At 51.2% G+C, this 231288-nt stretch overlaps 20 protein-coding genes and 13 long non-coding RNA genes across 42 annotated transcripts; 27 read left to right on the forward strand and 6 right to left on the reverse strand.

Annotated features, from left to right (window-relative positions):
- Positions 1 to 4675: 4675 nt before the first annotated feature.
- LOC146751976 (uncharacterized) lies at positions 4676 to 7623 on the reverse strand. Its single transcript, XR_014941044.1, has 3 exons — positions 7434 to 7623; positions 6066 to 7076; positions 4676 to 4690 (listed from the first exon to the last, which is right to left on the reverse strand). It is a non-coding gene; the product is annotated as an uncharacterized LOC146751976 (long non-coding RNA).
- A 3086-nt stretch (positions 7624 to 10709) lies between these two features.
- On the forward strand, positions 10710 to 16724 carry LOC146751977 (uncharacterized). 3 transcript variants are annotated; one of them, XR_014941047.1, is made up of 4 exons: positions 11174 to 12284; positions 13656 to 14098; positions 14587 to 14789; positions 16459 to 16724. It is a non-coding gene; the product is annotated as an uncharacterized LOC146751977 (long non-coding RNA). The 3 variants fall into 3 exon arrangements; XR_014941046.1 differs by lacking the exon at positions 11174 to 12284 and adding an exon at positions 10710 to 11158 and having other exon boundaries at positions 13656 to 14789; XR_014941045.1 differs by having other exon boundaries at positions 13656 to 14789.
- A 3981-nt stretch (positions 16725 to 20705) lies between these two features.
- LOC146751978 (rho GTPase-activating protein 32-like) lies at positions 20706 to 22346 on the forward strand. The gene is made up of 3 exons (XM_085533222.1): positions 20706 to 20794; positions 21144 to 21662; positions 22141 to 22346. Exons 2-3 carry the CDS (start codon positions 21488 to 21490, stop codon positions 22344 to 22346), a joined length of 381 nt encoding a protein of 126 aa, XP_085389348.1. The 5' UTR covers positions 20706 to 20794; positions 21144 to 21487.
- A 349-nt stretch (positions 22347 to 22695) lies between these two features.
- LOC107306821 (rho GTPase-activating protein 32-like) lies at positions 22696 to 23610 on the forward strand (the record flags this gene model as incomplete). The annotated part of the gene is made up of 2 exons (XM_085533221.1): positions 22696 to 22852; positions 23103 to 23610. Coding segments are annotated over 2 exons (576 nt in total), but the record flags the coding sequence as incomplete, so codon positions are not given.
- Positions 23611 to 24590: 980 nt separating this feature from the next.
- Positions 24591 to 25509, forward strand: LOC146751979 (uncharacterized). The gene is made up of 2 exons (XR_014941048.1): positions 24591 to 24670; positions 25409 to 25509. It is a non-coding gene; the product is annotated as an uncharacterized LOC146751979 (long non-coding RNA).
- A 7921-nt stretch (positions 25510 to 33430) lies between these two features.
- On the forward strand, positions 33431 to 33926 carry LOC146751980 (uncharacterized). The gene is made up of 2 exons (XR_014941053.1): positions 33431 to 33520; positions 33786 to 33926. It is a non-coding gene; the product is annotated as an uncharacterized LOC146751980 (long non-coding RNA).
- A 950-nt stretch (positions 33927 to 34876) lies between these two features.
- LOC146751981 (rho GTPase-activating protein 32-like) lies at positions 34877 to 35879 on the forward strand. The gene is made up of 2 exons (XM_085533225.1): positions 34877 to 35121; positions 35372 to 35879. Exons 1-2 carry the CDS (start codon positions 34995 to 34997, stop codon positions 35788 to 35790), a joined length of 546 nt encoding a protein of 181 aa, XP_085389351.1. The 5' UTR covers positions 34877 to 34994; the 3' UTR covers positions 35791 to 35879.
- A 980-nt stretch (positions 35880 to 36859) lies between these two features.
- Positions 36860 to 37778, forward strand: LOC146751982 (uncharacterized). Its single transcript, XR_014941054.1, has 2 exons — positions 36860 to 36939; positions 37678 to 37778. It is a non-coding gene; the product is annotated as an uncharacterized LOC146751982 (long non-coding RNA).
- Positions 37779 to 45699: 7921 nt separating this feature from the next.
- LOC146751983 (uncharacterized) lies at positions 45700 to 46195 on the forward strand. Its single transcript, XR_014941051.1, has 2 exons — positions 45700 to 45789; positions 46055 to 46195. It is a non-coding gene; the product is annotated as an uncharacterized LOC146751983 (long non-coding RNA).
- Positions 46196 to 47263: 1068 nt separating this feature from the next.
- Positions 47264 to 48148, forward strand: LOC146751984 (rho GTPase-activating protein 32-like). Its single transcript, XM_085533189.1, has 2 exons — positions 47264 to 47390; positions 47641 to 48148. Exons 1-2 carry the CDS (start codon positions 47264 to 47266, stop codon positions 48057 to 48059), a joined length of 546 nt encoding a protein of 181 aa, XP_085389315.1. The 3' UTR covers positions 48060 to 48148.
- Positions 48149 to 48812: 664 nt separating this feature from the next.
- LOC146751985 (uncharacterized) lies at positions 48813 to 50047 on the forward strand. Its single transcript, XR_014941052.1, has 2 exons — positions 48813 to 49208; positions 49947 to 50047. It is a non-coding gene; the product is annotated as an uncharacterized LOC146751985 (long non-coding RNA).
- Positions 50048 to 57968: 7921 nt separating this feature from the next.
- Positions 57969 to 58464, forward strand: LOC146751986 (uncharacterized). The gene is made up of 2 exons (XR_014941049.1): positions 57969 to 58058; positions 58324 to 58464. It is a non-coding gene; the product is annotated as an uncharacterized LOC146751986 (long non-coding RNA).
- A 1068-nt stretch (positions 58465 to 59532) lies between these two features.
- Positions 59533 to 60417, forward strand: LOC146751987 (rho GTPase-activating protein 32-like). The gene is made up of 2 exons (XM_085533190.1): positions 59533 to 59659; positions 59910 to 60417. Exons 1-2 carry the CDS (start codon positions 59533 to 59535, stop codon positions 60326 to 60328), a joined length of 546 nt encoding a protein of 181 aa, XP_085389316.1. The 3' UTR covers positions 60329 to 60417.
- A 980-nt stretch (positions 60418 to 61397) lies between these two features.
- LOC146751988 (uncharacterized) lies at positions 61398 to 62316 on the forward strand. Its single transcript, XR_014941050.1, has 2 exons — positions 61398 to 61477; positions 62216 to 62316. It is a non-coding gene; the product is annotated as an uncharacterized LOC146751988 (long non-coding RNA).
- A 4852-nt stretch (positions 62317 to 67168) lies between these two features.
- Positions 67169 to 70236, forward strand: LOC146751989 (rho GTPase-activating protein 32-like). The gene is made up of 7 exons (XM_085533191.1): positions 67169 to 67234; positions 67753 to 67834; positions 68303 to 68446; positions 68881 to 68983; positions 69141 to 69195; positions 69905 to 70067; positions 70220 to 70236. Exons 1-7 carry the CDS (start codon positions 67169 to 67171, stop codon positions 70234 to 70236), a joined length of 630 nt encoding a protein of 209 aa, XP_085389317.1.
- A 1-nt stretch (position 70237) lies between these two features.
- LOC146751990 (uncharacterized) lies at positions 70238 to 70733 on the forward strand. Its single transcript, XR_014941040.1, has 2 exons — positions 70238 to 70327; positions 70593 to 70733. It is a non-coding gene; the product is annotated as an uncharacterized LOC146751990 (long non-coding RNA).
- Positions 70734 to 71801: 1068 nt separating this feature from the next.
- On the forward strand, positions 71802 to 72686 carry LOC146751991 (rho GTPase-activating protein 32-like). The gene is made up of 2 exons (XM_085533192.1): positions 71802 to 71928; positions 72179 to 72686. Exons 1-2 carry the CDS (start codon positions 71802 to 71804, stop codon positions 72595 to 72597), a joined length of 546 nt encoding a protein of 181 aa, XP_085389318.1. The 3' UTR covers positions 72598 to 72686.
- Positions 72687 to 73666: 980 nt separating this feature from the next.
- Positions 73667 to 74585, forward strand: LOC146751992 (uncharacterized). Its single transcript, XR_014941041.1, has 2 exons — positions 73667 to 73746; positions 74485 to 74585. It is a non-coding gene; the product is annotated as an uncharacterized LOC146751992 (long non-coding RNA).
- A 5905-nt stretch (positions 74586 to 80490) lies between these two features.
- LOC146751993 (uncharacterized) lies at positions 80491 to 81456 on the forward strand. Its single transcript, XR_014941042.1, has 3 exons — positions 80491 to 80715; positions 81150 to 81252; positions 81410 to 81456. It is a non-coding gene; the product is annotated as an uncharacterized LOC146751993 (long non-coding RNA).
- Positions 81457 to 82508: 1052 nt separating this feature from the next.
- Positions 82509 to 84955, forward strand: LOC146751994 (rho GTPase-activating protein 32-like). The gene is made up of 5 exons (XM_085533220.1): positions 82509 to 82596; positions 82862 to 83002; positions 83481 to 83687; positions 84049 to 84197; positions 84448 to 84955. The coding sequence occupies exons 1-5, from the start codon at positions 82550 to 82552 to the stop codon at positions 84864 to 84866; spliced, it is 963 nt and encodes a 320-aa protein (XP_085389346.1). The 5' UTR covers positions 82509 to 82549; the 3' UTR covers positions 84867 to 84955.
- A 980-nt stretch (positions 84956 to 85935) lies between these two features.
- LOC146751995 (uncharacterized) lies at positions 85936 to 86854 on the forward strand. Its single transcript, XR_014941043.1, has 2 exons — positions 85936 to 86015; positions 86754 to 86854. It is a non-coding gene; the product is annotated as an uncharacterized LOC146751995 (long non-coding RNA).
- Positions 86855 to 93341: 6487 nt separating this feature from the next.
- Positions 93342 to 95124, forward strand: LOC146751996 (rho GTPase-activating protein 33-like). The gene is made up of 5 exons (XM_085533193.1): positions 93342 to 93348; positions 93389 to 93521; positions 93677 to 93809; positions 94311 to 94393; positions 94743 to 95124. The coding sequence occupies exons 1-5, from the start codon at positions 93342 to 93344 to the stop codon at positions 94852 to 94854; spliced, it is 468 nt and encodes a 155-aa protein (XP_085389319.1). The 3' UTR covers positions 94855 to 95124.
- LOC146751997 (rho GTPase-activating protein 32-like) lies at positions 95039 to 97231 on the forward strand (the record flags this gene model as incomplete). Its single annotated transcript, XM_085533195.1, has 4 exons — positions 95039 to 95261; positions 95740 to 95941; positions 96317 to 96465; positions 96720 to 97231. Coding segments are annotated over 4 exons (999 nt in total), but the record flags the coding sequence as incomplete, so codon positions are not given.
- Positions 97232 to 102890: 5659 nt separating this feature from the next.
- Positions 102891 to 121473, forward strand: MELK (maternal embryonic leucine zipper kinase). 2 transcript variants are annotated; one of them, XM_085533178.1, is made up of 18 exons: positions 102891 to 102989; positions 103767 to 103988; positions 104271 to 104356; positions 104813 to 104929; positions 105487 to 105630; positions 106082 to 106150; positions 107222 to 107314; positions 108392 to 108490; positions 109952 to 110020; positions 110589 to 110687; positions 111584 to 111670; positions 112976 to 113104; positions 114604 to 114750; positions 115316 to 115541; positions 117109 to 117202; positions 117650 to 117818; positions 120346 to 120449; positions 121044 to 121473. In XM_085533178.1, exons 2-18 carry the CDS (start codon positions 103925 to 103927, stop codon positions 121219 to 121221), a joined length of 1974 nt encoding a protein of 657 aa, XP_085389304.1. In that variant the 5' UTR covers positions 102891 to 102989; positions 103767 to 103924; the 3' UTR covers positions 121222 to 121473. The 2 variants fall into 2 exon arrangements, with proteins under 2 accessions (XP_085389304.1, XP_085389305.1); XM_085533179.1 differs by lacking the exon at positions 104271 to 104356.
- Positions 121474 to 125016: 3543 nt separating this feature from the next.
- RNF212B (ring finger protein 212B) lies at positions 125017 to 129342 on the reverse strand. Its single transcript, XM_085533181.1, has 12 exons — positions 129114 to 129342; positions 128720 to 128772; positions 128406 to 128598; positions 128216 to 128331; positions 128090 to 128150; positions 127412 to 127437; positions 127292 to 127338; positions 127173 to 127215; positions 127021 to 127073; positions 126718 to 126754; positions 126223 to 126637; positions 125017 to 125692 (listed from the first exon to the last, which is right to left on the reverse strand). Exons 3-11 carry the CDS (start codon positions 128511 to 128513, stop codon positions 126511 to 126513), a joined length of 618 nt encoding a protein of 205 aa, XP_085389307.1. The 5' UTR covers positions 128514 to 128598; positions 128720 to 128772; positions 129114 to 129342; the 3' UTR covers positions 125017 to 125692; positions 126223 to 126510.
- A 98-nt stretch (positions 129343 to 129440) lies between these two features.
- On the reverse strand, positions 129441 to 147594 carry LOC107305687 (capping protein, Arp2/3 and myosin-I linker protein 3). The gene is made up of 36 exons (XM_085533196.1): positions 147279 to 147594; positions 146139 to 146233; positions 145625 to 145675; positions 145124 to 145183; positions 144348 to 144469; positions 143953 to 144032; positions 143782 to 143852; positions 143138 to 143211; positions 142766 to 142841; positions 142225 to 142313; positions 140945 to 141039; positions 140462 to 140548; positions 139697 to 139806; positions 139293 to 139370; positions 139142 to 139218; positions 138495 to 138599; positions 138346 to 138415; positions 138167 to 138248; positions 137988 to 138084; positions 137651 to 137705; positions 137379 to 137551; positions 137238 to 137306; positions 136616 to 136709; positions 136443 to 136541; positions 135773 to 135895; positions 133334 to 133447; positions 132673 to 132854; positions 131986 to 132073; positions 131563 to 131643; positions 131174 to 131237; positions 131019 to 131089; positions 130528 to 130583; positions 130156 to 130327; positions 129973 to 130043; positions 129783 to 129876; positions 129441 to 129683 (listed from the first exon to the last, which is right to left on the reverse strand). The coding sequence occupies exons 1-36, from the start codon at positions 147592 to 147594 to the stop codon at positions 129459 to 129461; spliced, it is 3666 nt and encodes a 1221-aa protein (XP_085389322.1). The 3' UTR covers positions 129441 to 129458.
- Positions 147595 to 147730: 136 nt separating this feature from the next.
- LOC107305688 (dehydrogenase/reductase SDR family member 4-like) lies at positions 147731 to 151527 on the forward strand. Of its 2 annotated transcripts, none has more exons than XM_032446109.2 (8): positions 147731 to 147859; positions 148337 to 148514; positions 149054 to 149155; positions 149241 to 149311; positions 149416 to 149467; positions 149735 to 149869; positions 150216 to 150271; positions 150350 to 151527. In XM_032446109.2, the coding sequence occupies exons 1-8, from the start codon at positions 147747 to 147749 to the stop codon at positions 150558 to 150560; spliced, it is 918 nt and encodes a 305-aa protein (XP_032302000.2). In that variant the 5' UTR covers positions 147731 to 147746; the 3' UTR covers positions 150561 to 151527. The 2 variants fall into 2 exon arrangements, with proteins under 2 accessions (XP_032302000.2, XP_015706940.1); XM_015851454.2 differs by having other exon boundaries at positions 150369 to 151527.
- Positions 151528 to 154416: 2889 nt separating this feature from the next.
- Positions 154417 to 157472, forward strand: LOC107312337 (uncharacterized). Its single transcript, XM_085533197.1, has 7 exons — positions 154417 to 154491; positions 154731 to 154977; positions 155407 to 155547; positions 155645 to 155767; positions 156050 to 156234; positions 156594 to 156700; positions 156800 to 157472. Exons 1-7 carry the CDS (start codon positions 154417 to 154419, stop codon positions 156939 to 156941), a joined length of 1020 nt encoding a protein of 339 aa, XP_085389323.1. The 3' UTR covers positions 156942 to 157472.
- Positions 157473 to 158849: 1377 nt separating this feature from the next.
- LOC116652399 (uncharacterized) lies at positions 158850 to 162313 on the reverse strand. Its single transcript, XM_015860063.3, has 7 exons — positions 162301 to 162313; positions 161906 to 162154; positions 161340 to 161480; positions 161123 to 161242; positions 160664 to 160848; positions 159271 to 159377; positions 158850 to 159171 (listed from the first exon to the last, which is right to left on the reverse strand). The coding sequence occupies exons 1-7, from the start codon at positions 162311 to 162313 to the stop codon at positions 159030 to 159032; spliced, it is 957 nt and encodes a 318-aa protein (XP_015715549.2). The 3' UTR covers positions 158850 to 159029.
- A 6660-nt stretch (positions 162314 to 168973) lies between these two features.
- Positions 168974 to 174131, reverse strand: LOC107317046 (guanylyl cyclase-activating protein 1-like). The gene is made up of 4 exons (XM_032446330.2): positions 173796 to 174131; positions 172386 to 172535; positions 170766 to 170856; positions 168974 to 170472 (listed from the first exon to the last, which is right to left on the reverse strand). Exons 1-4 carry the CDS (start codon positions 173991 to 173993, stop codon positions 170345 to 170347), a joined length of 567 nt encoding a protein of 188 aa, XP_032302221.1. The 5' UTR covers positions 173994 to 174131; the 3' UTR covers positions 168974 to 170344.
- Positions 174132 to 175881: 1750 nt separating this feature from the next.
- GOLGB1 (golgin B1) lies at positions 175882 to 211851 on the forward strand. Of its 3 annotated transcripts, none has more exons than XM_085533182.1 (22): positions 175882 to 175953; positions 178364 to 178492; positions 179654 to 179756; positions 180398 to 180550; positions 181274 to 181426; positions 182852 to 183010; positions 184121 to 184243; positions 184669 to 184782; positions 187481 to 187889; positions 189082 to 189146; positions 191049 to 191139; positions 192180 to 192247; positions 192893 to 197919; positions 198958 to 200908; positions 202853 to 203031; positions 204242 to 204407; positions 205113 to 205244; positions 206395 to 206553; positions 206686 to 206780; positions 207592 to 207726; positions 209478 to 209583; positions 210242 to 211851. In XM_085533182.1, exons 3-22 carry the CDS (start codon positions 179661 to 179663, stop codon positions 210374 to 210376), a joined length of 9516 nt encoding a protein of 3171 aa, XP_085389308.1. In that variant the 5' UTR covers positions 175882 to 175953; positions 178364 to 178492; positions 179654 to 179660; the 3' UTR covers positions 210377 to 211851. The 3 variants fall into 3 exon arrangements, with proteins under 3 accessions (XP_085389308.1, XP_085389309.1, XP_015721894.2); XM_085533183.1 differs by having other exon boundaries at positions 181274 to 181414; XM_015866408.3 differs by lacking the exon at positions 175882 to 175953 and adding an exon at positions 178146 to 178266.
- A 1076-nt stretch (positions 211852 to 212927) lies between these two features.
- On the forward strand, positions 212928 to 224289 carry LOC107316499 (hematopoietic lineage cell-specific protein). 4 transcript variants are annotated; one of them, XM_032446304.2, is made up of 15 exons: positions 212928 to 213058; positions 214943 to 215026; positions 215735 to 215808; positions 215905 to 216034; positions 216852 to 216962; positions 217480 to 217534; positions 219028 to 219138; positions 219279 to 219389; positions 219680 to 219735; positions 220234 to 220303; positions 220514 to 220647; positions 221024 to 221128; positions 221489 to 221786; positions 222416 to 222487; positions 222855 to 224289. In XM_032446304.2, the coding sequence occupies exons 2-15, from the start codon at positions 214943 to 214945 to the stop codon at positions 222989 to 222991; spliced, it is 1548 nt and encodes a 515-aa protein (XP_032302195.2). In that variant the 5' UTR covers positions 212928 to 213058; the 3' UTR covers positions 222992 to 224289. The 4 variants fall into 4 exon arrangements, with proteins under 4 accessions (XP_032302195.2, XP_085389313.1, XP_085389311.1 ...); XM_085533186.1 differs by lacking the exons at positions 222416 to 222487; positions 222855 to 224289 and adding an exon at positions 222040 to 222373 and having other exon boundaries at positions 212994 to 213058; XM_085533185.1 differs by lacking the exons at positions 220514 to 220647; positions 222416 to 222487; positions 222855 to 224289 and adding an exon at positions 222040 to 222377 and having other exon boundaries at positions 212962 to 213058.
- A 1671-nt stretch (positions 224290 to 225960) lies between these two features.
- On the reverse strand, positions 225961 to 228916 carry LOC116653155 (olfactory receptor 9Q1-like). Its single transcript, XM_085533198.1, has one exon. It carries the CDS (start codon positions 226918 to 226920, stop codon positions 225961 to 225963), a length of 960 nt encoding a protein of 319 aa, XP_085389324.1. The 5' UTR covers positions 226921 to 228916.
- Between the last annotated feature and the right edge of the window lie 2372 nt (positions 228917 to 231288).

Genomic DNA, 231288 nt, shown 5'->3' on the forward strand with positions numbered 1-231288 from the left:
CTAACCCTAACCCTACTCACCACCCTAACCCTACCCTAACCCTAACCCTAACCTAACCTATATAACCCTAACCCTACCCTAACCCTAACCCTAACCCTAACCCTAACCCGTAACCCTAACCCTAACCCTAACCCTAACCCTAACTCCCTAAACCCTACCCTAACCCTTACCCTAACCCTAACCCTAACCCTAACCCCTAACCCTAACCCTAACCCTAACCCTAACCCTAACCCTAACCCTAACCCTAACACTAACCCTAACCCTAACCCTAACCCTCACCCTAACCCTAACCCTACCCTAACCCTAACCCTAACCCTAACCCTAACCCTAACCCTAACCCTAACCCTAACCCTAACCCTAACCCTAACCCTAACCCTAACCCTAACCCTAAACCCTAACCCTAACCCTAACCCTAACCCTAACCCTAACCCTAACCCTAAACCCTAAACCCTAAACCCTAAACCCTAAACCCTAAACCCTAAACCCTAAACCCTAACCCTAAACCCTAAACCCTAAACCCTAAACCCTAAACCCTAAACCCTAACCCTAAACCCTAAACCCTAAACCCTAAACCCTAAACCCTAAACCCTAAACCCTAAACCCTAAACCCTAAACCCTAAACCCTAAACCCTAAACCCTAAACCCTAAACCCTAAACCCTAAACCCTAAACCCTAAACCCTAAACCCTAAACCCTAAACCCTAAACCCTAAACCCTAAACCCTAAACCCTAAACCCTAAACCCTAAACCCTAAACCCTAAACCCTAAACCCTAAACCCTAAACCCTAAACCCTATTCAGTCACAGGAAATTTTCCTTACAACTAATTAAGCAGCAACTTGAGCAACTACACTTATAACTCTACATCACCACTTTCTGGACCAGCTACACTCACAAACAACATTCAGCACAAAACTGAGCTACTCTGCCAACAAAGTTCACACACAACATGACCAACTACAACAACAAGGCAACCAGCTCCAACAAACTAAGTTCATCAACAACTCCACTGACCTTGTGACCAACTACACGCACAATCTGACTTACTGCAGCTACAACCGAACTCAGAATCAGCCTGAACAACTACAACAACTACATACACTGAACTAACAGCCCTTCTAGTGCTACCTTGCCCCACTTACCTGTCACACCTACCTTAGATTCTGCTCCTTCACCTGCAGATGACAATTAACGACACACCACAACTGTTTCTTTATTACAGCTCCATCAACACAATATACAACTCATACAATAGTACAAACACAATACAGCAACAACATCATATTTACAAGCACAAAGTGGATACAGCAGTTCAGTACATGGCACAACATCCAGATATGCAGTACAAATAGCACAAGATACAACTCACAAGATCCCAGTATTGAGTACAAACATCAGCACAGTCAATACAGAGCACAACACAGTTTACAGGCGCAGCATTGATACATTGAGAACATGGCACAGCACAATGTTCAACCATCACATCAACACATAGAGCACACTGCACAATACATTTTACATGTGCAACATCCATATGCACAGCAAATTGTCCATCCCGGGTTACAGGCGCAGCATCGACGTGTTGAGTGCAGGGCACAGCGCAGTTGACAGACGCAGCATCCAAATATACAGTACATTGCATGGCACAAGGTACAATTACAGCATCAGCACATTATATACACAGCAAGGCAAAATCGAACTCAATAACGCAAACATGAATGGACTCAGTATGAAAGCAAATTTCATTAACAATAATTGACTGCAAAGCTAAAGCCAATGTGGCACATTCAAAGTAACAGCACAGTGCTGAAACCAACATAACTCAAAATGGCCACAAATGGGCGCAAGTCAAAGAGTGGCCACAAATGGGCACAAGTCAAACAGTGGCCGGGAAGCAACTTGGCTCCCTCAGGCCATAGATAGTGGTTACGGGGCTGGGTTAGCCCGGATAGAAAAAAAATGGGCTAGCCCAGCCCCGTAAGCAAGGATAAATAAAGCCAATTTGGCTAAAATAATTTGATTTCAAAAATATAGCCAATTAATTTGAGTTAATTTGAGTTAATTTGAGTTAATTTGAGTTAATTTGAGTTAATTTGAGTTAATTTGAGTTAATTTAAAGCCAAATTTAAAGCCAAATTTAAAGCCAAATTTAAAGCCAAATTTAAAGCCAAATTTAAAGCCAATTTAGTTGATATTAATTGAATGCAAAACTTAAGCCAATTTGGATTAGAAATTTAGATTCCAAAGCTAAATCGAAATTTGGTTGACAATAATTGAATAGAAAGCTGAAGCCAATCTGGGTTGAAATTAATTGACTCCAGAACAAAAGCCAATTTGGTTGACAAAAAATAATTGAACACGCTGAAATCAGCATAAATCTCATAATGGCCGCAAATGGGCACAAGTCAAAGAGTGGCCGCAAATGGGCACGAGTCAAAGAGTGGCCGCAAATGGGCACAAGTCAAAGAGTGGCCGGGAAGCAACTCGGCTCCCTCAGGCCATAGATAGTGGTTACGGGGCTGGGTTAGCCCGGATAGAAAAAAAATGGGCTAGCCCAGCCCCGTAAGCAAGGACAAATAAAGCCAATTTGGCTGATATTAATTGAAATTGAACCTTAAACCAATTTGGTTAAGGTTAAATGATTGCAAAGTTAAAGCCAATTCAATTAAGGTAGATAGACTGCAAAGCTACAGCCAATTAGATTAAACTAAAATGGTTGTAAAGCTACAACCAATTTAAGTAACATTAAATGATTGCAAAACTAAAGTAAATTTGGTTAAGGTTAAATAATAGCAAAGTTAAAGCCAATTGGGTTAAGATCAATTGAATGCAAAGCTAAAGCCAATTCAATTAAGGTAGATAGATTGCAAAGCTACAGCCAATTAGATTAAACTTAAACGGATGTAAAGCTACAACCAATTTAAGTAACATTTAATTGATTGCAAAACTAAAGTAAATTTAATTAAAAATAAAATGGCAAAAATAAAGCCAATTTGATTAACAATGAAAAATAAAATGGCAAAACTAAAGCCAATTTGATTAACAATGACTGATTGAAAGCTAAAGCCAATTTTGCTAAAAGAATTAATTGAAAAGCTATAACCAATTTCATTAAGATTAACTGACAACAAAGCAAAAACCGATTTAGTTGCAGTGATATGATTACAAAACAAAACCCAGTGTGGGTGAAGTTAATAGATTACTAAGCTAAAACCAATTTGTTGAAGTGTGATGTCAAATCTAAAACCAATTTGGGTAAGGTTAACTGAACGCAAACCTTAAACCAATTTGATTAACAGAACTTAACTCAAAAGCTAATTCCAATTAAATGGAGGTTAATTGACTAATATGTAGCTGATGTGGTGTTGTGATGGATCATCAGCCCCCCAAAGCTTTATTAAACGCCTGCATGGCAGCATGGAGTGCTGCATCAAAGGGGAACATCCATCAGCCAGGGAATATAAGGGCCCTAAGGAAGAAAAGCAGATAGTTAGATCAATGGGCTATAGCAAGTAGGACATGAAAATGTAAAATAGTGGGCAAGGCCCAAAAATTTGCTACAATAAACACCAAAATGGAGCTAAAAGTACAAAAGAAGAACACAGAGAATGCCAAAATGAACAGCAAGGCCCAAAAGAGCAGCACAAAAAACATCAAAACAGAACATAATACAACACAAAACACTGCAGAGAACAGGAATAGGGACATTAAGGCGCAACAAAATGTTGCAGGCAACTGCAAAATGGAAGAAAGCACCCAAGAGAATATCAAAATATTGGGCAAGGGCCTACAAAAGAACACAGGGAACACTGAAAAGGAGGGCAAAGCCCAAGAGAACAAGAAAAGGAATGGCAAAATGGACAGCAAAGCCCAAAAGAATGATGCAATGGATGCCTAAATGGACAGCAAAGTCCAAAAGAATGATGCAATGGATGCCTAAATGGACGGCAAAGTCCAAAAGAATGATGCAATGGATGCCTAAATGGACGGCAAAGTCCAAAAGAATGATGCAATGGATGCCTAAATGGACAGCAAAGCCCAAAAGAATGATGCAATGGATGCCTAAATGGACAGCAAAGTCCAAAAGAATGATGCAATGGATGCCTAAATGGACGGCAAAGTCCAAAAGAATGATGCAATGGATGCCTAAATGGACAGCAAAGTCCAAAAGAATGATGCAATGGATGCCTAAATGGACGGCAAAGTCCAAAAGAATGATGCAATGGATGCCTAAATGGACGGCAAAGCCCAAAAGAATGATGCAATGGATGCCTAAATGGACAGCAAAGCCCAAAAGAATGATGCAAGATACCAAAATGGAGGGCAAGGCCTAAGAGAACAATGCAAGGAACGCCAAAATGGAGGGCAAGGCCTAAGAGAACAACGCAAGGAACGCCAAAATGGAGGGCAAGGAAAACACTGCAAGAAACAACTGAGCAACAGCAAAGACCAAACACAAAGACAACACAGTAGGACAAGCACAGACAGCCCATAGGACACCACAGAGTGCAAAAATGAAGTCAAAAACACTAACCTCACATCTCAGTACGTAACAAGTAAAAACCAATTGCTATGTGCTGCCCTTACCTGCTGGGCTGAGAGTTACCATCAGCAAAGCTGGTCCAGGCAATGCAGGTTACTGTTCCTCGCTGCTCTCTTCAGGAGCCTCACATCTCTGTGCTCTGCTGGAACCTGTTGGACACAACATGACAATGAAGGCACTGGGCTAGAACTAATGCTACTAGGGATATAATTAATACTATTATGGATATAATTAATGCTACTTTTAAGTCTAGATTTGCAGTAAGTTTAACAATTGTATCCCACACTACAATCATAATTAAAGTGACTTTCACATAAACCACTGAGCATCACTTTTATGACTGCATTTATCATAACAGACACCTTTAGTATTGGGTAAATATTAGGTAAATATCGGTTCCATTAACAAATACAGGTTACAGACTTTATCACTACAGCCCGCATTAAGCCAGGGGAGCAGATCAAGATTAACACAAACAAAACCTCACAGCAAATCCCAAACACAAGCAGAACAACCACAGAAAGACACTGCAACAGAAAAGCAAAGCAAGCAGCCAAGGGTAAGACAAGGACAAAAGCAATAAGGAAAGCCAAGGGAAAGCCAAAGCAAAAGCAACAGCAAACAGGCCATTATAGGAAACACCAAGAACAAAGGCCAAAGGCAAAACAGCGTGGAGCACCAAGACAACAACAAAGGGAACAATGAAACAGAGGGCAAGGCCCAAAAGAATGCTGCATGGAACTGCAAAATAGAGCGAGGCCATAAAGAACACTGCAGGGAACATCAAGATGGAGAGCAAGGCCCAAAAGGGCACATACAACATCAAGGTTTAGGGCAAGGCCTAAAAGAACACTGCATGGAACTACAAAACAGAGAGCAAGGCCCAAAACAGAACTGCTGAAACATCAAGATGGAGGGCAAGGGCCAAAAAAAGATCATGTAAAACATCAAGATGGATGGCAAGGCCAAAGTGAACATCACACAGAACATCAAGATGAGGACAAGGCCCAAAAGAACACTGCAAGGAACATCAAGATGGAGGGCAAAGCTGAAGAGAAAACTGCAGCAAACACCAAGATGAATGGCAAGGCCCAAAAGGGCACTACAAGAAACATCAAGATGGGGGGCAAGGCCCAATAGAACATTGGGAAGATCATCAAAATGGGGGGCAAGGCCCAAAAGGGCACTACAAGAAACATCAAGATGGGGGGGCAAGGCCCAATAGAACATTGGGAAGATCATCAAAATGGGGGGCAAGGCGGCAGAGGAAACTGCTTGGAACTCCAACATGGAATGAAAGGCTGAAGGGAATGAAGCACCAAAATGAACAACAAGGCCCATAGAATGAACAGAACATAAAGTGAGAACAAAGGAAACACTGCAGGAAATGCTGGAGAAACAGCAGAGAACAGAGGAAAAGAGAATGCAGAAGGACGAGAGCAGACATTATCATTATAATAATGGAACGTTACCTTCAATTTCAGTATGGAACAGATAAAAAGCAATTGTGTGTGCTGCCCTTACCTGCTGGGCTGAGAGTTACCATCAGCAAAGCTGGGTCCAGGCAATGCAGGTTTCTGTTCCTCACTGCTCTCAACAGGAGCCGCACATCTCTGTGCTCTGCTGGAACCTGTAGGACACAACACGGCAATGAAGGCACTGCCCACATCTGCAGGGCAGCTCATAGACACAGCACTCACCTTGGGTTTGGTAGGGAGGGATGTTGGAACCAATAGGGCCCCATGAGACCCCATTGGAACCAATAGGGCCCCACATAAGACCCCATTGGACCTTATAAGGTCAACAACCCAGTGCAAGACCAACCAAGGTCTTGAAATCAAACAGTCTATGAGTCCAGATGAGATGCATCGCAGACTGAGAAGTGGTGACAATGGGGTGCAGTCCGGTGAGCAGAAACACGGCCAACATGGCGCTCCTTTGTAGGAAGGTAGAAGGGATGAGCCCAGGAACGGCTGAGCCGTCGGTCCCACTGCTGTGCTGGGAATGACCACAAAGCAGATCCTCATAGAAGGACCCAGGGCTCATTGAAGCAGGAGGTGATGATGGAGATCCTCATAGAAGGACCCAGGGCTCATGGAAGGCAGGAGGTGATGATGGAGATCCTCATAGAAGGACCCAGGGCTCAAGGAAGGCAGGAGGTGATGATGGAGATCCTCATAGAAGGACCCAGGGCTCAAGGAAGGCAGGAGGTGATGATGGAGAACCAACACAGCCTCACCAAGGGCAAATGCTCCTTGACTGACCTCATAGACTTCTATGATGGCACTGATACATCAGTAGATGAAGGAAGACCTGCTGATATCATCTACTTAGACTTCAACAAGGCCTCTGATGCAGGACCCCACAGTGTCCTCATGTCCAAGTGATGAAGACACCAACTGGATGGGAAGATGATGAGATGGATGAAGAACTGGCTGTAGAAGTGAGTCCAGAGAGCAGCAGCCAATGGCTCCAAATCCAGATGGAGATGATGATGAACAGCGTCCCATAGCATCCAACATTGGGGCTGATACTCTGCAATATATGAACATAGATTCAAATGATGATCAGCACTGAAGACCATCACGACCATCTCCATTCAACCCCCCTGCTATGGGGACATTACCCAAACACCACACCGGGGTCCCACAGCCTCAAACACCTCTAGGGATGGAGCATCCCAAAGGGACCCGTTCCATCCTCCTCCTTTCAACCCCAAATAGAAAGAAGGGATCACCCACCCTATTCTGAAGGCTGAGCCCTCCATCCAAAAGAAGCAGGTGCCAGAATTCAGCTCCTTCTCATACACATCCATAAGCAACCAAAAGGAGAAGACATCAGAACAGTAACAAAGAAGAAATTCCTTACCCCATAGCAAAGCCAGACACTCACCTTATACCCCAAAGAAAAGGATCTCCAAGCAGAGTTGCATCCCATATGGTATCCAGAGCTCAAAAGCAGCAGGAAGGAGAATCCACTACCCCCAATGCTCCCATAGGAGCACTGAGCAGGAACTGATGCTGCCCCCTGCCCTTCCCAGCCCTTAAATACGAATCAAGGAGGGGAGGAGCCAGGCTCCAACCAATCACAATCCACCCCTCAACGGCCCCCACCTGTGCCCATGGGGTTGGCCCCTCCCCTCAGCAGGTGCCCAATCAGGATGTTACATAACAGCTCCAATCAGGAACAAAGCCAAAAATGAAGCAATAACAGGTTAATAATTATATCTACCTGTTCCTAAAGGGGAGGATTATGGATAGAGAAGAAACGACAGCACAGTATATGGACACAGGGGTGCAGATCTCAGTGTCACAATGGGGTGACACTGTGGGCACCGCTCTGGGGTTGATGCTGGGGGGACGTTGGGAAGATGGGGGGTTATGGGGGGGGACATTGGAATGATGGGGGGTGATGGGGGCAATGATATCATTATATAATCAGGGTGATATAATAGAAATGTTTAGTCATGGTTGGAAGCCATGATGGGGCGGGGACACAGCAGTACAGCCCAAGTGCAGGCAACACATCCGATTGGCTGCAGGGTTGGCTCCGCCTCCTTCTGGTGCTCATATAAGGGTTGGCACTGGGAGGCAGCAGGTATTTGCTGGAGCTCCTCGTTGTGGTCACATCTACCCACATGAAGAAGCTCTTCTGCTCTGTTGCTGCCTTGGACCAAGAGCTGCTGGATGGAGCTCCAGGACTTGGCTTCTCCACCATCACATTGCTCGGCCTAGAAGAGCACTACAGGAGGTGAGTTCTGGCTCTGATACTGGAATAATGCTGAGCTGATGGGGGGCAGAAATGTTTGGGGGGGGATGTTGAGCTGCCAATGGAGGGGGGACAATGAGCTGATGTTTGACAATGAAGCTGTATGTAGATGTGGAGGTATCAATGGAGTTACACAAGGAGCCATGTTGGAAGGTGACAATGAGTAGATGAGGGACTGAATAATGAAAAAGGGATGTAGTGACCATGAGATGGTGGAGTTTGAGATTCTGAGTGGAGGAAGCAAAGCAAAACGTAGGATTGCTACCCTGGACTTTAGGACAGCCAACTTTGATCTCCTTCGGGACCTACTTGGGGCTATCCCGTGGGCCAGGGTGCTGGAAGGCAAGTGGGCCTGTGAGAGCTGGATAGCGTTTAAACGGCTCTTCTTCCAAGCTCAGGATCGGTGCGTCCCTGTGACTTAGAAATCGGGAAAATGTGCAAGGAGAACTGCGTGGATGAGTAAGGAGCTCATGTGCAAGCTCCGCAGAAAGAAGAAAGTACATGATATGTGGAAAAAGGGTCTGACCACTTGGGAACAATACAAGAATGTAGTCAGGGACTGCAGAGATGTGACCAGGAAGGCGAAAGCCCACCTGGAGTTGAATCTAGCTAAGGAGATAAAGAATAATAAAAAAGGCTTTATTAAATACGTTAATGGCAAAAGGAAGGCTAGGGAGAATGTGGGCCCCATACTAAGTGAGAAAGGCGCTCTGGTAACGGGGGATGCTGAGAAGGTGGAAATACTGAACGCCTTCTTTGCTTCTGTCGTTAGTGAAAGGGCTCTCCCTCAAGAAATCCAGACTCTGGAGGTTGATGAGAGAGTCTGGGGAATGGGAGATTTCCCTTTAGTCAGGGAAGAGGTGGTCCGTGAGTGCCTAGGAAACATTAAGGTCCATAAATCCTTGGGACCTGATGGGGTGCATCCGCGGGTGCTGAGAGAGCTGGCAGAGGTCGTTGCTGAACCGCTCTCTGTAATCTATCAGAGATCTTGGAGAACTGGGGAGGTGCCTGAAGACTGGAGGACGGCCAATGTCACTCCAGTCTTCAAAAAGGGCAAGAAGGAAGACCCGGGTAACTATAGGCCAGTCAGCCTCACCTCTGTCCCAGGGAAGGTGATGGATCAGCTTGTGCTGGATGCCATCTCCAGACAACTGGGAGAAAAGGAGGTTATCAGGAGTACCCAGCATGGGGAGGTCGTGCTTGACCAACCTGGTGGCCTTTTATGAAGATGTCACTAGCTGGGTGGACGGGGGGAGGGCAGTAGATGTAGTCTATCTTTATTTCAGTAAGGCTTTTGATACTGTCCCCCATGACATCCTTATAACAAAGCTGAGGAAGTATGGGATAGATGAGTGGACGGTGAAGTGGGTCGAGAATTGGCTGACTGGCAGAGTGCAGAGGGTTGTCGTTGGCGGTGCAGTGTCTGGCTGGAGGCCTGTAACTAGCGGCGTGCCCCAGGGGTATGTACTGGATCCGGTATTGTTCAACATCTTCATCAACGACCTTGATGAGGGGATAGTGACCACCCTCAGCAAGTTTGTGATGACACGAAGTTGGGAGGATGGGCTGACACGCCTGAAGGCTGGGCTGCCATTCAACGAGACCTGGACAGGCTGGAGAGCTGGGCAGTAAGAAATCGGATGAGGTTTAACAAAAGCAAGTGTAGAGTCTTGCACCTAGGTAGAAATAATTGCATACACCAGTACAGGCTGGGGGAAGACCTGCTGGAGAGGAGATCTGCTGAGAGGGACCTGGACGTCCTGGTGGACTATAGATTAACCATGAGCCAGCAGTGTGCCCTTGTAGCCAAAAAAGCCAATGGCATCCTGGGGTGTATTAAAAAGAGCATGTCCAGCAGGTCGAAGGAGGTGATCCTCCCCCTCTACTCTACCCTGGTGAGGCCTCATCTGGAATATTGTATCCAGTTCTGGGCTCCCCAGTACAAAAAAGACAGGGATCTCTTGGAAAGAGTCCAGTGGAGGGCCACTAAGATGGTGAAGGGCCTGGAGCATCTCCCCTATGAGGAGAGACTTAGGGAACTGGGTCTGTTTAGCCTTGAGAAAAGAAGGCTGAGAGGGGACTTGATCCAGGTTTATAAATACCTGAGTTGTGGGAGCCATAGTGGTGAGTCTGGTCTCTTTTCAGTAGTGCGTGGGGATAGGACTAGGGGTAATGGGATGAAAGTACAGCATAGGAAGTTCCGCACAAATGTGCGGAAGAACTTCTTTACAGTGAGGGTGACGGAGCACTGGAACAGGCTGCCCAGGGAGGTGGTGGAGTCTCCTTCTCTGGAGATATTTAAGACCTGCCTGGACGCCTACCTGTGTGACATGGTGTAGGGAGCCTGCTTTGGCAGGGGGGTTGGACTCAATGATCTCTAGAGGTCCCTTCCAACCCCTGCAATTCTGTGATTCTGTGATTCTGTGAAAAAATGGCATTTGACAGTCTATAAGAAACGAACTTATTCTAGGAGAGAATCAGAGGTTTAAACTCTTTTGTTCAACAGACAAGTAGTGCATGATATTTTTATAAGCATTGTGTCTGACCTTCTCAGCTGTTAGAATTTCCTTGACAGTAATTTCTCCGGATGTGATCAGAAAACCTTTTGTTCTGTCTATGGCAGCATTCGAGGCATGATACTCAACTGGGTGATATGGAATTCACACTGTCAACTCCAGTGACAAGAAAAGTGGCATCTAAGAAGCGTGCAAACACAGAGAATGTTGATGCAGAGTCAGCGTTAAGAAATGAGCTGCCCTTTGCACTTCCTGCTCCAAAGGCCTTCTTTTCAAAGAGCCAGGCAGAGAAGCAAGTAGAAGGCATACCCTTTCAGGCGCCTGCTTCCAAAGGTATGTTGTATCTAACAAATGGAAACCTAGAACATGTGTAGCTTAGGAATTTTTTATTTTAAATATGAATGCAATGCTTGCAGGTCCTAAAATTCTGAAAGATTTCAGTGTTTGGTTTATTTGGTGACAGCACATACAGCCACCAGCCTGTGCATCTGACAGTGCACTGCAAGCGGTTTAACCATCTATCAGGGCACGGTGCTCGTCTGTTAATGATAGAAGTTCTGGCAGTGTCACAAGGAGCATGCCTTGAGATGCATTCAGATCATGAGACAAGTGCTGTGTTCCTAAAACTACCATGTGGTTCCACTTTCCATCGAGATCTAGTAGATAATTTCTTTAACATTCATCATGAGGGTTTTGGTTTGTTTTTATTTTTTTTCTGGGCTATTATATTGAGTGAAAGAAAAGGGTGTGCTTTTATTTAAGCATGCTTTTAATTGCATCTTGCTTCTAAATTAAATGTAACTACTGGATTCCTCATGATAGCATCCCAGTACTTGCGTGTATCTGTTTAGCATGGCAATGGCAATATGTGACTAACAATGCAGACACCTCCATCCATGTGCTGTACCATAAACGTGTCCGTGCCATCAGCACTTCCAAGTTCAACCCCAACCTCCAGCCCCAGCCCGGCCACCATCGCACTGCGGCACGAGGAGCTCACCCTGACCGGTGTCTGCCCCTCCCCCGGCCTCCCATTGGGCAGCGGCAGCTCCGCCGGCTCCGATTGGCTGAGCCGCAGTGCGCGGGAGTGGCCGTTGTGTGCCGGCCGTTGGAGGAAACCGCGGCACAACGGGAGCGAGTGCTGAGGACAGCTCCGCCGGAGGAGTGCGGCACAACGGCACTGGGACGGGGAGAGGAGCCCTGCTCAGCTCCGAGCACACTGCCCTGCCCTCCCCCGTGGCAAGGGCGGTTGGGATGTGGAGTGTAGGACTGGGATGGGGGATGTGGCTGTGCGAAGGGCCGTGGCCTTGGGATGGATCGAGGACTTGGGTCCCACACGGCCACAGCACTACTGCCAGCGTCCAGGCTGTGCCCCCCCAGCCCAGCACTGCTCCCAGTGCCCCCGGGCCCTTTCAACACCCAGACGCAGCACTGAGGTGGGCCTGTGACTGATGGGCAGGTATGAAGCTTTAAGGGGTGGTGTATAGAGTGATAGAGGGTTGTGGGGGCCTTAGGGTGATATGGGGCTACTAGGTGCTCTCAGGGGACATGGGGTGGAATATGTAGTTGTAGGAGATTGTGGGGGTGTAGGTGTGGTATATATATGTTCATCTATGGGATTGTACATATGAAAAAAATAGATCCATGCGTGTTCTGGACTGCACTGAAAAATGGGTGGCCAGCAGGGAGAGGGAGGTGATCGTCCCCTCCTGCTCAGCTCTTGTGAGGCCCTATTTGCATCACTGTGTCCAGGCCTGGGAGGGATGTGGAGCTGTTGGGGTGGGTCCAGAGGAGGGCCACTGTGATGATCAGAGGGCTGGAGCAGCTCTCCTATGAGGAAAGGTGGAGGGACCTGGGCTTGTTTAGCTTAGAGAAGAGAAGGCTGCAGGGAGACCTCATTGTGGCCTTTCAGTACCTGAAGGGAGCATATAAACAGGAGGGGGAATGGCTGTTTACGAGGCTGGATAGTGATAGGACAAGGGGGAATGGTTTTAAACTGAGACGGGGGAGGTATAGGTTGGATCTTAGGAACATGTTTTTCGCTCAGAGGGTGGTGACGACCTGGAACAGGCTGCCCAAAGAGGTTGTGGATGCCCCATCACTGGAGGCATTCAAGGCCAGGCTGGATGTGGCTCTGGGCAGCCAGGTATGGTGGTTGGCATCCCTGCACCTAGCAGGGGAGTTGAAACTAGGTGATGGCTGCGGTCCTTTGCAACCTGGGCCATTCTATGATTCTCTGATTTGGGGGGATATGAGTCTATAGGGTGGACAATAGGGGGATGTGCTCTCAGACACTAGTGCAGCCCTGTGTACACACACACGCGTGTGCAGTTCCATCCAAGCTTTATTCAATCCTGTGTGCACTCACATGTGTTTTGTATTGATTTCCTGCTGAATCCTCCTGTCGACTTGTAGTTAGGCTGGGAGTGAAGGGGAGCATTGGGTAGCTGTTTGTGTTCCTTGCTGTGTGCTGCAGGGTTGTGCTGGCAGCGGTGCGGTTGGTTTGCTTTTCCTTGGGAGGGTGGGATGGAGCTTAGCAGGCCCGGTTCTTTTCTCAAAGGATTCTGATCCTCCAGTGTCACTACACCAGGGAGTGCACGATCTAAAGGACTTCTGGGTTGTGATAAACTCGTATCTTGGCAGCTTCTATTATTTCTGGTTGGGTGTTCTAGTGCAAGCCATCTGGGAGACATGATTTATCGTCCCCGTAGCTAACACTGTGTGGGAAATTTTGACCTGCTTTGGCTTGCCAGTGCTATCCCCTGTCTCCACTTGTCTGGAGCCTCCTTGAAATGTCTGCCTAATGTGGAAATATTTTCTTCTTTCCTAGCTTTTGTGGTATAAAGAAGCACAGAAAGGTGCTGGAACAGCTTGTTCTAGATGGCATCTCCAAGCAATTGGAGAAGAGGAAGATGTTCAGGAATAGTCAGCATGGACTGACCAAGGGCAAATTGTACTTGACCAACCTGTTAGCCTTCTACAATGGCATCAGCAGCTGGGCAGATGGCGGGAGAGCAGTGGAGGTGTCATCTACCTTGCCTTGAGCAATGCTTTTGATACAGTCTCCCACAAGATCCTGGTAATGAAGCTGAGAAAGTGTGGGATAGATGAGTGGCCGGTGAGGTGGGCTCAGAGCAGGCTGATTGGCCAAGCTCAGAGGGTGGTGATCGGCGGTGCAGAGTGCGGCTGGAGAACTGTGAGTGGCGGTGCTGGGTCTGGTCTTGTTCAACGCCTTTGTCAGCGACCTTGATGAGGGGGTAGTGTCCACCCTTGGTAAGTATGCCAGTGAGTCAAAGCTGGGAGCAGTGGCTGGCACACTGGAAGGCTGTGCTGCCATTCAGCAAGACGTGGGCAGGTTGGAGAGCTGGGCCAACAGGAAACTAATGAGGTTTAGCAAGAGCAAGTGTGGAGTCTTTCAGCTGGGAAGGAATAACTGCAAGTATCAGTGGAGGCTGGGTTGTGATGTGAAGAAGCATCATTGCTTTTTGCAGCAGGACAGTATTACAGAAGAGGGAAAAAGGTGCCGAGTGTAAACTGGATTTCTGTGATTAGTAAAGTTGTGCTGAGAACTGGGCAGACTGTTGCACCTGTGAATGTGTGCAAAGCCTGCCGACAGAGAGAAATAACTTTTCCCTGCATGTTGAGCTTGTTTGACGTAGGTCATTGCTGGGTGAGCTTCTGCTTTAAAGCATCAAACTGTATAAACAATTCAGTTTTAAAAGCAAGCTTGCCAGTTCTTTTTTTACCAGTGAATTTTTCAGGAAGGAAAGCTTTGAGATGCTGTTTGCTAATGGAAGATGGAGAGAGGAAAAGCAAGAGAAAGGCATGCTGTGCATAGCTACCACATCCCATCTGCAGTGTTCTCCCCCTGTGCAAATGAGGAGCAGCACTTCAAGCTTGGCCTGGACCATGGGAAGGGAGCTTGCAAACATCTGGGCCAACCCCAAACGAGTTAGTTCTGCAGGTTGGTTGTTTTCTGCTGTTTGTCTCACATCCTGTTGCTCAGCGGTAGATTTGTTCATGTTCAGTGCCAACAGGAAACTCTCACAGCATTTGTTTCTGCTATCCCAGCGCTTTGATCCCTTGCTGCTGGGATGGGGTGTTTGAAGAATGATGCATGTGTTGATGTCCAGCCTGGCTTTGAGGATGAGTTTGCATCCCTGGTGTGACTGAGGGTCGGAGAGGGCCAGGTTGAATCCGGTGCACTTTGTTCTCGTTATTAGTGCTTAGTTCTTAGTGCTTGCTCAACTTGTTCTTGAGTTGGGGTGAGAGGATGAGGCGTAGGAACAGGAACTTCTTTGGTCCATATTAACTCCTCCCTTTTTTAATTAGGAATAGGTGTGGGTTATTTTGTATAAAGAAACAGACTCATTGTGAAGCCTGTGAATGAGTTCGTTCAAGCCTGCTGATTGGTGCTGCTCCCTACAGGGAGCTGCAGTGGAAACGGACACCTGTGGTCCGATGTGTGGCCCCTCCCACGTGCTCAGATCAGCCAAGTTGTCAAGGCCTGGCTGTTGGTCGGTAAGTTGTGCCGAGGTCAGAGAGTTGGATTTTCCGGGTTTTGAGACACGTCTTCCAGTTGCACATTGTGTTATTTCTGATTTGTTGACCAGTTGAGCACCAGCCCAAACTGGGGATCTAAGTATTAACTCAGAAGGAATGGTTTAGATGCTTGAGCTTGGATTGGAAACGCAGTGCCAAGGGCTGCACACAGTTGTGGCAGTTGTGAGAGTAAGGAAATGGCATCTGCTGGGTGAGTGCTTTGCTGGGTGGGCATCCCCCTGCTTACGAGGAGGCTCCACCAAGGGATGTGGATGCATGAGTGTGTGTGAGCACACGGGGGGTACGTGGACACGGTGGCACAAGTGTGTGCTTGCACAGGGCTGTGCTGAGGAGTTGGGTTGCACACAGGTGCACACAAAGGGATGTTTTCTGGTAGGTGATGGCTTGTACGTGTTCCCAGGGATGGTTTGCACACGTCTGTGAATGGAAATGAGCACACACGTTGCGGTGCATGCACATGGGTTTGCAAAGCAGGCAGGGTGGCGCACAGGTGTGTGTGTGCACGTGGATGGGTAGAAGTCTAGGGTTGCAGGTTGACCTCTGCTGAGGTGAGTGGGGTCTCAGGGTGTTGCTCAGTGGTAGATTTGTTCACACTGAATGGAAGGCCCTGCAGAAGTCTGGGTAGGTGATGTCAGTTGATGTTCCTTTCCTCACCCGTGCTGGGAAAAGCAGGGAATGGGACTGGGGGACATCCCAACGCTGGGATCCTGCCTCAGCAGAACTGAATGGCTGTTCTAATCCACGTATTTTAACCTGAGTGAATCTGACACTAACGAGACGGGGAGGGGCCTGTGGGAAGAAAATGTATGTACCGCAGTTTGTGGTGCAAGTTGTTCTAGAAGCAGCTTGTAACAGTGCCCAGAAGGCTTCCTTTTTGATGGGGAGAGGATTAATTGAGGGTATAAATAGTGGAATCATGTACAAAGGAAAAGGGTTAAAGAGAAAGTAAGTTTATGTGTGGATTCTGTGAATTCTCAAGTAGTATTTCTTGCTAAAGAGAATTAGTGTGCACCCTGAGCTTTCATATGTGCAAAGGATCTTGTAATCATCTCTGTCTGTGTTTCTTTTAGACCCAGAGATGGAGCAGAGTGGAACACAGACTTGGGTGAATCTTCATTCAGGAGCACGAACACGTAATGCTCATCTTAGGTGTCTGGATGACAACAAGAGCAGAGAGGTCACAAGGTCACGTGCCCATTTTATTTTATTTTTCATTCATGATGCATAGAGGCGTTCCCCAGACAAAGTGAGCATTTGTCGGCTGGACTTTCTAGAAATGACCTATGCAGTGAAAATGGGTTTGAAGCATCCCAAAGAGCCCTGCAAGAGACTGCTGAGAGTTATTCTGGCACCCTCCTTTGGAAACATCCGGTGTCTGTCTGCTCTTCAGCTGTGCCCTAACACCTCCCATTGCGCTGCCACACCAGGATAGAATTCCAAGCCCACACTGAGTTCTGGAATGTTGTGGTGCCGTGTTGGAATCAGACGTGACCACGTGGTGTTGCCTCCCCGCCTTGTGGGGGGTCATGGTGGACCAGGCTGTTGGCCCTTGGTGATGTCATAAGCATCTGGAATGAGGGGAGGAGCGGTGCGTTCTGTGCTCCTTTGTGGGTGAGCTAGTGGTCGGAGTAGTTGGTTGGTTTGTTGCTCTTGTGCCTTTAGTGCCTTTAGTGCCTTTAGTGCCTTTTTCTTCACACCATCGTGCGCAGCATCTTGTAGGTAAGCTGAGCCAACGTGGGATGGACGGGTGGGCAGTGAGGTGTTGAGAACTGCTGGCTGTCGGAGCTCACAGCACCATATTACTTACTCTTGACCATCAGATGTAATTTTCCCCCGGTACACACGTTCCAAAGGGGGTATTCGTAAAGGTGGCACCCGTTCGGTGCTTCTTCCGTCGTCGTCTTTACTCAGTTGTGGAAGCATCGTAAAGTTGCTGGGAGGACAGGCATCACGTAGCCTGAGACTCAGCGTGTCTTGCAGCTAGGGGATGGGACGGTTGTGCTGTGTGCGTTATTCCATGGCTGTCTTAGCCCTGCTCGCTGACCTGCTCTTTCTCTCTCCTCTCTTCACCATCCGCCCACTGCCTCGGTGCAGCTTTTGCTCTCATTACATCTGAGCAAAGCGACAAGGAACTGCTGCAGGTAGCTTGAGGTGATCTCACTGCCAGGTACGTGCCATGTTTTGTCCCCCTTCATGGTTTTGCCGCAGGGCATGCGAGGGTAGTTCTGAAGAAGTGTCCCCATACTGTGCTGTGTGAACAGAGAAAACAGAAGTGTTTCTGCTCTGTTCCAGCTCTTCACACTTGCTGTGATGGGTGTCGCGTGCAGTGGGATCAGCCGCGAGCCTGAGGTGGCGGCGACGGAGGTACAGTATGAAGCTCTGGCTGGTCTTTGTTCCCTGTGTTGAGCCAGCAGAGGGAGCTGCAGATGCACTCTCCTGCAGGAAAGAATGGGCCAAAAAGGGCCTGGCCACCTGTCTGCACCAGTGCCACTGCTGATTAGTCTGGGTAGAGAGAGATGCATCTTTGCATGGCCTGGCAATGCACGCCAGGAAGAGAAACAACTGTGATGAGATGTGCAGCTCCTTCTGAAGTGCTCCCGACAAGGATGGAGCGCATTTGCTGCAGCTTTCTCTGCAGATGTGCTCCTCACCTTGAAATCCTCCTGGTTTGTCCTCAGCTCCTGACCAAGGCTTGTGCTCTGTTTTGCAGGCTGATAACATGCGGAAGCCGCAGCTGGAGCGTGCGGTGTCATCTCTTAACGTTCCGGCGATTGCGGCAGCCCATGTTATTAAGAGCCACGTCGCCCAGGGGCCGGATGAGCTCTCCCTGGAGGTAAGCAGTTCCAGGCGTTCCTTGTTGTCATGCACGGGAGAGTAGTATAGGGTGTGAACGCCTTTCGAATACTCTCAAGACTCCTTCAAAATGTCTCCCTTGCTGTCAAGCTTGAGGATATTCTGCAGCAAAGAATCAGGCAGTTATTTGAGCTGTGCTTTCCTGCCAGCTGTGCTGAAGCTGGGATTGATGTCTCAATCTCTTGCAGGTTGGAGACTTGGTGTGCATAGTTGCTATGCCACCAAAGGAGCTGAGCCCCTGGTGGAGAGGCAAGCGTGGCTTTGAGGTAGGCACACGTTTCCGACTAGAGAGCACAACTTGAGTAGAGTCAGGAATCTCAGACTGGAGCTGCTCTGCCTGCACAGGACGGCTTCTAGACGCAAGCAGTTGCCCTGTGTCGGTGTCAGAGGACCTTCCCTTTGGTGCTGAGCTTGGGCTAATGCCCACCTGTCTTTTTGTTCTTGTTCCAGGTCGGGTTTTTCCCTGGTGAGTGCGTGGAACTCATCAGCGGAAAAGTTCCCGAGTCCCTTGTCAATTCCTTGCCAAAGCCAGGTACGTATTTTACATTTGACAATGCGGATTAATAAAATGGGGACAGAGCTTGGCTTTCAGGGGTTTTGTTAACGCTCGAGATGAGCAAGCTTAGCAAGAGGACTGCATTAAGCGGAACACGCGGAGATCTGGCCCAATCCCACTGTGTTTATTCTTGGGCATGGGGAAGTCACAGAATCCTCCTTGAATGGCTTGGGATTGGAAGGGGCCTAAAGGATCCTCAGGCTCCAAGACCCCTGCCTCAGTCTGGGTCGCCAGCGTGTGCATTTAGCTGGAGATGAGAGCAGGCTGTATGGGGCCCCTTCTGACCTGGCCTTGGGCAGTTGCAGGGATGGGGAAAACAGTTCTTGCGTGTCCTTGTTTGGAATGTTCTTCCTGTTGTTACGTGCTCGGTCGAATGTGTTATGATCGGCCTCGTCCAACCGATCCAAGCCTGAAATGAACTGGTTTCTTTGTTTTGTTGTGCAGTGCTGAAGAAACGGGGCAAGCTCAGTACCTTCCTTCGTTCCTTGGTGAAGGCCCGCCCCAGGAGAGCGACGGAGCCGGAGCCAACGAAGGAAGGGGTGTTTGGCTGTGACCTGGGGGAGCACCTTCTCCGCTCTGGCCGTGATGGTAAGGAACAACCCATTCCTGAGATCTTTCTCCGTTGGGCATCTAAAGGTGAAAGGGAGATCATATCCAGCAATTGTTTCAGCCTGAAAATGTAGGAAGCCTCCTAGCCACAGAGAGCATCCTGCATCCTTTCCCTAGCTCTTCTGGATGTGAGATTGGATTCTTCCATTCCCCAGGGAGCTGTGATGGGACTTGCAGTGTCTGTGGCTTTGCCAGAATTACTTTCTCCAGGCTGTTGATAGGTCGTGGCATTTCTGGAAAGCCAAGAACACGTCTCTGTGCAGTTTCCTCACAGCTGTCTCTGCCAGCTTTCTCCTGTAAGGAGGAAGCAAGCAGTAGCCCGGCTGGGCTTAGAGGATGGGATGTGAGAAGAGCACGGCCTGAACCAGGACTTAAGTAAGAAGCTGAGCTAACCGCTGGCTCTTTTTCTGTAGTGCCACAGGTCCTGCAGAGCTGCGCTCAATTCATTGAGGAACATGGTGTGGTGCAGGGGATATACCGCCTGTCCGGCGTGGCGTCCAGGATCCAGCGACTACGGTAAGAGTGCTGCGACTGACACAGCTGTCAATAGGGGCCCATGCCATGCTGCGGGCGTTCAGAGGAACCTCTTCCTTTTCTTGACTGTGTGTGTCTTTGGACTTGTTTTCCTCTTTCTCAAAGCCCTCTGCCCAATTCTGTGTCCTTCTCTGCAGCCATGAATTCGATACGGAGCAGGTTCCCGAGCTAAGCGTCCGAGAACTTCACAGCGTGAGCTCCCTGTGCAAGTTGTATTTCAGGGAGCTCCCGAACCCTCTCCTGACCGACCAACTGTATGACAAGTTCTTGGTAAGCTCAGGGCAATGTCTTGGAAATGACACGTACCTGTTCCCTGGGCGTCCTGGCTAGTGGTTGCAGCAGTGCCCCAGTTCTGAGGTCTTCTTTCTGTTAGACCCATGAGGCATGCCTTTGCCACATCCTGCCTCTCACTGATGCCACTTGTGGTGGTGCCAGGAGGTGCTTATTTAAGCTATTCACAATGCTTGTGTGAATTCCCTTTCCTTTGCTGTTCCCCAGCTATTGGTAGAACGGGGTTAATAGCAAAGTGGACTTGGAGAGGAATGCCTGCTGCGAGGAGCTGTGCTGTGCAATCAGGCAGTAAAGCCCCCAGAGCTTGCACTGCTTGACCTCAATGACACAGGCTGCGTGCCGCTGTGTTCCCCTGATGCCTCTTGGAAGGCATCGAGTCTGCCTCGGTGCTGACCACCAGCGCGCTGTCCCCATGGTTCCCAAACCTTTGGCAGCTCTCCAGCCTGACTGGTGTCTGAATCCCTTCCTGCCTTTTTCCAGGACGCTGTTTGCGCTGCCACGGAGGAGGAGCGGGTGCTCAGAATGCAGGAAGCCATCCAGCAGCTGCCTGCTCCTCACTACAGGTCAGTGCTGCACTCGGTCTGCTGAGCTCAGCCCTGCTGCCTTTCAGAGGGCGATGATGTGATTCCAGGTGTTGTCTCACGCTGGCAACATCGTGCCTGTGCATGCTGAAGTGGCTGAAGGCTGCATTGGGTCAGTTACTTGGCACGGGGGCACAATTGGTGCAGCCGATGGCTGCGGCTGTGCTTTGCAGGGCTTGGTGCTGCAGCGTGGTGCCATTGGGAACATTTTATCTACTTCATATTCAGGGACAGTAGCAATGACAACCACTAGCATGAAGTGAGGTTTGTTTTGTGCACTGCAGCACGGCTTGCTTTTTGGTGCTGAACATCTGCCTCTCTTGTTTTCCAGGACGCTGGAGTACCTGATGAGACACTTGGCGTCTCTAGCCGGGAACAGCTCCGTCACCAACATGGACGCTAAGAATTTAGCGATAGTGTGGGCTCCAAACCTCTTAAGGTAAACTTCTTTTTCCGTTTCAACATGATGCTTAGTTCTGCTCTTCCCCAACACCAGGGGCACAATTTCTAGATGACAGTTTCTGCTCTCATGTTTAGATGGGTCTGTTGTGTCCTTGATCTTCCTTGAGAATTTCGTCAGTGGCATCGCTGATTGCCCACTGCGGAAGTCTCCAGAGCCCAGTTTGACAGTTTTTCTCTGCAAAAATTCACACTTGGGGAAATGATCTTGGGGAAATGATTTGTAAGATCTGCCTTTTCTTCAGATCCCAGCAGAGCCAGTCTGCCTGCGCCAGCGGAGAAGCTGCCTGTATGGAGCTGCAGACGCAGTCGGCTGTTGTGGAGTTCATCATAAGCCACACAGACGTCATCTTCTGCTCCAAATCCACACCAGCCGTGGGAGAGGGTGAGCGTCTTCCTCCATTAGCTTGATCTTGATCTGACACCTTGATCCAATCCAGGCCTTCTCTAAGACCTTTGAAAATGCTCTAACTGTCGAGGAGACAACAGGCATCTGGGCTTAGATTAGAATATGGCACCCTGTTGCTGGGTCCTTAGTGTGTCCAAACCCAAACCTTACATGGAGAAAACTGTCACTGCTGTTAAGATGTTTTGCCAGCAGGTGATGCATGATTGAAGTGTGGCAGCGAACCTTTCTGAGTTCCCTGCCCCCTGGTTTTAATAGGGTTTTTGTTTGCCTCTTTCGATACAGTGAGCTGCTCTTAATTCTGGCTGTGTCCTTTGCCACGAGCATACCTCTGAGCACACGGTTATTTTGAGCTCCTCTTCTTCCAGTGATTCGGATAAGCAAGTCTAAGAGAAATGCAGAACTGGGGTGGCTGTGCTGCTGCTGTCTGATCCTCCCTCTTACCTTTGGTTTTCCCTTGCAGGGCACAGTTCTCTGGCCGGGCTAAAGTCTGTGTGGGTATCTCCTCCTGCCACAAAGCTGCTCACTGTGCAGGAGGCACAGGCTGAGAGAAACGGCCAGAGCAGCTCTCCCACAGCGACACGGAGCAGCGAGATAGAAGAGGAGGAAGCCCCCGCAGTTGTACAGGGGAACTTCCACACAGTAATTGATTTTCCTTCTAAAAGGTAAAGAGGACTTCCCTTTCCAGCCCCTATCATCATTGGTCGGTTGGGTTTTATTGGTTTAATTTTTGTCCATTATATATATATGAGCCTGCCAGCTCCTGTCCTGTCCTGCTGTGGAGCCTTTGCTCACATGCTCCACATCTTGCTTGACATGGTTGAGAGAAAAGGAGCCAGCAGGACTTGAGGGCGGAGCTGTAGGAATGGAAGCGTCCTCTGCTGTTTGAAACAGAGCGCGTTTCTAAGCTGTGTTTCAGCAGAAAGCAGGCAGTGCCAGGAACGGGCAACTGTTGTCAAGGGCTCGGAGCAGCTCTTCCTTCACCCTACACCACGACTGACAGCATGCTCTGTTTTCTCTCTCCAGAGCAAGTTCTCCCAGAAAGAGGATGGAGTCATCGCGCTGCGGCAGTTGGTGTTCCTGCCTCTGCCTGCAAAGACCATCACCTGTGGCCGAACACCAACTGCAGCGCAGTGCCAGGGAGCCATCAGAAGCAGAAGTCGTGGTCCTGGCAGGTAAGAGTGCAAATCCAGCTTTCAAAACACTGCTTGTGAGCAACACAGCTAGAATTCATGCTTTCAGTGGGCTTGTACCTCCTTCACGAGGAGGATCCTGCACGAGGATCACTTTCAAGACAGTGACACTGTTGTTAGAAGCCTATTTGCTTCTGCCCACCACCCATACATAGCCAAATGTCAAGAACCTCTTCCATGATTCATCTTGCGAATGTTCGACACTAACCGCTGTGCATCTACTCCTTCCTAGGTGACTCCAGCCCTCATGTACCCCAAAGACTCAGGGCATGTGACGATGATGCATCCTGTGCTTCCATCAATGGAGAACTCATGGGAAGCACAGGATGCTGCAGTTCCAATGAAAGCCTTCCATATGACAGCAGTGATCAAGAGAAGAACGTCATCGAAGTTCAAGCCCTCATTCATCCCATCCCTGCTGAAGCTGCTGACCTGAGCCTGCCAGACACCACAGGCACCAGCCTGGACCCAGTGCTTCTGCAGTGCAGCCCAGCCCAAGCACAGCCTGAATGCCCCGACAGCAGCAGCACCATGCAGGCTCAGGTCAGCGACACAGAGGAGATGACGAGCCCCTTGGAGGGGGGCATAGAATCAGGCCACCAGGCCCAGGCTCCAAGTAACAGCAGGAGCTCTGAGCCACTCCCTCCTTAACAACAGAGGATGAGTCCCATCTTAAAGCCTGGACCTCTCACGCCCTCCTTTGTCCCATTGAATAAAGGCACGCTCGTGCTCAATCAACACTTTGGCTGCATTCCGAGTCTTCATTCACAGGGACTGGGAAGAGTGCAAGAAACAGCAAGGCAGCTCAGCTTGCAACGCTCTGGCTGTGGGGTGCGTGCAGCAGAGCTCTGGATGTGTTCACATTTTGCCTGACTTTGGGATGCCTGCAGTGAGAGCTCTGCTACCATTTTTTATGGCAGCAAATAGTCTCTAGCATCCTGGATACTGCTCATGAAAACTGCAAGCCTCCTGGCTGTGGCTTTGTGATGCTTTTCAGTGCTTTTTTTTATTGCTTTTTGGATGCTCTTCAACGCCGTGGCTGCTCCCTGACACCTCTGTCCTCCCACCGTGTCCATTCCTGGCTCCCACCTGTGAGCTGTCCCTGCAGATCATCTCCAGCCCTGCCATCATCGCGCTGCGGCAGGAGGAGCTCACCCTGACCAACATCAGGCAGTGCTGCCTGCCTCTCTCACTCTCTCGACCAAGTGTAACTACACTGTCGTGGAGACAAATGCTTTCTGTCACATCCTCTATCTCTGCAGACATTTACTGGTAGGCGGCTCTTGCAGAAGAAGATTCAAGCAGCACAACCTTTTGCTCAGCTACAGCACATGAATGCTACCAAAGCAGAAACAACCCACAAGCTCTGGGTCTGTTTTTCTTACGAAGGCATGCACCGACAGCGTTTGATGGTACCCACCATCCTTGATTTCCTTCCCTGCTTCTTGTCTGATGGCACTGCTGAGCCAGGAACAAGCTGCCCAGTGTGGCAGAGAATGGTGCAGAGCTGTGCTGGAACCTCCTCCCCTTCCTCTGCTGCAGCTTGGTGTGCAACCTCACCCACTTCTCTGACAGACCTGCTGATCCCACGCATGCCATTGGGATGCTCTGGCACGGGATGTGCCTCCAACCCAAAGCTCATTCCCACCTCCCAAGGAAAAGCAAAGCAACCCAAGCATCTCCAGAAAAACTGCCCAGCAGACAGCAGGGAATGCAGACAGCTTCTGGCTGCTCCCCTGCACTCCCGTCCTAAGTAAGAGGCCCCACGAGGACTGGCTGGGAAATCAGTGCATGACACACGTGAGTGTGCACAGCATTGCACAAAGCAGTGGGGTTCCATGAGTTTGTGTGTTTGTGTGTATTTGTGCACCAATGGTGTTGCACACACATTTGTGTCCATGAGTGTACAAATCAGTGGGGTTGCTCAGGTGTGTGTAGGTCAGTGGGTATGTGTGTAAGGACGAGCCTGCACGTATATGTGCGTGCACAGGGGTGTGCAGAGTGTTGGAGCTGCGCAAGGACATTGTGGTACCGGTGTGTGTGTGCACTTTGGGAGTGAAAGGAAGGGGATGCACATGTGTCTGTGTGTGTGCGCACAGGGCTGCACCAAGGGATGTGGTTGCATGAGTGTGTGTGAGCACACGGATAGTGCGTGGATGCGGTGGCACAATTGTGTGTTTGCACAGGGGTGTGTGAGGAGTTGGGTTGCACACAGGTGGAGACAAAGGGATGTTTTGTGGTATTTGTTGGCACATATGTGTTCCCAGGGATGGTTTGCACGTTTGTGAATGCTAAGGAGGGTACAAGATGCGTTGCGTGCATGAGGGTGTGTAGAAGGGGCAGAGCATTGCACATGTGTGCATGTGCACGTGGATAGGCGGAAGGCTGGGGTGCGGGCTGACCTCTGCTGAGGTGAGTGAGGATTCACGGTGTTGCTCATTGGTAGATTTGTTCACACTGAGTGCTAACAGGGAACTCGCACACCCTTTATGTTTCAGCTGTGCCAGCACTGTGATCCCTTACTGTGATCTCTTGCAGGAATCAAGCGTAGAGCAAAAGGGATGTTTGGGCCAGGTGACCGCAGGAAGGCTGGCTGTTTTAGATGGTGGCAGCTGATGGAAACAGGTGCTCTGGAGACAGTTCAGCTTTTAACAGAAGTCGGGGGACCTGCAGCAAGAACGACTAGGTTCTTGAATGGCTTCTAACATGCACTCTGAGTAGGTCTGTCCTGCTGTGCCATCTCTGCTTCGTTTTGATGAAAGCATTGTATACAACCGCGTGTTGGGCCTGTTTTCCTCTGGAAGGAAGAATTTTAGGTGCAGTTCTCAGTGAGAACGTCTGCTAGGATTTCTGTGTAAGTTAAATCTGAACTACCAGAAGGAGTGCTGCAGGGAAGGGCCCTGCCTCTGCCAGTAAGTTCCTTCTCAGCTCTCCACGACGGACCCCACTGTGGAGATGAGTGTAAACGAGGGCAGTTCAGAATCATCTCTTGCCAGCTTGATGTGCTGGATTTTGAGCTTGTGAAGCCTGTTCTGTCTTTCTGTGGTGTTTCCTTCTGTTCTAAAGGAGAAGGGCAGCATGGTGACTTTTCTCCTGCGGCTTGCAGCTGCACTCCTTGGCACAGCGCTTTGCTTCCAAGCAGCAGATTATTTTGCAGACTGGGGGTGTCTCAGATTCAGCCTTCTATTCCTCTAGTCTGAGAATCATTTTATTTTGAGGAGGAAAGAAAGAATGTGGTTTAATCATAATGACAGTTGAGTGTTAGCACAGTGAGGTGAAGGAGGGCCCCAGAAGCAAATTTGGTGCTGTTGAAGCACTGTGCGATGAGAAGGTGGGAGGTAACACGTGCTGGCAGATGTGGGAACTACTTTGGGATTGAGGTGTGGAGGAAAGGAAAGGCGATGACGGAGCTGATGGCAAAGAGTTTCCTGGGGAGGCTTGGTGCTTGCTTGGGGATGGATCTGATCAACTTCTTGTGTGCTGGTGTCCAGTTGGGCTTTGGAGAGCAGTCTGCATCCCAGGGTCTATCTGGTTAACTCATGCTAACGGCATGAGTTTCATGAGGGCCAAGTGTCGGGTCCTGCATTTTGGTCACAACAACCCCAGGCAACCCTACAGGCTTGGGGAGGTGTGGCTGGAAAGCTCCCAGAAGAAAAGAGACCTTGGTGTGCTGATGGACACTCGGCTGAATATGAGCCAGCAGTGTGCCCAGGTGGCCAAGAGGGCCAATGGAATCCTGGCTTGTATCAGGAATGGTGTGGTGAGCAGGACTAGGGAAGTCATCCTGCCTCTGTACTCGGCATTGGTGACTGGAATAGGCTCCCAAGGGAGGTGGTTGAATCGCCATCCCTGGTTGTATTTAAGAGCCATTTGGATGTGGTACTCAGGGATATGATTTAGTGTAGGGTTTTTAGAGTTAGGGTACTGGTTAGGCTGCGGTTGGACTTGATCATCTTCAAGGTCTTTTCCAACCTGAGTAATTCTACAATCCTATGGTAGGACCGGGGCTTGGGCCAGACCAGGGCAAATCCAGAGACAGGAGTCCAATGGATTTGAGACCTGACTTGAAGCCTGTGGGCATCACCCAGGACTTGGGGTGAGAGGATGAGGCGTAGGAACAAGAACCTCTTTGGTCCGTATTAGCTCCTGCCGTTCCCTTTTTTGTGGGGATCAATGTGGGGTATTTTTGTGTAAAGAACTGACTCATTGTGCAGCCTGTGAATGAATTCATTCTCACCTGCTGATTGGTGCTCTTCTCTAGATGGAGCTGCAGTGGAAATGGACACTTGTGGTCTGATGTCCGGCCCCCTCCCACATGCTCTGATCAGTTGAATTAGCAAGACCTGGCTCTTGGTTGGTGAGTTGGCTTTTGTTGGCTTGGAGACACGTCTTCCAGTTGCACCTCGTGTCATATCTGTTGTGTTGAGCTCTCGAGCTCCAACTGCAACTGGGAATCTAAGTATTAACACAGAAGGAGTAGCTTAGATCTATGTTTACCTTGATTGGAAATGCAGTGCCAAGGGCTGCACACTGTTATGACAGCTCTGAGAGTATGGAAAAGGTATCTGCTGGGTGAGCGCTTTGCTGGGTGAGCATCCCCCTGCTGAAGAGCAGGCAGCTGTTGTGTTTGTAGACAGAATCATCCGTGGGGATTGGAGGCGTTTCCAGCCTTCCAGCTCTTGGCTGTTGCTGTGAGAGTAGAGCTTCCTGCCCAGAGAGAACGAGCAGCAGAAGGGATCCAATGAGAGCAGCTTTAGAAGCTTTTCAGACAAAGCAGGTGGATCAGGCTGTGGCCTGTGCCTGTGCTTTGGAGTGAAGCCAGCAGGCTTTACTTCAAGCAGAATGAGCTGTGGGTGCAGCGTCCAGCAGTGCAAGTGGCCAACAGCTGGAGACAGCATCACCTTGAGCAGCACTCTTGAGGGAAATGCTCAGTGTGAACGAAGGCCACGAAGAAGAGAGTAGCTTGTGGCTGTGTTCACAGGGTAAGGTTTTCCTTCCTGAGCTGTTACCTCTCAGGTGCTGTGTGAGTCTTCTGCAGTGTGCCTACAGCTGTGCGATGTGCTCTGCAGGAAGCGCTGATGTTGCGCTTGCAGCCCTGTCTTTCATGTCTCGTGTCCAATTACACATGTTGTTTGAAGCACCACCTTAGAGGCAGCCTTGATTTCTGCAGCCCCGAGCTTTGTGCAACGAGAGCTCTCCTGCTTCTCGCTGTGATGTGAGACTGAATGGAAGGCCCTGCAGAAGTCTGGGTAGGTGATGTCAGTTGCTGTTCCCTTCACCACCCGTGCTGGGAAAAGCAGGAAATGGGACTGGGGGACATCCCGGCAGTGGGATCCTGCCTCAGCAGAACTGAATGGCTGTTCTGATCCACGTATTTTAACCTGAGTGAATCTGACACTAACCAGAGAGGGGAGGGTGCTGTGGGAAGAAGATGTATGTACCGCAGTTTGTGGTGCAAGTTGTTCTAGGAGCAGCTTGTAACAGTGCCCAGAAGGCTTCCTTTTTGATGGAGAGAGGATTAAGTAGGTTATTTGAATGAATCTATTTCCTTTCTGTTCATCTTTCATACTACCTCTCAAAAAACTGTCTGTGGATTCTGTCATGGTTTTGTGCTGTTGCTGTCAATATTCTACATCATAACATCATGTGCAGTATGAATCATTAATTGAGGGTATAAATAGTGGAATCATGTACAAAGGAAAAGGGTTAAAGAGAAAGTAAGTTTATGTGTGGATTCTGTGAATTCTCAAGTAGTATTTCTTGCTAAAGAGAATTAGTGTGCACCCTGAGCTTTCATATGTGCAAAGGATCTTGTAATCATCTCTGTCTGTGTTTCTTTTAGACCCAGAGATGGAGCAGAGTGGAACACAGACTTGGGTGAATCTTCATTCAGGAGCACGAACACGTAATGCTCATCTTAGGTGTCTGGATGACAACAAGAGCAGAGAGGTCACAAGGTCACGTGCCCATTTTATTTTATTTTTCATTCATGATGCATAGAGGCGTTCCCCAGACAAAGTGAGCATTTGTCGGCTGGACTTTCTAGAAATGACCTATGCAGTGAAAATGGGTTTGAAGCATCCCAAAGAGCCCTGCAAGAGACTGCTGAGAGTTATTCTGGCACCCTCCTTTGGAAACATCCGGTGTCTGTCTGCTCTTCAGCTGTGCCCTAACACCTCCCATTGCACTGCCACACCAGGATAGAATTCCAAGCCCACACTGAGTTCTGGAATGTTGTGGTGCCGTGTTGGAAATAGACGTGACCACGTGGTGTTGCCTCCCCGCCTTGTGGGGGGTCATGGTGGACCAGGCTGTTGGCCCTTGGTGATGTCATAAGCATCTGGAATGAGGGGAGGAGCGGTGTGTTCTGTGCTCCTTTGTGGGTGAGCTAGTGGTCGGAGTAGTTGGTTGGTTTGTTGCTCTTGTGCCTTTAGTGCCTTTAGTGCCTTTAGTGCCTTTTTCTTCACACCATCGTGCGCAGCATCTTGTAGGTAAGCTGAGCCAACGTGGGATGGACGGGTGGGCAGTGAGGTGTTGAGAACTGCTGGCTGTCGGAGCTCACAGCACCATATTACTTACTCTTGACCATCAGATGTAATTTTCCCCCGGTACACACGTTCCAAAGGGGGTATTCGTAAAGGTGGCACCCGTTCGGTGCTTCTTCCGTCGTCGTCTTTACTCAGTTGTGGAAGCATCGTAAAGTTGCTGGGAGGACAGGCATCACGTAGCCTGAGACTCAGCGTGTCTTGCAGCAAGGGGATGGGACGGTTGTGCTGTGTGCGTTATTCCATGGCTGTCTTAGCCCTGCTCGCTGACCTGCTCTTTCTCTCTCCTCTCTTCACCATCCGCCCACTGCCTCGGTGCAGCTTTTGCTCTCATTACATCTGAGCAAAGCGACAAGGAACTGCTGCAGGTAGCTTGAGGTGATCTCACTGCCAGGTACGTGCCATGTTTTGTCCCCCTTCATGGTTTTGCCGCAGGGCATGCGAGGGTAGTTCTGAAGAAGTGTCCCCATACTGTGCTGTGTGAACAGAGAAAACAGAAGTGTTTCTGCTCTGTTCCAGCTCTTCACACTTGCTGTGATGGGTGTCGCGTGCAGTGGGATCAGCCGCGAGCCTGAGGTGGCGGCGACGGAGGTACAGTATGAAGCTCTGGCTGGTCTTTGTTCCCTGTGTTGAGCCAGCAGAGGGAGCTGCAGATGCACTCTCCTGCAGGAAAGAATGGGCCAAAAAGGGCCTGGCCACCTGTCTGCACCAGTGCCACTGCTGATTAGTCTGGGTAGAGAGAGATGCATCTTTGCATGGCCTGGCAATGCACGCCAGGAAGAGAAACAACTGTGATGAGATGTGCAGCTCCTTCTGAAGTGCTCCCGACAAGGATGGAGCGCATTTGCTGCAGCTTTCTCTGCAGATGTGCTCCTCACCTTGAAATCCTCCTGGTTTGTCCTCAGCTCCTGACCAAGGCTTGTGCTCTGTTTTGCAGGCTGATAACATGCGGAAGCCGCAGCTGGAGCGTGCGGTGTCATCTCTTAACATTCCGGCGATTGCGGCAGCCCATGTTATTAAGAGCCACGTCGCCCAGGGGCCGGATGAGCTCTCCCTGGAGGTAAGCAGTTCCAGGCGTTCCTTGTTGTCATGCACGGGAGAGTAGTATAGGGTGTGAACGCCTTTCGAATACTCTCAAGACTCCTTCAAAATGTCTCCCTTGCTGTCAAGCTTGAGGATATTCTGCAGCAAAGAATCAGGCAGTTATTTGAGCTGTGCTTTCCTGCCAGCTGTGCTGAAGCTGGGATTGATGTCTCAATCTCTTGCAGGTTGGAGACTTGGTGTGCATAGTTGCTATGCCACCAAAGGAGCTGAGCCCCTGGTGGAGAGGCAAGCGTGGCTTTGAGGTAGGCACACGTTTCCGACTAGAGAGCACAACTTGAGTAGAGTCAGGAATCTCAGACTGGAGCTGCTCTGCCTGCACAGGACGGCTTCTAGACGCAAGCAGTTGCCCTGTGTCGGTGTCAGAGGACCTTCCCTTTGGTGCTGAGCTTGGGCTAATGCCCACCTGTCTTTTTGTTCTTGTTCCAGGTCGGGTTTTTCCCTGGTGAGTGCGTGGAACTCATCAGCGGAAAAGTTCCCGAGTCCCTCGTCAATTCCTTGCCAAAGCCAGGTACGTGTTTTACATTTGACAATGCGGATTAATAAAATGGGGACACAACTTGGCTTTCAGGGGTTTTGTTAATGCCCGAGATGAGCAAGCTTAGCAAGAGGACTGCATTAAGCGGAACACGCAGAGATCTGGCCCAATCTCACTGTGTTTATTCTTGGGCATGGGGAAGTCACAGAATCCTCCTTGAATGGCTTGGGATTGGAAGGGGCCTAAAGGATCCTCAGGCTCCAAGGCCCCTGCCTCAGTCTGGGTCGCCAGCCTGTGCATTTAGCTGGAGATGAGAGCAGGCTGTATGGGGCCCCTTCTGACCTGGCCTTGGGCAGTTGCAGGGATGGGGAAAACCGTTCTTGCGTGTCCTTGTTTGGAATGTTCTTCCTGTTGTTACGTGCTCGGTCAAATGTGTTATGATCGGCCTCGTCCAACCGATCCAAGCCTGAAATGAACTGGTTTCTTTGTTTTGTTGTGCAGTGCTGAAGAAACGGGGCAAGCTCAGTACCTTCCTTCGTTCCTTGGTGAAGGCCCGCCCCAGGAGAGCAACGGAGCCGGAGCCAACGAAGGAAGGGGTGTTTGGCTGTGACCTGGGGGAGCACCTTCTCCGCTCTGGCCGTGATGGTAAGGAACAACCCATTCCTGAGATCTTTCTCCGTTGGGCATCTAAAGTTGAAAGGGAGATCATATCCAGAAATTGTTTCAGCCTGAAAACGTAGGAAGGCTTCTAGCCACAGAGAGCATCCTGCATCCTTTCCCTAGCTCTTCTGGATGTGAGATTGGATTCTTCCATTCCCCAGGGAGCTGTGATGGGACTTGCAGTGTCTGTGGCTTTGCCAGAATTACTTTCTCCAGGCTGTTGATAGGTCATGGCATTTTTGGAAAGCCAAGAACGCGTCTCTGTGCACTATCCTCACAGCTGTCTCTGCCAGCTTTCTCCTGTAAGGAGGAAGCAAGCGGTAGCCCGGCTGGGCTTAGAGGATGGGATGTGAGAAGAGCACGGCCTGAACCAGGACTTAAGTAAGAAGCTGAGCTAACCGCTGGCTCTTGTTCTGTAGTCCCCCAGGTCCTCCTGAGCTGCGCTCAATTCATTGAGGAACATGGTGTGGTGCGGGGGATATACCGCCTGTCCGGCGTGGCATCCAGGATCCAGCAACTACGGTAAGAGTGCTGCAACTGACACAGCTGTCAGTAGGGGCCCGTGCCATGCTGCAGGCGTTCAGAGGAACCTCTTCCTTTTCTTGACTGTATGTGTGTCTTTGGACTTGTTTTCCTCTTTCTCAAAGCCCTCTGCCCAATTCTGTGTCCTTCTCTGCAGCCATGAATTCGATACGGAGCAGGTTCCCGAGCTAAGCGTCCGAGAACTTCACAGCGTGAGCTCCCTGTGCAAGTTGTACTTCAGGGAGCTCCCGAACCCTCTCCTGACCGACCAACTGTATGACAAGTTCTCGGTAAGCTCAGGGCAATGTCTTGGAAATGACACATACCTGTTCCCTGGGCGTCCTGGCTAGTGGTTGCAGCAGTGCCCCAGTTCTGAGGTCTTCTTTCTGTTAGACCCATGAGGCATGCCTTTGCCACATCCTGCCTCTCACTGATGCCACTTGTGGTGGTGCCAGGAGGTGCTTATTTAAGCTATTCACAATGCTTGTGAGAATTCCCTTTCCTTTGCTGTTCCCCAGCTATTGGTAGAATGGGGTTAATAGCAAAGTGGACTTGGAGAGGAATGCCTGCTGCGAGGAGCTGTGCTGTGCAATCAGGCAGTAAAGCCCCCAGAGCTTGCACTGCTTGACCTCAATGACACAGGCTGTGTGCTGCTGTGTTCCCCTGATGCCTCTTGGAAGGCATCGAGTCTGCCTCGGTGCTGACCACCAGCGCGCTGTCCCCATGGTTCCCAAACCTGTGGCAGCTCTCCAGCCTGACTGGTGTCTGAATCCCTTCCTGCCTTTTTCCAGGACGCTGTTTGTGCTGCCACAGAGGAGGAGCGGATGCACAGAATGCAGGAAGCCATCCAGCAGCTGCCCGCTCCTCACTACAGGTCAGTGCTGCGCTCGGTCTGCTGAGCTCAGCCCTGCTGCCTTTCAGAGGGCAATGATGCGATTCCAGGTGTTGCCTCACACCTGCAACATCATGCCTGTGCACGCTGAAGCGGCTGAAGGCTGCATTGGGTCAATGGATTGGGTCAGTTCCTTGGCACGGGGGTACGATTGGTGCAGCCAATGGCTGCGGCTGTGCTTTGCAGGGCTTGGTACTGCAGCGTGGTGCCATTGGAAACGTTTTATCTACTTCATATTCAGGGACAGTAGCAATGACAACCACTAGCATGAAGTGAGGTTTGTTTTGTGCACTGCAGCACCGCTTGCTTTTTGGTGCTGAACATCTGCCTCTCTTGTTTTCCAGGACGCTGGAATACCTGATGAGACACTTGGCGTCTCTAGCCGGGAACAGCTCCGTCACCAACATGGACGCTAAGAATTTAGCGATAGTGTGGGCTCCAAACCTTTTAAGGTAAACTTCTTTTTCCGTTTCAACACCATGCTTACTTCTGCTCTCTCCCAACCCCAGGGGCACAATTTCTAGATGACAGTTTCTGCTCTCATGTTTAGATGGGTCTATTGTGTCCTTGAACTTCCTTGAGAATTTTGTCAGTGGCATTGCTGATGGCCCACTGCGGAAGTCTCCAGAGCCCAGTCTGACAGTTTTTCTCTGCAAAAATTCATACTTGGGGAAATGATCTTGGGGAAATGATTTGTAAGATCTGCCTTTTCTTCAGATCCCAGCAGAGCCAGTCTGCCTGCGCCAGCAGAGAAGTTGCCTGTATGGAGCTGCAGACGCAGTCGGCTGTTGTTGAGTTCATCATAAGCCACACAGACGTCATCTTCTGCTCCAAATCCACACCAGCCGTGGGAGAGGGTGAGCATCTTCCTCCATTAGCTTGATCTTGATCTGACATCTTGATCCAATCCAGGCCTTCTCTAAGACCTCTGAAAATGCTCTAACTGTCGAGGAGACAACAGGCTTCTGGGCTTAGATTAGAATATGGCACCCTGTTGCTGGGTCCTTAGTGTGTCCAAACCCAAACCTTACATGGAGAAAACTGTCACTGCTGTTAAGATGTTTTGCCAGCAGGTGATGCATGATTGAAGTGTGGCAGCGAACCTTTCTGAGTTCCCTGCCCCCTGGTTTTAATAGGGTTTTTGTTTGCCTCTTTCGATACAGTGAGCTGCTCTTAATTCTGGCTGTGTCCTTTGCCACGAGCATACCTCTGAGCACACGGTTATTTTGAGCTCCTCTTCTTCCAGTGATTCGGATAAGCAAGTCTAAGAGAAATGCAGAACTGGGGTGGCTGTGCTGCTGCTGTCTGATCCTCCCTCTTACCTTTGGTTTTCCCTTGCAGGGCACAGTTCTCTGGCCGGGCTAAAGTCTGTGTGGGTATCTCCTCCTGCCACAAAGCTGCTCACTGTGCAGGAGGCACAGGCTGAGAGAAACGGCCAGAGCAGCTCTCCCACAGCGACACGGAGCAGCGAGATAGAAGAGGAGGAAGCCCCCGCAGTTGTACAGGGGAACTTCCACACAGTAATTGATTTTCCTTCTAAAAGGTAAAGAGGACTTCCCTTTCCAGCCCCTATCATCATTGGTCGGTTGGGTTTTATTGGTTTAATTTTTGTCCATTATATATATATGAGCCTGCCAGCTCCTGTCCTGTCCTGCTGTGGAGCCTTTGCTCACATGCTCCACATCTTGCTTGACATGGTTGAGAGAAAAGGAGCCAGCAGGACTTGAGGGCGGAGCTGTAGGAATGGAAGCGTCCTCTGCTGTTTGAAACAGAGCGCGTTTCTAAGCTGTGTTTCAGCAGAAAGCAGGCAGTGCCAGGAACGGGCAACTGTTGTCAAGGGCTCGGAGCAGCTCTTCCTTCACCCTACACCACGACTGACAGCATGCTCTGTTTTCTCTCTCCAGAGCAAGTTCTCCCAGAAAGAGGATGGAGTCATCGCGCTGTGGCAGTTGGTGTTCCTGCCTCTGCCTGCAAAGACCATCACCTGTGGCCGAACACCAACTGCAGCGCAGTGCCAGGGAGCCATCAGAAGCAGAAGTCGTGGTCCTGGCAGGTAAGAGTGCAAATCCAGCTTTCAAAACACTGCTTGTGAGCAACACAGCTAGAATTCATGCTTTCAGTGGGCTTGTACCTCCTTCACGAGGAGGATCCTGCACGAGGATCACTTTCAAGACAGTGACACTGTTGTTAGAAGCCTATTTGCTTCTGCCCACCACCCATACATAGCCAAATGTCAAGAACCTCTTCCATGATTCATCTTGCGAATGTTCGACACTAACCGCTGTGCATCTACTCCTTCCTAGGTGACTCCAGCCCTCATGTACCCCAAAGACTCAGGGCATGTGACGATGATGCATCCTGTGCTTCCATCAATGGAGAACTCATGGGAAGCACAGGATGCTGCAGTTCCAATGAAAGCCTTCCATATGACAGCAGTGATCAAGAGAAGAACGTCATCGAAGTTCAAGCCCTCATTCATCCCATCCCTGCTGAAGCTGCTGACCTGAGCCTGCCAGACACCACAGGCACCAGCCTGGACCCAGTGCTTCTGCAGTGCAGCCCAGCCCAAGCACAGCCTGAATGCCCCGACAGCAGCAGCACCATGCAGGCTCAGGTCAGCGACACAGAGGAGATGACGAGCCCCTTGGAGGGGGGCATAGAATCAGGCCACCAGGCCCAGGCTCCAAGTAACAGCAGGAGCTCTGAGCCACTCCCTCCTTAACAACAGAGGATGAGTCCCATCTTAAAGCCTGGACCTCTCACGCCCTCCTTTGTCCCATTGAATAAAGGCACGCTCGTGCTCAATCAACACTTTGGCTGCATTCCGAGTCTTCATTCACAGGGACTGGGAAGAGTGCAAGAAACAGCAAGGCAGCTCAGCTTGCAACGCTCTGGCTGTGGGGTGCGTGCAGCAGAGCTCTGGATGTGTTCACATTTTGCCTGACTTTGGGATGCCTGCAGTGAGAGCTCTGCTACCATTTTTTATGGCAGCAAATAGTCTCTAGCATCCTGGATACTGCTCATGAAAACTGCAAGCCTCCTGGCTGTGGCTTTGTGATGCTTTTCAGTGCTTTTTTTTATTGCTTTTTGGATGCTCTTCAACGCCGTGGCTGCTCCCTGACACCTCTGTCCTCCCACCGTGTCCATTCCTGGCTCCCACCTGTGAGCTGTCCCTGCAGATCATCTCCAGCCCTGCCATCATCGCGCTGCGGCAGGAGGAGCTCACCCTGACCAACATCAGGCAGTGCTGCCTGCCTCTCTCACTCTCTCGACCAAGTGTAACTACACTGTCGTGGAGACAAATGCTTTCTGTCACATCCTCTATCTCTGCAGACATTTACTGGTAGGCGGCTCTTGCAGAAGAAGATTCAAGCAGCACAACCTTTTGCTCAGCTACAGCACATGAATGCTACCAAAGCAGAAACAACCCACAAGCTCTGGGTCTGTTTTTCTTACGAAGGCATGCACCGACAGCGTTTGATGGTACCCACCATCCTTGATTTCCTTCCCTGCTTCTTGTCTGATGGCACTGCTGAGCCAGGAACAAGCTGCCCAGTGTGGCAGAGAATGGTGCAGAGCTGTGCTGGAACCTCCTCCCCTTCCTCTGCTGCAGCTTGGTGTGCAACCTCACCCACTTCTCTGACAGACCTGCTGATCCCACGCATGCCATTGGGATGCTCTGGCACGGGATGTGCCTCCAACCCAAAGCTCATTCCCACCTCCCAAGGAAAAGCAAAGCAACCCAAGCATCTCCAGAAAAACTGCCCAGCAGACAGCAGGGAATGCAGACAGCTTCTGGCTGCTCCCCTGCACTCCCGTCCTAAGTAAGAGGCCCCACGAGGACTGGCTGGGAAATCAGTGCATGACACACGTGAGTGTGCACAGCATTGCACAAAGCAGTGGGGTTCCATGAGTTTGTGTGTTTGTGTGTATTTGTGCACCAATGGTGTTGCACACACATTTGTGTCCATGAGTGTACAAATCAGTGGGGTTGCTCAGGTGTGTGTAGGTCAGTGGGTATGTGTGTAAGGACGAGCCTGCACGTATATGTGCGTGCACAGGGGTGTGCAGAGTGTTGGAGCTGCGCAAGGACATTGTGGTACCGGTGTGTGTGTGCACTTTGGGAGTGAAAGGAAGGGGATGCACATGTGTCTGTGTGTGTGCGCACAGGGCTGCACCAAGGGATGTGGTTGCATGAGTGTGTGTGAGCACACGGATAGTGCGTGGATGCGGTGGCACAATTGTGTGTTTGCACAGGGGTGTGTGAGGAGTTGGGTTGCACACAGGTGGAGACAAAGGGATGTTTTGTGGTATTTGTTGGCACATATGTGTTCCCAGGGATGGTTTGCACGTTTGTGAATGCTAAGGAGGGTACAAGATGCGTTGCGTGCATGAGGGTGTGTAGAAGGGGCAGAGCATTGCACATGTGTGCATGTGCACGTGGATAGGCGGAAGGCTGGGGTGCGGGCTGACCTCTGCTGAGGTGAGTGAGGATTCACGGTGTTGCTCATTGGTAGATTTGTTCACACTGAGTGCTAACAGGGAACTCGCACACCCTTTATGTTTCAGCTGTGCCAGCACTGTGATCCCTTACTGTGATCTCTTGCAGGAATCAAGCGTAGAGCAAAAGGGATGTTTGGGCCAGGTGACCGCAGGAAGGCTGGCTGTTTTAGATGGTGGCAGCTGATGGAAACAGGTGCTCTGGAGACAGTTCAGCTTTTAACAGAAGTCGGGGGACCTGCAGCAAGAACGACTAGGTTCTTGAATGGCTTCTAACATGCACTCTGAGTAGGTCTGTCCTGCTGTGCCATCTCTGCTTCGTTTTGATGAAAGCATTGTATACAACCGCGTGTTGGGCCTGTTTTCCTCTGGAAGGAAGAATTTTAGGTGCAGTTCTCAGTGAGAACGTCTGCTAGGATTTCTGTGTAAGTTAAATCTGAACTACCAGAAGGAGTGCTGCAGGGAAGGGCCCTGCCTCTGCCAGTAAGTTCCTTCTCAGCTCTCCACGACGGACCCCACTGTGGAGATGAGTGTAAACGAGGGCAGTTCAGAATCATCTCTTGCCAGCTTGATGTGCTGGATTTTGAGCTTGTGAAGCCTGTTCTGTCTTTCTGTGGTGTTTCCTTCTGTTCTAAAGGAGAAGGGCAGCATGGTGACTTTTCTCCTGCGGCTTGCAGCTGCACTCCTTGGCACAGCGCTTTGCTTCCAAGCAGCAGATTATTTTGCAGACTGGGGGTGTCTCAGATTCAGCCTTCTATTCCTCTAGTCTGAGAATCATTTTATTTTGAGGAGGAAAGAAAGAATGTGGTTTAATCATAATGACAGTTGAGTGTTAGCACAGTGAGGTGAAGGAGGGCCCCAGAAGCAAATTTGGTGCTGTTGAAGCACTGTGCGATGAGAAGGTGGGAGGTAACACGTGCTGGCAGATGTGGGAACTACTTTGGGATTGAGGTGTGGAGGAAAGGAAAGGCGATGACGGAGCTGATGGCAAAGAGTTTCCTGGGGAGGCTTGGTGCTTGCTTGGGGATGGATCTGATCAACTTCTTGTGTGCTGGTGTCCAGTTGGGCTTTGGAGAGCAGTCTGCATCCCAGGGTCTATCTGGTTAACTCATGCTAACGGCATGAGTTTCATGAGGGCCAAGTGTCGGGTCCTGCATTTTGGTCACAACAACCCCAGGCAACCCTACAGGCTTGGGGAGGTGTGGCTGGAAAGCTCCCAGAAGAAAAGAGACCTTGGTGTGCTGATGGACACTCGGCTGAATATGAGCCAGCAGTGTGCCCAGGTGGCCAAGAGGGCCAATGGAATCCTGGCTTGTATCAGGAATGGTGTGGTGAGCAGGACTAGGGAAGTCATCCTGCCTCTGTACTCGGCATTGGTGACTGGAATAGGCTCCCAAGGGAGGTGGTTGAATCGCCATCCCTGGTTGTATTTAAGAGCCATTTGGATGTGGTACTCAGGGATATGATTTAGTGTAGGGTTTTTAGAGTTAGGGTACTGGTTAGGCTGCGGTTGGACTTGATCATCTTCAAGGTCTTTTCCAACCTGAGTAATTCTACAATCCTATGGTAGGACCGGGGCTTGGGCCAGACCAGGGCAAATCCAGAGACAGGAGTCCAATGGATTTGAGACCTGACTTGAAGCCTGTGGGCATCACCCAGGACTTGGGGTGAGAGGATGAGGCGTAGGAACAAGAACCTCTTTGGTCCGTATTAGCTCCTGCCGTTCCCTTTTTTGTGGGGATCAATGTGGGGTATTTTTGTGTAAAGAACTGACTCATTGTGCAGCCTGTGAATGAATTCATTCTCACCTGCTGATTGGTGCTCTTCTCTAGATGGAGCTGCAGTGGAAATGGACACTTGTGGTCTGATGTCCGGCCCCCTCCCACATGCTCTGATCAGTTGAATTAGCAAGACCTGGCTCTTGGTTGGTGAGTTGGCTTTTGTTGGCTTGGAGACACGTCTTCCAGTTGCACCTCGTGTCATATCTGTTGTGTTGAGCTCTCGAGCTCCAACTGCAACTGGGAATCTAAGTATTAACACAGAAGGAGTAGCTTAGATCTATGTTTACCTTGATTGGAAATGCAGTGCCAAGGGCTGCACACTGTTATGACAGCTCTGAGAGTATGGAAAAGGTATCTGCTGGGTGAGCGCTTTGCTGGGTGAGCATCCCCCTGCTGAAGAGCAGGCAGCTGTTGTGTTTGTAGACAGAATCATCCGTGGGGATTGGAGGCGTTTCCAGCCTTCCAGCTCTTGGCTGTTGCTGTGAGAGTAGAGCTTCCTGCCCAGAGAGAACGAGCAGCAGAAGGGATCCAATGAGAGCAGCTTTAGAAGCTTTTCAGACAAAGCAGGTGGACCAGGCTGTGGCCTGTGCCTGTGCTTTGGAGTGAAGCCAGCAGGCTTTACTTCAAGCAGAATGAGCTGTGGGTGCAGCGTCCAGCAGTGCAAGTGGCCAACAGCTGGAGACAGCATCACCTTGAGCAGCACTCTTGAGGGAAATGCTCAGTGTGAACGAAGGCCACGAAGAAGAGAGTAGCTTGTGGCTGTGTTCACAGGGTAAGGTTTTCCTTCCTGAGCTGTTACCTCTCAGGTGCTGTGTGAGTCTTCTGCAGTGTGCCTACAGCTGTGCGATGTGCTCTGCAGGAAGCGCTGATGTTGCGCTTGCAGCCCTGTCTTTCATGTCTCGTGTCCAATTACACATGTTGTTTGAAGCACCACCTTAGAGGCAGCCTTGATTTCTGCAGCCCCGAGCTTTGTGCAACGAGAGCTCTCCTGCTTCTCGCTGTGATGTGAGACTGAATGGAAGGCCCTGCAGAAGTCTGGGTAGGTGATGTCAGTTGCTGTTCCCTTCACCACCCGTGCTGGGAAAAGCAGGAAATGGGACTGGGGGACATCCCGGCAGTGGGATCCTGCCTCAGCAGAACTGAATGGCTGTTCTGATCCACGTATTTTAACCTGAGTGAATCTGACACTAACCAGAGAGGGGAGGGTGCTGTGGGAAGAAGATGTATGTACCGCAGTTTGTGGTGCAAGTTGTTCTAGGAGCAGCTTGTAACAGTGCCCAGAAGGCTTCCTTTTTGATGGGGAGAGGATTAAGTAGGTTATTTGAATGAATCTATTTCCTTTCTGTTCATCTTTCATACTACCTCTCAAAAAACTGTCTGTGGATTCTGTCATGGTTTTGTGCTGTTGCTGTCAATATTCTACATCATAACATCATGTGCAGTATGAATCATTAATTGAGGGTATAAATAGTGGAATCATGTACAAAGGAAAAGGGTTAAAGAGAAAGTAAGTTTATGTGTGGATTCTGTGAATTCTCAAGTAGTATTTCTTGCTAAAGAGAATTAGTGTGCACCCTGAGCTTTCATATGTGCAAAGGATCTTGTAATCATCTCTGTCTGTGTTTCTTTTAGACCCAGAGATGGAGCAGAGTGGAACACAGACTTGGGTGAATCTTCATTCAGGAGCACGAACACGTAATGCTCATCTTAGGTGTCTGGATGACAACAAGAGCAGAGAGGTCACAAGGTCACGTGCCCATTTTATTTTATTTTTCATTCATGATGCATAGAGGCGTTCCCCAGACAAAGTGAGCATTTGTCGGCTGGACTTTCTAGAAATGACCTAGGCAGTGAAAATGGGTTTGAAGCATCCCAAAGAGCCCTGCAAGAGACTGCTGAGAGTTATTCTGGCACCCTCCTTTGGAAACATCCGGTGTCTGTCTGCTCTTCAGCTGTGCCCTAACACCTCCCATTGCGCTGCCACACCAGGATAGAATTCCAAGCCCACACTGAGTTCTGGAATGTTGTGGTGCCGTGTTGGAAATAGACGTGACCACGTGGTGTTGCCTCCCCGCCTTGTGGGGGGTCATGGTGGACCAGGCTGTTGGCCCTTGGTGATGTCATAAGCGTCTGGAATGAGGGGAGGAGCGGTGCGTTCTGTGCTCCTTTGTGGGTGAGCTAGTGGTCGGAGTAGTTGGTTGGTTTGTTGCTCTTGTGCCTTTAGTGCCTTTAGTGCCTTTAGTGCCTTTTTCTTCACACCATCGTGCGCAGCATCTTGTAGGTAAGCTGAGCCAACGTGGGATGGACGGGTGGGCAGTGAGGTGTTGAGAACTGCTGGCTGTCGGAGCTCACAGCACCATATTACTTACTCTTGACCATCAGACGTAATTTTCCCCCGGTACACACGTTCCAAAGGGGGTATTCGTAAAGGTGGCACCCGTTCGGTGCTTCTTCCGTCGTCGTCTTTACTCAGTTGTGGAAGCATCGTAAAGTTGCTGGGAGGACAGGCATCACGTAGCCTGAGACTCAGCGTGTCTTGCAGCAAGGGGATGGGACGGTTGTGCTGTGTGCGTTATTCCATGGCTGTCTTAGCCCTGCTCGCTGACCTGCTCTTTCTCTCTCCTCTCTTCACCATCCGCCCACTGCCTCGGTGCAGCTTTTGCTCTCATTACATCTGAGCAAAGCGACAAGGAACTGCTGCAGGTAGCTTGAGGTGATCTCACTGCCAGGTACGTGCCATGTTTTGTCCCCCTTCATGGTTTTGCCGCAGGGCATGCGAGGGTAGTTCTGAAGAAGTGTCCCCATACTGTGCTGTGTGAACAGAGAAAACAGAAGTGTTTCTGCTCTGTTCCAGCTCTTCACACTTGCTGTGATGGGTGTCGCGTGCAGTGGGATCAGCCGCGAGCCTGAGGTGGCGGCGACGGAGGTACAGTATGAAGCTCTGGCTGGTCTTTGTTCCCTGTGTTGAGCCAGCAGAGGGAGCTGCAGATGCACTCTCCTGCAGGAAAGAATGGGCCAAAAAGGGCCTGGCCACCTGTCTGCACCAGTGCCACTGCTGATTAGTCTGGGTAGAGAGAGATGCATCTTTGCATGGCCTGGCAATGCACGCCAGGAAGAGAAACAACTGTGATGAGATGTGCAGCTCCTTCTGAAGTGCTCCCGACAAGGATGGAGCGCATTTGCTGCAGCTTTCTCTGCAGATGTGCTCCTCACCTTGAAATCCTCCTGGTTTGTCCTCAGCTCCTGACCAAGGCTTGTGCTCTGTTTTGCAGGCTGATAACATGCGGAAGCCGCAGCTGGAGCGTGCGGTGTCATCTCTTAACATTCCGGCGATTGCGGCAGCCCATGTTATTAAGAGCCACGTCGCCCAGGGGCCGGATGAGCTCTCCCTGGAGGTAAGCAGTTCCAGGCGTTCCTTGTTGTCATGCACGGGAGAGTAGTATAGGGTGTGAACGCCTTTCGAATACTCTCAAGACTCCTTCAAAATGTCTCCCTTGCTGTCAAGCTTGAGGATATTCTGCAGCAAAGAATCAGGCAGTTATTTGAGCTGTGCTTTCCTGCCAGCTGTGCTGAAGCTGGGATTGATGTCTCAATCTCTTGCAGGTTGGAGACTTGGTGTGCATAGTTGCTATGCCACCAAAGGAGCTGAGCCCCTGGTGGAGAGGCAAGCGTGGCTTTGAGGTAGGCACACGTTTCCGACTAGAGAGCACAACTTGAGTAGAGTCAGGAATCTCAGACTGGAGCTGCTCTGCCTGCACAGGACGGCTTCTAGACGCAAGCAGTTGCCCTGTGTCGGTGTCAGAGGACCTTCCCTTTGGTGCTGAGCTTGGGCTAATGCCCACCTGTCTTTTTGTTCTTGTTCCAGGTCGGGTTTTTCCCTGGTGAGTGCGTGGAACTCATCAGCGGAAAAGTTCCCGAGTCCCTCGTCAATTCCTTGCCAAAGCCAGGTACGTGTTTTACATTTGACAATGCGGATTAATAAAATGGGGACACAACTTGGCTTTCAGGGGTTTTGTTAATGCCCGAGATGAGCAAGCTTAGCAAGAGGACTGCATTAAGCGGAACACGCAGAGATCTGGCCCAATCTCACTGTGTTTATTCTTGGGCATGGGGAAGTCACAGAATCCTCCTTGAATGGCTTGGGATTGGAAGGGGCCTAAAGGATCCTCAGGCTCCAAGGCCCCTGCCTCAGTCTGGGTCGCCAGCCTGTGCATTTAGCTGGAGATGAGAGCAGGCTGTATGGGGCCCCTTCTGACCTGGCCTTGGGCAGTTGCAGGGATGGGGAAAACCGTTCTTGCGTGTCCTTGTTTGGAATGTTCTTCCTGTTGTTACGTGCTCGGTCAAATGTGTTATGATCGGCCTCGTCCAACCGATCCAAGCCTGAAATGAACTGGTTTCTTTGTTTTGTTGTGCAGTGCTGAAGAAACGGGGCAAGCTCAGTACCTTCCTTCGTTCCTTGGTGAAGGCCCGCCCCAGGAGAGCAACGGAGCCGGAGCCAACGAAGGAAGGGGTGTTTGGCTGTGACCTGGGGGAGCACCTTCTCCGCTCTGGCCGTGATGGTAAGGAACAACCCATTCCTGAGATCTTTCTCCGTTGGGCATCTAAAGTTGAAAGGGAGATCATATCCAGAAATTGTTTCAGCCTGAAAACGTAGGAAGGCTTCTAGCCACAGAGAGCATCCTGCATCCTTTCCCTAGCTCTTCTGGATGTGAGATTGGATTCTTCCATTCCCCAGGGAGCTGTGATGGGACTTGCAGTGTCTGTGGCTTTGCCAGAATTACTTTCTCCAGGCTGTTGATAGGTCATGGCATTTCTGGAAAGCCAAGAACGCGTCTCTGTGCACTATCCTCACAGCTGTCTCTGCCAGCTTTCTCCTGTAAGGAGGAAGCAAGCGGTAGCCCGGCTGGGCTTAGAGGATGGGATGTGAGAAGAGCACGGCCTGAACCAGGACTTAAGTAAGAAGCTGAGCTAACCGCTGGCTCTTGTTCTGTAGTCCCCCAGGTCCTCCTGAGCTGCGCTCAATTCATTGAGGAACATGGTGTGGTGCGGGGGATATACCGCCTGTCCGGCGTGGCATCCAGGATCCAGCAACTACGGTAAGAGTGCTGCAACTGACACAGCTGTCAGTAGGGGCCCGTGCCATGCTGCAGGCGTTCAGAGGAACCTCTTCCTTTTCTTGACTGTATGTGTGTCTTTGGACTTGTTTTCCTCTTTCTCAAAGCCCTCTGCCCAATTCTGTGTCCTTCTCTGCAGCCATGAATTCGATACGGAGCAGGTTCCCGAGCTAAGCGTCCGAGAACTTCACAGCGTGAGCTCCCTGTGCAAGTTGTACTTCAGGGAGCTCCCGAACCCTCTCCTGACCGACCAACTGTATGACAAGTTCTCGGTAAGCTCAGGGCAATGTCTTGGAAATGACACATACCTGTTCCCTGGGCGTCCTGGCTAGTGGTTGCAGCAGTGCCCCAGTTCTGAGGTCTTCTTTCTGTTAGACCCATGAGGCATGCCTTTGCCACATCCTGCCTCTCACTGATGCCACTTGTGGTGGTGCCAGGAGGTGCTTATTTAAGCTATTCACAATGCTTGTGAGAATTCCCTTTCCTTTGCTGTTCCCCAGCTATTGGTAGAATGGGGTTAATAGCAAAGTGGACTTGGAGAGGAATGCCTGCTGCGAGGAGCTGTGCTGTGCAATCAGGCAGTAAAGCCCCCAGAGCTTGCACTGCTTGACCTCAATGACACAGGCTGTGTGCTGCTGTGTTCCCCTGATGCCTCTTGGAAGGCATCGAGTCTGCCTCGGTGCTGACCACCAGCGCGCTGTCCCCATGGTTCCCAAACCTGTGGCAGCTCTCCAGCCTGACTGGTGTCTGAATCCCTTCCTGCCTTTTTCCAGGACGCTGTTTGTGCTGCCACAGAGGAGGAGCGGATGCACAGAATGCAGGAAGCCATCCAGCAGCTGCCCGCTCCTCACTACAGGTCAGTGCTGCGCTCGGTCTGCTGAGCTCAGCCCTGCTGCCTTTCAGAGGGCAATGATGCGATTCCAGGTGTTGCCTCACACCTGCAACATCATGCCTGTGCACGCTGAAGCGGCTGAAGGCTGCATTGGGTCAATGGATTGGGTCAGTTCCTTGGCACGGGGGTACGATTGGTGCAGCCAATGGCTGCGGCTGTGCTTTGCAGGGCTTGGTACTGCAGCGTGGTGCCATTGGAAACGTTTTATCTACTTCATATTCAGGGACAGTAGCAATGACAACCACTAGCATGAAGTGAGGTTTGTTTTGTGCACTGCAGCACCGCTTGCTTTTTGGTGCTGAACATCTGCCTCTCTTGTTTTCCAGGACGCTGGAATACCTGATGAGACACTTGGCGTCTCTAGCCGGGAACAGCTCCGTCACCAACATGGACGCTAAGAATTTAGCGATAGTGTGGGCTCCAAACCTTTTAAGGTAAACTTCTTTTTCCGTTTCAACACCATGCTTACTTCTGCTCTCTCCCAACCCCAGGGGCACAATTTCTAGATGACAGTTTCTGCTCTCATGTTTAGATGGGTCTATTGTGTCCTTGAACTTCCTTGAGAATTTTGTCAGTGGCATTGCTGATGGCCCACTGCGGAAGTCTCCAGAGCCCAGTCTGACAGTTTTTCTCTGCAAAAATTCATACTTGGGGAAATGATCTTGGGGAAATGATTTGTAAGATCTGCCTTTTCTTCAGATCCCAGCAGAGCCAGTCTGCCTGCGCCAGCAGAGAAGTTGCCTGTATGGAGCTGCAGACGCAGTCGGCTGTTGTTGAGTTCATCATAAGCCACACAGACGTCATCTTCTGCTCCAAATCCACACCAGCCGTGGGAGAGGGTGAGCATCTTCCTCCATTAGCTTGATCTTGATCTGACATCTTGATCCAATCCAGGCCTTCTCTAAGACCTCTGAAAATGCTCTAACTGTCGAGGAGACAACAGGCTTCTGGGCTTAGATTAGAATATGGCACCCTGTTGCTGGGTCCTTAGTGTGTCCAAACCCAAACCTTACATGGAGAAAACTGTCACTGCTGTTAAGATGTTTTGCCAGCAGGTGATGCATGATTGAAGTGTGGCAGCGAACCTTTCTGAGTTCCCTGCCCCCTGGTTTTAATAGGGTTTTTGTTTGCCTCTTTCGATACAGTGAGCTGCTCTTAATTCTGGCTGTGTCCTTTGCCACGAGCATACCTCTGAGCACACGGTTATTTTGAGCTCCTCTTCTTCCAGTGATTCGGATAAGCAAGTCTAAGAGAAATGCAGAACTGGGGTGGCTGTGCTGCTGCTGTCTGATCCTCCCTCTTACCTTTGGTTTTCCCTTGCAGGGCACAGTTCTCTGGCCGGGCTAAAGTCTGTGTGGGTATCTCCTCCTGCCACAAAGCTGCTCACTGTGCAGGAGGCACAGGCTGAGAGAAACGGCCAGAGCAGCTCTCCCACAGCGACACGGAGCAGCGAGATAGAAGAGGAGGAAGCCCCCGCAGTTGTACAGGGGAACTTCCACACAGTAATTGATTTTCCTTCTAAAAGGTAAAGAGGACTTCCCTTTCCAGCCCCTATCATCATTGGTCGGTTGGGTTTTATTGGTTTAATTTTTGTCCATTATATATATATGAGCCTGCCAGCTCCTGTCCTGTCCTGCTGTGGAGCCTTTGCTCACATGCTCCACATCTTGCTTGACATGGTTGAGAGAAAAGGAGCCAGCAGGACTTGAGGGCGGAGCTGTAGGAATGGAAGCGTCCTCTGCTGTTTGAAACAGAGCGCGTTTCTAAGCTGTGTTTCAGCAGAAAGCAGGCAGTGCCAGGAACGGGCAACTGTTGTCAAGGGCTCGGAGCAGCTCTTCCTTCACCCTACACCACGACTGACAGCATGCTCTGTTTTCTCTCTCCAGAGCAAGTTCTCCCAGAAAGAGGATGGAGTCATCGCGCTGCGGCAGTTGGTGTTCCTGCCTCTGCCTGCAAAGACCATCACCTGTGGCCGAACACCAACTGCAGCGCAGTGCCAGGGAGCCATCAGAAGCAGAAGTCGTGGTCCTGGCAGGTAAGAGTGCAAATCCAGCTTTCAAAACACTGCTTGTGAGCAACACAGCTAGAATTCATGCTTTCAGTGGGCTTGTACCTCCTTCACGAGGAGGATCCTGCACGAGGATCACTTTCAAGACAGTGACACTGTTGTTAGAAGCCTATTTGCTTCTGCCCACCACCCATACATAGCCAAATGTCAAGAACCTCTTCCATGATTCATCTTGCGAATGTTCGACACTAACCGCTGTGCATCTACTCCTTCCTAGGTGACTCCAGCCCTCATGTACCCCAAAGACTCAGGGCATGTGACGATGATGCATCCTGTGCTTCCATCAATGGAGAACTCATGGGAAGCACAGGATGCTGCAGTTCCAATGAAAGCCTTCCATATGACAGCAGTGATCAAGAGAAGAACGTCATCGAAGTTCAAGCCCTCATTCATCCCATCCCTGCTGAAGCTGCTGACCTGAGCCTGCCAGACACCACAGGCACCAGCCTGGACCCAGTGCTTCTGCAGTGCAGCCCAGCCCAAGCACAGCCTGAATGCCCCGACAGCAGCAGCACCATGCAGGCTCAGGTCAGCGACACAGAGGAGATGACGAGCCCCTTGGAGGGGGGCATAGAATCAGGCCACCAGGCCCAGGCTCCAAGTAACAGCAGGAGCTCTGAGCCACTCCCTCCTTAACAACAGAGGATGAGTCCCATCTTAAAGCCTGGACCTCTCACGCCCTCCTTTGTCCCATTGAATAAAGGCACGCTCGTGCTCAATCAACACTTTGGCTGCATTCCGAGTCTTCATTCACAGGGACTGGGAAGAGTGCAAGAAACAGCAAGGCAGCTCAGCTTGCAACGCTCTGGCTGTGGGGTGCGTGCAGCAGAGCTCTGGATGTGTTCACATTTTGCCTGACTTTGGGATGCCTGCAGTGAGAGCTCTGCTACCATTTTTTATGGCAGCAAATAGTCTCTAGCATCCTGGATACTGCTCATGAAAACTGCAAGCCTCCTGGCTGTGGCTTTGTGATGCTTTTCAGTGCTTTTTTTTATTGCTTTTTGGATGCTCTTCAACGCCGTGGCTGCTCCCTGACACCTCTGTCCTCCCACCGTGTCCATTCCTGGCTCCCACCTGTGAGCTGTCCCTGCAGATCATCTCCAGCCCTGCCATCATCGCGCTGCGGCAGGAGGAGCTCACCCTGACCAACATCAGGCAGTGCTGCCTGCCTCTCTCACTCTCTCGACCAAGTGTAACTACACTGTCGTGGAGACAAATGCTTTCTGTCACATCCTCTATCTCTGCAGACATTTACTGGTAGGCGGCTCTTGCAGAAGAAGATTCAAGCAGCACAACCTTTTGCTCAGCTACAGCACATGAATGCTACCAAAGCAGAAACAACCCACAAGCTCTGGGTCTGTTTTTCTTACGAAGGCATGCACCGACAGCGTTTGATGGTACCCACCATCCTTGATTTCCTTCCCTGCTTCTTGTCTGATGGCACTGCTGAGCCAGGAACAAGCTGCCCAGTGTGGCAGAGAATGGTGCAGAGCTGTGCTGGAACCTCCTCCCCTTCCTCTGCTGCAGCTTGGTGTGCAACCTCACCCACTTCTCTGACAGACCTGCTGATCCCACGCATGCCATTGGGATGCTCTGGCACGGGATGTGCCTCCAACCCAAAGCTCATTCCCACCTCCCAAGGAAAAGCAAAGCAACCCAAGCATCTCCAGAAAAACTGCCCAACAGACAGCAGGGAATGCAGACAGCTTCTGGCTGCTCCCCTGCACTCCCGTCCTAAGTAAGAGGCCCCACGAGGACTGGCTGGGAAATCAGTGCATGACACACGTGAGTGTGCACAGCATTGCACAAAGCAGTGGGGTTCCATGAGTTTGTGTGTTTGTGTGTATTTGTGCACCAATGGTGTTGCACACACATTTGTGTCCATGAGTGTACAAATCAGTGGGGTTGCTCAGGTGTGTGTAGGTCAGTGGGTATGTGTGTAAGGACGAGCCTGCACGTATATGTGCGTGCACAGGGGTGTGCAGAGTGTTGGAGCTGCGCAAGGACATTGTGGTACCGGTGTGTGTGTGCACTTTGGGAGTGAAAGGAAGGGGATGCACATGTGTCTGTGTGTGTGCGCACAGGGCTGCACCAAGGGATGTGGTTGCATGAGTGTGTGTGAGCACACGGATAGTGCGTGGATGCGGTGGCACAATTGTGTGTTTGCACAGGGGTGTGTGAGGAGTTGGGTTGCACACAGGTGGAGACAAAGGGATGTTTTGTGGTATTTGTTGGCACATATGTGTTCCCAGGGATGGTTTGCACGTTTGTGAATGCTAAGGAGGGTACAAGATGCGTTGCGTGCATGAGGGTGTGTAGAAGGGGCAGAGCATTGCACATGTGTGCATGTGCACGTGGATAGGCGGAAGGCTGGGGTGCGGGCTGACCTCTGCTGAGGTGAGTGAGGATTCACGGTGTTGCTCATTGGTAGATTTGTTCACACTGAGTGCTAACAGGGAACTCGCACACCCTTTATGTTTCAGCTGTGCCAGCACTGTGATCCCTTACTGTGATCTCTTGCAGGAATCAAGCGTAGAGCAAAAGGGATGTTTGGGCCAGGTGACCGCAGGAAGGCTGGCTGTTTTAGATGGTGGCAGCTGATGGAAACAGGTGCTCTGGAGACAGTTCAGCTTTTAACAGAAGTCGGGGGACCTGCAGCAAGAACGACTAGGTTCTTGAATGGCTTCTAACATGCACTCTGAGTAGGTCTGTCCTGCTGTGCCATCTCTGCTTCGTTTTGATGAAAGCATTGTATACAACCGCGTGTTGGGCCTGTTTTCCTCTGGAAGGAAGAATTTTAGGTGCAGTTCTCAGTGAGAACGTCTGCTAGGATTTCTGTGTAAGTTAAATCTGAACTACCAGAAGGAGTGCTGCAGGGAAGGGCCCTGCCTCTGCCAGTAAGTTCCTTCTCAGCTCTCCACGACGGACCCCACTGTGGAGATGAGTGTAAACGAGGGCAGTTCAGAATCATCTCTTGCCAGCTTGATGTGCTGGATTTTGAGCTTGTGAAGCCTGTTCTGTCTTTCTGTGGTGTTTCCTTCTGTTCTAAAGGAGAAGGGCAGCATGGTGACTTTTCTCCTGCGGCTTGCAGCTGCACTCCTTGGCACAGCGCTTTGCTTCCAAGCAGCAGATTATTTTGCAGACTGGGGGTGTCTCAGATTCAGCCTTCTATTCCTCTAGTCTGAGAATCATTTTATTTTGAGGAGGAAAGAAAGAATGTGGTTTAATCATAATGACAGTTGAGTGTTAGCACAGTGAGGTGAAGGAGGGCCCCAGAAGCAAATTTGGTGCTGTTGAAGCACTGTGCGATGAGAAGGTGGGAGGTAACACGTGCTGGCAGATGTGGGAACTACTTTGGGATTGAGGTGTGGAGGAAAGGAAAGGCGATGACGGAGCTGATGGCAAAGAGTTTCCTGGGGAGGCTTGGTGCTTGCTTGGGGATGGATCTGATCAACTTCTTGTGTGCTGGTGTCCAGTTGGGCTTTGGAGAGCAGTCTGCATCCCAGGGTCTATCTGGTTAACTCATGCTAACGGCATGAGTTTCATGAGGGCCAAGTGTCGGGTCCTGCATTTTGGTCACAACAACCCCAGGCAACCCTACAGGCTTGGGGAGGTGTGGCTGGAAAGCTCCCAGAAGAAAAGAGACCTTGGTGTGCTGATGGACACTCGGCTGAATATGAGCCAGCAGTGTGCCCAGGTGGCCAAGAGGGCCAATGGAATCCTGGCTTGTATCAGGAATGGTGTGGTGAGCAGGACTAGGGAAGTCATCCTGCCTCTGTACTCGGCATTGGTGACTGGAATAGGCTCCCAAGGGAGGTGGTTGAATCGCCATCCCTGGTTGTATTTAAGAGCCATTTGGATGTGGTACTCAGGGATATGATTTAGTGTAGGGTTTTTAGAGTTAGGGTACTGGTTAGGCTGCGGTTGGACTTGATCATCTTCAAGGTCTTTTCCAACCTGAGTAATTCTACAATCCTATGGTAGGACCGGGGCTTGGGCCAGACCAGGGCAAATCCAGAGACAGGAGTCCAATGGATTTGAGACCTGACTTGAAGCCTGTGGGCATCACCCAGGACTTGGGGTGAGAGGATGAGGCGTAGGAACAAGAACCTCTTTGGTCCGTATTAGCTCCTGCCGTTCCCTTTTTTGTGGGGATCAATGTGGGGTATTTTTGTGTAAAGAACTGACTCATTGTGCAGCCTGTGAATGAATTCATTCTCACCTGCTGATTGGTGCTCTTCTCTAGATGGAGCTGCAGTGGAAATGGACACTTGTGGTCTGATGTCCGGCCCCCTCCCACATGCTCTGATCAGTTGAATTAGCAAGACCTGGCTCTTGGTTGGTGAGTTGGCTTTTGTTGGCTTGGAGACACGTCTTCCAGTTGCACCTCGTGTCATATCTGTTGTGTTGAGCTCTCGAGCTCCAACTGCAACTGGGAATCTAAGTATTAACACAGAAGGAGTAGCTTAGATCTATGTTTACCTTGATTGGAAATGCAGTGCCAAGGGCTGCACACTGTTATGACAGCTCTGAGAGTATGGAAAAGGTATCTGCTGGGTGAGCGCTTTGCTGGGTGAGCATCCCCCTGCTGAAGAGCAGGCAGCTGTTGTGTTTGTAGACAGAATCATCCGTGGGGATTGGAGGCGTTTCCAGCCTTCCAGCTCTTGGCTGTTGCTGTGAGAGTAGAGCTTCCTGCCCAGAGAGAACGAGCAGCAGAAGGGATCCAATGAGAGCAGCTTTAGAAGCTTTTCAGACAAAGCAGGTGGACCAGGCTGTGGCCTGTGCCTGTGCTTTGGAGTGAAGCCAGCAGGCTTTACTTCAAGCAGAATGAGCTGTGGGTGCAGCGTCCAGCAGTGCAAGTGGCCAACAGCTGGAGACAGCATCACCTTGAGCAGCACTCTTGAGGGAAATGCTCAGTGTGAACGAAGGCCACGAAGAAGAGAGTAGCTTGTGGCTGTGTTCACAGGGTAAGGTTTTCCTTCCTGAGCTGTTACCTCTCAGGTGCTGTGTGAGTCTTCTGCAGTGTGCCTACAGCTGTGCGATGTGCTCTGCAGGAAGCGCTGATGTTGCGCTTGCAGCCCTGTCTTTCATGTCTCGTGTCCAATTACACATGTTGTTTGAAGCACCACCTTAGAGGCAGCCTTGATTTCTGCAGCCCCGAGCTTTGTGCAACGAGAGCTCTCCTGCTTCTCGCTGTGATGTGAGACTGAATGGAAGGCCCTGCAGAAGTCTGGGTAGGTGATGTCAGTTGCTGTTCCCTTCACCACCCGTGCTGGGAAAAGCAGGAAATGGGACTGGGGGACATCCCGGCAGTGGGATCCTGCCTCAGCAGAACTGAATGGCTGTTCTGATCCACGTATTTTAACCTGAGTGAATCTGACACTAACCAGAGAGGGGAGGGTGCTGTGGGAAGAAGATGTATGTACCGCAGTTTGTGGTGCAAGTTGTTCTAGGAGCAGCTTGTAACAGTGCCCAGAAGGCTTCCTTTTTGATGGGGAGAGGATTAAGTAGGTTATTTGAATGAATCTATTTCCTTTCTGTTCATCTTTCATACTACCTCTCAAAAAACTGTCTGTGGATTCTGTCATGGTTTTGTGCTGTTGCTGTCAATATTCTACATCATAACATCATGTGCAGTATGAATCATTAATTGAGGGTATAAATAGTGGAATCATGTACAAAGGAAAAGGGTTAAAGAGAAAGTAAGTTTATGTGTGGATTCTGTGAATTCTCAAGTAGTATTTCTTGCTAAAGAGAATTAGTGTGCACCCTGAGCTTTCATATGTGCAAAGGATCTTGTAATCATCTCTGTCTGTGTTTCTTTTAGACCCAGAGATGGAGCAGAGTGGAACACAGACTTGGGTGAATCTTCATTCAGGAGCACGAACACGTAATGCTCATCTTAGGTGTCTGGATGACAACAAGAGCAGAGAGGTCACAAGGTCACGTGCCCATTTTATTTTATTTTTCATTCATGATGCATAGAGGCGTTCCCCAGACAAAGTGAGCATTTGTCGGCTGGACTTTCTAGAAATGACCTAGGCAGTGAAAATGGGTTTGAAGCATCCCAAAGAGCCCTGCAAGAGACTGCTGAGAGTTATTCTGGCACCCTCCTTTGGAAACATCCGGTGTCTGTCTGCTCTTCAGCTGTGCCCTAACACCTCCCATTGCGCTGCCACACCAGGATAGAATTCCAAGCCCACACTGAGTTCTGGAATGTTGTGGTGCCGTGTTGGAAATAGACGTGACCACGTGGTGTTGCCTCCCCGCCTTGTGGGGGGTCATGGTGGACCAGGCTGTTGGCCCTTGGTGATGTCATAAGCGTCTGGAATGAGGGGAGGAGCGGTGCGTTCTGTGCTCCTTTGTGGGTGAGCTAGTGGTCGGAGTAGTTGGTTGGTTTGTTGCTCTTGTGCCTTTAGTGCCTTTAGTGCCTTTAGTGCCTTTTTCTTCACACCATCGTGCGCAGCATCTTGTAGGTAAGCTGAGCCAACGTGGGATGGACGGGTGGGCAGTGAGGTGTTGAGAACTGCTGGCTGTCGGAGCTCACAGCACCATATTACTTACTCTTGACCATCAGACGTAATTTTCCCCCGGTACACACGTTCCAAAGGGGGTATTCGTAAAGGTGGCACCCGTTCGGTGCTTCTTCCGTCGTCGTCTTTACTCAGTTGTGGAAGCATCGTAAAGTTGCTGGGAGGACAGGCATCACGTAGCCTGAGACTCAGCGTGTCTTGCAGCAAGGGGATGGGACGGTTGTGCTGTGTGCGTTATTCCATGGCTGTCTTAGCCCTGCTCGCTGACCTGCTCTTTCTCTCTCCTCTCTTCACCATCCGCCCACTGCCTCGGTGCAGCTTTTGCTCTCATTACATCTGAGCAAAGCGACAAGGAACTGCTGCAGGTAGCTTGAGGTGATCTCACTGCCAGGTACGTGCCATGTTTTGTCCCCCTTCATGGTTTTGCCGCAGGGCATGCGAGGGTAGTTCTGAAGAAGTGTCCCCATACTGTGCTGTGTGAACAGAGAAAACAGAAGTGTTTCTGCTCTGTTCCAGCTCTTCACACTTGCTGTGATGGGTGTCGCGTGCAGTGGGATCAGCCGCGAGCCTGAGGTGGCGGCGACGGAGGTACAGTATGAAGCTCTGGCTGGTCTTTGTTCCCTGTGTTGAGCCAGCAGAGGGAGCTGCAGATGCACTCTCCTGCAGGAAAGAATGGGCCAAAAAGGGCCTGGCCACCTGTCTGCACCAGTGCCACTGCTGATTAGTCTGGGTAGAGAGAGATGCATCTTTGCATGGCCTGGCAATGCACGCCAGGAAGAGAAACAACTGTGATGAGATGTGCAGCTCCTTCTGAAGTGCTCCCGACAAGGATGGAGCGCATTTGCTGCAGCTTTCTCTGCAGATGTGCTCCTCACCTTGAAATCCTCCTGGTTTGTCCTCAGCTCCTGACCAAGGCTTGTGCTCTGTTTTGCAGGCTGATAACATGCGGAAGCCGCAGCTGGAGCGTGCGGTGTCATCTCTTAACGTTCCGGCGATTGCGGCAGCCCATGTTATTAAGAGCCACGTCGCCCAGGGGCCGGATGAGCTCTCCCTGGAGGTAAGCAGTTCCAGGCGTTCCTTGTTGTCATGCACGGGAGAGTAGTATAGGGTGTGAACGCCTTTCGAATACTCTCAAGACTCCTTCAAAATGTCTCCCTTGCTGTCAAGCTTGAGGATATTCTGCAGCAAAGAATCAGGCAGTTATTTGAGCTGTGCTTTCCTGCCAGCTGTGCTGAAGCTGGGATTGATGTCTCAATCTCTTGCAGGTTGGAGACTTGGTGTGCATAGTTGCTATGCCACCAAAGGAGCTGAGCCCCTGGTGGAGAGGCAAGCGTGGCTTTGAGGTAGGCACACGTTTCCGACTAGAGAGCACAACTTGAGTAGAGTCAGGAATCTCAGACTGGAGCTGCTCTGCCTGCACAGGACGGCTTCTAGACGCAAGCAGTTGCCCTGTGTCGGTGTCAGAGGACCTTCCCTTTGGTGCTGAGCTTGGGCTAATGCCCACCTGTCTTTTTGTTCTTGTTCCAGGTCGGGTTTTTCCCTGGTGAGTGCGTGGAACTCATCAGCGGAAAAGTTCCCGAGTCCCTCGTCAATTCCTTGCCAAAGCCAGGTACGTGTTTTACATTTGACAATGCGGATTAATAAAATGGGGACACAACTTGGCTTTCAGGGGTTTTGTTAATGCCCGAGATGAGCAAGCTTAGCAAGAGGACTGCATTAAGCGGAACACGCAGAGATCTGGCCCAATCTCACTGTGTTTATTCTTGGGCATGGGGAAGTCACAGAATCCTCCTTGAATGGCTTGGGATTGGAAGGGGCCTAAAGGATCCTCAGGCTCCAAGGCCCCTGCCTCAGTCTGGGTCGCCAGCCTGTGCATTTAGCTGGAGATGAGAGCAGGCTGTATGGGGCCCCTTCTGACCTGGCCTTGGGCAGTTGCAGGGATGGGGAAAACCGTTCTTGCGTGTCCTTGTTTGGAATGTTCTTCCTGTTGTTACGTGCTCGGTCAAATGTGTTATGATCGGCCTCGTCCAACCGATCCAAGCCTGAAATGAACTGGTTTCTTTGTTTTGTTGTGCAGTGCTGAAGAAACGGGGCAAGCTCAGTACCTTCCTTCGTTCCTTGGTGAAGGCCCGCCCCAGGAGAGCAACGGAGCCGGAGCCAACGAAGGAAGGGGTGTTTGGCTGTGACCTGGGGGAGCACCTTCTCCGCTCTGGCCGTGATGGTAAGGAACAACCCATTCCTGAGATCTTTCTCCGTTGGGCATCTAAAGTTGAAAGGGAGATCATATCCAGAAATTGTTTCAGCCTGAAAACGTAGGAAGGCTTCTAGCCACAGAGAGCATCCTGCATCCTTTCCCTAGCTCTTCTGGATGTGAGATTGGATTCTTCCATTCCCCAGGGAGCTGTGATGGGACTTGCAGTGTCTGTGGCTTTGCCAGAATTACTTTCTCCAGGCTGTTGATAGGTCATGGCATTTCTGGAAAGCCAAGAACGCGTCTCTGTGCACTATCCTCACAGCTGTCTCTGCCAGCTTTCTCCTGTAAGGAGGAAGCAAGCGGTAGCCCGGCTGGGCTTAGAGGATGGGATGTGAGAAGAGCACGGCCTGAACCAGGACTTAAGTAAGAAGCTGAGCTAACCGCTGGCTCTTGTTCTGTAGTCCCCCAGGTCCTCCTGAGCTGCGCTCAATTCATTGAGGAACATGGTGTGGTGCGGGGGATATACCGCCTGTCCGGCGTGGCATCCAGGATCCAGCAACTACGGTAAGAGTGCTGCAACTGACACAGCTGTCAGTAGGGGCCCGTGCCATGCTGCAGGCGTTCAGAGGAACCTCTTCCTTTTCTTGACTGTATGTGTGTCTTTGGACTTGTTTTCCTCTTTCTCAAAGCCCTCTGCCCAATTCTGTGTCCTTCTCTGCAGCCATGAATTCGATACGGAGCAGGTTCCCGAGCTAAGCGTCCGAGAACTTCACAGCGTGAGCTCCCTGTGCAAGTTGTACTTCAGGGAGCTCCCGAACCCTCTCCTGACCGACCAACTGTATGACAAGTTCTCGGTAAGCTCAGGGCAATGTCTTGGAAATGACACATACCTGTTCCCTGGGCGTCCTGGCTAGTGGTTGCAGCAGTGCCCCAGTTCTGAGGTCTTCTTTCTGTTAGACCCATGAGGCATGCCTTTGCCACATCCTGCCTCTCACTGATGCCACTTGTGGTGGTGCCAGGAGGTGCTTATTTAAGCTATTCACAATGCTTGTGAGAATTCCCTTTCCTTTGCTGTTCCCCAGCTATTGGTAGAATGGGGTTAATAGCAAAGTGGACTTGGAGAGGAATGCCTGCTGCGAGGAGCTGTGCTGTGCAATCAGGCAGTAAAGCCCCCAGAGCTTGCACTGCTTGACCTCAATGACACAGGCTGTGTGCTGCTGTGTTCCCCTGATGCCTCTTGGAAGGCATCGAGTCTGCCTCGGTGCTGACCACCAGCGCGCTGTCCCCATGGTTCCCAAACCTGTGGCAGCTCTCCAGCCTGACTGGTGTCTGAATCCCTTCCTGCCTTTTTCCAGGACGCTGTTTGTGCTGCCACAGAGGAGGAGCGGATGCACAGAATGCAGGAAGCCATCCAGCAGCTGCCCGCTCCTCACTACAGGTCAGTGCTGCGCTCGGTCTGCTGAGCTCAGCCCTGCTGCCTTTCAGAGGGCAATGATGCGATTCCAGGTGTTGCCTCACACCTGCAACATCATGCCTGTGCACGCTGAAGCGGCTGAAGGCTGCATTGGGTCAATGGATTGGGTCAGTTCCTTGGCACGGGGGTACGATTGGTGCAGCCAATGGCTGCGGCTGTGCTTTGCAGGGCTTGGTACTGCAGCGTGGTGCCATTGGAAACGTTTTATCTACTTCATATTCAGGGACAGTAGCAATGACAACCACTAGCATGAAGTGAGGTTTGTTTTGTGCACTGCAGCACCGCTTGCTTTTTGGTGCTGAACATCTGCCTCTCTTGTTTTCCAGGACGCTGGAATACCTGATGAGACACTTGGCGTCTCTAGCCGGGAACAGCTCCGTCACCAACATGGACGCTAAGAATTTAGCGATAGTGTGGGCTCCAAACCTTTTAAGGTAAACTTCTTTTTCCGTTTCAACACCATGCTTACTTCTGCTCTCTCCCAACCCCAGGGGCACAATTTCTAGATGACAGTTTCTGCTCTCATGTTTAGATGGGTCTATTGTGTCCTTGAACTTCCTTGAGAATTTTGTCAGTGGCATTGCTGATGGCCCACTGCGGAAGTCTCCAGAGCCCAGTCTGACAGTTTTTCTCTGCAAAAATTCATACTTGGGGAAATGATCTTGGGGAAATGATTTGTAAGATCTGCCTTTTCTTCAGATCCCAGCAGAGCCAGTCTGCCTGCGCCAGCAGAGAAGTTGCCTGTATGGAGCTGCAGACGCAGTCGGCTGTTGTTGAGTTCATCATAAGCCACACAGACGTCATCTTCTGCTCCAAATCCACACCAGCCGTGGGAGAGGGTGAGCATCTTCCTCCATTAGCTTGATCTTGATCTGACATCTTGATCCAATCCAGGCCTTCTCTAAGACCTCTGAAAATGCTCTAACTGTCGAGGAGACAACAGGCTTCTGGGCTTAGATTAGAATATGGCACCCTGTTGCTGGGTCCTTAGTGTGTCCAAACCCAAACCTTACATGGAGAAAACTGTCACTGCTGTTAAGATGTTTTGCCAGCAGGTGATGCATGATTGAAGTGTGGCAGCGAACCTTTCTGAGTTCCCTGCCCCCTGGTTTTAATAGGGTTTTTGTTTGCCTCTTTCGATACAGTGAGCTGCTCTTAATTCTGGCTGTGTCCTTTGCCACGAGCATACCTCTGAGCACACGGTTATTTTGAGCTCCTCTTCTTCCAGTGATTCGGATAAGCAAGTCTAAGAGAAATGCAGAACTGGGGTGGCTGTGCTGCTGCTGTCTGATCCTCCCTCTTACCTTTGGTTTTCCCTTGCAGGGCACAGTTCTCTGGCCGGGCTAAAGTCTGTGTGGGTATCTCCTCCTGCCACAAAGCTGCTCACTGTGCAGGAGGCACAGGCTGAGAGAAACGGCCAGAGCAGCTCTCCCACAGCGACACGGAGCAGCGAGATAGAAGAGGAGGAAGCCCCCGCAGTTGTACAGGGGAACTTCCACACAGTAATTGATTTTCCTTCTAAAAGGTAAAGAGGACTTCCCTTTCCAGCCCCTATCATCATTGGTCGGTTGGGTTTTATTGGTTTAATTTTTGTCCATTATATATATATGAGCCTGCCAGCTCCTGTCCTGTCCTGCTGTGGAGCCTTTGCTCACATGCTCCACATCTTGCTTGACATGGTTGAGAGAAAAGGAGCCAGCAGGACTTGAGGGCGGAGCTGTAGGAATGGAAGCGTCCTCTGCTGTTTGAAACAGAGCGCGTTTCTAAGCTGTGTTTCAGCAGAAAGCAGGCAGTGCCAGGAACGGGCAACTGTTGTCAAGGGCTCGGAGCAGCTCTTCCTTCACCCTACACCACGACTGACAGCATGCTCTGTTTTCTCTCTCCAGAGCAAGTTCTCCCAGAAAGAGGATGGAGTCATCGCGCTGCGGCAGTTGGTGTTCCTGCCTCTGCCTGCAAAGACCATCACCTGTGGCCGAACACCAACTGCAGCGCAGTGCCAGGGAGCCATCAGAAGCAGAAGTCGTGGTCCTGGCAGGTAAGAGTGCAAATCCAGCTTTCAAAACACTGCTTGTGAGCAACACAGCTAGAATTCATGCTTTCAGTGGGCTTGTACCTCCTTCACGAGGAGGATCCTGCACGAGGATCACTTTCAAGACAGTGACACTGTTGTTAGAAGCCTATTTGCTTCTGCCCACCACCCATACATAGCCAAATGTCAAGAACCTCTTCCATGATTCATCTTGCGAATGTTCGACACTAACCGCTGTGCATCTACTCCTTCCTAGGTGACTCCAGCCCTCATGTACCCCAAAGACTCAGGGCATGTGACGATGATGCATCCTGTGCTTCCATCAATGGAGAACTCATGGGAAGCACAGGATGCTGCAGTTCCAATGAAAGCCTTCCATATGACAGCAGTGATCAAGAGAAGAACGTCATCGAAGTTCAAGCCCTCATTCATCCCATCCCTGCTGAAGCTGCTGACCTGAGCCTGCCAGACACCACAGGCACCAGCCTGGACCCAGTGCTTCTGCAGTGCAGCCCAGCCCAAGCACAGCCTGAATGCCCCGACAGCAGCAGCACCATGCAGGCTCAGGTCAGCGACACAGAGGAGATGACGAGCCCCTTGGAGGGGGGCATAGAATCAGGCCACCAGGCCCAGGCTCCAAGTAACAGCAGGAGCTCTGAGCCACTCCCTCCTTAACAACAGAGGATGAGTCCCATCTTAAAGCCTGGACCTCTCACGCCCTCCTTTGTCCCATTGAATAAAGGCACGCTCGTGCTCAATCAACACTTTGGCTGCATTCCGAGTCTTCATTCACAGGGACTGGGAAGAGTGCAAGAAACAGCAAGGCAGCTCAGCTTGCAACGCTCTGGCTGTGGGGTGCGTGCAGCAGAGCTCTGGATGTGTTCACATTTTGCCTGACTTTGGGATGCCTGCAGTGAGAGCTCTGCTACCATTTTTTATGGCAGCAAATAGTCTCTAGCATCCTGGATACTGCTCATGAAAACTGCAAGCCTCCTGGCTGTGGCTTTGTGATGCTTTTCAGTGCTTTTTTTTATTGCTTTTTGGATGCTCTTCAACGCCGTGGCTGCTCCCTGACACCTCTGTCCTCCCACCGTGTCCATTCCTGGCTCCCACCTGTGAGCTGTCCCTGCAGATCATCTCCAGCCCTGCCATCATCGCGCTGCGGCAGGAGGAGCTCACCCTGACCAACATCAGGCAGTGCTGCCTGCCTCTCTCACTCTCTCGACCAAGTGTAACTACACTGTCGTGGAGACAAATGCTTTCTGTCACATCCTCTATCTCTGCAGACATTTACTGGTAGGCGGCTCTTGCAGAAGAAGATTCAAGCAGCACAACCTTTTGCTCAGCTACAGCACATGAATGCTACCAAAGCAGAAACAACCCACAAGCTCTGGGTCTGTTTTTCTTACGAAGGCATGCACCGACAGCGTTTGATGGTACCCACCATCCTTGATTTCCTTCCCTGCTTCTTGTCTGATGGCACTGCTGAGCCAGGAACAAGCTGCCCAGTGTGGCAGAGAATGGTGCAGAGCTGTGCTGGAACCTCCTCCCCTTCCTCTGCTGCAGCTTGGTGTGCAACCTCACCCACTTCTCTGACAGACCTGCTGATCCCACGCATGCCATTGGGATGCTCTGGCACGGGATGTGCCTCCAACCCAAAGCTCATTCCCACCTCCCAAGGAAAAGCAAAGCAACCCAAGCATCTCCAGAAAAACTGCCCAGCAGACAGCAGGGAATGCAGACAGCTTCTGGCTGCTCCCCTGCACTCCCGTCCTAAGTAAGAGGCCCCACGAGGACTGGCTGGGAAATCAGTGCATGACACACGTGAGTGTGCACAGCATTGCACAAAGCAGTGGGGTTCCATGAGTTTGTGTGTTTGTGTGTATTTGTGCACCAATGGTGTTGCACACACATTTGTGTCCATGAGTGTACAAATCAGTGGGGTTGCTCAGGTGTGTGTAGGTCAGTGGGTATGTGTGTAAGGACGAGCCTGCACGTATATGTGCGTGCACAGGGGTGTGCAGAGTGTTGGAGCTGCGCAAGGACATTGTGGTACCGGTGTGTGTGTGCACTTTGGGAGTGAAAGGAAGGGGATGCACATGTGTCTGTGTGTGTGCGCACAGGGCTGCACCAAGGGATGTGGTTGCATGAGTGTGTGTGAGCACACGGATAGTGCGTGGATGCGGTGGCACAATTGTGTGTTTGCACAGGGGTGTGTGAGGAGTTGGGTTGCACACAGGTGGAGACAAAGGGATGTTTTGTGGTATTTGTTGGCACATATGTGTTCCCAGGGATGGTTTGCACGTTTGTGAATGCTAAGGAGGGTACAAGATGCGTTGCGTGCATGAGGGTGTGTAGAAGGGGCAGAGCATTGCACATGTGTGCATGTGCACGTGGATAGGCGGAAGGCTGGGGTGCGGGCTGACCTCTGCTGAGGTGAGTGAGGATTCACGGTGTTGCTCATTGGTAGATTTGTTCACACTGAGTGCTAACAGGGAACTCGCACACCCTTTATGTTTCAGCTGTGCCAGCACTGTGATCCCTTACTGTGATCTCTTGCAGGAATCAAGCGTAGAGCAAAAGGGATGTTTGGGCCAGGTGACCGCAGGAAGGCTGGCTGTTTTAGATGGTGGCAGCTGATGGAAACAGGTGCTCTGGAGACAGTTCAGCTTTTAACAGAAGTCGGGGGACCTGCAGCAAGAACGACTAGGTTCTTGAATGGCTTCTAACATGCACTCTGAGTAGGTCTGTCCTGCTGTGCCATCTCTGCTTCGTTTTGATGAAAGCATTGTATACAACCGCGTGTTGGGCCTGTTTTCCTCTGGAAGGAAGAATTTTAGGTGCAGTTCTCAGTGAGAACGTCTGCTAGGATTTCTGTGTAAGTTAAATCTGAACTACCAGAAGGAGTGCTGCAGGGAAGGGCCCTGCCTCTGCCAGTAAGTTCCTTCTCAGCTCTCCACGACGGACCCCACTGTGGAGATGAGTGTAAACGAGGGCAGTTCAGAATCATCTCTTGCCAGCTTGATGTGCTGGATTTTGAGCTTGTGAAGCCTGTTCTGTCTTTCTGTGGTGTTTCCTTCTGTTCTAAAGGAGAAGGGCAGCATGGTGACTTTTCTCCTGCGGCTTGCAGCTGCACTCCTTGGCACAGCGCTTTGCTTCCAAGCAGCAGATTATTTTGCAGACTGGGGGTGTCTCAGATTCAGCCTTCTATTCCTCTAGTCTGAGAATCATTTTATTTTGAGGAGGAAAGAAAGAATGTGGTTTAATCATAATGACAGTTGAGTGTTAGCACAGTGAGGTGAAGGAGGGCCCCAGAAGCAAATTTGGTGCTGTTGAAGCACTGTGCGATGAGAAGGTGGGAGGTAACACGTGCTGGCAGATGTGGGAACTACTTTGGGATTGAGGTGTGGAGGAAAGGAAAGGCGATGACGGAGCTGATGGCAAAGAGTTTCCTGGGGAGGCTTGGTGCTTGCTTGGGGATGGATCTGATCAACTTCTTGTGTGCTGGTGTCCAGTTGGGCTTTGGAGAGCAGTCTGCATCCCAGGGTCTATCTGGTTAACTCATGCTAACGGCATGAGTTTCATGAGGGCCAAGTGTCGGGTCCTGCATTTTGGTCACAACAACCCCAGGCAACCCTACAGGCTTGGGGAGGTGTGGCTGGAAAGCTCCCAGAAGAAAAGAGACCTTGGTGTGCTGATGGACACTCGGCTGAATATGAGCCAGCAGTGTGCCCAGGTGGCCAAGAGGGCCAATGGAATCCTGGCTTGTATCAGGAATGGTGTGGTGAGCAGGACTAGGGAAGTCATCCTGCCTCTGTACTCGGCATTGGTGACTGGAATAGGCTCCCAAGGGAGGTGGTTGAATCGCCATCCCTGGTTGTATTTAAGAGCCATTTGGATGTGGTACTCAGGGATATGATTTAGTGTAGGGTTTTTAGAGTTAGGGTACTGGTTAGGCTGCGGTTGGACTTGATCATCTTCAAGGTCTTTTCCAACCTGAGTAATTCTACAATCCTATGGTAGGACCGGGGCTTGGGCCAGACCAGGGCAAATCCAGAGACAGGAGTCCAATGGATTTGAGACCTGACTTGAAGCCTGTGGGCATCACCCAGGACTTGGGGTGAGAGGATGAGGCGTAGGAACAAGAACCTCTTTGGTCCGTATTAGCTCCTGCCGTTCCCTTTTTTGTGGGGATCAATGTGGGGTATTTTTGTGTAAAGAACTGACTCATTGTGCAGCCTGTGAATGAATTCATTCTCACCTGCTGATTGGTGCTCTTCTCTAGATGGAGCTGCAGTGGAAATGGACACTTGTGGTCTGATGTCCGGCCCCCTCCCACATGCTCTGATCAGTTGAATTAGCAAGACCTGGCTCTTGGTTGGTGAGTTGGCTTTTGTTGGCTTGGAGACACGTCTTCCAGTTGCACCTCGTGTCATATCTGTTGTGTTGAGCTCTCGAGCTCCAACTGCAACTGGGAATCTAAGTATTAACACAGAAGGAGTAGCTTAGATCTATGTTTACCTTGATTGGAAATGCAGTGCCAAGGGCTGCACACTGTTATGACAGCTCTGAGAGTATGGAAAAGGTATCTGCTGGGTGAGCGCTTTGCTGGGTGAGCATCCCCCTGCTGAAGAGCAGGCAGCTGTTGTGTTTGTAGACAGAATCATCCGTGGGGATTGGAGGCGTTTCCCGCCTTCCAGCTCTTGGCTGTTGCTGTGAGAGTAGAGCTTCCTGCCCAGAGAGAACGAGCAGCAGAAGGGATCCAATGAGAGCAGCTTTAGAAGCTTTTCAGACAAAGCAGGTGGACCAGGCTGTGGCCTGTGCCTGTGCTTTGGAGTGAAGCCAGCAGGCTTTACTTCAAGCAGAATGAGCTGTGGGTGCAGCGTCCAGCAGTGCAAGTGGCCAACAGCTGGAGACAGCATCACCTTGAGCAGCACTCTTGAGGGAAATGCTCAGTGTGAACGAAGGCCACGAAGAAGAGAGTAGCTTGTGGCTGTGTTCACAGGGTAAGGTTTTCCTTCCTGAGCTGTTACCTCTCAGGTGCTGTGTGAGTCTTCTGCAGTGTGCCTACAGCTGTGCGATGTGCTCTGCAGGAAGCGCTGATGTTGCGCTTGCAGCCCTGTCTTTCATGTCTCGTGTCCAATTACACATGTTGTTTGAAGCACCACCTTAGAGGCAGCCTTGATTTCTGCAGCCCCGAGCTTTGTGCAACGAGAGCTCTCCTGCTTCTCGCTGTGATGTGAGACTGAATGGAAGGCCCTGCAGAAGTCTGGGTAGGTGATGTCAGTTGCTGTTCCCTTCACCACCCGTGCTGGGAAAAGCAGGAAATGGGACTGGGGGACATCCCGGCAGTGGGATCCTGCCTCAGCAGAACTGAATGGCTGTTCTGATCCACGTATTTTAACCTGAGTGAATCTGACACTAACCAGAGAGGGGAGGGTGCTGTGGGAAGAAGATGTATGTACCGCAGTTTGTGGTGCAAGTTGTTCTAGGAGCAGCTTGTAACAGTGCCCAGAAGGCTTCCTTTTTGATGGGGAGAGGATTAAGTAGGTTATTTGAATGAATCTATTTCCTTTCTGTTCATCTTTCATACTACCTCTCAAAAAACTGTCTGTGGATTCTGTCATGGTTTTGTGCTGTTGCTGTCAATATTCTACATCATAACATCATGTGCAGTATGAATCATTAATTGAGGGTATAAATAGTGGAATCATGTACAAAGGAAAAGGGTTAAAGAGAAAGTAAGTTTATGTGTGGATTCTGTGAATTCTCAAGTAGTATTTCTTGCTAAAGAGAATTAGTGTGCACCCTGAGCTTTCATATGTGCAAAGGATCTTGTAATCATCTCTGTCTGTGTTTCTTTTAGACCCAGAGATGGAGCAGAGTGGAACACAGACTTGGGTGAATCTTCATTCAGGAGCACGAACACGTAATGCTCATCTTAGGTGTCTGGATGACAACAAGAGCAGAGAGGTCACAAGGTCACGTGCCCATTTTATTTTATTTTTCATTCATGATGCATAGAGGCGTTCCCCAGACAAAGTGAGCATTTGTCGGCTGGACTTTCTAGAAATGACCTAGGCAGTGAAAATGGGTTTGAAGCATCCCAAAGAGCCCTGCAAGAGACTGCTGAGAGTTATTCTGGCACCCTCCTTTGGAAACATCCGGTGTCTGTCTGCTCTTCAGCTGTGCCCTAACACCTCCCATTGCGCTGCCACACCAGGATAGAATTCCAAGCCCACACTGAGTTCTGGAATGTTGTGGTGCCGTGTTGGAAATAGACGTGACCACGTGGTGTTGCCTCCCCGCCTTGTGGGGGGTCATGGTGGACCAGGCTGTTGGCCCTTGGTGATGTCATAAGCGTCTGGAATGAGGGGAGGAGCGGTGCGTTCTGTGCTCCTTTGTGGGTGAGCTAGTGGTCGGAGTAGTTGGTTGGTTTGTTGCTCTTGTGCCTTTAGTGCCTTTAGTGCCTTTAGTGCCTTTTTCTTCACACCATCGTGCGCAGCATCTTGTAGGTAAGCTGAGCCAACGTGGGATGGACGGGTGGGCAGTGAGGTGTTGAGAACTGCTGGCTGTCGGAGCTCACAGCACCATATTACTTACTCTTGACCATCAGACGTAATTTTCCCCCGGTACACACGTTCCAAAGGGGGTATTCGTAAAGGTGGCACCCGTTCGGTGCTTCTTCCGTCGTCGTCTTTACTCAGTTGTGGAAGCATCGTAAAGTTGCTGGGAGGACAGGCATCACGTAGCCTGAGACTCAGCGTGTCTTGCAGCAAGGGGATGGGACGGTTGTGCTGTGTGCGTTATTCCATGGCTGTCTTAGCCCTGCTCGCTGACCTGCTCTTTCTCTCTCCTCTCTTCACCATCCGCCCACTGCCTCGGTGCAGCTTTTGCTCTCATTACATCTGAGCAAAGCGACAAGGAACTGCTGCAGGTAGCTTGAGGTGATCTCACTGCCAGGTACGTGCCATGTTTTGTCCCCCTTCATGGTTTTGCCGCAGGGCATGCGAGGGTAGTTCTGAAGAAGTGTCCCCATACTGTGCTGTGTGAACAGAGAAAACAGAAGTGTTTCTGCTCTGTTCCAGCTCTTCACACTTGCTGTGATGGGTGTCGCGTGCAGTGGGATCAGCCGCGAGCCTGAGGTGGCGGCGACGGAGGTACAGTATGAAGCTCTGGCTGGTCTTTGTTCCCTGTGTTGAGCCAGCAGAGGGAGCTGCAGATGCACTCTCCTGCAGGAAAGAATGGGCCAAAAAGGGCCTGGCCACCTGTCTGCACCAGTGCCACTGCTGATTAGTCTGGGTAGAGAGAGATGCATCTTTGCATGGCCTGGCAATGCACGCCAGGAAGAGAAACAACTGTGATGAGATGTGCAGCTCCTTCTGAAGTGCTCCCGACAAGGATGGAGCGCATTTGCTGCAGCTTTCTCTGCAGATGTGCTCCTCACCTTGAAATCCTCCTGGTTTGTCCTCAGCTCCTGACCAAGGCTTGTGCTCTGTTTTGCAGGCTGATAACATGCGGAAGCCGCAGCTGGAGCGTGCGGTGTCATCTCTTAACGTTCCGGCGATTGCGGCAGCCCATGTTATTAAGAGCCACGTCGCCCAGGGGCCGGATGAGCTCTCCCTGGAGGTAAGCAGTTCCAGGCGTTCCTTGTTGTCATGCACGGGAGAGTAGTATAGGGTGTGAACGCCTTTCGAATACTCTCAAGACTCCTTCAAAATGTCTCCCTTGCTGTCAAGCTTGAGGATATTCTGCAGCAAAGAATCAGGCAGTTATTTGAGCTGTGCTTTCCTGCCAGCTGTGCTGAAGCTGGGATTGATGTCTCAATCTCTTGCAGGTTGGAGACTTGGTGTGCATAGTTGCTATGCCACCAAAGGAGCTGAGCCCCTGGTGGAGAGGCAAGCGTGGCTTTGAGGTAGGCACACGTTTCCGACTAGAGAGCACAACTTGAGTAGAGTCAGGAATCTCAGACTGGAGCTGCTCTGCCTGCACAGGACGGCTTCTAGACGCAAGCAGTTGCCCTGTGTCGGTGTCAGAGGACCTTCCCTTTGGTGCTGAGCTTGGGCTAATGCCCACCTGTCTTTTTGTTCTTGTTCCAGGTCGGGTTTTTCCCTGGTGAGTGCGTGGAACTCATCAGCGGAAAAGTTCCCGAGTCCCTCGTCAATTCCTTGCCAAAGCCAGGTACGTGTTTTACATTTGACAATGCGGATTAATAAAATGGGGACACAACTTGGCTTTCAGGGGTTTTGTTAATGCCCGAGATGAGCAAGCTTAGCAAGAGGACTGCATTAAGCGGAACACGCAGAGATCTGGCCCAATCTCACTGTGTTTATTCTTGGGCATGGGGAAGTCACAGAATCCTCCTTGAATGGCTTGGGATTGGAAGGGGCCTAAAGGATCCTCAGGCTCCAAGGCCCCTGCCTCAGTCTGGGTCGCCAGCCTGTGCATTTAGCTGGAGATGAGAGCAGGCTGTATGGGGCCCCTTCTGACCTGGCCTTGGGCAGTTGCAGGGATGGGGAAAACCGTTCTTGCGTGTCCTTGTTTGGAATGTTCTTCCTGTTGTTACGTGCTCGGTCGAATGTGTTATGATCGGCCTCGTCCAACCGATCCAAGCCTGAAATGAACTGGTTTCTTTGTTTTGTTGTGCAGTGCTGAAGAAACGGGGCAAGCTCAGTACCTTCCTTCGTTCCTTGGTGAAGGCCCGCCCCAGGAGAGCAACGGAGCCGGAGCCAACGAAGGAAGGGGTGTTTGGCTGTGACCTGGGGGAGCACCTTCTCCGCTCTGGCCGTGATGGTAAGGAACAACCCATTCCTGAGATCTTTCTCCGTTGGGCATCTAAAGTTGAAAGGGAGATCATATCCAGAAATTGTTTCAGCCTGAAAACGTAGGAAGGCTTCTAGCCACAGAGAGCATCCTGCATCCTTTCCCTAGCTCTTCTGGATGTGAGATTGGATTCTTCCATTCCCCAGGGAGCTGTGATGGGACTTGCAGTGTCTGTGGCTTTGCCAGAATTACTTTCTCCAGGCTGTTGATAGGTCATGGCATTTCTGGAAAGCCAAGAACGCGTCTCTGTGCACTATCCTCACAGCTGTCTCTGCCAGCTTTCTCCTGTAAGGAGGAAGCAAGCGGTAGCCCGGCTGGGCTTAGAGGATGGGATGTGAGAAGAGCACGGCCTGAACCAGGACTTAAGTAAGAAGCTGAGCTAACCGCTGGCTCTTGTTCTGTAGTCCCCCAGGTCCTCCTGAGCTGCGCTCAATTCATTGAGGAACATGGTGTGGTGCGGGGGATATACCGCCTGTCCGGCGTGGCATCCAGGATCCAGCAACTACGGTAAGAGTGCTGCAACTGACACAGCTGTCAGTAGGGGCCCGTGCCATGCTGCAGGCGTTCAGAGGAACCTCTTCCTTTTCTTGACTGTATGTGTGTCTTTGGACTTGTTTTCCTCTTTCTCAAAGCCCTCTGCCCAATTCTGTGTCCTTCTCTGCAGCCATGAATTCGATACGGAGCAGGTTCCCGAGCTAAGCGTCCGAGAACTTCACAGCGTGAGCTCCCTGTGCAAGTTGTACTTCAGGGAGCTCCCGAACCCTCTCCTGACCGACCAACTGTATGACAAGTTCTCGGTAAGCTCAGGGCAATGTCTTGGAAATGACACATACCTGTTCCCTGGGCGTCCTGGCTAGTGGTTGCAGCAGTGCCCCAGTTCTGAGGTCTTCTTTCTGTTAGACCCATGAGGCATGCCTTTGCCACATCCTGCCTCTCACTGATGCCACTTGTGGTGGTGCCAGGAGGTGCTTATTTAAGCTATTCACAATGCTTGTGAGAATTCCCTTTCCTTTGCTGTTCCCCAGCTATTGGTAGAATGGGGTTAATAGCAAAGTGGACTTGGAGAGGAATGCCTGCTGCGAGGAGCTGTGCTGTGCAATCAGGCAGTAAAGCCCCCAGAGCTTGCACTGCTTGACCTCAATGACACAGGCTGTGTGCTGCTGTGTTCCCCTGATGCCTCTTGGAAGGCATCGAGTCTGCCTCGGTGCTGACCACCAGCGCGCTGTCCCCATGGTTCCCAAACCTGTGGCAGCTCTCCAGCCTGACTGGTGTCTGAATCCCTTCCTGCCTTTTTCCAGGACGCTGTTTGTGCTGCCACAGAGGAGGAGCGGATGCACAGAATGCAGGAAGCCATCCAGCAGCTGCCTGCTCCTCACTACAGGTCAGTGCTGCGCTCGGTCTGCTGAGCTCAGCCCTGCTGCCTTTCAGAGGGCAATGATGCGATTCCAGGTGTTGCCTCACACCTGCAACATCATGCCTGTGCACGCTGAAGCGGCTGAAGGCTGCATTGGGTCAATGGATTGGGTCAGTTCCTTGGCACGGGGGTACGATTGGTGCAGCCAATGGCTGCGGCTGTGCTTTGCAGGGCTTGGTACTGCAGCGTGGTGCCATTGGAAACGTTTTATCTACTTCATATTCAGGGACAGTAGCAATGACAACCACTAGCATGAAGTGAGGTTTGTTTTGTGCACTGCAGCACCGCTTGCTTTTTGGTGCTGAACATCTGCCTCTCTTGTTTTCCAGGACGCTGGAATACCTGATGAGACACTTGGCGTCTCTAGCCGGGAACAGCTCCGTCACCAACATGGACGCTAAGAATTTAGCGATAGTGTGGGCTCCAAACCTTTTAAGGTAAACTTCTTTTTCCGTTTCAACACCATGCTTACTTCTGCTCTCTCCCAACCCCAGGGGCACAATTTCTAGATGACAGTTTCTGCTCTCATGTTTAGATGGGTCTATTGTGTCCTTGAACTTCCTTGAGAATTTTGTCAGTGGCATTGCTGATGGCCCACTGCGGAAGTCTCCAGAGCCCAGTCTGACAGTTTTTCTCTGCAAAAATTCATACTTGGGGAAATGATCTTGGGGAAATGATTTGTAAGATCTGCCTTTTCTTCAGATCCCAGCAGAGCCAGTCTGCCTGCGCCAGCAGAGAAGTTGCCTGTATGGAGCTGCAGACGCAGTCGGCTGTTGTTGAGTTCATCATAAGCCACACAGACGTCATCTTCTGCTCCAAATCCACACCAGCCGTGGGAGAGGGTGAGCATCTTCCTCCATTAGCTTGATCTTGATCTGACATCTTGATCCAATCCAGGCCTTCTCTAAGACCTCTGAAAATGCTCTAACTGTCGAGGAGACAACAGGCTTCTGGGCTTAGATTAGAATATGGCACCCTGTTGCTGGGTCCTTAGTGTGTCCAAACCCAAACCTTACATGGAGAAAACTGTCACTGCTGTTAAGATGTTTTGCCAGCAGGTGATGCATGATTGAAGTGTGGCAGCGAACCTTTCTGAGTTCCCTGCCCCCTGGTTTTAATAGGGTTTTTGTTTGCCTCTTTCGATACAGTGAGCTGCTCTTAATTCTGGCTGTGTCCTTTGCCACGAGCATACCTCTGAGCACACGGTTATTTTGAGCTCCTCTTCTTCCAGTGATTCGGATAAGCAAGTCTAAGAGAAATGCAGAACTGGGGTGGCTGTGCTGCTGCTGTCTGATCCTCCCTCTTACCTTTGGTTTTCCCTTGCAGGGCACAGTTCTCTGGCCGGGCTAAAGTCTGTGTGGGTATCTCCTCCTGCCACAAAGCTGCTCACTGTGCAGGAGGCACAGGCTGAGAGAAACGGCCAGAGCAGCTCTCCCACAGCGACACGGAGCAGCGAGATAGAAGAGGAGGAAGCCCCCGCAGTTGTACAGGGGAACTTCCACACAGTAATTGATTTTCCTTCTAAAAGGTAAAGAGGACTTCCCTTTCCAGCCCCTATCATCATTGGTCGGTTGGGTTTTATTGGTTTAATTTTTGTCCATTATATATATATGAGCCTGCCAGCTCCTGTCCTGTCCTGCTGTGGAGCCTTTGCTCACATGCTCCACATCTTGCTTGACATGGTTGAGAGAAAAGGAGCCAGCAGGACTTGAGGGCGGAGCTGTAGGAATGGAAGCGTCCTCTGCTGTTTGAAACAGAGCGCGTTTCTAAGCTGTGTTTCAGCAGAAAGCAGGCAGTGCCAGGAACGGGCAACTGTTGTCAAGGGCTCGGAGCAGCTCTTCCTTCACCCTACACCACGACTGACAGCATGCTCTGTTTTCTCTCTCCAGAGCAAGTTCTCCCAGAAAGAGGATGGAGTCATCGCGCTGCGGCAGTTGGTGTTCCTGCCTCTGCCTGCAAAGACCATCACCTGTGGCCGAACACCAACTGCAGCGCAGTGCCAGGGAGCCATCAGAAGCAGAAGTCGTGGTCCTGGCAGGTAAGAGTGCAAATCCAGCTTTCAAAACACTGCTTGTGAGCAACACAGCTAGAATTCATGCTTTCAGTGGGCTTGTACCTCCTTCACGAGGAGGATCCTGCACGAGGATCACTTTCAAGACAGTGACACTGTTGTTAGAAGCCTATTTGCTTCTGCCCACCACCCATACATAGCCAAATGTCAAGAACCTCTTCCATGATTCATCTTGCGAATGTTCGACACTAACCGCTGTGCATCTACTCCTTCCTAGGTGACTCCAGCCCTCATGTACCCCAAAGACTCAGGGCATGTGACGATGATGCATCCTGTGCTTCCATCAATGGAGAACTCATGGGAAGCACAGGATGCTGCAGTTCCAATGAAAGCCTTCCATATGACAGCAGTGATCAAGAGAAGAACGTCATCGAAGTTCAAGCCCTCATTCATCCCATCCCTGCTGAAGCTGCTGACCTGAGCCTGCCAGACACCACAGGCACCAGCCTGGACCCAGTGCTTCTGCAGTGCAGCCCAGCCCAAGCACAGCCTGAATGCCCCGACAGCAGCAGCACCATGCAGGCTCAGGTCAGCGACACAGAGGAGATGACGAGCCCCTTGGAGGGGGGCATAGAATCAGGCCACCAGGCCCAGGCTCCAAGTAACAGCAGGAGCTCTGAGCCACTCCCTCCTTAACAACAGAGGATGAGTCCCATCTTAAAGCCTGGACCTCTCACGCCCTCCTTTGTCCCATTGAATAAAGGCACGCTCGTGCTCAATCAACACTTTGGCTGCATTCCGAGTCTTCATTCACAGGGACTGGGAAGAGTGCAAGAAACAGCAAGGCAGCTCAGCTTGCAACGCTCTGGCTGTGGGGTGCGTGCAGCAGAGCTCTGGATGTGTTCACATTTTGCCTGACTTTGGGATGCCTGCAGTGAGAGCTCTGCTACCATTTTTTATGGCAGCAAATAGTCTCTAGCATCCTGGATACTGCTCATGAAAACTGCAAGCCTCCTGGCTGTGGCTTTGTGATGCTTTTCAGTGCTTTTTTTTATTGCTTTTTGGATGCTCTTCAACGCCGTGGCTGCTCCCTGACACCTCTGTCCTCCCACCGTGTCCATTCCTGGCTCCCACCTGTGAGCTGTCCCTGCAGATCATCTCCAGCCCTGCCATCATCGCGCTGCGGCAGGAGGAGCTCACCCTGACCAACATCAGGCAGTGCTGCCTGCCTCTCTCACTCTCTCGACCAAGTGTAACTACACTGTCGTGGAGACAAATGCTTTCTGTCACATCCTCTATCTCTGCAGACATTTACTGGTAGGCGGCTCTTGCAGAAGAAGATTCAAGCAGCACAACCTTTTGCTCAGCTACAGCACATGAATGCTACCAAAGCAGAAACAACCCACAAGCTCTGGGTCTGTTTTTCTTACGAAGGCATGCACCGACAGCGTTTGATGGTACCCACCATCCTTGATTTCCTTCCCTGCTTCTTGTCTGATGGCACTGCTGAGCCAGGAACAAGCTGCCCAGTGTGGCAGAGAATGGTGCAGAGCTGTGCTGGAACCTCCTCCCCTTCCTCTGCTGCAGCTTGGTGTGCAACCTCACCCACTTCTCTGACAGACCTGCTGATCCCACGCATGCCATTGGGATGCTCTGGCACGGGATGTGCCTCCAACCCAAAGCTCATTCCCACCTCCCAAGGAAAAGCAAAGCAACCCAAGCATCTCCAGAAAAACTGCCCAGCAGACAGCAGGGAATGCAGACAGCTTCTGGCTGCTCCCCTGCACTCCCGTCCTAAGTAAGAGGCCCCACGAGGACTGGCTGGGAAATCAGTGCATGACACACGTGAGTGTGCACAGCATTGCACAAAGCAGTGGGGTTCCATGAGTTTGTGTGTTTGTGTGTATTTGTGCACCAATGGTGTTGCACACACATTTGTGTCCATGAGTGTACAAATCAGTGGGGTTGCTCAGGTGTGTGTAGGTCAGTGGGTATGTGTGTAAGGACGAGCCTGCACGTATATGTGCGTGCACAGGGGTGTGCAGAGTGTTGGAGCTGCGCAAGGACATTGTGGTACCGGTGTGTGTGTGCACTTTGGGAGTGAAAGGAAGGGGATGCACATGTGTCTGTGTGTGTGCGCACAGGGCTGCACCAAGGGATGTGGTTGCATGAGTGTGTGTGAGCACACGGATAGTGCGTGGATGCGGTGGCACAATTGTGTGTTTGCACAGGGGTGTGTGAGGAGTTGGGTTGCACACAGGTGGAGACAAAGGGATGTTTTGTGGTATTTGTTGGCACATATGTGTTCCCAGGGATGGTTTGCACGTTTGTGAATGCTAAGGAGGGTACAAGATGCGTTGCGTGCATGAGGGTGTGTAGAAGGGGCAGAGCATTGCACATGTGTGCATGTGCACGTGGATAGGCGGAAGGCTGGGGTGCGGGCTGACCTCTGCTGAGGTGAGTGAGGATTCACGGTGTTGCTCATTGGTAGATTTGTTCACACTGAGTGCTAACAGGGAACTCGCACACCCTTTATGTTTCAGCTGTGCCAGCACTGTGATCCCTTACTGTGATCTCTTGCAGGAATCAAGCGTAGAGCAAAAGGGATGTTTGGGCCAGGTGACCGCAGGAAGGCTGGCTGTTTTAGATGGTGGCAGCTGATGGAAACAGGTGCTCTGGAGACAGTTCAGCTTTTAACAGAAGTCGGGGGACCTGCAGCAAGAACGACTAGGTTCTTGAATGGCTTCTAACATGCACTCTGAGTAGGTCTGTCCTGCTGTGCCATCTCTGCTTCGTTTTGATGAAAGCATTGTATACAACCGCGTGTTGGGCCTGTTTTCCTCTGGAAGGAAGAATTTTAGGTGCAGTTCTCAGTGAGAACGTCTGCTAGGATTTCTGTGTAAGTTAAATCTGAACTACCAGAAGGAGTGCTGCAGGGAAGGGCCCTGCCTCTGCCAGTAAGTTCCTTCTCAGCTCTCCACGACGGACCCCACTGTGGAGATGAGTGTAAACGAGGGCAGTTCAGAATCATCTCTTGCCAGCTTGATGTGCTGGATTTTGAGCTTGTGAAGCCTGTTCTGTCTTTCTGTGGTGTTTCCTTCTGTTCTAAAGGAGAAGGGCAGCATGGTGACTTTTCTCCTGCGGCTTGCAGCTGCACTCCTTGGCACAGCGCTTTGCTTCCAAGCAGCAGATTATTTTGCAGACTGGGGGTGTCTCAGATTCAGCCTTCTATTCCTCTAGTCTGAGAATCATTTTATTTTGAGGAGGAAAGAAAGAATGTGGTTTAATCATAATGACAGTTGAGTGTTAGCACAGTGAGGTGAAGGAGGGCCCCAGAAGCAAATTTGGTGCTGTTGAAGCACTGTGCGATGAGAAGGTGGGAGGTAACACGTGCTGGCAGATGTGGGAACTACTTTGGGATTGAGGTGTGGAGGAAAGGAAAGGCGATGACGGAGCTGATGGCAAAGAGTTTCCTGGGGAGGCTTGGTGCTTGCTTGGGGATGGATCTGATCAACTTCTTGTGTGCTGGTGTCCAGTTGGGCTTTGGAGAGCAGTCTGCATCCCAGGGTCTATCTGGTTAACTCATGCTAACGGCATGAGTTTCATGAGGGCCAAGTGTCGGGTCCTGCATTTTGGTCACAACAACCCCAGGCAACCCTACAGGCTTGGGGAGGTGTGGCTGGAAAGCTCCCAGAAGAAAAGAGACCTTGGTGTGCTGATGGACACTCGGCTGAATATGAGCCAGCAGTGTGCCCAGGTGGCCAAGAGGGCCAATGGAATCCTGGCTTGTATCAGGAATGGTGTGGTGAGCAGGACTAGGGAAGTCATCCTGCCTCTGTACTCGGCATTGGTGACTGGAATAGGCTCCCAAGGGAGGTGGTTGAATCGCCATCCCTGGTTGTATTTAAGAGCCATTTGGATGTGGTACTCAGGGATATGATTTAGTGTAGGGTTTTTAGAGTTAGGGTACTGGTTAGGCTGCGGTTGGACTTGATCATCTTCAAGGTCTTTTCCAACCTGAGTAATTCTACAATCCTATGGTAGGACCGGGGCTTGGGCCAGACCAGGGCAAATCCAGAGACAGGAGTCCAATGGATTTGAGACCTGACTTGAAGCCTGTGGGCATCACCCAGGACTTGGGGTGAGAGGATGAGGCGTAGGAACAAGAACCTCTTTGGTCCGTATTAGCTCCTGCCGTTCCCTTTTTTGTGGGGATCAATGTGGGGTATTTTTGTGTAAAGAACTGACTCATTGTGCAGCCTGTGAATGAATTCATTCTCACCTGCTGATTGGTGCTCTTCTCTAGATGGAGCTGCAGTGGAAATGGACACTTGTGGTCTGATGTCCGGCCCCCTCCCACATGCTCTGATCAGTTGAATTAGCAAGACCTGGCTCTTGGTTGGTGAGTTGGCTTTTGTTGGCTTGGAGACACGTCTTCCAGTTGCACCTCGTGTCATATCTGTTGTGTTGAGCTCTCGAGCTCCAACTGCAACTGGGAATCTAAGTATTAACACAGAAGGAGTAGCTTAGATCTATGTTTACCTTGATTGGAAATGCAGTGCCAAGGGCTGCACACTGTTATGACAGCTCTGAGAGTATGGAAAAGGTATCTGCTGGGTGAGCGCTTTGCTGGGTGAGCATCCCCCTGCTGAAGAGCAGGCAGCTGTTGTGTTTGTAGACAGAATCATCCGTGGGGATTGGAGGCGTTTCCAGCCTTCCAGCTCTTGGCTGTTGCTGTGAGAGTAGAGCTTCCTGCCCAGAGAGAACGAGCAGCAGAAGGGATCCAATGAGAGCAGCTTTAGAAGCTTTTCAGACAAAGCAGGTGGATCAGGCTGTGGCCTGTGCCTGTGCTTTGGAGTGAAGCCAGCAGGCTTTACTTCAAGCAGAATGAGCTGTGGGTGCAGCGTCCAGCAGTGCAAGTGGCCAACAGCTGGAGACAGCATCACCTTGAGCAGCACTCTTGAGGGAAATGCTCAGTGTGAACGAAGGCCACGAAGAAGAGAGTAGCTTGTGGCTGTGTTCACAGGGTAAGGTTTTCCTTCCTGAGCTGTTACCTCTCAGGTGCTGTGTGAGTCTTCTGCAGTGTGCCTACAGCTGTGCGATGTGCTCTGCAGGAAGCGCTGATGTTGCGCTTGCAGCCCTGTCTTTCATGTCTCGTGTCCAATTACACATGTTGTTTGAAGCACCACCTTAGAGGCAGCCTTGATTTCTGCAGCCCCGAGCTTTGTGCAACGAGAGCTCTCCTGCTTCTCGCTGTGATGTGAGACTGAATGGAAGGCCCTGCAGAAGTCTGGGTAGGTGATGTCAGTTGCTGTTCCCTTCACCACCCGTGCTGGGAAAAGCAGGAAATGGGACTGGGGGACATCCCGGCAGTGGGATCCTGCCTCAGCAGAACTGAATGGCTGTTCTGATCCACGTATTTTAACCTGAGTGAATCTGACACTAACCAGAGAGGGGAGGGTGCTGTGGGAAGAAGATGTATGTACCGCAGTTTGTGGTGCAAGTTGTTCTAGGAGCAGCTTGTAACAGTGCCCAGAAGGCTTCCTTTTTGATGGGGAGAGGATTAAGTAGGTTATTTGAATGAATCTATTTCCTTTCTGTTCATCTTTCATACTACCTCTCAAAAAACTGTCTGTGGATTCTGTCATGGTTTTGTGCTGTTGCTGTCAATATTCTACATCATAACATCATGTGCAGTATGAATCATTAATTGAGGGTATAAATAGTGGAATCATGTACAAAGGAAAAGGGTTAAAGAGAAAGTAAGTTTATGTGTGGATTCTGTGAATTCTCAAGTAGTATTTCTTGCTAAAGAGAATTAGTGTGCACCCTGAGCTTTCATATGTGCAAAGGATCTTGTAATCATCTCTGTCTGTGTTTCTTTTAGACCCAGAGATGGAGCAGAGTGGAACACAGACTTGGGTGAATCTTCATTCAGGAGCACGAACACGTAATGCTCATCTTAGGTGTCTGGCTGACAACAAGAGCAGAGAGGTCACAAGGTCACGTGCCCATTTTATTTTATTTTTCATTCATGATGCATAGAGGCGTTCCCCAGACAAAGTGAGCATTTGTCGGCTGGACTTTCTAGAAATGACCTAGGCAGTGAAAATGGGTTTGAAGCATCCCAAAGAGCCCTGCAAGAGACTGCTGAGAGTTATTCTGGCACCCTCCTTTGGAAACATCCGGTGTCTGTCTGCTCTTCAGCTGTGCCCTAACACCTCCCATTGCGCTGCCACACCAGGATAGAATTCCAAGCCCACACTGAGTTCTGGAATGTTGTGGTGCCGTGTTGGAAATAGACGTGACCACGTGGTGTTGCCTCCCCGCCTTGTGGGGGGTCATGGTGGACCAGGCTGTTGGCCCTTGGTGATGTCATAAGCGTCTGGAATGAGGGGAGGAGCGGTGCGTTCTGTGCTCCTTTGTGGGTGAGCTAGTGGTCGGAGTAGTTGGTTGGTTTGTTGCTCTTGTGCCTTTAGTGCCTTTAGTGCCTTTAGTGCCTTTTTCTTCACACCATCGTGCGCAGCATCTTGTAGGTAAGCTGAGCCAACGTGGGATGGACGGGTGGGCAGTGAGGTGTTGAGAACTGCTGGCTGTCGGAGCTCACAGCACCATATTACTTACTCTTGACCATCAGACGTAATTTTCCCCCGGTACACACGTTCCAAAGGGGGTATTCGTAAAGGTGGCACCCGTTCGGTGCTTCTTCCGTCGTCGTCTTTACTCAGTTGTGGAAGCATCGTAAAGTTGCTGGGAGGACAGGCATCACGTAGCCTGAGACTCAGCGTGTCTTGCAGCAAGGGGATGGGACGGTTGTGCTGTGTGCGTTATTCCATGGCTGTCTTAGCCCTGCTCGCTGACCTGCTCTTTCTCTCTCCTCTCTTCACCATCCGCCCACTGCCTCGGTGCAGCTTTTGCTCTCATTACATCTGAGCAAAGCGACAAGGAACTGCTGCAGGTAGCTTGAGGTGATCTCACTGCCAGGTACGTGCCATGTTTTGTCCCCCTTCATGGTTTTGCCGCAGGGCATGCGAGGGTAGTTCTGAAGAAGTGTCCCCATACTGTGCTGTGTGAACAGAGAAAACAGAAGTGTTTCTGCTCTGTTCCAGCTCTTCACACTTGCTGTGATGGGTGTCGCGTGCAGTGGGATCAGCCGCGAGCCTGAGGTGGCGGCGACGGAGGTACAGTATGAAGCTCTGGCTGGTCTTTGTTCCCTGTGTTGAGCCAGCAGAGGGAGCTGCAGATGCACTCTCCTGCAGGAAAGAATGGGCCAAAAAGGGCCTGGCCACCTGTCTGCACCAGTGCCACTGCTGATTAGTCTGGGTAGAGAGAGATGCATCTTTGCATGGCCTGGCAATGCACGCCAGGAAGAGAAACAACTGTGATGAGATGTGCAGCTCCTTCTGAAGTGCTCCCGACAAGGATGGAGCGCATTTGCTGCAGCTTTCTCTGCAGATGTGCTCCTCACCTTGAAATCCTCCTGGTTTGTCCTCAGCTCCTGACCAAGGCTTGTGCTCTGTTTTGCAGGCTGATAACATGCGGAAGCCGCAGCTGGAGCGTGCGGTGTCATCTCTTAACGTTCCGGCGATTGCGGCAGCCCATGTTATTAAGAGCCACGTCGCCCAGGGGCCGGATGAGCTCTCCCTGGAGGTAAGCAGTTCCAGGCGTTCCTTGTTGTCATGCACGGGAGAGTAGTATAGGGTGTGAACGCCTTTCGAATACTCTCAAGACTCCTTCAAAATGTCTCCCTTGCTGTCAAGCTTGAGGATATTCTGCAGCAAAGAATCAGGCAGTTATTTGAGCTGTGCTTTCCTGCCAGCTGTGCTGAAGCTGGGATTGATGTCTCAATCTCTTGCAGGTTGGAGACTTGGTGTGCATAGTTGCTATGCCACCAAAGGAGCTGAGCCCCTGGTGGAGAGGCAAGCGTGGCTTTGAGGTAGGCACACGTTTCCGACTAGAGAGCACAACTTGAGTAGAGTCAGGAATCTCAGACTGGAGCTGCTCTGCCTGCACAGGACGGCTTCTAGACGCAAGCAGTTGCCCTGTGTCGGTGTCAGAGGACCTTCCCTTTGGTGCTGAGCTTGGGCTAATGCCCACCTGTCTTTTTGTTCTTGTTCCAGGTCGGGTTTTTCCCTGGTGAGTGCGTGGAACTCATCAGCGGAAAAGTTCCCGAGTCCCTCGTCAATTCCTTGCCAAAGCCAGGTACGTGTTTTACATTTGACAATGCGGATTAATAAAATGGGGACACAACTTGGCTTTCAGGGGTTTTGTTAATGCCCGAGATGAGCAAGCTTAGCAAGAGGACTGCATTAAGCGGAACACGCAGAGATCTGGCCCAATCTCACTGTGTTTATTCTTGGGCATGGGGAAGTCACAGAATCCTCCTTGAATGGCTTGGGATTGGAAGGGGCCTAAAGGATCCTCAGGCTCCAAGGCCCCTGCCTCAGTCTGGGTCGCCAGCCTGTGCATTTAGCTGGAGATGAGAGCAGGCTGTATGGGGCCCCTTCTGACCTGGCCTTGGGCAGTTGCAGGGATGGGGAAAACCGTTCTTGCGTGTCCTTGTTTGGAATGTTCTTCCTGTTGTTACGTGCTCGGTCGAATGTGTTATGATCGGCCTCGTCCAACCGATCCAAGCCTGAAATGAACTGGTTTCTTTGTTTTGTTGTGCAGTGCTGAAGAAATGGGGCAAGCTCAGTACCTTCCTTCGTTCCTTGGTGAAGGCCCGCCCCAGGAGAGCAACGGAGCCGGAGCCAACGAAGGAAGGGGTGTTTGGCTGTGACCTGGGGGAGCACCTTCTCCGCTCTGGCCGTGATGGTAAGGAACAACCCATTCCTGAGATCTTTCTCCGTTGGGCATCTAAAGTTGAAAGGGAGATCATATCCAGAAATTGTTTCAGCCTGAAAACGTAGGAAGGCTTCTAGCCACAGAGAGCATCCTGCATCCTTTCCCTAGCTCTTCTGGATGTGAGATTGGATTCTTCCATTCCCCAGGGAGCTGTGATGGGACTTGCAGTGTCTGTGGCTTTGCCAGAATTACTTTCTCCAGGCTGTTGATAGGTCATGGCATTTCTGGAAAGCCAAGAACGCGTCTCTGTGCACTATCCTCACAGCTGTCTCTGCCAGCTTTCTCCTGTAAGGAGGAAGCAAGCGGTAGCCCGGCTGGGCTTAGAGGATGGGATGTGAGAAGAGCACGGCCTGAACCAGGACTTAAGTAAGAAGCTGAGCTAACCGCTGGCTCTTGTTCTGTAGTCCCCCAGGTCCTCCTGAGCTGCGCTCAATTCATTGAGGAACATGGTGTGGTGCGGGGGATATACCGCCTGTCCGGCGTGGCATCCAGGATCCAGCAACTACGGTAAGAGTGCTGCAACTGACACAGCTGTCAGTAGGGGCCCGTGCCATGCTGCAGGCGTTCAGAGGAACCTCTTCCTTTTCTTGACTGTATGTGTGTCTTTGGACTTGTTTTCCTCTTTCTCAAAGCCCTCTGCCCAATTCTGTGTCCTTCTCTGCAGCCATGAATTCGATACGGAGCAGGTTCCCGAGCTAAGCGTCCGAGAACTTCACAGCGTGAGCTCCCTGTGCAAGTTGTACTTCAGGGAGCTCCCGAACCCTCTCCTGACCGACCAACTGTATGACAAGTTCTCGGTAAGCTCAGGGCAATGTCTTGGAAATGACACATACCTGTTCCCTGGGCGTCCTGGCTAGTGGTTGCAGCAGTGCCCCAGTTCTGAGGTCTTCTTTCTGTTAGACCCATGAGGCATGCCTTTGCCACATCCTGCCTCTCACTGATGCCACTTGTGGTGGTGCCAGGAGGTGCTTATTTAAGCTATTCACAATGCTTGTGAGAATTCCCTTTCCTTTGCTGTTCCCCAGCTATTGGTAGAATGGGGTTAATAGCAAAGTGGACTTGGAGAGGAATGCCTGCTGCGAGGAGCTGTGCTGTGCAATCAGGCAGTAAAGCCCCCAGAGCTTGCACTGCTTGACCTCAATGACACAGGCTGCGTGCCGCTGTGTTCCCCTGATGCCTCTTGGAAGGCATCGAGTCTGCCTCGGTGCTGACCACCAGCGCGCTGTCCCCATGGTTCCCAAACCTGTGGCAGCTCTCCAGCCTGACTGGTGTCTGAATCCCTTCCTGCCTTTTTCCAGGACGCTGTTTGTGCTGCCACAGAGGAGGAGCGGATGCACAGAATGCAGGAAGCCATCCAGCAGCTGCCCGCTCCTCACTACAGGTCAGTGCTGCGCTCGGTCTGCTGAGCTCAGCCCTGCTGCCTTTCAGAGGGCAATGATGCGATTCCAGGTGTTGCCTCACACCTGCAACATCATGCCTGTGCACGCTGAAGCGGCTGAAGGCTGCATTGGGTCAATGGATTGGGTCAGTTCCTTGGCACGGGGGTACGATTGGTGCAGCCAATGGCTGCGGCTGTGCTTTGCAGGGCTTGGTACTGCAGCGTGGTGCCATTGGAAACGTTTTATCTACTTCATATTCAGGGACAGTAGCAATGACAACCACTAGCATGAAGTGAGGTTTGTTTTGTGCACTGCAGCACCGCTTGCTTTTTGGTGCTGAACATCTGCCTCTCTTGTTTTCCAGGACGCTGGAATACCTGATGAGACACTTGGCGTCTCTAGCCGGGAACAGCTCCGTCACCAACATGGACGCTAAGAATTTAGCGATAGTGTGGGCTCCAAACCTTTTAAGGTAAACTTCTTTTTCCGTTTCAACACCATGCTTACTTCTGCTCTCTCCCAACCCCAGGGGCACAATTTCTAGATGACAGTTTCTGCTCTCATGTTTAGATGGGTCTATTGTGTCCTTGAACTTCCTTGAGAATTTTGTCAGTGGCATTGCTGATGGCCCACTGCGGAAGTCTCCAGAGCCCAGTCTGACAGTTTTTCTCTGCAAAAATTCATACTTGGGGAAATGATCTTGGGGAAATGATTTGTAAGATCTGCCTTTTCTTCAGATCCCAGCAGAGCCAGTCTGCCTGCGCCAGCGGAGAAGTTGCCTGTATGGAGCTGCAGACGCAGTCGGCTGTTGTTGAGTTCATCATAAGCCACACAGACGTCATCTTCTGCTCCAAATCCACACCAGCCGTGGGAGAGGGTGAGCATCTTCCTCCATTAGCTTGATCTTGATCTGACATCTTGATCCAATCCAGGCCTTCTCTAAGACCTCTGAAAATGCTCTAACTGTCGAGGAGACAACAGGCTTCTGGGCTTAGATTAGAATATGGCACCCTGTTGCTATGTCCTTAGTGTGTCCAAACCCAAACCTTACATGGAGAAAACTGTCACTGCTGTTAAGATGTTTTGCCAGCAGGTGATGCATGATTGAAGTGTGGCAGCGAACCTTTCTGAGTTCCCTGCCCACTAGTTTTAATAGGGTTTTCGTTTGCCTATTTTGACACATTGAGCTGCTCTTAATTGTGGCTGTGTCCTTTGCCACGAGCATACCTCTAAGCACATGGTTAGTTTGAGCTCCTCGTCTTCCAGTGTCTCGGATAAGCAAGTCTGAGAGAAATGCAGAACTGGGATGGCTGTGCTGCTGCTGTCTGATCCTCCCTCTTACCTGTGGTTTTCCCTTGCAGGGCACAGTTCTCTGGCCGGGCTAAAGTCTGTGTGGGTGTCTCCTCCTGCCACAAAGCTGCTCACCGTGCAGGAGGCACAGGCTGAGAGAAACGGCCAGAGCAGCTCTCCCACTGTGACACAGAGCAGCGAGATAGAAGAGGAGGAAGCCCCCGCAGTTGTACAGGGGAACTTCCACACAGTAATTGATTTTCCTTCTAAAAGGTAAAGAGGACTTCCCTTTCCAGCCCCTATCATCATTGGTCGGTTGGGTTTTATTGGTTTAATTTTTGTCCATTATATATATATGAGCCTGCCAGCTCCTGTCCTGTCCTGCTGTGGAGCCTTTGCTCACATGCTCCACATCTTGCTTGACATGGTTGAGAGAAAAGGAGCCAGCAGGACTTGAGGGCGGAGCTGTAGGAATGGAAGCGTCCTCTGCTGTTTGAAACAGAGCGCGTTTCTAAGCTGTGTTTCAGCAGAAAGCAGGCAGTGCCAGGAACGGGCAACTGTTGTCAAGGGCTCGGAGCAGCTCTTCCTTCACCCTACACCACGACTGACAGCATGCTCTGTTTTCTCTCTCCAGAGCAAGTTCTCCCAGAAAGAGGATGGAGTCATCGCGCTGCGGCAGTTGGTGTTCCTGCCTCTGCCTGCAAAGACCATCACCTGTGGCCGAACACCAACTGCAGCGCAGTGCCAGGGAGCCATCAGAAGCAGAAGTCGTGGTCCTGGCAGGTAAGAGTGCAAATCCAGCTTTCAAAACACTGCTTGTGAGCAACACAGCTAGAATTCATGCTTTCAGTGGGCTTGTACCTCCTTCACGAGGAGGATCCTGCACGAGGATCACTTTCAAGACAGTGACACTGTTGTTAGAAGCCTATTTGCTTCTGCCCACCACCCATACATAGCCAAATGTCAAGAACCTCTTCCATGATTCATCTTGCGAATGTTCGACCCTAACCGCTGTGCATCTACTCCTTCCTAGGTGACTCCAGCCCTCATGTACCCCAAAGACTCAGGGCATGTGACGATGATGCATCCTGTGCTTCCATCAATGGAGAACTCATGGGAAGCACAGGATGCTGCAGTTCCAATGAAAGCCTTCCATATGACAGCAGTGATCAAGAGAAGAACGTCATCGAAGTTCAAGCCCTCATTCATCCCATCCCTGCTGAAGCTGCTGACCTGAGCCTGCCAGACACCACAGGCACCAGCCTGGACCCAGTGCTTCTGCAGTGCAGCCCAGCCCAAGCACAGCCTGAATGCCCCGACAGCAGCAGCACCATGCAGGCTCAGGTCAGCGACACAGAGGAGATGACGAGCCCCTTGGAGGGGGGCATAGAATCAGGCCACCAGGCCCAGGCTCCAAGTAACAGCAGGAGCTCTGAGCCACTCCCTCCTTAACAACAGAGGATGAGTCCCATCTTAAAGCCTGGACCTCTCACGCCCTCCTTTGTCCCATTGAATAAAGGCACGCTCGTGCTCAATCAACACTTTGGCTGCATTCCGAGTCTTCATTCACAGGGACTGGGAAGAGTGCAAGAAACAGCAAGGCAGCTCAGCTTGCAACGCTCTGGCTGTGGGGTGCGTGCAGCAGAGCTCTGGATGTGTTCACATTTTGCCTGACTTTGGGATGCCTGCAGTGAGAGCTCTGCTACCATTTTTTATGGCAGCAAATAGTCTCTAGCATCCTGGATACTGCTCATGAAAACTGCAAGCCTCCTGGCTGTGGCTTTGTGATGCTTTTCAGTGCTTTTTTTTATTGCTTTTTGGATGCTCTTCAACGCCGTGGCTGCTCCCTGACACCTCTGTCCTCCCACCGTGTCCATTCCTGGCTCCCACCTGTGAGCTGTCCCTGCAGATCATCTCCAGCCCTGCCATCATCGCGCTGCGGCAGGAGGAGCTCACCCTGACCAACATCAGGCAGTGCTGCCTGCCTCTCTCACTCTCTCGACCAAGTGTAACTACACTGTCGTGGAGACAAATGCTTTCTGTCACATCCTCTATCTCTGCAGACATTTACTGGTAGGCGGCTCTTGCAGAAGAAGATTCAAGCAGCACAACCTTTTGCTCAGCTACAGCACATGAATGCTACCAAAGCAGAAACAACCCACAAGCTCTGGGTCTGTTTTTCTTACGAAGGCATGCACCGACAGCGTTTGATGGTACCCACCATCCTTGATTTCCTTCCCTGCTTCTTGTCTGATGGCACTGCTGAGCCAGGAACAAGCTGCCCAGTGTGGCAGAGAATGGTGCAGAGCTGTGCTGGAACCTCCTCCCCTTCCTCTGCTGCAGCTTGGTGTGCAACCTCACCCACTTCTCTGACAGACCTGCTGATCCCACGCATGCCATTGGGATGCTCTGGCACGGGATGTGCCTCCAACCCAAAGCTCATTCCCACCTCCCAAGGAAAAGCAAAGCAACCCAAGCATCTCCAGAAAAACTGCCCAGCAGACAGCAGGGAATGCAGACAGCTTCTGGCTGCTCCCCTGCACTCCCGTCCTAAGTAAGAGGCCCCACGAGGACTGGCTGGGAAATCAGTGCATGACACACGTGAGTGTGCACAGCATTGCACAAAGCAGTGGGGTTCCATGAGTTTGTGTGTTTGTGTGTATTTGTGCACCAATGGTGTTGCACACACATTTGTGTCCATGAGTGTACAAATCAGTGGGGTTGCTCAGGTGTGTGTAGGTCAGTGGGTATGTGTGTAAGGACGAGCCTGCACGTATATGTGCGTGCACAGGGGTGTGCAGAGTGTTGGAGCTGCGCAAGGACATTGTGGTACCGGTGTGTGTGTGCACTTTGGGAGTGAAAGGAAGGGGATGCACATGTGTCTGTGTGTGTGCGCACAGGGCTGCACCAAGGGATGTGGTTGCATGAGTGTGTGTGAGCACACGGATAGTGCGTGGATGCGGTGGCACAATTGTGTGTTTGCACAGGGGTGTGTGAGGAGTTGGGTTGCACACAGGTGGAGACAAAGGGATGTTTTGTGGTATTTGTTGGCACATATGTGTTCCCAGGGATGGTTTGCACGTTTGTGAATGCTAAGGAGGGTACAAGATGCGTTGCGTGCATGAGGGTGTGTAGAAGGGGCAGAGCATTGCACATGTGTGCATGTGCACGTGGATAGGCGGAAGGCTGGGGTGCGGGCTGACCTCTGCTGAGGTGAGTGAGGATTCACGGTGTTGCTCATTGGTAGATTTGTTCACACTGAGTGCTAACAGGGAACTCGCACACCCTTTATGTTTCAGCTGTGCCAGCACTGTGATCCCTTACTGTGATCTCTTGCAGGAATCAAGCGTAGAGCAAAAGGGATGTTTGGGCCAGGTGACCGCAGGAAGGCTGGCTGTTTTAGATGGTGGCAGCTGATGGAAACAGGTGCTCTGGAGACAGTTCAGCTTTTAACAGAAGTCGGGGGACCTGCAGCAAGAACGACTAGGTTCTTGAATGGCTTCTAACATGCACTCTGAGTAGGTCTGTCCTGCTGTGCCATCTCTGCTTCGTTTTGATGAAAGCATTGTATACAACCGCGTGTTGGGCCTGTTTTCCTCTGGAAGGAAGAACTTTAGGTGCAGTTCTCAGTGAGAACGTCTGCTAGGATTTCTGTGTAAGTTAAATCTGAACTACCAGAAGGAGTGCTGCAGGGAAGGGCCCTGCCTCTGCCAGTAAGTTCCTTCTCAGCTCTCCACGACGGACCCCACTGTGGAGATGAGTGTAAACGAGGGCAGTTCAGAATCATCTCTTGCCAGCTTGATGTGCTGGATTTTGAGCTTGTGAAGCCTGTTCTGTCTTTCTGTGGTGTTTCCTTCTGTTCTAAAGGAGAAGGGCAGCATGGTGACTTTTCTCCTGCGGCTTGCAGCTGCACTCCTTGGCACAGCGCTTTGCTTCCAAGCAGCAGATTATTTTGCAGACTGGGGGTGTCTCAGATTCAGCCTTCTATTCCTCTAGTCTGAGAATCATTTTATTTTGAGGAGGAAAGAAAGAATGTGGTTTAATCATAATGACAGTTGAGTGTTAGCACAGTGAGGTGAAGGAGGGCCCCAGAAGCAAATTTGGTGCTGTTGAAGCACTGTGCGATGAGAAGGTGGGAGGTAACACGTGCTGGCAGATGTGGGAACTACTTTGGGATTGAGGTGTGGAGGAAAGGAAAGGCGATGACGGAGCTGATGGCAAAGAGTTTCCTGGGGAGGCTTGGTGCTTGCTTGGGGATGGATCTGATCAACTTCTTGTGTGCTGGTGTCCAGTTGGGCTTTGGAGAGCAGTCTGCATCCCAGGGTCTATCTGGTTAACTCATGCTAACGGCATGAGTTTCATGAGGGCCAAGTGTCGGGTCCTGCATTTTGGTCACAACAACCCCAGGCAACCCTACAGGCTTGGGGAGGTGTGGCTGGAAAGCTCCCAGAAGAAAAGAGACCTTGGTGTGCTGATGGACACTCGGCTGAATATGAGCCAGCAGTGTGCCCAGGTGGCCAAGAGGGCCAATGGAATCCTGGCTTGTATCAGGAATGGTGTGGTGAGCAGGACTAGGGAAGTCATCCTGCCTCTGTACTCGGCATTGGTGACTGGAATAGGCTCCCAAGGGAGGTGGTTGAATCGCCATCCCTGGTTGTATTTAAGAGCCATTTGGATGTGGTACTCAGGGATATGATTTAGTGTAGGGCTTTTAGAGTTAGGGTACTGGTTAGGCTGCGGTTGGACTTGATCATCTTCAAGGTCTTTTCCAACCTGAGTAATTCTACAATCCTATGGTAGGACCGGGGCTTGGGCCAGACCAGGGCAAATCCAGAGACAGGAGTCCAATGGATTTGAGACCTGACTTGAAGCCTGTGGGCATCACCCAGGACTTGGGGTGAGAGGATGAGGCGTAGGAACAAGAACCTCTTTGGTCCGTATTAGCTCCTGCCGTTCCCTTTTTTGTGGGGATCAATGTGGGGTATTTTTGTGTAAAGAACTGACTCATTGTGCAGCCTGTGAATGAATTCATTCTCACCTGCTGATTGGTGCTCTTCTCTAGATGGAGCTGCAGTGGAAATGGACACTTGTGGTCTGATGTCCGGCCCCCTCCCACATGCTCTGATCAGTTGAATTAGCAAGACCTGGCTCTTGGTTGGTGAGTTGGCTTTTGTTGGCTTGGAGACACGTCTTCCAGTTGCACCTCGTGTCATATCTGTTGTGTTGAGCTCTCGAGCTCCAGCTGCAACTGGGAATCTAAGTATTAACACAGAAGGAGTAGCTTAGATCTATGTTTACCTTGATTGGAAATGCAGTGCCAAGGGCTGCACACTGTTATGACAGCTCTGAGAGTATGGAAAAGGTATCTGCTGGGTGAGCGCTTTGCTGGGTGAGCATCCCCCTGCTGAAGAGCAGGCAGCTGTTGTGTTTGTAGACAGAATCATCCGTGGGGATTGGAGGCGTTTCCCGCCTTCCAGCTCTTGGCTGTTGCTGTGAGAGTAGAGCTTCCTGCCCAGAGAGAACGAGCAGCAGAAGGGATCCAATGAGAGCAGCTTTAGAAGCTTTTCAGACAAAGCAGGTGGATCAGGCTGTGGCCTGTGCCTGTGCTTTGGAGTGAAGCCAGCAGGCTTTACTTCAAGCAGAATGAGCTGTGGGTGCAGCGTCCAGCAGTGCAAGTGGCCAACAGCTGGAGACAGCATCACCTTGAGCAGCACTCTTGAGGGAAATGCTCAGTGTGAACGAAGGCCACGAAGAAGAGAGTAGCTTGTGGCTGTGTTCACAGGGTAAGGTTTTCCTTCCTGAGCTGTTACCTCTCAGGTGCTGTGTGAGTCTTCTGCAGTGTGCCTACAGCTGTGCGATGTGCTCTGCAGGAAGCGCTGATGTTGCGCTTGCAGCCCTGTCTTTCATGTCTCGTGTCCAATTACACATGTTGTTTGAAGCACCACCTTAGAGGCAGCCTTGATTTCTGCAGCCCCGAGCTTTGTGCAACGAGAGCTCTCCTGCTTCTCGCTGTGATGTGAGACTGAATGGAAGGCCCTGCAGAAGTCTGGGTAGGTGATGTCAGTTGCTGTTCCCTTCACCACCCGTGCTGGGAAAAGCAGGAAATGGGACTGGGGGACATCCCGGCAGTGGGATCCTGCCTCAGCAGAACTGAATGGCTGTTCTGATCCACGTATTTTAACCTGAGTGAATCTGACACTAACCAGAGAGGGGAGGGTGCTGTGGGAAGAAGATGTATGTACCGCAGTTTGTGGTGCAAGTTGTTCTAGGAGCAGCTTGTAACAGTGCCCAGAAGGCTTCCTTTTTGATGGGGAGAGGATTAAGTAGGTTATTTGAATGAATCTATTTCCTTTCTGTTCATCTTTCATACTACCTCTCAAAAAACTGTCTGTGGATTCTGTCATGGTTTTGTGCTGTTGCTGTCAATATTCTACATCATAACATCATGTGCAGTATGAATCATTAATTGAGGGTATAAATAGTGGAATCATGTACAAAGGAAAAGGGTTAAAGAGAAAGTAAGTTTATGTGTGGATTCTGTGAATTCTCAAGTAGTATTTCTTGCTAAAGAGAATTAGTGTGCACCCTGAGCTTTCATATGTGCAAAGGATCTTGTAATCATCTCTGTCTGTGTTTCTTTTAGACCCAGAGATGGAGCAGAGTGGAACACAGACTTGGGTGAATCTTCATTCAGGAGCACGAACACGTAATGCTCATCTTAGGTGTCTGGATGACAACAAGAGCAGAGAGGTCACAAGGTCACGTGCCCATTTTATTTTATTTTTCATTCATGATGCATAGAGGCGTTCCCCAGACAAAGTGAGCATTTGTCAGCTGGACTTTCTAGAAATGACCTATGCAGTGAAAATGGGTTTGAAGCATCCCAAAGAGCCCTGCAAGAGACTGCTGAGAGTTATTCTGGCACCCTCCTTTGGAAACATCCGGTGTCTGTCTGCTCTTCAGCTGTGCCCTAACACCTCCCATTGCGCTGCCACACCAGGATAGAATTCCAAGCCCACACTGAGTTCTGGAATGTTGTGGTGCCGTGTTGGAATCAGACGTGACCACGTGGTGTTGCCTCCCCGCCTTGTGGGGGGTCATGGTGGACCAGGCTGTTGGCCCTTGGTGATGTCATAAGCATCTGGAATGAGGGGAGGAGCGGTGCGTTCTGTGCTCCTTTGTGGGTGAGCTAGTGGTCGGAGTAGTTGGTTGGTTTGTTGCTCTTGTGCCTTTAGTGCCTTTAGTGCCTTTAGTGCCTTTTTCTTCACACCATCGTGCGCAGCATCTTGTAGGTAAGCTGAGCCAACGTGGGATGGACGGGTGGGCAGTGAGGTGTTGAGAACTGCTGGCTGTCGGAGCTCACAGCACCATATTACTTACTCTTGACCATCAGATGTAATTTTCCCCCGGTACACACGTTCCAAAGGGGGTATTCGTAAAGGTGGCACCCGTTCGGTGCTTCTTCCGTCGTCGTCTTTACTCAGTTGTGGAAGCATCGTAAAGTTGCTGGGAGGACAGGCATCACGTAGCCTGAGACTCAGCGTGTCTTGCAGCTAGGGGATGGGACGGTTGTGCTGTGTGCGTTATTCCATGGCTGTCTTAGCCCTGCTCGCTGACCTGCTCTTTCTCTCTCCTCTCTTCACCATCCGCCCACTGCCTCGGTGCAGCTTTTGCTCTCATTACATCTGAGCAAAGCGACAAGGAACTGCTGCAGGTAGCTTGAGGTGATCTCACTGCCAGGTACGTGCCATGTTTTGTCCCCCTTCATGGTTTTGCCGCAGGGCATGCGAGGGTAGTTCTGAAGAAGTGTCCCCATACTGTGCTGTGTGAACAGAGAAAACAGAAGTGTTTCTGCTCTGTTCCAGCTCTTCACACTTGCTGTGATGGGTGTCGCGTGCAGTGGGATCAGCCGCGAGCCTGAGGTGGCGGCGACGGAGGTACAGTATGAAGCTCTGGCTGGTCTTTGTTCCCTGTGTTGAGCCAGCAGAGGGAGCTGCAGATGCACTCTCCTGCAGGAAAGAATGGGCCAAAAAGGGCCTGGCCACCTGTCTGCACCAGTGCCACTGCTGATTAGTCTGGGTAGAGAGAGATGCATCTTTGCATGGCCTGGCAATGCACGCCAGGAAGAGAAACAACTGTGATGAGATGTGCAGCTCCTTCTGAAGTGCTCCCGACAAGGATGGAGCGCATTTGCTGCAGCTTTCTCTGCAGATGTGCTCCTCACCTTGAAATCCTCCTGGTTTGTCCTCAGCTCCTGACCAAGGCTTGTGCTCTGTTTTGCAGGCTGATAACATGCGGAAGCCGCAGCTGGAGCGTGCGGTGTCATCTCTTAACGTTCCGGCGATTGCGGCAGCCCATGTTATTAAGAGCCACGTCGCCCAGGGGCCGGATGAGCTCTCCCTGGAGGTAAGCAGTTCCAGGCGTTCCTTGTTGTCATGCACGGGAGAGTAGTATAGGGTGTGAACGCCTTTCGAATACTCTCAAGACTCCTTCAAAATGTCTCCCTTGCTGTCAAGCTTGAGGATATTCTGCAGCAAAGAATCAGGCAGTTATTTGAGCTGTGCTTTCCTGCCAGCTGTGCTGAAGCTGGGATTGATGTTTCAATCTCTTGCAGGTTGGAGACTTGGTGTGCATAGTTGCTATGCCACCAAAGGAGCTGAGCCCCTGGTGGAGAGGCAAGCGTGGCTTTGAGGTAGGCACACGTTTCCGACTAGAGAGCACAACTTGAGTAGAGTCAGGAATCTCAGACTGGAGCTGCTCTGCCTGCACAGGACGGCTTCTAGACGCAAGCAGTTGCCCTGTGTCGGTGTCAGAGGACCTTCCCTTTGGTGCTGAGCTTGGGCTAATGCCCACCTGTCTTTTTGTTCTTGTTCCAGGTCGGGTTTTTCCCTGGTGAGTGCGTGGAACTCATCAGCGGAAAAGTTCCCGAGTCCCTTGTCAATTCCTTGCCAAAGCCAGGTACGTATTTTACATTTGACAATGCGGATTAATAAAATGGGGACAGAGCTTGGCTTTCAGGGGTTTTGTTAACGCTCGAGATGAGCAAGCTTAGCAAGAGGACTGCATTAAGCGGAACACGCGGAGATCTGGCCCAATCCCACTGTGTTTATTCTTGGGCATGGGGAAGTCACAGAATCCTCCTTGAATGGCTTGGGATTGGAAGGGGCCTAAAGGATCCTCAGGCTCCAAGACCCCTGCCTCAGTCTGGGTCGCCAGCGTGTGAATTTAGCTGGAGATGAGAGCAGGCTGTATGGGGCCCCTTCTGACCTGGCCTTGGGCAGTTGCAGGGATGGGGAAAACAGTTCTTGCGTGTCCTTGTTGGGAATGTTCTTCCTGTTGTTACGTGCTCGGTCGAATGTGTTATGATCGGCCTCGTCCAACCGATCCAAGCCTGAAATGAACTGGTTTCTTTGTTTTGTTGTGCAGTGCTGAAGAAACGGGGCAAGCTCAGTACCTTCCTTCGTTCCTTGGTGAAGGCCCGCCCCAGGAGAGCGACGGAGCCGGAGCCAACGAAGGAAGGGGTGTTTGGCTGTGACCTGGGGGAGCACCTTCTCCGCTCTGGCCGTGATGGTAAGGAACAACCCATTCCTGAGATCTTTCTCCGTTGGGCATCTAAAGGTGAAAGGGAGATCATATCCAGCAATTGTTTCAGCCTGAAAATGTAGGAAGCCTCCTAGCCACAGAGAGCATCCTGCATCCTTTCCCTAGCTCTTCTGGATGTGAGATTGGATTCTTCCATTCCCCAGGGAGCTGTGATGGGACTTGCAGTGTCTGTGGCTTTGCCAGAATTACTTTCTCCAGGCTGTTGATAGGTCGTGGCATTTCTGGAAAGCCAAGAACACGTCTCTGTGCAGTTTCCTCACAGCTGTCTCTGCCAGCTTTCTCCTGTAAGGAGGAAGCAAGCAGTAGCCCGGCTGGGCTTAGAGGATGGGATGTGAGAAGAGCACGGCCTGAACCAGGACTTAAGTAAGAAGCTGAGCTAACCGCTGGCTCTTTTTCTGTAGTGCCACAGGTCCTGCAGAGCTGCGCTCAATTCATTGAGGAACATGGTGTGGTGCAGGGGATATACCGCCTGTCCGGCGTGGCGTCCAGGATCCAGCGACTACGGTAAGAGTGCTGCAACTGACACAGCTGTCAATAGGGGCCCATGCCATGCTGCGGGCGTTCAGAGGAACCTCTTCCTTTTCTTGACTGTGTGTGTCTTTGGACTTGTTTTCCTCTTTCTCAAAGCCCTCTGCCCAATTCTGTGTCCTTCTCTGCAGCCATGAATTCGATACGGAGCAGGTTCCCGAGCTAAGCGTCCGAGAACTTCACAGCGTGAGCTCCCTGTGCAAGTTGTACTTCAGGGAGCTCCCGAACCCTCTCCTGACCGACCAACTGTATGACAAGTTCTCGGTAAGCTCAGGGCAATGTCTTGGAAATGACACATACCTGTTCCCTGGGCGTCCTGGCTAGTGGTTGCAGCAGTGCCCCAGTTCTGAGGTCTTCTTTCTGTTAGACCCATGAGGCATGCCTTTGCCACATCCTGCCTCTCACTGATGCCACTTGTGGTGGTGCCAGGAGGTGCTTATTTAAGCTATTCACAATGCTTGTGTGAATTCCCTTTCCTTTGCTGTTCCCCAGCTATTGGTAGAACGGGGTTAATAGCAAAGTGGACTTGGAGAGGAATGCCTGCTGCGAGGAGCTGTGCTGTGCAACCAGGCAGTAAAGCCCCCAGAGCTTGCACTGCTTGACCTCAATGACACAGGCTGCGTGCCGCTGTGTTCCCCTGATGCCTCTTGGAAGGCATCGAGTCTGCCTCGGTGCTGACCACCAGCGCGCTGTCCCCATGGTTCCCAAACCTGTGGCAGCTCTCCAGCCTGACTGGTGTCTGAATCCCTTCCTGCCTTTTTCCAGGACGCTGTTTGCGCTGCCACGGAGGAGGAGCGGGTGCTCAGAATGCAGGAAGCCATCCAGCAGCTGCCTGCTCCTCACTACAGGTCAGTGCTGCACTCGGTCTGCTGAGCTCAGCCCTGCTGCCTTTCAGAGGGCGATGATGTGATTCCAGGTGTTGTCTCACGCTGGCAACATCGTGCCTGTGCATGCTGAAGTGGCTGAAGGCTGCATTGGGTCAGTTACTTGGCACGGGGGCACAATTGGTGCAGCCGATGGCTGCGGCTGTGCTTTGCAGGGCTTGGTGCTGCAGCGTGGTGCCATTGGGAACATTTTATCTACTTCATATTCAGGGACAGTAGCAATGACAACCACTAGCATGAAGTGAGGTTTGTTTTGTGCACTGCAGCACCGCTTGCTTTTTGGTGCTGAACATCTGCCTCTCTTGTTTTCTAGGACGCTGGAGTACCTGATGAGACACTTGGCGTCTCTAGCCGGGAACAGCTCCGTCACCAACATGGACGCTAAGAATTTAGCGATAGTGTGGGCTCCAAACCTCTTAAGGTAAACTTCTTTTTCCGTTTCAACATGATGCTTAGTTCTGCTCTTCCCCAACACCAGGGGCACAATTTCTAGATGACAGTTTCTGCTCTCATGTTTAGATGGGTCTGTTGTGTCCTTGATCTTCCTTGAGAATTTCGTCAGTGGCATCGCTGATTGCCCACTGCGGAAGTCTCCAGAGCCCAGTTTGACAGTTTTTCTCTGCAAAAATTCACACTTGGGGAAATGATCTTGGGGAAATGATTTGTAAGATCTGCCTTTTCTTCAGATCCCAGCAGAGCCAGTCTGCCTGCGCCAGCGGAGAAGCTGCCTGTATGGAGCTGCAGACGCAGTCGGCTGTTGTGGAGTTCATCATAAGCCACACAGACGTCATCTTCTGCTCCAAATCCACACCAGCCGTGGGAGAGGGTGAGCGTCTTCCTCCATTAGCTTGATCTTGATCTGACACCTTGATCCAATCCAGGCCTTCTCTAAGACCTTTGAAAATGCTCTAACTGTCGAGGAGACAACAGGCTTCTGGGCTTAGATTAGAATATGGCACCCTGTTGCTGGGTCCTTAGTGTGTCCAAACCCAAACCTTACATGGAGAAAACTGTCACTGCTGTTAAGATGTTTTGCCAGCAGGTGATGCATGATTGAAGTGTGGCAGCGAACCTTTCTGAGTTCCCTGCCCCCTGGTTTTAATAGGGTTTTTGTTTGCCTCTTTCGATACAGTGAGCTGCTCTTAATTCTGGCTGTGTCCTTTGCCACGAGCATACCTCTGAGCACATGGTTATTTTGAGCTCCTCTTCTTCCAGTGATTCGGATAAGCAAGTCTAAGAGAAATGCAGAACTGGGGTGGCTGTGCTGCTGCTGTCTGATCCTCCCTCTTACCTTTGGTTTTCCCTTGCAGGGCACAGTTCTCTGGCCGGGCTAAAGTCTGTGTGGGTATCTCCTCCTGCCACAAAGCTGCTCACTGTGCAGGAGGCACAGGCTGAGAGAAACGGCCAGAGCAGCTCTCCCACAGCGACACGGAGCAGCGAGATAGAAGAGGAGGAAGCCCCCGCAGTTGTACAGGGGAACTTCCACACAGTAATTGATTTTCCATCTAAAAGGTAAAGTGGACTTCCCTTTCCAGCCCCTATCATCATCGGTCGGGTGGGTTTTATTGGTTTAATTTTTGTCCATTATATATATATATTATATTATATATATATATGCCAGCTCTTGTCCTGTCTGACTGAGGAGCCTTTGCTCACATGCTCCGCATCTTGCTTGACATGGTTGAGAGGAATTTAGCCAGCAGGACTTGAGGGCGGAGCTGTAGGAATGGAAGTGTCCTCTGCTTTTTGAAACAGAGCGCGTTTCTAAGCTGTGTTTCAGCAGAAAGCAGGCAGTGCCAGGAATAGGCAACTGTTGTCAAGGGCTCGGAGCAGCTCTTCCCTCACCCTACACCACGACTGACAGCATGCTCTGTTTTCTCTCTCCAGACCAAGTTCTCCCAGAAAGAGGATGGAGTCATCGCGCTGCGGCAGTTGGTGTTCCTGCCTCTGCCTGCAAAGACCATCACCTGTGGCAGAACACCAACTGCAGTACAGTGCCAGGGAGCCATCAGAAGCAGAATTTGTGGTCCTGGCAGGTAAGGGTGCAAATCCAGCTTTCAAAACACTGCTTGTCAGCAACACAGCTAGAATTCATGCTTTCAGTGGGCTTGTACCTCCTTCACGAGGAGGATCCTGCACGAGGATCACTTTCAAGACAGTGACACTGTTGTTAGAAGCCTATTTGCTTCTGCCCACCACCACTACATAGCCAAATGTCAAGAACCTGTTTCATGATTCAGCTTGCGAATGTTCGACACTAACAGCTGTGTGTGCATCTACTCCTTCCTAGGTGACTCCAGCCCTTGTGTACCCCGAAGACTAAGGGCATGTGATGATGACGCATCCTGTGCTTCCATCAATGGAGAGCTCATGGGAAGCACAGGATGCTGCAGTTCCAATGAAAGCCTTCCACATGACAGCAGTGATCAAGAGAAGAACATCATCCACGTTCAAGCCCTCATTCATCCCATCCCTGCTGAAGCTGCTGACCTGAGCCTGCCAGACACTACAGGCACTAGCCTAAATTGTGACCCAGTGGCTTTTGAGGACAGCCCAGCCCAAGCACAGCCCGAGTGCCCTGACAGCAGCACCACCATGCAGGCTCAGGTCAGCGTCACAGAGGAGAAGCCGAGCATCTTGGAGGAGGGCATAGAATCATGCCACAAGTCCCAGGCTCCGGGTAACGGCACAGGCTCTGAGCCACACTCTCCTTAACAACAGAGGATTGGTCCCATCTTAAAGCCTGGACCTCTCATGCCCTCCTTTGTCCCCTTGAATAAAGGCACGCTCGTGCTCAATCAACACTTTGGCTGCATTCCGAGTCTTCATTGGCAGAGATTGGGATGAGTGCAAGAAACAGCAAGGCAGCACAGCTTACAGCTCTGGATGTGGGGTGCGTGCGGCAGAGCTCTGGGTGTGTTCCCATTTTGCCTGACTTTGGGATACCTGCAGCGAGAGCTCTGCTGCCGTTGTGTATGACAGCAAATAGTCTCTAGCATCCAGGATACTGCTCATGAAAACTCCAAGCCTGATGGCTGTGGCTCCGTGATGCTTTTCAGGGCCTTTTGATGCTCTTGGACGCCGTGGCTGCTCCCTGACACCTCTGTCCTCCCACCGTGTCCATTCCTGGATCCCACCTGTGAGCTGTCCCTGCAGATCATCTCCAGCCCTGCCATCATCGCGCTGCGGCAGGAGGAGCTCACCCTGACCAACATCAGGCAGTGCTGCCTGCCTCTCACACTCTCTAGACCAAGTGTAACTACACTGTCGTGGAGACAAATGCTTGTCCATGCTGTCAGTGCAGCCCTGAAGAGCGGTGTGGGCATGGCATGGCGGTGAGAAGGGATTTCCCTTCCGATGGGAACGTGCCTGAGGAATGTTCACATGTTGGTGTGTAACCGCTGCATGCCCTGCCCCACGTGCTTCAGAATGGGAAGCTCAGCTTTTGTGTCACTCAGGCACCTGCAGCAGAGGTCAGACTCTGCAAGTGTGGGAAATCATCCCACTGCTTTGTGCCTTACAAGGAGTTGAAAAGCTTTTCTTGCTCAAGTCCTACTTCCAAGCTTAACCATCTACAGTGAAGTAGATGTCATTTATCTTGTGTCCTTCAACTCCGTGTCCATCTTTTCCCAAAAGCAATAAAATTTGGAGGTAACCAGCTACAGTTAAATGAGTGATTTCAGTGCCTATTTCTGCTTGTTCTTGTAACCACTTGATTTTATGACCTTGCCCTAGTCAAGGGTCTAAATTGCATGTCAGAAGAAAGCTGGGAAACTGATTATTCCTCATTATTTTTCATTTGCTGATTCTTTCTTTAGGGTTCCTTTCCAAAAGGAGATTTTGGGGATCGAGGCAATTGAAGAAAGAACAAAACTAGCTCTTGCCAAGAGTGCTTGAAGTCCCTGTGGAGAGAACCAAAGAACTTAGGCTTCCTCTGGGATGCTCCCCACCATGTCTCAGGAAAGAGAGAGACAACTGCTGTTCCACTTTCTGCTCTGTGTGTGGAAAGGTGCGTCTGGGTTTCTTCTGCTTGTTTTTTCTTTCTTTTTCTTGCTTTGAAGGAGAAGGGGTGGAGCAAGGGGAGACCCACTGGTCATTTGTTACCTCAAGAACAGGATGGATTCTGCATTCACCATGAAAAACCTGGGCTAGTAGCATGGGCATGTTTCAGGCTGGACTCTTCTTTTCCTGCTTGGTTTCCTTTTGGCTACAGGGAGACAGCTGTCTAAAGGTGTGTTTTCAAACCCGCTCTCCAAAACCATGTTTCATTGTTGCAGGTGGTTCAGTGTGCTCTTGCAGTGTAGATGCGTTTGCTGTAGAATCTGAATGGTTTCTGTTCCTAGGGGAGGACTGGGAGGAGGTAGTGAGAAGACAATTCAATGCCTTAGGTGTATCTTAGTGAGAAATGTTGGCATGAGGTGCTGAAAGTCTTGAGCTGTCAAAGGCCAATGAGGCTCAGACTCCTTAACCTGCTGGAGCAGGGTGGAAGCAAGGAGTGGGCACTGCCCTCCCGCAAGCTGCACTTGATTCTGTTCTGCCAGGTCTGTGCTGGCCTGGATTTCTTCTGAGAAGTTTGTTGGAGCTGCTTGGAGTAGTGAAGGGTGGGGAAGAAGTGCTGCTCAAGAGCTAAGGCTCTGCTTGATCATCTTGGATGGATTTAACCATGGTATCTGAAGACATAGTTTCCATCAGAATGATCCCAGCGTTGTGCAAGTGTCTCAGCTGAAGCCCCTGAGCAGGTGTCTGAGAGCACCCTCCTCCTCCAGCTGAGCTATCGGAAAGTTAACTGTGCCCAGTAATTACAGCTTCTGCAGATTGAATATGCTTCCAAGTGTTTTCCTTAGTGATCAATAATGTCCCAGCACTCTGATATTCCATCTCTGGCACAATCTGGAGCATCTCTGCAAACCTTGGGTGCCCATTCCCACCACCGTTTCTTCCTTTCACTCTTTAGAATCAGTGTGGTGCAGTTCCCTGTGTTAGTGAGCAGCAGGCTGCAAGAGATCCAATTGCAGCTTTCAGCACACAGAGGGATGTGATGGGGACAGACTGTCCTTACTGCCATGCAGAAGGGAGTTGTTACCGTCCTCTATCAAGAAGTATGAAAGAATAGAGTTTGAATGTTACTTGTGAGCAGGTGCTGTGCTGCAGGGGATCCCTTTGGGGATGCGGGAAGGAGCAGTGAAAAGTGATGTATTAGTTTGTGTTTTGGCTGTTGAAGTGGAGTTCCATTTTTGGGAGCAAAACTATGGGCTAAGATGGAAAACAGAAGGGAGAAGGATGACACCTGGATAGTGGGCTGAGCTTTGGTGACTGCAGCCATTTGCAGTAGTTTTGCTGTTTGGCACAGTGGGGATCAGAATAGGAACTGATGATGAATGGTTGCTGCTCGAGGGACAGACTTCCACATACAAGTTCCAGTGCCTCAATGACTTTCTTGTAGTGAGGAGCCCAAAACTGAACATAAGACTTGAGGTGCAGCCTCACCAATGTTAAGTCCAAGGGGATGATTACCTCTCTGCTTCTGCTGGCCACACTATTTCTTATACAGGCCAGGATGCCGTTGGCCTTCTTGGCCAGCCAGGCACACTGTTGGCTCGTGTTCAGCTAAGCATCGAGCAACAGCCCCAGGTCCATTTCCTCTGCACAGCCCTGCAGCCACTCAGCCCCAAGACTATAACGCTGCATGGGGTTATTGTGGCCGAAGTGCAGGACCCGGCACTTGGCCTTGGTGAACCTCATCCCATTCACCTCAGCCCAGTGAGGTTGATCCAGCTTATCTAGATCCCTCTGAAGGGGCCTCCCTACCCTCAGGCAGACTGAAACCACCTCCCAGTCAAAAGACAAAAAGAGAAGAAAGCAGAAATGAAGAAGGCTTCTCTGAGAGCTGCCACTGCACATGCAGAGGTGAGTCCTTGGTAAGGACAGACACAGCTCTTGTTCTCAGGGCCTCCATCTGTCAGACACTCTCTTCACCTCTTTTTCTTCTACTTTTTACCCTACAGCAGTGCTTGAGTGCCTCCCATCATTGCATCCCTTTGCTCTGAGTTGTGTAAAATTGTGTTGCTTGGCTTTTAAAAGCCTAGGCTAAAAACTTCAGAATGCCTGCTCATTGAAGGGTTGCAGCACCACGGAAGGGGATAACTTTTGGGCTGGAGGTGTTTTTCAGTTGTATGATGAGCAAATACTGTAATGAAGTGTTACACAAAACAAAGGAGAAATCTCTAAAGCAGGTGGTCGAGGTGCTGGCATGAGGATGTTACTTATGTAATGAGTGCTATTATTTTGTAGTATGTTAATAGTTTGCTAATAAACAAAAAACAAGGGGGGGAGGGAGAGGTTGGTAACAGAGGGAGGGGTTCTGGTAACAGAGGATGCTGAGAAGGCAGAAATACTGAACACCTTCTTTGCTTCTGTCTTTAGTGCAAGGCTCTCCCTCAGGAGCCCCAGACCCTGGAGGTTAATGAGAGAGTCTGGGAAATGGGAGATTTCCCTTTAGTCAGGGAAGAGGTGGTCTGTGAGTGCCTAGGAAACATTAAGGTCCATAAATCCATGGGACCTGATGGGGTGCATCCGCGGGTGCTGAGAGAGATGGTGGAGGTCGTTGCTGAGCCACTCTCTGTAATCTTTCAGAGGCCTTGGAGAACTGGGGAGGTGCCTGAAGACTGGAGGACAGCCAATGTCACTCCAGTCTTCAAAAAGGGCAAGAAGGAAGAGCCAGGTAATTATAGGCCAGTCAGCCTTACCTCTGTTCCAGGGAAGGTGATGGAACAGCTTGTGCTGGATGCCATCTCCAGACAACTGGGAGAAAAGGAGGTTATCAGGAGTACTCAGCATGGGTTCACCAAGGGTAGGTTGTGCTTGACCAACCTGGTGGCCTTTTATGAAGATGTCACTAGCTGGGTGGACAGGGGGAGGGCAGTAGATGTAGTCTACCTTGATTTCAGTAAGGCTTTTGATACTGTCCCCCATGACATCCTTATAACAAAGCTGAGGAAGTATGGGATAGATGAGTGGACAGTGAAGTGGGTTGAGAACTGTCTGACTGGCAGAGTGCAGAGGGTTGTCGTTGGCAGTGCTGAGAGGGGACTTGATCCAGGTTTATAAATACCTGAGGTGTGGGGGCCATAGTGGTGAGGCTGGTCTCTTTTCAGTGGTGCATGGGGACAGGACTAGGGGTAATGGGCTGAAACTTCTGCATAGGAAGTTCCGCACGAATGTGCGCAAGAACCTCTTTACGGTGAGGGTGACAGAGCACTGGAACAGGCTGCCCAGGGAGGTGGTGGAGTCTCCTTCTCTGGAGATATTCAAGACCCGCCTGGACGCCGAGCTGTGCAACGTGGTGTAGGGAACCTGCTTTGGCAGGGGGGTTGGACTCAATGATCTCTAGAGGTCCCTTCCAACCCCTACAATTCTGTGATTCTGTTGGAATGTGGGAATGCAAGAAAGAATATTGCGAGCAAAAGCTGTGGAGTGAGAGAAATGGCATGAGAAAGGAAAGCTGAGAACCAAGGAAGGCTCCAGAAGAGAAAACAAAGTCCAGTAGAGCATATTTAGAGACAGGTGAAGAACCCTTGAGTGCACTGAGGAGTCCTAGGGTGCTCTGGAATGTCTCTTGGGCTCCCTACAGCACACATACTTGCTCTGGGGCATGTCTGGATGTCTGTAGAGCTAATTGCGGGGCCCTGAGAAACCTCTGGGGCACATTAGGGGGCACTGGCTTCCATGCGAGTGTTCTCAGGTTCCCAGAAGTCAACAGGGAAGCCTTTGGAGACCCCTTGGGAAGACTCAGTGGGGCCCTAAAGTGATGGAGCAGCTTGTGTTGGTTGCAACTGCTTGGCAGGGAAACGATTTCCCTGGCGGGAGCTGACTGACTGGGAGGTGATTCCCTTGGTTTAATTAATTTAATTACCTGGATTATAATTAAATAACACTGTTCAGCATTCATTAAACATTATTTTTTTTAGCAGCTTTGCTAAAATATCTCGAGTTTGTTCCAAATTCCAGCGATGCTCCTGAAGCTCTTGAGGTGCATTTGGGGGGGGGGGAGTGACAACACAGCTCGGAGAGAATCGGCATCAAATCACAACCGGGACCGGTCACTAATAGCAAAGATTCTGATAAGAATATTGAAGTTTTCAAATTACCTTTTTCTAAAGTTGCATTTCACCAAGTTTCATCACTGTGCACACTGAATTGCTGGCTTGCTATGTTTCTTTGTATAAAACATAATGTGTCACAATTGAGAGCAGAAGTTACAGCGTGGAACATCCTCCAATTAAAGCGCAGATGACATTTCTTCACCGTTACACAGACCCTCCAAACATGGCGCCGCTGTGAAATCACCTTCCTCCCGTCATGCATTGCGTGACACGGTAGTTCCGGTTCCTGCGCGGCGCTGATTGGCTCCTCTTCTTTTCCGGCCGGAAGTAGATGTTCCGGTAGCGAAATTCAAACGCTCAGTGCCGCGCTGCGTGTCGCTGTGTGCAGCTGTGTGCAGCTCTGTGCTCCGTGTGTCGCTTTGGGCCCGGCCCGACGGCTCCGCACTGTCGGTGTTCCGGTACGTGGCGGAGCCCGGATGGCGCCGGGAGGAGGGATGGGGAGCTCGGGGTAGCGCTCCGTGTGTCCGTACAGCGGCAGCGGCCCTTTGGGGGCGGCCTGCAGAGCGGCCCGGCTGCGCTCCGTGCTGAGCGGGGCCTGAGCTGGGACACAGCGCCGTGCGGGCACATAGAGCAGCGCTGGGACCGGGCATCTCCATAGGGAACGGCTGCCGCTGCTTATGGCTGTACCGCTACAACCAGCACAAGGGGTTGGACCACTACAACCAACAGCAGTCCAGCCCTGCCGCTGCTCTGCGGCACGAAGCCCTGAGGGCTGTGATTTCACTGTGATGCATTTATATTGTTATTACATTGTTATATATTGACTAGGGGATTTGATCCAGGTTTATAAATACCTGAGGTGTGGGTCCATAGTGGTGAGGCTGGTCTCTTCAGTGGTGCCTGGGGACAGGACTAGGGGTAATGGGCTGAAACTTCTGCATAGGAAGTTCCGCACAAATGTGCGCAAGATCCTCTTTACAGTGAGGGTGACGGAGCACTGGAACAGGCTGCACAGGGAGGTGGTGGAGTCTCCTTCTCTGGAGATATTCAAGACCCGCCTGGACACCCAGCTGTGTGACGTGGTGTAGGGAGCCTGCTTTGGCAGGGGGGTTGGACTCAATGATCTCTAGAGGTCCCTTCCAACCCCTACAATTCTGTGATTCTGTGATATATTGTTGTTTATATTGTTAACCCAAGGGAAGTCAGCTTCACGCAGTGCATTTTTTTGTTGCTAGGTGAGAGGGGATGTGCCTTGGTGAGAAGACGAGCATTGCTGGATCTGCCACGAGTGTCCCTTCTGCTTTTATGAATGTGTCCTAAGTAGGATGTGAACACTGCTGGCACTTCCTCATTGCACGTGCTTGGAGGATCTTCAGTTCTTGCACATTTCAGGATGTCTGTCAATGACTACGAGGAAATTCTCAAGTACTATGAATTGCATGAAACAATTGGAACGGGTGAGTGTAACCTTTGTACAGGAACAGCACGCCTAATGGTCTGTCTCACCACTCTAGAATTAATCTGAGAATAGATTAACAGCTCTTGTCAGGTCTCTAAGTCAGGTTTCATTTGTAGAAACTTGAAATTCAATTTTGAAACCAGTTGGAAATTGTGCTGATTATTGTTTTCTCTATTTAAAGCATTACACACAGTGTATGCTAGGTACTCTGCTTTACCTGTAATATTATATTAGAGAAGAATTCATGCTCAACTTTAAGCATCTGTGTTTTGAATTGTAGGTGGTTTTGCAAAGGTAAAACTCGGGCGGCATCTTCTTACTGGTGAAAAAGTTGCAATAAAAATCATGGACAAAGTTACTCTAGGGGTAAGCCAAAACGCATTTAAATATGATAATATCTTCTGTTGGAGTTGTGGAGTTCTCAAGAACACGGGGGCAAGGAGGATGGTACATAGGAATGAAGCCTACTGGTCCCATTGCCTTTTGAAAGATGCTGTAGAGCTGGAAAAAGTTTAACAGAGCACCACAAATCTTGTTCCTCGTTGTTCAGAGGGCAGTATTCTCTGTCTGTAAAATGGAGGAGGTTCAACATTATTACAGCAACTTTAACAAAGTGCCAATGAAAATGCTGAATGTTTATGTTTTAGTTTTCATAGATCCATGTTTCAGAATTTCTATGGGAGTGATGTCAGTCATTGCTGAGTTGATGTTGAATTGTGTACTGTCCCATATGTGCTTGTTATGTTCCACAGCAGTCAGATGTGGTACCTGGTATGTCACAGTAGTTAGTGATTTCATCACTTGCTTTTATGGTCTCTTAAGGATGACTTGCCTCGTGTTAAAACAGAAATTGATGCCATGAAGAACTTAAGTCATCAACATGTTTGCCGATTGTATCATGTAATAGAGACATCAAAGAAAATATTCATAGTCTTAGAGGTAAGAAATAGTTTCTGCCACACTTTACTGTTTTTATCTTTAGCAGTAGACAATAATATAAAAATAAAGCTGAAATGAAATGATTCTTAAATATCTCAGTGGAGACTGGGTTCAAGATTCATTGGTTTGAGAATTAAGTAGAAAATGTTCTATATGCTCTCTTTTTGTAAAAGCCACTAATCAGCGTTCACGGTAAGCAAACTGGTTTTAATTCCTAGCTTATCTATCAGTTTTTTCAAGTAGAATCCACAAGGTCTGTGGGACACCAGAGCCCCCAGATGTTGTCACCTCCTGAGTGATTTGTGCCACCCACAACATGAATGCGATGCTCCAGTTACACAGTTTGAGGCAAGGGTCAGATTTCTTAGCTTGTGTGGTCTGCCACAGTGACAACCCAGGGCGTAACTGGAGCGCTTGTGCATACTGCTCTGATTGAGCACGGGGAATGGGAGAGTCCTGTCAGTGCTGTTCAGTGCTTTCTGTGCTGTCATTGTTACTTATCTCTCTCTGATGCTTTCTAAATGCATTTTCTGATAACTTTACCTTTCTTATTACAGTATTGTCCTGGAGGGGAGCTGTTTGATTACATTGTTTCTAAGGACCGCCTTTCGGAAGAGGAAGCTCGAGTCTTTTTTCGACAGATTGTTTCAGCAATTGCTTATGTTCACAGTCAGGGTTATGCCCACAGAGACCTCAAACCAGTAAGCTTGAACTGTAGTCAGTCTTTCATAAATAATAATGAATGTGTCATCAACAGAACTAGCTTCAGGTTGTTACACTTCCTGGCCAAAAACTAGATACTGTATTGTAGATGTGGTCCAATCAGTGTAAAGCAGGGATGACTTGTCCTGGTCTGTTTGTGCTGCTTTTTAATGCAGCCGATTATATTGTTGTATTTCTGTCAGAGCACACTGCTGGCTTGCATTCAGCCTGTGATTTATCACCACTTGTCCTCCTAGTCCCTGGGTCCTTTCCAACAGATACAAGCTAGTATTTCCCACCTGGGATATTGGAAGATGGGTACTTGCCAGCAGTCAGTGAAGATCCCTGGGAGTGAGTGTGCTTTTGGTAGACTGGGAACCACTTCCACAAACATATGTTTCCTTGGTAACTTTGGTGAAAATCATTCCTGATTGCTTTTTCATTCACCAGGAAAATCTGCTGATTGATGAGGAGCATAATTTGAAGCTGATAGATTTTGGACTCTGTGCAAAGCCAAAGGTAAAAGTATCTGTTAAATATAATGTGCCCCCAAGTAATGCATGTTTGACCATTGTATGCAACAGGGACTTGTCCAAACAAACACCCTAAATTCAGGCTGTTTCTGTGGCTGACATATAATTGTGTCTTGCTTGGAAGGGCCTTAACAGTGTGAGAGTGGTTAACAGATTGCTCAGAAGCACAGTTAGACTATTTTCTCTACCTGAAATAACAACCTAGACTCCCTGTTTTGCATAGTCTGAGCTGTAGATAATCTTGTAGTTGTATCGTCTGCCTTATGCAAGGGTCTGTAATAGGAGCAGGGGCTTGGTGTGCCTAGGAACCTTCTAAGGAACTGTAAGTATGTTGAGACTGTGGACAGAATAAAATGAATTTTGCAGGTTACATACAGATCCTGTATGCTTGAACTGAATTGTTTCTTGATCGTAAAACTGGTTTCCAGGAGCCTTTATTAACATGCAGGGTGGGTGCTGGTAATAAAGAATGTAATGGGAAGACTGCCTTACTGATTCAAAATGAATTACTTATCCTCAAATCATTTTTCCTGGCCAAAGTTAGAGCCTCTCACAGGAAATCAAGACCAACAGGCTTTAGTCTCAGTGGTATAACGCCATCTTGCTCTGACCTGTTTAAAATAAAACCCAAGTAAAGTAATAGGATACTCTGAATAAGGAAGTATTACATCAGTTGTTCTTTGTAAAGTTTGTAAAGTTATTGCTTTAAATAGTGTTCAAATGACTAGAGAGCCTCAATCCCAATAGTTCCTGCATCACTTCTTTCTCAGTTTTGTGTTTGCATACACAGTTCATCTTAGTAGATGATCAGCTGAGGAAAATAATGCAACATGCCAAGGGTACTAAATAAGTGAACAGCTTGAGATCTGCACATTTATACAACACTCTTAGAGTCACTCTCTTGCTTAGTGAGATCAGTTACTGAACAGAAGCAAAATACATGATGAATTAAAATATACTCAGGAGAAGAAGCCTCTGAGGCTTCTGAAGTGTTATAACCAGAAGACATAAATTCTGGTAAAGCAAATTTTTCTCTCTATTTTTTGTATTATTCCAGGGAGGCCTTGATTACCGCCTGAACACATGCTGTGGAAGCCCAGCTTACGCAGCACCAGAACTAATCCAGGGCAAAGAGTATATTGGCTCAGAGGTATGTAGACCGGTGTTTGTTTTACCCTCTTTCCCTTCCCTCTCCACAGAGCATTTAAAGGCAGTGGAGCCCAGGTACACTCACTTGGTTTCCCTTCTGAATTCTGCTAGGTTGCATTGCTTGGTAGCTCTCAGAAGCTGTCAATGGCCACAGACTAGAAAAGTGCAATTGGTCTCAATTCACACAGCTGGCTGGTTTGTCTCTGGCTAATCCTGAACTGCCTCTAGCGACTGCTTTGGGGCTCTACAAAACAGCAACTTCAGAGATCTCTTTCTATTACTAAGTTTTCAAAAGAGCATTTTGCTCTGTTAATTATTCATCATTTGTCAAATTTTTTGTGCAGTCTCAGGATCTGTTTTGTCAGACTTGTCTTTAGCTTCCAAACTGTATGTGAAGACTTGTTTCCATTGTAATGCACAACGCACTAAAAATTGAGAGATGAAAATGTGAAGTTTCCAGCTTTGATTTCAGGTCTGGAATTTTGGAACCCACTACTTGCAGTTGTTAATCTGTCCAAACTGGTTTGGAATGCCCTCATACTTCTTGAATTGCTCTGCTGTTAAAGGTGGAGCAATTCTTACAGGTGCCAGTGCCCCTCTGTTGTTGTTCTAATTCTTGCTTTGTTTGTTTTCCACACACTGTCTTTCAAGCCTCCTTTTTCTTTACAGTCAAAATGAGAACTGCATTGTGAGGTGTGTAAACCCTGTTGTGCCTATACATAAACAGAACAGCAACAGAGCCTTACAGTGACTGTGCTGACAGCTCTCATAGCCAGTAACACGTAACTGTGCTAAATCCCTTGCGACGGCTTTGATTTCATTTTTGCCAGTGAAATCCTTGTAAAAGGAACTGTGGCAGTGTGATGAGCTAAGATGAAGATACTGGTTTTAGTAGTGCTCTAAGTTGAGTGGAAGAACAATTGAATTAGGGTTATATGCTTTCTCTGGGATAATAAGGTTTTTCTCCAGCCAGCTTTTCATGGGCTGTATGTGGGCTTTGTCAAGGGCAGACAATCCAGTCTGTCAGGAAGCCATTTTAGGTGTTTCAGGTTTGTAAGCTTGTCTTTTTGTTTTTCAGGCGGATATTTGGAGCATGGGTGTACTGCTCTATGCTCTGCTGTGTGGGTTTCTTCCTTTTGATGATGACAACGTGATGGCACTCTACAGGAGGATAACAGTACGTATCGATGGTGCTAGAATACAACGAGAAGGGAAATAGCCGAGCTTGACAAGAGGCCTTGCCTTTCGGATGGCAGAACATGCTGAGCTGTGGGTATAAAGGCCTGTCTGCTGAATATTGTCCCTTTCTTTGCTGCTTTGTCTACCAGTATTTTGTGGATTTGGTTCTACATTTTGGTTGGCCTATGCAGCACTGTAGCCTGATTTCATAATATGATAGCACGCAGAATTTAAGAATTATTTCCTTGCCAATGGGCTAGATTTTTGTATCTGGTTCTTCAACTGGCTGCTCCCTATACTTCCTGTAGTAAAAATATAGACACATCATTTGATTTACCAGAAATGAATGTTCCTAAATGCCAGCTCTTCTCGTGTCTACGAAGAGCAAAGTTCTGCACTTGCTATTGGAATTTCCTCTTCCAGAATCTGGAGGTAATGTAGGACCCCACAGATTGCCTTCAGAATTCAACAGCTAGTTCTGTTTCCTTTCTGAGTGCATAACAACCTGAGCACATTAATTGAATGATGTGGCTTTTTAGTCTGGTACAAACTATGCTGTACACTGAAATTTGGTCCATTTGTAAGCAGGACTTTGTCCATTTCTGCAGGACAGCAGAAAACCCTTTGTGCTAATCATGATGCCAAGAAGCAAAATGTGGGAAATGGCAGATGATCCAACTGCTTGAGGTGTTCATTTCCTTAAAACTGAGAATAGTTTTGGTCTGAGAGTTTGTAAGCAGGATGGAGCTCTTAAAGCTGCCAGAGATTATTCCTGCACTGTTTAGTTCTATCTGCCTAACATACACAGGGTCTTAGAGCTTCATTGTTTGAACTGGTGGAACTTGCTTAAGTGAGCTGGGATGAGCAAGTTTTAGAACTTAGTCAGAATGCAGTAGAAAATGGATAATCTCATGGGTATTAAGATACAGACTTGCTGTTTCTGCACTGAATTTGTTTTAATTTTATGTGGCTATGATCTGAAAGTTGCTTGAAATGCAGACGCCTACGCACTGTTGTGTAACTGAATTTCACACGTTATGGATCTTGAAATTTCCTGGAATCTAAAGCTCAGAGTTGGTTTAATTCTGCTGTTTGAATCTAATCAGGATCATAGTGTCTGTGTGCGGTATTCTGTTCCCCATAATGCCCTACATCACTTCATTTTGGGAATACTGAAGGAAATCGACTATGTGCCATAACTGTTGTTGGAACAAAGTATGTCTGGTGTATTTTGTAGCCCTTGCAAGCAATTTGCCTTCCAGCATTGCCCTCAGCCAAGCACATGTTAATTTTAACATTGAATTTATTCAAGTGATTCTTAAAGCTCAGTTTGCATACGTCTGTTCCTACGTTTTGAAAGTAAAGAAATGTCAATGTCATCCAAATAGTTGTTCAATGTTTATTCTAAATCATCTTTTATTTTAGTTATTTTATTTTCATTAAATTTTTTATATTGCAGAGAGGAAAATACACTGTTCCAAAATGGCTTTCACCTGGCAGTATCCTGCTACTTAACCAACTGCTACAGGTAAAAGAGCTGCTTCTATTCAGAGTGATCTACAAAATGCTGTTGCATAAGCTCAAAAAATTGATAGAGTACTTAGAAAGTATTCAGTGTTTAAACAAGTTTAACTGTTCCATGCCTTGAATTCTTGAAGAAAAGGTTAGCGTTGCTGTGTGCTGAAAGTTCTCAAATAAAAACATGGTACTAGTTACAGGTAATAGAAATAATTACTATTTTAATAATTAAACAGTCTTCAAGCAGCTTGCTCTTGGATGTTCTTAATTATTCTGTATAACTAAAACCGATCTGTAAACAAAAGATGTCTCATAAAGCTAAACATACTAAGTATGCATTTGGGCTATATCTAGGCAGTCTCATAAATACAGAATGCTGGTGGAACATTTGCTGTAACTATAGGTTCTGTAACTGCTCTTCACAGCTCAGGTGTTTGACCTTCCTTTTGGTGAAGTGATGAAATACTGCTGGTTTCTATTTGTGCTTCTAGGCACCTCAAAGCTCTTAGGAATAGAACAATTGTCTCCAGTTCTTTTCAATGATATCAGTAACAGCTCGAGTGTTGCTTGCCCACTAGGTAGACCCAAAGAAGCGGATTACAGTGAAACAACTGTTAAGTCATCCTTGGCTCATGCAAGGTTATTCTGATGCTGTTCAGTGGCAAAGTAAATACCCAGTAAGTATATATACCCGAAGAAGCCTAAGTATTTTCTGAAATCTTTCCTGGACCACTGGCTTCCTCGCAGAGTGGAAGTGATAATCCATTTCTTCAGAAGCTGCTGACAAGTGGTGTCTCCCAGGGATCCACCTTGGGATCAGTGCAACTTCAGAAAGTTTGCAGACAGCCCCATGCTGAGAGAGAGGTGCAGTCGATAAAACAGGAGGTAGGGATGCCTCATCCCTGGTGGTATTCAAGGCTGGGTTGAGTGAGGTCCTGGACCGTTTGATCTGGTGAGTTGCAACTTTGCGACTTGGAACATGATGGTCTTGAAGGTCCCTTCCAACTCAAGCCATTCTACGATTCTCTGGATCTGTGCTTGTCATTTTTGTCTCCTTGTCTCTGTTGTTTTCCATGTGTGAGAGTCTCGGGTAGCGGGGTCGGGATGGAGGTGGGAATTGGAGTGTGTGGGGAGATTGTTGTTGCAGATACTGGGAAGTTGCTGTGTATTTGCAGCCAATGGCTGCTGTTGGCCACTGGGTGCCACTGTTTCTCTGAAGAACAGCTGTGCTGTGCATGCAACACAGCATGCTGTGCACGCCATGTAACTAATAATTAAGAAGAGATAGAAGCGTAACTTCTGCTCTAGTAAAAGGTCTCATCTGCTGACAGGCTTCTGTACTTGAATTCAGAACTCAGAACCTGTTGCCACAGAGGGACCAGTTGCTGAAGTTGGGTGGCTTTTTCTGTTTATTCCTTGCAATACTTTGCCAGAGTACTATTTAAAATTGAAAATCTGAAATCATGGCTAATTATTGACTTGACTGCTGCACAGCAGAACACTATCAAGGTGAGATTTGGCTCTGTGAGATGACTTGAAAGCTGTTTCCTCAGTATAGGTCTTATTCTTGCAGCTGGGACACCTTGACGAAGACTGTATAACAGAGCTTTCTGTGTTTCACAACAAGAGCAGAGAGACTATATCAGCATTAATATCAGAGGTAATAAACATATGTCAGTAAATCATTTATTTAAGCCCACTCCTACAGTAAAAAAATATCATTACTGTATTAACAGACTCTAATGCTCACTTATTCTCAAACATGAAGTATTTCATACCTTTCAGAGGTAAGGTACCCCTGTAGAACTTCATAGTCTCTCCTTAGCTAATAACTACATTTCTGAATTTATTCTTTTTTTTTCTCCTTTAACAGTGTTTTCTAAGCCTCTCTGTTATTTTCTACCATGCTAAAATCTTTATGAATCTCTGGAAGTCCAGGTAGACTCAAAACAGAAACTTATGGATGAACAGCAGGCATTACATAGTGGCTTAACCCACTGCTTTGAAATGTTTCACTAGTAGGTAGAAAATATCAACACATCACTCAGACAGCAAATAAGTCTGGGGAGTTACAACTCACAAACACCAAAATAAATAAATTCATTCCAGTAACTTTTGAAAATAAATGAGAAAAGCTAAAGTGAGTGCTTCTAGAAATGCTGTATAAATGTCAGTAATGGCATTCCAAGCTGTAGAAGAGATTAAAACATGATGCGGACTCTGGCTTTAACCTGAATCTGAAAATTGTCTATTGAAATTGAATTGTCTTTTCATTAAATAGAAAGTGGTAGAATTTGAAGGATTGTTAAGATTTCCATACAGCTTTAGTAGGAATAGATGTAAATTGTAAATTTTATCTAGGAGAGATCATTTGTGGAGTTACTGTTACTTTTCTTCAGGTATAGGAAATGATGGGAACAATCAACCTACAAGGGGAAGAAGTTATTCCGTTCAAGTCTGTGATACCTTCATAGTCTTTACTCAAAGGACTACTAATGCCTTATAAGTAATCCAAGCTTATACTACACTGCAAGTCCTTCAAGCATTGTACCCGTGGTTCTCACAGTAGTCAAAAAGCTGCTGAAAATCAAGCTGAATGTCGATGTTCCTTGCAGCTGGGCTGAAACACGACCTCCAGAAATGGGAGTCCAGCTGAAATGCTGTACAAACTGAGTCAATAGGAGCTTTGCCATTCACTTCAGTAGAGAGATTCTGGCACCAGCTTTAGTTTTCACTTTCAGCAATTGTACAGTACACTAACTTTCAAGCAAAAATGAGCATAGTCTGCTTCTTTATCTCAAACATGTTGTGTGAATCAGCTCAGGCCTGAAACTACCCTAATGTGACCAGACACAAAGGCTGCACATCAAGGGGAAAATACTGCAGACATGCAGAAATTTTTAGAATGCTAAGCTTTCTGTGTACTGACAATTTTTCTGAAGAGATCTAAATACTCTTTTTCCAGTGGAATTACGACCAGATGTCAGCAACCTATCTCTTGCTTCAGTCCAAGAAGGCTCGTGGCAAGCGCATTCACTTAAGAATTCCATCACAAACAGGACATGCCAGTACCGCACAGTTAGGAAGCCTGGGGGTAAGTTTTAGAGTTCAGCACAACATTCTGGTCAAAATGCCTCTGTGTGCTGAAGCTCTGCCTGGGTAAACAGTCTGGTGGCCTAAACATCAGTAAGTAACTATGTGCAACCAGTCTTGGTCATCAAATCTTGTTCTATAAGGACACCCACCTACTGTATGAAGGCAGAGGATGTAATCTTTCTAGATTTCATTGAGGCCTTTGATCCTGTCCCTCACAGCATCCTTCCAGACAAGTTATCCAAGAGTCATAGTGAATGGGTCTACATCTACTAATGGACACCCACTAGCGGTGTTCCCAACACTCCATTTTTGGGCCAATCCTGTTCAACATTTTAATCAGTGACTTGGATGCAGGAGAGGCATGCATCCTCTGAAGGTTTTCTGATGATATTTAACATGGAAGCGCTGCAGGCTCCCTGGAGAGATGAGAGGCCTTGCAGGAGAATCTAGACAGATCTGAGCAGTAGGCAGTCAGCAGTGACATGGAGTTCAGCAGAGGAAAATGCCGGGTACAACTTTTTGCAAAGTTTTATGTGTAAGGAAATTCCAAAAAAATCACCATGGCCTACATATCTTCTGAAACATAATAGTCAAGGTATCCTGTTCAGGCATTCATATTGTAAGGGAACGTGATTTCTGTTATGGAATGAAGATTGTCTGTAGCTAGCAGCCCTCTGGAAAGGACTTTTTAGTAGGTCATCATAAAACTTCCCTAGATCTGCTGTTTCTGCTTTCAGTAGTAATGAGACATGTTCATTGTGATAACTATGAACACAGGTCAGGAGACACTTATCTGTCAACAGAACATAGCTTCCAAAAATGCTGCCTTTCTATCTCAGGACTCGTAAGGTAGCTGCATGCAATTTTGATGAAGTGGTATGAAACAAGTCCAGGGGAAAGATGTTCCTGAAATCATAAAAAGCTGTCAGAAACAAAGGATGTTTTGATACCACAGTCATATATGTTGTGAGACACAACGGTTAGAAATCTTGACTGAATTCCATGACTCAGTAAGGAACTTTTGCCTGGGCTTGTTCATAGGCTTTCAAATGCTGGTTCAAGCAGTGTTGCAGATTCCATAATCATATGTTTTGGATATGACTTGTTTACCTTTACGTGAGCCACTTTCAGAATTCACTGCATTCTTTCCTTCAGTTCTTTCCAGGCTGTTATTTGACTTTTGGTGAAAAGAGCTTGTGGTCCAAGTCTTCAAATCAAAGGCTATGAGGTGCTGCTCTTGTTGACACAGGTTGTGAAAGATGACTTGAGCTCTGAGAATAATTTCCCTTCTGCTCTTGATATGAACGCCAAATCCACAATTACAATATTAAGAACATAATATAAAAGGTGCTGCTGCTGGCATGTGGACTTCCATTAGCTGTTAGCCATAGTTTGGAACTTGCAAAGCAATCATATTTAGATTTTACTGATATTTTTTTCTGATGAAATCTTCCTTTTAATCCTGCAAAAGAATCTCAATTGAACGTTTCTTTTCAGCCTGAAAAGGCTCTGACATATGAAGATGTGCCAGACTGCAACAATGTGCCAGATGCATTTGGATCCATGGAATTTTCTGATGCAGCTTCACTGTTTGAAGAATCTCCACTAGAAGAGCTTATTCTAAATACTCACAGAACAGAGCAGGTGTGTGAAGATGTAGTGCTGGTTTCTTACAGAATAAAACACAGTTCTTCATCCAAAAATCTACTTCTCACTGTATATAGTGCTTACTCCATATTTAAGTATCTAGTGGACCTTGACCAAAGGGAGATACAGATTGAGCAAAGTATGTTAAGCATAAATTTTGGTGCCATCTACCTGTTGGCCATGGTTCGTTTGACAAAAACCCTAACTCCAGTGTTTGGTTTGCACAGGAAGAGCAAGCAAGGGAACAAGTAAAGGAGTTGGTGAGGATTTTAAAACACAATGGGAAGCGATAGATATGACATATAGTTATGTTTAGATAAGCTGGTGAGGAGTAATCCTAAATGTAGAATTTAGACAAACAAATCAAAGAATGACATTTGACAGTCTATAAGAAACAAACACATTCTAGGAGAGAATCACAGTTTTAAACTATTTTGCTCAATGGACAAGTAGTGTATGATATTTTTATAAGCATTGTGTCTGACCTTCTCAGCTGTTAGAATTTCCTTGACAGTAATTTCTCCGGATGTGATCAGAAAACCTTTTGTTATGTGTCTGGCAGCATTCGAGGCGTGATACTCAACTGGGTGATATGGAATTCACACTGTCAACTCCAGTGACAAGAAAAGTGACATCTAATAAGCGTACAAACAAAGAGAATGTTGATGCAGAGCCGGCATTAAGAAATGAGCTGCCCTTTGCAGTTCCTGCTCCAAAGACTTCCTTTTCAACAAGTCAAACAGAGAAGCAAGTGGAAGGCATACCCTTTCAGGCGCCTACTTCCAAAGGTATGTTGTATCTAACAAATGGAAACCTAGAACATGTGTAGCTTAGGAATTTTTTTAAAATTTAAATATGAACACAATACTTGTAGATCCTAAACTTCTGTTTCTGGAAGATTTAGGTATGGGTCTATTTGGTCACAGTACATATATTCACCAGCCTGTACATCTGACAGTGTACTGCAAGTGGTTTAACCATACGCCAGGGCATCTTACTCAGCTATTAATTATAGAAATTCTCACAGTTTCACAAGGAGCATGCCCTTAAATGCATTCAGATAATGAGACAACTGCCGTGTTTTTTTAGTGGGCTACTATTTTGAGTGAAAGAAAAGGGTGTGCTTTTACTTAAGTGTGCATGTATTGCATTGTGCTTCTAAACGATTAGTAAACTAGTGGATTCCTCATGACAGCATACCAATACTTTCATGTATCTGTTTGGTGTGGCATTGAAAATACTTAGGCTAACAATGCAGACACCTACATTTATGTGATAGACCATGGAGATGTGTCCATGCTGTATCAGCTTTTCCAAGTTAAAAAAATGTTTGTCCTCAGCCTGTTTTAGTGTTGATACTGTACATATTAACTCTGCACTTTAAGATACTAAGCATTTCTTAAAATTGGAGAATCTTCTGTTCCAAATGCTCAGGAATATTGTTCAGAAACACCATGTCTTTGCAGGTTAATATGTTATTATGGGTTACTGAACATACCAATTTCCTTTAAGTTTTCAACGAAGTGTATTACAAAGGCTAATTGTCCACACAGGTTTCATTTTTGTCTTAATACAGCGTGTGGTAACTTGTGATGTTTGTCTTACAGTACATTAAAAAAGTGGGTATTGCTTAAATAAGAAGGGCAGTAGTGTGATTTCTGCTCATTTTTATTAGATATTCCTGAGAGTTTAAACAATTAAAATGTTTTGTTATTCTATTGGAAGTTGTTACATTCAGGATAGGTTAAGGCAGTACTTAAAGATAATAAATGGTGGAAGTATCTCTTGGAAATGTTGAGAACATCATTGTCTGGAGACAACTGCAGCTATGTAAAGCTGAATCTTTGAGCTTTTAGATTGAGTTGTCACTGCAAATTCTAAACTGTTCCACGTAACTCTTTTCCAACGTGTGGATAACAGAACTTCTTAGGCTGCTACTTAACACATAGTATTAACTGTGGTTACGTAATTCACACCTTTCATATAAAGGAAATTACTTGATGTGAAATGGAACTTTTTGACACAGTAAATTCCTCAGTGTTTGTCCTGAGTCCAGTGCCAGAGCAAGAAAGGAGTTCTGTCTAATCCTCATCCCTTCCAAACCTGTAATACTAAACTACACTGCTCTCTCAAAGACTTGACTTACAGAACTCTGAGGAAATCAGACTCAGTTTTCTTTTGTAATCTTGTGGTTGTAGTTAAAACCCATTTCATCACTCCAGAGTTGCAAACTAGAGATAGATAGGAGGCTGGCTTTAAACAAATTAATTGCTAATCATGAGAAATCCTGACTGAAGAAAAATAAATCTTCCACTTCAAAAATGCACCTGCTTTGGTTTGGATACTTTCTTTCAGAGAGCCAATTCACAACAGTCACCCCAGTCAAGAAGTCCAAAGCACCAACAAATACGTACGAACTGACAGCAACTGAGGTCCTTCCTGAGAAAAGGTAAATGTCCAGTTATCTGTATGTGGTTTTGGTTTAGAGCAGTGCAACCTTAATTGATGAACAGCCTAGGAAGCATTGTTCATAACAAGCTGTATTTCCTTTCTCTTGGTTAAAAGTTTCCTAAAACCTCTTAGTGTATTTACTGGGAAACACTGAAAGCAGGAAAAAATAAAAATAAAAATTAAACTAGAAGTTGTTAATCTTCAGAATGCATTCATATCTTCCATAACATAAATCCTATCTTGTTCCATTTTCCCAGAGTGCTGCAGTTTTTAAATGCATCTCTGAGCTTAAAGCTCAACTAACATGGACGCAGGAACTCTCATAATACACTACACTTCCTTTTGTTTTCTGCATTCTGTCAGATCTGATAAAATTCTAATAGTGTATCTGAAATAACTACTGTCTGCTGAGAAAAAGAAGCTAATTAATTTGGTTTTGTAACAGGTGTCATTCTGTGGATTTGGATCTCAACCTCGCTCATGTGGATAGCAGCCAAAAGAAGAAAAAGGCCAAACTATTTGGAAGTCTTGAAAGAGGCCTAGATAAAGTGATTACAATGCTTACACCAGGCAAAAAGAAGCGATTCAGTAGACAAAGGCCAAGAAAACTTAAGGTATGATTGCTAGAGAAATATTTTATGGAAATGATAGCTCTTAAAAACATTTAATACTATTAGGAATGGCCTTGTGAAAAAAAATCTGACCTAAGTTACCTGCACTCTATAGAAAACTGCACTTGCTTGTTCAGTTTTTCTACTAGTGTGATAATGGCCCTATTATTGCCCAGTGATTTAATGCTGGCTTCAGCTCAGGTGAGTCACCAGCACTTCATGGGAGAGGGCTGACCATTGCTTTTTTGTATGTCATCTCACCAAACTGGAGGGGGATGTAGGATGGGTTTAAAGGAGTCCTAGCTGAAAATATTTAATGATGTTATTTCTGCAGAGATACTGCCAGCTTTCCCTCTTAACCTTCCCTTTCCCAAGCTGTTTCACAGCCTTTCCTCATAACAGAAGCACAGCCAAACTGTGCCGCTGATCACAACGCTCTGAGCTCTGCTAGTCAGCCAGCTCTCAACCCACCTCACTGTCCAGTCATCTATCTCACACTTTATAGGCTTACCTATAAGGATGTTATGGGAGACAGTGTCAATCCAATGCCTTGCTGAATTCAAGGTACACAGCATCCACTGCTCTCTCCTCATCTACCCAGCTGGTCGTGACATCGTCATAAAATCCTTAGAGTTGGAAAGGGACCTCTGAAGGTCATCTAGTCCAACTCCCCTGTAATGAACAGGGACATCTGCATCTAGATCATGTTGACGAGGGCCTGATCCAACCTCTCCTTCAGAGTCTTTAGGGACGGGGCATCAACCACATTGAGACAGCCTGTTCCAGTGCCTCACCAGCCTCACTGTAGAAGAGTTTTGCCTTATATGTAATCTAAATCTACCCTCTTTGAGCTTAAAACCATTTCCCCTCGTTCTGTCACCCCAGACCCTGATGAAGAGTCTGTCCCCTTCTTTGTCCATCAAACAGTCCACCCATCAGATCCATGTCTTTCAAATTTGGAGAGAAGTATGTTGTGGGGTACCATGTCAAAGGCCTTACTGAAATCGGTGTTCATCACTTGTCCGTTGATGCAGTGGTACAGTCATAGAAGGTTGTTCAAGCAGGATTTGCCCTTGGTGAAGCCATGCTGATTCTCCTGTATCACATCCTTGCCATCCATGTGCCTTAGTATGGAATCACAGAATGTCGGGAATTGAAAGAGACCTCAAAAAATAATCTAGTCCAACCCCCCTGCCGGAGCAGGAGCACCTAATTTAGGTCACTCAGGAACACATCCAGGTGGGTTTTAATGTCCCCAGAGAAGGAGACCCCACAACCTCTATGGGCAGCCCATTCCAGTATCATTACCCTCATTGTGAAGAAACTTTTGCCATATCTGTGTGGAACCTCCTATGTTCCAGCTTGTGCCACTGCCCTTTGTCCTGTCATTGGGTGTCACTGATAAGAGCCTGGCTCCATCCTGTGCATGAACATTAATGAAGTCACCCCTCAGTCTCCTCTTCTCCAGGCTAAAGAGACTCTGCTCCCTCGTTCCTTCCTCGTAAAGGAGATGCTCTACTCCCCTCATCATCTTTGAGGCTCTGTGCTGCACCCTCTCCAGCAGCTCCCTCTAGAAGTTTTTATCATTCTGCATCAGTTTTCGTTGTCCATAGAGTTATGCAAGATCACTGATGCTCTTCTATGGGCTCCAGATTACAACAGTGGAAGATAAAACTTCATATATATTTTTGCTGCAGGTGTTGCAGAAAGGAGTTGAGCATGTTCCAGGTTTAACAGGAAATAGAAGAACTCCCTTCTTTTTCTTTTTTTTCTCTCTCTGCCTTTTACATCCACAGCCTCTGTTCATTTCTCAAGCTGTTTTACTCTCCTGTCTTCTCTGATCTCTCTCTATGACAGTTACAGTAACTTTGTATTTGTGACATGACACTTGGTGTACCCTCTCTCTTTCTACATGTGGGTGTCTGAAAGTTGCAGAACTGGCGAAATCTGCTGTATGTAGTATTAAACATGATATAAACAAACAAAACTGCAGCCATAAAATTGAGGTTGGAAATTACCTTCTTCTTTTGTTGTTGTATTTTTTGCACTGTGATATTTCGGGGCTAGAAAAGTTTCACAGAACCTTGTGTATTCCTCGACATCTGGAGCACTCAGTCTCAGCAAAGCAACACAGAACAGGCAATTCCACACTATGTGGTAGGGGCAGTGTCACACCTTACTCCAAATGTGGTTCCATGGCTGTCTTCTGTAATCCTGCCAAGGGAGCAGTTCTGGCTGCATAACCATCTCTGTGCTTCCCTGACCCATCGCTGCTGCTTTGGATTTTATGCTGGTTTAGAACTTGCCCATGCTTTGATATTAAAATTGTCCAAAAGTTGTTGATAAGTGTTCCTGCTGTTATTCCGCTGTCTTAACAATGATCATGCTGGGGAGTGAAGTGTTTATCAATATGGTTAGATGTTCTGCAGCTTTCAGCATGAAAGGTTTCCATAATAAAATCCAGTTTTAGGACAAAGATATTTCCTGTAATTCTGTTTTTTGTTGTTGTTAATGAGCTGACTTCTTTTAGGAGCACTATAACGTTACCAAGACCCAACTACTGAATCCAGACCAGCTGCTGAACGAAATAATCTCTGTCCTTTCAAAGAAGCAAGTGGAATACGTGAAGAAGGGGTAAGTGAAAACAGCACAGCTTCACCTTATACATGCCTAAGTAGTCAGTTCCATAGTGCTTACCAAAGCAAATATTTTTATTGACTTTCTCTGCCCCACTCTGTAAAATACGATACTTTTAGAAAAAGGGAACATTAAATGAATATGTGCATTAAACATTGTCCACATTATGCAAAACAGTGTTAAATGAGTTCCCATAGAACTCTGGCAAATATGAAGCAGTAATGATGGACGTAGCACTTTGAGGCTGATGTGAGTGTCATCTGTCCCCCTGTAAAACTGTAAATACAAAAGTTTAGCTATAATACAGTCACAGACAACTGGGAGAGATCATGTGTGTAACTGACACTCATTCTTGGTAGTTAAAACACACACAGATATTTGGCCAAGAAATCACAGAATTATGGAATCCTCAGAGTTGGGAGGGACCTCTGAAGGCACCACTGCTGGATTTAGGTGCTCACAGCTCTCAGCTGACTTCATCCTGGGCTGTTTTCTCAGTCATGTGAAGTGCTTTGATTCATTCAGAATCGTTCAATGCTAGTTTTGAAACATGGTTAGATTGTTATTCTGCTTCTCCTTTGTTTTGTGCAGCTACACCCTGAAATGCCAAACAAAGCCAGATTTTGGCAAAGAATCTATGAAGTTTGAGTTAGAAGTGTGTCGGCTCCACAAGAACGAAGCGGTTGGTATCAGGAGGCAGAGGCTCAGAGGGGATGCCTGGGTCTACAAGAGGCTGGTGGAGGACGTTTTATCCAGCTGCCGAGTGTGACGGCTGCTGAGAAAGCCACAATGTTGTAATGAGACTTTAATCATCATTTTAGAAAAATCATTTTGGGAATGTAATTTGTGATCTCCTTTATGGCTGTATTTGTGAACTCTTGTTGGCTCTGATAGTTTTAACCACCCTCTTTGTGTATGTGCCCACCGCACAGTTCCTTTTGTTATGAAAATTTTATTATGTCAATTTTTGCTACATGTTCTGCAATTGTAACTCGACTGAAATAAAATTCCTTAAGCTACCCCCCCTGCTCCACTGCCCCATTTTTCATATTTGCAATAAGAGAAGTTGTTGATATTATATGCAGAGGCTCAGTTATGGTGCTGTTCCAGTTATCAAGCACATGTGGCACAGTTGAAACAGGTGCTCAGTGCCAGTACCAAACTGAGCCATCTTCAATAAATGGGAAGTCGAGAGGGCCAGGACTTAAACTGTGATCCTATGTGAAACATTGCTACAGCTCATTACTAAGCCTCTGTGATGCTTTAAAAAGTGAGTATTCTTCTGGTGATGGTGTGTTCCCTGGTTGTTATTTTAAGAGCAATGCAGCACCTTTAAGTGGCTGTGAATGAAGGAAACGTTTCTAACAGGTTTTGCAGGCAGCTGAGAGGGGATGGTGTGAGGTGTGCACAGGAGCCAAGAGCCTGGCAGCCTCCTGCAGCTGCTCCTGCCCCACATCCCTCCTGCCGGGCTGCCCAGGATGGGGACACAGCCCACACTTCTCCCTTTGCAACAAAGCTGAGCACGTAACCTAGAGAAGCACAGACCCCTTAGAAGCCCTTGGTCAGATAACTCTGCTGGAACAAACATTTCTGTGCTCTCACAGACCTGCTCAGTGGTGGGTCTGACCAGGACCCTTTCCCATCACTTACTTCCTTATTGCCCTTAATGGTCAGGTACACTTAGAGGACACTCCCCCACTTTCTTCAGATGCTATTAGCTTTGCTCAGTGCAAAAGGCACCGATCACTAACACAAATAACATCTGAGATCTGCAGAACTTGGAAGGAAATACAGGAGCTGACAGAGGTGTTAGAATATCACTCATGAAACAGCACGTCTCCAAAGCTTGATTTCTTCTGTTATGCAGATACTCCTTTATCCCGCATCAGGAATGTGTGAGGACGTGAGCATCAACTGCACCAATATACAACTGATATACAACTGATATACAACTAATATATCAGTATATCACTGATATACAACTGATATACAGCTAAGCAGCCGTATCAAAGGGCAATTCTGTTGGAGCCTTTCTGCACAGGAATGCAGGGAAGCGATGCAGCCCGACTGGATGGTCACCCTGTGGGGCGGCAGAGCTCGAGGATTTGATGCTCACGGAGGAAGAGCAGCACCCGAGCAACACAGGGGAAGGCAGCAGAGTAACAGGGCAAAGCAAGGCGGAAACACGGGGAAAGCAAGGGATGAAAAGGACACGCAGCCCGGAACGTGAGTCCTGGAAGCGCTACATTGTGCCACGCTGTGACACGGGGAAGGTTTGCATCGCTCGTGTCCGTACCGGCCGGGCGGTCCCGTAAGGTGGGCTGCGGGGCGGCCCTGGACGCGCAGCCTTCATTCATTCCCGGACGCGCAGCCTTCATTCATTCCCGGACGCGCAGCTTTCATTCATTCCCGGACGCGCAGCTTTCATTCATTCCTGGACGCGCAGTTTCCCATCGCTGCGCACCATCCCCTCACGGCCCGGCACGTGACCCGGGGGCGGCGCCGCTCCCCCCCATCCCGGTTCCCCCCCGGCCCGTGTCGCCGCGCTCCCCGCCCCTTCCCGCCCCGGTACCGAATTCCCGCTGTCTCCCCGCCGAGCCGCTCTCCCCCAACTCCGGCAGCGCCGCGACTCTACTGCCCCCCGGTGGTGGCGGGGCGGTACTGCAGGCACTGCCCGCCCGGAGCGCCCGCCAGTCCATCACGGCGAGGAGCGCAGCGCTCATTCATCAGCCTCAGCAGCCAACGGGCTGCGATCAATGGGTGCAGCCAAAGGGCTGCGATCAATGGGTGATCAATGGGTGCAGCCAAAGGGCTGTGATCAATGGGTGCAGCCAAAGGGCTGTGATCAATGGGTGCAGCCAAAGGGCTGCGATCAATGGGTGATCAATGGGTGCAGCCAAAGGGCTGCGATCAATGGATGCAGCCAAAGGGCTGCGATCAATGGGTGATCAATGGATGCAGCCAAAGGGCTGTGATCAATGGGTGCAGCCAAAGGGCTGCGATCAATGGGTGATCAATGGATGCAGCCAAAGGGCTGCGATCAATGGATGCAGCCAAAGGGCTGTGATCAATGGCTCTGTGTCACGGTGGGGGCCGGTCACATCCCTCAGGGCTCAGCCTTGGGGCTGCAGCTCTTCAGGTCTCCATCAGTGACAGACGATGGCATCGAGTGCAGCTCAGCGCTGGCAGGTGACACCGAGCTGAGCGGTGCAGTCGGTGCGTTGGAGGGAAGGGAACCATCCAGAGGGACCCGGACAGGCTGGAGAAGTGGGGCCATGTGAACATAAAGAGGTTCCATAAGGCCAAGTGCAGGCGCTGCTTTGGGTCGGGGCGATCCCAGGTGTTTGCACAGACCGGGGGAAGATCTCCTGGAGAGCAGCCCTGCGGAGAAGGACTTGGGGGTCCTGGTGGGAGAGAAGCTGGACATGAGGCAGCAGTGTGCACCTGCAGCCCGCAAGGCAACTGTGTGCTGGGCTGCATTAAGGGGCGGCCAGCAGGGACGGGGGGTGATTGTCCCCCTGTGCTCAGCTCTGTGAGGCCCCATCTGCAGGGCTGCGTCCAGGCCTGGGGCCACCAGCACAGGGAGGATGTGGAGCTGTTGGAGGGTCCAGAGGAGGCGCTGAGATGGGCAGAGCTGGAGCAGCTCCGCTATGAGGAAAGGCTGGGGGAGCTGGGATGGTTTAGATTGGAGAAGAGAAGGATGCGGGGAGACCTCAGTGTGGGCATCCAATACTTGAAGGGAGTGTATAAACAGGAGGGGGAACGGCTGATTGTGAGGGTGGGCAGTGATGGGACAAGGGGGAATGGTTTGAAACTGAGACAGGGGAGGTTCAGGTTGGATCTTAGGAGGAAGTTTTTCACCCCGAGGGTGGTGACGCACTGAACAGGTTGCCCAAGGAGGCTGTGGGTGCCCCATCCCTGCAGGCATTCAAGGCCAGGCTGGATGTGGCTCTGGGCAGCCTGGGCTGCTGGTTGGTGACCCTGCACACAGCAGGGGGTTGGATGGGATGAGCATTGGGGTCCTTTGCAGCCCAGGCCGTGCTGTGGTTCCATGATGTTAATGGCACACCAGAGGTGCTGCCAGACAATGCGCACACAGAGCTGCACCTCCGTGCTGTGACAGCTCGGCTTTGTGAGGCAGCCATGGATCCTTCTGCGGCTCCTTTTGATACCGGATGAGCTGCTCGTGTCCTTCCATTGCTGCTGAACGTCTCGTTACAACACAGTGGTTTTGCTCAGCACTTTGCAGCCTGCAGCCCCGCTCAGGCCGCCTGGCAGCTCCCAAGGGCCCTGTGGGCTGTGAGCACCGTGCAGCGCTCCAGGGGAACACAGAGCCCTGTGATGGGAGCCGAAGGTGGTTCAGGGCCCCGCAGTGAGCTCCGGAGACACACAGACACACAGAGCTATTGGAGCAGCCGCTGTCTGCTCAGCGCCGTTCTCACCTCACCCAGCTCCAAACGTGCAGGGGGCACAGCCACCCACAGCCACACTCACATCCCACCCCGTTATCAGGAGCCGTGACCAGCTGCACGTCCCACCCCGTCCAACAATGACAGACATGGGCTGTAACAGAGCAGGAAACTTTATACACTGGGCAGGAGGGAAGAACTCGTTAAGGACCCACAGCTGACAGCCCGCAGGTGTGTGGCCTCCAGCTCTTATCACCCCCCCAACTGTGGCAGCCCCCACAACTCAACCCACAACTGGTTGTCTCCACCTTAACCTCACCCAGCAACCGCGTGGGCCTCAGTCTTAAGGAAAAAGTCCCTTCACCCCAAAACCGTCCTAAGGAGAGACTCGTTGTGCCAAACACCCACTTCTGACTGCAGTGCCCCTCCATGGCCACCAACAACCCCTGGAGCAGCTCCTCACCCTCCGTCCCTGCAGAGCCTCAGGCTGGACCTGCTGTAATCCACAGAGCTCCTGCAGTTGGCCACGCTGTTGGATGGGATGTTCCATGGACACGCTGTTGGATGGGATGTTCCTGGACACGCTGTTGGATGGGATGTTCCATGGACACGCTGTTGGATGGGATGTTCCATGGACACGCTGTTGGATGGGATGTTCCATGGACACGCTGTTGGATGGGATGTCTCCTGGCAGACAGCACAGCAGAGCAGACCTCAGGCAGCCTCCACTGTGAGCCCCCAGCTGCCTCAGTGCAGGGAGCTGCAGGTGGAGCCCAAGCCCACAGCAGCTCAGCAGCACCAGGGTTCCCTCACTGCCCACACAGCAGAGCCCTACAGGGACAAACAGGCTGACAGTGGTGGCCACCAGCCGTTACATGGCCACCATTATGGCCAGGACCCCACCACCATGATAACACACCGTAGTCAAACTGCAGTGCCTGGGGCTGGACACCCAGTACAGGGCTGAGGGGATGTGGTGGGTGAGGGTCAGCTCTACGGGGTCCCTGTATGGCCTTGAGAGAGTACCATGACACCTCCACGTGCCCTTGGGGTCCCTCCATGGGGTATCAGTTCTCTCCAGGCAGAACGCAGCCCTCTGGAAGCTTTGATGTAGCTGGGGGTTCCCACCATGAGTCCTACACCCAGCCTTGGGTTCCCACCATGGACCTAAGGATCCCCATGAGCAAAACCTGCTCAGCAGAAGCTTCTATGGGGCCATGGGGTTCCAACCAGGTGGTCCTTCCACACAGGGCACAGCTCCTGTAGGAGCTTCCATTGGGCCTTGACATCCCCAGCATTAGGTTTAGGGCTTCCCCCAGCCGAGCTCTGTCTCCACAAGGTTCCCCTGGCCCCAGTCGTACCTTGGCCTGCACGGCGGCGCTCAGCAGGAGGTGGCAGCCAGGCCTGGAGGGGGGCGATGCACCAGGGGGGAGCCCCAGAACATCCCACAGAATCACAAAGAGTAGGAAAACAACAGGAACTGGTGGAGTCTTGGCAGGGAGGCGGAGGATCTTGGAAAGGCAGCTGCTTCCAAGACGGCTGCTCCACCTCCAAAGTGGCAGCGATGATCCCGCACTGCTGGACGATGGAAGGGTTCCGCACACGGCAGCGTGGGATGCAGTCCTGGTCCGGGCTGTGCCGTGGGGGGCTCAGCCACGGGGGGGCTGCAGGCCGGCAGAGAAGAAGTGCTGGCGCTCAGCGGGCAGGACGGTGACCGGCAGCGGCGGGGTGGTGAAAGGAGCCCACAACGGAGTATGGGAAGCCAGCAGGGTGGCCCTGGAGAGACGGGACAATTAGGGGGCACAGGGACACTGGGTGCCCGGAAAGCACAGCCGGCCCCACCCTGCACCACTCACCTGTGGGCCAGACCGGGGGTGGAGCCTGGAGAGGGGGCTGCGGGGGAGAGGGGCAGGGTCAGAGGAGGGAGGAGAAGCTGGAAATGGATGGAGTCAAGAGAGCAGCCACGGGGTGTGGATGGGAAGTGGGTGCAGGTCAGCAGGGTGGACAGGAGGGGCTTTGGGCAGGGGGCAGGGCTGCAGGCAGCGGGATGGAAGGGCTGGGCTGCAGGAACAGGGCTGAGGGTGGGGTGTGGTTCGGGAGCCTGGGGGTGGGCACGGCTGGGAGAGGAGGTGGCACTGGCAGCAGGTTTGGGGGCTCACCCAGCCACGTCGGGGTGCTGCTGGCCGAGCGGTGCTCCAGGGAGGCCAAGCGGCTGCATGATGGAGGGGGAGAACATTTGGGGGGAAAAGACACAAATCTGAGGGTGTGCCCCCAGTTTCTGCAATAGGGCGACCTGGGGGGCCCTGCTCACCTCACCACCTGCCCACTGAGCTGCCGCCGAGGCTGTGGGGTGACTGGAGCAGACAGAGGCATGTTAATGAATTCCTCTTAAAATTGGGGAGAAACGGGTAAAATGAGGGGGGGTCCAACCTGTTGTTGCTGGGGAAGTGATGCCAATGGGCCGAGGAGTGCTGCCCCTGCGTGGAGAAATGTGGGTGCTCATTGTTGGACCCTCTCCCTTTCCCCAAAATGATAAAGCTCGGGGCTCACCTGCTCGACCGCCAGGTAGGGGAGACCTGTGGGAAGAACAGGAATTAAAGTGGGGAAAACTGGAGTAAAAAGGGGAGAAATGAAGGCATAACTGAGGAAAGGGGGCAAAAATGAAGGGTTAATTTGGTAAAAGAGGGTGTTATATGTGGAAAATGGGTAGAATGGGTAAAGGGGCGCTTAAATCTGCCTAAAGGGGATGATGAGGATGGGGACAGATTCTTTAGCAGGGTGTCTGTTGTGATAGGACAAGAGGGAAGATTTCAAACTTCAGAGGAGAGATGTAGATTGGATATAAGGAAGGAGGTTTTTCAGCTGTAAAGGTGGTGAGGCATTGGCAAAGGTTGTCCAGAGAGGTGGTGGTGGTGGTGCCCCATCCCTGCAGACACCCACGGGCAGGGGATGGGGCTCTGAGCACCCATGGAGCTGTGGGTGTTCCTGCTCAGTGCAGGGAGTGGGACCTGACGGCCTTAAAAGGGCCCTTCCAACCCAAAAGATTCTGATTGTAAACAAGGAAAAATAGGGAGCTAAAGAAGGAAAAATTAACGGAGGTTAAATGTGAGAAAAATGAGAGTTAAATATAGAAAAATGTGAGGCTAACTGAGGAAAAAAAGGAGGCTGAAGTGGTGGGGTGTCATGGTTAGCATTAAACATGGTGAGCATGAAACAAAGAAAGATGACCTCAGCCTCCCGCAGGTGCCTCCGCAGCTCCCCGTTCTCCCTTCGAAGCTCCTCCGCTTCCCTGTGGGAAGCCTGAGTGAGGCTGGGGGTGGGGGGGCACAGGGACCCCCAGGCAGTGGCTCTCACCTCTGCTTGGAGTCCAATGCCCGGCGGGCGTCCCGCAGTGCGGCCTCAGCCCGGCGCGCGGTGTCACGGTGGAAGGCCAGCAGCAGGTCCACCTGTGCCTGCTGGAAGCGCCAGGCCTAAGGGGAGAAACTTGGGGTCCGTTGTGTTTTGGGGGCGTTTACAGATGGTGGGGAGCCCCCTGAGTGCTCACCTGAGAGATGTGTGCCAGGCGCTGCCGGGCAATGGCGGCGGGGCTCTTTAAGAAGAGTGTCTCCTCCAGCTGTAAGTGGGGGAGGAGAAGGATGGCACAGGACAACATGGCCTGGTGCCTTCTAAGTGGCAGCCCAGTGGGATACAAAATAGCAGCCCCTGGTTGTAGGGGAAGGGTGTGACAAAGCGGCAGCCTGCAGATGTAAGTGAAGAGGGAGGTGCAGAAAGGTGTGTTCTGTGTGCAGAGAAGGGAACCAAAACGGGCCCCCTGAGGTGTGTTGGGGGTAACCAGAACGATGGTCCTGGGGCACTCACCTGCTCGGGGATGGGGAAGCGGCGACACGTGGCAGCACAGATGGGGCACGGTCCTGCAATGTGGGGAGGAGATAAAGGCCCCCAAATGGCGGTCGGTGGGGTCCACCCCCAGAACAGCCCCAGCCTGCAGCCATCGGGGCGGGATGGGACGGGGGGTGTTTTCAGGGGCTGAAAGAGGCGCCTCTGTGTGCCTCCATGGCGTGTGGGCTAAAGGTTCGGGTGGGTCCCTATGGGCAGCTCGTGAGGTCAAAAGACTGGGAGTCCCCAGACCGCGGGGAAGGAACACGGCGTCCCTCAGCGCCAGCGCTGTGTGGGGCTGCGGGCCCAGCAGGGGGCGGGAGTCGCAGTCTCCTTATCGCTCCGTTCTATGAGGGGCCGCCAGGGCGCTCCGTACCTGCGCCCAGGCAGGGCTCGCACAGCACGTGCCCGCAGCTGGTGACGGAGAAGCGGGCGCCGTCCTGCCGGTAGCAGCGGTTGCAGTGGAACCAGTCCCGGCAGGGAGCCGCCATGGCCCGGAGCCGCCGGGAGCGGGACGGCGGGAAGCGGCTGAGGAAAAACCGTTACAAGGGCGGGAAACACCTGAGGGAAACAGGGAAAAGGGCGGGAAGGCGGTTGGGGGCGCGGGGAGCGGCGGGTGCCGTCATGGCGCCTTGTTGCCGTCACGGCTCCTTGCTTAATTAATGGCGCCGCGCTGTCAGTGCCATTAATGAGACTCCCCAGCTTTCTCTTCAATAAAACTTTATTCCCATCCGTGTGCGGCCGCTGCCGCGTCCCGCCGCCGTTCAGGTGCCTGCGTGGAGAAGCGGCCGTTGGAGCGCTGAGCTGGGCGGGTTCCCTCAGAGCAGCGCGGCGGTCTCACCTCCTCCCCCCGGGCCGGGCCCGGCGTCCGCCTTGTCGCAGGACTGTGCGCGCTGCCTCCGCTGCGGCTTCGGGGGCGGCGGCTGGCGGCTCCTGTCCGAGCTCCCTGCGGCACGGAGCTCCGACATCCCACAGCGCCCCGCGGACATCGCCCCGCTCCGTCACCGCAGCGCAGCCCAGACCCCCCGCCCCGCTCCCCGCTCACCTGTCGGGGCGGCGGGCGGAGCCTCCGTGCCGGCCCCGCCCCCTCCATCATGGCCGCCGCTCCGCGCGGGCCGCGCTCCCGTCCTGGGCGGGGCCTGAGTGGCACGAGGGGAGGGCGGAGCTTCCGGCACCAGGCCCCGCCCCCAGGGCGGCTCCGCTCCCGGCGATTGGCGACCAGAGCTGCCACTCACCTGAGGGGGCGGGGTCTGCGGGGAGGGAAGCCCCGCCCACTCCAGGCCGGGGCTGGCGGCTTCCGGAGGGGCTGCGGGGGAATTAAGTAAATTAAGGGGAGAAATAACTGGGGGAGGGGCTTCATGAAGGGGGCGCTGGGGGAGGGTCCGAGCACCACGGGCAGCTTGTGGCAGGGGACACACCTGATGCCTCTGGGCCGGGGCTGCAGCCACGCTCCTGGGGGTAGGGGGGCACTGCGGGGGGCAGCCTGGGGCGACACGGACAGAGTGACCCGCAGGAACCGCCCAGCGCCCCCCGGGGTCACAGACCAACCATCGCCTCCACAGCACTGCTCGCACCCACCCCGTCTGGAGGCTGTTACCCCATTCAGCACCACGTAACACCATCAGCCCTCAGCAGGACCCTGTGATCCCCACTTACCCCCCCATGACCCCCTGCAGTATTCCCAGTTCTGTTCTCCTGGACAGCCCCCCCTCCTCCCCCGGCCCCCACTGACCCCCCCATCCCCCCCTCGCAGCGCCCTGTTGCCCCCCAGCCCCTCACCCCCCGCTCACCGGCCGAACTCCTCCTCCTGGGGGCCGCCTCCCACCGCCTCAGGAGCCCCGAAGTGCTGGGGAACGAGGAGGAGCGCTGTGCCTTTAAGGGAGGCCACGCCCACCCCAGAGGGGGCGGGGCTTAAAGGGGCGGGGGTCGTCTTTGGGGGCGTGGCCAGGGGACATGTAGCTGCTCATTGGAGCATTGAGTGGTGGGCGTGGCCAATGGGAGGGCGGGGTTGTGAGCAGGGGCGGGGCCACAGCCTGGAGGCGTGGCCTGTGATGGGGAGGGGGCGGGGCTTGGTGCCGGCTGGGCGTGAGCACGTGGTGCGGGGGCAGCAGACGGGACGTGGGGTTGGGGCCGAGCCCGTCTCCATGTCCAGGACCTACAGGACCTATAGGTATATATATATACCCCATATAGGCTATGGGGCTGTGGCGGGGCTGCGGGTCGGTGGGTGGAGTTAGGGAGCAATGGACGGGGCTCGGTTGGGGTGGGCTGGGATACTCACCATTGGGTGCAGCTTGGGATCCCCCTCAGAGCTCCCGGGGGGTGACGGTGAGTCCAGCCCCTCGGCCTGGCCTGTGTGCAGTGACATTAGTGCTGCTGCACAGCTCTGCATTACCATGATCAGCGAGGTGAGATGGTGGCTGTGCAGGCGCTCACCCATGAAGGCGGAAGGTGGGCGGGTGCGGCGGCAGCGTCTGTGTCGCTGCAGCGTCGGTGCATCCTCCAAGGGAAGAACCCCAAAGTCCTTTGGTTTCATCTCAAAATTGTCACGTGAATCCAACACCCTCAATCCACCCAAATCCACAGCAGACCCACAAAACTCCTTCACTTCCCCACGCATAAGCCTACCCCGGATCCCCTGCCCTCCTCCCAAAGCTCTATGGTACTCAAAGCCTGGAGCACAGTCCCCAGAGCCCATGGACTGCTCCCATATCTCCCCTGTGATCCACAGGGCACCCCGACACCCCAAAGGGATCACCCGTCCCCGCATGGGATGCACACGCCCCCCAGATTTGGGATGTTTCCCAAACTTCTGCCCTCCTTACAACATCGACACCCAGCTCCTCGTCGGTGCTGTTGGACGGCTCCTGCCCATGGGGACTCCTCGGATCCTGCAGGTGCTGGGCCTGGAGGCACACGGGGGATTTTAGAAGGTTTGGGATCAAGAATGTTGGAGAATATCAGGGACCTCAACGGTGTTGGGGGAATGAAAAGTTGTTGGATGGCTGGGAGGATGCTGGAGGACTTTGGGAGGTTGGAGGACACCACAGAATGCTGGAGGACCTTGAAGGATGTTGGGAGACCCAAAAGGTGTTGGAGGATCTCAGGGGGTTGGAAGTCTCCAGAGGATGCTGGAGAACCCAATGGGTGCTGGAGAACCTCAGGGAACTGGAGAACCTTGGAGGGTGTCAGAACTTTGGGGGCTCACAAAGGAGCCGGTGGCTGTTGGTGAATCGGGGGGGACTCACCAGAGCTTGGTGGACACGGCGCAGCTCCCGCAGCAGCTCGGCCACCACTGCCTGCGTCAGGGACGTCACCAGCGCCAGCTGCACCTCCCTGAGCACAGGAACACTTGGGTGGTGGCAGCCCCAGCTCTCCTTCTAGTGCCCACCAGTGCCCTCCCAGTACATTCCGGTGCACCCTAATCCCATCCCAGTGTTCCCTGCTCCCCTTCTAATCTCCCACACATCCCTCCCAATATGTCCCACTGCCCTCCAGTTCCCCTCAGCACTCCGCCAGTAACCCTCAATGCCCTCCCTGTATATCTCAGTGCCCTTTCAGTATATCCCAGTGCTTCCCTGTATATCCGAGTGTATTCCCCTACATTACAGCATCCTGCCAGTACGCCCCACTTGCTTCCATTACACCCAAGTGGCTTCCTGGTGCTTTACAGTGTCTCCCTGCTCATTTTGAATCTATCCTAGTTCACCCCAATGCTCTCCCAGCACATCCCAATCTATCCCAGTCCATCCCATTGTCTTCCTGCTATATCTCAGTGCCTTTCCAGTCACCTTTAATGCTGCCCCAGTCCCTCTGCCTATCCCATTATGAACACTCCCATTCATTTCCAATACACCCCAATGTTCCCCACGGCCCTTCCAGTGCCTTCCCACCACACCTCGCTCCCATCTATCCCGGTCCGTCCCGGTCCTTACCCCAGCTGCTCTCGGATCTCCTCCCCTGCCCGCTCCAGCAGAGCCCCCGGGGCCAGGCCGGGGGGCAGCGGGGGGCGTGGCCGAGGAGCCCCCCCCAGCCACGCCCCCCCTGGCCACACTCCAGCCGCCGTGGCCCGGGGGCAGAGCTCGGCGGCCCGGCCCAGCAGCGCCTCCAGCAGCACCTGGGGAAGGGGGCTGCAGGTTGGAGGGGGGACTTCCATAGAGGGGACGCCCCCCTGGAAGGCCCTTCCCTCCTCGTTGGGGTTTCAGCCACGTCTGAGGGCCTGCAGCACTCCCAGCTCCTCCAGTTCCCTCCCAGCAGCTCACAGTCCTTTCTCTGTTCTCCCAGTCCCTCCCAGCACACTCCCCATCTCTGACTCCATCCCAGTCCCTCCCGGCTCCCTCCTTGTCCCTCCCAGTCATTCCCATGTCCCTTATTTCCTCCCCCCCCTCCATCCCGGTTCCCCATCAGACTCCTCCTTGTCCCCCCCAGTCCCTCCCGGTGCCCCCATTGCTCATGGTGCCCCCATTGCTCCCGGTTCCCCATTGCTCCCGGTTCCCCATTGCTCACAGTGCCCCCATTGCTCCCGGTGCCCCCATTGCTCACGGTGCCCCCATTGCTCACGGTGCCCCCATTGCTCCTGGTGCCCCTATTTCTCACCTCCAGCTCCTTGTCCACCGCCTTGGCCACGTCCCCCGCCACCCCCTGCAGGAGCAGCTGCAGTGGCCCCGCTCCAGCCCCGGCCGGTCCCAGCGCTGCCAGGCTGGGGAACAGCTGGGGGGGGTTATAGGGTCAGGGGGGTGCTCATGTGACCATGAAGTCATAGGGGGTCATGGGGTCATGGGGGGGCACGGAGGTCATAGAGGTCATGGGAGTTCAGGAGGACTGTGGCAGTCATGAGGTCATGTGAGGTCATGGGGTCATGTGAGGTCACGAGGTCACATGAGGTCACGGGGTGATGAGATGGTGGGTTGTGGGCAATAACCATAACACGGCAGAGTTGGAATTAGCCTTAAAGCCGACCCATCCCCTCCCCTGCCCCAGGCTGTGCCCCCCAGCTCGGGCTGCCCAGTGCCCCAGGTCACAGCACGCAGCCCTGGATCCATCGGACCCGGCTTTTCATGGCCCAGGACCCCCCAGGTCCTCCTCATCGGGACTGATCTCACATGGTTCTTCTTCCACTCGCTGCTCACAGCTGAACTGCCCCGACCCAACACCTACACTTGGCCCTACTGACCCCCATTCAGTTCACACGTGCCCACTATTTGAGCCTGCCCAGGTCCCTCTGCATGGTGGCACCACATCCTTCTGTTGTGCCGCTCCACAAGCACGGGGCCACCATCACAGGAAGCACAGCTGGGCCCAGTAAAGGTGAACCTGATCCCAACAACCACGTCCCCGGTGAAGGTGTTCAGGCACTGCAGCCCCACACAGAGCCCTGGGGGACACCTGAGCACCTCCAGCCCCTCACTGAGCCCCTGACCACAGCCCAGCTGCAGCCCATGGAATGGTAAAATCCACGTCTTCCCACACGGGAGATGTGGTGCCAACAGCCCTGCAGGAGCCCCAGCAGATGACACCATCAGCTGCTTTGCATTGGTCTGTGGCAGCCATCGCTCCATCACAGAAGGGCACAGTGTGGGTATGGCCCGGTCTGCCCGGGGGGAGCTGTGCTATCTCAGACCAGCTGCTCACCCCTCACGTCCCTGAGCATCTCACAGCGGGATCTGGATCCAGCAGGGGTTGTACACGTTCGGTCTCATCAGTTGCCCTCAAACTTGCTCTTTGATTACAGTGGGAGGGACTTTGCTCCCCCACCTCCACCTGGAGAGACGAGTGAGATGTGGCTGCCGGTGAAGCCCAAGGCAAATAACTCACTGAGTGCCTCAGCCACCTCCACGTCTGCTGCCTCAACCCCCTCCTCATCCATCACAGAGGGTGCATTCCTCCCAGCCTGTTCCTTCAACCAAGGGACCCGTAGAATCCCTTCTATCATCTGCCACACCTCGCCCAGCACAGCTCCATCTGCACCATGGCTTCCCTGATGACATCCATGTACTCTGCCCAGGGCACCCATCCCTGCTCCCACTGCCTGAGTGTTTCCATCTTACTCCTCGAATGGGAGGTCACAGAGTCATGGGGGGGAGGGCAGAAGGGTGGTGTGAGGTCATGCAAGGGGTCATGAGAGTCATAGTGGTCATGGGACAACATGGGAGGCCATAGGAGTGATGGGGGGTCATGAGGTTATAGGGTCATGGGAAGTCAAAGCAGTCACGGGGTATCACAGAGTTCATGGGGGATCACAGGGGTCACAGGGGAGCAGTGGGATTCATAGGAGATCATTGGGATCATGGGGGGAGGAGGGGGTCATGGTGAAAGTTTGGGACCCATGGGGCAGTCAGCACCCCAGGGCTGATTTTGTGGTGCTGGAGGAGATCTGGGGTCTCGTTTTTTGGGGAAGGACACTGTTCTGGGGGGTCTTGGGGTGTGAGAGGGCTTCTGTTTTTTGAGGGGGAGTTCTATTTTTATTGTGGGGGGGGGGGTGCGGATATGTTTCAGCTTTGGGAGGAGATGCTTCATTTTGGGAGGTATGCTTTAATTTCTATAAAGACCAGGTTTCTTACGGGCTCTCTTTATTTGGGTGGGAAGCTTCAATTTTGGGGTGAGATGTTTCTATTTTGAAGGTGATTCTATTCTGGGGGGATGTTTCTGGGGTTCCCTGAGGGGGAATGGGGGGAATGCTTCAATTCTGGGGAGGAGCTTCAACAGGGGAGTTGGATTCTCCAGTTCCAATGGGTATGATGGGGTTTCCTGCAGGGCTCCTGGGGTGCTCTGGGGGCTCAAATTTGTGGGGGAGATTCTTCAATTTGGTGGTCATATGCTAAAAATCTGGAGGCGGGGGTTGTTGGGGTCCTGTGGATATTCCTGGGGTTCTTTGAGGGTTCTGTTTTTTGGGGGGGAGAAGATGCCTCAATGTGGGGGTCAGATGCTCTACTACTGCTGGGTGCAGTGCTGGGGTTTTTGGAGTGTTTTGGGGCAATCTTGGGGCATGCAAGCTCCAGTTGGTCTCTGTTGGGTACATGCTGTTGGGGTGCTCACCGCACGCGCGTTCCTGGCTTCCCGCAGCAGCTCCTGGGCCTCTGCAAGGTCACGCTGGGCCCCTGGGTGCCCCCGCAGCCCCCGCGCCGCCGCCTGCACGCGTCCGCTCAGCCGGCAGAGCATCTGCAGCACATCTCCTTGGCAAAAGCCCTGGCAACCACCCTGGCAACTGGCAACCATCCCGGCATCCCCTCAACAACTGCCCCCATCATCTCAGCAACCTCCCCAGCAACTGCCCCAGCACCTCATCAGACACCTCCCATCACCCAGGCAAGAATCCATCCCACTGCCCCAGCAATCACCCCAGCATTCTGTTGGAACACTTCCCATCGCCCCAGTAACCATCCCAGCAAACACCCTTGCAACTGTTCTGACGATCTCTCATCTTGGCAACCACTCCAGGAACAACAGCAGATTCTGCTCTTATTGCCTCAGCAACTGCCCTGGGAACCACCAAGGCAGCCCCTCAGAAACACTCATAATCACCCCAAAAGCTGCCTTAGCAACCACCCCAGTAACCTCCCAAGCATCCTTCTGGCCACTATCCCGTATTCCTCTCGCTTCCCATATCTGCCCCATGGCTGCCACAAATCAGCCCCACATCTGTCCTCTCCTGCCCCACAAGCACCCCCAAGACCCCACGTTCCCTGTGCCCACGGGGAAAGATTACTTGCTCGGCCGTGCTGGTGACAATGCCCCGCTGCAGCCGGAGCACCTGCTCTGGTGGCACCTTGGGACCGCGGCCATTGCGTAGGAGGCACCACTGGATCTTCAGGAAGGAAATTGAGATGCCTGAGACTCCCCAACACAAATTATAGAGAATCCCCAGCTGCCTCCACCCACCTGCTGCCAACCGGTGTCTGTTCGCTCTGGGGCACTTCGGTAGGCAGCTGTGAGATCACAGAGGGGAAGGGCCATGAAGGTCAATGTGTGGTTGCTGTAGAGAGGACATGGATCTGCTTGGGATTCCACTGACCAATGCACAGTGGGTTGTTTGGTCAGCAGCTGGTTGATCACTGTCGCATCAGCTGACCAGACTGGATCCCACTGACTGGTTTAAATGAGTTGACTGCTCCAAAGATGACTGACCAGCCTAGAGATGGTTGCCCAGTCTAGAAGCAGTTGAGTGGTTGTGATCCAATTGACAAGTTTGGGTTGGGTTCTCTGGTCTAGACGTTGTTGACCAGTCTAGAACCAGTTTACTAGTTGTGAACCCACTGACTTGGCTGGGATGGACTGCCCAGTCCAAAGACTGTTGACCAGTTTAGAACCAGTTGTTAACCCATCAACCCATACAGAACAGCCAGTTGCACAGTCTAGAATTGACAAGTAGGTCCAAAAACTGGTTGGCCTGTCTGGAGATCCAGGTATCATGTCCAGATCTGGTTGGTTGTTTGAACCTGGTGTTCACACACTCCAGAGGGGGTGTCTACCTGCAGTACAATATGCTCGTGGTCCCACTTACCTCTCCATTGCCCTGGCGATGTCCTGGAAGCCCACAGCTGTCGTGTTGTTCCTGTCCCAGCTGAGGCTCCTGCCATGGGACCACAGGTGACATCGGGGTGGAGAGACCACCCCTGAACCCCCTGTGAAACCACCCACCCACCGCAGGGTGCTGTTGATCTGCAGGGCCTTGGCCAGCATCTTGGCGCCCATGTCCTCCATGAGGTTCCCGCTGAGGTCCACTTTGGCCAAGCAGGCATTGCTGCCCAGCGCATTCACCAGGATACAGGTCCTGGCCTTCAGCCTCGATTCAGCCACTGACAGCGACTGCAGGGACTTATGGGAAGGGCAGAGAGGACATGAGATGGGGTCCGGGGGATCCACAGAAGTGTATGGAAATCCACCTGCCATCCCACCATCCTCTGGGGAACTCACGCAGTCGTCCTCCTGGATGACCTGGACCAGCTTGTGGAGGATCTCCTCCAGTGTTCTGAAGGGGGGAGAAAGAGCAGTGGGACATGGACACAACCTGGCCCATGGGGTCTTAGAAGATGTCAATGAGTACTCTGGGGTCTTGGTGGGCCTCCATGGGCACAGTATGGCCCATCGGGTCTTGGTGGGCTTCCATGACACAACTTTGGCCATTAGGATCTAAGTGGACCTCCTTGGACTCAGCCCAACCATGGTTCTGTTTATGTCCTCCAGGGCCGGTGGGAAGGAGGGCCCTCATAAAGCCCTATGTGACCAGGGGGAGTCCAGCAGGGGCACTCACCGTGCCTTGACACTGAAGTTCTTGCCCAGCCAGAGATGCTTCAGGGCCTTGTTCCTTCCCAGGGCTGGTACGAGCGTCAGCAAATCGGCATCAAAGCCTGAGAGAAGCGTGGGGAGAAACTGGAGATAGCGGCAGGGTTCCAGGCCAGCCCCCAGGATGGGGTTTCTCCCTCTTCTCACCATTATCTGAGAGGTCCAGGCTGCCCACAGCACTGATGCCCCCCAGCAGCTCCTCCAACACACGAGCCCCTGGCGAGCGGAGCTGTAAGGTGGCACCAAGAATTGGACAGACAGAAAATGAGGTGAGAGGTGGAGCGCCCACAAGGACCCTCCCACCCTGGGCCGTGCCCTCACCCCACCTCACAGCCACTCAGGTCCAGGTGGAGGTCACTCAGGCGGGTGTTGGCGGCCAATCCCTGTAGGAGAGACCTGGGGAGGGCAGGTCATGGTGCGCCCACCACCCCATCTCCCAGGAAGGCAGCGGACCACCCCGGGGGATGATGCTCACCTGAGAGCTTCAGGGGGCAGCCGCACGCCGGCCAGGCTGATGTGGGACAGGGCAAAGGTGCTGCAGAAGAACTGCTGCAGGCTGGGTGGGACCTCACGGGTCTTCCTGAGGGGAGGCGGAAGCAGGGCTCCATCAGCCCTATACATCTGGGGCCAATCAGGGACTCCCCAGACCAACCAGTTGGGCCAAAACCCAATGAAGCCCTTGGACATCCAACAGAATTTAGACCACCCAACACAGTACCCGACCACCCAATGGGGTTCCTGACCACCCAATGAGGTTCCTGACCACATAACAGGATGTTCATCCACCCAGTGGTGTTCCAGATCACCCAAGAGATTGGCCAGTTGGGTGCTCCAATGCCCAAAGGGGTCCTTCCACTATTCACCAGGGTGCTCAACCACCCAATGGCATTTCTTGATTGGTCAATACAGCACTCCAGTGCTCAGAGGGGTTCTCTACCACCCATCAGGATGCTCTACCACACAGTGGGATGGCCAACCACCCAAAGATATTCCAGACAACCTCTCTGCCTTCGTGACTGGCCAGTAGGGTACTCCAACTCTCAATGGGCTCCCAGCCACCTCCCCAGGCCCCACCTGCCCCCTGCCCCACAGCCACCATCGACATGTGGGGCAGGAGCTGACCGGTGGCAGAAGCTGTTCCCGGCCACGTTGAGGTAGCTGAGCCGTGAGCAACAGCCGTGCAGCAGCGCCCCGAAGAGCTGGGAGGCACAAGGGGGGCATCAGCCCCACGACTGCCCCAAGGCAGCCCCATGGCGACCCCACAGCCCCTCACCACATCAAGGGCGCAGTCAGTGGAAGCCAGGTCAAGGTGCAGGAGGGCGTTGGGTTGAGCCAGGAAGGCAAAGAGGTCCTGGAGGTGTGGAGTAGAGCCTGACCCCATGGCTGCTCCATAGTATACCACCCAGTCCCATAGTACCACCCACCCCATCCAGCACCATCCATCCCATCCAGCCCTATTGCATCCCATTATACCCTGCCCGACACCCCCTCTCCAACCCCATAGTAACTTCTCCAGTCCCACAACTCCTTCTCCAGCCCATAGCATCCCCTCCAACGCCATACAGCCTACCCAATTCCATAGCACCACTCCAGTCCCAGTACCCCTCATTGACCTCCACTGCCCCACCACCTCATAGTACCCCATCCCTGCCCCATAGCACCCCATTCCCATCCTACAGCGCCGTGGGGGCTGCCCAGCAGCCCAGGATTGTGGCCCAGGTCCAGCAGTTGTAGGGCACTGCGGAAAGCAGGGTTTGCGCCCAGCGCCCGGCCCAGCGCTGCCAATCCTGTGAGGCAAGTGTGGGGTGCAGTTCCCATGGAGGAGACCCATAGGAACCCATGGAGGCACAGAGAACCACAGCACACATATACATTCCAGTATTTCCATGCACAGCCCAGTATCTCCAGGGGACTCCCCAGAACCCAACAGGAACACCAGTATATTCACTTGCACCTCACAACCCCGAATTATACCCCCCCAAAATATTTTGGTACCAAAACAATCATTTTCACACCACTAATCTGTCCACATTTAGAGTGCTCCCCGCTGCTGCAGAAGCAGCCCAATAACACAATCTCCCCCTCCCACCAGCCCAACGGACATCGCCATAACCTCAGTGGACACCCCAACACCTCCATGTGCACTCCAGTATCCCCATGGGGCTCCACATTATTCAGTAGGTCTCCTTAACTCCACAGGCACCCCAAAACCTTATGGGGCATACCGTCATCTAGAAGGCACTCCAATTTTCTTGCGGGCACCCAATAGCCCGACGGGTCCCCATCACACTGCAGGGCACCCCAAAACCCTATAGATCACCAAATGGCCCCTTAATATCCATTCCCCTCCCTCATATTCCCTCCAGTACCGCATACCCATCACACCCTCCCTGCTCTCAACACCCCCTGCCCCACAACACCACACAGAGCCCCCAGACCCACCTCGTGCCCCCAAGCCACAGTGAGGCAAGCGTAGCCGTCGCAGTCCCCCGGGCAGCCCCAGGAAGCGCTGACTTAGTGCTGCCAAGCCTGGGAAATGACTCCAAAATTGAGGGAGTGCAAAATAAGAGCAGGCCCCAAAAGTTTGGGGAACACCAAATAAGTCTGGTGGGGGTGGAGGGAATCAGGGAGTCAGGGGCTTTGGGGGCAGTGGATGCTTCAGAGTAGAAGGGGAGAGTATGAGATTCTAGGGGGATTTCTGGATTACAGTAATGGGATCTGGGGGACAATTAAAGGTGCAAAGGGGCATTTAGGGTGGAATTTGGAGGAAGAATTCCTGGGGTGCAAGAAAAGGATTTGAGGTCTAATGGGAGAATTGGCGCGTTCTAGGGAGGTTTTTAAGTTGCTATAAGTGGGTTTGGGGTGCCATGGGGAGCTTTGAGGAGCAGTAGGAAATCTGGGGAGCAGTGGAGATAAGGAGGTCACCTTTGTCCCCCAGGGATCCACGGGGCAGCTCCAGGCATCGCAGCGGTGGGTCTGGGTGCGCCGCCAGCGCCGCTGCCAAGCGGGAGGCGAAGTCCCTGGGGAGGGAATGCCAAATTTGGGCACCTCAAACTCTGAACCACCCCGAGCCCCCAAATCTCACCCCAAATCCCCCCGGACCCACCAGGTTCTCACTCAAAACACAAAATGCACACAGAATTCCCCCAAAGGCTTCCTCATGCACCCCAACCCAAAGGATATCCAAACGCCTTAAATCTGATCCCACATAATCTCACCTCCCCCCAACTAAAGGGGACATCTCCAATTTCGTACCCCTCTGAAGCATCCCAGCACTCCACAGGATTCCCCCCAAACCCCATCAAGATATTCCCCAAACCTCTTAAATTCCACTAGTATCTTGTCCCTTCATACTTAGGGTGCACCCACAAATTTGCAATCTACCATGTCCCTTTAAACCTATACAGCATCCCCCAATAGCTCCTCCAAAGTTCCCCTCCAAACCCCAAAATCCACCCTAAAAGCCACAGATCTTTCCCCTCCCACATTTTGTGTGCACCAACAAATTTGGGGCCCTAAAATCCCCCCAAAACATTCAAAAATGCCCCCAAACCTCTCAAATTGCTACTTAAACCCACCCCCTATCCCTCAGCCCCTCATGCCTTAAGACGTACTTCCCAGTTTTATTTGAAGTATTCTGAAGTCCTCTACAATCCTAAAAAATCCTAAAATATCCTCAGCCACCCAACTCCCCCCTCAGGATCCCCCAAATCTCCACAAATCCCCACCATCACCACCCCAAACCTCCCAAATGCTCCAGATTCCCAAACTCATAACAGTTCTCCCAACCGAACCAAAATATCCACATCTCCCTCCCAAATGTACCAACATCACCCTGAAAATACCCTGACACCCTTAACATTTCCCCCCTAAAAAGACAAAATTCCTCCAAATCCCCCCACACACCCCCAAAACCAAACAAAATGGCCCCAAATCTCCCCCAGAATCAACCACGATCCCCCCAACGCCAACAACATTGTCCCAAAAATCCACCCCTCCAAAACTCCCTAACCTCCAAAAATCACCCATATTCCCCCAAATCCTTCCAGTATGGTCCTCCAAAATCCTCCAAAACCATCTTAAATCCTGCCCCAAATTCCTCCAAAACCATTCTAACATCTCCATCCCTCAGGATCCCCCCAAATCCCACCCCTTCCACTTAGGGTGCACACCCCCAACCCCAAGGGAATGGACCCCGAGCGTACGCGTTTAACCCCACGTTGTCCAGGATCAGTTCCTCCAGCGCGGGTGAGCGACGCACAGCGTGCAGCACCTGTGCCTGCACCTCACTGCTCTGCACCACAACATGGGAGACACCAAAATTGGAGGCAGAACCCCAAAATGGGGAGCACCTCGAGAACGGGGCAGGGGTGGGGACCCAAAAACAGGAGTATGGAGGGTTAAGGGAGTGAGGGACTCCTAAAATAGTGTGGAAGGATTGAGGGAGTTCCCAAAACTGCAGGGGCCCTGAAACTTGTGGGACCTCAAGACAGAATGGAGGAGGTTATGGAAACCCCAACATTGATTTTGAGATGGAAGTGAGGTGTTGGGGGACCCTGAAGATGGAAGGAGTTCAAAAATGGGGCAAGAAGGTAAGCAGATCACCCCAAAGCGTGTGTAAAGGGACAGTGGGTTCCCCCAAATCTGAGTACTGGGGGAATATGATCGGAGGGGTCCAACAGTGGGGGTTTGTGAGGGGATCCCAAAGTGGAGGCTGTGGGGAGGTGCTGGGTTTGGGGTACACACCAGGCGCAGGTCACGGCAGCACAGCCCCCGGAACCAGCGGTTGTAGCCCAGTGCTGCCACTGCGAGCGCCAGCTCCCTGCAGCAGTGCCACCAGTAAGCACACACAATTCCTTTCCGTATCCCCGAGCCACCTCCCAGCGCTCCCAGTAAGCATCAGTGTACTTCCAGTAGCTCCCCATTGCCCTTCCACGGCCTCCATGTGCTCCAGACCCCCTCCCAGTATTCCTATTCTCCCTCCCAGTGCCTCCCACTGTTCCCAAACCCCTTCCACTGACCCCTTTCCCCTTCCAGTGCCTCCCAATAGCCCCGAGCCTCTTCCCAGTGCTCCCAGTAACACCCAGTCCCTCCCAGTACTCCCAGTGCCACCATCACCTGCTCTCCAAGTGGCTGAAGTCCCGCAGATCGAAGCATCGCCGCTCCCCCGCATGGTACAGCGTGTCCACGTCCTGGGGGGACCCCAAAACCCCCATAGCCCCCCGAGACACCCCCAGAGAAATCCATAGACCCCATAGACCCATCACTGGCCCACAGGACCCCATAAACCCACTATGGCCTCCCAGGGACCCCCTAAGGGTCCGTGGAAGGACCCCAAGGACTCCCCAGTAGCCCCCATAGAGCCCCAAGACTTCTGTCCTTAGTGCTGAACCCACAAACTACCATAGACACCCCCCCCCCCCCAAAACTCCATACTCCCTTTGCATCCCAAACCCCACGGAATCCCCCACATTTATTCCCATAGATCCCTCAGGACAACAGAGACCACTTAGACCCCCAAGACCCCCCAAAGATTTCCCCATAGACCCCTCAAGGCCCCCTAGGAACGCCATAGAAACCCCCCAGAAAGCTTCTCATAAACCCCGTCGGCCCAGCCAAAATACCCCCCCATACCCTCTGAAATACTGCCCTCATATGTTCCCTCAGAGGCCTCTAGGGACCCCCTAAACCTCCCAAAGCCCCCCAGAGAACCCCTTAAAGCCACCCCCAATGCCCCATAGCCCTCAGCTCCTGCCACACACCCACTGCACCTCCTCCCGGCAGCTCAGCCCGTTGTAGTCACACAGCGCCGCGTAAGTGTCCGAGAAGCCCCCTGTGGGGGTCGGGGGGGAGGAGTGGCCGATGTTGTCCACGCCCCCTCCCCAGACAGCGCCCACCCGGCGACAGGCCCCGCCCCCGGACCCGCCCCTCACCGCAGACGCTGGGGCCGCTGGACGCGGAGCTCTCCGACGTGGGGGAGGTGTCGAGGGGCGGGGCCGGGGGGAGGGTCCAGCTGCGAGTGGGACAAGCGTGAGACCCCCCCCCCCCCGCAGCCCCCCGGTGTGTCCCAGTGCGTCCATTCCCACCTCAGCTCATCCCAGTACACCCAAGTCACTCCTCGTGACCGTCCACCCCAGTGCCCTCCCTGTTCATCCCAATGCCCCCAGACCCCCGTCAGTCCATCCCAGTATAACCCAGCGCCATCCAACCCTCCCACAGACCGCTCCCAGTATATCCCAGATCCTTCCCCTCCCCGTCCTGCCCTCTCCTAATGCCTCCCCCTCCTCCTACCCCAACCCCGTCCCACCATATCCCCCCTATGGCTCACACGGGGGGGGCGCAGGGCAGGGCCCGCCCCAGGGCAGCTCCCAGCTCCCGGGCCAGGCAGGCGGCAGCAGCAGGGCTGGCAAGAGCCAGAGCCAGGGGACCCCGCTCCGTGTCCAGGCGCACCTAGGAACTGGGTGTACTGGAAGGCACTGGGAGGCATTGGGGATGTGGGGGGGTGGGGGGCTGGTAGAGGCCTGGGGGTAACTGGGGGTCTCTAATGGAGATGGAGGGGACTGGGGAGGGACACACTGGAAGGCACTGTGAGGGGGTAGGAGGGCTCTAGGAGAGACTGGAGGAGTACAGGGAAGTTCTGGAAGGTGAAAAGACACTGGGGTGTCTTGGAAGAAAAGATTACACACCAGGAGACTGGGAGGATGGAGATAGAACAGGACGTGTCCTGAGAGGGACTGGGAGGCACTGGGATGTACTGGGAAATCACTGAGAGGTGCTGGGGGGGCACTGGGAAAGTAATGGAAGCTGACTGGTTCGTACTGGTCCATAATGGGAGGCAATGGGATATACGGTAAGGACCTGAGAGGCAATGGGAGTCACTGGATGGAGACTGGGCAGGCAGTGGGAGGCCACTGGTCCAAACTGGTCCATACTGGGAAGCATTATAAGTCAAAGGAATGACTGAAGGGGATCATTAGGGGGGTACTGGCAGTCACTGGAAGGGCACTGGGGCACACTGGGAGGCATGATGTATTCTGGGCAAGTCGTTGAGGGTCCCCAGTCCACATTGGCCCATACTGGTCTGCACTGGGAGGTGCTGGGTACCTGGGTGGGGCTGGTGGCGCTGATGCAGCGAATCTCCAGCACACTCAGGGAACCTTCGGCCTGGCAACAAATAGGAATCTTTGTGCACATGGACATGCAGATGGACATGCAAATCCTCACGGAAATCTTTGCGCAAACAGGTACAAACGGGCTCAGCAGGGTGAAGACCTTTGTGCAAGAGGATGGACTCCATGTACTTATATTTGTGCAAATCCTTGTGCAAATGATCGTGCAATTTTCCTTCATGTGAATGTTTGTGCAAAAGTCAGACTTGTGCAAACAGTTCCTTCTGTGAACCCTTGTGCAAATGCTCACACAAATGCTTGTGTTATGGAACAGGCTCATGCAAATCCTCACGTGGTTTCTCGTGCAATGGATTGTGCTGGGGGATGGACTCATTCAGATCCCTCTGAATGTCCCTATTGATTATGAACATCCCAGTGCCAATCCTTGTGAAAATCAAACACATTCACTTATGCAGATTCGCATGCAAGGGCTCACCTTGGCCGGTGTGGTGGGGCCAAAGAGGTGCAGACGCCAGGCAGTGAGGGCCTGGGGGACAGAGGCAGGGACCCAGTGCTCCCAGTGCCTCCAGTGAGAGCTCAGACCCTTCCCAGTGCCCCCTGGTTCTCCCAGTGATGTCCCCGAGCCCACAACTTGGCTCCTTTCCCTTTTCAGTGCCATCAGGCTCCCCCCCAGAGCATCCCATTTCCCCTTCAAGTGCCTCTGTTCTCCTTCCCAGTACCTCCCAGCGCCCCCAGACTCATTTCAGTGTCCCTGTTTTCAGTCCCAGTAGCCCCTGACCCCCTCCCAGTGCTTCCAGTAACTCTTAGGTCTTGAATAGCGAATGTCCCAGACCCCCTTTCAGCGTTTCCATTTCTACTCCCAGTACCCCTAAGCCTGATCCCAGTATTGCCGTGCTTCCAGTAACCCCTATGTCCCTCTCAGTGCCCTCAGTCCCCCCTCCCAGTGCCCCGAACCCCCTCCCATTCCTCTCATCCCTCCCAGCTCCCACCAGGATCCTCTCCTCCAGGCGACGGGGTTTGGTCTCCAGGCGGGCACGCAGCAGCAGGTGGATGCGGGGCCGCCCCAGGGCCCGGCGGATGCTTTCTGAATGGGGTTGGGGGTTACGAGGGGAAGGATTCACCCCGGTAACCTCCCCCCAAACGCCCCCCAGTGCGATCCCCCTCCCCGCTCCCATGGCCGTTCAGCGCCTGTTTCAGCACCACGGACAGCGCCCGACCCCGAGCCGTAAGCGGCGCTTTGGGGGCACGGGGGGAAAAGAGGGGGGGGCTGGGGAGCAATAGGGGGGTTATGGGAGAACCTGGGGGGTTATGGGGTCTGGGGGGTTATGGCGGGACGTGGGGAAGCATGGAGGGAATCTGAGGGGGTTTATGGGGCTAGGGAGCTTATGGGGGCGATATTGTACATTAGGGGCCAACAGAAGGGTTGGGAAGGGTTGGGGGTGTCTTATGGGATTATGGGGGGATGTTACAGGGTAATTGGGGCGAGTTTATGGGATGGTTGTGGAGGGGATCTGCGGGGAATGTGGGGAGTGCGAAGAGGGGTGCTGAGGTGCTGAGGTGATGGGGAAGGTCAGTGGAAGGGATATGGGGATTGTGGGGCTACAGAGAGTGATAGGAGGGTTATGGACGGAATATGGTGGCTCCACAGAAAGAAAATGGATCGCTATGGGGTGATGGACTGATTGGCACTGAGATCTGGGGAGATATGAGGAGACTGGATGGGGGATGTGGGGAGATATGGGGTGAGTTTTGGGGGTCTCTGAGCCCACAGGGGCTCATGGGGGACCCCATGGAGGGAGATATGGGGGGAAATGAGGGGAAATTGAGAAATGGGGGGGAAAATGGGGGGATTCGGGCAGGATTTGAGGGGAAATAGAGGGAAATTGTGCACGGATCTGGGGGGAAATAGAAGCATTTAGTCGGGATTTGAGAGTAAATGGGGAGATCGGAGGTGAAACGAGGGGAACTGGGTGGGATTTAGAGGAAAATGGGGGGATTGAATGGAAAATTGAGGGGATTCAGCGGGAAATTGGAGGATTTTGAGAAGGCTGGCGGTGAAATGGAGGAACGTGGGTGGGATTTGGGGTGAATGGAGGGATCTGGGGTAATAGGGCGCCGGGCGCCGGTACCTTGCAGCTCCCGGGACACGTCCCCCGCCGGCGGGGCCATGCCGCGGCCGACAGGAGCCGAGCCGAGCCGATCGACGCCGGAAGTTCCCGAGCGGAGCCGGAAACGTCCGAAGGATCCCGAGTGCAGCCCGGCTCTTCCCGGAGCGCTCCGGCGACCCCCAGCGCCCCCAGTGCCCCTCCCCAATAACCCCCTGCCCCTCCCCAATAACCCCCAGTGCCCCCCCCGCCCCTCCCCAGTACAGTTAACCCGTGACACGCGCTGTCCCAATACCGCCTTGTACGACCTCAGCCCCCCTATTCCCCTGCTGGCCCCCATAACTCCCAGTTCCCCCCCGATCCCCTCCCCCTTCCCTGCCGCCCCTCCCCCCTGCCGCCCCCCCCGTCGTCCCTCCCGACCCCCCCAGCGCTCCCGGCGCCTCCTCCGGCCCCTCCCCCGGTGGGGCAAAGGCCGCGGGGCGGTGCGGGGCGATGTGGGGCGCTATGGGGCGAGCGGGGCTGCGGGCTCTGTCCGGGGGGGGTGCCCCTAATTCCGGGAGGACCCTGGAAGGGAAGGTGGCTCTGGTGACCGCCGCCACCGACGGGTGAGTGACCCACAGCGCGACGTGACCCCCCGGCTGTTCCGCTCCCCGCCCCCCCGTGGCTCCCATCTCCCTTTGCCTGACCGGTGACCCATAGCCCGCTGTGTCCCCTTTGGCCCCCGTGTTCCCCCATAACGCCCTGTGTACCCATAGGAACTCCATAGTGAAGAGTTGATCATCATCCCACAGCCTCCCCGTGTCCCCGCAGCCCCACGTCCCCTTTATCACACCAAAGACCCCCTACAAATCTCCCCATAAACCTCCCCGTGGTCTCCATCAACTCACAGTCCCCAAGTCCTTCCCCCCCCCCATAACCCTTTTGACCCTGTAGACATTTCCGATGTTCCTCCGTCACCCCACACCCCCCCATCATCCCAAACATCCCCATGTCTCCGTACACCCACCGTGTCCCCACGACCCTCCCGTGCTCCCCCAGGGCCCCCTTTCCCCACGGTGCCCCCGTCCCCTCGCTCCCCACAGGATCGGGCTGGCGGTGGCGCAGCGCTTGGGGGCGGCGGGTGCCCGGGTGCTGCTGAGCTCCCGGCGGCAGCACAACGTGGACGCGGCCGTGCAGAAGCTGCGGGCTCAGGGCCTGGAGGTCAGCGGGGTGGTTTGCCATGTGGGGCAGCCCCGGGACCGGCAGCGCCTGGTGCAGACGGTGAGGGGGTGGGGGGTGGGGGGGTGGGGGGCAGCGGAGCTGGGGGGGAGTTACAGGGAGATATGGCGCAATGGGGAGAAAGAGGATTGTGGAGGGCGCTGGGTCTATGGGAGCCTATGGGGTTATGCAGGGTCAGTGGGGCTATGGAGATAATGGGGTTATTGGGGGCAGTGGGTGACTGTGGGGCAGTGGGGTGCACTGGGACTATGGGGTCCCATGGAGTCATAGAGCTCTGCGGTCAGGGAGGTCCCGTGGAATTATGGAGCATGGTGGAAGTTCCACTGTTCTACAGGGAACTGCTGGGGTACCATCACATTGTGGGGTACTGGGGGGATCTTATCGTTCAGTGGGGCTCTATGGGGGGGGGCATGGGTCTGTGAGCAGCCCCATGGAGTTGGAATCCCATTGTTCTGTGGGGAGTCCCATTGGTCTGTGGAGGCTCCACTGAACCTTGAGGCACTGTGAGTATCCCGTGGGGTTATGAGGGCATCCCATTGGTCTGTGGGGTCCATCACTCTTTGGGGTGAATCCTCCCACAGGCATTGGACACCTATGGGGCCATTGACATCCTGGTCTCCAACGCCGCCGTCAACCCGGTCATGGGCAGCACGCTGGAGGTCGAGGAGGCGGCCTGGGAGAAGGTGACCCCCAAACCCCCCCCATGCCCTGCCCCACTGACCACAACCCACTGACTGCACCCCACTCTTGTGGCTCTGCCCCCTCCAGATCTTCCAGGTGAACGTGACGGCAGCAGCCATGCTGGTGAAGCTGGTGGTGCCCCACATGGAGAAGAGAGGGTGAGAAGAGGGTGGGCTGTATTGGGGGGGAGGGGCTTGATGGAGAGAGGGGTTTCTTGGGGGTGGTCCCATCTGACAGTGGTCCACCCCTTTTCTTCCTGCAGTGGAGGAGCCGTGGTGTTGGTGACATCGGTGGCTGGGTTTATGCCCTTCCCAGTGAGTGGGGAGCGATGGGGGTGGAAGAGGACTGCTGGGATGGGGGGAGAGGGGGGAGGGAGATGGTGAAGGTGGGTCTGGTGGGGAGATGGTTGGGGTGGAGGAATGGGAGGTGGTGGATGGAAGAAGGGTGAGGTGGAGGAATGGCTGCTGGGACACGCGGTGTGCAGCCGCTCATGGGATGGATGGGCGTATGGTTGGGACTGACGGTGGTGGGACGGGTGGAGGGACAGGCGGACGCGGTGCAACCAGCCCTGTGCCTCGCAGGCTCTGGGTCCGTACAGCGTGAGCAAAACAGCGCTGCTGGGGCTGGTGAAGGTGTTGGCCCCGGAGCTGCGCGCCCGCGGAGTGCGCATCAACGCCGTCGCCCCTGGACTCATCCAGACCCGCTTCAGTGCCGCTGTGAGGGCGGGGGGGGGATATGGGGGGCTGGTGGGGGGGTGGAGTTGTGGGGTGGTGCTCAGAGCCCCGTGGTGGGGAATGCAGAGGGGCAGAGCTGTGCCTGAGCGGTGGGGTCATAGAATGATAGAATCACGAGGCTGGAAAAGACCTGCAGGATCCTCTTATCCAGCCGTCCTCCCAGGGGGTCTGACTGGGGCAGGGCATGGAGCAGTGTCTTGTATGTGGGGTGGGGGCTCGGGGTGAGGCCTCGTTTGGGTGTGGTTGTGGGGTGGGAGGAGCCGGTGGGGGGCAGGGTCTGTGATGGGAGGGTCTCAAGGTGAGTGGCCGTGATGTCCCTCTATTGCAGCTGTGGGAGAACGAGGCCACCAAGGAACAGCTGATGTCCGCCATGGGGATCGACAGGTGGGGAATGGCCCCGAGGGCCTCAGCCTGGGAACGAGGGGCTGTGGGTGGTGGCGGTGACAAGGGGTGACCCCGCAGTGTCCTTCCCTGTCCCCAGGCTGGGAACGCCGTCGGATGTGGCCGAGGTGGTTTCGTTCCTCTGCTCCCCTGCTGCTTCCTACGTGGTGGGAGAGACCATGGTGGTGGCCGGGGGGACCCCATCCCGCCTATAACGGACCCCAGGGAGTGTGGGGATGGCATCACTGCGTGGCACCGGGGGCTGGACTGTGAGAGACATCTGTGTCTGTAGGGGAGCTCTGGGTACACCTGATGGGACACTGAGGTTTAGTCTTGGAGGATGAGGGGACCTGTAGGGAACATCCAGCTCCACAAGAGGCACTTGGGGCCATTTGAGGGGAGCTGGGACCTGCAGAAAACTTCTGGGTGTGCCATGGAGGTTTTTGTAGGCCCCAGTGTCTCCTTGGATGTCCCCATTGTGTTTCTAGGGGGATCAGCAGGGAATACTGAGGCTAACAGAAGCATATGGGGACATCTGGGGTGGTCTATAAGGAATATTGAGGGCTGTAGGGGGTGATTATGGCATTTGTAGGGGATATTGTGGTCTACAGAGAAGTTTAGGGGGGCTTGTAGGAGACGCTGAAATCAATATGGGGCGTTTGGGGCAATCTGTGGTGAAATGGAGGCCCATGGGAACACCCTCAGGGACACCAGGATCCATAGGGGACACTCTAGGAGCAATCAGGTAGATTTGGGGTGACTTCAGCATTTTTGGGGCACTTTGGATCCCCCAATAAATCCACTGACACTGCCCTGGTCACAGCTCAGAGGTGTCTGTTTGGGGCCAACGTGGAGAGCCATCATAGCGCTCAACATGGGGGCGACCATCTTGACGTTGCTGGCAGCCATCTTGAAGGGACAGGCATTATCTTGAGCTGGCATCTTCTTGGACCCTTGGGGCCTCCTGTGATATCCCCATTTCATCATGCTCCCTGTTAGCACTAACAAGCAGCACAATGGCAGTTAACGGGGTCCATTTATTGCCAGGGACAATTAATAATCATAGAATCACAGACTCGTGGAGGTTGGAAAAGATGCACTCCAGACTATTTTTGTATAAGCAGCTCGTTAAGCAATACCTGAATGCCACCCAAATTCGTGGCTGGGTGTGACCTCTGCAAACATGGTTTTGGAATGACTCTGTTTTGGAGTCACTGAGACACATCAGCAAAAAAATGAAGAGACTTTATGGGAATACAGTCCCGGTTTGAGTTTATTGAGTTCCCTCTGGATGGATCACACACTCATCCCTCATGTGCCTGAGCATCCCTTGCAGGAGCATCCCCTCCAGGAGGATCCGCTCTGTGATCCCCCCAGGCGCAGTGTTGATGCTCACAACCTTGCAGTTCTCCAGTTCCCCTGTTCTTCCTGTGATGTTTCCGTTTCTCCGGTCCCCAGGGACTTTGCCTGCCAGCCACATCAGGCAGCTCCCTCAGGACCCTGGGGTGGCTGCCATCAGCCCCCAGGTCCTGCACACATTCACTCCCATGAGTCGGTCTCTGATTTGTTCTGCCCTTACAGCCGGGGGCGGGGGGTTGATTCTCCAGTTCCCCCCAGGAGTTTCAGGTTCAGGACTGTGAGGTTCAGAGATACGAGAATCCTGGCTGCAGTGAAGGCTGAGGCAAAGAACACATGGAGCTCCTCAGCCTCCTCCACGGTTGCTGTAGCCAGTTCTCCTTTCCCATTTAGGTGCGCTCTCTTTGGCCTGTCTCTTCTGGCCTATGTACCTGTGCAATCCCTTCTTGTTTTTAACATCCCTTTCCATCCAGTTCCATCTGTGCCTTCACTTTCCTAATCCCATCCTGCAAATCCAGACAGCATCCCTGTATTATTGCACATCCCTGCTCCCACTGTCACCGCTTTTTCCCCTTCTTTTCCCTCAGTTTGCCCAGCAGATCCTTGCTGATCCATGCTGCTTTCTGCCCCCCGGTCCCCCACCCCCCATTTCTTGATTGAGCCAGAACAATTACCTAATTTCAGGGTGAGGTTGGTGCCACCCTAATTATTTTCTAGCAATTTCTCTCAACAGCCAATTGTGTATCTCATTGTCAATGATCAAACACGCCGATTCATTCACTGGCATTGGTCCCACCGCTTTTGACCCTAACAAATTTAGTTCCTGCGGATCCCATCAAAGAGGGACATTTAAATTTGTAATTAAGCATGCAGAAAGATTGCTAACAGCCAAACTATCATTACATTCAATGCTAGGGTAACTGATAAACTCATGAAACAATTCTGATTGGTTAAGTATTGGAAGACCTATCAAACACGTCTGAAATGGACTACTATCACACCGTAGGCTAAGACAGAAACCTGACTGGTTAACAGAATTGGCCCATGTTACCTGTACATTCACCCAAGGCTCGATCTTGTGAATGATTGCACCTGTCTGACTTAGCAACAGGAGGATGGTAAGGGCGAGTCCAGTGAGCCGGGACCCACATAGGACCTGGCTGCTCCAGAATGTACCCTGTTTTCTGTAACCGTATTTCCTAACTGCTGTAGCAGTTTCCAATAAAAATTAATGCATCAGGCCAGCTGGCCCACATCTTGTTGTTGATGAACCACAGGGAATGCACTGTTGGATAACTCCCCTACCACACCCCATTCACCTTCTAGCACTGCATCTCACAAATAGCTGACCACTCTCCCCCCAGGGTACATCACTGCAGCTGCCCCCTGCCCCCCACTCCTGTAGAGGTGGATATGCATCCTCGTCGGGGTGAGGAGCTTCGGGCCGAAGCTCATTTGGGGGCTGTGGTGTCACGGCCGGGGCAGTCGGTGCCGTCGCTGGATCCAGCGTGCCAGACACCATGGCAGGATGGAGCACCAACACCTCAGGGACGGTTGGTGTGGGGCAGGGATTGAACAGGGACTGTGGACCAGCCCCAAACATCATATCTGATGAGCCTTGCGTCTTCCCGTCATCTCCTGCTCTTAGGGCATGCATGGCTCACTGAGCAGTAGCACGTTGCATATGGCAGCATTTCAAACAGTCAGGAACCTCCCACCAGGGTGCCTGCAGTTTCTTAGCATGTTTCTGTTCATCTATAACTGCGTCCCACAGGTCATCCCCAACTGCCCGCCACTCCCTGACTTGAAAAAGGGCGGCATTCAAGTCATTACAATGCCCTTTAGCCTGACCTGCCGTGACCAGCGCGACAAAGTTTTGGCCCGGAGCTTCACCCCCTACTTCTCTAAGCAGCTTTGTAATACATACAGGGCTACCTCAAGCTCCACGTCGTTCGTCAGTTGCGGCTTTGCAGCACTCCCGGCCGCCGTCCTTTCCCCTGTGGGCGCACTTCCCCATCGTTCCTTCATTGTCCTCAAGTGCAACCGGGTCCCTGTTCAGGCGCCATTTTGTGGGAGTGGGATTGTGGAACTCAGCGACGACTTAATGTGAGTTAACAACTGCGTACAACTTCATAGCGGCACAAACAACCTTTTATACCCACCAGCTGCAGTCATGGCATAATACGATTGGATAACCCACACATGGCACAACAAATGCTTGGCTGCCTCCCACCCCAGCTACACAGTTTAACAATACAGTGACACCATAAATAGCCCTCACCAAGCTCAGTCTGTCTGCAAGTCTGGACAGCATCCCATTAATTTTTCCCAGGTGACTCACATTTGCTTCCACATCTGGTAAAATCCCTTATTCCTCAGGCTGAACTGCAGCTCCATTCCAAGTCATGCTGTTTCTTGCCTCCTCTGCCTGCTTTCTTAAGCTGGGGGGTGGAGACCTGTCATGCTCCCAGTAAGGCACCCTAGAAGAATCACAGAATCACCAGGGTTGGAAAAAACCTAAAAGATCATCCAGTCCAACCATTCACCTATTACCAATAACTCCCACTAAACCATGTCCCTCAACACAACATCCAGTCATTCCTTGAACACCCCCAGGGTCGGTGACTCCACCACCTCCCTGTGCAGTCCATTCCAGTGCCTGGCCACCATTTCTAAGAACTAATACCTCCTAATGTCCAGCCTGAACCTCCCCTGGCACAGCTTGAAACCATTCCCTCTGGTCCCCCCACGAGGAGCACTGCAGCCCCAATGGAACATAGTGAGCACTGGGAATGCTCCGAGCTGGGGAACAGCGGGTGGCGGTGGGACATTCCATGATGGAGCTGATGGTGAATGAAGGGGAAGCAGTCGGGGGCACTGAGCAGCCGAAATAGCACCGAGCATGGCCAGGGGGACAGCAGCAGTATCTGAGAGATCGTGAGAAAGAATGAGGGTGGATGTTCCTGCAAGTGGGTGTGCATATGTATAACTCCGGGGGATGAGTCATCCTTTCTCACGCTGACCAGATCATTATAATAAAGGAGTGCCACGTTCTGACAACACATTCCAGTTACATAATTTGCATAATCCCCGACATCAATTTAAGGGCAGCACCCGTTGGACACAGCAGCCAGCTCTGAACGCGGGGCACCGAGTGTGTGAGCAAAGGGAACAGAGGGAGCTCTGCCCACCGGGACTGAGCGCTGCGGGGGACCAGAGAGGAAAGGGAACCACGAATGACTCCGCTGGTGGGGAGGGGGGAAGTTCTGTGAGTGCCGGGCACAGCGGGGACAGGGGCTGCGGCCCCAATGATGTGAGAGACATCACAGGTGCTGGACTGCAAACAGCAGCAGGTATGGGAGGGGAGGGGAGGGCAGAGGAAGGTGGAGGGGAATGGGGAGAGAATATTTAGGGCCATTGGGGCATTCTGTGGACATTGGGGAAGGAAAGTTTTACAATCTTCTCTACTCCCTTTTGGGATGATTTCTGTCATTTCAGCACCAGTGGAAGGATGGGGACCATTTGTGTCTGTTTTGGGCTGTTTCGCTTTTGGGGCTGTGTTTGTCTATTTGGACTCATCTGGGGTCATTTCAGTCCTTTTTGAGTCCATTCAGTGCTGTTTCTGTGTGTTTTGGTGCTTTGTGTCCGCATTTGGGGCTCATTTGGGTCCATTTACATCTTTCAGCTTTGGATACTGATAAGGCACTATTCTGCTTTTAACCCCTTGCAATACTTAAACTCACATTCAGCGTCTCCTCTCTCACTCCCATCTGCTCTCCCAGCTCCCAGATCAGGACGGGCAGATCTCAGCTCCACCATCCAGCAGCTCCACACAATGACAACAGAAGTGCAACAACCAAATTTCCCACAGCACGAAGCAAAGCTGCTCTGCCCAGGAGAAGAAAAGCAACAGTTCAAACAAGGTAAGAGAACAGAATCTGTGATTGTCTGCTGGCACGAAGCAGGAAAGGGCCGAGTGTGGGAACAGAGCCCAATCCCATCTGCTCTCTGCCCCACCAGGCTGCAAATGGAACATGGGCAGAAGGAAAAGTGCCCTTTTGTCCTTTGTGAGTGGAGTGCTGGTGGGCATCATCATTTGTATCATCATCATCATCATCATCATGAAGCTGGTGTTTGGGAGAGGTGAGTGCACCCAGCATCCCACTGTGGGTGCAGGACGGGGGACGATGGGGTTTCCCAACACCCTGAGCTGCTCCCCAGGCACAGCCCCCATCCCACCTCCTGGGCGCCCACGTGGTGCCCAAACCACCTTCTGCTCCACCTTCCCAACCTCTGCCACCACTCAGCGGCATTGCCCCGTGTCTGTGCATCCCAACCCCACATCTGCTACAGGGGAGCATCCAAGACAAAAACACAGCAGTTCCAGATCTTTGCCTTTCATCTGCCCACTTGTTTCCCTTGCAGAGCTCCAGCGCTGTGAGCTGTGCTCACTGTGCCCTGAAGTTTCCTGTGTGAGTCACAACGCCTGGGTCGGTTTCCAAGGGAAATGCTATTATTTCTCGGACACAGAGAGTGCATGGAACATCAGCAGGGAGCACTGCCAGCAGCTCGGAGCTTCCCTGGCCACCATAGACAGCAAAGAGGAGATGGTGAGAGCAGGACGTGAGCCGCAGTGCCAGCATGGGGGTGGGAAGCCCAGACTGGTGGGGCCGCACCAACTGCTGCCGGTGCCCCCAATTCACCCCAAGCCAAAGCCGTGAGGAGATGCCTATGGGGAAAGCAGCGGGCTGTGCAGGGACAGTGTCACATCCTCATCTCCCCGTGTCCCTGCCCCCAGTGGGTGCTGTCCTGAGCCCTGTACCTCCATGGGGAGGGCTTTGTCCACAGTGTTTCCAACACAGCATTGCACCAATCCGAGTGCAGTGCCCAGCAGCGAGGTGGGAATGACATTTGGGTGTAGAGGGGGAAGTGCTCCAGCAGCTCCAATCACACATGTGTTTGTTCAAAGGAATTCATGCTGCGGTTCCGGGGCCCGGCCAACTGTTGGATTGGGCTGCACAGGGCAGAAGGGGACGAGCGCTGGACGTGGGTCAATGGCGGCGCCTTCAGCAACTGGTCAGTGCGTGTGTCCGTCTGTCCGGGTGGGATCTCTGACAGGGTCTGTTTGGGATTAGCCTGGATTGGGTTTCCCATTCTGCTCCCTCCTGTGCTCAGGTTCCAGGTGCGAGGCGGAGGCCGATGTGCGTATCTGAACGAGGACAGGATCAGCTCAGCCCTCTGCCATCTACCAAAATATTGGGTCTGCAGCAGAAGCAACAGCACCTTCTTCTGTAAGGATGGGACGCAGCCACAGTGATGCATCCCATCCCCGTCAGCTCGGGCAGTGCCACGACACTGGGGAAACATTCCACGTTGTGCTGGGTGTGATAGGTAAGGGTACAGTTAGTCAAATCCAAACTCAATGGTGCTTCCTCAGGTGTCGGGGAATGTAAAATGTCATAAAATGCAAGTGGTGTCGTAAAGGACTGAAACTAAGAAGCTGCAGGAATTGCAAACTACACATTGCCCGGGCACATCAGCTTCTGGAAAATAACCAAAAAATAATGGACAAGACGACTGACTTTCACCCCTACAACCATCAGGAGGCAGGAAAACAAATCCCCTGCAACAACCTATGACCCCTGCAACAACAATAATGACTGCAATGTTTTCAAGAGATTATATATTTTTATATTTATTTATATATATATATTATATATACAGAACTGATCCTGTGTTCAAGTTGTGACCTTAGGGGAGTGTGACTCCCCTCTGGCACCCAGCACTGTTTTGCTCACTTTACTACCTTTCTTATTTAAATAAAACTATCCCTTTATTTATCACACTAGACATTGTCTGGTTTTGTCATGGGAATCTGTAACACCGGGTATGGGAGTGGAGGTCTCTCTGTGGGGGTCTCCGTGTCTGAGCCGTTATTTGGGGCTGTATGTGGCTCAAGGCAGCGGACTGACTCGCTATGGAACCAAAGGTGCCTTTCTTACACACCATATACTCGGCTCGTCTTCTTCCCTGCCATCTCGTAGGGCCCGCGGCCGGGGGGCTCAGACTCTGACTCTGGAATTCCGCATTCATTCATTCAGCCCGAACGGGACGGACCGTCCCGAGCGCTGCCGGCTGCACAGTGCGGATGGCCGAGAGAGGGCGGAGCAGCAGCGCGGAGAGACGGACGGAGCAGCTCCGCGTTGCGCCACCGCGCTGCTCCAGAACCGCGGGCTCCTTCTGCGACGGCACCGCCATGGGATGCAGAGCCCGGAGGCAGCAGCAGTGCCCGCACCCAGCCTCGGGTCCGGCCGCAGCGGGATCGTAACGTGCCGCCGTGACCTTCGAGGACCCTTAGGGGACGCTCCCCATAAGGCACAGTGCGATCCTACGGCTTCCCTGGTGATAACGAGCAGAGCCGAGCGGTTCCACGCAGGAACAGCCGCAGCAGCGCTGGGAAGAGGCGGATTCCCGCACACGCCGATGGCGAAGCGGGGCCGGCAGCATCGGCACGAGCCGCCCGGGCTGGGATCTGTCCCCGTGGGTCCGTCCCGTCGCTCCGGGGCCGTCAGTTGGGTGCTGCGTTACGGCGTTGCTCTGCACGGCACCTCCGAGCTCCTCAGCGCCGGCCCCGCTCCGCGATTGGGCTCCTGGCGGCCCGGGCTGCAGAGCGGGGCTCCTGGAGCCGCCCCTGGGGCCGCGGCTCTTCCCTGGGTCCAGAGATGGGGCTCAGAATGGACACGGAAACGGCGGGGTCGGGCCCGCAGGCGGCGTCCCGTAAGTGACCCCAAACCGGCGCATCCCCATAAGGGCGCTCGGGGCCGCGTCCTCACAGCAGCCCCAAAATGACGGGAAATGCCGCCCCGGAGCTGCAGCCGTGCTGGGTCTGTGCTGGGCAACCTGATCTCGTAAAGGTGTATGTTTGGTGGCCCTGCCAGGCAGGGGGTTGGAACTACATGATCCTTGAGGTCCCTTCCAACCCGGGTCATTCTGTGATTGTGGGGCCGGGCGGCAGCCGTGCTGCTGCACAGCGACATGTGAGCTCTTGGAGCTCTTTGCTGACTGTGCGACGTCACGCAGTCACAGCTCCGATATTCTGCCTTTCTGTAATGAAACCCGTGACCATAAACCAAAGTCCATCCCTATAGAAAACAACTGCTTGTCAGAAAGAGGCATCAGTGCCCATCGGCAGCGCTGTGTGGCCGTAAGCAGGAACCTGTCCGTGTGAGCAGAAATCTCTTTACTCACAGCCTGAAATCTGCCCCCAGAAGTGTGGAAATATTTCCTTGTCAGATACTGGAAGTGACATTAACGGCGAACGGCGTCGATCCCTCCCTCCCACCTCCCCCCCCCTCCCACCCCGCAGCTCCATGCACCTCCACGACCTTATTGCTAATGGGATCAGTTAATATGGGAATGCCTTCTGCTCCCAGTGGATGCAGCCGTCGGCTCTGCTGCACACCCAGAGCTTCTCAGTGTGGCAGAGGGCTGAGCTGATCCTGTCCCCATTCAGATACGCACATCGGCCTCCGTCTTGCAGCTGGAACCTGAGCACAGGAGGGAGCAGAATGGGAAACCCAATCCTGGCCCATCCCAAACAGACCCTGTCAGAGATCCCACCCAGACAGACGGACACACGCACTGACCGGTTGCTGAAGGCGCTGCCATTGACCCACATCCAGCGCTCGTCCCCTTCTGCCCTGTGCAGCCCAATCCAACAGTTGGCCGGGCCCCGGAACCGCAGCATGAATTCCTTTGAATCATAGAATCATGGAATGGTTTGTGTTGGAAGGACCCCAAGGAGCACCAAGTTCCAGCCCCCCACCACAGGCAGAGCTGCCAGCCAATAGATCACAGACTGCATCAGGGTGCACGGGGCCACATCCAGCCTGGCCTTGAACACCGCTGGGGATGGGGTGTCCACAGCCTCACTATCACCATGTACCCAGACAACACGTCAGTCTGTTTCCACCATGTCTATAAATTCCCTCGAAATATTGGAAGGCCGCAATGAGGTCTCCTGGCCATGTTTCTCATCTCTGGTCCCTGGAGCCTTTGCCGGGCAGCCACGACATGTCAAATCTGATGGAGCATGGCTTGGCAGCCACGTCAGGCAGCTCCCTTAGCACCCAGGGATGCACATGATCCAGCCCCATGCACTCGTATACATTCAAGTCTCCCATCCTTGGAGACTTTCAAGGCAAGGCTGGATCAGGCCGTGGGCAACCTGGTAGAGCTGTGTGTCCCTGCTGATTACAGGGACTTGGACAAGATTGCCTTAGAGGTTCCCTCCAACTCTCCAAGGATTTTACCATTCATACTCATTAGTTGGTCTCGCATTTGCTCTGTGCTTATGGGGAGGAGATTGCTTCTCCAGTTCCCACTTGGTGGTTCAGGGATGTGATAATCCTGGCTGTCAGTGAAGGCTGAGGCAAAGACCTCACAGAAAACCTCAGCCTTCTCCACATCAGTCACTGCCAGTCCTCCTTTCCCATTTAGCAGAGGAGGTACGCTCCCTTTGTCCTGTCTCTGCTGACTCATGTACCCGTACAATACCTGCTTGTTTTTAACGTCCCTCACCAAGTTTGGTTCCATCTGTGCCTCTTTGTTCCTAATCTCAATTCCCCCTGGTGACACATCTTGGCTCCCACTGCCAGTGTTTGCCCATCAGTGAGCACAGCCAGCCTGCTGATGCACACAGCCAGCCTGCTGAAGCAAAGCCATGTCCTCTTTGAGCCAGTTGGAGCACCCTTCCACCCTACATCTCAGGTCCCACCACTGGAGTTTGATCATTGCACAGTGATGTGGACAAAGCCCTCCTCATGGAGGTACAGGGCTCAGGACAGCGCCCACTGGGGTCAGAGATGGGGGGAGATGACGATGTGACACTGTCCCTTGCAGCCCGCTGCTTTCCCCATAGGCATCTCCTCACGGCTTTGGCTTGGGGTGAATTGGGGGCACTGGCAGCAGTTGGTGCGTCCCCACCAGTCTGGGCTTCCCAGCCCTGTGCTGGCACTGCGGCTCACGTCCTGCTCTCACCATCTCCTCTTTGCTGTCTATGGTGGCCAGGGAAGCTCCGAGCTGCTGGCAGTGCTCCCTGCTGATGTTCCACGCACTCTCTGTGTCCGAGAAATAATAGCATTTCCCTTGGAAACCGACCCAGGCATTGTGACTCACATGGGAAACTTCTGGGCACGGTGAGCACAGCTCACAGCGCTGGAGCACTGCAAGGGAAACAAGTGGGAAATGAGAGGCAAAGATCTGGAACTGCTGTATTTTTGTCTTGGATGCTCCCCTGTAGCAGCTGTGGGGTTGGGATGCACAGACACGGGGCAATGCCGCTGAGTGGTGGCAGAGGTTGGGAAGGTGGAGCAGAAGGTGGTTTGGGCACCACGTGGGCGCCCAGGAGGTGGGATGGGGGCTGTGCCGGGGGAGCGGCTCAGGGTGTTTGGATCGTCCCCCGTCCTGCACCCACAGTGGGATGCTGGGTGCACTCACCTCTCCCAAACACCAGCTTCATGATGATGATGATGATGATGCCCACGATGACACCCACCAGCACTCCACTCACAAAGGACAAAAGGGCACTTTTCCTTCTGCCCACGTTCCATTTGCAGCCTGGTGGGGCAGAGAACAGATGGGATTGGGCTCTGTTCCCCCACTCGGCCCTTTCCTACTTCGTGCCAGCAGACAATCACAGATTCTGTTCTCTTACCTTGTTTGAACTGTTGCTTTTCTTCTCCTGGGCAGAGCAGCTTTGCTTCGTGCTCTGGAGAATTCCGCTGTTGGCCTCCTGCTGTCATTGTGTGGAGCTGCTGGATGGTGGAGATGAGATCTGCCCGTCTTGTTGTGGGAGCTGGGAGAGCAGATGGGAGTGAGAGACGAGACACTGAATGTGAGTTTAAGTATTGCAAGGGGTTAAAAGCAGAATAGTGCCTTATCAGTATCCAAAGCTGAAAGATGTAAATGGACCCAAATGAGCCCCAAATGTGGACACAAAGCACCAAAACACACAGAAACAGCACTGAATGGACTCAAAAAGGACTGAAATGACCCCAGATGAGTCTAAATAGACAAACACAGCCCCAAAAGTGAAACAGCCCAAAACAGACACAAATGGTCCCCATCCTTCCACTGGTGCTGAAATGACAGAAAAGCAAAAGGGTGTAGAAAAGATTGTAAAACCTTCCTTCCCCAACGTCCTCAGAATGCCCCAATGGCCCTAAAGATTCTCTCCCCATTCCCCTCCACCTTCCTCTGCCCTCCCCTCCCCTCCCATACCTGCTGCTGTTTGCAGACCAGCACCTGTGATGTCTCTCACATCATTGGAGTCGCAGTCCCTGTCCCCGCTGTGCCCGGCACTCACAGATCTTCCCCCCTCCCCACCAGTGGAGTCATTCGTGGTTCCCTTTCCTCTCGGTTCCTTCGCAGCGCTCAGTGCCGGTGGGCAGAGCTCCCTCTGTTCCCTTTGCTCACACACACTCGGTGCCCGGCGTTCAGAGCTGGCTGTTGTGTCCAGCCGGTGCTGCCCTTAAATTGGTGTCAGTGATTATGCAAATTATGTAACTGGAATGTGTTGTCAGAACGTGGCACTCCTTTATTATAATGATCTGGGCAGTGTGACAAAGGATGACACAACCTCTGGAGTTATACATATGCACACCCACTTGCAGTACCACCCACCCTCATTCTTTCTCACGATCTCTCAGATACTGCTGCTGTCCCCCTGGCCATGCTCGGTGCTATTTCGGCTGCTCAGTGCCCCCGACTGCTTCCCCTTCGTTCACCATCAGCTCCATCATGGAATGTCCCACTGCCACCCGCTGTTCCCCAGCTCAGAGCATTCCCAGTGCTCACTATGTTCCATTGGGGCTGCAGTGCTCCTCGTGGGGGGACCAGAGGGAATGGTTTCAAGCTGTGCCAGGGGAGGTTCAGGCTGGACATTAGGAGGTATTAGTTCTTAGAAATGGTGGCCAGGCACTGGAATGGACTGCACAGGGAGGTGGTGGAGTCACCGACCCTGGGGGTGTTCAAGGAAAGACTGGATGTTGTGTTGAGGGACATGGTTTAGTGGGAGTTATTGGTAATAGGTGAATGGTTGGACTGGATGATCTTGTAGGTTTTTTCCAACCCTGGTGATTCTGTGATTCTTCTAGGGTGCCCTCTGGGAGCATGAGAGCTCTCCACCCCCCGGCTTAAGAAAGCAGGCAGAGGAGGCAAGAAACAGCATGACTTGGAATGGAGCCGGACAGAATGACGGAAAAGGGACTTTACAAGATGGAAAGAAGTGGAAAGAAGGGTGAGTCACTTGGGGAGGAGTTACAGGGATGCTGCACAAACTTGCAGACAGACCAAACTTGGTGAGTGTTATAGATCCTTGTGACAAAACCAATGTCTAGTCTGACACTTAAAGGGACAGCTTTATTCAATTAAGGAAGGTGTTAAAGTGAGCAAAACAGCGCGGGGTGCAGAAGGAGTGTACACTCCACCAAGGTCACAATTTGAACAAAGGACTGGCTCTGTATTTCTATACTTATATCTCCTACATACATTCCAGGCATTCTTGGAGCTGCTCAGGTTGTTGCTGTGGTCGTAGGTTGTTGCTGGGGATTTGTTTTCCTGCCTCCTGATGGTTGTGGGGCTGAAAGTCTTTTCCCATATTCTTTGGTTATTTTCTAGCAGTTGATGTGTCAGTAATATGTAGTTTGCAATGCCTGCAGCTTCTTAGTTTCAGTCCTTCACGACACTAGTTACATTTTAGGACAATATTTACATTCCCAGACACCTGAGAAAGCACCATTGAGTTTTGATTTGACTAACAAACTTAACCCTTACTTATCACAGTGAGGGCTGTCAAAAACAAGGGGGAATTCAACTGGTACATAGGCCAGAATGGACAGGCCAAAGGGAGTGTATCTCCTCTGGGAAATGAGAAGGGAAAACTGGCTACAACAGATACGAAGGCTGAGGTACTCAACGAGTTTTTTGCCTTGGTCTTCACTGGCAGCTGGAGAAGGATTCTTTTATTTCTCATGTCCCTGAAGCTCGCATCCGTGAGCCTCCAGGTGGGGAGCTGGGGAGAAAACCCCCCACACTGTATGAGCAGAGCAAGTGTGAGACCACCTCATGGGACTGAATGTGTACAAATCTATGGGGCCGATGGCATGGATCATGGGGTTCTGGCTGAGGTGGGTGCCGAGCAGCTCTCCATCATATTGGAAAAGTTGTGGCTGTCGGATGAAGTCCCAGAGACTGGAAAAGGATCACACTGCTCCTGTTTATAAGAGAGGAAGCAAAGAGGACCCAGGGAAGTGCAGGACAGTGAGTCTCATCTCTGGAAAGATCATGGAGCAGATCCTCCTGGACAACATGCTTGATCACACGAGGAATGAGCGTGTGATCCGAGACAGCCAGCACGGCTTCACCAGGGGAAAGTCATACCTAACCAATCTGGTGGCCTTCTGTGATGGAGTGATTATTGTGTGTGATGTATTCTTTGTTGTTCTTTCCCTGTCAGATCAATCCAGAAGCAGTGAGAGGGGACTTCTCAAGCCTGGAAGAAGAGACCAAACATCTGAGGGCTCAGCTAAGTGACAGCCTGAAAGAGCTGCACCAAATAAAGCTCCGAATTCAGCATTTGTGGACAAAAGGAAGACGACTGATGTCATTTACATGGACTTGAGCAAGGCCTTTGACATGGCCCTCCACCACATCCTTATCTCCAAACTGGATTTGACAGGTGGACCACCTGGTGGATAAGGCCGCAGACAGAGGGTGGTGATTCATGGTTCGATGTCCAGGTAGAGGCCGGTAACAAGTGATGTCATCCAGGAGTCTGTCTTGGGGCCGGTGCTCTTTAACATCTTTAGCAGTGACATCCATGATGCTATTGAGTGCACCCTCAGCTGTTTGCTGATGAAACCAGCTGAGTGGTGCAGCTGACACAGTGGAAGGAAGGGATGCCATTCAGAGGGATCTCAAGAAACTCAAAAGGTGGGCCCAGGTGAATCTAATGAGGTTCAACACAACAAAGTGCAAGGTTTTGCACTCTGGTCATAGTGACTCCAGATGTATATACAGACTGGGGGAAAAACTTCTTGAGAGCAGCCCTGCAGAGAAGGACCTGGGGGACCTGGTGGATGAAAAACTGAACATGAGGCAGCAGGGTGTGCTTGCAGTTCAGAAAGCAAATGGGATCCTGGGCTCCATCAGCAGAGGGGTGGCCAGCAGGGACAGGTGCCCTCTGTACTCAGCCCTTGTGAGGCCCCATCTGCAGTGCTGTGTCCGGGTCTGGGGCCCCCAACCCAAGAAAGACAGGGAGCTGCTGGAGAGGGTCCAGAGGAGGCCACAAAGATGCTCAGAGGCTGCAGCACCTCCCTACAAAGACAGGCTGAGGGAGCTGGGCTTGTTCAGCATGGAGAAGAGAAGGCTGCGGGGTGACCTCAGTGCAGCCTGCCAGTATTTAAAAGGGGAGTGTGAACAGGAGGGCAGGTAATGATAGGACAAGGAGGAATGGTTTAAGCTCAAGGGGGGATGGTTTAAATTAGATATCAGGGTAAGTTCTTCACTGTGAGAGTGGGGAGGTGCTGGGACAGCTGCCCAGAGAGGCTGTGGATGCCCCGTCCATCCCTGGAGGTGTTGAAGGCCAGGTTGGATGGGGCCCTGGGCAGCCTGGGCTGGTATCAATGTGGAGGTTGGTGGCCCTGCCTGTGGTGGGATTTGGAGCTCCGTGATCCTGCAGGTCCCTTCCAACTCAGGCCATTCTGTGCCTCTATGAATCTAGAGGAAGAGCACAGTAAATTCTCTCCCTTGGCAATGTCTAAAGGCAGCAGGTGGCCCTCACTGCCTGCTAAGAACTGCTTGCCCCATCCCAGAGCAGAACAGGCAGGTGGTGATGTGCCAAGTGATGATGATGTGCCAGGGGATGATGATGTGCCAGGTGACAGTGATGTGCCAGGTGACAGTGATGTGCCAGGTGATGATGATGTTCCCGGTGGCAACGTGCACAGCTGGCCCACAGCCGCCATCCTTTGGGATCTCACAGCTCTGTCTGTGTTTGCAGTCAGGCAGATTCTGTCTCTTCCTCCTCCTCTCACTGCTGTGATGGCCCCACTCCATCTTCACCTTCTCTGAGCTCAGAAACTTCCATCTGAAGGATGAACTGGATAAGGTGTCCTTACAAAATACAATTTGGGAAGATCAGTGGAAGGAGAGGGGGGTCCCACCAAACAAGTTCAACAGAAGCTGAGAAGGACCCAGGGGTCGGGTGACACAAACTTACCCTGCAGCTCTGTGGGGGAACCAAGAGGAATGGAAACCATGAATGGCTCTGCAGGTGGAGAGAGGGGGAAGGGCTCGAGGTACCACCCTGCAGAGCCAGGACATTCCTGCAGCAACAAGTATCGCACTGTTGATACAGTGGTAGTCATGGCAGCCATACACAGGAGGCCAGGTGTGATTCCCACCAATGCACCACCATCTGTCATGGAGTTATCTGTAGATCTATCTGTGCCCGGGCCAGCAGCAGTTCCTGTGAGCAGCACGGAATGGGAGCAGTCAGACTTTAACTCCAAATGCAGTGCGTGAAGTTGTGGTGTGGAATAAGTGATAACAAAAACCATAAACCCGTGTCAGGAACTCTGGGGCTGCCTTGGCCCATCAGAGGGCTGTTCCCTGGGATCATTCTGGGTGTGTTCAGGGCTATTTGGGGTTATTTTATGGCATTTCAGTGTAATTTCAGAGACATGTTGAGGCCATTTTGGAACTGACTCAGACCAGCTTGGGGACGGTTCTTTGGGATCATTTTAGGATCAGTCTGGGATTATTTTGATGTCATTTGGACCATTTTGATGTCATTCATGTCTGTGTTGTGCCATTTGGGGTCACTCGTGTTATGTCGGGGTCAGTTCAGTGCCATTCTGGGTTCACTTTGGGTTCTTTTGTTGATGAGTCAAGTTTGGGGCCACTCAGGGCAGTTTACATCTATTTCCTGCTATTTTAGAGCCACTTGTGTCAATCTTGTTCACTTTTTAATTCATTTGGGTCTGTTTTAGGCTGTTTGGTTCAATTTGGGGCCAATCAGGGTCTATTTTCAGGTGTTTTGGGGGCTGTTTTAGGTCAGCTTGCATTAACATTGAGCCCCTGGGAGTCCATATAGAGTTCCATTGGGGCAGTTTAGATCTATTTAGAGCCATTTCAGGGCCATTTGTGTCTGTCTTGGCTGTTTTGATTTTGGAGCTGATATGAGCTGTTTCAGCACATTTGGGGCCAATTCAGCAGGTTTTGAGTCATCTGGTGTCACTTCTGTGCATTTTGGGGCTCTGTGTCCCAGTTTTGGGGGCTATTTGGGGCTGTTTCAGTCAATTTCAGGATGATTTGGTGCAGTTTGAATGGCCCAAATGGACACAAGTTTGGGTGACAATAAGGCACTATTCTGCTTTTAACCCCTTGTAATACTTAATGTGACATTCAGCGTCTCCTCTCTCCCTCCCATCTGCTCTCCCAGCTCCCAGAACAGGACGGGCCGATCTCAGCTCCACCACCCAACGCCTCCACACGATGACAACAAGAGTGCAACAACAGAATTCCCCACAGCATGAAGCAATGTGTCGGGGTAAGAGAACCGAGTGTGTGAACGTCTGCTGGCACTTTGCATCCCATCCCCGTCCGCTCGGGCAGAGGGAGAGGGAGAGAGGGGCTGCAGAGCACGGAGCGCAGGGTGAGGGGATGGCACAGCCCCCACCCCCAACATCCCGCGGGCACCTCCAGGGCCGGGACCCCACGTGGCCGAGCTCCCCCCTCCGTGACCGCGGGGCGGCGGTACCGGTACGGTACGATGGGCATCGGAACGTGAACCTGGGACACTGAGCAGATCAGGAACCGGGGCAGGAAGAGCCGAGCACGGGGTAAGCACGGGCAGCAGCACTGAAAGTAGGAATCAGATAAATAGGGGCCTTTCGTGAAGATTAAGTATCGTAGGCTTTGGGGAATGTCAGAAGAAAAGGACCAGTGGGCTTGTCGACATTGCTATAGTTACAGTACAGCTGGGTACACATAAGGGAAAGGTAGCCAAAGAAACTGGCTTTGACTGATTGAGTGGAGGAGCTGGGTCAGAGCAACCTGAGGAAGACTTCTGACTTCATCCCTACGACCACCGGAGCGAGACCCCCACAGTGGACTGCGCACACGTCAGTAGGAGGGACAGCATGGAAATGAGGTTCCAGATAAGCAATGAATATGTTAATGATTTCTCGGAAATTTGATGAATATGTATACTCTTGCTCCATAACTTTGTAACGCTCCTGCCTTTCGGCGCTCATGATAGGAGTGATTCCCCATGTGCCCAGCGCTGAATAAACACGTACCTGCTTTATAACCCATCTCTGGTTATAGGGTCTGATTCCGCACGTCAGCACCGCCGCGCTCCGGCACCGGGGAACGGGGAAGCGAGTGGCGGCACCGCTCGGGGCTCTCTGCTGCAATAAACACCGCCGCCCCCTCTCGCCCTCCGCGGTGGCTCCGTGTAGCTGTGAGCTCCTCCGCCCTCACCGTCCGTTTGCTCTCCGTGCCCGCACAGCCCCGAGGGGCGGCCGTTCTCCTCCCCTCTTCCCCCGCGCACGGCAGCTCCGTTCCGACACCCGCCACCAAAAGTCGGGCGCCCGTCCGGCAGAGCAGCGGGGCTGCGTGTGGATCCCACCGTGCCCGACGGCCCCGCGAGGCCGGGAGGAGGGACGGAATCGTGGAACGGCTGAGTCGGAAGGGACCAAATCCATCACTGAGCCCCAGGTGCCCCGTTATGGGCTGGGTGCCCCCCAGCTCGGGCTGCCCGGCGCCCATCCACGGCCTCGGCCCCCCCAGGGATGTGGCACCCACCGCTCTGGGCAGCGGGGCCGGCACTGCGCCACCTCGGGGTGAAGGATTTCCCTCATCTGACCCCGGTTTCCCCTCTTCCCGTTTCTCCCTATGGGAACTGAATGCCGTTTCTGCATCACAACAAGGTGGAGTTTCCATTTCCCGGTCTCCGCTGCCACGTTCCTTTTCGGGATCTTTCTGCTTTCTGGGGGTCTCCGCTCGTTTCCATCCCTTCCCCTCGAGATGAACCTTCCCCAGGGAGGCGAGCTCAGCTCACGGTGCCCGCAGCCATTGACCCGCACAGGGATGAGGTGGATGCAGGCACAGACCGCAGCTCCTGTCTGTCCGCCCACCTGAACCAGCTCTGAGCCTTCATTGAAAGGCGAGTCAGACCAAAACCCCACGTGGGAAAACTGCTGACAGCTGGTGCTGCCCAGAGGAGCCCCAGGAATGGAGGATACGGGGAGGAGAAGTTAAATAACGAGCAACAGACGGGCATAGAAAGCAACAATCTGCGTCTTGTCCCGTTCCCGCACCGCGGGGCTTTGTCCGCCGGGTCGGGCTGTGGGTTCGGCCCGGTGCGTCGGCTCAGCACCACGAGTCCATGAGCGCCCGGTCCGAGCGGGGAGCAGCGACGGGACGCCGCGATCTGACACCGCGAGGGGGGGGAGGAGATCTGAACCTGGAGCTCAGATGGCAGCAGAGCTGCACCTCAGTGCCGGGACTGCAGCACTGCAGCACTACAACACTGCAGCATCATTGCAGCACCATCACTGCAACACTGCAGCACTGTCACGGCACTACCACAACACTGCAGCATCATTGCAGCACTGCAGCACAGTCACAGCAACACTGCAACACTGTAGCACTATTGCAGCACCATCATAGCACCGTAACAGCACCACAGCCCCGTGCTATGCCCATCCGTGGCAGCAGCGGTGCAGCTGTGACAGGGGTGTCCCGTCAGCCCCAGGCGGTGATTCCCTTCATCCCATGGGTTCCTACGGATGGAGCTGTAAAGCTGCCGGGAGCCCCGAGTGCGGTGTGAGCGCTGCAGAGCTGTTGGTGGCGCAGTGTTAGAGCGGGGCGGTGACGCCCGTTGCGTTGGTGAGCGCTGGGATCGTTCTGTGCACAGCAGAGGGTCCTCCGCGCTGCGTCCTCACAGCGCTGCACTGCAGCTCCGGTATTGCATTGAGTGCAGCACTGCAGCTCTGTCATTGCGCTTAGTGCAGCACTGCAGCTCTGTCATTGCGCTTAGTGCAGCACTGCAGCTCTGTCATTGCGCTGAGTGCAGCACTGCAGCTCTGTCATTGCATTGAGTGCAGCACTGCAGCTCCGGCATTGCGCTGAGTGCAGCACTGCAGCTCTGTCATTGCATTGAATGTAGCACTGCAGCTCCGACATTGCTGAGTGCAGCACTGCAGCTCTGTCATTGCGCTGAGCGCAGCACTGCAGCTCCGGTATTGCATTGAGTGCAGCACTGCAGCTCTGTCATTGCACCGAGTGCAGCACTGCAGCTCCGGTATTGCATTGAGTGCAGCACTGCAGCTCTGTCATTGCACTGAGTGCAGCACTGCAGCTCTGTCATTGCGCTGAGTGCAGCACAGCGCAGTGGGTGCAGCTGCAGGACGCAGTGCTGGGTGCTGGGTGCTGAGCCATTGGCCTTTGGGCTGCAGGAAACCCCCGTGCAGCGCTGCACAGCCCCCACTGTTCCGACCCTGCCCTGCATGCAGTGTCCACACTCGTGCAGCAAAGTGCTCTGACCCCGCAGATCTATGGCAGTTCCTTTCCGTTCTCATTTCCACTCTGACACGCCTGGAGTTTTGTCCCAGCACCGCTGTCCTCCCCGGCTCGCTCTCCCAGCCCCGTTTACACGCTGTGCCGGCGGTTGTTGATCATGGCCACGATGTGCGACAGATCCAAACTCTTCATCATCACCTCCATGAACTCGTCATCCTTCCTCGCTCCCTCCACAAATTCATCCAGGGAAAGTTCCCCTGCGGGGCACAGACAGAGCAGAGTGGGACGGGGGCTCTGGGAGGTTCTGGGGGGTTCTGCCTTTCCCATCAGGTGGATGTTTGGGGGCCCCGCCAGCGCCTCCCACTCCTCCCAGTGCCATCAGCTACAACCAAAAAGGGACAAGGAAACCCTACAAAATGCACACGGACAAAATAGAGCCAAGGACTAATGAGTACGGGGGACTAATCCCATCGTACTGGGGGGACCCCTCCCAATAGAGCGGGCCGTTCATAGCCCGGTGAGCGGCTCCTGGCGCCAGGGCGTTTCTCACCGTCTCCGTTCACATCGATCTTGTTGAAGACGCGGTTGGTGAACTCCTCCGCGCTTGTCTCGTGGTCGCCACCATTGATGGCTCGGATGGCCTGGAAGAGGAGAACGGGGTGGGCGATGTGCACGGGGAAACACAGTGAGGATGCTCAGCCCTACCAGCAGGCACTGAGGGGAATGGGGGTCTGCAGTGCAGGAGGGGCAGGTCGGAACTGAGAGCTGCACAATTGGGATCCCAGGTGAAACTGCCCCAAGTTGGGCCAGCTGTGGGGCAGGGGGGGATGGAAACCAACATCTGTGCCACCCCCGTGCTGAGCAGCGCTGACGTCCTCTGAGCTGATGGGTGAATAGAGGGGTCCCTCTGGGGACCTGCCCAGCCATGGGCGGGTTGACATCGGTTGGGTGTGAGGGGAGGGGGGAGAAAGTGCAGAGCCGGGATCTGACAGCTTAAAGTAAAAGGTGGAGTAACAAACACCCTGTGACATGGCAAGAAGGGGAAAATGAGGGAAAAAGAGGAAAAATGGGGGAACGGGAATGGGGAAAAAGAAAAGGAAATGGAGGAAGAAAAAAACCCAAAAGGAAGTGGAGGAATAAAAAAAACACTTGAAAAAAATGGAAAAACACAAAAGAAAACCAGGAAAAACATGGGAATACAGGGGAAAACAAGGAAAGAAACGGAGAAGATGAGAAGGGGGGGGGGGGGGAAACCGGGGGAAAATAAAGCAAAACTGGGGAGAGTGTTTGAAAACTGGGGGTAAGAATGGAAAATTGTGGAAAAAAGATGACAGTGGAAAATAAAGAATGGAAAGGTTGGGAGAATGGGGGAAAGGAATGGTGAACAGGGAGAGCAAGGGGAGAAGAGTGGAAAGCAGTGGAAAACAAGGAAAAAAGACAGGAAATAATGGAAAAGGATAAAAACAGGCAGGGATAGCAAGGGAATGCAAAGGGAAAGCGGGGAAAACCAAGTGAAAAACAGAAAACAAGGGAAGACCGTGGGAAATGGGAAAAGAAGGGAAACCAAGGGGGAGAGGTTGATGCTTCCTCTTTACCTTCTCCCCTTTCACTCTCTGTGGTAGCCATTGCCTTACATTGTCTTGCTTGTAATACTTATTAATCAAGATTAGCAAACTGGCCAATTTTAGCTCCAAGAAGGGTATTAGTTGTATTAATTCTTCATCCTTTATTGGTTCAGCATCTTTCTAAGCTCCAAGAGAAGAGCCCAAATGGAGACCCGTGATTGCTGCCATGAAGCCATTGCTGTTGTCCCAACCAAACCTGGCTATCAGTGTCTGTGTCCAGGAAAGGCCCCGCTCCTCAAAGCATCTGCCGGTCAGCCCTGGCTCATGGTGGGGACCCTGGCTGACCCTAAAAGGAGGGACCGATGGAGGGCACTCCCTACATCTCCTCCTCCTCTTTCCCTCTCCTGAATGGAGGTTCTCAGTCTCTGCTCCCATGGAATGGTGGTGGGACGGGAGGGGATGGTCTCATATTGTACTGGGGAGGGTCAGGGTGGAGATGGGGACCAAGCTGTGCTCCAAAGAGTGGTCAGCACTGCACAGCTGCCCAGGGCAGTGGGGAGCCCCCATCCCTGGGGGTGTTCCAGGATCACACGCTGGGGACTCACCTTAATGATGTTGAGCAGCTCATGGCGGTCGATGCAGCCGTTCCCATCCACATCGTACAGCTTGAAGTACCAGCGCAGCTTCTGCTCCATCTTCCCCCGCAGCACCAGGCTGAGGGCTGCCACATACTCCATGAAGTCGATGTACCCATCCTGGGGCAGAACAAAACAGGGACCCACTCAGTGCCTCCATGACAGGATGAGGATGTGCTCCTCAAGCATGGATTGGAACCTGGCACCACTCTGCACTCCCAAGGTTTAAAGCCAGCTTAAATCTGGGTTGGGAATCTCTGATCCATTCCCCTCACCATCACACTCACTATATTTTGTCTTAGGATGACAGAATATGAACTGGAAGTTGGCCTCAGGATGTGGTTCACTGCGACACATGGAGCTCACGGGAGAGCTCTGAGCAGAGCTGCATCCCTGGGTGGGTGGTCGTGTCTGAACCTCCCAAGGAAGGGCAGCAGGGAGGGGACAGCTTGCATAGGAACAAGAAACACAGCTGTTAATTAACGGAGCTGCTTCTCAGCATTGTCATTATTGGGACATAGAGTTGGGAGGAGGAGCATTTGGGGAGGCAGCCAGGGGTCTTGGTGCACTGGGAAGAGCCGCGTGGGATTGACTGAATCCATGGGACACTTGGAAACCACTTCCTCCAGAGTGCTATAAAGATTTACAAGGTATTTGAGTCTGGAATTGGAGCCTTTCCTGTCTAATGTGTGTCTTCTAAAAGGACAATGAAAGACTCAAGAAAGCTCCAGCTTTCAGTCTCACCTCCTCCCACTGGCATCTCACAGGTCAAAGGAGCCCAAACCAATTAACACACTGCAGTGATATCTCAGGATTCATAGGGGAACTTGGACGAGGCTGTTAGATAATGAGGAGCTGCTCCCTATGGCTGTCACCCATTGTAGACCCACACTGATTTGCCCCTTGTATTCTGCTGCTTTACACCAAATTTCCTTGGTGGTGTTGTAACAGAAAACCCCAAACTGCCCAATGCTGCCAGGACAGCAGAGCTGTCAGAGGCTGTTACTGATGGTCTGGATGGGGGGACTGAGTGCATCCTCAGTAAGAAGGGATGTAAATAAGGAGGGGTTGGTCTCCATCCACAGGGAATGGGATGGGACGGGAGGGGATGGGCTGACGGTGCTGGGAGGGTCAGGGTGGAGATGGGGACCAAGCTGTGCTCCAAAGAGCGGCCAGCACTGCACAGCTGCCCAGGGCAGGGGGGAGTCCCCATCCCTGGGGGTGTTGGGTGAGCACAGGGATGGGGCACTGGGGGATGTGGGCATGGTGGGATGGGCTGGGGTGGGACTGGGGATCTCAGAGCTCTTTTCCAACCTGAATGATTCCACAGCTCTGTTTCTCTGGCTCTAAAGGGCGCACTCTTTCTCGCAGGGAACTCACCTTGTTCATGTCGAAGGTACGGAACATCTGCTCGATGTACTCGTTGGCCTGGGGGTCCAACCCGCGCAGCCCGAAGAACTGCTTGAACTCGTGCTCCGTCAGCTGCCCAGACGGACACTCCGTCATGAACTTCTTGTACCAGTGGTGGATCTCCACTGCCTGCAGGTCGTCCACTGTGGAGCTGCTGTTGTTCCCCATGGCCAGAAAGAGGAGCCTGGCAGGAATGGTCCTCCCCGTCCCGCTGCTCACCCAGCAGTGCCCCTTTGCTCCCGTCCACGTTCAATGTTAGTCCCGAAGTAAAAACCTCTGACCTTCCCCAAGCCCATTAGAAACGTTAATCAGCTTAGAGGCTGATCTACAGACCCCAGAGTTTCAGTGATACAAACATTCTGCTTAGAATGGAAAGAAGGTGTGAGATAATCCAGCAAAGCTCTGCTATTCTGGGAGCTGCATTGGGTTGAGGAGGTTAAGCAGATGCCTCAGAGCTGCGCTACTTTTGGACACTGCCCTATTTTTAACCTTGGTATAATTAGACTCAAAGATGAGATGGAGATGCTGCAAGATGTGGGGTTTGGTGTGGGGTGAAGCTCTACCCCATCCCACCCCATCCCATTCCCATTCTGTTTTATTCCTATTCCATTCCTATCCCACCCCATCCTATCTTATTCCCATTCCTTATCTATTCTATCCCATCCCGTCCCACTCCATACCAATTTCTCACCTCAACTCCAGATGAAGGACTCTGCTTTCTGTTACACCCTCACGTGGAGCTGTGTGTGTGTGTGTGTCAGCATGCAGCCCTGTGCTCACCAAACAGCAGCATGGGGTGGCCACCAAACACGTGCTATATGGGATCAGTGAGCTGTATGGGATACAGGGCTATATGGGATCAATGAGCTGTATGGGATACAGGGCTGTACAGGATACAGGTATATATGGGAGCAATGAGCTGCTTGAGATCAGTGAGCTGTATGGGATACAGGGCTATAAGGGAGCAATGAGCTGCATGGGATACAGGGCTGTATGGGATCAATGAGCTGTATGGGATTCAGGGCTATATGGGAGCAAGGAGCTGTATGGGATCAATGAGCTGTATGGGATACAGGGCTATATGGGATCAATGAGCTGCATGGGATCAGTGAGCTGTATGGGATACAAGGCTATATGGGAGCAAGGAGCTGTATGAGATACAGGGCTGTATGGGAGCAAGGAGCTGTATGGAAGCAAGGAGATGTATGGGATCAATGAGCTGTATGGGATACAGGGCTATATGGGATCAATGATCTGTATGGGATACAGGGCTATATGGGAGCAAGGAGCTGTATGGAAGCAAGGAGCTGTATGGGATCAATGAGCTGTATGGGTTACAGGGCTATATGGGATCAATGAGCTGTATGGGGTCGTGGAATTGTATGGGGCCACGGGGCTGAATGGGGCCAATGAGCTGTATGGGAGCTGTATGGTGTCATAGGGCCGTGTGGTGGCCACAGGACACTATGGGGCCACAGGGCTCTATATACAGGGGGGCTCTATACACAGGGGGCTGTATAGGGCCGTATAGGGCCATATGGGGCTGTATGGGGCCGTGTAGGGCTGTATAGGGCTGTATAGGGCCGTATAGGGCCATATGGGGTTGTATGGGGCCGTGTAGGGCTGTATAGGGCCGTATAGGGCTGTATAGGGCCGTATAGGGCCGTATACTGCGTATGTACAGCAGCAGGTTACAGTTTGAACGGAGCCGAGTCCCATTCCCGTCCTCCAGGGCGCATTTACAGCACGTGAACATGATGACAGTGCAATAACGGAGCCGCGGGCAGCTCTTAATTACACAAACCGGACCCGCCCGGCTCGTTAAAGAGAAACGAGCCCGGGGGCGGGAGGGGGCGTGGCCACGGGGGGCGTGGCCACGAAAAGGGCGTGACTGTCAGAGTCCCCGCCCCCCGCTTCGTCTGACCAATCACTTCCTTGTTATGGGGCGGGGCTTCGGGGCCCGGCTCGGGATTGGCGGCTTAGTGCCACGTGTACTCAATCAGCTGTGGGCGGTCTCCTCATCTCCGCAGCTGATTGGCTGTTCTGCTTTGGGGGCGGGGCTGGGGGCCGGAAGCCGCGGCGGCGCGTTCCGGTGCTGAGGTGGCTGCGGCCGAGCTGGGCTGGGCCGGTGAGTTGCGGTCGGTCGGTCGGTCGGTCGGTTCCTGCGGGCTCCGGTCCGCGTTCATCCCTTGGGTCGGGGGGTGGAGGCGGAGCGGCCTCGGGGGGCGGCGGTCGGGGTGTGGGGCGCTGCTGCGGAGCCCCATTGCAGTCATAGGAGCACAGCGGGGCCTGGGCTGAAGGGACCCCAACGCTCACCCCATCCAACCCCCTGCTGTGTGCAGGTCACCAACCAGCAGCCCAGGCTGCCCAGAGCCACATCCAGCCTGGCCTTGAATGCCTGCAGGGATGGGGCATCCACAGCCTCCTTGGGCAACATGTTCAGTGCGTCACCACCCCCTGGGGGAAAAACTTCCTCCTCAGATCCAACCTGAACCTCCCCTGTCTCAGTTTAACGCCGTTCCTTCATGGTCAGTGTGAGCCCCGAGGGATGGCAGATGCCCTGTGCAGTCAGTGTGAGCCCCGAGGCGCTGTGGTGCTGTTTGCTCACTGGGTGAGGCATTGCGCTGTGCACTGAGCTGGGTGCATCCTGTGTTTGCTGGCTGCTGTTACTGAGGGAGTTGCTCAGCCCTGTGTGATTCCTCCCCGCCCTGTGCTCAGCCTTAGCGCAGTGTTTGCTGTTATTCCCACAGTGTTCTCCTCAGTAACCGGCTTCTCATGGCAGAGCCTCTGTTCTCTGGGGGCAGAGGGGCTGTGTCGCTGGGCCCCGAGGTGTTGGTGGCTGTTAACCAGCTGCTCCTCATGGCCCAGGATTGGGGCAGTTTTATCAGCTTTGTTGCGATCTGCAGGAGGTGGAGGAGTGTCCCCTCAGGAGCTTTGCAGATGGTACCAACTTGGGCAGGAACACTGATCTGCCTGAGGTTAGGAGTCATAGAATCCTTAGAGTTGGAAGGGACCTTTAAAGGCCACCTTGTCCAATTCTCCTGCAGTGCACAGGGCTGTTACAGCTCCATCAGGTTACCCAAGTCCTGTTCCAGCCCAGCCTTGACAGTCTTGAGGGACGGGGCACTCATCACATCTCTGGGCAACCAGTTCTTGTGCCTCACCACCCTCACTGTGAAAGACTTTTTCTTATATCCAAGCTAAATCTACACTCTTTATGCTTGAAGTAATTTCCCCTTGTTGTTACCGCAGGCTCTGCTGAAGAGTCTGTCCCCTTCTTTCCTGTAGCTCCCTCTTAGGTATTGGAAGGAATATCTGCAGATTGATCTGGATAGGATGGATCAATGCTGTTCAGGAAGGTCAAATGCAGTGTCCTGTGTCTGGGTCATAGCAACCTCATGCAGCAGCGTTGGCCTGGATGGAAAGGACCTGGGGGTGTTGGTTGGCAGCTGAACACAAACCAGCATTGTGCCCAGGTGGCCAAGAAGGCCAGCAGCGTCCTGACTTGTAGCAGCAGCAGAGCAGGAGGTGCCCGTCCCACTGCATGGCACTGCTGGGGCTGCAGCTCAGTGCTGTGTTCTGTTTGGGGCCTGTCTCTCTACAAGGAAGTGAGTTGGAGGAATGTGATCAAAAAATGAGGCTGGTGAAGGGACTGGAGGAGAAAACCTCTGAGCAGCAACAGGGAATCCAGGTGATTCTGCTGTTCCTGAGTTCAGCCTCTGGGGTGGTGCAAAGAAGATGGAGCCGAGCTGCAGTGGTGCCCGTGGATGGGGTGAGACGCTGGACACAAACTGGAATGCAGGAAATCACCTCTGAACACCACGAGGTGCTCGTTTGCTGTGTGCTGATGGAGCCTCAGCACAACCCAGGGCAGATGTGGAGTTTCCCTCCTTGGGAAGCTGTGTGGAACTGGTCTGGAGTAGAGGTTGTGCTCATTTGTGACTGTGTGAAGCTGTGGCCTCATGTTGAGAGGGAAGAGCAGATTCATCCTCCTCAAACATTGATGATGGTCATAGAGGCATTTTTATTTTCCGTGTCTTTAAATGAGTCTTTTCTGTTACCAGCTGTGTGAGCAGTTAATGGTGAAAAAAGTGGTTTCCCTGTAAGCCTGTGTTACTTTGGAGCTCCATGATGGATGCAGGACAGCTAGGATGCATGTGAAGTACTGGCAGGATGTTTGCTGGCTGTGGCACTGATAAAGAACGCATGCACTTCTAGCTTTATTGTGGTGTCCTTCACCAGCAGTGTCATCCCTAGTCCTGTTTGCAGGAGCCCAAGGCCTCCTTCTTGCTTCGCTGCTTCCCTGGTGTTCTGTTCTGCAGGCTGCAGAGCCCAAGTTTGTTCTCCGAAAGCATTAGAAATCAGAGCGAGCGTTTGCAAGGACAGGAGAAATCACATTTTCCAAACAAGGAAGACTTTTCACATTGTGTGCTTATTGCAGGTGATTGCAGTAGACCCAGAGTGTGCTGTGTAGGAAGGAGAGAGGTGTTATCTCCTTGCTGTCAAATCAATTGTTTTTCTTCTCTTCTGCCTCCCAGGACCTTTTGTTCCTGCGACTTTCCAGGACCCACAAGATAAACAGGAATGGTGTGAAGGAGCAGCACTGCCCTGGAAACCTCCCCCCTACTGAACAAGCAGACCTATGAGCTCCTCAGTCCATGAAGGAGGTTGGTGTTCACGTGGCCTTTTTGCTTCCTGATAGAGAAACACACGTTAGCACACTTAGTTTAAAGTCAGGTGGTTGGAAGCTGTGACTGCCACGCAGAATGGATGCAGTGGTGTTCTCTTCCTGGTTGGTGTTTCCATGCTTTAAGTGGCAATGTGAGAGGAAGGGTCTGTTTGCAGAGATAAAGGAGATTGAGAATGAGCGTATGGCCAGCTTGAGAAGTCTCCTTCTGGCTAAGCAGAGACTTTAAAACTTAATGTAAGCTTGAGCTTGTATCTAATGTGATACTTGCCTGTCCTGTTGCAATCAGGCTAGAGCAGGGAGAACTGTAAGCAAACTAAAAACTCTTCCTGCCTCCTCCCTCCGAGCAGTGTGGGGGAATGGGAGTAGCATTCAGTTTGTAATGCTTCACCTCTGTACTCCCTCATCCTCGCTCTGCTGTGAGGTCCCTCCTATGGGATGCCATCATCCCCAACCTGGTCCTGCCTGGGTTTCACACAGGAATTCATTGCTCCAGTGTGAGGCCCCTCGGGCTGCAGCTCCTGCCCAGTGATGTGCTCCAGCATAAATTTACCTCCACGGGCTGCACTCAGGCCTGGGGCCAACTCCTGCAGGGCCTTTCCATGCGCTGCAGCCTTTTCAGGCCACATCTGCCTGCTCTGCAGTGGGCTCCTCTCCACAGGCTGAAGGGAGCTTCTGTTCCATGCCTGGAGCACCTCTTGCCCTCCTCCTGTGCCCACCTTGTTCTGTCTCTGAGTGGTGCATCATTTTTTTTCACCTTTCTTCAGTCTGCTTTCCCAGAGGTGCACTCAGCATCCAGAACTGTCTGTGCCACGGAGCAGCTCCTGCACTCCCCAGACAGAGGCCACCCCTGCAGCCACTCTGCTGCTCAAACCTTGTCACACTTCAATGCAATTCCTGAGGTTTTTCTGTTCTTTTGTGGTTTAACCCCAGCAGGCAGCTCAGCACCACACGGCTGCTTGCTCTCCCTCCCTAGGTGGGATGGGGAAGAGGATTGTAAAGGTGAAAGTGCAAGGTCTCAATGAGCTGAGTGTGTTCTCTTGGCAGAGGAATTGTATTCTCCATAAGCTTGATCAGCGTGGAGTGATGCCTTTTTTCCCCCAGCAGTTTGTCAGTGTCCTGACTCTTTGCTTTGTTTCAGGCTGAAGATGCTGAGCCGCTTGTCAGGTTTGGCAAATACTGTCCTACAAGAGCTGTCTGGGGATGGTGGAGATGCAGTTCCTGAGTTGGAGTCCTCTGTCACTGTAAGTACCCTGTAGTGGAAAGGCTTCCAAACCTGACATAGAATTAGTTTTGGGAGCATAAACCATCTGGCTGCAGTGAGAACTATTTCTTCCTTCACTGTTGAGTGCTGAAGTGAGCTTCTGAGCCAACATTCCAATCTGCTTCTGTATTCCCAACATCATAAGCCCCCCTTATGTGGGGCAAACCAGAATCTACTTAAGTTTCTTAATCTCAAAGTGATGCTGGAAAAAGTATTAGAATGAGAGGGAAGAAAGATTTCCAAGTTTTAATGGTTATGTACAGCAGGAAGGGGAGCTCTACACAGTTTACACGGTCATAGAATGTCCTGGGTTGCAAAGTTCCACAATGCTCATCCAGTTCCAGCCCCTGCTGTGTGCAGGGCTGCCAACCACCAGACCAGGCTGCCCAGAGCCATGTCTGGCCTGGCCTGGAATACCTGCAGGGATGGGGCATCCACAACATCTCTTCCCCAAGGATCTTTTCCCACTGCTTCACATCATCATATATAGTCTGTAGGCTGCATGAAATGTTTGCAAGGCAAGAAGGCAGCATTTAGGATTGGACCTGAAGGTCACCTCTGGATCTGTGCTGTGCTCTGCTTGGACTTTCCTCCTCCAGAGCACTCATCTCACTGTTTCAGGTAGAACCTTCAGAGCTGGGAGGAGGAAGCATGGAGGAGGCACCGGAGGACTTGTTGGAACGGTTAGCACAGACTGAAAAGCTGGTTGTCCAGCTGAAGGATTTGATCCGAGAGAAGGATGCCCTGCTCCAGCAAAAGGAAACTGTGCTCAAGGTATCATCCCTTCTACCAAGGGCTTAACAGCAAGTTTGAAATGCCATGTCAGCTTTCTGTGCAGGCCACTTTGTATTTTCTTCTGCCAATGAGATGCCTGCACTACTGAAGGTGACAGTTTCACAGGGTCTTGGGATTCAAAAGAGTGGGCCCCAACCAAAGAGGTGTGGGATTGCTTCTGTGCCCTTTGCTGAGGTGTAGCTGCCTCTACAGTAAAGATGTCACATCCGCATGCCATGCGCATTTGGGCTTGTCATTGCTCTGATAAGTGCTAATATCTTTTATGTGAGTGAGTTTTTTCCTTCAATTGAGAGCATTTGAGACCTACCAGGCTGTGCTGCAGCCATCCAGCAGGCCGGTGGTTTACAGCATTTAAACAAGTTTATGTATTGCTTATCCTGAGGCATTGCAGGAGAGGAAGTACTGAGGGACTGCATATTATAATATAAGTCAAATTTAGCTTGTTCTAACTGCTGGGAGATGCCCCTTGAGTGGTCCATCCCCTGGAGAGGAACTGGCGGAGCAGAAGCATGCGACTATTTTGCTGTTTATAGCGTTTCAGAGCAAGTTTGTTTCCTAAATCTTTTAATTAGTATTGGTAGTGAGAAGGGTTTGGGCAAAGAAGCAGACTTGACATAAGTGCAGCTTTAATCAGTGTTGCTTTCAGGGTGGTGGACAGCACTGGTGTTTTAAGCACAGCCCTTTGGTGTTCTTCTCTTCCAGGAGGAACGTGAGGCTGCGGATGCAAAACTGATGAAGCTGAAACTTCAGGCCAAAGCCAAGCTGGCATCTCTGAACAAACGCATCGAGGAGCTGACGGAGAAGGGCCCTCAGCTGCCTGCACAGGCCGTGCCAGAAGAGCAAGTGTGTGCTAAGGTTGGGAGAACAGGGTTACTTGAAAGATGTTGCTTCTGCAGGTAGTCTGGGGTTGCCCTGTGTTGTAGGTCCTGTCTGTATTGTTAGCAGGAGATTCATAGTCCCAGCAAGGATGTCTGCTGCAGGAACTTGATCTTCTCACTATTGCAGACCTCCTTGGGGTGCACAGCTTAATCTCCTCAAGGGTATCGGTCAGTTTCATATTGTGTATCTTCAGTACACTCTTATAGTTAAGTTCTTGCAGAAATCATGTATGTGTGTGAGCTGTAGGTTTCCAAAGGTTACCTGTTCTGGTAGCACAGCAAAAGAAAGGTAGGCTGGAGTACAAGACAGAAAGAATAGTTGAAAGGCAGCAACTTAAATGTAAGATGGTATTTCTAAGCTTTGTGTCTTCCTGTGCCTTTGCAATGTTTCATGGTAAACAGGAGCTGTTGGTGTGAACCTGGGTAAGAGCAGGGGCAGGAATGTCCCATACCAGGACGTTAAAGAAGCTGCTATTGTAGGAGCTATCATAGACACTGCTGAGTCTATGAGGACTTTAGAAATTGTTCTGCTGATCACATAATCTTTTTAGAAAAAGTTTGTATGGGTGGGCAAGAGGAGTGAGATAGAAGCCCAAAGAGATCACAGCACATTGGGTGGGCCTCACTAAATTGAAGAAGGTGAAGGCAATTAGGAACAATGGGGGGGAGGTAAAAAAAAAGAAGAATTGTAGGGAAAGTCAAAAGGTGAGTGTGAGTGGTATTAAAATGTGAGCTCTTAGGTGAGGGGTGATTGGAAAACACCTGAAAGTCAATCCTGAAAATTTGTTGGTCAAAGGTTTGTGGGTTCACAAGGGGCAAGCCCTGTTTCACAAACTGCATCTTCTTTTAGGGTGAGTTCCCCACCAGCTGACCAAGGGTTGGTGTCTGTTTTTTGGATTCCAGTTTAACTTTGAGGCTTTTTCTCACAGTATTCTTTAGGGCAAAGCATCCAGCATATGTGTAGCCAAAACCACAGTACAGTGGGTGAGCAGTTGGCTGACAGGTGGGGTTCCGTCCAGCTGCAGGGGTTCTGCAGGGCTCTGTTTTAGGGTCGTGTCTCTTTGATGCTTTTGCCAATGACTTAAATGTCTTGAAGGTATGCTAAGAAAGTCTGTGACAGTGCTGAGCCAAGCTTAGAAGAAACATAATTTTCTCTTAGAGCTGTGTCAGCAAGGTGGGCACCAAGAAGGTGGAGCAGCTATTGAAGTGAGAGGGCTTTACTGGCGAAGGAATAAAGTGAAAAAGAAAAAGTAAAAAGGTTTTCTTTTTGTAAGTAGTAAAAAAACAAACAACAAATATATGGTTGGAAGTTGCAGGAGTGTTTGGTCTTTTGTTTTTTCAAAATTGACAGTAATGCCAATAGTTTTCTTATGTTTCTTTGCTTCCTGATTCTTTCTTGCAGTGTCAGAACAACCAAAATGCAAGAGAAGATCATAGGGACGAAGCTGAAGGTCTGGAAGAGCAGCTCAGGGAGCAAGAAGAGGCTGTTAGGGATCTGAAGGAACAGCTGGCTTTAGCCAAGATGAATCTGAAAGATGCTGAAATCAAACATGCATCACAGGTAGGTGGATTTGCTGTGGTCCCTTGGGTATAGCTGGAGTTCCCTTGGCCATCCAGCAGCCAAGTTTGCTTGTGGTCTTGACCTTAGTTGCTATTCCCCGTCTTTCCCTTTTGAGGGAGGGGATCTGTCCATCTGCTCTGTTCTGAGAGACCTCACCTAGAGCACAGAGTCCAAATGGGGAGTCCTCAGCACAGCAGAGACACAGACCTGTTGGAGCGTGTCCAGAGGAGGGCCACAAAAATGAACCAAGGGATGAAACAGCTCTCCTATGAGGACAGGTTGAGAGCTGGGGCTGTGCAGCATGGAGGGGAGAAGGCTGTGAGGGGACCTGAGAGTGACCTGTCAGTGTCTACAAAGGAGCTGCTGGAAAGAAGGAGACAGGCTACTGAGCAGGGGCTGCGGTGATAGAATGAGGGGAAATACTTCAGGATCAGGTAGGGGAGATTTGGGTGGGATATAATGAAAAAGTCTTGCACAAAGAGCGGGAGGTGAGGAAGCAGCCCCTGGATGGGGCTGGACACGGAAGCCCTTGCTTTGAGTTGGGATTTGGGCTCCTGCCTGCTGGTGTGCTTTGGTGGATGTGTTTTGGCATCTTATTGCTGTCATGGGGTGAATTTTGGAGCTTCTTCCATCCCCACCAATGCCCCTCTCTGCTTTGCTAGGGTTGAGCAGATGAGCTTGTTATCACATAGCAGCTGCTGCTGTTGTGATCATTTATGGAGTGGTTGATGTTAGTGCTCTCATGTCAGTTTTAGCTTCTGATCTGTGAAATGGGCTGGATCCTGCAGTTACAAAACCAGAAGTTGTACCAGCTTGTTCTTACATAGTGATTATGTTTTATCATTCTGCATATTTATAAATGAAAGTTCTGTGTTCTTTGCTATACGGGATCGGAGCTGTCACCAGTTAATATCTGTATGTTACAACTGATGAAGTTACTGTCTGACTAAAGCCACACAGAGGGCTGCCAGGCTGCAGACATCGCCAGACACGTGTGATGTGCTGATGCTGAAAGCATGGCTGCACATCTGTCACACTCACAACCCTCTTGGCTATGTTTGCTTGTTTCTTTTTCCTCCCTGGGTACTGTATTTTGGTTTCTGTTTTCAGCTGAGCTCGCTGCAGGAAGTAATTCAGGAGAAGGAAGCTCTCCTCAAAGACCAGGTTCATCAGCACCAAGCTGAACTGCTGAGAACAGCAGCCAAGGCAGATCAGGAAGCAGAAGTGCAGCAGGTATGTTTGTGATAATCACCTTGTTATGAAGAGGAGAAAAGAAAATGCATTTTGTGAGTCACTGGGAAAGCTGTTCTCAGCAAAGTGAACAGGGATGAGAGGAGATGGGAGCTGATGGCTTGGGGCTGTTTGGTTGCCTTAAGAATGGATATTTCACACTTCCAGAGTTGCCCCTTTAGTCTGCTGAGCTTGTTGCAGGTAGGAGTGCAGTTATTGTTGAATACGGCTGTAATGCTGCCATTCCCTATTTGTGAAACAGTGGTGAGCTCCCCTTACTGCACCTTGGTTCCAAGGTAAACATCAGTAGGAGCAAAGTTATTTGGGCCGTTAAAATAACTGTTGCAAGAAGTGGGTGGATGACACTTAGGGGATGTGGTCCTTCTGCATTAGCTTCTCAGAGGTTCTTATGGACCCAACTCCCACAGACCCTGCTGACGCTTCGGAGGAAGCTGGAGGAGCGAGAAGAAGCTCTGCTGGGACAAACGCAGATGGTAGAACTGCTGCAGCAGGAGCTACGTGGGGCTGAACAACAAAACCAGGTGCCCTTTCATGTACTTATTGCCTTACTCCCATGTGTCTGTATGTTGGAGGAGCTTTGTATGGACAAAGCTTGGAAGTTCCCAGATGGGCTCATTGCTGGCACAAGGATTGCGGCACGGAATCAGCCAGCAGGTTCATTAACATATTCCTTCCTTTCAAAGAGTAGCACAGATTTAATTGCAGTAGACAAGGAAATAATATGAATACCACAACACAGAGAATGTTTCACTAATAATGTTATTGCACACATCTCATGATATCTGCCTCTATTTCTGGTTTTACGGTCCCCCTGCAAAGTTCTTGGCTTCCATCTGGATGAGGATGAGGGATACAGTGAGCTGTCAGCACCACTGATCTCCAGACAGGAGAAATTTGGTGTTTGTGGCTCGTTCTTCGATCCAAGATCCACCTGGAGCCATTTTTGTGTTTGCTGAGATGGTTTTACACCTCTTTGTTAGTCCACAAGTTCACACTGTGTCTGATTTTACTCTGCTTGGTGTGTTTTATGCCACAGCTGTATGTTGTACAATACATCACAGAGTTCTCCTTGTCCATTTGGTTACTCCCCAAATCAGCTGTTTCCAATTCTAGAACTGCCTTTTTTAACCAATCTCTGTGAAGTGCTGATGGACTTTGGGTCTCCATTGCGTCCCTCACTTCTGTTGTCCCTCCATGTCCTCCCCATGTCCCGCTCTGTGCTGCTGCTGCTCAGCCCCTCTGCTATTTCCCACTGCTGTATTTCCTCACACTACACAGTCAGTCGTAACTATTTCATCTTACAGAGGGTGTTCCTGTGGCTACTATCCACCTCCATATGAGAACGAACAGGAAAATGGGGACTGTACCATATAAGGATGAGTAAAACAAATTTTGCGTAGTTGCCCAGTAAGCAATAACATGATTGCAGCTAAACCAAGTGAAGCCACTTCCAGTGCAGATCCGTGATGAATGCCTTTGTATTTCCAATCTCAGAATCTCCACCTTCCAGTGACCTCTATGTCAGTCTCAGGGCAGTGGTGCAGTGCATCACCTGGATTTCTGTTCAGTCACACAAGCAGCTGTGCTACAAATTCATTTCATGCTCAAATCCTCATCATTTGTAGTTACAAATGGATGAGACCTCTGCTGCTGTCCTGTTCTCCTGTACCCTTTGTCTGTTTGGGCTTCCATGATCAATATTGTGCTTCCTGGAGAAATGTCTGCATTTATTCTGTCTCCTCAGCCCCAGTACTGTCTATCCCTACCATCCTTGTTCCTTTATTTATTTATAATGTGCTCTGTGAGAACATGGCAGGATGATCTGCTTTTTGTTGGTGAGGGCTTTGAAAGCTTTTGGGGTATCTGGAGCAAATGGGAGCTGCTTCATTGTAGGTTTGGAGAGAAGCAGAACTAACTCATTTCTGACCAAACGGCTGCAAACTGCTTCTGTAGCTCTGAAATGAGTCAGTTCCTCTTGTTCTTGATCTTGTGCAAAGAAAAATATCTTCATCTTGGGGATCCACTGTGATTAGTGCACGTGTTTTCTTTTCCTTATTGTCATCATCACAAGATTTGCATTACATGTTTAGTGGATGAAGTTTTGAAGAGGAAACTAGAAGCCATTTTTTGTTCCTTTTGTGTAAACTGGTTGAAGAACTCTTTTTAATTAATTTATTTATTTTTAAATTTTTTTTTTCTTTTTTGGTAGCTCTCTCCTTCCCCCTCCTCACAGCCCACCCCCAGTGCTGGAGTGATGCAGGTTATGGTGCAATTTACACATAAACAGATTTATTCTCTCCTATGCGTTGCTCTTCTGTTGTCCCTGTGTTCCCACCAGGCACTGAGGTGGGACCTCCCAGTGCCCAGAGAAGGTGAAGAGCCTCATTGAGCTGCCCAGTACTCACTGCTGCTCATCCTACTGGTGGATGAATTCCTTTGTGGCACGGTCCCCAGATTCTCCCTCTGTGCCTTTGACTCCCCCTACACCCATCCTATGGTCAGCAGGAGAGCCTGGTACACCCATCCCTCGAGGCCTTGGGGCAGAAGATGCTCCTCCTACCCACAGAGCAAAGGGAGCTGCTAGGAGTTAGCCCTGCTGACCACTCATAGCTCAGGAGAAGGAAGTTTGGCAGAATGAATTCTGGCATGGCTGCTGGGGTCTGTATCTCTTTCCTGGCTGGCTTAAACCTCTGCTCAGTGTCTGCCAGTTTGTTGAGGTCTTCCACGAGTCTCTGGGTGTAGCATGGGGCACTGTGTCACCTCTAGGTCCTTGTTTGAACTTTTATTTTATGGACATAATTTCACGTACACTAATTTGTTCTGCTTGTTAATTGCTCTTTGTAATTGTTGAATTCTCCCTCTTTTTTTTATAGTGCTTCCTCCCTTTCTTGAGAAGCTTTTTTTACTTTTGAAGGGAATTCATGGCCTCTGTTATACTGTTTTCTTCCTGTCATATCCTCTTGCTCTAAATAAACGTGTTTATTTTCTATACTCACACTGAGTGCTCTTGTTTCTCCCATTGTTATTTCCTTGCAAGTTGCAAACAGTAGGGCTCGTTCTGTCTGATAGATGGAGAGTTCTGCTTTTTTTTTTTTTTTCCTTCTTTCTGCTGCTAAAGTATATGAAAAAGATATAATGGTGATTTTAAGTTGCAATTCAGGGACTTTGCTTTGGTGCCGTGCTCATCTGAGATTAATTAATTTCCATATCCTTTAACAGGTGCTCCGAGATCAGTGCCAGAAGATGGCAGTGGATCTGAGCTCTCTGAAAGATGTGCTGGATGCAGAGAGACGAGAATCTCAGGATCTCAGAGAGAAGATGGAGCTGGAAGTGGCTGAGAGGAAGCTGTGCTCCCATCGCTTGCAGGAGGAGGTGCAGTGTCTTTCAGAGCAGCTGGAAGAGGCAAGATCAGCACAAGCAGAATTAGAGAGATACAGAGGCTTGGAGCAGAAGCAGAGACTGGAAATGGAAGAGAAAAATCTACAGATAAGTTGTCTTAAGGCAGCTGAACAAGAGCTCCAATCTAGCTATGCTGCCCTTGTAGCTGAGAACAATCAGCTGAAGCAGGAGGTTGGCCAGCTGTTGGTGCTGTCTGCTGAAAGCAGCACAGCAATGCAGGATCTACAAGGTGAGTAAGAACAGCATTTTGTTGAAGGGGGTTCTCAGTAGCCTAAGGATTACTGGATTGCCTTTTGCTTGGCTTTGTTTCTATGACAGCTCCTGAGGAGTATCTTGGTGCCAGAGTTCCCAGTTGCACAGGAGGATAGGGTTGGTGTTGAATGGAAGATCTCTATAGCACAGTCCTGCTGACTGCTGCCTTCTGGCACAGCCCGTGCATCAGGAGCTTGTCTGAGGGTTTTGAGTTAGACTATCAAAAGCCTTTCCAGCCAGCCAGACAATACTGGTCTCTCCCCTTAGCTGCCAAGCTGGTTGTTGCATCGTATTGGTATGGTGTTGTGCCTATTGTAAGTGGTGTTTGTATGCCAGTTTCCAGAAATAGAAGGATAAAAAGCTACTGGCTCAAACAGCAGCTGAATTCTTGTGCCATTCTTGACTTGGACAGGAGCACTTCAGTGTCTTTGATTTGTACAATTTCTCATTTCATTTTTATCACAATGAAATTTGAAGTATTCTGCTATAACAGTAATTTGTTACCCCTCCTTTAGAAGGAAGTTTGTTTCTTCATTTAAAAAGAAACACAATAAACAAAAAAACCCCAACATCCTGCAACTCTATCAGCTCTCACATGATTTCAACCTAAGTAAGAACAGAGTAGAATTGCTTGTTTGGAAGGGATCAAAAACATCAACAGCAGCTGCCTGAACACGTCAGGGCTAACAAAAATTTGGAGCACGTTGCTGAAGGTGGAATCTAAATGGCTTTTGAGCATTGATCAGTGTGGGGTATCAACCATCTCTCTAGGAAAGCTGCTTTGGTGTTTGCCAACCCTCGTGGTAAAGAGATGCTTCCAAATACTCAGTCTGAATCTCCCCCTGTGCAGTTTTGTGCCATTCCCATGCATCCTGTCACTGATTACCAGGGAGGAGAGATCATCGTGTCCCTCCTCGTTTTCCTTTCTCAGGGGAAAAGAACAGTAATATCTTATTTTCTAAAGGGTGCTTAAAATCTGTATTGTGCTTTGGTAGTTCTCATTTTTCAGGGTAAAAAAAGCACACTGTCCAATGCCAATGTGATGCACTGTCACTATGTAAGCTCTGTGTCCCATTTCTCTAACGTTCCTGAAAGAATTTCATATTTCTTTCTGAATGAGAGTTTTAATTTTCCAATAAATTGTTTAATGTATTTTTTCGATGTTTCAGAGAGGTCCCAACTTGTTCTCCAGGAGCCTCAGCAGGAAGCTACAACGGTTGCAGAAAACTCAGAGGTAATGATTAAGCGGCTGAAAAAAGTCAGAACTAAAACAGGTCAAGGACTGGCCTTAAAAGAGCTAAGCTGTGATGGCCTTTTTTAACAATCCTCTTTGGAAGGTTATTATTAACTGGATTAATGGTGAAAGACAGAAATAGCTTCCAAATGCTGCTTGTCCTGTGTTCTTATCTGACCACGTTTCCCTTTGCTGTCTGTTTGGAATTCTTGTGTCCTTCATCCGCCCAATCCATGTTCTTGCTGTTTTCTGTCTCTTATGAGTTAGTTCTTCAGCGAAATCATAGGCTAAACTGAGAGAGTTCTCAGGATATACAGATCCAAAGGCTTGGCTGTCATTACAGGGTGCCTTTCAAACCCTTCCCATCCCTACTGCCCTGATGGGGTCTGGCAGACTGACCGGAGCATGCTGAGTTCTCTGTCAAACAGAAGACTTAGGCTGTATCTTTGTATGCTTCCACCACAAACTGCTTCGTGCAGAATTGCAGGCAGTTTTGGGTACCTTCTGCTTTACTGCATGTTCTGTCGGCAAGGTGATGGAGATAGCTACCTCTGTGTCCATCCTAAGTTGTAGAATGGTTAGCTTAGAGATAGATCTGGGCTCCTTCCAGACTGCTCTGCTCTGCTCCCGTCTGCCATCAGGGGGAGAAGATGATGCTGGGTCTTACCTAATGCAGTCCTCTGCAACACAGGGAGAGTTGGTAGTATAAAATCTCCAGCTCCTCTGCTCCTCCAGTGACTGTATGGCATAAAGTGTCATGTTTATTGATTTCCCTTATCAGCTATTGATTTAAAAATGGGAATGGAAGGTGTTACATGTGGATATACCAAAGATGGTTTCCTTAAGTGTTTGTTGCTGTGGAGTAGTCAGGGCAAAAGTTGGCATTTGGGACTTGCAAGTGTGGAGTCAGGACATCCTGCTTTACCCAGAGCCTTGTGTTCCAGCTGCCTACATTGGGGTGTAAGCTGGTGGCCCAACAGGTTCACACACACTTAAACACATGTGTGCTCATGGTCTTTCCAAGGTTAGATGTAAGCCTTTCAGTTCTTTCCTAGAGCCCCTTTAGAGGCAGTGAAGAGAACAGTGCTTTAGCATATGACTCACCTCGACCAAGGTGGGTATTGAAAATCGTTTGGTGAATCCAGTACTAAAAGTGTCCATTTCAACACCAGGCATGTATATGAATAACTGTATAGTCCACGTAAATAGCTTTTATGTGGTGTTCATGTTTTGACGAGTCTGTACTGCCACTTGTGCCCCTGACCTATTACTTCAGGGCAAAATATCTGTGAATTCAAGCCCAGTACAGGGGTTTGGGTTGTGTACACAAATTGTTTTGGTGCATCCTAAATGTTCCAGTTTAGGAACTGCAGCTGGCAGTCACAAAAGTTCTCTAAAACATGGGCTGGAGATGGCCCTTGTCTGACTGGGTGACCCTCTGTGCTTACATTTGAGATGGTTAACAGCAAAATTTAATTCTATTTGTTGTTTTCAGTCTTAACTTTAAAAACAAAACAATTTGTTTTTCCAGATGAAGTAGAGTGGATTTTTTACTTCTAGACTTTTTTAAAGCTGGAAGCATAAGAATGGCAAAATAAGGACTTCACCTGCAGCTTCCAGTCAGCCAGCAGGTGTCCAGTGCCTGCCAGGAGAGCGGGCAGAGGGCTTTTCAGAATGGAAAATATATTAAATCTGAACTGATATCCTAATTTGCTGATATATATCCCAGTCTCTTGCTTAATATTATAACTAAACCATCTTTTATTTCCACTAGGCATCAGAATTGGGTGTATGGTAGGGACTGACAGTTTAAGCTCTAAGTTGGTTGAGCAGCAGCTAAGATAGCTGTCATCTAATGCAAAGGCTGTAGCATAAAACTAAGTGTCTTTCTTCCACTGATAGAACAAGAATGGTGGATCTGAGGTGAAAACACAAGACTTGCAGATTCTGGAAGATTTGTCTTCTTGTATGAACTCCTCTGCTACCTCTGGAGGTAAGGGCACAGAATAAGACACGTTGATCTAAACACTGCAGAAATGGGAGAACTGCCAGAAGTTCAAAGTGATTTGGAAAAAAGAGCTTTGAAGTCAAGATCTAAAGATGTAGGGGAGATAAGATACAGAGAAGGTGGAAGAGAAAAAACTAAGGCAGGCAGGTGAGAATATATGAGCAGAAAGAAGTAAGTATGATGAGAAAGGAGAAGGTTTCGAAGGAGGCTGCAGGTGCAGAGGCTGTTGAGTAATGTGCAGAAGAGATGTAAGATGAAGTACTGAGTTCCTGTCTGAGAGCTGATGAGATTTTTTTGCTTCAGGTATTACCAAACGTCCCTCCCCCATGTTCCAAATTCTAAAAATCAGGAATGCCCTATTTAAGTGCTCAAATCTCTGCCTTCTTGCACTGTGTGGAGAGATGATCGCTTGCTTAATTGCTTGAATGCATGTGCTTTTAATATAAATATATATAGAATAGCAAAACTGAAACTGAATGAGCAGCTGTAATCTCTGGAGCTTCCTAACATTAAATTAAGTTTACAGCCTTGGTTTCTTAATGTGCTTTGTAATAATTTTCTATATTTTTTCCTTATTAACGAGAAAAAAGCTGTGTTGTACCACCCGTAAAACCTGTGAGTTTTGAGCTTAAGTCTTTTAGAAATACAATAGAACTAACTATGTTAGTTTCATATAGAAAATGTTATTTTCTCAAAGAAGGGGTGGAACTACAGGGTTCATAAATAAATCCTGTTCATTTTGGAAGAGTAGAAGTGTATTAGTTCACTGTGTCTTTGCCTCTTCATTATTCTGTTGCAGTTACACATGATGTAGACTTAGGTGATAGCAGCATGCAGTAAGTATAGGATGTTTTGCATCTGCAGAGCTTGGGGATGTATATCTGGACTAAATGCATCACTCAAACTCTTGATCTTTTGTATTTCCTACCTGGGAATTTGGAGACTCTCCAGTCCCATGGATTTTCTTTCCAGCTGTCTGCTGTGCAACTCATTTGCTGATGGTGACATGTATGTTTTATCACTAGGTGTGTCAGGAGAGATGGTGAATTCTGAAGGGCAAAAGCCTTCTGGTGACACTTCGGTCCTGCCTGAGGTACAAATTTCACCCACTGCTATTTACTTTTCAATATTGTGTGCATGCATGGATATGGTAACTTAGCCTGACTGAATGGTCAGCCTTTGCAGCAAAGGTGCTGAGCTGTTTGCAGAGTGATGATCCGTGATTTCCAGCAAGGATTTGATCATTCTTCTTTTGTCATCTGTATTTGGGGTGGAAGGAAATCTTAAGATGAATGTTTGGAAAAAGCCAAGCACTTTAGACCAGATGTTTTGTTTAATGTTTTCACTTTGGAGGTAAATACAGCCTGAAATATGGGTGTCTGAATGGATTCTTGTCCATGTTAAACAGACAGGTAAAGCTGAGGACAAAACCTCCTTGTTCAGAGACTGTGGACACAATGCCAGTATCTGTAATCTTGAAATGTGGCTGGATAAGTCCAGAAGGATACCTCTGAGAGTCACGGAACTGAGACACTTCAAAAGCAGGAAGCTTCATTTATGGTCTAATCCTAAAGACAGAGTCCCATGCTGCAGCTTCAGGAAGGGAAATGAGTTGAGGAGTCTTCCTGTTGCTAATGAGGCTGTTATTGATTGCAACTGCTAGCACGAGGTAGGGACAATGAAAAGTGCCCCCATGGCAGGATTCAAAGGAAATTTGAAACCTTGTATTGTGTTCTAGGCAAGAACAAATGACTTTTCCAGTGGAGGTGAGCAGTTTACTGAAGAAAACTGCCTGTCTGGAATTGGAGAATGTCTTGCTGCAGAGAAACAGAAAGAACTGTCAGTTTTGCTGCTGGAACTGAAAGAAGCTCAAGAAGAAATTGCATTTCTAAAAGGACAGCTCAAGGACCCAAACAACCAAATTTCTGCATTTAACGAAGCAGGAGGAGAGGCTGACCAGCTGGAAGAGAATTCCCAGACACGTCTTCTTGAGAGGGAAGAGCAAAAGTTATCGAGTACACAAAGTGAGTTGGACAACAGCTCATTACAAGGAGAAACAGAAATGCAGCCAATTAATGTGCTTCAGGAAAACAAAAATGATCTTCAAGAAGTACCCCGAGAGACCTCTGTTCATGGCACAGGGGAGATGGGAGCAACACAGGAAACCTCTGCAGCATTTCCAGAGCCAGGCACCTCTCAATCTCAAGAGCTGACAAATCTGCAAAACCAAATTACGGAACTGCAAATGATTCTTCAGGAATCGGAAGAATCCTATAAAAAAGATCTGGGAGAAAGAGATGCAGAAATAAATAGACTAAACCAGCTGGCTGAAGAATACAGGAAAAAGATGGAAGATTCTGACAGCTCGCTCTGTGCTTTGGCTGAAGAGAGAGATCAGCTCCTGTGTCAGATGAAGAACCTTTCTACCATGACAGAACTGCAGGAGAAGGTGAAGCAGCTGGAGGAAGATCTGGCTCTTTCTGAAAAGCAGAGGCTGTCAGATAGTGAGAGCAGTCTTCTGAAGGAACAAATCCAAAGCCTTAAAAATGAATTTAAATCCAAAGAGGTTAAAATTGAAGCTTTACAGAAAGATTTGGATGAAGCACAACTTCAGCTTTCTGATCAGGACATGCAACTAAACGACATGCGGAGCCAGATCCAGAAGAAGGAGTGCGAGGCACTCGACCTGGAACAACTGCTGAGGAAATACAGGGCTGAGATGGAAGAGCTTTCCCAAAGCTTAGCCTCCAAAGGCCACGAAACAGCAAGCCTGGAGCAGCTTGTTGCTGAACGTAGCAGGTGTATAGAGAGCCTGCAGCAAACCTTGCTGGAGAAAGAACAGCAGATGACAGAGATCAGCATCAGCATGTCCGAAAGAATGGTACTGCTGAATGAAGAGAAGTTTTCTCTAGAAACTGAGCTGAAGAGACTCAGAGAGCAAACAGGCCTCTTATTAAAAGCCCAGGAGGGAAAAAAACAGAACACAGAAGCAGAAGATACGTATCTGAACAGTGAGGTGTCTGAGCAGCAGTGTGAGACAGAAGCAGAATGCAAGGAAGGGGAGATATCAGCAAGTGAACTTGAGATTCTGAAACGGGAAAACGAGCAAATGAAGCGAAAGCTGCAGGCAGCACTTGTTAACAGGAAGGAGCTCCTGAGGAAGGTTAGCAGATTGGAGGGTGAGTTGGTACAGTTGAAAACGGAGCCTGAGTCAGAAACTGCAATGGGTCAAGAAGATGAAGGGGAAGAACATATGACAAGTAGGATGAGCCAAGGAGTGAATCTTGAAAGCTCGCCCAGGGAGGAGTATCTAGTCCAGCTGCTTTCTGAAAAGGAATCTGAGCTGCTGAGCATTCGGAAGGAGCTGCTGGATAAAGAAACTACTGAAGCGCAGTTGCAGGCGGTGATTGAAGAAATGAAGCAAAGCTTGCAAGATAAGATAAACACTGATTCAGTTAAGGTTGAAATCGTGGGAAGTCAGACAATTGCTGACAAAGTAACTGAAACTGATGAAGGCCCAAAAGATGATGAAAAAAATGAAGAAAACAACACAGCAGCTACAAATCTTGGAGAAAACCAGATGTCTGCTCTGAAAGAGAGAGTTTCAACTCTTGAACAGGAAAAAGAACAGCTTCAGAAAAAGCTTCAGGAAGCCTTGGTATCTCGCAAAGACACTATAAAGAAGGCTCAAGAAAAAGACAGGCATCACAGAGAACAGCTTAAACAGCAGAAAGATGATTACAACATCCTGCAAGAACAATTTGATATGCAAATGAAAGAGAAGGAAAGCATCCAAGCTCAGCTCAGACAGCTCCAGGAACAGTCGGCAGAGAGTGTTCCTGGCAATCAAGGCTCTTTGGATTCTTCATGCTTGGAAGCAGGAAATTCTACAAGCAGCAAATTTGTGCAAGTCACGGATGCTTCTGGGGAAGAGTTTAAAGCAGAACTTGAAAAATTGCAGATGGAGAAGGAGGAGTTGGAACAGAAGGTTGGCTGTATGGAAGGTGAACTAGCCTGCAAATCAGAATTAGTCTTTAATTTGCAAGAGCGCATAGCACAGTTGTTGCCAGAGGCAGAAGGTCTGACTAGAACCTCTGAACAAGCTGAAGCTGCAAGACTTCGGGGAGAACTGGAGGAAGATCAAGGGGAAGATTCTAGAGAAAACAGTCTGGAAGACCTGAAAATGCTTATGCATCAAAAGGATGAAGAAATGGAACTCCTTAGCTTTCAGTTAAGGGAGAAAAGCGAAGCTCTGGCTAATGCACAGGCACAGTTGCTGGAAAAAGAAGATTCTATCAAGAGTCTGAGCAGTCAGATTGAAGCTCAAGCTCAGGCACATGAGGAACAGAGCAAGCGACTGCAAACCGAGCTGCTTGAAATTCAGCACAAGCAAGAAGATGATGAAGAAGCAGCTAAACAGAAGAATCAAATGCAGAGAAAGTTGCAAGCTGCACTTATCTCTAGGAAAGAGGCATTAAAGGAGAGTAAGTCACTGAAAGAGGAATTAGCAAGTGCCAAAACTACTATTGAGAATCTTTGTGTCAAGTTGAATAGTATGGAAAGCCAAATAAGTGGCCATGTTAAAGAAACAGATACTTTAACAGAAAAAATAGCAAGTCTCACTGAAGAGCGAGAAAAACTTATTGCAGAAGTTAATAAAGTCCTTGGAGAAAATCAGAATCTTGACGAGTGCTGTAAAAACCTGAAACTGACACTTGATGGAGTTCTCTTAGAGAAGGAGAAGCAGGAGAAGGAGATGGAGTCCTTGAAATGCCTGCAAGCTGCTGAGAGCACTGAGTGGCAAGAGAAACACGGGGAGCTTCAGAAAGAGTATGAAACTCTCCTTCAGTCATATGAGAATGTGAGTAATGAGACTGAGAGGATTCAGCGTGTTTTGGAAACCGTGAGGCAGGAAAAGCAGGAGATTTTCATGAAGCTGAAAAGTGCTGAAGCAAAAAAAGAAGAAACGGATAAGCAGCTGCAGGAAGCTGAACAGGAGATTGATGGAATGAAGGAGAAAATGAGGAAATTTGCAAAGTCAAAACAACAAAAGATTCTGGAACTAGAGGAGGAGAATGAGAAGCTCAGAGCAGAGGCGCAGTCCACAGCTGCGGATCTGCACAGGACTGATGATGGATCTTTCCTTTCAAACACTAGCCTGAAAGAAGAGCTGGAGAATTCTAGGAGGGATTATCAGTCTCTTTCTACTCAGCTAGAGGCTGTAATGGTTGAAAAGGAGTCTCTTACTCAGGAGATCACAGACTTAAAACATCACTTGCAATTAACAGAATCCAAGCTGGAAGAAAGCAGAGAGCTGTTAGACAAGTATGTTTCCCTGAAGACAACAGAGGAAGAAACAAATCAGGCCGTTGCTGCACCACCACCAATAGAGAGGACTGAAAATCAAGTGGACTTAGGTGTTGGACCAAAGTCTCTGAATGCAGAGCTGGAACAAAAAGCTTTTGAAAGCCCACCTGAGGATCTTAATAGCTACATAAAGGAGATAGCTGAGCTCACAGAGCGAATCACTGAACTAGAAGAGAATAGGAGGGCTTCAGAGCAACAGCTGGATGATATCCGCAGGAGTGTTGAGACTTTAGAAGGTGAGAAAAGGGCCTTAGAGACCCAAATGGAAGCAAAAGTCCTTGAATTAAATGTTCTCCAGGACACGGTAGCAAAGATGGAAGAAACGGTCCAAAACACCAAGGAGGACCTCATCAGGATGACAGAACTGAAGGACACTCTGGAGGCTGAGAAAGATGATTTAGAAGAAAGGCTCATGAATCAGCTGGCAGAACTTAATGGCAGTATTGGAAATTATCAGCAAGATGCAACAGACTCCCAGATTGAAAATGAACAACTGAAACATGAGCTTCAGAGTTTGCAGAGAGCAATACATGAACTGGAGGAGGAGAAACGTCAGATGGCAATGGAGAAAAGTAAAGCAAGTTCAGAAAACCAAAAGGAATATTTAGAGAAGTTGAAACGCACTTGGAGGGAAGACAGTAGCACACACGTGAAGGAGCTTCAGGAGCTGCTGAAGCAGAAGCAGCAGGAGGTTAAGCAGCTGCAGAAGGATTGTATCAAAAGCCAAGAGAAGATCAGTAGTTTAGAAAGAACTGTTAAAGCTCTGGAATTTGTCCAGAGTGAGTCTCAGAAAGATTTGGAAGCAGCCAAAGAGACTTTAGCTAAAGCAGCAGAAGACACCAAGAAAGCTCAGACAGAGCTTGCTCACTGCAGAGTAGTGTTGGATGACACTCAGAGTGAGGCAGCGAGAGTCCTAGCAGAGAGCGTCAAAGTAAAAGAAGAGTTACGGGCAACCAAAGAGAGTACTCTAATTCAAATGAAGAAAAAAGATGAGGACTTTGAGAGAAGACTGGAGCAGGAGAAAGACAAGCACTCAAAGGAGATGAAAAATATGGAAGAGAAACTGGCAGCTTTGCAGAGGGAGAAAGATGTTATGGAAACAACAGTTCGTGATGTTCAGGGCTCCTTGATGACAAAAGATCGAGAAGCCAAGGAGCTGGAAGGCAACCTGAACAAAACACTGGCCCAGCTTGCAGCCTTCACCAGGAGCATGTCTTCCCTTCAGGATGATAGGGATAGAGTGATAGATGAATCCAAAACATGGGAGAAGAAGTTCACAGAAACGATTCAAAAGAAAGAGGAAGAAATACGCTCAAAAGAGGAAACTTGTGTTATGCTGAGGGACCAGATGAAGCAGATGACTACACAAGTGGAAGACCTTCAGATTCATATATCCAGGTAATGAAAATGGTGATAATTAAGTCAATGTATTTCCTTTAATGAGTCAGCAGCCAGAGGTGAGGAGGGAGAACGGCTGTTTACGAGGGTGGACAGTGACAGGACAAGGGGGAATGTTTTGAAACTGATACAGGGGAGGTTTAGATTGGATCTTAGGAGGAAGTTTTTCCCCCAGAGGGTGGTGACGCACTGTTCACAGGTTGCCCAAGGAGGCTGTGGATGCCCCATCCCTGCAGGATTCAAGGCCAGGCTGGATGTGGCTCTGGGCAGCCTGGGCTGCTGGTTGGTGACCCTGATCATGGCAGGGAGGTTGAAGCTGGATGATCTTTGAGGTCATTTTTAACCCAGGCCATTCTGTGATTCTGTGAGGAAGCTGTTAATTTTAGAGATTAAGCTTGGTACGTCAGTAGAGCATGGAGATTCATCATTCCAAATTGATCCCAAATTAGATATTGAGGGGAAGATGGAGCTGGAGAAGCATAATAAAATGCTAACCTTGGAATTTCTGAAATTCTAAAACAGACCATTATTTCATGAGGAAAACTGTTCTACGAAGTTTGATCAAAATGTTGTATGTTGTGAAATGATTATGAAAGGAATACCAACTGTATGAGAACAGCACCTTTGTTTGTAGCAAACAAAATCCGAGCCTCGCCGTACAGGGAAATTAATTTCTCCTTTGAAAGACTGAAGGTATAAGTGGGACTGAGAGGGGCTTAGTAGCTGCATATTCTAGAGAGGACTATTGTGTGTCACTGCTAATGTGCCTGTAGCATCATTTAGGTTGGAAAAGGCCCTTAAGATGAACACCAAGTTCACCTCTAAACCATTTCCCTGAGTACCACATCAAGTCTCTTAAATGCCTCCAGGGATGGTGACTCAGCCACTCCCTTTGGAAGCCTGATTCAGTGCTAATAATTGGAAAACTAATTTAGTGGCTTTTCTCAATTAATATACTCAGTGAAAACTGTTGGTGTGGTTTTGGATCCTGAATTACTTCATTGATTTGGGACTGATCTTCCCTTCTCTGTTTTTCAGGCTGGAATGCAATAAGAAAGACTGGGAATCAGAGTCCAGGAGGGAGATTCAGCAGCATCAAGAGACGTGTGAAATGTTGCAGGCAGAAAAAAAGGAGCTTTTAACTCAGTTGGAAGGGTCTCAGAAACTGTACAGTGAGTCCCAGGATGAACAGCAGAAGCTGGAGTCAGAAATCCAGAGCCTGAAAGACCAGCTTGCTGACTTGCAGAGTTCCTTTGCCAGATGTGAAGTGGATCGAGGAGAGTTGGAGAGTATGGTCAAGAAACAAGAGAACAGCATCCAGAATTTTAAATTCAGCTGTGAACAGCTTGAGGCTGATCTGCAGGCTTCCAAGGACCTAACAAATAAGCTGCATGAAGAAATGAGTGCTAAAGATCAAAAGATCATTAGTTTGCTGTCTGCCAAGGAAGAAGCAGTTGTGGCTGCTCTATCAGAATTACAGCAGCAACATTCTGAAGACATTACACTGTTGGAGCGTAGGCTAAGCAAGGAGGAAGAAGATAAAAAGGCTTTGGAAATTGAGAAGAGCAAACTTAACGATAAACTTGATCATCTCACTGAAAAGATGAAAATAATCAGAGAAGAAAGTAAACAGCAGAAAGCACAACTGGACTCCTTCACCAAGTCCATGTCATCTCTGCAAGATGACAGAGATCGTATACTGAGAGAGTACAAACAGCTGGAGGAACGCCACCTCGTTATTATCTTGGAGAAAGACCAGATAATCCAAGAGGCTGCTGCTGAAAACAATAAGCTGAAGGAGGAAATCAGAATTTTTCATGGCCAGATGGATGATCTCAACTCGGAGAACGCCAAGCTGAGTGCAGACCTGGTGCGGTACAGAGAAGATCTGAACCAAGTAATTTCAATTAAGGATTCCCAACAGAAGCAACTTCTCAAAACTCAGCTTCAGCGAATCCAGGCTCTGGAAAAGGAGAAGGCAGTCATGGAAACACAGCTGAAGGAGTCTGAGCGAACTCAGGATGATCTCAAGAAGTGTATGGAAGCCTTGAGAGAGGATAAAGTCAGTATGACTCAAGAGGTTGAAACCCTTACATCCTCTCTGTCCCGAGCTCAGAGCGAGATGACAGCATTAACTGAGGGGAGTCCTATCATGGAGTGTCAAGCACAGCTCAAGGCCAAAGAGGAAGAGGCACAAGAACTGCATCGTAAGCTTGCACTCTCACAGCAAAGGATAACTGAACTTGAGGGGGAACTGGTGAGTGTTCAGAAGGATGCAACCAGGAGAGTGGGAGAGGCTGAGGACAGGCTCAGAAAGGAACTGAAGCACCTGCATCATGATGCTGGGATAATGAGGAATGAAACAGAAACAGCAGAGGAGAGAGTAGCAGAGTTGGCACGGGACCTCATGGAAATGGAACAGAAATTGCTTGCAGTCACAGATGAAAACAAAGATCTGAGAGCCCAGATTCAGTCTTTTGGGAAGTCCATGAGCTCTCTTCAGGATAGCTGGGACCAGACCAACGAGGAGCTTCAAGCTTTGAAACAGAAGTATTCTGCAGACTTGGGGGAACAACAAAATCTAGTGGAGAATCTTCAGAAAAAGATCCTTCAGTTACAAGAGGAGCAAAATTCCACTGCCTCGGACCGGGACACATTGAGGTCTGAGCTTACAGAAATGCAGAAAGCTGCTGATGAAAGAGGTCTCTTGGCTCAGATTGAGGATCTTAAGCAGAAGATCAGAGCCAAAGATGATGAGCTTCTCCGTTTGTCTTCAGAACTGGAAGGCTCTTCCAACCAAGTCAAATCTTTCTCCAAGGCTATGGCAAGCCTGCAGGATGAGAGAGACCGTCTGCTGGATGAACTGGACAAAACACATAAGGTGGAAGAAGTGAAGCAGCAAGCAGAAGGGAGCACTGTCACCACTCCATCAGAAGTGCTGAGTCTTAAGAAGGCTCTGTCCTCCTTGCAGAACGACAGAGACAGATTAGTAAGTTCTTGTTTTCTCTTCCTGCTCTTATTTAAAGCTTTATAGGAGATAAGGTTCTTCAGATCTTAAAATTCAGCACTGTTAGACATGCCTTTCATGGTATTAAAAGCATACGATTGTCCCCACAGGACCTCTGGAGGGCTGAGTTTGGAAGGGAGCTCTGAGGTCTTCTATTCTGACCCTTCTGGTCTGACAGGGTTGGCTGGAGCAGGTTGACAAAAGCAAAGTCTGCTTGAGTTTTGAATATCTCCAGTGGTGGATTTCCACAATTCCTCTGGTCAACTTGTTCTTTCATGCGTCTGGAGATAGTTTCCAGGATTAGATGCTCTGTCTCCTTGGTAGGATTGAGGTGAGGCTGAGCAGACTGCCTTCCTCCATCCTCCTCCTCACCCTTTTTTGAAGGTAGGGAAGACATTTCTTCCAGCCTTCAGAAGCCCCTCTGATCATCACGATCTTTCAGATGTAGTTGAGAGTTGCCTCCCAGTGACCTCATCACTTTTGGGTGGTCTCCATCAGGCCCTGTGGACTTAGTATGTGCCACCTGTTACTCTCTCTGACATATGGAAGCTGAACTATGGTTTCACTGTTAACTTTTCAAGGTGTTTTCTCTTGTCAGCCCAGTTTTAAATATGGAGTCGTAGAAGAAAGTTGATGTGGGCTAAGCAGACAAAAGGGAACACATCTGTGACAGCTTGTGCCTTTGATTTGTCAGTTCTGTGGTCTCTGCTAGAAATCTGAGACCATGGTAGATTTCTCCTCTTGGCAGATGACTGTCAAGACAGGTCAAAGCCATTGCAGCTTCACTCTACCATCTCTGCTTGCACACCTTGTGTGTGTTTGTGTGCTCTTTGGCACGGTGCAGCTTGGTGTGTTTTGCTTCTAGTTGCTGCTCAGGTGACTGATTTTTACTGTGATTTTCCACTATTGCTTTCTCTTAGTTTAATTTGTTTTGTTAATTTGCAACAACCTTAATCTCTTGCTATGGCAGAGTACCCACCTGGCTGACCAAGGGAAGCCAGCTGATATCATTGTTTTGGATTTCAGTAAAGCTTTTGAGGTTCTGTCTGAGTGTCCTCCCAGCATACAGCTATCCAATGAGTAATGCAGTGAGTGAACAGTTGGCTGAACGTAGAATTACCAAGGCTCTGAGAGACATCCAAGATCATCCAGTTCACCCATCCACCCACCACCAATATAACCCCCATGTCCCTCAGTAACACATCTAAGTGTTTCTTGACCACTGATAGGTTGGGCTCAGAGGGTTGTAGTCAATGGGGTTCTTTCAGGCTGGCAACTGGTGGGGTTCTGCAGGGCTCTTCAGTGTTTTCATCTACATCTTGGTGAAGGACTCGAAGGTGTGCTGAGTGAGTTTGTGGACAGCACTGAATTGGGAGGAGCTACAGAGTCCCCTGAGCGTGGAGAGGTCCTGCAGAGAGGCCTTGACAAATCAGAGGGTGAGCAATCGCCCACCGCATGAAGCTCAAACAGAGCAAGAGAAGTTTGGGCAGCATTCTTAGAAACGTGGTTTTATTTGAGGCCGTACTGTGTGGAGCCAGGAGTTGGACTCAGAGATCCCCATGGGTCCCTTCCAACTCAGATATTCTGCAGTTCTGTGATAGATACTTCGTGATACTGTCCATCACTTCCACTTGTCCATCAACATCTCAGTTATTTCTAGATTTATGTCTCTTCTGTTTGCTCTTTCTTGATCTGTGCAGAGCTGCTGATGTGTGTCGTGTCTTTATGGGAGGTCTCAGAACTCACTGTGCTCTTCCACACAGCAGACATTTCTTAGTAGGTTGCTGTAGTAGTTGATGTGAATTTCCATTGTCTCTGTCATTTGAATGTGATGCTGCAATGAAAAATGTTCTTAAACGCTTGTAAATAATAGACACAGCTGCTTGCTCAGTTAACGTTTGTAGCAAAATTTTCCTTTACTTAAAGGTGAGGGAGCTGAAGAATCTACAGCAGCAATACATACAAGTTGGGGTCGAATCAGCTGAAAACTCTCGCTTGAAGGCACAAGTGCAGGAATATCAGCAAGAGGCAGATAAACAGCACCGCCGCCAAGAGCAGCTGGAGCAAGAGTGTGCTTCCTACCAGCAGGAGCTTCAGCAGCTGAGGTGAGAATTGCCTTTCCCTTACTGCCTCAGAGATGGCAATGGGTCGTTTCAGAAAGCAAAGCACTGAGCACCTCAGACTTACCTGTGCTGCATCACCTGCCTCATCAGGAGTGGGCACAGGTTTCCTTGCATCAGAATTAGGGTGGAGATTTACAGCCCAAAATGCTGGAAGGAGGTGCCCATGTAAAGTAGTTTAATGGCCTTTTTGGTTTTACTTGAAGGGAGCATATAAACAGGAGGGGCAACAGCTGTTTATGAGAGTGGATGGTGATAGGACAAGGGGGAATGGTGTTAAACTGAGACAGGGGAGGTTTAGGTTAGGTCTTAGGATGAAGTTTTTCACCCCGAGGGTGGTGACGCACTGAACATGTTGCCCAAGGAGGCTGTGGGTGCCCCATCCCTGCAGGCATTCAAGGCCAGGCTGGATGTGGCTCTGGGCAGCCTGGGCTGCTGGTTGGTGACCCTGCACACAGCAGGGGGTTGGATGGGATGAGCAATGGGGTCCTTTGCAACTCAGGCCATTCTACAATCTATGATTCTATGGTTTATTTCCTCCAGTGGTGGCCAGTATCATCTGTTTCAGAGGAAGCATCATCCATTTCTGGTATTACAGCTTATTTGTATATAATCATAGAGCTCTCCATTCCGAGCTGACAACGAAATGAACACCCTTTATTATCTGATGTAATTGTATAGAAAATACTCATTTTATATGATGGTTTAATCCTTTGTTTCACTTGCTTTATGTATTCTATTAAGAAAGGCTGTAATTTAAGGCTGGTGAGTTGTCATCCCCTCTTGGACCAGATTCAGGCAAATGTGTTCTGTTCTAGAAAGGGTGAAGAAAGTAATTTCAGATTCTTCAGAAATAACAAGTGAGAGAATGACGGTGCCTGGAGGCTTATTTCCTGGGTGGCTCCTGCTGCACCAGTGAAGCTAAGGCCCATGTTTATGTGTTGGAATCCATGGCTCTTGTGCATATTCAACTGAGATGGTGCTGATGGAGACAACTTCCTTAACCCTGATTTTAGGGTTTCTCTGCTGAAGTGGTTTTGCTTTAGTTTGTCTTCAACATCCAACTTCTTATTTGGCATGTGATAATGATGGGACATAGTTGGAAATGTCCTTGGCTTGTTCTGAGCTGGATGAATGGATATTGCATGTGGCACTGTTAACTCTGTGGTAATTTGCTTTGCATGATGCTTTGCAGGCAAGAGAAAACTACCTGGGAAGAGCAGAATGGTAACATCAAAGAGCAATGCCTGATGCTCATAGCAGAAAAAGAGCAGCAGCTGAGCCACTTGCAGCAGGTTGTACAAGAAATGAGGCCACCCCTGAGCAAGGCTCAAGCTGTAGAGGAGCAATACCAAAGGAAGGTGGGTGGAAATGCACAGATTCTGTACTGCCAAATTAGGGCCTGTTGGTTGTATTTGGATTTTGGAGGTCAGACATCACATGGACTGGTATTGGATTTTGTTGTGTGTCCTCCAAAGTCTATACCAAAAATGCATCTTGAAGGCTTTCAGAAAGCTCAGGCCTAACCTTGTGTGCTCCTCCCTTTGTTCCTAATGTTTGGGACAATAGAAGAGACAGGGTTTCCTGGGCACCTGAGTTCCCTCTGAGCAGTTCCTTCTGGAAGCTCTCAGCTTTTCCAGTCTGATGATTTTAGAATTCCTTCTTGCACTATTTTGAATCTGAAATCTTCTGTTTTAGTCCTTTGTAATACCACGTTCTAATTTTTAAGTCTTTTACAGGATTCTTATTGCTGTTTGTATTAGGCAAGAATCTGCAATCCTGGCTCGTGCCCAGAGAGGCTGAGGGTTGAAAGTTGGTCTTTCTGCCCTCTTTTTCCATATGACAGTTCTAAAAGCGGAGTGGAATCCATTGAGTACTTTACTTGGTCTACGCTGCAGCTGCATGTGCAGAGCCATAGCATCACCAGCAAGGGCAGAACTGTTTTATGTTGGTGGAGGAGGAGGGTGGGAATCTTCTTTTACCCCTTTGACACACAAAGGGATAATTTGGAAATGGAAAGCAGATCATTGTGTGTGATGTATTCTTTGTTGTTCTTTCCCTGTCAGATCAATCCAGAAGCAGTGAGAGGGGACTTTTCAAGCCTGGAAGCAGAGACCAAACATCTGAGGGCTCAGCTAAGTGACAGCCTGAAAGAGCTGCACCAAAAAGAGCTCCGAATTCAGCAGTTGAACAGCAAGGTAGAGGCTGTTTTTGGGCTGGGGAAAGTGGGAAAGTGGGCAGGCTTCAGTGGGGCTCAGAGAGGAGGAATACGGCTTTCTGTTCATGTGGGCATTCACCAAAGGAACACGGAATCAGAAGTAGTGGCTAGAAGAGACTTCTGGAGATGATTCCTTATGTTGTTCTGCTGCTCAAAGCTGTGCTGCCAACAGTGTTAGATCAGACCATCCATGCCCTTGCCTACCATAGTGGTGAAAACTGCCAAGAAAAGACATTTCCAAACCACTCTGGGTCCTTGTCCAATACTGCTCTTCACTTTCAATGAAAATGGTTTTGTTTTTGCAAGCCACAAATAAGTCCCTTATTATATTTTCTGTTGCTGCCAAAGAGCTTGACTCTGTCTGCTTTATGGCTCCCTTCAGGGTAATTGGGAACTGCTGTACCCTTCAGCCTTTTCTTTCCCAAGATAAAGCAGTGCAGCTCTCGCAGCCATCACATGCTCCAATTCTACATCTACCTTCGTAGCCTTTTTCTGGACTCTTTCCCATTTCTCTGTCCATTTTGAAATGAGGGACCCAAAACTGGTCACTGATGCCATGTGTGGTCTTACTGGTACCAAGCAGAGCAGGTAGTAATGTCCCTCTTTCTGCTGGTTCTGCTTCTCCTGACATAACCCAGAATACAGCATTCCTTGCTCGCAGGGCTGTCTGTCTGGGTTGTGCTCATCTGGGCAGCTGCTGTAACTCCCCAGTCCTTCACAGCAGAGCTGTTGCCTTGGCACTCTCTGTCAGTCCTGTGTTGGTGCACAGACTTTCCATCAGGTGCAGAAGTTTGCACTTTGCTGTATTAAACTGAAGATTTCTGGTGGTGCAAGGTTCCTCTGGCTTGAAGTTTTGGGTCTTATATCAGCCACTCCCAAAGGTTTAATACTGGGAGGGAAGAGGGGAGCAAGGAGCAATCCTGTACGTCATGTTGATGTTTTAGGGCCATCTGTGATGGAAACCTTTTCTACAAGCTGCTTTTGGAGATTATCACTGGTCAGCAGACCTTAGAAATGGGCCCTGTGGCAGCACATACATTCTCAATAGAATTCTTACCCTCACTTACATGGGAAACAGGTTTGCTGTCACAGAAATGTTTGAGCTCCTGACTCAGGATTTGTCTTCTCAGCTGTCTCAGGTCTATGAAGAGAAAAATGCCCTCTCCCTTCAACTGCGTGGTAGTGGCCGAAGCATCTGTGAGAGTCACCAGCAGTACAACGAGGTTCTGAGCCGCTGCCTGGTGCTGGAGAAGCAGCTCCAGGAGCTGCAGGCTGCGGACAAAAGCATGGTGAGGGTCTCTGTCAAAATGAAAGGGAGGGCAAGGCTTACTGCAGGTGGCTCTGCTAAATGAGCAGTTCTGTGGCTGCCTTCTGTCCTCCTCATTCAGTGTCTTCTGCCATGTGTTTGTACCTTCTCTTAGGGGTCATTTGCAACTGATGCTGCTCCTGGAGCACCCCAAGAAAAGAATGAACCTGGAGGCAGTTACACACCGGAGCTACAGGAGCTGCAGCTGAGGTACTGTGAGGCCAGGAGGGGTGTGAGTGCTGATGGAGGTCCTGGGGTCAAGAGGAGCCTGGCTGGGCTGCACCATCTGAGCTCTCAGCACTTCAGTTCCCCAGCAGGACCTTGATGAGTGGAAGAACTGTCACACATGCTGGACAGTTGTGGTTAGCGATGTCTCTTTGCACAGAACTTCAAACAATGGAGAGGAAGCATAGGATCATAGAGTCATAGAATGGCCTGGGTTGAAAAGTCCCACAATACTCACCCAGTTTCAACCCCCTGCTGTGTGCAGGGTCACCTACCAGCAGCCCAGGCTGCCCAGAGCCACATCCAGCCTGGCCTTGAATGCCTGCAGGGATGGGGCACCCACAGCCTCCTTGGGCAACCTGTTCCAGTGCGTCACCACCCAATCATGTAATAGCAGTTATGATGGACCATCAGCAGCCAAATTGGCATCTCTGATTTGATGGACCGGTTGTTTAGTGACTGCCCAGGTATATTAATTAGCACAGTCTCAATGCTTTTAGCCTGAGAATGTATCTGCAATTGTAACCGAGCATGTGGTTCCTAGTGCCCCTTGTGAACAGCTTTTGGAAGGTGGAGTGACATATGTTCCTTACTGATGTGACATAGGAGCTTTGTGAGACCATTCTTCTCCTTCCTGCTTTCCAAATGATTCAAGTATATTCATGAAAAACATCTGTTTTCTGTGCAAAGTGGAAGAAAGCCGGTGTCCATTCACCTACTGCATCAGTGAATAGAACAGAAACTGAGCAGGTCAGGAGTTGGTTCTATTTGGCACATACTTGCTTTTTTCTGACAGATTGTCTGAAACTGAGCACTTACACAGCAGCACGAAGCAAGATCTGAGGTACCTGGAGGAGCAGCTGGAGGAGGAGCGGGAGCGCCGTGTGGCTGCTGAGGAAGCGCTCTCTGCAGCTCAGGAGCACATCAGCAGGTGGGGGCATTGGTCAGAGGGGCAGTGCTGTCCTAACAGTGGAGATCCCAGCTCTTTAAATGACTGCGCTCTGTCTGTGCTTCAGTTGTAGACAAAGGCAGAATGCAGTGACTGAGTGGAAAATGTGGTAGGATAAATTCTGGCCAGGAATGCCAGCTTTCCCAGTGAAGCAAACCATTTTAAAGCATAATTTGTACCAAAAAGAAAGTTTTTCTGATACTTCCAAGGTTTTTGCCTGCTCAGTAATCAGCTGTCTGTCTTGAGTAAAAAAAAAGTCTTGACTTGATAAATTTCCCTAAATGTAAATTTATTGCCCAAAAGCATAAACTTTGGATACTGAGAAACAACTGATTTAGGGTAGACCTCTTAGACCTCTTCCCTCTGCCCCTTTCCTTGGCTCAGCTTCAGTCTGGCCATCCCTCCTCCCCACTTTCCTCGTTTTCATTCCCCTTGTTTGCACCTTCCATTGCACTCAGTCGCTTTGGTAAGGCAAAAAGTCATGCAGGGGGTTGGGACCAACACACAGTGATCACGGAATCACAGAACTGCAGGGTTTGGAAGGGACCTCAGGAGGTCATCGAGTCCAGTCTCTGCTAAAGCAGTTCCCTGTAATAGGTTACAATGGTGGGTGTCCAGATGGGCTTCAGGATGTCGTTGCATCCCAGATTCAGTTACTTCTTGGTCCTGATGCTCAGCTGGAATTTTGGGCTGGCAGGTTTTTTTTGCTCCTGTCTGTGTTTCAGCAGACATTTAATATTAGAAGGTCCACATGCCACCCCCTGTGCCTTCTGTGTTCTCTCCTAAGCTCTCTGTTGCCAGCACCTTGTTCTTTAATACCCAGTGCACTGTGGATCCTGGGCTGCTTGAGAGATGCTGCTACAGTCAGTAGAGAAAAGGAGGCTGACCTGGCCTGGGCGTCAGGCTGAGGAGCAGTGAGACCTGTGCCTTTGTCTTGTTGTCTGTAGAAGTGGATTTGGTCAGTGAGCTTTGTTGTAGCTACTCATGCTGCATGCATCCCCAACAGTTTTGGTGCAGCATCTCACGTAAATCCCACTATTACAATCTTCTGCATCACTGTTGTGGTTTTCCTTCCGACACAAGTGCTTATGTTGGCAGAAAGTAATGAAAAAAACTGTAGGTGAAGTTCCCTTGCAGCTGCTACACAACTCGGGCAACATTATCCCCTTCAGCATTAAAGGCTGTGGAAGTCCCCTCACTTCACATCACCTGATTTCACATCACTGACACTGACAGTGCTGCTTCCATCCTTTAACAGTGCCTTACCACTCTTGAAAGTCTGTCACTGGGAAATAGTTAGCAAGAACCAGCATGTCTGGAAGCAGAGCTGGGTTCCAAATTAATTTAATGGCATTAGAAAGAGTTCAGTCATCTGTCTTGGGCCCTTGCAAGTCACATGCTATGAAATTTCACTGACAGCCAAACAGACACCTCAGGTGAGTCAGAGTTTGTAGTTCATGCAAAGAGAAAACAGCACCAAAAGAAATCAAAGAGTTGTAAAGTGATGGGTGGGGGGTGAGGAAAGAAGGACCCCATGGGCAGCAGCTGATCCCTCCTGTGTGTAATTTGTATGGAGATCACAAGATACCAACTCTGCTCCAGCTTCACCACCCTCCAGAAACTGGGAATGATTTCATTTTGAGACCATATCTGAGGAAAGCATGCTGTTGCTACTTGGGTCACCCCGTGGTTCTGCACGCTGGTTTAATGGTTGTATGTTTGTTTTGTGTCAGGTTGGAGTCGAGTGAGTGGACGTCCTCCATGAGCACCAGCATCGATGTGGCTCCAGGTCATGAGCATTCCTTGCTGATTGACTCCATGGATAATAATTTCAGCAAGGTAAGAGTTTTCTGTCACAGCTGCCAGTGGTTTGAGCTCAGTCTGGTGTATGGAAACATGAGCTGAGAGCTGTGTGCCCATAGCAGCAAAGTTCTGTGGGCATCTTTGAGTCAGTTTGGGTAGTGGGTTTGTGTGGCTTTCTGCTCTTGGCTTGCTCTGCTGGTCTCCTTTGTTCTGTGGCTCTGCCAGGAGAGGTGATGTTGTCTGAGGACCCCCAAAGGGCCCCTGTGGTGCATCACCATAGGGCAGCCCTGCTCAGCAGGACCTGAGGCCCTTTCAGTGGTGAGGCTGAAAGATCTCAACAAATACACATTCCCATCTTCCAGGATCTTGAGACTATAGCAGAAAAATACTGTCGGTCCTTTTGTTTATATTTCACTTGGGGGGGCTGAGATGTTTGTATGGAGCAAATGTCAAGGGGAGACGTTCTGCTTTCTGTTGCCTTTCTCTATTGGAATTGGAGAGAGCTGGCTGGCAGAATATCTGAAGAGAGCAGCTTTTCTGATGGGGAGTGGCTCTGGAGGTCAGATCTGGCAGTGGGGTTTGGGAAAGTTAGTGCTGATAAGCTTGAACTTATCTTTGTGGTCAGAGTGCTCTGGGGGTGGCTGGCCACTCAGCCATTCCTGGTGCTTGACCAATCTCTCTTTCCCTCTTTCAGACTCGGAATGTCCCCGGACTGCGGCGCCTGTTACGCTCTCTCTTCCGCTCCCGGACCCACTTGCCCATGCTGGTGGCCATGTACCTGCTTGCTCTTCACGTCCTTCTCTTCCTGTGCTTCACAGGCCACCTCTGAATGGGAACAGCGGCCCTTCCTTGAGCCACAGCCCTCTGTGATCCTGGGCCAACGCTCCCCATCCGCAGGGCAGCTGGAACAGGCACTTCACCCACCGCCTTCTTTCCAAGTCCCTTATGGGCAGCGCTGCCCGGTGGTTGCTGTTGGGATGGGCAGCAGCCAGCACTGTTGCTCGCGGTGTTTCCAGGACATCTTTCACTTCATTCTGTGGTTTTAAATGATTGAGCAGTACAATTTCTGAGCTGGGGTCCTCCTGCTGGCAGTCACAGTATCTGTTACTGTACCTGGAGGGAGCGCCGCTCATTTTATGGAGCGTTTTGCCATGGTAGGGATGTGTAAATTCTTCCTGGATTGCTGCAGTTCTTCAGTGCTTCCAGGGTATGCCAGATCTTCATTCAGCCTCATCCTGGGTCGGTGGAGCTTTGGGGGAAGCCAGACAGGGAGACTCCTTCCCTTCCTTACATCTCCCGTTTGCTCCATGGCTCAGCGCTGTTTGAGATGCGTATCCTATGGAAACTGTGGACACTTTAAGGAATGTGAATTTCAGACCCACATTTCCTGCTCGGTTACATCTACGGTTGAAGTAGGGCCAAAATCAGTACATTGGGACCTGCTGAGCACTGCATTGAAAGACAGCTGTATGTCTGCTCTGACAGCCTTGTAAAATAGCTTCAGAAATGTAATTATTGAATATGAGGCAAGAGCTTTTTATCTCTCACTTCAGTAACTTCTCAAAAGGAGAGCAGCTGTGCTCCTGCTTCCTGCTCTGCTGCGCCAGGTTAAGCCCATATGGGCTGTGATGGAGGGTTCTGTTGTGTGTTTCCATCACGTGGGCCTGAGTCAGAGGCAGAGGATCAGAACTGAAGGGGTTCCCCCGGTGCTGGGGAAGGGAGAGGAGTTCTGGGCCTTTGGTGTCACTGCTTATGGAGGAGGAATTGTGCAGTGCTGGCACTGGGCCCTGGGCTTGTCTGACTCTGAGGCCAACTGTGTGTCTGGATTTGATGACGTGTGATGTGTGGGAAGCTGTGCTTCTCTATAGAACTCCTGCAGTACCGTGGAGTTGGGACAGTCCTCTTCCAAAGGGAGAATGTTGAATGCAGGGGAGTTGAGCTGAGCTTCCTGCTGTTGGCCAGGCTGCAATACGTTCAGGGTCCTTGCAGGGAGGGTCCTGGCTGCTTTGTGGTGCAGTGCTCAACTTGCATTTTTCCACATGGGAAAGAGGAGGTTCCGATGCTGCTGGTAACCCAGCAGTCCCAGCTGCTGCAAAGCCTCTTTGAAGGTGGATTGAATTCATCACTGTAACTAAAACAACGGGATCTCTGGCAGAGTGTTGGCACTACGTATCCCTTTGTGCACTACCCCCATGATCTTCATGGACTTTCTCAGCTGCATACACTTCTGTGACCAAAAACTTTTCCTACAGCTTCCCGGGGCACGTGCTCCTGTATAGAATAAAGAGTATTTTTCAGATTGAAGTTGTGTTGTGTCGCCATGTGAACCTCGGAGCTCTCCAGGACCCTCTGTGCATTTCCTCATGTGTTCATTCCATCAGGTCTGTTTGTTCCAATTGGATGCCCGCAGAGACAACCTTTCTCCTCTCACCTCTCGGCGTCTTCAGCTTTAGCTGCCATGACCAAAGAAGCTGAGAACGCTGTGCTGTAAGAAGCAGCTCCAAGAAATCCAAAAGTTTGTCAGGGTTTGCTTTTATTTATTCTCAGGTGGATGTAACCCAGCTCTGCACTGGGATGGGTTTGTATGGCCCATCTGGGAAGGTGTGGTTGGTGCCCATATGCTGGAGATGCCTGGGGTGGGACATACAGCACCATCCTCTTGTCTTTTATAGCCAAAGGCATCACTTCATATTCACTACTGTAATCTGACAATGCCATTGGAGTGGAAGTTAATTATAGGGTGCTGTAAGAGTAATGGCCCCGCTGCATTTAATAAGCACAAGAACTGCAGGTAGTGAGTGTTTCCTTAAAGCCCGTTTTCTGCAGAGGACTCAAATTCAGGGCCTCATTCAGAAAGGAAGTCGTCTTGGTTTCAGAAGGTCTGTTTGGTGCAGAAGTGGTTTGTGCCTGTTCTGAAACTGGGCATTCCCAGCAGCGAGCAGCAAAGGCAGAGCTTGGTCTGAACGTGCTTAGGGCTCTTCAGCTGCGTCCTTTCCCTATTCCTACCTCAGACTATTTACTTTCTATAGATTATATATCCATATATATGTATATATGGATATATGTATATAGACATATGTATGTATGTATATAGACATCCATGTCTATATACAAATACATGTGTACATATGGATGTACGTGGGTTTCTAATTGCAGTTTACAGTGCTGAGCCCAGCATTGCACCATCGCTGCAGCCATGCATTGCAGCTTTCTTTTGTGGGATCTTTGCAGTCGTTGGCTGTGGGGCTTCATGCCCTTCCTGGCGGGAGCCCAGCTGGAACCACCATTGGTTTGGGCACAGTCAATGCCATCGTGCCCCACTGAGCCCTACCCACACGTGGAGCTCTTTGTGCAGCGCGTTCCCCTCATCGGAGCGGAGGGAACCGCGATGTTGGGGGCTGGGGGAGGAAGTGCAGAAAACAGGAACCCGGTGCAGCCCTGAGGCCGCTGTGAGCTGCAGTGCTGGGCCAAGGACGGTGAACCCATCAGCAGGAGCTGGCGGTGGGGCACGGTGAGGATAGCGGGGGGCCCTGGGGGTGGGGGGCGCAATGGCAGAAGTGCTTTGGTGGGCAAAGAGCTGCTTCCTGGGCAGGGGTTGGTGGTGCTCAGCATTTACTGCTCACTTGGTTCTGGGATCATCGTCCTTTTGGTATTTGAAGCTCTAAAGAACTGTTATTCTCACGTGTTGACCATCTGCTCTGGGGGAACGATGGGAGCAGCTCTTGCAATGACCATTTGCTCTGGGGGAATCACAGAATCACCAAGGATGGAATCTCCAAGATCATCCAGTCCAACCGAAGGAAGGGGGGAAGGATGATGATGGGGGAAGGACAGGACTGATCCCCATGGCCATGGTTACGGCTGTGGTTTGTTACAGTGCCCAGGCTGTATGGTGGGAGGTGCAGGGGAGGAGGTGGTCAGGAGTCACCTGGAGCAGCAGTCAGACCCCAGAGCTCCAGGTTGGAGTTGGAGCGGCTGCTCAATGGCTGCCTTGGCTGGAAGCCCTGTGCCGGGTTGTTGCTGCTGCTGTGCACACAAATGGGCCATAGAAGTGTTTAGAGTGAGAGATGGTAAAAGGTGAGGATGGAAAGAAGAGATGGAAGGTGCTTCTGGGTTGTTCTGCATCATCCACACCCACCTTCCTGCTTCCTCTGCTCGCCATCATCACAGAAGCATTGAATCAAAGGATGCCTTTGGTTGGAAGGGGGACCTTAAACACAACGTGTTCCAACCCCTCCGTCTTGGGCTGAGTATCCCCCCAGGCTTGGGCTGCCCAGAGCCCCATCCACAGCCATGGGCTCCTGCAGGGATGGGGCACCCACAGCTCTGGGCAGTGGTGCTGGGGTGATTTATTGGCTGTGATCTGCAATGGAGTTACTGCTGAGCTCAGCAGCACAGAGGAGGGATGCACTTCCATTATTACCACTACTACCATCAGCGCTGTTATTATTTTAACTCCTGAGGGTCAAATCCTTGCAGTAAATCTCCCTCTCCTCCATCCTCTGCTTTCTGCCTGGCTCCTTTCAACCACAACCTCCATCCCTGCTCTGTGCTTTCTGTTCCCTCCTCCCCAGCCCCTCATTCACTCTGTGCAATGAGCAGTGCTGGGGGTTCACATGCTGCTGGGACGGCGTTTCCCAGCCCAGCACCAACACCTTGCGCTGGGAGCAGCTGCCCTGTGCACACTGCATCAACACGTGTGAATTGAGGGTCCCTACAAAGCCCACCCTGTCCCTCCTGTCAGGTTTCCCCCGGTTGAGGTGATGTTTATAGCAGTGTGGGGCACAGCACTACAGCTCTTCTCTCTGCCCCATTGCAAAGCTGCTTTGGGCCATGGGAAGAGCAGCCCCGCATTGCCTGCCCCGTGCAACCGGACTTCCTTCCGCTGCTCTGCAGGCGCAGCTCTGCCTGGGAGGGACTTTTTTGTCTTTTTTCAGAGTCATCCTGAAAGTGAAATGCAGGAGCTCGAGATTTCACGCTATTTTTGTTTTATAACTTCCTCCCCATGGGCCTATTGCCCCCTCCAGGCTCCTGTGCTTTGCTCCGAAAGTAATGCCTGTTTATCTCGGAGCAGAGGCAAGGAGCACAGAAATGCTGTTTGAGAGAGCAATTTTTCAGCTACAAAGCGCTGCTTTTCAACATAGGCACATTTCACCAGGGATGAATGAGAGCCCATGTGCCACCAATGTACAAACCTGCACCAGTGCAGGTGACCCACTGTTACACAGCTGCTACGATGGCATCATTGTTAGGCTGGAGGGCCTTTGAGCACCTGATCTATGTGCTGGTGTCTCTGTTCACTGGGGGCTGTGGGACCAGATGACTCACCTCACTGTGGCCCTGCCCCACCCCCAGTGCCCCCGCAGTCCCGGTGATGCCACATTCTGCCCCACAGATGTGGAAGGCGGTGGTGGGCCACGACGTGTCGGTGAAGGTGGAGGCACAGAGTGATGACTGGGACACCGACCCCGACTTTGTGGTGAGTGCTCAGCACGGAGGGGCTGGGATCTTCTGTTTGGCACGGGGGTGTTTTTAGTTTTGCATTAGGGGAGAGTTTGTGGAACCAAAGAATGGTTTGTGTTGAAAGGGGCCTTCTTAGGACTATAGAATGGTTTGGGTTGGAGGGGACCTTCATAGGATCACAGAATGGTTTGGGTTGGATGGGACCTTCATAGGATCACAGAATGGTTTGGGTTGGATTTGGAAGTGACCTTCACAGAAGAATAGAATGGGTTGAGTTGGAGCGAACCTCCTTAGAACTGTAGAATGGTTTGAGTTAGAGACTTTTATAGGACGGTGGAGTTGTCTGAGTTGGGAGGGACCTTTATAAGATCACAGAATGGTTTTGGTTGGAAGAGACCATCTAAGAACTATAGGATGATCCGAATTGGAGAGGGCCTTAGTAGGACTGTGGAATGGGTTGGGCTGGAAGGGATGTTCATAGGATCACAGAGTGGTTTGTTCCCACTCTCTGCGGTGAGCAGGGGCACCCACAACTCCATCAGGGGCTCCATCACCTCTCTGAGCATCACCACCCTCAGCGAGAAGACCTCGCTCCCTACATGCAGCGATGTATAGGGGGGTGCAGCCCCATCGGCCCGCCCCCACTCCCCTCCTCCCACCCCCGCGGGGCCGTCGGGGCTCTCCGGGCTCCGGGCGGTGCTGACGGGGGCGGTTCGCTCCGCAGAACGACATCTCCGAGAAGGAGCAGCGATGGGGGGCCAAGAGCATCGCGGGCTCCGGGCGGGCCGAGCACATCGAGTGAGTGCGGGGGGTGGGGGGTGGTTTGGGTGGGCATGGCCAGGAGGGGTCGGGGCTGCAGAGCCCCGCAGCGCAGCGATGCTCTCCGGCCCGCAGCATCCATCAGCTGAGGAGCAGAGTGTCCGAGGAGCACGAGGTCATCAAGAAGAAGGAGCTGGAGAGTGGCCCGAAGGCCTCGTATGGCTACGGGGGCAAATTTGGGACAGAGCGGGACCGAATGGACAAGGTGACGGAACTGGGGGTCTCCCCTGAGCTCCTTGGAAATGTTCATTTTCTGTCCCTGTTTTTTGCCCTGGCCCTGAAGGGGGGGGCTGTGCCGAACACACCACTCAGCCCACAGACTCTCTTCAAAATGTGCTTGAACCCATCCATGTAATTTGTCCCTGCTGAGTCCTTGCAACATTTCCCTCAGCAGAACAGAACTCTGTGCCAACAGCTCAGTCAGTGCCTCCCTTTTGGGTTTGGAGAAGCAGTGAATAACAACCCACCACCCTCGCAGCACATCAGGCAGATCTCCCTGGGCTCCATTCTGTGCCCACTGCACTCAACCTGGCGCTGGGCACCACCAAACAGAGCCCTCCCCCTGCCCATCAGATATCCATCCGCACTGCTCACATCCCCTCTCTCCTCTCCTCCAGGTGCACAGCCCTGGGGCTCTCAGCCCACCCCTGTCAGGAGATGCTCCGGGTCCCCTCATCTCTGCACCCTCTGTCAGGCTCTTCCAGCAGTTCCCATTCTGCCCTGAGCTGGGGAGGCCCACACTGAGTGCAGTGCTGCAGCTGTGCCCCCCCCTGGTGCAGAACAGAGGGGAGGTGCACCTCCCTGCCCTTCTGGCTACACTCTGTATGGTGCACCAGGGTCCCACTGGCCTCCTGGGCCACCAGGGCACACTGCTGGCTCATAGCCGACCACTGGTCGATAGATGGTCAATCACTGATCAGTCAGGACCCTCAGGTCACCCCACACTCCTCCTGGCAGCAGAGCAGTGGGTCAGACGGGCACTGCTCTGCTCTGAGCTCACACTGTGCCTCCTCCCTCCCCAGTGCGCTGTGGGCCATGAGTACGTGGCCGCTGTTGGGAAGCATTCCTCGCAGACTGATGCAGCTCAGGGCTTCGGGGGGAAGTACGGCGTGCAGCGGGACCGAGCCGACAAGGTGCGCTCAGCGGAGCAGCAGAGGGATGCCTGTGCTGCACTGGGGCTGTCCATGCAGTTTTCAATGTCTTGATGCATGCAGGGCTCGGAGTGCTGTGCACCACGCTGCAATGTGCAGCTCACCTCCCGTGTGCAGGGCGGGAGCTGATAGCTTGCAGCTTGCAGCATGCAGGTGGCCACGAGCTCTGCACCCACGTCTATGCGCTGTGCTCTGCATGCAGTGCTGTGTTTGCATCCCTGCTACTGCTGCTGTGGGACCTGCAGTGTCACTGCCCAAGTGCTTTGCAATGTGTGTGTGTGGCACAGTGCCCTCCATCCCACACATCTCCCTGTCAGATCCTGCCCAAGTGCTTTGCTACGTGCATGCATGGCATAATGCCCTCCGTCCCTGGAGTCAGGCCCTGCCCAGGTGCTTTCTATGTGCGTGCATGGCATGCTGCCCTCCATCCCTGGACTCAGACCCCGCTGCTGGTGGGACCCGGCCCCCGCACAACACCATTCCTCCCTTTGTGTTCCAGTCAGCGCTGGGGTTTGAATACAAGGGAGAAGTGGAGAAGCACTCATCCCAGAAAGGCAAGTCCATGGCACACCTGGACCTCAGTGCTCTGCAGTGCCCTCCTGCTCCTGTCATCCAGCTGGCTGCTGCTTACAGCCCTGTTATCCCAGCTCTCCCACTCGGTGCAGAATCCCATTGCTCACCCTGCTGCCCTGCCATGCTCTGTCCAGCCCTATCACTGCTCTCTTTTGCTTTCCTGGAAACTCCTGGCTGAGCAGAGAGGACCCCCCAACCCCAATGTGCTGATGGGGGAGTGGTGCTCCTGGTGCTTTAAAAGTCCCTCTGAGGAACTGCTGTGTGCAGAATGCAATGAGAAGTGATTATACACACACACACAAAGATATATAAGAAAAAAGCACAGCAACGGATATGGCAACAAAAGGCTCTACAGCATCCAAACCTGTGCAGAACTCTGGGGGTCACTGAGGCAAACTTAGAGGTGTGCAGAGGAGCAGCTGCATTCACAGGGAACACCTCAAGAGCTGAAGCCAAAGGTGAAGTATTCTGCAGCCAAAGGAAGGACAGAGGGCAAAGAACCTCATAGTGCTTGAGGCCAACATGAGGAGAACATCACTGCTGGGGAAAGAAGTGTGAAGAGTCAGAGGCAGCCGTGACACCAGAGCACGTTACTGCATAGGAAGTTAATTGTAGACACGGGACTACAGGCTGTGTGGAAGCATAGAAATACCTCGGAGCAAAATAAGGATGTGAGAGATAAGGAAAGAAGTTGCAGTAGACACACACACCCCTGCTGGTCTGTGTGCTGGTCCCTGTGATGATGTTCCTGTACTGGAATCTTTAGTGCTGAGGTATCAGCTGGAAAAGCTCTACCTGCTGAACGCAGCACATGGAGTGTTTGTTTGTGATGCACTCCCCATTTAAGGTGGGATTTGGTGACGGGGGCTATGAAGGGAGGATAGGACAGGGCTGAGATTTTGGAGGATGGTGGCCAAAAATGGGGCGATGTTTGGAGGGTAACAACAGAGAGACAGCGGTTACCACGGGGTGCTTTGTGGGGATGTAGGGAGTGGAGGTGTAAGGAGGGAGTGCTGCGCCTCCACCCCAATGACACAGAGGTGGAGGGAGCACGTATCCAGAAATGTACTTTTCAGCTTTTGCTGAGCTCCCACGGTTGGTGGTTTCCATCTGGGATCCGAGGTTCCACTGTGGCAAATGCCAGCCATCCATGACTGTTTGCCATATGTTCTGTGACCCCAAGTCCTCACCCCATGCCATGTCCCCCCTGTTCATCACCCTCCACCTCCTGCTGCCATCAGTCACTTTGCTCATGCCCTCGTTCCCCCAGATCCTCATCCTCAATGGCCCCTGGGGTGCTCCCAGCCCTCCAACCCCTGCTCTGTTGTTCTCCTTCCCTGGTGCCATTTCCCCATCCCCACTGCTATTCCTCCTCCATCTCTGCTGCCATTCCCAGTCCCTGCTGCCATTCCCCCACCCCCGCTGCTCTCCCCCTCCCTGCAGCTCCCCAGCACCTCACTGCACACCCCCTCAGATTACTCCAAGGGTTTTGGTGGCCGTTACGGTGTGGAGAGGGACAAAGTGGACAAAGCAGCTGTGGGGTTTGACTACAAGAGCCAGACAGAGAAGCACGACTCACAGAAAGGTGACCTCCCCTCCCTAAGCCCAGAGCAGCCTATAGGGCCACTACAGTGGGCATTACAGCCCCAAGCTTACTACGCTGATACTTCTCTTCTCTGTTCCCTGTTCCCCCCTATGCCACAATTGGGATCCCCGTGGCTGAAGATTATTCAGTGGGATTCGGTGGGAAGTTTGGAGTCCAGAGAGATCGCCAGGATAAGAGTGCTCTGGGCTGGGACCACCAGGAGGACGTGCAGCCCCATGCGTCCCAAACAGGTACAGATGGGTGCAGAGCTGATGGTTCACGCTGCCAAAACCCAAATGCAGCATAATGTGGGTGTGTGGGCAGCTGGGGGGGCATCATGAGCCCCAAAGCAATGGGTGAGCTTGGCCAGAGCAGGGCTTGGAGTGTGGAATAGCAGATTGATGGGGGACGTAGGTACATGTCCCTGGGTCAGGCTCTTTGTGTCTGTTGTAGTTTTCATGTAAATAAATTGGACATATTACTTTTGGAGTGACCCATGTAGTATTCTAGAATATAAACTGGTTTCTGATTTTCCATACAGACTATGCCAGGGGGTTTGGAGGCCGCTATGGGGTCCAGAAGGACAGGGTGGATAAGGTGAGTCTGATCAGTGCTCTTAGAATCACTGAGCTATTCTATAACCTTATTGAGGTTGGAAAAGAGCTCAGAGATCCCCAACCCCACCCCATCCCACTGTGCCCACTGCCCACGTCCCCCAGTGCCCCATCCCTGTGCTCACCCAACACCCCCAGGGATGGGGACTCCCCCCTGCCCTGGGCAGCTGTGCAGTGCTGGCCGCTCTTTGGAGCACAGCTTGGTCCCCATCTCCACCCTGACCCTCACAGCACCGTCAGCCCATCCCCCCTCATCCTATTGCTGCCCCCTGGGATCAGATGCTGACCCCTCTGCAGGCACAGCCATGGCCTTTGGCTGAGGGCAGCAGACATCCCCCAGAGCAGGGAGGCACTCCGTCCCCTCTGGGCTGTGGCATTCCTACTGATGAAGACAGGCACCGCTGAGAGCAAAGCTTGCGGCCAAACCTCTGGGGTGATCTCAGCCTAACACACTGAATGCTCGGCTCCCTTCCCCTTGCAGAGTGCTGCTGGCTTCGATGAGATGGAAGGTCCAACCTCCAGATATGAAAAAACACAACCAGTGGAGGCAGGTGAGAGAAGTGTGTACCCACCCAGGGCTCACTGGGACCCATGTCCCCTGGTGGCAACACATCACAGGCACTGGGCAGTGCTGGGGGCTGAGGAAGGCGGCTGCAAGGAGGTTCCTTTGGGGGCTGTGGAGGGATGGGTTTCCTCTGGTACTTGGGGTGGGGGAAGGAGCCACTGGGCAGTCTTCATCAACAGTATCTTCCATGCATCAGCCTCCAGTGGTGCCAGCAGCCTGCGGTCACGGTTTGAGAACATGGCTAAGTTGGCAGAAGAGGAGAGCAGGAGGCAGGTAGAAGAGGAGCGGGCCAGGCGGCAGGCGCGGGAGGGCCATGCAGCAAGGCGGAAGGTGAGCCATGGTCACCACCTCCCCATGGCCATCATCTCCCCATGGCCATCATCTTCCTATGGCCACCACCTCCCCATGGCCCCCATCTTGTGGCCATTACCTCCCTGTGGCCACCAGCTCTCTATGGCCACCATCTCCCGATGGCCACCACCTCCTTGTGGCCACACTCTCCCCATGGCCACCATCTCCCTGTGGCCATCACCAACTCATACCTCCAGGACCAGCACAGTAGACTGTTCTGCAGACCCACTGGTGTCCATCTGATGGTTTGTGGCACGTGGAACAGATTTCAGCAGGAGAATCATCTGAGAGTTGCTCTGATGGGGATGGATGTGGCTGAAAGGGACTGAAGGGCTCTGGCAACTTTCCTCCACAGGAAATCCCACAAAGAGAGATTGACCGCACGGAGCCACCTCCTGCCCCTGTGCCAGCAAGGGTCCCTGAGAGAGCTGAGCAGGAGCCCACACCAAGAGGAAAGCAGGTGCTGAGAGAGGGGATGGAGGGGCTGCACCCCACAGTCCTGCAGGGAGAGGAGGGGGAAACACTGGGGTGGTGGTGGGACATGGCTGCACTGCACCTTGAGCTGCTCAGGGTGGGCTGGGGGGGTTGGTCACTGCTGCAGCAGTACAGCAGGCTGTATGGTGTGAGATAGACTTGGATACGTGAGCCATGAGAGTCTGCCCTGAGCTGATGGCTGAGCTCTGGGTGTGGATGATGCTCTTTGGTGCTGTGGATGCATGTGGTGGTGCGGGTGACCCTGGTTGGGTGCTGTGCAATGAGGAGCTGCCTGCAGTGGGTGCTTTGCAGGTGACTTTCCTGTTGTTTTCTCACTCCGTTGCAGGAGGAGAAAGGAGAGGAGGAGGAGGAGGCAGCACCTGTGTTGCCCCCAAGACAAGCAAATCTGACCGAGGAGGAGGAGCAGCCCATCTACAGCGAGACTTTTGATGTTGGTGGAGACTACGAGGAGCTGCTGGAGCACTCCGACTACTGCGACAGCGTCAGTGCAGGCGCTGGCTACAAGGAGCTGCCGGTACCAGTGGGACAGCCGGGTGCCACCTACAGCCTGGGAGAGGAGGATGAAGGGGGGGACTATGATGAGATCATGCCCGAGGAGCCCAGCCAGAGCCAGACCTGCAGGGGTGAGTGTGAGGGAAAGAGCCTCGGTGTCTGTTTGCATCATGGGATGGATGGACAGAGAGGGGCTTGGTGTCCTGAAGTCCTGTTGTCATGTCAGCAGCCCATGTTGGCTGGGACCTGGCTGCATCCCAGCCCCTCACCCTGCTCTGAGGTGTGAATCAGAGCTGTGGGGTGCAGGGTTGGGCAGTGGGTGTCTGCTGAAGGTGAGGGCAGGAGGGCTGCACCTGATGCAGTGTTTCCTTTGAGGGGCTGCAGGGCTGGCTCTGATAGTTCACAGCTCACAGTTCTCTGAATCTGAGCTGCTGGTGCCTCCACGATGCCAGGGGAGTGGGGAGTATGTGAGCAAACTGCACGAGTGGCTGCTGCTGTTTCCATTGCCGCTTTACTTGGTGGGAGGGAGGAGCTGGAGTTCTGTCCAGGCTTTGTCTGAAGGAGGATCACAGAGCACCAGGACTGCTGCTCCCTCCTCCCAGCCATAGAAGCAATGCATGCTGTGTGCTGAGCCGCGGTGCGCTGCTCTGTGCCATCAGGGGTTGGATGTGGCTCGCTGCAGGATGGACGGATGGGCACCAAACAGATCTCTGTGGCTGCCTTCAGCCTCTGTCTCATCTACATGTCCTGTGTTCTGCAGGGGGAATGGACAGCATTTACGAGGTGGAGAGCCCTGGGATCTGTGCAGTGGCCCTCTATGATTACCAAGGAGGTGAGTTTGCTATGCAGGCAGTGTGAAAGGTGGTCACCCCAGCATGGGGGCCCTGGGAGCTCAGCAGGGAATGGGAGATGGTGGCTCACACCAGCTGTGGTGGAAAGGTTTGGGCTCGGTTGGTTAAATGTCTTCCTCATGGAAAGTAGAAGAAGAGCTTGCTTTGGGACATGGCTGTTTCATTGTTCACCTGAGAGGTTCCTCTCCTTGCTCCGCTCTGTTCATGCTGGTTGCAGGGATGGAGGTTGGGTGAGATAAGCTCTGTGACTCATCAGCCTGCATGGGGAGAAGGAGGGGAGGGGTGTAAACCAGTCCAACCCAACGTTACCTTTGCATGGCCACCATCTTCTCTGATCAATCCCTGCAGATGGAGATGATGAGATTTCCTTTGATCCCAATGACACCATCACACACATCGAGATGGTGGATGAAGGCTGGTGGAGAGGGCAGTGCCATGGCAAAGTGGGGCTCTTCCCAGCAAACTACGTGAAGCTCCTGCAGTGAGGTCAGGGTCCAACTGCCTCCTCCCAAACCTTCGTCTCTCTCCGCTTCAGTCCTTCATGCATTATTAGCTTAATCTGACTCAGCTTGGCATGGCTGCATGCGAGGAATAGCCGTGAATAAACCAGCAGTGTGGGAGAAAATGTCCAGGGTGGGTTCTGATTCCCATCCCATTGAGAAAGGTGGGATGGTTCCAGAACTTATGGGTGTGATATGCGATGTCTTTTCTGTCTGGGTCATCCCATGCATCAACCACAGCAGGTGCAGGAGAACTGTGTTCATTTCTGTTCCAGCAGGGCACTTCTCAGGCAAGGAACACCAACCGTGATGTGGTCAGGGCAGGAAGGAGTGCCCTTTGTCACCCCCATTGGTCAGACCTTTATTCCAGGGAACAGCAATAGGATGAGAGGGGATGGGCTGACGGTGCGCTGGGAGGGTCAGGGTGGAGATGGGGACCAAGCTGTGCTCCAAAGAGCGGTCAGCACTGCACAGCTGCCCAGGGCAGGGGGGAGTCCCCATCCCTGGGGGTGTTGGGTGAGCACAGGGATGGGGCACTTGGGGACGTGGGCAGTGGGATGGGCTGGGGTTGGACTGGGGATCTCAGAGGTCTTTTCCAACCTCACTGGTCCTGTGGTTCTACGCAGAGGACTCAGTCCAGCACTTGCAGCTGGAGAATAAGAGGTGATGCCCTGGGCTGTGGCCCTCCCCCATGAGGGTGTTGGTGGCAGGAGCTGTGAAGGCTGAAAGTGCCTGTTTCCTGGGATGGGCTCCCACCTGCAGGATGGTCCAATGTGTCTTGGAGCAAGAGGAAAAAAGCAAACAGCTTCACTCGGGTCACCACCCAGGGGGCTCAAAGGGGAGTGCTCTGTGGGGAACATCCCTTCCATCCAGCAGAGGGACCAGCAGTTCTGTTGGCAATATTTCCAAGGGCCCCATCAGTGCTGTTAAGGACTGTAAGTGCTCACACACAGGTGCTTGGTCATCCTCGGTGCGCTGAAGTCAGCCCACCTAGTCCCACTGCAGAAATAGTTACCTGCAGCTAATTAGCTCACCTGTCAGTAGGAATTAATAAAGAAAGGAGTGAATTGTTCACTCTGGGTGAGGTTCCCTTACCCAAAGGATTCCCACTGCTTGTGCTGTTGGCCACATCCTGATTCCCTGGCGTGGGTCGGTTGCATCACTTTGAGGTCTACCAAACCTTCAGCAGCCTGGTTTGGTCAGAGCTCACGGCAGCACCATCTCTGTGCCACACTCTGCTCCCCCCTGTAGCTCAAGCAATAAACTCTTCTGTTCTGAACTGATCATGGCCATGACCCCTTATTTTGTGATGGCACACAGTGCACAGCAAAGAGGGCTCTTGTTTCTGCAGGCAGGATGAAAAAGCAGAGCGTGAGGCCAGCGGGACCAGAGAAACTGAACACAGCATTTTTTAATTTGCAGTGCTTTAAAGCAACATTCAGATGACAACCCAAAGCAAACCAGCCCTCATCTAAAGCAGCTCTGAGCTGGATGCTCGCAGCTGCTGCAGGAGGGAGCTGTTGGTGTGCAAGTGGTGTGCAAGTCAGTGCCAGCTACACCCCCAGGACCAAAGCTCCTGCAAGGAGCTGTGGGAGCTCATCTCAGTGCAGTGCTGACCTGCAGCAGCAGGCTGTGCCTGTGGAACTTCTGCTAGGGCTGAGTTTTGCACACTGTGCTGGTGCCAAGCCCACGGCTGGGTGCTCTGGTCAGCCCCAAGCACCGCTCCCAGCCCTGCTGAGTGCAGCCCATGTCTGGTCCCCCAGGGAATTGCCAATTACAGCATCCTCCTGTAGCAATGTGACTGCAGTGGGTCCTGGGCTGAGCTCAGCATGCAGTCATAGAATCTGATCAGTTTGGGCTGGAAGGGAACTGTCACTTCATTCCAGCCCTCTGCTGTAGGCAGGGACAACTCCCACCAGAACCAGGCTGCTCACAGCCCCATCCAGCCTGGCCTTGAATGGCTGTGAGTAAAGGGGATGTTCAGGCTGGAGGAAAGAAGGCTGCAGGGAGACTTCACTGCAGCCCTCATTGCTTGGAGGGGTTACTTAGTAGGAGGGGGCTGGTCTCACAGTGACAGGACAGGAGGAATGGATTTAAGCTAACAGAGGTGAGGTTTAGGTTAGACGTTAGGAGGAAATTCTTTACTCAGAGGGCTGAGAGACCCTGGCATCACTGCCCAGAGCAGTGGGTGTCACATCACTGCTTAATAAAATAAGCATTTTCTTCTTTGAATTAAGTCATGGGATTGTGTGGTTTGCATTGCTGCTGAGTGAGCTGAAGCAAAGGTTCTCAGCTCCATCCCATTTGTATCCCCTTCCATGGCTGGTCTAAAAACAAGTCCAGCTAACTGGTAGGAAGGCAGAGAGACAAAGGATGAAGGGTGAGCTTTTACAGGTGTGCCTGTATACATAGACAGAGAGACAGGGGATTTTTAGTTAAGGAAATGCTTATTGTGAAGTCTGATGTGAAGTCCTTTAATGGAACAACTCGTGTTTTTTGGAGAATGGAACCATAAGAAGCAGAGTGCAAGACCCGGAGACCTGGAGATAAACTTCCAAAGCTGAACTGAGAAGTGAGACTAAGAAAGCAGATTGTGCTGACGTAGGCATTTGTTTGGGACTCGGTAGATGACTTGAAGAACTGTATGGAAACCTTTGTAAATGTTAAATCATGTAATCAAAGAATGATAGAATGGCCTGGGTTGAAAAGGACCACAATGATGATCTCGTTTCAACCCCCTGCTGTGTGCAGGGTCACCAACCAGCAGCCCAGGCTGCCCAGAGCCACATCCAGCCTGGTCTTGAATGCCTGCAGGGATGGGGAGGTGCCCGAGGCTGTGGATGGGGCCATTGGGCAGCCTGAGCTGGTGGGGAGCACCCAGCCCTCAGTAGGGGTGGAACTGGAGAGTCTTTAATGTCCCCTCCAGCCATTCTATGGCCCCACGATTCTCCCTCTCACTGGAGGGGTCCCACATCAGCCCCACAGCCCCAGGAGCCCCACCGCCCACCCAGGACCCTCCACAGGGCCGCCCGCACCTCTTGGTTGCGGAGGCTGTAGATGAGGGGGTTCAGCACGGGGGTGACGATGCAGAACAGCGCTGACACCACCGAGTCGGCCAGCAGCGAGCTGTCGGTACCCAGCCGGTTGTAGTTGAGGTTGGCCGTCACAAAGAAGAGCGAGACCACCAGCAGATGGGCAGAGCATGTGGAGAACGCCTTGTGTCGGCTGGCGGCCGCGGGCATGGCCAGCACAGCCGCCAGGATGCGTAGGTAGGAACCGACCACCAGCAGGAAGGGGCCGAAGCCCATAAAGACGCTGGCTGCGTGCAGGGCCACCTCAGTGGGCCGCGTGTTGCCGCAGGCGGCCCTCAGCAGTGGGGGGCTGTCACAGAAGAGGTGCTGCAGATGGACGGCCCCGCAGAAGGACAGCCGGGAGGCCAGCACTGTGTGCACCACTGAGTCCAGCACACCCCACAGCCAGCAGCCCACAGCCATGGCCCAACGTGCAGCCCGGCGCATGGCTTGTGCATAGTGCAGGGGGTGCACGATGGCGACGTAGCGGTCGTAGGCCATGACGGCCAGCAGAGCGCACTCAGACCCCGCGCAGCTCATCAGGAAGAAGGTCTGTGCCAGGCAGCCACGGTAGGAGATGGCTGCCCGTGGGCTGAGGCTGTTGGCCAGGACCTTGGGCACAGTCACCGTTGAGTAGCAGATGTCCAAGAAGGAGAGGTGGCTGAGGAAGAAATACATGGGACTGCGGAGACGGGAGTCCAGGAGCACGAGGGAGAGTATTGCAGCGTTCCCCAGCAGCGTGACCAGGTATGCGGCCAGGAAAAAGAGGAAGAGGAAGGGCTGGCCTTGGGGAAAGCCCAGCAGCAGGATCTCTGTCACCTGAGTCCAGTTCCCCCCAGCCATGGGGCAGCTGTTTTGTTCTACAGGCAGAAAAGAGCACCAGGAAGAGGTGGAGTGGTTGAACAGTGACTACAGAGCATGGGTTTCGCTGCTGGGATAGCTGTGGTCCTACCTCTGCAGTGACTGAGGGCTTCCCATGACGATACTTCGCAGACAGTGCGATTTCACTGTTCAGGGAGGTGCTGTTTGGTGCTGGAGATCCAAGTGCAGGAGTCACACTGAGGAAACCATGGCCAGTTTGCATCCAGACTAACTCACAAATCCCGGCTCCTCCTGCCCATCAGACCCACTGTCTCAAACACCCAGCACGTCTCTCTTTCCTTCCCATTTGCACTTCTGGTAATCGCCTCCTTCCCTGCTTCCTGCACAAAGTCACACCCTTCTCGAGATGCAATGGCCACAAGGGCTGCTCTCTGCCAGCTGCCTGGGACAAGCCATCACTTTGCACCAGCTAAAAGGGATTATTATTATTATTATTATTATTATTATTATTATTATTATTATTATTATTATTATTATTATTATTATTATTTTCTATCCTGTCTCTTGCTCATCCTTTTTGGAGAGCTTTGCTTGACAATAACCAGTACCAAACACCCCAGGTTTCAGCGGAGGGAGGCTCACCATGCCATGTTTGTAAACTCACAGGCACAGAGAGCTGTCAGGGCTCTCCAGGGCCTGGGACTCCTGACTTTCTTCCATACATCTGATTTCTGTCACCCTGACCCAAGCATTTTGCTGACTGCCCTGTGGAGCTGCGCTGGCCCTGTCCACATAGGATGTCCACATGACATAACCCTCAGCCCACAGCGCTCAGCAAACACCTGGGAAGGTGCCACTCGCTGGGTACACGCATTTAGGGCTGTTACCCACAGCACCAGTCAGTGCCAAGGAGCCCTGCAGACACCAGCTGGGAGCTTTGGCCTCCCTTGATGTACGTGTCTGGCCCAACACAGCAGTCCTGTGTGAGGTTGCTGGAGAAACAGGTTTAGGAGAAAGGCTAAAAGACCTGGGGGTCCTGGTGGCCAACGTGGTGGCCATGAGCCATAATTTCCAAAAAGATGGGGATCTCCTGGAAGGAGTCCTGTGGGGGGCCAGAAAGAGGATGAAGGGCCTGGGGTATCTCCTGTGTGAGGAAAGGCTGAGACGTGGGGCTGTTCAGCCTGGGGAAAAGAAGGCTGAGGATGGATGATGATGTTCCTAAAGGGCTGGAGAGCTGCCCTTGAGGCTCCCCCTGTCCTGAAAAACTGAGGCTGTGCTGGGTGTGGAGGCACAGGGATGCAGTGCAATCATAGGAAGACAGACCCTAATTTTTCACTGTGCTCTGGAGCAATGCAGCAGTCAGTGACATTTAAACCCTTCACCCCCAGACACCCTTTGTACAGAGAAGGGGAAATGTGGTTGGAAAATCTCCCCTCCTCCCAAGGAAGGTGCCTCACTTCACTTCATTGCCCTTCCCATAGCCCTAGCGTTTTGGGGTGCATTGTACCACCCTCTGTTCTGCAGGAGGCCAGGCATGCTGTGCTCCCACCCCAGATACCTCGTGCTCCTGCAGGAAGATGCAGCTCTCCCCTTGAAGCTCTGCTGGCCCATTTGCACTCAGGTGAGAAGAGAAGAGCCAGGAATGTGAGAGTGGGATCCCAAGCCCTTGGTGTGGTCAGTCCCTGTCTGATGGTTGGACTGGAGCAGCCGGCAGCACCGCAGGAGGAATTTCTCCCAGTGAGGACTGGTTGGTTTTGCTGGAGGCAGCATCAGCTCCCACAGCCTGCCCAAATGCCTGGGCCACCCTGAGCCCTGGTGCCAGCACAGGCATGGTCCCCATGCAGCATGCTGGGAAAGACCCTGAGAGAACCCCATCATGAGTGAGAGCCCTATGAGCATCCTGCTGCAATCAGGGCTCTGCCCTCCTTACATCCAAGTCCAGCAGCAAATCTGCAGTGCTGAGTGAGAGGGAAAAACTGTCCCTGCCCCCACATGCTGCCCAGTGTGTCTTACCTGCACCGGGAGGAGTCCTCTGTGTCTGTGAGCAGAGGAGAAGCTTTTAACTCTGCGAGGTCCTGAGGGAGAGGCTGGCAGAGGCAGCACTGCTCCATAGCAAAGCACAGAGCAGAGATGCATTCCCCCTGTCAGTCCACACAAGTGGGACCTGAGCCTGCCAAACTGAGCCCTCCCGGCACAGTGCTCCCCACGATTCCCTGCTCTGGTCCAGCCCAGTCTGACCTCTCTAGTCCTGTCCTCCCATCCCAGCCCTCAGCAGCTCTCGTGCACCTGGGCTGCAGCTCAGATGACTGTGCACTATGTACCCCATGCCAAGGGAAGGACCAGTTGAGAGGGCTGGAAGCTGATTGATCTCATGAACTGATAAGCATGGATACTACACTCAGCCTTCACCAAAAAGTGAAGAACCTGCAGTGCTTATGTCCTCCTTCACCACAGTGTGGGGTGTCACACCAGACAGTGCAGCAGACGGGCAGCAATGGGCAGGGCTGACCCTGCACACACCTGCAGCATAACCCAATGACACCGGTTGTGCTGGGTTAAAGCACTGGTTGTGCTGGGTTAAAGCACTGATTGTCTTGGGTTAATGCACTGATTGTCTTGGGTTAATGCACTGATTGTCTTGGGTTAATGCACTGATTGTACTTGATTAAGGCACTGGTTGTGCTGGGTTGAGCCATGGAACAGAGCCCTGTTGCTTCCTGAAGGGCCAGGCAGGAGGGTTATTTGGCCTCATACCAGGTGAGTGCTGCCTGCCCTAAGTTTGAAGTGGCTCCTGCTACAAGCAGCAGTTCTGCATAGCACCATGGAAATGCAAAGTGGGAAATCCAGGACATGGGAAGATGGCAGCAGGGAGGGAATTTGGAGAGGCAAAATTGCTCCTGCAGCAGAAACACACCAGAGCCTGGGTTACCAGGCCCATGGGTGCAAAGAGGTTGAACCCGGGGCTTCATAGGATGTGGTGATATTTGAGGACATGGGAGCTTTATCTACTAAAGATGTGAACTTATTAAGGCTCACCACCAGCAAGTATGCCATGATTGACAATGTAAATATGTGTGGAAATTAATACAGATGATACATTATTATAGACTATAGCAGGAAGCAAATATATATGTTGTAGATATTAAGGGCATAGCACCAATTAACAATAGCAGCAGAGGGAACAGAAAGGCAATTAGAGATGGTAAAATCCAGGTATGGATTGGTTTCATCAGTGCATCAAACTTAGCAATAACACAAAGTTTGAGTTAGTAATGAATATAGTTATGAGTTACAAGCTTACCAGTAGTTTAGCAGCAAACATGACAGTTTGATTTATTGAGACTATACTTAGGGCACAAGATACACTTCTAGATATACTTGCATATATACTTCTGTATTTGCAAAACCACTGGTAGAGACTTATCAAAGTGATGGCAGAAGGAAGCAGGTCAAGGTCTCGCTGACCTTAAGGGATCCCATTAAGAAAATTAACCTCCTGAAGTGGGCACAGGACAGGACCAGAGTGTCCAAAATGCAGGACCCGACACTTGGCCCTATTGAAACTCATTCCGTTCACCTTGGCCCATCTATCAAGTCTATCCAGATCCCTCTGTAGTGTCCTTCTCCCCTCAGGCAGATCAAGATCCCTCCTAGCTTAGTGTTGTCTGCGAACGTACTGAGGGTGCAGTCAATCCCCTCATCCAGATCATCAATGAAGATGTTAAACAGAAACGGCCCAAGCACTGAGCCCTGGGGAACACCACTTGTGACCGACCGCCAACCGGATTCCACTCCATTGACCACAACTCTCTGGGCCCGGCCATCCAACCATTTCTTCAACCAGCAGAGCGTGTGCCCATCCAAACCACGGGCAGCCAGCTGCTCTACCAGAATGTGATGGGGGACAGTGTCAAAGGCCTTACTGAATCCAGGCAGACCACATCGACAGCCTTACCTTCATCTACCAAGCGGGTCACCTTGTCATAGAATGAAATCAGGTTAGTCAGGAAGGATCTACCGTTCATAAACACATGCTGACTAGGCCTGATCCCTTGGCTGACCTTTCGTTCATCCATAATGATACCTGAGATTATCCTTTCCATAACCTTCCCGGGCACCAAGGTAAGACTGATGGGCCTGTAGCTGCCCGGATCATCTTTCCAGCCATTTTGAAGACGGGCGTCACATTCACCAGTCTCCAATCCGCCGGGACATCCCCAGCCAGCCAAGACTGCCCAAAAATGATGGAGAGTGGTTTGACAACCGCAACCGCCAACTCCCTCAGCACTCTAGGGTGCAACTCATCCGGCCCCATGGACTTATAAACATCCAGCTTTCAAAGCAGGTCCAGAACCATCTCATCACTGATCATGCAGGGCTCGTGTTGTT

This window comes from Coturnix japonica, unplaced genomic scaffold (assembly GCF_054131305.1).
Source record: "Coturnix japonica strain WE unplaced genomic scaffold, WE-NBRP24 Scf055, whole genome shotgun sequence".
Lineage (NCBI taxonomy): Eukaryota > Metazoa > Chordata > Aves > Galliformes > Phasianidae > Coturnix > Coturnix japonica.

Bases quoted from the DNA above. Each gene is read 5' to 3' on its own strand.
- LOC146751978 (XM_085533222.1), top strand. From the start codon at position 21,488: ATGATTTGTAAGATCTGCCTTTTCTTCAGATCCCAGCAGAGCCAGTCT. The intron at 21,663-22,140 runs GTCTTCCTCCAT...TTTCCCTTGCAG, and splicing joins AGCCGTGGGAGAGGGTGAGC to GGCACAGTTCTCTGGCCGGG.
- LOC146751981 (XM_085533225.1), top strand. From the start codon at position 34,995: ATGGAGTCATCGCGCTGTGGCAGTTGGTGTTCCTGCCTCTGCCTGCAA. The intron at 35,122-35,371 runs GTAAGAGTGCAA...ACTCCTTCCTAG, and splicing joins AGAAGTCGTGGTCCTGGCAG to GTGACTCCAGCCCTCATGTA.
- LOC146751984 (XM_085533189.1), top strand. From the start codon at position 47,264: ATGGAGTCATCGCGCTGCGGCAGTTGGTGTTCCTGCCTCTGCCTGCAA. The intron at 47,391-47,640 runs GTAAGAGTGCAA...ACTCCTTCCTAG, and splicing joins AGAAGTCGTGGTCCTGGCAG to GTGACTCCAGCCCTCATGTA.
- LOC146751987 (XM_085533190.1), top strand. From the start codon at position 59,533: ATGGAGTCATCGCGCTGCGGCAGTTGGTGTTCCTGCCTCTGCCTGCAA. The intron at 59,660-59,909 runs GTAAGAGTGCAA...ACTCCTTCCTAG, and splicing joins AGAAGTCGTGGTCCTGGCAG to GTGACTCCAGCCCTCATGTA.
- LOC146751989 (XM_085533191.1), top strand. From the start codon at position 67,169: ATGCGGAAGCCGCAGCTGGAGCGTGCGGTGTCATCTCTTAACGTTCCG. The intron at 67,835-68,302 runs GTACGTGTTTTA...TTTGTTGTGCAG, and splicing joins CAATTCCTTGCCAAAGCCAG to TGCTGAAGAAACGGGGCAAG. The intron at 68,447-68,880 runs GTAAGGAACAAC...CTTGTTCTGTAG, and splicing joins TCTCCGCTCTGGCCGTGATG to TCCCCCAGGTCCTCCTGAGC.
- LOC146751991 (XM_085533192.1), top strand. From the start codon at position 71,802: ATGGAGTCATCGCGCTGCGGCAGTTGGTGTTCCTGCCTCTGCCTGCAA. The intron at 71,929-72,178 runs GTAAGAGTGCAA...ACTCCTTCCTAG, and splicing joins AGAAGTCGTGGTCCTGGCAG to GTGACTCCAGCCCTCATGTA.
- LOC146751994 (XM_085533220.1), top strand. From the start codon at position 82,550: ATGGACGCTAAGAATTTAGCGATAGTGTGGGCTCCAAACCTTTTAAG. The intron at 83,688-84,048 runs GTAAAGAGGACT...TTCTCTCTCCAG, and splicing joins ATTGATTTTCCTTCTAAAAG to AGCAAGTTCTCCCAGAAAGA. The intron at 84,198-84,447 runs GTAAGAGTGCAA...ACTCCTTCCTAG, and splicing joins AGAAGTCGTGGTCCTGGCAG to GTGACTCCAGCCCTCATGTA.
- LOC146751996 (XM_085533193.1), top strand. The intron at 93,522-93,676 runs GTAAGAGTGCTG...CCTTCTCTGCAG, and splicing joins TCCAGGATCCAGCGACTACG to CCATGAATTCGATACGGAGC. The intron at 94,394-94,742 runs GTCAGTGCTGCA...CTTGTTTTCTAG, and splicing joins CTGCCTGCTCCTCACTACAG to GACGCTGGAGTACCTGATGA.
- MELK (XM_085533178.1), top strand. From the start codon at position 103,925: ATGTCTGTCAATGACTACGAGGAAATTCTCAAGTACTATGAATTGCAT. The intron at 108,491-109,951 runs GTACGTATCGAT...TTTATATTGCAG, and splicing joins CACTCTACAGGAGGATAACA to AGAGGAAAATACACTGTTCC. The intron at 115,542-117,108 runs GTATGTTGTATC...ACTTTCTTTCAG, and splicing joins TCAGGCGCCTACTTCCAAAG to AGAGCCAATTCACAACAGTC.
- RNF212B (XM_085533181.1), bottom strand. From the start codon at position 128,513: ATGTTGTCCTGTGCCATCCTTCTCCTCCCCCACTTACAGCTGGAGGAG. The intron at 128,151-128,215 runs GTGAGAGCCACT...GGCTTCCCACAG, and splicing joins GCATTGGACTCCAAGCAGAG to GGAAGCGGAGGAGCTTCGAA. The intron at 127,216-127,291 runs GTTGGACCCCCC...TGTCTGCTCCAG, and splicing joins CACTTCCCCAGCAACAACAG to TCACCCCACAGCCTCGGCGG.
- LOC107305687 (XM_085533196.1), bottom strand. From the start codon at position 147,594: ATGGGGGCCAGCAGGGGAATAGGGGGGCTGAGGTCGTACAAGGCGGTA. The intron at 138,416-138,494 runs GTGAGCATCATC...TGCCCTCCCCAG, and splicing joins CTGCCCCCTGAAGCTCTCAG to GTCTCTCCTACAGGGATTGG. The intron at 129,877-129,972 runs GTGAGTGGCAGC...CGTGCCACTCAG, and splicing joins CGCAGACCCCGCCCCCTCAG to GCCCCGCCCAGGACGGGAGC.
- LOC107305688 (XM_032446109.2), top strand. From the start codon at position 147,747: ATGTGGGGCGCTATGGGGCGAGCGGGGCTGCGGGCTCTGTCCGGGGGG. The intron at 149,156-149,240 runs GTGACCCCCAAA...TGCCCCCTCCAG, and splicing joins AGGAGGCGGCCTGGGAGAAG to ATCTTCCAGGTGAACGTGAC. The intron at 150,272-150,349 runs GTGGGGAATGGC...GTGACCCCGCAG, and splicing joins TCCGCCATGGGGATCGACAG to TGTCCTTCCCTGTCCCCAGG.
- LOC107312337 (XM_085533197.1), top strand. From the start codon at position 154,417: ATGCTCCGAGCTGGGGAACAGCGGGTGGCGGTGGGACATTCCATGATG. The intron at 154,978-155,406 runs GTATGGGAGGGG...CTGCTCTCCCAG, and splicing joins TGGACTGCAAACAGCAGCAG to CTCCCAGATCAGGACGGGCA. The intron at 156,235-156,593 runs GTGAGAGCAGGA...GTTTGTTCAAAG, and splicing joins TAGACAGCAAAGAGGAGATG to GAATTCATGCTGCGGTTCCG.
- LOC116652399 (XM_015860063.3), bottom strand. The intron at 160,849-161,122 runs GTGAGTGCACCC...TTTCCCTTGCAG, and splicing joins GAAGCTGGTGTTTGGGAGAG to TGCTCCAGCGCTGTGAGCTG. The intron at 159,172-159,270 runs GTCAGTGCGTGT...TCCTGTGCTCAG, and splicing joins GGCAGCGCCTTCAGCAACCG to GTTCCAGCTGCAAGACGGAG.
- LOC107317046 (XM_032446330.2), bottom strand. From the start codon at position 173,993: ATGGGGAACAACAGCAGCTCCACAGTGGACGACCTGCAGGCAGTGGAG. The intron at 172,536-173,795 runs GTGAGTTCCCTG...GTTCTGCCCCAG, and splicing joins GTACCTTCGACATGAACAAG to GATGGGTACATCGACTTCAT. The intron at 170,473-170,765 runs GTGAGAAACGCC...TGTGCCCCGCAG, and splicing joins GATCGATGTGAACGGAGACG to GGGAACTTTCCCTGGATGAA.
- GOLGB1 (XM_085533182.1), top strand. From the start codon at position 179,661: ATGCTGAGCCGCTTGTCAGGTTTGGCAAATACTGTCCTACAAGAGCTG. The intron at 183,011-184,120 runs GTAGGTGGATTT...TTCTGTTTTCAG, and splicing joins AAATCAAACATGCATCACAG to CTGAGCTCGCTGCAGGAAGT. The intron at 204,408-205,112 runs GTGGGTGGAAAT...TTTCCCTGTCAG, and splicing joins AGGAGCAATACCAAAGGAAG to ATCAATCCAGAAGCAGTGAG.
- LOC107316499 (XM_085533186.1), top strand. From the start codon at position 214,943: ATGTGGAAGGCGGTGGTGGGCCACGACGTGTCGGTGAAGGTGGAGGCA. The intron at 220,648-221,023 runs GTGAGCCATGGT...TTTCCTCCACAG, and splicing joins GCCATGCAGCAAGGCGGAAG to GAAATCCCACAAAGAGAGAT. The intron at 221,129-221,488 runs GTGCTGAGAGAG...ACTCCGTTGCAG, and splicing joins CCACACCAAGAGGAAAGCAG to GAGGAGAAAGGAGAGGAGGA.
- LOC116653155 (XM_085533198.1), bottom strand. From the start codon at position 226,920: ATGGCTGGGGGGAACTGGACTCAGGTGACAGAGATCCTGCTGCTGGGC.